This window comes from Canis lupus, chromosome 33 (assembly GCF_011100685.1).
Source record: "Canis lupus familiaris isolate Mischka breed German Shepherd chromosome 33, alternate assembly UU_Cfam_GSD_1.0, whole genome shotgun sequence".
In the NCBI taxonomy this organism is placed as follows: Eukaryota; Metazoa; Chordata; class Mammalia; order Carnivora; family Canidae; genus Canis; species Canis lupus.
In genome coordinates this window covers 11,455,365-11,708,546 of record NC_049254.1, presented here as the reverse complement: position 1 = coordinate 11,708,546, position 253,182 = coordinate 11,455,365, and the positions used below count along the sequence as shown (strand labels likewise).

General features: G+C 36.7%; 1 protein-coding gene, 1 long non-coding RNA gene and 1 pseudogene across 5 annotated transcripts; 1 reads left to right on the top strand and 2 right to left on the bottom strand.

Annotated features, from left to right (window-relative positions):
• Positions 1 to 10,566: 10,566 nt before the first annotated feature.
• ALCAM (activated leukocyte cell adhesion molecule) lies at positions 10,567 to 222,227 on the bottom strand. Its single transcript, NM_001313804.1, has 16 exons — positions 221,460 to 222,227; positions 68,708 to 68,808; positions 64,733 to 64,952; positions 58,396 to 58,460; positions 57,069 to 57,156; positions 56,426 to 56,608; positions 46,943 to 47,070; positions 45,036 to 45,168; positions 41,106 to 41,218; positions 38,891 to 39,026; positions 38,649 to 38,782; positions 35,755 to 35,887; positions 33,875 to 33,913; positions 33,464 to 33,581; positions 14,580 to 14,695; positions 10,567 to 13,078 (listed from the first exon to the last, which is right to left on the bottom strand). Exons 1-15 carry the CDS (start codon positions 221,530 to 221,532, stop codon positions 14,608 to 14,610), a joined length of 1,752 nt encoding a protein of 583 aa, NP_001300733.1. The 5' UTR covers positions 221,533 to 222,227; the 3' UTR covers positions 10,567 to 13,078; positions 14,580 to 14,607.
• LOC100682706 lies at positions 23,080 to 23,707 on the top strand (annotated as a pseudogene).
• A 1,583-nt stretch (positions 222,228 to 223,810) lies between the features above and the next one.
• Positions 223,811 to 234,616, bottom strand: LOC111093782. 4 transcript variants are annotated; one of them, XR_005383228.1, is made up of 6 exons: positions 234,505 to 234,609; positions 228,384 to 228,434; positions 227,796 to 227,907; positions 225,591 to 225,631; positions 224,843 to 224,922; positions 223,811 to 224,057 (listed from the first exon to the last, which is right to left on the bottom strand). It is a non-coding gene; the product is annotated as an uncharacterized LOC111093782 (long non-coding RNA). The 4 variants fall into 4 exon arrangements; XR_005383229.1 differs by having other exon boundaries at positions 228,384 to 228,484; positions 234,505 to 234,585; XR_005383230.1 differs by lacking the exon at positions 228,384 to 228,434 and having other exon boundaries at positions 234,505 to 234,616.
• Between the last annotated feature and the right edge of the window lie 18,566 nt (positions 234,617 to 253,182).

Genomic DNA, 253,182 nt, shown 5'->3' with positions numbered 1-253,182 from the left:
GGTGGTCATCGGAGGATGGATAGATAAATAAAATGTGGTATGTACATGTAGTGGAATATTACTGAGTCACAAAGAAGGAAGTTCTGACATATGCCACCATATGGATGAAACTTGAGGACTTTACGGAAAGTGAACTAAGCCCGTCGCAAAAAAAGACAAATAGTGTATTATTCTAGTACACATAGTATACGAAGCACTTAGTAGTCAAAATCATAAAGACAGAAAATGTAACAGTGGTTGGCAGAGGTTGGGGGTGGGGGGTAAGGGGAGATGTGGTTCAACAGGTATGAAGTTTCAGTTTTAGGAGATGGACAGAGCTGAGGGAACGGAACGGATAGCGATGACGACCGCATAATATTGACCACCACCGCCCTGTACACTTGAAAATGGGTAAGATGGTAAATTTTATGTTATGTATATTTACCACAAAGTGTTAAGAGGTGAGACTACCAGACATGTGCCTCGGTACAAAAGGAACTGCGTATCACAACCTATTAAGAGATATTTGCCTCAATGATTGCCCCTAAGTCTACTCAAGCATCCCAATTTAACTACCAATTTACAGGGAGTACAGGGCAACGAATGAGTTGAATTTGGAAGGATAAGCAGGATTTTATAGTTCGACAGGAGGTGGGAGGGATGGGAGGCACACAATAGATGCAGGTACTAAACTGCAGGAGTAAAGGAGGAGCCAGTGGTTCCCGTGGGAAATAATGAGGCCTGAGCCGTGTTCTGGAAGACCTTGAATGTCCGGCTGAGAGGTATACAGACGCGAGCAAATAAAAATAATGGCATTCGCTTGTGAATGCTTTCTAGGGACCAGGCACCGGGTTTCTTGTACTCATTTACTTCCCATAACAATCTTTTGTGGGAGGCATTATTTTTATTGTTTCACAGATGAAGAACCGGAGGCTTCAGAAAAAGGTTAAGTAACTTCCCCCAAGGACACCCAACATTACAAATGGGGAAGTTTCCAAAGGTTCAATGTCATTGCCGTGGAATAGCAAATTCATTGATGAGTATTGCTTATGCCGCCCCAGCTCATGCAAATCACCCTTTGCGATTTGTCCTTGGCTTCTACATGTATCATAAACTGTATTTCATTGATTCAAACGTCATCAGTTTTAAGACTTACGCTTCTTTTATGTACCAGGGAAGAACAACGCTGTCAATGCAACTGCAGCACAACGCTTTATCATTTAGAAGGTGTATTTGCTACCTTCCAAAGGAATTCCTAGCGTATTATTTGGGCGTTCATTTTGAATTATATCTCACTCTACATAAAATCAATAATATTAGCACACTGTGTTGGCTAAGAAGTCCTGAAATTTCTCACCAGAGTTAAGAAGTGATTGTCCACATTGCTCTTCAGTTCAGTCGTCGGGGTTTGTGCTTTTTTTCCACACACGTCTCCTTGTGCCATCAAGAACCAAAATATAATTAAAGTCCCCTGGTGCTGGACTTTTAAGTCAGTTTGGCAGTGATACAGAGGGAGCCAACCTTTGAGTTCCAGTTAGAACTTAGTCAACCCATTTGGTCCAGGACTTTCCTACCTCCTCCTGCAATTATTTATATCCTGCAGGTTAAAAGAATGTTTCTGATTTTCCTCCAATGTACTGAAATTCAATTCTGTAAAGTTGCGATGCTGAAGCCTTCCGCATTTTTGTACAAAATGACAACAGTGTCATGATTGCTGCCAGGCAAAGGAAGGCATCATTGGGCATAAGGTGTATCTTGATTACAGAGATGTTAAAATGTGAGAAAGCGAAATGCAGGCCTTGGGATTGTCAAATGTGGTTCTTAGGAAAAAAAAAAAAAAGATTCATTGAACATCATGAGCATGTGGAGCCGGAGTCTAATGAGACTAGTAGTTGATTGCCTGGGTTTCAATCCTCTCTTTAATTAAATACCTGTTGTGTGTCCAGCGGCCATCTGTTTCCCTCCATCCCCATCTCGATGCTCCCACCCTTACTCTGCATGTTTATGGGGTGTCGATCACAAGCTGGACACGAGTATGGGTGCTTGGAAGTCATTAGAAACTGGAAATAAGGATCACGACCTTATGTGGTTTGATCTTCTAAAGAAAAGGGAAGATATTTTAGATGAGTGGACTATCGCACATAAGCCAACCAGGTTGAAATAAATTTTTTTTTTCATCACTGCTAATGTAGGCTCTTTAAAAATGACTTTTCTGACCTTCAAATTCCTTATTACATAAATTGTGTGTGTGTGTGTGCATGTTTGTACGAGTGGATGACACTTTAAAATCACAATACAGACAGAGTCGTTCTCCAAGAATATCAGGTATTTTTCAAGGTGAAGACGAAAAACTTCTACCTAAAATGGTGAGCAGTGAAATGCAAAAAGGGCAACAGCATGGAAAATGAAACATAAATGACGTTTATAAAATGATCTTGGTTCTATTTCTCTAAGGTGTTGTTTGCAGCCCAGATGACCCTCTTATTTAGCACCTGAGTTCTTGGTTAACTAAGTTGCCTTTGGAGTTCCTTTGCTATCATTCATGTGTATTACAGATTTTATTTTTCCTCCCTTAAATCCATCAGAATATATACCATTCCCAGGTGCACAGACTCATTTTGAATTTGAAATATTTCCCTGGATTCTTCATATATGAACAAATCTATTATTTTGTACAGAGAATAGTTTTTTTTTTCCTTTGCTTGATATCACAGGCTAAAGAGCATACCGTTTTCAGCAATTTAAATTTAAATGAATCAATGTGCTCAATTTGATTTGCGTCTGCTCCTTCACAGCCACATAACAGTAGTTTGCATTAATCAAATTAATAGTAAAGGGGTTAAAATTGCTAGTTTCTAAGGGAGCGACATGTCAGTGGTATTGAATGGTGAATTTGGAATGCTCGTCCTTGCATGTTAATTATCAGCCGCCCGAGATGCAGAGGAAACTCAAGGAAATGACACTCTACCCATGTGTTATTTTAATTCTGGGAAAGATCCTTTAAAGGATGAATTACATTGCAGTGTGCTTTCTAATCAGACCATGCATTAATTTAGATCAATGACCCCAAATCCTTTAAATCTACCATCACTGGTGGTAATTGCAAGGATTCTATGAGGCTGTTTAAAAAGTTTCCTATCAGGACAAACAGAAGGTGGATTCGTTTACGAAATCGGATTTGTAATTGTGTCCAATAGAAAGCTCATCTCATTAGTTGTAATGGTGATCAGATAATTTGTGTCATCCTGTATTTGGTGGTGTGTGTCAGATTTGCAAAAGAGAAGAAGAGTGGAAGGAACAATAGGAAAGAGATTACCCCCGATATAGGTCTTGTCTACAAGCACCTGATTGCTTCCAGGGGCCTAAGTGATGCCAATTATGGACTCTGCAGGGCAAATGACCATTTTTCCTTGTTAGGCCGAGGTACACAAGAAATAAACGAGGCAAAATTAGCCATTGTCCTCATCACTGTGTTGTCCGCTCAATGACTTCCAGTCCAAAGAACCAGACACTCAAACAGAAAAGAGCCTTAGTTTTAGTTCCCTATTCCCAGATGGAAACTGGAGCAAGATTCACAAATGTTTGTTTCCCTGAGAGATGATTGTCCGATTTCTGTCACTTGAAATCGGAACACATGGTCTCAAATTAGTAAGAGTGTCCAGTTTAAGATATAAACCATTTAATCTCCAGTGAGATATAAAACTTTTCTTTTCTTCCATTTGGTTCTAACTAGGACTTGGGCACAGAATTGAGGTGTGCCTGCCCTTTCCTCTACCCCTACCAGGTCCTTGTTTTGTTTCTCAAGCTTCAGGGGCTTGGGACTTGGAGCACCGGGAAGGAGGAGGGAAAAGCCTAATGAGGTAGGAAGTTTCTTATCCACTGATGGCTTTAAGGTCTCCGGCCTTGGAGGATATTTAAAGCTGTTTATTTAAAAGATTTTATTATGATGATTTTTCTCCAGCATACCGTAGTGGGCCACAGAGTTGCAATAGACTAAGAAATTAAGGAAGCAAGTCACTAAGCTGATTGAATTGGAAAGGGGTGATGTGACCCCAACATCATCCCATGAGTCTTACCTGCCCTGGGCCGTGGATGTCCACAGAACTGCTAACTGCAGTAGAAATGGACACAATAAGATGAACGCCAGACGTGGAGTGGCCACTCTACAGCAGGTGCTGAGATCCTGTTGCCTTTGACACACCTTGACGTTGCCGCCTACTGAGCTGGGAGCAACACAGACCTGACTTCAACTAATAGGGACACTGTTTCCTGGATGTAGAGAAGGCCATTTCCAGGAATACCCATGAAAAGCTAGGCCTGTGGTGGCCCAAGGACTCATGTATCAGACAAGACACCAAAAGCAAGTGTGGTGCTGTGACCCCAGGGCAGCTCTCTGACCCCTTTGCTTTCCCAGCGTGAGAAAAGATACTGTTTTTAGTTTGCATATTTAAATGACACTTGTCCCTTGGCTTACTGCCGCCCTCTGTGTAACCCACACTCTCTTGAACTGGGGTTTCCTGCCCTGTGCTAATCTCTCAGCCGTACTCAATAGTGGGACAGTGTCATTGTCTCCTGAACATGTGCATCTTACTCTTTAAAGGACAACAAGCTCTGAAGTCCTTAGTGTTGCTGCCACTTTACAGATGAAGTAACTGGGCCTCAAGGGTTTTGGTGTCACGTTCAAGGCCTCATGGCTAATAAACTGCAGATCCCCGTTCATGTGGAAGTCCATTTCAAGTCTACTCATTTCTAAAGACTAATGTTTCCATTACACCAACAAGTACACCCGTCCCTCAAAAATGTCTGTGCCATTTGGAGACACACACAAAAAACCCAAAGTACTCATCTGCCTTCATGCCATTGCCCCATTACATGTCCTAGAATGCAGGGGAGATCCAGAATCTGCAGGGCTTGCAGGAAAAATTGGTGTGGGTGCGTGTATGGCTATGTGTAACAACTCCTTCCTGATTGTTTCTTAGTTAAATAGTCCTGTCCATATTTCCTCCTCCTTACACTGAGACTTCCTACTGAGCGATGTGCAGGTCTAAAGGATCTATGCCTAAAATGTGAAAGCATAAGAAAAAGGTTAATGAAAGCAGTGAGCAAACTTTTGATTTCTTTTAGGATGTTGCCCGTGATCTTTTAGACTCAACTTTCCGATTTAGTGCCTCAGCACCCGAGAGCCTGCTGATTTGTATGACTGTCCTAATGACCAATGACATGAATTACTGAAAACCTAATTAGGCCTTTTGAGCTGAAAATATTTTTTAAAGAGACTCTGACATTTGGTGAGGAATGTGGTGTCAGCAGAATATCTAGCCTGAGTATAATTCCTAATTTGGTGAAAGGTATTGGCATGTAATTATGTGGGCATACAGAAAGAGCAATTATAAGAACCTGTCTTGAATGCTGAACTTCCAGAACAATGAAAAAGGACAAATGCAGATCAGAGCCAGACTGAACACATAATGTGCCCTATCTGCCAAGAGACTGGTAAATGATTTATATAGTTAAGAAAGATCTCCAAATAGCTACCTGGCATTGCTACAAATAATTCTTATACGCTGATGCCGAAGTACATTTAATAGCACATGGAGGGTCTGGGGGCCCCGGGTAGTGAATGCTGCTCCCAGGAAGCTCAGGAGAGAGGGACACATTTCTAAAGCACAGAAGTCCAATCGTCATGGCTCTAATAAAATATTTCTGATTTCTTGTGGGAGGACTGTTCTTGATACTATCCTGACCTAGTCAACCAACCAGGAAACTCCGCTGTCCCCGAAGAGGTGCACCAGTTAGCTGTAGTTGGATAAAAATAGTATCAAAACTCAGTGGATAAAACGATCGTCATTTATTATTGTGGCCTTTGTACCTGCAGATCATCGGACTGACAGCTGACAGAGACTGGACTCGATTGATGCCCACCGTGGGCAGAAGGCTGTGGATTTGATCTTGTTTCGGTTTGCTGTTGTGGCCACCGGTTGGCTAGGAGCCCCGCTCTCGCCTGGGGTGGTCTGAAGCACCTTACTTGGTGCAGATCAGCTCTGTGCGTCCTCCCCCTCCTCCTGGCATTAACGGGTTTGTTTGCCTTAGCCTGTCCTTCTTACAACAATGACAGTAGAAGAGGCCAAGAAGAAACACGGTAGGCCCCTGGAGGCTTAGACTCCGAACTACAAAACTGTCACTTCCCCATGATTTAATTGGCTCCAGCAATCATGTGGCTGAACCTAATGTCAAGGGGAGGAAAAAATATGGTCTGACATTTTGTGGGGAAAACTGCAAAGACACATGCCAAGTGTAAGGAGACAGGTAAGGGTAGGGAGTTAGGACATCTGATGCAACACATAGACCACAAGAGATACAGGAACGGGCTGGTTTTTGCAAAACCATTTACCTTTAGGGAGCAGCTTCTGAAATATATGGAGTGAGATGGAGGGAAAGGGCCCAACTGTGGTATGGCTAGAGTAGCTTCTTCTAAGAAGAACATAGAAGCCAATGACCAAAGCAGACTGTAAGGACTGTTACCGACACGCTGCATCACACAAAGTCATCTTTTAGCAAAAGCTCAATTCACTGCAATGACAGATCCAGGGGCTTTGAATATGGAAACTTAAGCTCACTTGGGGAAGCAAATCATCAGTCAACAGCTCCCTGGGCTCATCCAACTTTCCAGCCTTCTGCTCCTCCATTCTGGTCTTTCATTTCTAAATTGGGATGTAACCTATTTTGGTGAAGCCCGTTGGACTTTGCTCCCAACCACTGGGATCAAATGCTTGGAAAAGTCATTCTGAAGGAGAAGCTGAGAAGCACCATCCCCCCACCTCAGCCTGTACCCACATACATACCCTTCTTCCAACAGTAAGAAGGGGGCATAACGGAGGTGAGTCAACGCAAACCGCCTCACTGCCAGTTTCTCTTCACCGCAATGCTGAGTCACCGGGCAAGGGTACTGAAGGGATTAATGTAAACTTCACTCCATCTATTTTGCAGAAATCCCACAAAAATAATAGCATTAATGCGGACAAATCTGCACAGCCCTCCAAATTGAACACTGATTCCATACGTTGCATGATCATCAGGACAACAAAAAAAGATCATGAATCCTGTGGTTATAACAGGGAAGGATGTATTTGATATTTGGGTGACTTTATTACATTCAAGAAAAATTAGGCACAAAGGAATCAGAGTGGGGCACCTGGGTGGTTCAGTCGGTTAAGCATCCTACTCTTAGCTGCGGCTCAGGTCATGATCCCAGGGTTATGAGATAGAGCAAACCCTGCGTCATGTCAGGCTCTGTGCTCAGTAGGGGGTCTGCTCGAGATTCTCTCTCTCTTTCCTTCTCCCTCTGCCCCTCCCCCACCCTAAAAAAATGGAAGAGTAACAATGACACTACAGGCAACTATTGAATTCTATTTCTCCGAAAACAGATTATTAGTTAGGAACATGGGGGAAGGTCTGTCTGTTGTTTTGCGGTGTTGCCAATGCGACCAAAACCCCATTATCTTTTAAACAGCTTATATACAGCTATTATATACGAAAAACAAAGCTCTCTAAGTTAAGAAGAGTCACAGAAGATTACCTCTGCAAATGAACCTGCAAATGTTTTTTAAAAATAATCTTCCCTCTTGGAATCTGATTCTACAATAGGTAACATCTAGTTGCCTCTCAATACGAAGGCTACTTAAAGCTTTTGGTGGACGATGCTAATCAATCTAAGAACACGGAGCCTCGTGTTACTGCCAACAACGTAGAAGCCCGAATTTTCCAGGTAGATTGAGTGGTTAGTGACAGTTCAGCATCCAAGGAATGACTCTTACGCTTAGACATAAACCTTTTCCTAACAGAAATATTCCATTTCCTTAATGAGCCATTCCAGGGAGAGTGCTGTGAATCAATTTCCAAGCAGTAACTACATCTTATTTTGCTAATAATGTGTTTTTCTTACTGATGAGAATTCAAAGAAATGTATAGGGCTACCCAAATTTTAACCTTTTTTTTTTTCCCCCTGTGGAAATGGACATCTCGGATGTATATGAATCAAGCCATCAATTTAACCTGCTAATTGAAGCTCAATTTATCCTGACTCACCTGGGAGAAAATGATCAGAGAAAATTTATAGGAAAAGTTGAGATTTCATTTTGATTATCTCACAAGTAGTCCAAATTGACTTGCTGCCAACTTCTAATGGCACATTTTATCAAATGCTCTGGAGAACACAGCCTCTGCTCTCTGATGATGCAAGTTTTCTCAAAGAATCTAATAATTTATCTTGAGCCTCTATGATGCTGAGACGCTCATTTATTTCTTTGTAGCATAGAGTTTATACAATAAGGTTCACTCACAAATTTCCTTGCACCCCAGAGTCCCATATGTGTTGTGGTACCTGTTTGTTACACTTATGAATCACCTGGTCATCAAATATCATGAATATTTTAACCACATAGTTGCTTCCTGTATAAAAAACGTTTTGTAGTCCTTCAAAAAATCCCTTTTCTGATAAGCAAATTCTATGTCCTCCTTTCCAGGAAAATAAGATAAAATAGCCCACAATGCACACACACCCACACCCACATACGTCTTTTATGTAACAAAGCATCTTTTCTCTCATTCAGTGGCTTGGCCCTCACAAGGTGAAACCCTTCCCAGAACTAGCTAATAAAAGGGGCAAGATAGATAACTTGAGAATGGAATCTGCTTTTGGAGCTGCATGCCTGTGTGTTCATTCTCCAATGACTATTTGTGTATTTTAGGAGCATTTATAAGGAAACAATGAGGGAAGACCAGATTTAGGGAGGAAACATAAATTGGATTATAAGGATGATGAACAGGTGAAGAGCCAGCATGCTGGGGGAAAAGAGCTTCTTTTCTGACTTTACATTTCCCACATACAGTGTGTTTTAGAAATCTTTTTTATGAGGGGCGGCCAGATGACTCAGTCAGTTAAGCATCTGCCTTTGGCTCAGGTCATGATCTCAGGGTCCTGGGATCCAGCCCTGGGTCAGCTTCCCTGCTCAGCCGGTTGGTTGCCTGCTTCTCCTTCTTTCTCCCTCTGTCCCTCTCCCCCACTGGTGCACACACACTCTCTCTCTCTCAAATAAAGAAATAAAATCTTAAAAACATAATTTTTATGAAGAAGCTAAGGGGAGAAATGTGCTTTCTATATTTGATTTAAGTACTTTTTATTGTTAAAGTACTATATTTATAAAGCCAAATCTAGAGCATTGATTGTTTTAATAGTAGAATTAGTTGCATTTGATTCCTTAGGCGTACAATTAAAAAGATTATGTAGCAATTTATCATTTTTAAAGCAGTTTCCACATATTTCTCATCCTATTACTTTAAATATGAATGACATTAGTTAATTAAGGGGATCAAGTAGGTTATTTATTATAAATTTATCTTTTTGGTAGCCTCGAGGACAGATAGATGTTCATTCTTCTAATAGAGATAATAAATAATATAGTGAATACAATTTGGACTTGAGCACAGAGGTCCTGGTTCAGGCACCTGCTGTGCCTGTGACTGTAAAGTTATGGACACTGTCTTCATCTGTATAATAGAAACAGTGCTTCCTGTGACAGGATGTTGAGGGGACTGAAGTGAAACCATGTAAAGAAGACATCAAAAGAGCACTGACTTAGGTATTTAGTGTATGACAAGAATATATGTGTGCTTCACACTGTAGTGGGACATGTATATATATCACATGGTCTATGTGCAGTTTATGTCATCACTTTTAAATACATATGCTTTAAACATATACGTGTCTAATAAAATTTCCAATCACCCAAATACAATTGAAAAATTCTATAATACTGGCCTGTTGCATGATTTGAATATCTCAGGATAATTCTTCAATGATGATATAACCCTTTCATGTGTCAACTAATATTTCCCGCTCTTACATATGATGCAAAGAAGGATTTATCACAGAAATTTGGAGACTACAGTAGACTAGGACAAGCATGGCCTTCAGAATCAGGTCAGGCCTAATAGCCAACTTATCTACTTGGAAGCTAACTGCATTTGGGACTTATGGATAGTTTTAGCAGATAGTCTTCAGCTATTAAATGGGGGGCATTTAATACTACTTACAACTATTACGGATTAAATAAGATCATGTATGGGTCCTAGCACATAGGATTGGCTCAATAAACAGCAATCTGTTTCTCTGATGTACGCATAGCTGGCTTTATCTTCTTTTGAAGAGGAAGCATTTCTATGAAAGTTCATGCTTACGTAATTCCAAATGGCAAGTTGGGTGGTGTGCTAATGGTAGAAGAGAAGAAGCAGGAGAGCGCCCTCTTAATTAAGTTTCTAGGACAGCCACAGGGGACACCCAAATAAGTACCATGTTATCACTGAAGACGGAGACACACGCATTAAGGAACCAATCACCGTCGAAGTCCAGGACTACATGTAGTGGCCTGGCCTGCCATCGTGGGAAGGCATAGACAATTTTATTTTGCCGCATTCACTGCTCAGGGCTACGGGGAATCACAGTCAGTTTTGTCCCCTCTCTAATAAAGACAGTGACTTTCTACACATGAACAGCCTACTTTAGACAAGAAGACAGCTGTGAGAGGCATGTGAAGACATATTTCATTTTTATTATCTTTTAGGCATAGACGGGTATGTTAATCCATTTCCACGTACAATTCTGGTAACACAGACAGGAAGTGAGACTTGAACTGGCAAGACCTGTCTCCTATTGCCAAAGCGTTACATTGGAGAGATGCAAGCTCCGAAGTTAAGGATGGTGCAGTATCTTCCTTCCCAGCCTCGCTGTGCATGTGGCTCCCGTTACACAAATAAACTCCGCTTTTTTTCTCCAGGCATTGATTCAATAGTAATAGTGCTGTCCCCTTTGTCCCCGGCAAACTTCCTGCTTTCCATCCAGAGCTCTGAGTTTCAAATGTTCTGCTCTTTAGGTTCTGACAGCTGTTTTTGGACTTAGTTAACTACAGCAAGTGGAAGCCAAGAAATAATTGTAGTATTACCCTCTCTATTGTGACAGCGCTTCTTTCTGTAAATATATCTTAGGAGTTAGACTTTGAATCTTTGATCTCCCACACCAAAAGAAAAAAAAGAAAAAAAAGATATTTATAGGGAAGTAATTTCATTTTAGTGTTCATGGTGTATTGTGGAAAGCAGATGTTTAAAAATTTTAGAATTTCTTTAACAAAATTCTAAAGAGAAAAGGAAAAAAAAAAAGAAATCACAGTATTTACAGAGATAACAGAATGGCTTAGCCATGCAAAACAAATAACTTTGGTTTTTTTCCCCTTTCACTTTGGTTTAAATATTGACCAAGATTCAATTTTTTTTTCCTGCCAAATAAAACTTCAATAAATCAAAGTTTAGAGGCAAAATAACATATTTTCTTTTTCCCCATAATATTTTATACAGCATTGAGTCTAGTAGGATATTTTATGTATTGAGTCCATACCAATGCACTACAGGAAGCTTTTATTAAACTGAGTCACTACTGCTCAGAACAATCAACAGTTTACTAAATGTACAATAACATGTGTTTCTAAATAATGCAGAAGTGGCGAAATATTATTCCCAATCTCCTTCTGACTTTATCTTCTATTTCGTTTTCATCGCCTTCAGAATTGTTTATCTCATCAGTCTAAAAAACAAACATCAGTTTTCCTTTTCCTCCCAAAGAATACAGTTCTTTACCTGGAAATCTGATGTTCATTTTTTTTTCTTTTAATTTTTTTCCTGTAAAGTTACGTAAATCCTGGGACAAAAAATGGCTGTGCAGGGTTCTCCCAGAAACCAGGCTTCTGCTTGAAAGAGCAAAGTTTAAAAGTCTAGTCACAAGTAGCTATGGGCCTTTATCCAGTCTACTTCAAAAAGTTTCCAATTTATACTACCACCCTAAAAAGTTCCTCAAGCATAAAACATGTTTATAAAGTTACAAATTTGAATGTAACTAAAGATACATAGACATTTTATTATTACACTTTCATGTACTGCTTGATAAATTATGTACCAGTTAAAAACACTAAATTATCTCAAGGTGCATTCAATATCTGTAGCGTAGTTAACAAAAACACACACGAAAAAAATATATATTCTATATTCTGTGGAAAATAACACAGCTTTGATAATGACCACTGTTAAAAATCTCCAATTCTGACTGATATCTATTTTTTTTTAAAGGAAATAGGTATAATTTTAAGGCAGTGGATAACCCAAAGGATTTAACACCAATTTTTAATTACAGTGATTTACATTGCGAGCTGTGAAAATGGGAATGTTATCCATGATTTTTCCAAACTGTCTCTCACACGTTGGGTTTTTTTTCTTTTGACAGAAAATAATTTATTAGCAGGTGTCTCTAGAGGTAAGTGCTACCCAAATTCTGTGTTACGTCTTGTTTAGAATAGGCAAAATTGTCAGTTTGGGAGTACCATTATCATGTATGTGTGTCCATGTGCATGTGTGACTTACTTCTGAGAGTCAGCTGGTCGTGCATGCACAGAATCAATTCGTCTGCTGCTTATCAATCTGACTCTCTGCTTCCCCTTCCCTTGTGATTAAAAAAAAGAAAAAAAAATCACAGTTTTTGAATAGAGCAATGTGTGCGTTCCCCAGGCTTCACAAGCTGCCACCTTTGGGATTTAGGTGCTTGTGAGAAAATTTGGGGGCATTACTGATAGCAATCAGAATCAGAAATGTACCTGTTCAGATTATCCATATAAACGATTGAAATAAAAACATTACATTATACATCAGATTAACAGCAACTCCCAGAACAAAGCTTACAGTGTATAAAAATAGCTACGTAAAAAATTTACATAAAAGGCAAACCAAAAAGAAATCCTCAGTGCAGACATTTACAGAAAAAAAAAAAAAAAAATCAAACCAAACACAATACATGACCTATTATCATGGCTGCCAAAACTTGTTTTTGTTTGTAATTTCATTTAATTGTTTTAACTTGAGATAATTCTCTAAAATCCTGTGACAGCTTGGTAGAATGAACTGCTTAATACTTGAACCATGAATTGCTGTCAATGTCTTTGTATATGTATTAAATACAATCCACGTTCATGCTTCAATTGGTCTATATAGTTTTTTTTTCTCTGAAATGATGAAAAAAAAACACAATTTAGTAGGTTACCATAGCAATCATTTTTCACCATCAACAGATGCCTTGTACTAAAAGTGATAGGAATTACTTTATAGGATCCTTTCATAAAACTCCATTGTCCCTGAGCCCATCTGTAATCCCAGGCATTGTTGCAGTCCTTCTACGGGTAATTTTTTGGAATTGTTGAGAGTCTTTATTTTTATGAAAATTGCTTAATTCATATGAAGATTAGAGGGCTTTTTGGGAAAATATTTCATTCTTTAAGTTTTGTCTTTAAGCTTACTTTTTCTTTGAGAATTCACTCTATCTAATTTTGAAGAAAACAGAAGGCAAAATCTGTTTATAAAGGACTGAGGAATGAGCCCTGCAGAGGAAGAATAAAAAAAAATCAGGTGGGGATGTTGCTTATTTGGTCTCCAAGGGACAGCGGGATGGGGGAAAGGAACTGAGTTTTTTACTTCTTTCACCCGATCCGTTTGAGATCCCGGTGTTCAGATTTTAAAAATGTTTTATTTCAATTATTCTACTTTTCTTTCCCGTGTGCATCCTTTCAGTTATAATTCTTTCCCATGCCTCCTGCCTTGGGTGACACACTCAGATTGTGACTTCTGCTTATACAAATAAACCAATAATGAACCAAAGTTTTACTGTGGTTGTTGGGGATTTTTACATCCGATGAGCAAGCTACAGCAACAGCTACTCTCAAGGACACACAAAATAAGTTGTCCAAATGGCTTCTCTTTTTGGCTGGCTCAGGAGAACATAAATCAACAAGAAAAGCTCAAATTCTAAGTGGCAATACCGTGAAAGACTTCTTTTTGGAGACTGTCTTTAAAAATCACACTCCTATAGCTATTATATAGAAATATATGCAATATATGTAACATTGGAATATACACGCATACGTATATGTGCACGTGTAGATACACATATATACACGCACACACATATATATCGTACACATGCTAACTGCAAAAGTGTTTGTGTGTCTACAAAATTTGTCGGGCTTTCCATGAAAATAGTTTGGGAGATGGCTGCATATATACATGGACTCTTGTAAGTATTAAATCCTTAGATCAAAATTTTTATATTTAAAAGTTATTCTCATAATTGCTTTTTAAAATAAATCTGAAGCATAGAACCAGCTCTCTTCCAACCATAATACCAATTTATAAAATTAAGCTTTGCACTCAGCAAAATTTTTGGCATTAGAATACAAAATGCTAATTGAACGTTAAAATCTCAAAATTGATTTTAATTATTCAGAGGATAGTGGCTATTTTTTAGAGGATGGGGAGACCACTGAGATTCCATTCTTCTGAGAACACCTTTCTGAGTTGCCAAAGTGTCCTCTGGAGGAACTCTCCTGTTTTGCAAGCTGCAATTCTGAAGCGTCTCAATGTCAACGCTTTCCCTCCCTCTCTGGAGGTGGGGGGTGGGGGGGTGTCACACTTGCTTGGGACTTATTTCTAGAAACCTCACACAGCCTACCCACCTGGACAACAATTAGAACAGTTTCTCTCTTAGGCTTCTGTTTTGTGATTGTTTTCTTCTAACTTTTTGTTTTCCTCCAGATTACCAAGGTCCTTGTTTACGTGTTTTGATGCAGTCCTGTAAGAAAATTAAATAAATACCATCACGTTTAACATGTGCGCATTTAACTCTTTTTTCTTTGTAATTTTATAAAGGGGTGACATTAATGTGTCTTGAAAAGCATATGTTTTACATCTAATCCAGGCACCAGACTGCAGCAAACCATTCTGCAGTGGTGAGCCTTGACTGGTAACAGAACACACTCGGGTGCAATTACCTTGGTAGTGGAGTTGCATTAAACACATGGTAGGAGAAAAAGCAAGAGAGAGAGTATTTTGAACACAGACTATGCACACTTAGTTGCATCATCGTTTTGGCTGGGATATTTTTCTCTTCACTTTATAGGAAGTAATTATCATTTAATAATAAAAACTTCCCTTTTGGGTAAATACTTGCTGCAAAATGTTTCCAAGGGAGTTTTATTAGGGCGTTTCCCTTTCAACATCCCCTATTATGCATCCAGATTGAGTTAATGGCCTGTATCTTTATCAACTGTTTAATCAAATAAATCAAAGCAAGATTCAACAGGGACCCAAGCTTATGACAGAACACTGACAGCAGAGGCTAAAGCAGCTCTGGTGGTGGTTCTCAAATTGTGGTCCTAGACCAACATCTCAGCAACCTCTGGGAACCTGATAGAAGTGCAAATTCTGAGGCCCCACAATGAACAATGGAAACAAAAGCTCTGGGGAGAGGGCCAGCAATCTCTGGTAAACAAGACCTCCTGGTGGCTCCTCCGCATGCGGAAGTTTGAGAACCAGCGCCCAAGTAGCTGCCATGGTTACACATGACTCTTCTATCTTTTAAGAGCTGAAATCAGGTTTTCTTAAGCACCAGCTAAATTCCTTGGTTTGGGGATGACTCAGGAGAAACCACAACTGTATTTTTTTTTTAAAATATTTTATTTATTCATTCATGAGAGACACACAGAGAGAGGCAGAGACACAGGCAGAGGGAGAAGCAGGCTCCATGCAGGGAGCCTGATGTGGGACTCGATCCTGGGTCTCCAGGATCATAGCCCAGATTGAAGGCGGTGCTAAACCCGCTGAGCCCCCCGGGATGCCCCACAACTGTATTTCAAAAAGTATTGGGCTGCTTGGGTTGCACACTTAGCTAAGGGTCTGCGTTTTGGTTTTGGCTCAGGTCAGGATCTCACAGGTCATGAAATCTGGCCCCAGTGTCGGGCTCCACGTTGCTGGCACAGTAGACTTCAGATTTTCTCCCCTTCTCTCTCTGCCCCTCCTGCTTATGCTCTCCCTCTGACTCTTAAATACATACATAAATCTAAACAAAACAAAACAAAAAAGTGTATATTTCCTTCCTTCTCTTTCCTGTATGTAAGGAAACTAGGGAGAAAGCTCTATTTTTCCCCTAAAAATAATTTCCCCCTAAATGTATTTCTATTATTGAAATAGAATTCCTGGGACACCTGGGTGGCTCAGTGGTTGAGCATCTGCTTTTGGCTTAGGGCATGATCCTGGGGTCCTGGGATTGAGGATCGAGCCCTGCATCAGGGCTCCCTGCAGGGAACCTGCTTCTCCCTCTGCTATGTCTCTGCCTCTCTCTCTCTGTGTCTCTAATAAGTAAATAAATAAAATCTTTAAAAAAAATAGAATTCCTTTGCTCATTTGCTAAGAATCACAACTTTACTAGAAAGAGATATGTAATGGTATACGATACATGTACAAGTGAGATAAAGACATATGGCTCATTTAAGCTGGGATACTCATTATATTTAGCACAAGTTTAATTTAATTTGTGATTTAAAAATTCTTAGTTTAGCTTAAACTACAGCCTTCTAAGTCCATTCATAAGGCAGGAGAGCAAGCTCATACTCTGCCAACATGACTAAGTGCTAAAATATGTAATTCAATTTTGCATCAGACATTTAAAAATGTAAATAAGACATGTTGTAAGTTTGAGTCTATGTCTTGACTTATATTATCACAAAAATATTTTCCATCTTCCAGTAAAATGGTACATAATAGTGAATGACAACTTTCTTATCTTATGTATTTTCCAGGCAAATGGAAGAATGATGTAGATGGATATCCTCATTCTCTCTCTCATATATTTTATGTAATAAAATATATATAAAATAATTTAATATATAAAGTATAAGATACATAAGCTGTCTATATATATCACATTATGTATATCACAGATAATTTGAGGTTTAATCTTTTTGGTTAACAAATTACTTAACAGATAACAAAGTTTTAGTAAACTCAACAGTAAAATAGAGGAATGGTGATTTTTTGATAGAACTTGAATTTTCTATGAATCTCTGAATCATTTTCTTTTTAAAATAAATCTATGAATTCTTTTAAAAATGGTTTCACTGGGGGGCTTGGGTGGCACAGTCTGTTAAGTGTCCCACTCTTAGTTTCAGCTCAGGTCATGATCTTGGGGTTGTGAGATCGAGCACTGCGTTGGGCTCTATGCTCAGCATGGAATCTGCTTAAGATTCTCTCTCTCCCCCTCCCCAACATGCTAGCAAGCATTCTCTCTCTCTCTTTCTCAAATAAATAAATCTTTAAACACAATAAAATAAAACGTTTCAGTTGAAGACTAATATCCATACAGGGTAATGTGTCTATCACTAGCATACAATTCAATGAATTTTCAAAAACTGGATGCTTGAATGTAACCAGCGCCGAGCTCAAGAAACAGAAGAACTGCAGACCCAGAAGTACCACCGTTATGCTCCCTTCCAGTCTCTACCACCTCTCCATCAGTTACTATAATCCTAAGTTCTCACAGAAAGCTCTACCTGTCCCTGTCATTTGTACATAAATGGAATCATACTACATGAATTCTTGTCGGCTTTTTACTTAAACTAATGTTTGTGACATTCATATATAATGTTGATTGTCATTATAGGTTGTTGATTCTCATTGCTACAGAGCCTGTCATTGGGGGAATACATCATGATTTATTTATTTATTTTATTGGTGATGGGCATTTTTGCTCTTTGTAGTATTTTACTTATATATAAGTTGGATCTTTTGTAGGTGCCCCACATTTTTCTTATGTTCTTATGTTCCTTATCTATTCTTTTCCATACTGCCCCTTCAATCTAGGTGTTTTCTATTGATCTGTATTCCGGTTTGCTTTTCATGTGCCCTGCTGTAAACAATCGGCTTTTATTTATTTATTTTTTTAATATTTGTTTGAGAGAGAGCATGTGCATCAGCAGCAGCGGAGGGGAACAGGGAGAGGGAGGAGTAGGCTCCCCACCTGAACATGGAACCTGAGGCATAAGCCTGAGATCTGACTTGAGCCAAAATCAAGAGTTGGCCACTTGACTGACTGAGCCACCCAGGCACCCCACCAATCCACTTTTAAATTCACCCATCAAAGGCTTATTTTCTAATACTATATTTTTCTGGTTTAAAATGTCGATTTGATTTTAAAATATTTAAGAACACATTTCAATTCATCTCCTTTGACCATCTTTTCTTCTATGTTCAACATATTATCTATAATCATTTTAATGTCTTTGTCTATTTATTAATTACAATGTCCAAATCATGCACATCTGTCTGCTTTTCTATTTTCTTGATAATTGATTGTATTTTCTTGACTTTTTACACAGCTAGTCCTTTTCATTTTCCATGACACCATGTGTATAGATGAACTGTAGCAACTCTATACAATGTTATTTTCCATTAGGTAAGGTTTCTCTTTTCCTTTGTTAAGGAGATAGGGTGAGGAGCTGATGATTCCAGTTCAGTCTAGACTTGAGCTAGGTTAAGGCTCAGTTGCAGTTTTACTAAAAGTCTACCTTTGGTTTATCCCTATTCCCATGGCAATGGCCTTCTTTAGCTTCTGATTAAGGTACTGGCATGTCTCCCTTTCTTCAGCCCTTAAAAACAGAAAGAACTACCTCTTTCCTTTGGAGAGTCTCCACCCAGATCTCTAGCCATCTGTCCCATGATACTTTAAGATGTAGCCAATCTTTTTAGTCTCCTTGATCACTAACTCCTTGAGAATAACTACTATGCTGTATTTCTATTTTAACCACAGCACTTAATATATTGACTGAATACAGTAGGCATCCAAAGGACATTTCTTTTACTGAATTGAATTAACTGACCTCATTACAGTTAATATGTATTTCCTTCCACTGTTCCTTATGATATTAGTGTTTACCAATATAAAGTCCATACAGTACCATGACAGTACCTGAGTGATTCCTTATTCCAGTCTTTTCAAATAAAACTGAACAAAATTATACATATAAACACATACCTTGATTATTCTAATAGCTTCTAATGATATAGTCTAATAAATACTAATAACCATAATTTCTATAAGTCAGTAAGCTATTGTAGTAATCATGGAAAGCCACGTGTGTCTCAAAGCCTCTTCTCTCCCTTCCTTTTATTCTCCTTGCCTTCTCTTGCTTCTCTGATTTTTCCTCCATTCCTTTTCTCTAGACTTCTCCTTTCACTATCTCTCTCTCGTTCTTTTTTTCTTTCAAACTCATTTCATTAACCACTATGCCTTGCCTTTAAAGTGAAAACTCCAACATGTTTGGAGCCACTAGAGAGAGTAACACTTAAAAGAGTCAATGTTCTATAGGCATCTTCTAAAAAAGAAAATTTTTTAAATTTAAAAATTTAGCAATGTAATAAATCAGTTTTGCAATTCTGATTTTTTCAACTTTCTTTGACCCATATTGGAAGAAAGAAGTTATGTTAAGGTTCATGACATAACGATTTCACAACATTGAAATAACATATGGACTATGAGAAACTCTGGTACCAATAATGATTTTTTAAAACTCCAAAACCCATGTGTTTTGTTAATCCTTACATTTATAACAATTATAAACTCTCAGAAAAATAAACTATTTGCCTGTACTAGAGGGGGACAAAAAGAAAGTAGAAACTGAAGAAAATTTGACCCTTATGCTGGGTGAGTTCTATTGTTATACAACTTTTCTTCTTAAGTCACTCTCCAGCTGGAGACACAAAGACTAACTAGAACACTGTAAATAAAAGGAAAAAAAAATCTCAGAAAGAAGAGAGCAATAGAGTGGAGAGAACCCCAAACATGTGTGTAAATCATAATAAACCCCTTGGATGATTCCTACACTGTGTGTGTGGAGACAGAAATTTCACTTAGCCAGACAGAAAGCAACAGGTGGAAAGTTTAAAAATGTGACAAAGATTTTAGCTACTGTCTACACAGGGAAATATAGTTTGGAGCTGAATCTCACCAAGCCAAAAGCCCTTGGCAAACATATCAATCTTTCCCAGAAGAGCCAAGTAAAGACTATGTGTTGAGTGTCAGTATTCAACTTAAGATAGATATGCCATATAAAATGTAAATGTAACCTTCACAAAATCAAGGAAATCAGCTAGAGTTTAATTGTCTGCTGGGGAAAACAATCCATATTTTTTAGAAGAATATAATGGAACATAGAATCTCTGTATCACCCCAAAAAGACTAATCTACAATTTTTAAAAAGTTACCATACATATGAAGAATAGAACAATTTAACACAAAGTCTAGAGAGTGTCCTTGGATGACACAGACTTTGGAGATAGCAGGGAAGAATTTAAAATCAGTTATTGCATTACATATTCTATGATATAAAGACAAACGTGGTGACAAGGAGAGGACAGAAATCTCAGTGCAAAAAAATGTAAACAAAAATAATTCTACCGTTTAAAACTACAATATTGCAAATGAACAATTCATGGAATTGTCTTATCATCAGACTGGAGGTACAGAAGAAAGCCTCAATGAACTTAAAGACAAAACAACATAAATTATACAGTTTGAAAAATAGAAAGATGATAGGGAAAAAAAGATCCTGAGTGACCTATGGGACAATACTGAACAGTCTCATGTATGTGCAACTAGAGTTCCAGTAGAAGAAGTAAAAGACAATGGGGCAGAAAATATATTTGAAGAAACAATGAAAAAATATTCCCAGATTTGTTGATGCCCATTAACTTGGAGATCCAAAGTGCTCAGCAATCCCCAAAGAGGAATGACGCAAAGGAAAACACACCTAAGTGCTTCATAATCAAACTAACAGAAAGCAAACATAAAGAAAAGGGCTTGAAATAGCCACAGAAAATTTGTGCAGGGGAACAATGACACAAATTACTGCTGAGTGTCTCATCAGGAAAAAAAAAATCTCATAACAGAGATAACCAAACATCTTTAAAATGCTGAAAACAAAATCTCAACCCAGAATTTTATATTCAATAAAAAGACTTTTGAATAAGGGCAATAAAGACATATTAAATTGGCTGAAAGAAAACAAGGAGAAATCCTCGCTAGCAGACCTGTGCTCAAAGACGTATTAAAGGAAGTTCTTTGGTTGAAGGGAAATGACACTACATGGAAACCCACATGTACAAGAATGAATGTAGATTATATATATATGGTAAAATATAAATACTATTTAAAACAATTTCTTATAAAGACAACCAATCATTTAATGCAATATATACAGCATTGTAAGAGACCCTTGAAACATTACAATCTCATTGAACCTCCTCCATCCATTTTCCTATTGCTGTCATATTCATTACAACTGCATATATTACAAACCTCACACTATAATTATGTGAAGGAGGTTAAATACATTTATAATGTTTCAAGGGTTTTACATTATTACATGAGTAGATTGTTGTAAATTAAGAGCTCTTATTGTAATCCCTACAGCAACTGCAATAAAAGAATACAAAGAGGTATAGTTAAAAGGCCATTAGAGAAATTAAAATATAATAGTAAAACTTATTTGAATAACTCAAAAGAAAGTAGGAAAAGAGGAAGAGAGAACAACTAGAAAACAAATAGTGAAATGGTGGTTTTATATGTAATTGTATCAATACTTAAGTTGAGCATAGCTTGGCTAAATCCTCCAACCAAAGGGAGATTGTCAGACTGTACTAAGCAAGCAGAACAACTAAATGCTACATTTCAAGGGTTAACATTTTTTCTAGAGGGTCCAGATAGCAACTATTTCAGGCTTGTAGGCCATATGGTTTGTGTTCCAACTCTTCAACACTGGTATCATAAAGCAACACAAATAGCATGTGAAGAAATGGGCATGGCTGTGCCACCATAAAACTTTATTTACAAAATCAGGCAACAGCCTGAGAATCATAGTTTGATCAAGCTTACTGCATATGAGATGTACTTTAAGTATACAGAGATAGAAAATTGAAAATAAAAGGATGGAAAAAGATATACATGTAAATAGTAAGCATATGAAAGTAATATAGCTATATTAATATCAGGCAATGTAAATTCAACATGAGGGATATTACAGCAATAACGAAAGACATTTCATAGTATAACAGATTCAATACATAAGGAAGTCCTAACATTTAAAGTGTATGTCATTAGAGAAAACATAAGGCAAAAACTGATAGAATTAAAGGGAGAAATAAACAGACAAATACAATCTTATTTAGAGAATGTAATACTCCTGTCCCAGAAGCTGATAGAATTAATGGACCAAAATCCCAAATTGACAATCATGATGAAATAACTAGTACTGAGCTAGCTCTAGTACTAGAAGTGTATGCTTATAGCCCTCTTACATGTGAAGTGACTTCATATATACTGAAAAAAGAAAAAAAAAACAAAAAACCTTGTAAGAATAAGAAGACGTAAACAAATTATTATCTACCTTAATCTGACATACAGCTATGGAATACTGTACCAATCAACTATAAAATATTTTTTTTCAAGTGCCCATATAGCATCCAGCAGGTAATATTGTATGACTGCATGATAGGCCAAAAGAACAGATCTCAGTGCATTTCAAAAGACTAAAAGCTTGCACAAGCTTAACAAAACAGAAGTCAAGGAGAAATGTTTGGAATTTAACAATGTTTGGAGTTACATGGCTCCAAAGAAACCACAAAGGAAATCCAAAAACATTTAAACTGAATGAATATGAAAATACAACATACTGAAATTTGTGGAATGCAACTAACATAATGCTGAGGATGAAATTCATAGTTTAAATGCTTGTGTTATGAAAGAAGAAAGGATAATATCAGTTATCTAATTTTTTTTAAAAGATTTTATTTATTTATTCATGAGAGGCACAGAGAGAGAGGCAGAGACACAGGCAGAGGGAGAAGCAGGCTCCATGCAAGGAGCCTGATGTGGGACTCGATCTCAGAACTCCAGGATCAAGCCCTGAGCTGAAGGCAGATGCTCAACCGCTTAGCTACCCAGGCGTCCCAAGCATAAGAATAAATTTTATAAGACATGTCATTGTCCACAATAAAAGTCATAAAATATTGCTAAGAAAAACTGGAGTGTAAATAAAGAGATATGTGCTGTTCATAAATTGGAAGGCTAAATAAGAAGTCAAATTTAAAATTCAAATCTTGGTGACTGAGTGGAGCCCAGTGACAGGATGGCTGGGCACAGATTGGTGTTGGTATTAGGAGATCTGCACATCCCATACCAGTGCAACAGTTTGCCAGCTAAATTAACAAAACTGCTGGTGCCAGGAAAGATTGAGCACATTCTCTGTACTGGAAACCTTTGCATGACTACCTCATGACTCTGGCTGGTGATGTTCATATTGTGAAAGGAGACTTCGATGAGAATCTGAATTATCCAGAACAGAAAGTTGTTAACTGTTGGGCAGTTCAAAATTGGTTTGATCCATGGGCATCAAGTTATTCCATGGGGAGACATGGCCAGCTTAGCCCTGTTGCAGAGGCAGTTCGATGTGGACATTCTTATCTCGGGACACACACACAAATTTGAAGCATTTGAGCATGAAAATAAATTCTACATTAACCCAAGTTCTGCCACTGGCGCATATATAATGCCTTGGAAGCAAACATTATTCCTTCATTTGTGCTGATGGACATCCAGGCTTCTACAGTTGTCACTTATGTGTATCAACTAATTGGAGATGATGTGAAAGTAGAACAATTGAATACAAAAAGTCTTAAAAGCCAGGCCTATCTTGCTGGTTTTTTTTTCATTCCCATGTTCGAATCAAGTAATTAAACATTTATGTACCACAAAAAAAAAAAAAAAAAAAAAAAAAAATTCAAATCTCAATTTTGTCTATAAATTCAAAGAAACCATAATCCCAAAAAGCTCTTAATTGTTTTGGTAAAAGACAAATTGCTAAAATTTATATGAAAATGTAAAGAAGTAAGATTTCTAACACAGCAGAACATCAAAGTTGAAGGACTTACATTATTATTGTTATTACTATTACTATTACCATTATTATTATTACCACCACCACCAGTACTACTATAAATGTTCCAAAGCCAAAAGAAAGTCTTTTTTAGCATACAGTGCTGGAATGAGTTGACAAATATATGTATAGCAAAAGCAAAAACCAACCATCCAAACAAACCACCTTTATCTTGATGTATCATATCCTTAAATGTATAAAGTTTCTAGAAAAAGACAGAAAAATATCTTCACCATTTAGTGATAAGCAAAGATTTTGAAAAGTGGGCACAGAAAGTACTAAACATAATAGGAAAAAGTTCCTAAATTGTTCTTCATTAAAATTAAAAACTTGTGCTCATTGAAAGACAGTGTTAAAAAAAAAAAGAAGCCAAGTTACAGACTAGGACAAAATAGTCACGATATCGCTATAACAAAGGATTTTTACACAGAATATGTAAATAATTCTTACAGATCATTCACAAACAGATACACACACAAAACACAAATACGAGTAAAATCATAAGTAAAAGACCTGAATAGTCACTGCATAAAAATAATGACCAATAAGTACATGGAGCTTAAAATCCTTAGGCCTCAGAGTAATACAAGTTAAAACCAAAATCAGGTATCATTTCACACCTCCTGGAATGGCTAGATTAAACAGAACTACAACACCAAATTTAGGCAAGGATATGCAAGAACTGAAACTCTCAAGCACGGCTGGTAGGAGTTGGGATTTGGACAACTACCTTAGAAGGCTATCTGGTGGTTTCTTATGAAAAATATCTACCCTATGACCTGCAATTCCATTTCTAGGTACTAACCCAAGAGAATGAAAACATATGCCCACAAAAATGCTTGTATAAGGATGTTTTTAGCCATATTACTCATAATAGCCCAAACTGGAAACTATCCAAACGTCCATGGACAGGAGAATGGATTAAAATAATGTGACATATTCTAACAGTGGAACATTACTCGGTAATTTCAAAAAATAAAATCATTAATACATGTTCCTCAGGAACATGATGTTAAATGAAAGAAGCGAGGCACAAAAGAGTACGTTCTGTATAATTCCATTTATATGAGGTTCAGGATTAGGCAAACGTTATCTCTGGTGTTAATAATCAGCACAGTGGTTGCCTAAGGGAATGTGGATGGTGGGGCTGAACAGAAAGAGAGTCCAAGGGAACATTCTGGGGTGATGGGATGTTCTATTTGATAACTGGAGTAATGATCACAAAGCTGTATTACATATATCAAAACAGATGTAATTGCACATGAATTGTAAGCATTCTTTACCTTAATATAAAACATTATACTGAGAAAAGCTAAAGCATAGATGACTTGCAGCAGGACAAAAGAACCAGGTAAAACGTGCTGGGAAAAACTGCATACCTTTTTCATTTCCCTTTCTATTTACTTTCGGGTGGATTTATTGTTTTAGGGACAGAGAGTAGCTTCTATGGTTTCATCAAGTCATATTAAATAGAAGGAGGTACCAAGGGGAAGGGAGTGACTAGAATTATCTCTGGGGAAGCTGTATTCAGGGTAAATCACAGAATCTTTCAACATATTTGTCCAGGTAAATCAGGCTAAAGATCACTGCTCACAGTTTGGAATTTAAAAAAAAAAGGGGGGGGGGCGTGTTTAGAGATAATATGACATATTTGTAGAACATGTTTGTAGAGTGAGAGTCTAGTAACTTCTAATGAATTGCTTTTCTTATTTTAAAGTTTATAAAAGAAAAAAACAGTAAGAAATGGTAAATGAAGAGCAATATCTCCCTTCTTTTCTTAATTTCACTCTCCAAAATAATAGCTGCTAGCAGTCTTATAATGCCTTAGTGTGCCAGGCAGTGTTCTAAGTGTGGCATAGATATTAAATTATTTCAGCCTTAGGATATCTCCATATTAGATTGAGACTAATAAAATTGCTTATGATCACACAGCTAGTAAGTAGCAAAGCCAGGATTCAAACTCCAGGAGTCTTGCTCTAGAATCCATGAACCACATTACAGGGTTACACAAATATGCTAAGGGTTAACCATTGTCAAATGTGCTAAGTAGAAATAAAAATTGTGTGGCTAGTGGGGGAGGGGGTATTCATTGACTATTCGTATATAAAATTTACATGCATTTTATTATTAATTTTCCCATTTTTATTACTGAGACTCCACTCTCCCTAGCAGGGAAAAGCCTTTAAAAATTATGCTGATTAGTTTGGCTTGGTTTTGAAATTGATATGGTAACAATAAACTTAAGTTTATGCATGTAGGGACGCCTGGGTGGCTCAGCAGTTTAGCGCCTGCCTTTGACCCAGGGCGTGATCCTGGAGACCCGGAATCGAATCCCTCTGCCTATGTCTCTGCCTCTTTCTCTCTCTCTCTCTGTGTCTCTCATAATGAATAAATAAAATCTTTAAAAAAAAACCCTAAAACTTTATGAATGTATCTTTTTTAACGTTGGAAAATTTCAGAGATTTGAAAGAATCACAGAGGTTAGAAATGCATGTATGCCTGGAAGGAGAGACAAATGTATTTAAGTCATTCTCTTCAGCCAAATATTTTTTGGTCAATTGATTGGAAGGACAAGTTTAAGAATTTATAAAGAATGAGTGCTTGGGTCAAAATTTTTATGGTTCTCCTAAACTTTCTTCATTGTTTGGCTTCGTAACTTTAAATATGAGAGGCAATTTAAATCATAGAATAGCAAAAATGTTGGAAGAAGCCCTAGAGGTGAATGACTCCTCTAATCTGTGAAGCATGAAGAAAAGTCTTGGCCTTAGGGGTCAGTGGGCCTGAATTCTCATCTTCATGTGTCAAGTCTGGGCTGCAAGTCCTTGGTTAAATACCTTCTCGGAAGCATGCTTGCTCACCTATAAATCCGGAGTAACAGGATCTGATAAGTAGGGCTGCTAAGAGGGCACATGTGATAGTGTGTAGGCAAGGAAAGCGCCCTGCAGGTAGCACAGGCTGACCAAACTGATGAGAGTCATGTAGCTAATGCTCACAATCATATAGCTGCTAAGTAGCAGAAGGGAGTTCAAACTTAGGTCTTAACTCTTCATACTACGTTATTTCCATAAGTGCAGTGCCTATTAAGGGTTCAAGTTGCTTTTAAATAACTTTGTAGAAGATTCTCCACCTCGTTTGTGGTATTTTGCTCAATATTATAGACTTGTTTCGAGATCTCCTTCAAAAGAAGTAGAGGACTAAAAATGGCGGTGCCAGCAAAGTTGCCTTGATTTAAATACCTCAAAGTTGCTAAGACACCAGATCTTAAATGTTCTCACCACAAAATGAGGTGGTAATTATGTGACATGATGAAGGCGGTAGCTAATGCTCTAACATATTGTATCACGATATATAAGTGTATCAGATCAACATGTTGTTCACCTTAACCAGTGTTGGGTGTCAACTACCTCCCAATTAAAAAATCATTTAGTAGGGGATGAAGGAGGTTAGCAAAGTGAAGGAGGGTGAAAGTGGCAGGCATAGCCAATACATCACAATCTTGGGAGGTGGGATCATTTGAAAAGACAGAATGCCATAATGGAATTGAACGGTTGAAAAACAAAAACAATACCCACTTAAAATAATTCCCACATGAAAGAGTTCATAAAATTTTAGGTGTTTCAAAAGCAGGTTTATGTAGAACAAATTTGAAAACTCTTCTAGAGGGAGCATGAGTAATCATGAACACTTCCTAGGTAGAGGAAGCCTGATGTAGCCACTTATTCAGACATTTGTTAAAACCATAATCTCCAGGTTGGTTTCATCTAAGAGACCCTTGACCACCATATTTCCTACCACTAAATTGGAAGTAAGCGCTAAACAGACATTTGTCATCTCAAAATACACATTGTGTGAATCTGCCTGGTAGACACTGCAGAAGGGCACCGAGGCTACCAGTATCTAAGACTGGGACCATTTGCTTCAACGTGGATGGAACTGGAGGGTATTATGCTGAGTGAAGTAAGTCAGTCGGAGAAGGACAAACATTATATGTTCTCATTCATTTGGGGAATATAAATAATAGTGAAAGGGAAAATAAGGGAAGGGAGAAGAAATGTGTGGGAAATATCAGAAAGGGAGACAGAACGTAAAGACTGCTAACTCTGGGAAACGAACTAGGGGTGGTAGAAGGGGAGGAGGGCGGGGGGTGGGAGTGAATGGGTGACGGGCACTGGGTATTATTCTGTATGTTAGTAAATTGAACACCAATAAAAAAAAAAAATTAAAAAAAAAAAAAAAAAAATAAGACTGGGACCCTGACAGTGTGGAATCATCACTTTTGGCAAACGGGCCATTGATACCTGTGCAGGTAATTAAGGTCATCTCCAAAAGAATAGTTATTTTTCTTTCTTCCCTGGTCACATAGCTCTCAGCAGAGTGAGTTTCCTCCTGAGCCAAGCTTACTAAAGAGTCAGAGGAGAGGAGGGCTCTAGTTCCTGCATCTCAGAAGAAAAGTTGTCAGCATTTTCTAGTTTTGAAGAAGGAAAAGAAGAAGAATAAAGAGTTTGTCTTGTTAATACTACTTTCAATTTTATATCCCTAGAATTTTAAGACTCTTCAAAGAAACTCTCCATTAAAATAGGGAATCCTTAAGTCCTCAGTAAAAATTTTAAAAATGGTCTCTCATTTAGGCCAATAGTGAATATGGGGACCATCCGTTACATAAACAATTGGGGGATTGAAATAAACATAAGAATTCTGAATATGCAGAACAGGATGCTGCCTGCATGCATTCAGCCTTCAGAGTTCAAAGTGCTTCCTTAACGTGGGTAATGCTGGTATAGCACATAGCCTGGCTCAGGGACCAGGGCTTCCCTACACCTTTGAAAAGAGAACACACTTGAAATTTAAGAAAAGCATGTATATAGACACCTAGAAAATATTTAAAAAATGGAAAACATTATCTTTTGAAGCAAGCCCTTTCCTCTGGAAACATTTCAGGGAATATCTAGAAGGAGAGGGGAGGGTTATGGATGGATGGTTCTGCCCTTTGAGTGGCCAGTGACCTTGTAGTTGATTGACTATATGGAGACTCTAGCATTTCTACATTATCTTATTTTCCTATAGTCCTCTCTGTTATTTATAGTTTGATAGGATAATGGGGCATTTTCTTCCCTTCATTCTGGCTGCCTGCTAGGCTATGGGTAGGGAAAGAGAAAGAAACCAAAATTTGGGTTTGCCAGATTTCTAATACAAGGGGAGAGGCCATGTCAGGCCTGTACTTTAGAGCACACCCTTCCATCCCTTGCACTATATTAAATGCCGGCAGGCACTCAAAGCCAGAGATGAAATTTTAATTCCAAAGAAGTCTTGAGGCAGCAAAATATATTTGAAATTATATGGGATATGGAATAATATACCACATGTATTATCTTGAGCAGGTTAATTTCACAGAGACTTGGACACTGTGAAATAGGGTTAATTGCATTTAACTCATTAAATTGTTGAGGATTTCAGTTAAAAAAAATAAAAAGAAGACTAGTAGGTGCTTATGTAGTGATGAAGAAAGTGATTAAAAATGTGCTATATTGGTCCTCAAGCACTATCTTCTCAAATTATTCAGTAGAGAGTCGATTTTCCCTTGGGGAAACATACATTTGATTTTAAAGTAAGTATTGATTGGAAATAGAATTCAGTTAAAATCAACTTTCTTGCGAGATCTTCTATATATGAAGAGATACTAATGAGAAAAATTTTAGAAAGGCTTAGTAGCATTGTTAAGAAACAAATAACAATGTTTCTTGAAATTTCAGGGTTTGGGGCAAGTCCTCATTAATCTTTTTGTCAGTTTAGGACCATCTCTGTTTTTTGTTTTTGTTTTTTTTTTTTCCTGAGACAGTAGTGGAATAATATAGCGTTCTACAAGGTAAAACTGACAAGGTGAGTTTTAGACTTCTAGTTTGTCCATATATTACATAAAAACTTTATGAAAATAGTCATGGATTCCACAGTTGCAAAAGATAAATCTCTTGGTAAGTGTCCAAGATTCACACAATGTGTATTTTGAGATGACAAATGTCTGGTTAGAGCTTACTTCCAGTTTAGTGGTAAGAAGTAGGGTGGTCAAGGGTCTCTTAGATGCAACCAACCTGGAAATTATGGTTTTAACAAATGTCTGAATAAGTTAGTGGCTACATCATGTTGCCTTTATATTTTTCCTTTATCTTTGGTTCTCTTAATTTTTCATTAGTTATTGCACTACAAGGTATATGAGAGGATTTGGAACTCAAATAGTAGCCGGTAACTTCCTGCATAGCTAAAAACAATGTTCAGGGGACAGGATAGAGAGAAATCGAGAACATAATAAAAAATAGTAATTGAATCAGTCCTCATTCTTTAATGTTCTCCTATCTATTTTTTTTTATTTTTTATTTTTTATTTTTATTTTTTTTTCTCCTATCTATTAAATAACTAGACATGAAGTAGGCTTAGTCAATTAATGCTTTTTGCCTAGAACTGTGAGTAAATACCCTACATACACAGGAAATGATCAGTCATTCATTTTCATTAACAAAAAACAGCCGATTTAGAGAAACAGCTTCCAGTGAGAATTTATATGATTCAAAGCAGCAGAGGAATCCTGAGTCCTAACTCTCCAATGAATATACCAGAACACAATGCCAAGTACAACTACTAAGCATTTCTTGCTGTAGCTCTCCACATTTGAAATAGATATAAAAATATGTAGCTCACACTAATGGAATGGGTTATGAATATTTGCTAAGTATCACTAGGACTGTTACAAATGTACTCTTTAAGTTCTCCTTGGGCATAAAAGATTATTTCTCTCCTCTCTCTCCACTGACTTTTTAAAATGCCAATGCAGAGAACTTCCCCTGAATGTTGTTTAAAACTCCCCTGCTCTGTGAGTTGTATCACTGAGGTTTTTAGATAAAATGTTTAGCTCATACCTTTTGTTCAAAGTGTTTGTCATAATGGTGACTCACGAGATCGTTAATGGTATTATTTTTCAAGATGGTAAACAAAGGGGTATATATCTAGGGAAAAGCTCTATATCTTTATTAAAAAATGTCTTCTACTCATGTAAAATGGTGATGAAAGAGCTAAAGATAGTAATGAAATCCTCGTATTGATTCATAAAGGTGAAGTTATTATGTAGAAAAGAAGAAAAAGAACATACTAGACCGCAAAATGGCCTTAGCAATTCTTAACTTGAAAGCTCTTACTACAAAAGTGCACTTACTCTGGACACAGGGATTAACAACAACTCATATTGCAAAAATGCTGGCTTATCTCAGAGGGCACTAGCAAGGAGTGACCTATCAGGAAGGCAGAAAACATGGCAAATCTTAAGAGTTTCACAAATTTTTCATAAAAGCACTTTGATGCTTAGGATGAGAATTCTAATTTATTACCTTGATATTATAAATAATATTAACTCTGGCAAAATTGATATGCTTTTCAATTAAATAACAATTATTTCGACAAATGGTCAAGGCAGATGGTAAAATCCGTGCTTAATTTAATGAGGTACTTTAATGGAAATCCATGAAGTCTTAACCCTTAACCTAAAGACACCATGAAGCCAAGTGTCCAGCATTTATTTATCCATGATTTTAATTTTGGGTCATCATGTGATAATAACCAATGAAGAAACAACAAAATCCCACACACATAATTTCCTTTTTTATACAGAGAAGGATAAATGGGGTCTAATGTGATCTTGGCCATTAGAATAGGATGATTAAGAATGTTGAGGATGTTCCAAAAATTTAATGCTTATTTGGCCATAATGTAGAGAACTGCTGTTTATTTTTCAGCTCAATTCCAGGATACAGAGAAATTTCATTTTTTTATTCTTTTAAGAAATAAAACTATATTGGAATGCATCAGAAATCCTAAGTAAATAAGATGGAAATACCCCAGAGCCCAAGATGTTAATTTGTGAGTACTGTAGAGCAGATTATAAGGAGAGAATAAGATTTTGACCAGCAAGAAACTTATACACATAGAAGGAGAATTTTAATAAGATACTGCCTCTGGGCAACTGTTTGCATTTCCTTTCATGCACATGGTACAGGCAATCTTCTAAAGTTTCCACAGGAACCATGGACACAAACCCACATGAAGTGTTGGTAGGTAAAAAGGTCACTGCAAAAAGGAACACATTTGTCACCAAGTGACGGTGGGGGCCGCTCAAGATTGAGTAGTGAGGTGTCAAGATCAGAAGTGACTGTGCCCCGATGTGAGAGTGGACAAATTCATCAACTACAACACATATTAGGAAGACGTTTCTGCCTTGCATGACCGAAAAACAGAGAAAAAGGAAGGCATGGTGAGAGAAAATAAGAACTAGTGATTAAGCACAAAGATGCTGAAACAGCACTGCCTGAAATCAAATACAACTTTGGCCCCTATGAACTGTGTAACCTCAAGCAAGTCATTTAACCATCCTCTGCCTTAATTCTTTCAAATGTAGAATATGAGTAATAACGGTATCTACTTCAGAGATGATGGCAGGATCAAAACAGAACTCAATGCAAGCTCATACTATGTGACCTTAAAAATTTCTGAGCTATTGCCTCCCTTTGATGGCAGCTCCTTTTGAATATTACTTTCTTCACTAAAACGGCTTTCTTTACAAGGTAGGATCATGGGTCTTATTCAGGCTGCTTTTCCTTTTGATTTTCTTTTAAGTTAACCTACCTGAGTTGCTGAAAGGGGGTGATACCGGACATCAAGAAAATATAAAATTAAGCCCAGAGTTGCCACTAGCTATATCCATCCCCTTGCAAAAATCAATTTCCTCATGTTTGAAACCAATGGTATACCACAGAATCACTAACAAAACTTTAAAAATGCAAATGCTAGGTGCCCACTCAAATCTGCAGTCAAGGCTGGGGTGATGAGGAATATTAAAAATGTGTGTATGTTAAGAATCTCCTTTGGTTAATTAGATTTTCATTATAAACCACTATTAGATATTATAAAGTTGGATCTATCTGTATTATTTATGACTAATAATTTTTAATCTAAACACCATCTAAATAATTTTTAAAGCAGTCTTCGTACTTTGTCTAATTATTTCCTTTTTGAATTGCAGAAAAAAGAACGAGGGTTATTTTCCCCTCTGAATAAAATCCTTTTATGGACTAAAGTGACTTAACGAGAACAGAGAAGTGACAAGATAATACCACCTCGCCAACTGTTTCACTGCTGGCCAGACCTGTTACTGCAGGCACCCGGCCACTCCCACAGGATTTACTAACCACTTTTAATTAATGTCCACCAACCTTAGTCACATGGCTTAGAATGGTTGACCTTTTGGAAGTATAAGCTTTTTAAAATGTCCCCCTAGGCACCGAAAAAAAAAAAAAAGAAATCAAATAATTGAATTTAGACTACTGACTGAGAAAAATAAGGGGACACATGTGAAATCACACCCCAAGGCAATTCTCCAATGCTGGCAAGGCAGTCACTGTGAGCTGCAAGCAGAACATGATGATCACCCTGATTTGAGGGCCACGCCTTTCCTCTTACAGAACAGTGACAAACTGTTTTAATAATTCTCCCAGGGGAAGTCAGTGAACAAATGAGGTCTTCTTTCCATAACTTACTTTGATTTCTTCATGTACAGCCAGTAGACAACACCAGCAACTAGGGCAGCCAGGAGGAGACCAACGACGATCCCCACGATCAGTTTTGCCTGGTCATTCACCTTTTCTCTGTTTTCATCTACAACAGAGAAGAGAAGTCCGGGCAATTACAGACACTGTCAAGGATTTCTGAAAAGAAAGTCAATCTGGTTATTTTTTCTTATTAAAAATAATTAAGGCTTACGACTACTATAAGTAACATGCAAACTTGTGCTTTGAAAAGATAAAATTTTTAGCATTTTTACTATCTTGTCTCATTTGCTCTTTTAATTCAAGTCAAAATTGTGACAGCTAAGACGTTACTTATACAATGACACTTCATAAATCTTGAGCTGATAGTCAAGGAAGAAGAGTCGGCAGCGTAGTACCTACCACTTATCTCGTCTGCCTCATCGTGCTCTGGAATACTTACTGAAATGAAAAATGTTAATATGAAATTAAAAACAAAATTTGTTGATATATGAAAGTCACCTTTACCATTATAGTATGATGTAATAAGACTCAAAGATGAAATATCTATTCTTTAGCTAAGGGTAGGAAAAAAATTTACATTTAATAGAGCGTGAGCTTCCCTACAAAGAAATTAATCTTGTTTTAAGGAGAGTCGTTAAAACTGCAAAGGTATTAATCTACCATAGAAAATTTCACAACTGACAAGCTTTAGTGTTAATCTGAAATCCATATTAATTTCTCCACTATTTACCACCTTTTAATAGGACTTTTTTTCCTTAAGAGAAGCAAGTTGCCATATATCAAACCTACAATGTAGCATTTCTCAATTTTTCCTACCTCGGTGGAGAATTCTTTTTTATCCTCTAGTATAAGGGCCTCGTCATTAGAGAAGTTCTCACAGTGGTGGGGGTGGAGATTAAAACTGGGGAGGTCCAGAGGCAAAGAGGCATCAGGTGTGATGTTTGCAGAGGCCCTACAATGACTCTGACAGCACCGTGCGCCAGGCCCATTTTAAGAATTGCCAATATCCTGGATTATCATCTGATATCAAATTACATAAATATTCTCCTATGGAGCTGCATCAGAACTTCCAGTGACGTTTGTTAAAATGCAGATTCCAAGACCTTTTCTTATACATACTATATTGGAGTTTCACGAGGTGCTCACTGAATTTGAACACAACTGTACTGAATGTTCAGCAAGCCTCAGCAAGGTCTAGAAACTACTGTTCAATGGGTTAGAATAAAAGAGAAACTTGTGTTCAGGAAGAAAGGGTAAGTTCTCTTTCTAGGTAGGACAAATCAATACTGGCTAAATTGAATTTTGAGAAGTCAATGCACCTATTTTAGAGTTAAATTTGGTTGGTTCTTTTTTCCTGTCAATCCATCAGGCTTTTATATTCCAGTCATATTCTGTTAAGGACCATTATCTTTACACAATTATTTTTTCCCAGCCCCAGCTAATTCCTGGCCAGTATATCTCTATCCAGCTATATACAGGAATCCAACTGACTGAAAAAAATAAAAGTTTGGAAGGTCAGCTAGTATCCTGTCCAGAACCAAGCCTCACTCCAGGGCCTGTCCTGATTTAAGGTTGACAAAGCAATAGGAACAATGATAGAATTGAAGATGATGGATAATTTCAAATTAAATGACAATTGTTTCAGAAATGGCTACTCGGCATGTCAGATTTTTTTTCACTTGTTCTAAGATAACTTCATTTATCTATTTTTTAGCTATGGCTCCAGTATGATATTCAAAAGCATCAACTTTTGAAATTAGACTTCATGAATTCTAACATCAGCTTTACTTCCAATTTGCTAAATGACTATGTATGTGGCATTCCTATTCAAAATAAAAGGAGGATAAATACCACAAAGAATCGGAATGCAAAAGAACAGAGTAAAGGGAATTAAAATTTTACCAAAATTAAAACTGTAGCAACAATGCTGCCATGTAATCTTTGAGTTATCTCTATTCTGAACACAATACATGGATTAAATAAAACCTCAGTTCTTATCCTCTGTTGCTCTTGTGAACTATTCCTGGACCAGATAAGGTCTCTGACCCATAAAATATGAAATGATTTAACTGTCAAGACAAGAATAGTACAAGAATGGACACCAAGACAAAAAAAAAAAAAAAAAAAAAAAAGAGCCTATGATGATGATACCAGATGTAAAATAAATACATAAAACTTACCATAATGCAGTACAGGAAGATGGAATTGAAGATTTTAAACTAATGAAGAATAACTTCAAATTTTCTTACTTTTTTTAATGCCAGAAATGAAATACTCACTAGCAGAGACATTCAAGGAGTTTACTGTTCTCTCCAGCTGGTTTTCTGCTGTGCAAGTTAATGTAACATTCTCTTCAGGGGAAATGATAATTTTACTATAATACCTGCCATTTATATAAGGAGATTCCTCTGTCTGGAAGAGAAGAGGGAAGATGGATTTAGAAATGGAAATGGATTAAAAACTCGGAAAAGAGTAGTACTGAGTGAAACAGGGGAGGTGCTTTGTAGTGCTTTCTGGTGTTCAAGGACATATGTAAGGTCATCGATAAGACCAATTCAGGCTTAGATCAACAGCAGAGAGGAAGAAGATTAGTGAATCCATAACTGAATTTCTGTTTATGCTTCTATTGTAAATTCTAATAATTTAATTAAACTCTTGATAGGTTCTCACATTAATCATTTGGCATGAGAATACTTGCCTTCAAATTATTAGTGATTAATCTCCAGTTTTCTCTTTATAAACTTCAGAATTTAATTCTTATTTGTAAATTATGTCATTGTCCTTCACTTCTGGGGTTAATTCCTTCATCTTACACCATTATATCTAAGTACTTATGTATGTATGATTTGTGCATTGGAAGAATTCCATTTTTTTTCTCTTTTTCTGAGCTAAATACAGAGAATGGGTTATTTTTCAGTGACTGGTAAGTTCATTTGGTTTTTGTGAGGTCTTAATGAGGATAATCACCTCATTTAACTTCTCCAAAAAAAGAGAGAGTCACTTTATTTTCTTTTTCCTTTTTTTTTTTTTTTTTAAATAATCTCTACATCCAACATAGGGCTTGCACATAGGAACCCTGAGATCAAGAGTCCCGTGCTCTACCGACTAAGCCAGTCAGGTGCCCTCAGACAATTCACTTCAATATCTTCCTCAGGACTTGACTGCTAAATCCAACTGGAATAATTGTCAACGAGTTGACAAATATACTGGAGCTCTTGTCTGAGTCGCATTATGCACACCATGTCCTACCTTGTTCTTTATTTGCTTTCTCCTCAACTATACGATAAGGGCCTTGAGGATTGAGGACAAGAGATAGTCCGCTGCTTAGGGATATTGTCTAGTCCCTGGGGCAAGAGTACTTAGAGGCATCAGTAGTTAGAAAACAACAGATTCACCATGTGATTGAGGAGGGAACAAATAAAAGATTATGGATGGATCAGCACAAACCTAGAACAAGAAAAATAACAGATCACCTCATGGGCCAAAATCAATCCTTCTCCTTGACAGTGAAGAATAGCATTGTTATTTTTATCCTTATAGTAAGTTCAGATGCTATTTTTCCACTTCCCACTAGTATTTTTCTCATGACTTTCTCACTAAGTCTCTGTTGTTTTATCTCTATAAAATATATTTGTTCATTTCAAGGGTAGCCTTTTAAGTCTTTGTATCTGTTCATTCATCAAATACTTATTGTGTGCCTATATTTCTAATTTCTATGCTTGTATTACCCCTACCTAAAGGTTCTTTTTTGCTATAATTATTATTTAATTAAACTAGAAAGCAAGAAGGCTAGAATAGAAACAACCATTTTTGAAGACTAATTTATTTCTTTCAGAGGGAGACAGGAAGAGAGAAAGCACTTGTGCTCAAGGGCAGGGGGAGGGGCAGTGGGAGAAAATCTCAAGTAGACTCCCTGCTGAGCGTAGAGGCTGATATCACAGATGGCTCAATCTCAAGACCCTGAGATCATGACCTGAGCTGAAACCAAGAGGCAGATGCTCCACCAACTGATGCTTTCATGTATGCTGCCCCTCTGTTCCCATCACACCTAATCAAATCAGGAGTCATTTGCTTCAAATGTGTCCACTCTTTTGGGGAGCTTCCATATTTGGAGTTATGCAAATATATATGCATCACCTACAGGTGAAAGAGCGAAAAATCCACCTTGGCCTATAAAACTAGATTGTATAAGCTGGACCAGCAGCCCAACTTCCCTGGCAGAGAAAGAAATTTTAAATTAAAACTGAATGCAACTCTGCTTTAAGGAATGCTTTCTTGGATTTCAAATGGGTCCAAAGCTGGGAAGAAGGCAGCACAGAAGATTCAGATAATCAAATGGCATCTCTGGGTGTTCCTGAAGAATCTTTAACTGGCTCCACTGAGAAGAGGGACATGAAGATTATTGTGGAGAAAATGGAATTAACAAATATGTCAGTAACCCAAACAGACCAGCTAATTTAATGGGATGACAGTTCTGAACCCCTTGTGATGGACCAGATTTTCTCTCTCTCTTTCCCTTCCCTTTTTTTTTTTTTTTTGGTCAAAGATAAAAGTATTGGTAGTGTCCATAAGTTCTTAATCCTTTACTATTACTAGAATGTCCTGACAATGGTACTAATATTAAAGTTTGGTTGATGTCTACTTTTGTTCAGAAGGAAACATCGTAAACACTATAGATTTAGCTAGCCTTATTCTGGCCCTAGCCCTGCCAGACACAAATCAGACCATATGTTCACAAACGGTGACGGTGTTCCTCACCACTCTCCAGGGTCCGGTTTTAAGAAGAAATATCCCTTAACGGGCATAAGTAAGCAGAGTAATACAGGCCACTTATACTCAGATGTGTAAGTTTATGATGCAGAAAAGTGTATACCTTAATGTTTTAATCACCCAAGTTTCAGAATTTAATGACCATAGAACAACACTCAATTTACATTGTTTTAAAAACATACTGACCAAACATAATGATTCTTCCATTCTCCATGGCCCTGGGATTTAAAATTTCTCTTTGAGCCATTTCTTTCCTTTGGAAAAATTAAGAAGTTAGCAAAAGCTCCCTTTGAGAATATACTGCAAATTTCCTGTTGCTAACAAGCTAGCCTACAGCTTAGGCACTTCAACAAAACCCCACATTGGACCAAGCGCAACATACAACAAGAGGACAAATACTTGCTTGGTTTATGACGCTTCCACTGCCGGTAATTGTCCACTGTATAGCCGGCTTCGGAAAACCTTCCACATGGCAGATTATTGTTTTAGACAGTCCACTGGGATCAGTTTTCTTTGTCATTTTGATTTGAGGTTTTCCTAAAATATCATTACAATTAAAATAAGTTGTTATGCTAAAATCAGAAAAGAAACCCAGATATCAAATTCTCAAAGAAAAGTTTGCATTGGTGCTCAAGTATTTATTACCTTCTACTATGAGTGTCAATGACTCTCTTTTCTTTAGGCCTTCGACCTCTTGCAGAGCAGTTTCACAGACATAGTTTCCAGCATCCTGATACTGGAGACTGGAAAATGATGGGCTAGATCGAAGCCTGATGTTGTCCTGATTAAACAAAAAGATAATTACTTCCTATGGCTTAAATACAACTCTCCGAGTATTTATTAGGTAATCACGGAGCCTAATATTATTTTTCTGGATCTAGGGAAAATGCAAGTTCCTTTTTTTTTTTAACTTCAGATGCTTTCAAAAATAGATTTCCCTCGTCCTTTTCCTTTCTTGTTTTACACATTCAGAGTTTTATTTCAGACTCCTTCATTTATGGAATTTTACAATCTGGAACACATTCATAAACTTCTGAGACTCAGTTTCCTTATTTTTGAAATGGAATAATAATTTAACCATATGGAATTGTTGGAAGACTTAATTATGTAAGTAATATAATGTGTTTACATTAAGGAAAGTTCTCAATTGGTAACAGCTACTCCTTGTAGTAAATGTAGATGAACTAGTATTGAAGGACACTGGGGACCTGTGTTATGTTATCAGTGACAGGCATAAATGCCAGAAAGTCATTTGATGAGATGCATTTATCAAGACAGGGGATCCATTACAGAGTCATGGCACTATGACCAAACGTTTTTAAGGAAATCATTACTAACAGCTTACTATCTTAATTTCTATAAACAAAAGAAATGCAGCATTTAATTTTTAAAAATCACTTGGTATACAGAAAATAGTACTATTTTACCAGTAATGGAAATTCTTCTCAGTAGACAACTAAACACAATCCTAACATCATGTAGTCTTTCCCCACTGTGAATTTTTCTACACTCCTCACCAACTAACTAACGGCCAGGCAATCTTGATCAGCACTACTGACATTAGGCATTTAATTAACAACAGTGACTGCAGTTGATGTAGAAACTGATTTAGCTAAGTAAACTTAGTTTTCCTAGTCCTGTAGTGAAACGAGTGCTCATATGTTTACTGAGTAGTCTAGTTGCCTAGAACTTGTCTAGCCCTTTGACCATTGCCTACTATAAATACATCATCTTAAATATACAGTCTACAGAGTGACATTTTTATTATGAGTGAACAAAAAGGATGATGGGGCTACACGTAAAAGAATAAAATAAGAAACTGAACTTTAAAAGAAAGCAAGTCACAGATGGTCTAGCGTTAAAAGGGTTCAAAAAGCAGTACAAAATAACGTATATTTTCAGCAAGAAAAAATCTAACAATACATTTCCCCACAATTTTTTAAAAAGATAATTCTTATCAACTTCTATGTGAAGTGGTTTGTATGTGTTTTGTCAACATGTGCACTGGATGTTTAGATATACTAACCAAGGACTTGAGTGGTGGGATGACAGTTACAATCTTTCTCTTTGGTGACAACCTTGCCTCAAATAACCAATTACCCATCTTACTATCTCACTCCAAATAGGTAACAATGATTGGGTTCCCAGTAATGGCTGACATTTCGGACAATTACAAGAATGTAGGTACTCACTCAGGAAATACTGACCAAGCTTCACTGTGTTCCAGGTTTTCTACTACGGCTCAGGGGTGAAAAGGGGTCTATACCTTCAAGGAGCCACTAATTCAATGAACTCACAATCAGACATTTAAGGTCAGTTTCAGCCGGGAGGCTGAAATCATGTGATCAGAGCACAGTGTTTATTAAAGCCGTAAGGTCTGAGTTTTAGTCTAACTCTGTCACTTACGAGCTTTCTGATTTCTCTCATCAACTTCTTTCCAAGTAACAGGGGGAAAAAATAAGTGTCCCAAATATTTCACAGGGTTCTTGTAAGTGTTCTGTGAGAATAATATGGGTTAAAACACATTGAAAACTGTTAAGCTCTCGAACATGTAACCATACACATGTGTGTGTCTGGGAGCATGTGTGTATGTGTAGAATTATTTAGTACATACACATAAATCAGTGCCCCGAAGTAAATCTCAGACAATCTATTATGGATGCCATACTGTTGTTGAGTACCTCTAATCATTTTATTGTGACATCATTTACATTAGTATGATAGGGAGAAAGAGAGCAGAGGTGTGGGTGTACAAACATATTACCCATGAGTATACGTATTTAGACGTCATATAAAATGCAAAAGAAGCCAAAAAGGAGTCAGTCCAAACCGTGTAGTATTACCAAGAAATATGACTTACTTTCATCCATACCACAGTTGCGTTCCTGCTAGCAGATATTGTGCATGACACAGGCAAGGCATCGCCAATCTGCTTGGTCACTTCTCCACTTGGGTTTAAGGACAAATCCAAATCTGTGAAGCAGAAAATCTGCTTGAAATGCAAACTCCAGGAAAGGAAGACAGTCAAAATATTTTGGAGGAGAAAAGATGAAAGAAAAAAAATCCTTCTAATTGTATTCAAAATTCAGAACTGATTTATCCAGAACTGATTTATGTGACCAACATAACTGAATTGTAGTGAAATCAGTCTAGCTTTTCAAGCCAGGTTTGAGACCAGTTTGGACAAGGAAATGGTCAATCTAACTGATTATGCATTTATTTGCAGTTAACATGACTGATGTTTGACTGCACAGAAGTATTCCCCTGGGGTCTATTACCTTAAGAAAAACAATTCTTAAATCACTTCTGGAAGAAAAGAAAGATGATGACTAGGTAAATATGATAAGAGTTGGTAAGGCGTGCCAGGAGAAAAATCAAGCATATTTAGACAGCAGGTGATAATCTGAGAAGGTAGTCTATCTATTTCTTCAGAGAGGATTGAGTATAGTAGTTAGATTTTTTTTTTTTTAATGCTATTCCATTTCTCATACAGTTGAAATTTTAAATAAGATCTATTGTTAGGTACACTGTCAGCAGGCATCATTTTTTAAAAACATAGGATAAACACATCTAAGGAGGTATAATCTTTCAGATGGAAAGTAATTTCTACAAAAATCTTACTATCACAGTATGATCGGTAAGAGGAAAATCTATTTCAATAGACCAAACATTTATTGTGCAGCTACTGAGTTTCAAGAACCGACGGAAGATACAGAGATGCACATAAGTTTATAGTTTACAATTTTTGAGGTAAAGGTAATATGCTCTCAGCTACGTGACTCATACAGAGCAGCATACAAAACACCTGGTGTCATACATGCTATAGATTAAAAGCTCAATGAATACTTGTTAAAAAAAAAAAAAAGAAAAAAAAAACTAAAGGAAGGGGCTATAAACAGAGGTACAAGTAAAGACATGGGAGTGTAGAGAACAGAGCCAAAAGGGGTTTCAAAGCAGTAATAAAGGCTGGGTATATGAGGCAGTATCTGCTCGTGGCCCCTGACAGTTGAGAAGGGTTTTGATAATAGAGATACAGGGAAAATTTCTGCCACATAAATAAAGGCAAATTGCTGACAGAGTGTGCCTGACTTCCTAGTACTGAGTAATCTGCTACGAATGGTCATAACACATGAATGATAAACCTATATAATTATTGGAGGCCAGACTTTGTAAAGGGCTCTGCTTGCCATGCTAAGAAGTGAGACTTTGTTCTACAGCAGTGGGGACTTCCTCTTGCACCCCACGCTCTTGCACGTGGTTGATAGTTTGCCACCATCTTTTTTTTTTTTTTTTTTTTTTTTTTTTGCTACCATCATTTTTAACACTCGTTTTTCCTGTTGGATTGTAAGAACCTTGAAGGTAGGACCTGGCCCTTGAGTTGTCACTGTTCACTCACAGTGTCTGCCACGTGGCAGGTTCTGGAAAACAATTATTGAAAGAAGGAAAGAGTTTCTCTTTTAGAGTTTCTCATTAATGCTAAAATATGCATTGTCCCAGAGAAAGAAAAATGGAGTTTCTTCAGAAAATGTGGATTCATTACATTTGGATGAAAATTCTACTTGGGGAGAGTTAGAAAGTTTTGCTAGTTGGACAGTGAAGTTGCCAGTGAGAAGATAAAAGAAGTGATTTTAAAGGCTGATGATGGACTTTGGAAGTTCTGATGAAGAATCTATCCGTGCATGAATCGCCAGAGGAGTAGCAGACGCTTCATCAGCAACTATGGATCGGTGGGCGGAGAGCCCTGATGAGGGGGTCTGTTCTGTAAACAGGAGCGAGTGTGGCTTGCTGCTTCTCTATCCCCACTCCCTTTAGTCATCTATGGAAAGGAGACAAATCTTGTTTTCAGACAACAAACAAGCAATCAAGGATAAATGGGCAAAAAATAGGATTTTTATGTTTCCATTTCATGTAATTCAGAGTAGAATCTTCATTTATTTGTAATCTTTATTTCAGCTTTTAAAGAGAAATATAGGCCTTAAAGCCCGATGTTATAGTCTACCTTTCAAAACCAGAAAGCATTTAAATCCAATTAAGTGCACTGAAATCCAATTAAATTGTTAACATACTTTTGTTTAATTTTGTTTCTCTTGATCACAGCTGATCATTGAGGGACAATGTGGCTGCACCCAAGTCTTTTGCCTTGTCACTCTGTCAACTCTCCCTCCCTGCTGAAACTGTAAGTGATACAAATAAGGGCCCTTTCCTTTAGGGTCCTAAGTAGTTGGCATCTCTCAAACACAGGCTTACTGTACCATCTTCAAACACTGGATTATTGGTTATTGGCCCACAAATCTCATGGACAATGATATCAGAGAGTTCCTTCCCAGGAAATTCTATCTGCTGGTTATATTCTCTCACATCCCTTTTTTCTTTTCTTTCTTTTCTTTCTTTTCTTTTCTTTTCTTTTCTTTTCTTTTCTTTTCTTTTCTTTTCTTTTCTTTTCTTTTCTTTTCTTTTCTTTTTTTTTTTAAGTCATAGAACAGGCTGGTTAAATGGTCCCAGGGCTGGCTGGTCCTCAGATAAAAAGCAGCATTGTTTTTATCCTGAGAGATCACTGTTTTCTCTCTAGCCAGCTCCTGATGGCAGACACATTCAGATCTATACAACATGAATATGGCGCAAAGAGAGAAATGGCCTGGCTGTGAACACTTCTTAACAGTCTGCTATTTTTACAAGGCTCCCCAGGGTGTGCTCCCAACATCAGACACTCAAAAGCAACCTTCTGATTACTCTATTCCCCAATGTATCTCCTTGTATCTCCCTCAAAGTTTTAACTCCTCTCCTATATGTTTTCCAAGCATTATAGGTCAGATGAGAGATTTAGAACCATTTCCTCAAAACAATTTCTAGTCTCTTTCAATTTTGAAACAAAGAAACCCTTCATACTCAATGGGATTAGAGCAGATCATGATCTAGAGAAACTTTATTGCAATGGAGCATGTCTAGAGGTACTACTGGGTACAAAGGAATTCCTAGGACATTTGGCCTATACCTGTAAGCAAGGCTGACATTTGCCTAAACACTCTGTAAATTCTAGTGTCACTGGGGAACAGTCCAAATTAGTTCCCCATTTCCATAATGCATCAGGTTCATCACGAACATAGATTGTCAGAAATTACAAAATAAAGGACTTAAACTATAAAAAAGATGTATCTCTCTTCCTATCACACTAGACTAAATATAACTTTTAGAGTATCTGGAGATCAAAAGCAGGTTAAAAGTTAATAAATAGGTATGGGTAGGGTGATTTTGAAGAGGTCTATTTCCAGAAATTTTCTATACTATTCTTCTATAAAGAGGCCAATAAATGGCTTTTATTGGTCTCTACCTCTGCTGCTTCCAAAAGTTGAGTCTACATAATTTTGTGTGCTAATGTTATTCTGTAATAATAATAACTTTTTTTAAAAAAGGTACTTAATCTATACTTCTTTCTGGGGCAAGTGCAAACCTTGTGAACTTCAAGATATCTAAATATTTCCTTAAAAAATAAAATGAGTAATTTCTTTAAGATCTATGTGAATATTTTGTTGATACCACAAATTGAAGACATTTAGAAAGAAGAAGGAAGTTTACCAACTGCCAAAAGTTGCACTTATTAGATCCACTCAAGATTTCAATGTTGCAGCGTAAATCTGAACCAAAGCTGAGTTTGCTCTGATGCACTTCAGTAAGTCTATTGAAACCACAGTATTTAAGAAAAATATAGTTGCAATTTATTTGAAAAGACAGCCAAGTTAGACTATTAGAGGCCTTTCAAGTGAAGTTGGTAATGCAGAATAAGGTGACTTACAGTGAACTGTGATAGCTGTTGAAGCAATCATGCTTTTTTTGTCTATCAGGGAGCACTTGTAGTCTCCTGTTGCATTTCGCCTCACATCTGTCAACGTGTAAGTATTTGAGCTTCTTATTCCTTCAGGCTGTCCCTTTTGATAGAGGTAAAATGTCAGATGATTACACTAGGTAGCTACAATGAGATGAGTTATATTTCTTGATGAAAATAGCATTTTCTTATGTCAGAAAAAAAGGAATCTGTTTCTATGGTTGGACAAATGAGAGTAGAGTTTGTGTTGTCTGATTTCTGGAAAAATAATTGCAATTTTGGTTCTAAGAAATTTGAGGAGCTAATAAACATGGTACTGATGGCATCTATTCTATTGACAGCATGGCTCAAACTTGAGAGTTAAAGCAGATTTAAAAAAAATTCTAATATCTCATTTTATATTCATGTCTTGCCTAATTCAACAAAAAGATCTGAGGCAGCATAAAACAAAACATGCCACAAATCCAAATAAAAAGGAGAGGGAAAAAAAGAAAGGAAGGGTGGGAGGAAGGGAGGGCGGGAGGGAGGGAAAAAGGGCCAGGGGAAGAAGGAAGAAAGAAATTGGGGGGAATTAAAAAAAAAAAAAAAGAATGAAGATAAAGAAAAACTAAGAAAGAATATAGATGAACTAGGAACATATAGTAACAACAACAAAAAAATAATCATCAGATATTGTTGTTAAAGCTAAGACACAAATTTGACTGTCATCCCTGATAGCCAAAGTAGAAACATAATTAGTTTCAGAAGTTCATTTGCATATGGAACAAAAACAGTATGTTTTTGAACGTACTGCTCAAAGAACATACTATTGGGGATCCCTGGGTGGCTCAGCAGTTTAGTGCCTGCCTTTGGCTCAGGGCGTGATCCTGGAGTTCTGGGATCGAGTCCCACATCAGGCTCCCTGCATGGAGCCTGTTTCTTCCTCTGCCTGTGTCTCTGCCTCTCTCTCATGAATAAATAAATAAAATCTTAAAAAAAAAAAAAAAGAACATACTATTATTTATTGGGAGGAACAACATTTCCTACCGACATTTAAGTCTAAAAGAATCAGCTATATTAGTCTTCTAAGTAAAGCAGTAGATGATATTCTTAAATGTTGCTGAGAAAGGTAGTGGGGCACATTTGTAAACATATCCCTTAGGTAAATGCAATATATAGTAGATGGTTTCTCTCAGTGGAAGGTTATGTCATACACAAACCTGGGAAGAGCTCTGGGAGAGTAAACAAGTGTCCTTAACAGCTCTCTCCTAGTCTGACTCCATTACTACCATGATATCTAGAACACATCCGAGAGGAATGTTCCAAATTATCTTCTCTATGTATCACTCCCTTCAGCTATCACACTGATAAAAGTTGAGGATCGGGCCCTTCAAGACCATATACCATAGCAAGATCTAGCCCCTAGCTTTATTCTATCAAGCTAAATGTAATGAGCAACAGAATGGTCCTACTTCGGAGGTTCAGAGATGTGTTCAGGAAGGCACTGTGGGTAGATTTGGAATCATCATTCTTCATTTTAGAGTTATCTGTTTTTGAAGGAACACATTCTTATAGCTTATCTGGATAATGAAAACTTGAGTTTTTGTAATTATGGTTTCCTAGGATCAGCTTTTTACTTCTTTTTTCCCTGAAATCTCTTGACACTGAGAAAAAAGGCAAGCTCACTGTTAGATGCAAAAACAAAACAAAACAAAACAAAACAAAATGAGAAAGCCCAACCTATCAAAAGACATTCTACAGGTATCCCTTGTCCCCAAGGATGACACCTTTCTCTCTTAAGCTTCCCAAGTACATACAATTCTTAATGGCAGCCAGCTGCTACACAATAGGACAAAATGATAGTAGTCTAGTTCAAGTAATAACCCTTAAGCACTTACTGGTAGGTAAAACAAAAATTCCTCAGGAGGAGGGTTACCATTTCCCAAGCACTTAAGAGTGATATTATCTCCTTCTTTGATGGCAGTTTTTGATGGCAGCACTTGTATTGTCACTTGCTCAGTAGGATCTGCAAGAGTCACAGACACAAGTTAACCATTTTCATCAAGTACAAATTACTCTGTACATACAATATAAATGACTAAATTATACACAATTTTCTCAAGAAGCTAGTAATGGTAATTACTTAAATGTATCCTTTTATAGAAGGATTGAAGTTAATAGCTACTTGCTATACCAAGTACTAATCTTGGTTAGAGAAAACTACAAAGAGACCCTGTTACATAAAAACCAATTTCTTCTTAGCAAAATGTCTTTAACTGAGGTAGGAATGACCATAATTATTTTATGTGTAAAAGACCAGTAGGAACAATCCCATTGCATGATTTCATTATAAGGACATTTAACTATATTACAAGAAGCTCACAGTTTGGAAAGCCTGGCTCAGCCAGCACAGTAGCTAAAACTATTAGGCACCCCTACACTCATCTTACATAATAATACCTTATATTAAATAAAAAGAGACATGAGCTAAGCAATGCCAGCCAGTTTTTTGGCATATAGGAGAATAGTTCAGTTTTCAAAAAGATGAACCCCATGACCTGAATGAGATCCTTATAAACAATCAACAGACTGTAAATGTATTGTAATTCTGTTCTATTCATTGGAGCCAAGCTACAACCTTCATTCCATTTTGGTCACTTTTCTGAAGAAAATAGAGCTAAAGGGTATTCTTTAGTAGAGGCTACTGCTAACGGTAGAACACTAAAGAAATTAAAGGCTGGATACAATATCTAGCAAACAGAAAATAAGAGGAGAGGGTATTGGCAACTCTAAATGACCCATTTTCTCATATATATACTTGTTATATAGCTGGATAATAAGAAAAAGAAAATAAGAATGAGAGTAGAATAATAATCTATGAAGATCTCCTTTTTAATTAGCTAATAAAAACAAATAAGTGGCAGATTCAGAGTTTTTTTCCTATCTCCTGCTATCATTTATTTATCTTTTTAGGATCAAAATGCAGAAAAAATTTGAGTGGTTGGTAAAGATTGGTGGTAAAGATTGCCTTTTCTTCATGCTTGGGCCTCTCTGACAATTTGCCCAGAATGTTCTGAAGCTAAACAGTGATTGGTTTAATATACTTTTTGTTAGTTTTTCTGAATTTCCCTGAGGTAGTTCCCTGACTACCAGCTCCCAGTAAAGCTGGAAGGTAAATAAAGTCTGGCTTTTATCCCCCACTGGCCTTCCAATTCTACGTCTTCTTCACTCTTTTATGTAGTCCTTCACTGACTGTTTTTGGCCTGTTGCATGTCACTGCAAGACTACTCAATCAAAGCTGACACCAGAACAGCTAGGATCACAATCTGTCTGACTTCCTGCTTTATTTCAAAACTTCCCTTCTCTGTGTCTCCTTTCAATAGGCTCTGCTCTGTATTAGAGAATTGAAGAACTACACTGAGATCAGAGAGATTTGAGTTTTAACAGTAACTTTCTAGCTGTCCAACTACCATGCCTCGAACAAAACTAACCATTTCTTGCTCTCCTGTTGCCCTGACTTTTTCGCAGAATTCTATTCTGTTCATTAGTAAATCATTCTTCCAGGTATTATTCTGGTTTTCTCTTACCCACTCTGTCACCATGTCTTAATGGTTAATGCTATGTTTTGTGTCTGATTCTCCCCTTTTATTCCCACTAAAACTTCCATAGTCCAGGCTACACCTGAAACATTGCCATCAAACTTAGTCTCTCATTCTACTCTTTCATATATATATATGAAATATATATATGAACATATATATGAACATACACACACACACACATATTTCCTCTAAATCAGTATTCTGAAGTAATGTTTTGAAGATTACAATGTGAAGATTGAAATAAAAATTTCTTAACCTGATATCCATGATTGCCTTGAACTCTTCAGGTGAGAATTATATCTCACTACTCCATTTATATCACTACATAATAACCAAGAGTCTACTCAAATTTTCTTTGTCCCATCTCCATTTATCCACTGTCCAATCATATATTCATTTGTTCAGTTTATCTACTGTCCAATCATATATTCATTTGTTTAGTTAATATATATTTTGTGCTGGCACTAAGTGCTGAAGTTACACAGTTGAAAACAGCATAGCTTTCAATATATTTATAATGACATCAAGCAATTAAGACTATAACAACATACAAATTGCATATGATGTGATCGCTGGTAGCTTATAGTTGCATGAGACTGCGAAGTGTCTGGTAGGAATTGATGCTACAGCTGGGTTTTAAAGAATAAGTAAATGTTTGCTAGAAAACAAACGTAAGGTAGTGATAGCAAATGGATAGGCATAAAAGTAGAATTCTACTGGAGGAATCTGGAAAACAGAACAGAACTGTAAAAGACAGAGTGAAATGATGAAGATTGAGACATAGTGCAGGACCATGGCTGCAAGGGATTTGAGGTGTATTGAAATTGGGAATGAAAAGACAAAAGAGGCAGCCCGGGTGGCTCAGCGGTTTAGCGCCGCCTTCAGCCCAGGGCGTGATCCTGGAGACCCGGGATCCAGTCCCACGTCAGGTTCCCTGCTTGGAGCCTGCTTCTCCCTCTGCCTGTGTCTCTGCCTCTCTCTCTCTCTCTCTCTCTCTCTCTCTCTCTCTGTCTCTCATGAATAAATAAATAAGATATACTTTTAAAAAAGACAAAAGAGGGAAAGAAAAAATCTTGGATCACGAAAGCAGACTTAGGGAATGCAGGGACTCTATCAAACATAACATTTGTATCATAGGAGTCCCAGCAGAATAAGAGAGAGAAAAGGGGGCAGAAGGTTTATTTGAGGAAATTACACTGAAAACTTCCCTAATCTGGGGAAGAAAAGATATCCAAGTCCAGGAAGCACAGAGAACTCTCATCAAAATCAACTTTGAGAGGGAAAGAAAGACCAAAAGTGACAAATACTAGGAAGAGATGGAGAAAATCTCCAGAAACAACAAAACAAGTAATAAAATGGCACTAAATTCATATCTGTCAATCATTAATCTGAATGTAAATAGACTAAATGCACCAATCAATAGACATAGGGTGTCAGATCAGATAAAAAAAAAACAAGATCCATCTATATGCTGCCTACAAGAGACTCATTTTAGACCTAAAGACACCTACAAATGAGAGTGAGGGTATAGAGAGATACCTACTATGCAAATGGGATGTTAAAAGAAAGCTGGAATAGCAATTCTTATATCAGACAAACTAGGTTTTAAACCAAGGTCTGTAACAAGGGATGAAGAAGGGTACTATATCATAATAAAGGGGTCTAACCAACAAGAAGATCTAATGATTGTGAGAACCACCAAATATAGTAAACAATAACAAGCATAAAGGAACTCATTGGTAATAGTACATTAATAGTAGAGGACTTTAAAAGTCCACTTCCACCAATGGACAGATCATCTAAGCAGATAATCAACAAGGAAACAATGACTGTGAATGACATACTGGACCAGACAAACTTAAAAGATACAGTCAGAACATTTCATACTAAAGCAGCAAAATATACATTCTTTTCAAGTACACATGGGACATTCTCTAGAATAGATCACGTACTAGATCACAAATCAGGACTCAACAGGTACAAAAAGACTGAGATCACACCATGCATATTTTCTGACCACAAGGCTATGAAGTTTGAAGCCAACCACAAGAAAAAAATTGGAAAGAACACAAATATATGGAGGTTAAAGGACACCCTACAAAAGAATGAATGGGCCAACCAGGACATTAAAGAAGAAATAAAGAAATATAAGGAAAAAAATGAAAATGAAAATATGATGGTCTGAAACCTCTGGGATGCAGCAAAAATAGTCATAAGGGGAAAGTCCATAGCAATACAGGCCTACCTCAAGAAGCAAGAAAAATCTCAAATAACCTTACACTTAAAGGAGCTAGAAAAAGAACAACAAATGAAACCTAAAGCCAGCAGAAGGGAAGTAGTAAAGATTAGAACAGAAATCATTGATACAGAAACAAAAAAAATTATAGTAGAACAGATCAATGAAACCAGGAGCTAGTTCTTTGAAAAAATTAATAAAACTGATAAACCACTAACCAGACTTATCAAAAAAAAAAAAAAGAAAGAAAAAGGACTCAAGTAAATAAAATTACAAATGAAAGAAGAGAGATCACAACAAACACCACAGAAATACAATTATAAAAGAATATTATGAAAAATTATATGCCACCAAACTGAGCAATCTGGAAGAAATGGATAAGTTCCAAGAAACATATAGCTACCAAAACTGAAACAGGAAGAAATAGAAAACTTGAACAGACCAATAACCAGCAAAAGAATTGAATCAGTAATCAAAAATTTTCTAACAGACAAAAATTTAGAGTCAGATGGTTTCCCAGGGGAATTCTACAAAACAGTTAAAGAAGAGTTAATACCTATTCTTCTCAAATTACTCCAAAAAATAGAAAAGGAAGGAAAACTTCCAAATTCATTCTATGAGACCGGCATTACCCCAGATCCAAAACCAAACAGAGATCACAAAAAAAGAGAACTGCAGGACAATATCTCTGATGAATATGGACATAAAAATTCTCAACAAAATACTAGAAATCAAATCCAACAGTACATTAAAAGAATAATTCACTGGGATCAAGTGGGGTTTATTCCTGGGTGGCCAGAGTTCAATATTTGCAAATCAATCAACATGATACACCACATTAATAAAAGAAAGGATAAGAACCATATGATCCTTTCAATAGATGCAGAAAAAGCATTTGACAAACTACAACATCCATTCTTCATAAAACCCCTCAACAAAGTGGGGATAGTAGGAACATATCTCATCATAATAAAAGACATATATGAAAAACTCACAGGTAATATCATCCTCAATGGGGAAAAACTGATACCTTTTCCTCTATGATCAGAAGCAAGAGAAACATCCACTCGCAAACATCACTGTTATTTTACATAATACTGGAAGTTCTAGCCTCAGCAATCAGACAACAAAAAGAAACAAAAGGCATCTTATTGGCAAGGAAGAAGTCGAATTTTCACTATTTGCAGATGACAAGGTAATCTATGTAGAAAACCTGAAAGACTTCACAAAAAATTGCTAGAACTGATACATGAATTCAGCACAGTTGCAAGATACAAAATCAATGTACAGAATTCAGTTGCATTTTGATACACTAATAATGAAGCAATAGAAAGAGAGATTTAAAAATCGATCCTATTTATAAACATACCCAAAACCATAAGATACCTAGGAATAAACCTAACCAAAGAGGTAAGAGATCTGTACCCTAAAAACTATATAACACTCATGAAAGAAATTAAAGATGACACAAGAAACAGAAAATATTCCATGCTCATGGAAGGAAAGAACAAATATTTGTTAAAAAGTCTATACTACCGAAAGCCATCTACACATTTAATGCAATCCCTGTTAAAATAACACCAGCATTTTTACAGCTAGAACAAACAATCCCAAAATTTGTATGGAACCACAAAAGACTTGAATAGCCAAAGCAATCTTAAAAAAGCAAAGCAAAGCTGGAGTCATCACCATTCTGGATTTCAAGCTGTATTAAAGCTGTAGTGATCAAAACAATATGGCCCTGGCACAGAAAAAGACACATAGATCAATGGGACAGAATAGAAAACTCAGAAATGGACCCACAACTATATGGTCAACTAATCTTCGACAAATTCTCTTCAAGAAATGGTGTTGGGAAAATGGGACAGCAACATGTAGAAGAATAAAACTGGACCACTTTCTTACACTGTACACAAAAACAAATTCAAAATGGATAAAAGACCTAAATGTGAAACAGGAAACCATCAAAATCCTAGAGAACACAGGCAGCAACCTCTTTGACATTGGCTATAACTGCTTCTTAATGGACATGTCTCTGGAGGAAAGGGAAACAAAAGCAAAAATGAACCATCGGGACTTCATCAAGATAAAAAGCTTCTGCACAGCACAAGAAACAATCAACAAAACTAAAAAGCAACCTACAGAATGGGAGAAGATATACAGAAATGACATATCTGATAAAGAGTTAGTATCTAAAATCTATACAGAACTTATAAAATTTAGTACCCCCCCAAACCCAAATAATCCAGTTTAAAAATGGGCAGAAGACATAAATAGACATTTTTCCAAAGAAGACATCCAGATGGCTAAGGCACATGGGAAGATATTCAACATCACTCATCATCAGGAAAATACAAATCAAATCTCCAATGAGATACCACCTTACATTTGTCAGAATGGCTAATTGTAACGACACAGGAAAGTAGAAATGTTGGCCAGGATGCAGAGAGGGGAACCCTCTTACCTGCTGGTGGGAATGCAAACTGGTACATCTACTTTGGAAAACAGTATGGAAGGTCTTCAAAAAATTAAAAATAGAATTATCTGATAACCCAGGAACTGCACTAGTAGGTATTTACCCAAAAGAGGCAAAAATACTGATTTGAAGGGATGCACCATAATGTTTCTAGCAGTACTATCAACAATAGCCAAATTATGGTAAGAGGCCAAATGTCCGCTAAGTGATGAATGGATAAAGTAGTTGTGGCATATATATATATGGTATATATATGCCATATATATATATATACATAGTATATATTCCATTATATATGGAATATATGGCTCAGTAGTATATATTCCTTTATATATAATTCCATTATATAATATATAATAGTGATAATATATAATGTTATTTATATATATATATAATGGAATATTACTATATGTGTGTGTGTATAATGGAATATTACTGAGCCATAAAAAAGAATGAAATTTTGCCACTTGCCATGACATGGACGGAGGTAGAGAGTAATAAGCTAAGTGAAACAAGTCAGTGAGAGAAAGACAAATACCATACAATTTTCCTCATATGTGGAATTTCTGAAATATGATAGATGAACATAGGGGGAAAGAAGAGATATAGGTAAACCATAGAACAGACATCTAACTATAGAGAACAAACTGAGGGTCGCTGGAGAGGAGGTGGGGAGGGGGATGGACTAAATGTGTGATGGGGATTAAGGAGGGCAGTTGTGATGAGCAAATGGTGTTGTGATGAATCACTAAATCCTACATCTGAAACTAATATTATACTGTATGTTAACCAACTGGAATTTAAATAAAAACTGGGAAGAGAAAAAAAACAACAGGGGGAGTGTGAAAATTAATCTGAGAGATCTGGGGAGTTATTAAAGAATTCTCATCATAGCACTAACCTAACGTGGTCACATTTGTTTTTAGAAAGATATTTCTGGCAGCAACTTGGAGGGCAGTTTGGAGTGAACAGAAAGGAATATTATTTTGGAAATCACGGAAATACTGGCAATGAAGAATGGTGGCATATTCTTAGGCAGTGTCAGAGGCAGAATCAGATAAGCATAAAAATTAAAGAGCCAGATTCTATACCGCTTCGTTACGGACTGGATAGGGTAAGGAAGGACTAGTGCATCTTCCGCAAGATGAATTGACCAAATGTCCTCCTTCTGAATGTACCCTCTGCCCTTTCTGTTTAGCTCCCTCCTTCTCCACCCTGGAGTCACCCAGAGCAGTGCTTCTCCAGGTGTGGTCCTCAGATGAGCAGCATTAGTATCACCAGGGAATTTGTTATAAATACCTCTTCCGCCAACTACTGGATGAGAAACTTAGAGCAGGGTCCAGCGATCTGTGTTCTAAGTCCTTCTGGCAATTCTGATGCACACAAAAGAGTTTGACAATCACTGCCCCCGGGCATCTGAGCTTTCAAGGCTGTTCACTGCGTTCTGAGTGTCACTTACCACCTGCAACCTTGCACTGACCACTTCCTCCTGGTGTAGGTATCTTATTTCTCTACTGGAGTACTAAACTCTGAATGTCAGAACTCTTGTCTTCAGCACTTTTTTATCTTTACCATGAAGCCCAGCACTGCATACATTGTGCCTTCTCAAAAGCTGTGCCAAACGCACTCCACAGCCAGCCAAAATAAAATCATTTCCTTCCTATTCATTCGAGGACTTTTCTGCTTACCCAACCCGTTGTGTCTGATAACATACATTCCTTCTTTTTCTTAAGCCAGTTTCCCAGTCCTCATTGTTCATCTTGATACTCTTTCCTATCTTTACTCTTGCACTTACACCAAGATAGTGTATTTCCAGTGGAACATTTCTGGACAGAATTGTGCCTTTACGTACAGAAATAATAATTTGATTTTTAGTAAGGTGTACGGAATGAAATACTTTAAATCCTCACTTTTAAGTCAGTATATAAGTTGGAACTTATATACAAAGTTGAAGGCACAACAATCCCTTATTGTTAGGGAAAGTGGAATTTCAGGTTGTTCTTATATAAGGTTCTGCACTATATGGAACCAAAATAGCTATGTAGAGGAGATAAAACCCTACAAAGGTTCAACTGGCATTTTTGTTCTTTCTCCAGAACACATGTAGAAGTACTCGCTTATTTTACTACGTAAGGCAGTATTGTAAGAAGTTTTGATTCATTTTTTTAAAATAAAGAAATTCTTTCTTGCATTTCTCCAAAAACAATATCTCTAGTTCTATGCTTATGTAATAATAATGATCATATAATAATAAATAATAAAAATAGTACCTAATAAAAAGAATTTAATGAACAATATAGGATGCTATTTTAGATTTGTGATTTCACTTAATCTCCATAACAACACTGAGCTATTTTTTCATTTCAAGATAAGAAAACTGAGAGTTAAAGTAGTTAACTACTCTTCTAGAAAGACACAGAAATTGATTGTGCTGTGCCTGGACTGTCAGCCTGTTTGCTCTGAATCTTGGCACCTGTCTTATAGGAAAGAGAATGGCATTGCAGAAAAGGATTCCAACTAATTTACGGCACGTCTCTGGTTCTCCCTTTACTGCTAAGTAAAATAATGGAGTTAGGTCAGATGATCAAGAAGGTTCCTTTTTAGTCTGATATTCTATGTTTCAAATCTATGAAATAAAGTCAACCAAAATGTCTCAGAATACAGCATCCTATTTAAACTTATGCAATTGATCTTATTATCAAAATAAATTTTTCCATTAAAATGGAAGTCCCCTATCTAGAAGACCAATCAGTCAGAAGCCTCGATTCATCTGTCCTTATTCAGAAAGTAATCAGATGGCATTTTGAACTCCTACAAAATTCATAGCTTATGTGCAGAAGAGATGTGCAGAAATGACAAAGTGGAAAGTAAAAGGTATCCTAAGATAGGGTAAGCATTTATTCTATAGGTCTTCCAAAGGAGAAACAGATTATTTGAGTAACTGCAGAAGAAAAAAGGGAGGTTGAAAGTAAAGCCCAAAGAGCATGTGGATTCGGACTTGAAAGGTTAAAGCATTCGAATACTCTTAAGACATTAAAATTGCATAATTACATATTGGGTTACTCACAGTAAATATCAAAGATTGCTTGTTCAGACTGAACTGTTTTCTGGCCAGATGGTCCATAATACGTCACAGAGCAGGTAAATGGCATTTGTATGTCAGCCTTGGTTGCCTTGTACTCCAGGGATGAAGTCATGGTATACAGCTGAGTTACCGGGTCCATTTGCTTTTTAAAAATTAAGACTACCACTGAAGAAAATAAGAATACTAATGATAGCATTTTTCATTGGAAAATCACAATCCTTAGTTAAATGTCACAACACCTTGAGAAGTGGTTTTGTCCTTCTTACTGTATTTAACAGGAGGGAAAATTGACATGTACCGAGGTAGAATGTCTTTTCTAAACCATGAAATCAGAGACATAGACAGAAATAGAATCCTGGAATCCTATCTCCCACTCACTTTAATTAACTTCTAGAATATGCCATATACAGAAATAATTTTTCTCTGCTCTTGATTCCTCTGCACAAGGACTAAAATGATGTTTTTAAAAAAATCACTTAATGACTTAATGGTTACTTAAAGGAACAAAGCATAGAGCCATAGATCAAAGAGGGCATCGCATTTAGATGCAGGACAGTCTAAGGAATGCCAGGACAAGAGAAAGTCAGAATAGGTCATCTGAATTTACTGCCCACTTCATACCCACCTCCTTCAAGGGGTTGCAGCACTTTTCCATTCCTGTACCATGTGATGTTGCCGTCTGGATAACTGTCTTTTGAAATGCAGTCTCCCAACTGCAAAATGAAGAGAAAATGTGGACACCTTGGTTCTGTCAGTGGTTGTCAATTTGAAAGATTTGGACTCCTCAGGGGGTGCAGTTGCTCCAAAGGTTTCCTGGCCCTTTCATTACCCAAGCATTGACTGTGGACTGAATACGTGGTCTCTTGCATTAAAAACAATGTCTTGTACTTAAAATTATGGTCTTGCTCACTTAAAAATATGCAAGAGATGCTGCCACTATTAATAAAATCACATTTGTTTAAAAGCATTACCAAATTCTTTTTGACATTATTCATTTTTAACATTAACTAAATAACATAACTACATTACGCTGGCGATTGCCATGGTTCACAGATCTCAGCATGCAAGAATCATAATGGTGGTAAGGCTGCCTCTCCGGTTTCATACCATACACATTTTAGATACATATACCTACCAAATCTACAATTTCCACCGCTTTTCTTCAAATGTGTTATAACTTCAATATTGGCATGTTCAAATAATATTACGCAGTAAAATTTAATCTGATTCAAAAAACTTTTAACTTGTTTGCATTCTTTTTTCTCCACAAAGGAAAATTAAGTTATTTTACTTGGTGAAAATAAGATTATTAGACAATTGATGTACCCAAATATAAACTCCAGCTTTGTTCCCTCTTGATGCAGCCTTTCTTCACACCTCTTAATGTGATTGTTCAAATTTGACCTTCTCACATCTTTATTTCAACTTTTCAATAGTTTAATCTGCCAAGAGGATAAAGTCGAAACTCCCTCCGTGACATAAGGCTTGTCATAATCCAGCTTCTCTATTTACTTCTCCAAATTTATCTTTTACTGCAGTCTCTTGCCTCCCGTCTTACCACACAAAGTTCCAGCAACGCAAATAATGTGATGTTTCTTAAAAATGCCATTCTCCTTCACATCATATTATTTCATGCTGTCGGAAAGTCTTTCTATCCTTGGTTCAGAGAAAACTTACTCATCTTTCATGACTCCATTTAACATTCAGTTCATTCAAACAGGGAAGACTTATGCTTTTCTCCTTCCTCTCCTCTCTTCTCCCTTCAGAAATGACTAAATCTTCCTCTGTGTTCCCACTCTAACTTGGGCAGACTTTCCTATTGGCATCTGCAACACTGTCAGCTCTACAAGAGCAAAGTCTATCTTATTTGTCCTGGCATCTGAGGCTAAGAGAAGACATTTAACATTAAGCCAAGTGAAGGTAAAAAAAAAAAAAAAAAAAAAAGTTCTCACCTTTTTTAGCTGCTCTGTTTCGAGAAAAGGTGCTTTGCTTACAATTTCAGGTTTGGATGGTTGCTCTAAAGTTAAGCAGAGAAAAGTTTTAAGTACACATGAAGGAACAAAAGGACATTTGTCATTTGGATTATAGAAAAATAATTCATTTATTCAAAGCAGTAAAATAAAGAACACATTCCCATATAATCTGTGATTAAGAAATCTGGTTAGCCCTCTCCCTCCAAATATTTGCTTTATTATATTAAATGCTATTTTAAATGCTTATTACTCCTTTGTAGAAAATATTGGTAATGTGTCCTGAAAGCTTTCTAAGCAGTGAATATGGATTTAATAGTGAAACAGAGGTTAATATGCTAAATATAAATATTATTTTCAATTGGTTATCATGTGTACTTTCTACCTACATACAACTTCAGCTACTTAAATGAAGAAATGAATCCACAAGGGGTACTTATTAAAAGCATAAATTTCTGAGCCTCCTCTGGCCAGAGGCAAAATCTCCAGGGTAAGTCCTATAAATCTACTTTTTAAAACAAATTCCCTACAAGATTTTCAGGCACACTGAAATGTAAGAATCACAGCTCTGAAATCGTGGTGACTAAAAGGAGTTAAGGGAAATAGAAGCTCAATTTTTCTGTGTATCACAAACCTTATTGTTTAAGGTGAAGTCATATTATGAAACTATAAATGTAGGGAAAACCTTCAAATTTGGGGCTGAGATAATGGGCAGAAGCATTTCAAATATAGGAAGTTCTGTAAGCATCCATTTTAAGAGAGTCTTCAGGGATAACTGGTTAAAAATCTCAGCAACAAGGTATTATTCAAACTTATTTTAAGTTATTTATTCTTCACTGTTAGTTATCTATCACTGACGGATTTTTTACTTTTTAATTAGTTCTAACAATTGGTCCCCAGAAAATGGATATTGCCTCTTGGTCATTGATTTTTGTGGATCTCATGGAGCAAAACTATTCTATTCTCATATAAACAAATAAAGACAATCAGTTATTCTTTCATTCATAGTCTCATTGTTTACGAGCTCCAATACCGTTAATTTTTATTACCAAACTAGACTAAATTGGCTTTTATATAATTATTACTCAATTTGGAATTCCATTATCAGATGCATTGCCTACCCAGACCATTATAGAAAATAAGGATGAAGACAGAAAGGTTTTGGAATAACGAAATGGCTATCACCAAGACTGTAAGCAAAAAATATGTAAACTTCTTCATGTTACTACTGAGAGTCAGTCTCCCTTTTGCAATTGTTTTATATGAGAAATTGGAACAATGAATAATAATAGTAAAGCCTCCTATGTGTTCAACATATACCCTTTAATCATAGGAGAGCCTACTTACTATTAATTCTAGAAACATAATTCTAATTCAATTTTCACAAGATGGATTATTAGAAAATAATTATATATATATATTTAGAAAAATATACAGATTGGAAACAAAACACAAGAAAGATAGAAAAATGAAATATAGAAGAATAGAAAAGTATAATAGAGACAATTACATTAACACAAACAAGAAGTGACACCTGATTGACTGTTAGATGTGACCAAAAAATTATTAAAAACTGACCCAAAAAATCAAAATAAACAGCAATTTCTGGGAAACATATGGTGGGGGACTAAAGCCTTCACGTATCAGTAAGCACTAGTGTTATCATAAATTTAATGTAATGCCATTAATGTTCACAATTACAACTCTGAATTATTGATGAAACATTAAATTCTGTTCTGAATTTATGTTTTAAGACCAATATCTAAAACATTTGAGAGATGTATCCAAAATATTTAAACAAAATGAAAATCCTTGGTGCTTAAGTAAGTGAGCCAAAGTTCTCTGGGAACTAAAATCAAGTATTTTGTGATACCTTTCTGAGAGCATCAGACAGGTAAGGTATTAAATTAATTTATGTGGTCAATCAAGAGTCAAAATTAACAAGAGAAAAAGAACAAATGGGTTTGTGTTTCCCCTTCAGTAGCATCTATGCCTAGAATATAAAAAGAGATTTAAAGAGTCATCTGAAAAAATTGAGGCTCTTTTTTTTTTTTTTAAATAATTGAAGCTTTTAATACAAAATGTAGGTGGGCAGTGTTGCTAAGTTGCATTAGTTTTTAGTTCACCATAACCATATACCAAAATAGTTGGGCACATACTTCCTCTTCTGTAGAATATATATATTCCTCTGCTTTGTAAACCTTATGATGTATCATCAGTGAATATAAGATCATAAATGCTCAGTGTGTAACAAATGTTGGTCCTTTACACATGGCTTTATATATGTTTCTTCCATAAATACTTTCCAAAATTTATACTTCTTTCAATAAAAATGAAACTGTGGAAAACCCAGAAACCTGCTGAAAGAATGCTTAAAGTTTAGGCCTCTTTACACTGTAACTCATCTTTTTATTAGAAGAGAATCACAGTGGGTATTGTGGAAGTAATGGTAATACCTATTGCAATTCTTTGAGTTCTTTTCCCCCAAACTTTTGTTTCAAATCCACAAGATATTTGTATGTAATTTTCTCTTATATTAGTTTGCAACAATCAATGGGTATTAGTTGGAGGACCATAAAAGAGGACACGTACTATTTTAGCAAAATTGCATATCGATTCTAAAGTGCTTAAAAAAAACTTTACATGAATTATGCCTTAATATAATTCAGGGATTCATAACCAAGCATAGAATTGAAAGGAAAAGTCATACCATTTATTTGCATTATGAAAATAATTTTGTCAAGCCAGCTGAGGATGAAGAGATGAGGGCAAAATTGCTCTTTATCACCCACAATGTACAGTGTATTACCAAAACCACGCACAGGATAGTTCAATTTGATATGAGAGGAAGGCAAGAAAAGGGACTGGTTACACTGATTCATGAATGCTCCTCCCAGTATTTTGTCAGTCATTACCTTGTATAAATTCTGATGTATTTTAAGCAAACAACGGTTGACATGGAATCATAGTTTATTTTCCTCATAAGAAAGGTATTTTTTTATATCAAAAGAATAAAAAGAAAATCTATTATGTAGGTCTCATTTGTTAAATAGGTCATTTTCTGCTTCCTTGATTAAAAAAAAAAAAAATCCTTCCAGGTTGATTAACTTTCATTGGGAAGGTGAGCGGAAGGATGCTCAGTTCTTACAAAACATTGAGAACAAATGGAAGCTCTAACATAAGGGTGTGAAGTCAACCAGCATTGCCCATCACTCAGGGAAGAACTGGTCCAAACGTACACTGACTCTGTGTCACAGGAACAGACTTCCTTTTAACGTCACAGACACTAGAACACAAGAGGATTTACAGATTAGCTCTAGACTGTGGTTTTCAAACGCTTTTTAAGAGCTGGGGCCGTTCTCCCCTTTTGTCTCCCCCTGAATGAATTATTGTGAAAAAACTTCAAAGTATATCAGGTGAGTGGAATGCTAGCTAACAGAAGCAGTGCCCCTCTTCAGTAGCTCCTCCAGAGGATCCTAGGAACATGGTAGGAAAACCACTCTCCAATTTGAAGCACTTATTTTACTGTTGAGAGAAGAAGCTCCAGACTAGTAAACTTCCCCAAGGTCAGAAATTAGCAGCAGGGATAACAGAGCCAGGTCTTCTGATGACCAGTGAGTGGTTTTTCTGTTACAGCACTGACAGCCAGCTGGCAATCTGGGAACCCATTTGAGCTCTGAAACCTTTGCACAATGACTGGAATAAATCTTAGGGAACTTTAAAGGCTTTACTGTTGCTTCTGAATATTTTTATTAACTTCCAATGTACACTAAATGCAAACACAGTTTAATTCTGATGTCATTCAATGACTTTTTTTTTTTTTAAGCTGTACTTGTGGCAATAAAGAATGTGACTTATTTGAATCTGGGTGGCTTTGTGGGCATGACTATCGTATCTGAGGTATAGTTTAAAGCTAAACAAACCTACACCAGAGGTAACAGAGTCATCAGTCATGGCCTCCAGTTTGAATAAAAACAGTATGAGTTTGCCCATGAGGATGGCACTCTGCAGCAAGCTGATCTGGGATTAGCTCACGTCAACCATACTCGATTCTGTAGTACACAGTGCGTGTTGCTAGGTGATTCGACAGAAGGAAACAGAGGACTGATTGATGAGCCTAGTAACTCTTAAGTGACTGCAATATACACATGCACAGAATAAAAGTCTCCCTGTCACAGCTGCTGTTTGCTTCACAAAATGTGGCCCAGAGTAAATTCATTATTATTTTTTTTTAAAGTAAAGCCCCTATATGCTCTTGCAAACACTTTCCTTATCATGAGCTGTGCTGTTCATTTAATTGGACTTGGAGGGTACCACGGTTTCTAGTATAAAATGCTTTTCGAGAGTGTGTAACTTGTCTATTTGAATTCTCCCTGGCCCGGAGCCTGGAATGCAAATTCTGTTTCTGAGAATCACTTTGTTTTCAACAATATTCAAAAGAGAAGGGGGTCGGGGGTGCTGCCAGTATGTGGGGTGTGAGTTTGTTTTCAAAATCATAGAAATCCCCTGTATTCCAAAATAGCTTACAAATTTTTATCAAAGTAGACCAACTGTATTTTTGGTTTTTTTTTTTTTTTTTTTTGCTTTTTTTCAGATTGCTGTATGGTGTTTTCTTGAAGTGTATCCTGAAAATTGTCACAAATGACTCTTCTGAAGGAAACAACCTGGATTTTCTAAACTTTATGGGAGACTAGCATGATATTTGATAATTTTAACACAGTGAAAAAGAAACCTGACAATGACAAATCAATACAACCTTTGGGGTGCTATGACTTAATCTCTACCTACTGTCTTACATTCTTGTTGCATACTTAAATTTATGACATCATGGCCTAATTTAAAAAATTGTTTTGGTTGTTCTCTTTACAAAAAGTGTCCCTAAGAGTGCACTATCCATCTTCCCAATAACATCAAAGCGAAATGAAAGAAAGAAAGAAAAAAAAATGGTGCATTGGTAAATAAAGGATACAGATTATTTGGAGTATTTAATGGAAGGCATGACTGGCAAACACTTGGAATTTGGTGTGATTCATAAAATGATTGAGAAGGGTGGATAGTTTCTGGAAAGTGCCTTCTAAGCTGAAAGGTAATCAGCTGAAACATGTAATATGCTTTTACAAGGTTCTTCTGGAGAACAAAGGTTTCCTTTGACAGCACAAGCATTCTTTGAATCCATGTCATGAGCCCATAGGAGCTTTGAAATCTATATAAATACTTAAGGGAAAGTTCCACTTAGTTGCATAGGCTATTACAAGAGAAATGGGGAAAATCCATGGTTGTTTGCTATAGTAGCCCTCTGGGCTTCTTTCTTCCCTATTTATTTTAATAATTTCTAGGTGCTACCAAGTTATCAGAAAGCAGAGGGAAAAAATTGAAAAGTGAGACCTTCTTCCCTAGTTAAAAAAGACTAGCATTCTGAAACTGTTGAGACCTATTTTTTTCTCCCTATAATTTCTAATATATTATGATGTAACATGAGGTGGGGATTTTTTTATTTGAATATTAAAAGATAAAATGTATTAATTAGAACTTCTCAAGTCATTCATTAGCATAGCTCTTTGCACAGTAACATTAACTATATGTTATCATTGGCAAAGTAACTTTGCCATAATGACTACAGTAATTACTCCTAGCTTCTGCTACTGACTTCTCTTCTTCTAACCCTACTCTACTTTTTCCCCTTGATGTATTTCACACACACATTCAGGGTATGGTGATTTTTTTTAATTGGGGGCAATTTCCTAAACCAACTGAACACTTTGAAGAAGGCCGGGATATAAATGTGTGTGCATGTGTGCACGTGTGTGTGTATATGTACACATGCACACACACACACATAAAAAGCTTAGATTTCTCTGTCATAAGATGGTTTGGATTTGCCTGTATTTTATTGTTGTTATACATCAAACTATTAATTTTATATGGTTCAGCCTAATACATCTGTATGCACGACATGCCTGACTACATGTATGTATCACCTAGCTATGTGTATATCACAGAATATTTATTTGCACATGCCAGTGAAAGTGAAAGAACACCTGCCAGGTTTCACTTAGACATACTTCTTATCACAGGACATTTTACCCAACAAAACAACAGAGAATATTCTTTTAGTTCCTTGCTGCAAAACTCCTATTTGAATTGCGGGGGTTTGTTTTCCTCACTGACAGCATGCATGAGCGGAGTGAAGATGGTTAGAAGTCCTCTTATAGGAACGCCTGCTGTGGAGACACTCCAGAGCGTTCACTCTTCTTTCTACAGAACATTTTCTAGTACCAGCCATCAATCCCACTTAGCAGTTAGACTGCAGACTACTTACTGAACACCTTGACTATTGTAGGTGCCTCAAACACGTTGTCCTCGGTTACTAGCATGCACACAAATCTCTTTTCATCACTGATCCTTGCATTACTGATAGACAAAGTGTAGTTTTCTGAGAGGCTCAATCTGTCTTTGTATTCTGGTACATCGTCGTACTGCACACTTTTCTTTGTAGAGGACCTGAAGGCAATAAATACTGGGGAGCCATCGGGCTTTTCCTAAAAATTAAAATAACAATACATTTTAAAAACAAGCATATTCAGATGTTTCAGGATCACATCCAGAATAAATAAATAAAATTTCTTGGCCATATTCTTCCACCAATATTTATAGTTCTGTCCAAAAAGAATTAATTTTGGATATGAGCCCCATATAAATCTTTGGTTACAGAAAATTACTCTTCATAAGAGGAGAGGCTGTAAGTTCTTTTACAGGTATCAGGTCAAATATGTGAAAATGGAAAGACAGTAGCTTTGGAATCTGAACTTTTCTTGCATCCCAAGGGAAGAATCAGTGACTGTTCTGAAACCAACAAGGGCTGGCATTGTAGCTAATTTAAAAGAAAAAAAAATAGATGAAAACGCACACCGAGATGCACAAAGTGATATTCAGCTAACCATCACAGCAAGCATATGCGTGGGCTGCAAATTCTCATTTGGAAATCCTGGGCAGTTATCTTTTGCATATTCATTACTTTAATTCACATACTTTAAATGTCCACACCTTTCAGTTTCAGCCAAAACTGACATAGCTGACCTTTACTCGTAACATAATTTAATGCGTCTTCGTGGAGGAACAGTATTTGCCCTTGTGAAACAATCATGTCCATTAAGCAACAGAATCAGATTAATCACTAAAATCCATAGTTTTGCTATCTGAGTCATAAAACATAGCTCAAAGAGCTTTCATATAAAAACTTATTATCAAAATAAAATATAATCTGGTATGAACAATTTTGCCAAGAGCCTGAGACATATAATTCATCTCTTCCTTTGCTCCCACAAAAATTCTCTTAGCTAATAAGCAATTTAATCTAAAATAAGAGCCAGTCCCTCTTCTACTTACCTCACAAGGCCTTTGAGAAAATAAAATATGATAAAACATTTTAAAATGTGTGGCAAGTTTCAAGGGGCCATGGGGAGTTATATTTCAAAAATTATTAAGGTTTATTACTGTTCATGTCACCACCAAATTCATATGTCAAAGCCCTAACCCTCAGTGTGGTGATATTTGGAGGCGGTGCCTCTGAGAGGTAATTAGGTTTAGATGAGGTACTGGGATGATGCCCTTATGATGGGTTTAGAACCTTTATAGGAAGAGGGAGAGAGGTCTCTCTTTCTCTCCATGAAAACACAGGTCATGTGAGCACATAGCAAAATGGCAGCTGTCTAAAAATCAGGAGAAGGATGCTCACAAAGAGCCAAACCTGTCACCACTTTGATCTTGGCCTTCCCAGCCTCCAGAACTCTTGAGAACTGAAGAGATGTTTTTGGAGCCTCCTAGTCTATGGTATTTTGTCATAGAACCACAAGTCAAGACGATTACTGAGCTAATTTTAGGGTCCAAAAGTTTTAGTTGGTTGAGTATCTGAATACATCAATAGGATTCTTCTTAATTTTCTAAATTTTTTCACAGGTTTACAATGCAAATCCTTGCTCTCAATCATCCTTTCACTGTGAGAAGTATGTTAAATGAGTCCCTTAGATTTCTGTTTTCAGACCCTTAAACAATAAATAACAGTTATTAAATTTTGAGCACGTAACCATATGCCAGGTACTTTCGTTGGGTTTTCCTTATAGTAACTGATTTAACACTCCTAATGAGCCCCTAAGTTAGAGTTGTAATATGAGATCCTTTTACATATCAGGCTGTAGGGACAGAATTGATTAAATAAATTGTCCAAGGTCCAGCTAGTGTATCTTGGCAGGGCAAATGTTGAAGCTCTGCAGTCTGGCTCCATTATGGCTTCACTCTACCACTCTTGGTAGCTGTTAGTTGCCCCATCCTTGCTCTGTATTTACCCCCTTTCAATCTTTCCAAACTTACCATTTGCCTTTCAGCTTTCATTAAACTCGAGCTTCTATACTATGTCTGCAAATTGACATAGAGCACATGGTACTTCAAATGTATCTCATCAGTTTATCGCTGAAGCTTTTTGCTTAATTAAGAATTTGAAAATTGCCGTTATTGTTTCCACTACTACCGTATCAATTCAGTTTAGGTGAAAATTATTCCCTGGATTATCATCAGGAATGTCTATGATCACAAGGTTTTCACCATCTGTGTTCCATTCATTTTGGCAGTAAGTTCGACTCAACAGGTGAAGCAGGTGGTGGTCTCACTTGGAGTTTTAGGGGTGTGATTAGCTTTTGTCCTCAGAGCCTTAACTTCCACTTTTATAGTAAATCAGAAATAGTTCAAAATTCCCAAAGTGCACTAGATATCAGGAGGAGAGTGCAGGCGACTGCTGCACCACCTCACCTGCTTCCTCTATCTACCTTCACATGACCTTCGCACAAGCAGGAGTATTTAGGGCCCCAGAGCTGTAACAAGGGCCATGTGCTAAGCACTAGGTCAATATTCCGCTATCAACTACTTCATGTAACCCTCACAATACTGAGGGAAGATTCTTTTTATCACTTCCTTTTATAGATGAGAAAATGGAGATTCCTTCACTTGTCCAGCATCCCATAGCAAGTATAGAGTAGAACATGTTGATCTGACTTAAAAACCCATATTTTGTTTTTTGGTGGTTTTTTTCTTTTTCCCATTTCATTTTATCTATTTATTTTTTTTTATTGAAGTTCGATTTGCCAACATATAGTGTAACACCCAGTGCTCATTCCATCAATATTTTGAAGGATTGCATTCTACGCTCTCCTCAGATGAAACCTTACACACATTTCCTGAAGTGTGTTTTCCATTTTGTCCTTGCAGATATTTGAGAGAAAAAGTTGGGTGATTAAAAAAAAAAAAACAAAACTATGAAATGAATCAAGCATAGAGAATTCACAATACATCTTAGTGTACGAAAGGCTCTGAGAAGTGCTGTGCTAATGAAAGTTTTCAAAAAGTATCTATCAGATTTTTTTTTCCTATTCAAAACCCTTTTTTTTTAAATTTTCCTTTTCAAAGACCTTTTAATAATTTCAAGGAACTTGGGAAAAACTGCCATTGGATTCAAGGAAGCCTATGTCTACTTTAAGCTTGCAAACTCCCATGAGTCTCATGCAATTGAGCATTGGGAAACCATGCCACACAGACAACTTTTGTTAGTTTCTGTAATTAAATTGAAACATTTTCTTGGTCAATGTTACCTATCCAACCCATATCCATCTACCTGGGTATCTACCCTCCATTTCCAGACCCATCTGTGTCTCAATACCTGAGAAAGTATGATTTGCTCTCTGCAAGAAATGAGTAAAATGAAGAATGTTAAATGTAAAAAGGATCTGAGACATCAATACAGTTCTAAGACAACACTAGAAACAAGCTTCTAATGCTAAAGACAAATTACCAATGAATATCTATCTGGGGGTGTATTTTGCCTCTGAAACAGCCACACCAAACAGAACATGAGTATGTGGAGAAAGGCTGCCATTGTCCACTCAGCTCTGTTCTACACACCCCTGATTTTTCTCTGGAACTTTGCCTTTTCCTCTGCCTCTAACATTGAAGGTTAAATCTTTCAGAATAATGTGATCTAAGAATTACATGTTTATTGGCTTTATTTTAAAAGAGTACTTCGCATATAAGACTTAGGAATTACTCTTTTGAGATATTCAACACATAATTCTACCTTCCTACATGTGTACCCATAGTTGAATATTGGCATTATGTTGATTTGAAATTTACATTTACTCACAGAAGAAATATTATCTAAAAATTTTTAAATAAATAAATAAATAAATAAATAAATAAATAAATAAATAAACTACAGGTAATCAGCCAAGTCAAAGTAGGTCACACTTACATATTTCCATTTGCCGAACATGAGATTCTGAGGTACATCGAGTCGGCAAGGCATGATAATGGTATCTCCATACGCTGAGTTTACAGTATACCATCCAAGGCCTTTAGGGAAAAAACAGAGAGAGAGAGAGAGAGAGAGAGAGAGAGAGAGAGAGAGAGAGAGATGTTAAGTGTTTTCTTAAAATAACTAAGCAAATAACTTCAGTTCAGGATGTGTGCCTTTTGTTTTTTAATTTTATTTATTTATTAATGAGAGACACACAGAGAAGGAGGCAGAGACACAGGGACAGGGAGAAGCAGGTTCCATGCAGGGAGCCCGATGTGGGACTTGAACCTGGGACCCAGGGATCATGCTCTGAGCCGAACGCAGACGCCCAACCACTGAGCCACCCAGGCGCCTCAGGATGTGTGCCTTAATGAATATTATCTATTATAATTTCATTTTAAATGGCTACAAAAAGTATGAACCTAGAACATGTTTCCTATTTAAATATCAACAACTCTTCTTTAGCTACCAAGCCTTTGAATGCCACACACTTCAAATTTATAGACCCTCAGGTTTACCAGGGAAGAGACAAGTGTGTGTTGCAAAGGAATAGAGTGGAATCTGAAAGTGTATTTTCTTCCTAACCACATATGACATAGAAAAAAATATATACTACATGTCATAGACATATGGGACCACACGAAGATTAACATACTTAAGTTTCTCAAAACTAGCTTTAAATATATGTGTTTTTCATTCTGGAAAAATGTTTTAAAACTACTAAAAAATAAGCTAATACACATAAGACCACAACTAAATTTTAATTATAAGTAGGAACATGGCTTATTTTATAGTAGCAATGCTTAATATATTAGTGTTCATTTTAATTAGGCATAAAACATTAACAAGATGGGAATCTGTAGTATACATATGCAACATACTAATAAAATCTGAATATATTGATGACATTTAAAAAATTCAGGTGTTTAATCTGACAATAGTACTTAGGAAACGTCTCAGATATTTTAGGATATGTCATAATTGGGTACAGAATATGATCATGCCGCTAATTGTATTTGAAACTGTAGAGGGGGAAACAAGATATTTTGTCCAGCAGGTGGTGCTGAAGTGCAAAGCTAAGGCCATTTACACATAAATACCATTTTATGACTTTCTGAGGAAACAAGACAGTGGACACCAGCTTTCACTGTTATAGACCCTCAGGTTTACCAGGGAAGAGACAAGTGTGTGTTGCAAAGGAATAGAGTGGAATCTGAAAGTGTATTTTCTTCCTAACCACATATGACATAGAAAAAAATATATACTACATGTCATAGACATATGGGACCACACGAAGATTAACATACTTAAGTTTCTCAAAACTAGCTTTAAATATATGTGTTTATATCAATCACAATGCGGAGGAAAACTTGATACAGGGATAAAAATCATTAACCTTGGTAAAGGACAAAAAGGTAATAAAATTCCTATTTTAAAATTCTGTCAACTGAGGAAGGTCCTTCCCTTTAAAAGCAATTTTTGCCCCAGTGAACGAAATCATTACAAGAAACACAACCTTCATGTAAATATGCCACAAAACAACTAATTTCCAGCACTTTTTAACATAGTTAAAATAAGAAATGCAAAGTATAAGTCATGATAATGTGATTTTCACTTGCTATTGGAGACAAGTGGTTTACCAAAACTGTTTATTGTATGTTCATTGTTATAATAAAAAATTACCTCCATAATTTTTAAAATGTTTAGTGTTTCCATTAACTGTAACTTTAATTCCTTTTAACTTCAAACCATTGCAGGGGAAAAGAGTGTAAATGAAGGCACGGACTCCTTAGCCTTGTTAAAATACAAACTGTGACAGCTTAGATATGTGGTTGCAGATATGCAAATTAATGATAATTAAGAAATCACATTGTTTCTCAACACAGTATTTGTTCTTTTCACAATACTTTGTATCCTAAATGTGGAACTTTTATTGTGTACTTTAAGCTCTGTTCATGCACTATACCCATGCAGGTATGCCAAACCAAGAAAACAATTTTCTGATTTAATGTTTTGTTTTTTCACCAGTATGTAACAAGTCACTTGAATATGTAATGCCTCTAAGATGATATGGGTCTATACTTGAATTATGGCAGGACATGCCCCTCTAATTACCTGCTGTCACTTGCAAAAGCACACCTTCTCTAGACAATCGGCGGTGCTCCCATGGTTGGTCAGGGAGTGAAAACAGTTTACAGACCTTAGGTACCAAGGAGGGGAAGCCCTTGCCAGATGTAGAGGGAAAACAAGAAAATTCTTTTTGCAAAAAATGTAATTATTTGCTATTTCTTACAGGCCATTTTTCTTTTCTCTTCCCTATAGAACTTTAATGTGCTATATAGATACCAAATTTTGTAATAGATTTTAAAGCTACAGGAATTTCAAATACATCATATGCTATTAGCATAATGGAAGTGCAACTACAAGAGGGAAGGGACCATATATTATCTTTGTATTCCCAGGGGCAATGTCTGGCATCAAACAGGAATCGTATTGGATTTCTCACTTGAATGTTCTGAAGTCCTTTCCATTTTGGTTATTAAATTAACATCTTTGAAAAATCAGAGAGGAGTTGGTAACATCGGGAAACTTTGGGAATTCTTATTCCTACCACATACTCTAATAAGGCGGTCCTACATTGTCTTTGATATGCAGAGAACGTGGACTTGTGCTGGCAGGGCAGTTGTTTTTGAAGAGAAACACAAAACAAACATTTTTATAAGAGTTCATGGATGAAACTACAGATGAGAATATTCCTTTATTATTAATTTCAGGCGAATTAAGGATTATTTTTGCTCGGTGGTTTGCAAATGATAATGTGAAATGCCTTTTTTCCTTACTATGATGACTACAAAGCAAAGGGTTGTTTTGAAAAGTATTTGAGAATTCGTGAGGTAGGTCTTTTAATGACAGCTTGATATCCCAAATTAGCCAGGACAGGACTCTTTAGAGCATAAGAAACCTAAGGGAAATAAGACACGTGACAAGCATGAAGGTAGTAGGTAAAAGGCCACCAATTATGGACAGAAGCTCTGTTAGGACACAAGATGATTCTCAGTTGGATTGCATTAGGGGCACAGCTATGATGATTTTAGAAATAATTTTCAAGTTTGCTCTAGTCATCAACTTTCTCCTTCTCTAAGAGTACACCAACTCCCAGGTTCATCTGATAGAAAGACTAAAGGCTTGAATCCGTGGGAGAGGTAATATACCTAACCCTGAAGAGATAAAGTGGCTACAAAAACCACTGTGATTTGGTGATGAATTAGCATCCCGATTTCTACAAATGTCTCAGTCTTTGAGATGAAGTGCCAATGAGTCCCAAAGTACCTGTCAACACAAATGGTTCTGTTTATACTTTCCATAGAAGCAAAAGATTCTATCTTTGATTTGCCAAGTCTGAATTGAATTTAGCTCCCTAAAAAATTCCCCTGCCATTTTCTCTCTGCAATATTAGTTGGTTACATTATTCATGGTTTTGTAGCCCAGAGATTATTGGACACTATTGCAAATATAGAACGCCGATGATGTCCTTCCTCAAAGAAGCAGCTAAATATAAAATATAGAAGGAATGAGTGTGTGCAAAAGGGTGTGCATTCCTGTGTGTTAGGTGTTATAGCCATGTGTATGTATATATCATAAGATACTTTGGACTGGGCTATAAACCTTCTGTATTATTATGTTCTATAAATGTAAGGTATTATCATGAATTTTTAATATTAGTGTTGATATCAAAATGTCCTGACACAAAATAAAATGCAAAAACATGTTACACTTGAGAAGCAGTGTATAATTAAGAATTTTTTAAATGAAGAGTTATTAACTAAAGATAAAGAACAGTAGAACTAAAAAGGTTGCACAGGAGAATTCAATAAAAAACACAATGGGGAAAGCATAGCATAAGAAAAATTTCTTAGCTCGACAATTCTGACATATAGAATCTCAGACAAGTGATCATAAATACAATATAGTTATGGTTATGCATTTTGTACAGCAAATAATGTAAGGAGGCCCTGAAATAGACTCTAGTATAATTTCGAAATTAGGTGAACATAGTTTATTTCTAACTGAACTAATAAAAATGTAATAATTGTGCCCATATTAGTGAGATAAACTTTTTCCATACAAACTAATCCTTAAAGACTATCAAAGTTCAGAGTAATGGTTCTCTCTTCATCGCTGATATATAGACATCTGAGTGGAGGCATCTTAAAATTCAGAACCTGCCACTATGTTTCATGCAGAGCAGTAAGTAATATAGAAAATAGGGTGAGAATTAAAGAGACTATTTTTACATGCTGTATTTTAGCGTGGTTAATTATTTTTTATTGCACTGATACTTCAATAGCATCATCACCCTTAAAAGCATTGTTTTGAGCTCTGTAGCTCTGTTAGGTGCCATAGAAGGGTTATTCACAATCACAACAGCCACAGAACTTATGAAATAAGAACTAAATTACAGTTCTACAGAAATTCTAGAGAAATTTATTTGTGCAGATGAAACGTTGGGGAGGAAGCAAGTAGAAATGAGAAAGCTAACCATAGAAATTACTTTCATGCTTATTTGACTAATTTTGACAGTAACCATGCTGGTGTCCCTACATGCTCTATTAATGAATTAAGATATATACAACTCTAATTAAGCACATAAATATTTTGTAATATCAGTTCATAGCAGTGTTTCTCAACCTCATCACTATTGACATTTTGGCTGAATAAATCTTTATCGTGGGGGGCTGTCCTGTGCGTTGTAAGATGTTTAACAGCATCCTCACCTCTGCCCACTGGTTTTTCTATCTACTAGCACTCTCCACCCCGGTTATGGCAATAAGAAATCTCTAAACAGGACAAATGTTCCCTGGAAGGGAAAATTGCCTACCGAACTCCCATCTAGTTGAAAACCACTAGTTTAGATCTTCAACTATTGGTTCTTTGTTCAATAAAACTGGTTAGCTTTAAAGAGATCATTGTTGTAAAGTAGAATCTTAGTATAGGAGCAAATACTCAGTATGAGTAGAGGGATGGAGGCAGAAGTAGCACATAATAGCACTTAGCTAGTATCCACTTTGTTTTCCTCACAGAAACATCTTATATGACATTAAACTTCGATAGGGAGATTGATTCTTGACCCTGGGGATTTAAGATCCAATCTCTTCACAGAGGTTACAAAAAATATATTCTGTGTTAGCAAATCTTTTGTGTGTGTGTGTGTGTTAGCAAATCTACTTCATGTACCATCAAGCACAAATCATACATACTGTAAATGTTATCTAAGCTATACATAGCATGTGTATTTTATTTAATTCGATAAAATATCTATTGATAGAGGGTGAAATACTTTTATTTTATTTTTAAAATAATATTTTATGATATATTTTAAAATATAATATTTTATAAATAGTTTATTTATTCACAGAGAGAGAATGAGTGAGGGGAAAGGGCAGAAGGAGATTGGAGAATCAGACTCCCCACTGAGCAGGGAGCCAGACGTGGGGCTCGATCCCAGGACCCCAGAATCATGACCTGAGCCAAAGGCAGATGCTTAACAGCCTGAGCCACCAGGTACCCCTTACATAACTTTAAAGTATCTTTCAAACCTATGATTTTATGACTCAATGAGGCAAATTTACTTCGTAATTCCTCCTATTTTTTTATTGGATTAAATAAGATTTTAAGATTTTTTTTCCCAAGTCATGTGATACATAACAAGTAAGAAGTGAGAGAGAAGGAGGTTGAGAGAGAGAGAGAGAGATACAGGGCTTCTAATTCCCATGTAATTTAGACTGGATAGGAGACAGGGGAAGACATCTGATGGAATGTGTTATTTTGAGAACTAGAGAAAAGGGTTTTCCTACTCTCTTTTTCAATTTCCCTTCATCAAATGGATATTTGGGGAGCAAGCTGAGTTTCTGCTGCTGAATCTGCAATAAGATGTTCACTCAAAATCTGCTTTCTGCATGGTCTTTCACCAGTGGACATGCTATAATGTAGGTCTATGTAATATCTACAAATAAGAAAAAAAGTGATTTTTTCTCTTTCTTCTAGGATTTCCTACAATTCTTTTTTTTTCTTTAAGATTTTATTTATTTATTCATGAGAGACACAGAGAGAGATGCAGAGAGATAAGTAGGCTTCATGCAGGAAGCCCAATGTGGGACTCGATCCTGGGACTGCAGGATCACTGCCTGGGCCTAAGGCAGAGCTTAACTGCTGGGCCACCTAGGTGTCCTGGATTTCCTACAATTCTATACATGGATTATAGTGTATCTTTTAGATAAATGGTTAGGTCACTGTGGAATAACATTTAGAAGGGAGGGGCACCCGGGTGGCTCAATTGGTTCAGCATCTGCCTTCGACTCAGGTCATGATCTCAGGGTCCTGGGATCAAGCCCCGCATCAGGCTCTTTGTTCAGCAGGGAGTCCGCATCTCTCTCTCCCTCTGTGTTCTCTCTCTCCCAAATAAGTAAATAAAATCTTAAAAAAAAAAATTCAGAGGGAAAGGGCAATCTTACTAAATTATAAAATACTGCTGGTACCCAGGAATATATTTTAACATATGTGATCTTTACTTCCAAGTTTGGTATATTATAATGCTTGAAGTATTTATCTTTTTAGTAAACTATGGGTCCATATAACAATCTATGTTATATCATAGAAGATCTACAAAAACAGTAATTTAAAAAATATATTATCAGTACTTGCATTATTGTACTGAAAACTATCTTTTCAATTTACCACTGCCTATAGTTCATCATACTAGAAACATGGAATGATCATGAGGCTGGATAAGTCACAGTCCTTCCCAATTAGCTTAGACTTTGCCCCATCTCTGCTTCATTTGTATCACTGTTCCATGGGCCTTGGTTGAATCCATACATATCCTTCAAAGTCTATCTCAAAGATCATCTATGTATACATGTGAGCAATGCATTGAAAGTATTTATTGAACACCTACTGGAGGCAAAGTGTTAGATGTTCTTTGTGGGGGGAAAATATGTGTGTGTGTATATATATATATATAATGCCATGGTCTATTTCTTCAGGCACTGCCATAACTAAGTGTTGTGGGAATGCAGAGAAAGGAATCCCTACAACAAACTCAAGGATATCGATAAAGGCTTCTCGTAGGTAATTTCATTTGATCTGAACACTGAATAAGGGTCTCTATGAATAGGAAGATAAGAACTACTTCACCAGCATGTCATACCCAGGGACCACTGCAGAGGCATTGAGTGGCACTTGGTTTTCTCTCATATAGCAAACTTCCTTTTTCATTACAGTAATTTCTACATAGTAGATCTTTGATCTTCATAAGGAACATGCCCTGACTGGCAGTTTTCTCAAATTCATAAATGCACATAAAATTTCCCTAATAGAATGTAAGAAACTGTTAGATCTCTCTACTTTCTCTTTACTTTCATCACCACCAGCAGCATATGGATTCCTTTTAGGGCTACTTTTAAATTATAAGCAAAAAGTTCATTTAAAAATTATTTAAAAGCAATAGAATTGATTTAAGTTGTGAACCTTTATTTTTGTTTGCTGAGAGATAACCCCATGAATTTTAAATCAGCAAATGTAAAGATTCTACTGTGCTTGTTAGAATTTAACTTGGGCTCCACAAACAAACTTTAGGGCATGTATGACAACTCTAAAGTTACTTTAAAACCCCCCACACAGGGGTATATTAAAACATTTGTTTTTACAGAAAGAGAATTTAAAGCTTTCATCAGATGGTCAAAAGTAACCTTAAATAAAAAATAAAATATTTAAGGTTCTTTCTTAAAAAAATTGCTAAAGATTTGATTTATTCATGAGAGACACAGAGAGAGAGGCACAGACATAGGCAGAGGCAGAAGCAGGCTCCCTGTGAGGAGCCACCCAGGTGCCTGGTTCATTCTAAATTGTCTAGAACTTGTAGAAGCACAATTTGATGGTATCTGTCAAATTAAAAATGCTAAAATCCTTTGATCCAGTAATTCTACTACTGGGAACCTATTCTACAGAAGTTTATGTACAAATGCACGATTGTATACAAATACAATACAGCATTATTTTGAAATATTAAAAGAACTGGAGGGACTTAAATGTTCATTAATACAGGTACAATAAAGTGTATATCCACACACTGCTCTACTTAACCCATTGAAAAGAAATGAGGTCTAGATACACTATTTTTCTGTCTATATATTTCAGTATTTATAATGTGTATCATTCATTCATTCACTATTGAGTACCTTCTCTGTGCCAAGTACTGTTCTAGGATGGGTGACCAGTAATGAGCAAAAACAGAACAAAATAAAAAAAACTGTTCTCATAGTTTAAGTTCTAAACATATACATATTTATGTATGCATTTAAAGCTTAATTTCTTTTTGAAAAAAAAAAAAAAAGGAAATTACCAGTTTAATTCCTGCACTATGCTGGAACCTATTTGAAGGAAAAGCCTACATTTTTCTCATTTTGATATCTGTTGCAACATCATGAAGGCTCTAGGAGTTCAGTAATCATGGGTAAAATAAAGCTCCATTGCACTACATCGAAAGGAACTCGGTAAGGTCATACTCTTAGAGCCCATATTCTTTTCTCTGCATTTAACATTCCAGAAAACCATATACTATCCTTTGAAATCCCACTGAGGTGGGGATGAGTGCTACTATAGTGTTTTGAAATTGGTATCTTAAAATTGCCCTCCTTCAAAAAAAAAACTGCTATTTTTACTTTAAAAACTTTTTAATGGGGACACTTGGGTGACTCAGCTGGTTAAGCATCTGCCTCTGGCTTAGGTCATAATCCTGGGGTCCTGGGATTGAGCACCCTCCAAGCCCCAATATCAGGCAGGGAATCTGCTTCTCCTTTTCCCTGTTTCTGCCGCTTATGCTCTCTCTCTTGCTCACTCTACTCTCTCTCTCTCTCTCAAATAAATAAAAATAACAACTTTTTAATGAAATATAACATACATGCAAACTAGTGTACAGATCTAGATTGACATTTGAAATGTCACTAAAATCTCCAGGATTTGGGGTTTCTTTGGCAACTTTTCTCATGTCCTTTCTCTGAGGTTAAGACTGGGATTTCCACACATCTGTCCCACAGAGGACTCTCTTGTTTTACCAAGTCATCATTCTCCAGTGATGAGTTTTTGATGAGCCTATGGGGTCTATGCCAAAATGCCAAAACACTAGTCCCTTCATGGGGACAAATGAAATAAAAACATTTAAGAAAACTTCATGCTCTGTATGTGTGGGAGGGGGAGTGGGGGCAGAGAGATGACATGGAACCTGAAATTTTTACTTTTATATATGAAAAGAACAATATCCTATATTTTATTTTAAAATAGACATTCATAGTGATAGACTAAAGAGGAGAATGTTTAAACATATTTTTATAATATATAACTTGCTCAATGTAAAAATTAAAAACATTTGTGTAATGAATAATTTGTTAGTTGAAGTTCATGAAGTTGACTCTTCTTTAGTCTCATATTTCTAAACACCTAGGACTTGAGGCTGTGTCTTTAAGATGCTTATGTAAAGAGAGTCCTCCACTCATGTAATTAGTCAATACAATGAAAAAAATTGGTAACGTATTATTTTCCTCCTGCTCCCCTCTCTCAGTTCAATTTCCCCTTTTACCTGCATTGTCTGTGTCCAGATTCTGAGGACTTCATTTGGGAACTAGCTTAACTAAAGAGGCAGATGGAAGAAATCAATATCTGAACACTCCTCCAGGTTAAAATAATGCAAAAGAGAGACGAGTATATTTATGCTCCATTGCTCTGAACATTTCCTCAGCATGAAAGTCCAGGTTTAACTAATTCAGACTATCAGTTCTATTTGCATGGTGAAAAGTTACATTTTTCTGTGCATTTTGTCTTATAAGTTGTATTGAAATTGTGAATACAATTCCATTATTTTAACAAGAACAATAACTGTACTGTATTCATGAAAACACTATCTGTAGAAAAACACTATCAACAGGAAAACAGGCACGACGTTTCACAAAAGACCTTAATTGCATCATCTGAAGTAATGGAAACTTTTGGAATTGAGACTAGAGTCTGTCTTCAGAGAGGGTTCAGAATTATTGTGACATAATAAATTTGTCTTCTGCAAGTAATTTAATGCCATGACAACAAAAAGACCTCTTGATTTGAGAAAATCAAAGCTGTCCTTGATAACACTTCCAAACCCCCAAACAAATTCCTAATAGCTTTAATATTCTTCAAATGCCTTAGGAAAAATATATCAGAAAGACTTTTCGTCAGTAAGATCATCATTGTTTTCACAGAGAGCTTCTGTTAATAACAGCTGTGCTAATTATATTTCGCTAGCATTTCAATTAATATTCAATGGTGTTGGAGAATTTCATTTTATAATCGAGGTAGTGAATTAACCAGGGGTAGCAAATAAATTATGAAGGCTACTGAATGAGCACAGTAGTTGACTTTTGCTTCTTGATTGGTTGAGTGATCTTGTCCAGTATGCTTGCTACTGGTGTATTCTATATCAAGTGTCCAATTTGGTACCAAAAAATGTTTACATAGGTTGAAATAGGTTTTTGCTCTTTTCCTCACACGAATTCCAATTAGCATTGCCTAGGTCTCCTGAGGAAATAGATTTGTACAATCAAACGTGTCAAGTAATAAGGTTAAAAAGCTATTTAACAGGTTTTCCCACAGATTCGGTGCAGATTGCTGGCTGATTTCTGAGGTTTAAATTTGTGTGAATTTCATGCTTTTAATTGATGTCTTCCCAGAGGGGCTGTAATATAAGGTAAGGTCATAGGAAATAAATGATGGCTTTCTATGGCATGTTTCCCTTTCTTTAAGAATTAAACTCAGATTACTGTAAGATCTCGTCTTCTAGTTTTGAGGAGGAAGGAGAAATAGAGACTTTTGTCCAAGGCAATTTTTTAAGAGATTAAAGCCATAAGAAAGATAAAATTGTAAAATTAAACAAATAGTTGTGCACGCTTAGAAAAACAACATAATATGTTATGTGAAATGGAAATCATCTCCAGCTTTGATAGATCTTGTGTCACTTCAAGGACCAAGTAAGCATGCAAAACAATACCCATTATGGCTTGCCCACGGTGGGAGCTCAACGGAATAACTCAGGAATGCATAAACTTAGAGAGACAATGCTGTCTTCTATTAATATTAACAATAACTTTTCATATATTCCATTTTCCCTGACAGTCATTATTCTTAATTGATGAGTGGGAGGAAAAGTGGGAAAGAGAACAAGATAATTTAGGAAGGCAATGAGTAGAGATGAAAAATATAGGAAGCTGTATTGAAAGGTAGTTTTATCATTTCTAAGGGTGTCAGGTGGAGGAATGCTTTAAATATCTTGTAAAATCTGGACCTGAAGTTGCCTCCAGCTTTGAAACTTTCCCTTACCCCCAAAGATTTGAACTCACTGAATGCTTCGCCTTAGAGTACCAGAGGCCAGTTGTGACTTAAAAATAAGCCATACTTATGCTGTAATTTAGGAAATGGTTAAATGACCCCAGGAGAATTTCTGGAAGACTAACTATCATGGACAAGGCAATCCCCCCAAAACAAAACAAAACCTAGATCATGAAAAGTTCTTACAGCAGAAAAATGGCTCTTCTATAGACTGAGACAGTGCCTGCCTGCATTGTTGGTTTTCCACGGTTGTTAAAGTTTGCATCATATCTCACCTACTTCTGTTTCACAGCTTCACATTCTTTTTTTTATTTTTTATTTTTAAAGATTATTTATTTATTCATGAGACAGAGAGAGAAAGAGAGAGGCAGAGACACGGGCAGAGGGAGAAGCAGGATCCATATAAGGATCCTGATGTGGGACTCGATCCCGGGACTCCAGAATCACGCCCTGAGCCAAAGGCAGATGCTCAACCACTAACCCACTCAGGCATCCCACTTCACATTCTTAGTTAATCATCAACTGAGTAAGTGCTTCTCTTTATCATTCAAGGGAAAACTGAACAGTGATGGACACGAAAACATACCTCGCAGACCCTCCAGCCACAGTAAATGTAAATTACCAAGAACCCCAGCTGCTGGGCTCTAAGATCCATCAGGTTGTGGTGAGGCCCTACTTTCTCTGTGCTGCTGCCAGCTCAAGATTGGCCAGAGTAGGGCTACGAAGGCAGATAAGGTTCTTGGAGACAAGGGACTCCTCTGAGGACTGACTATGGCTCAAGGAATCCATTTCCCTGGAAGCCTAGGTGGCTCAGCGGTTAAGCATCTGCCTTCGGCCTGGGGTGTGATCCTGGAGTTCCAGGATTGAGTCCCACATCGGGCTCCATAGGGCCTGCTTCTCCCTCTGCCTGTGTCTCTGCCTCTCTCTCTCTCTCTCTCTCTCTCTGTGTGTCTCTCATGAATTAAAAAAAAAAAAAAAAAGGAATCCATTTCCCTGATGAAACTTCCTTAGACTATACAACAGTGTTTAATGTGTCCACCCAATCTTCTTTCTCTCGTTCCCCTGGAGACAGATTCACATTGCACTCTGATGACTGTGCCCGACCACCAGCCCCTTCTTCATTTTTTTCTCACCTAGGTGTTTCCCCTAGTACATTCCTTACAAATACAGCCCATTTTTACATCTGCTTCTCAAAGGATCCTGGGTAACACATGGGAGAAATTAGCCAGAACACAACTATATTGACCCTCTAACATTAGTAGACTGTTGGATTCAAGAAAATTGGGATTTCAGAGGGATCCCTGGGTGGCTCAGCAGTTTAGCGCCTGCCTTCAGCCCAGGGCATGGTCCTGGAGTTCCAAGATCGAGTCCTGCGTGGGGTTCCCTGCATGGAGCCTGCTTCTCCCTCTGCCTGTGTCTCTGTCTCTCTCTTTCTGTGTGTCTCTCATGAATGAATGAATGAATGAATGAATGAATAAAATCTTTAAAAAAAAGAAAATTGGGATTTCAGTACAGATGCAGTGAATAAAAAAGTATACTTGATTTAGTAGGCAGTTAGCTAAATTAAAAATAAAGATTCTTTAGAGCAATAATAGAAATAATGGACATTTTAATTTTTTAAAAAAAATCTACTAATTTATTTTAAAGGGGGAGAGAGAGAGAGAGAGAGAGAGCGAACTCATACTAGTGGGGAGAGGGGCAAAAGGAGATAAACAGCAGATTCCTGCTGAACAGGGAGCCCAGCCACAGAGCTCAATCCCATGACCCATGAGATCATGACCGGAGCTGAAACCAAGAATCAGATGCTTAACTGACTGAGCCACTCAGGTGCCCCAATAATGGACATTTTAACAGGGCTTTGTAGTTTGCAATCTTCTTTTATACATGTTGTGCATTTTGCATTGGCGTCTCACAAAAGTTCTGTATGATAAGCAAATAAGCCTCTATTGTGAACAAATATTATGATGCCTCATTTTGCTGATAAGATATTGTTCACCCTGCAAAGCCAAGACACTAACTGTACATGACCAAGCCAGTATGTAGTGGAGCTGGAGTTCAAATTAATTCTCAACTCATGTTCAGTTCTCATCACCATAGATACGCAGAAAATGATTACATGTTTTTATTTCATTTTATACTGTGGCCAATTTGGGAATATTATTTGAAAAGTATTAAGATGTTTACCATATTTAGACTTAAAATATTTAAAAAATCTATAGATTGGAGGGACCAGAAAGAAAACAAATGAATATATTTGATCATCTCTCTCTCAACGTGATGTTGCGTAGCAGTTGACCATTTATTGCCAGGAATAAACTGAATCCTATTCATGATAGCTCACCCAATTCTCAAAATAACATAGAAAACGGCAAATAACTGAAGTAGACATCTTCCAGCTAAGGAACCAGAAGTATGATAAGGTTCTTTAATGTAGACGGGGCACTCAGTCGACAGGCACAATAGCACTTTATTTACGTACCTGGCACAGTAGAAATAATAGACCACCACGAAACATTTATTGGATGGACAAAATGAAAAGTTTGGGGTTCATATCAAGTCTTTCCAACTTAAGTCTCTTCGATAAGAGACTTTTCAGAATTACAACTTTAAGGTGAGTTGAAAACTTAAATTCACACACACAAAAAAACTGCACATAAATGTTTACAGCAGCTTTGTGCATACTTACTCAATTTTGGAAATAACCAAGAATGACCTTTTGTAGGTGAGTGGATAAATCAACTATGGTGACAGCCATACAAAATGGACTATTATTCAGCAATGAAAGAAGAAATGAAGAAATGAATTATCAAGCCATGAGAACACATGAAAAAATCTTAAATTCATACAGCTAAGTGAAAGAAGCCAAACTGAGAAGGCTACCTGCTGCACGATTCCAACTATATGACATGATAGAAAAGACAAAACTGTGAAGATAATAAAAAGATCAGTAGTTGCCAGGGGTTTGAAGGGAGGAAGGGAGGGAGAGGCAGGTGGAGTACAGATGGAGCACAATTTCCTAGGCAGTAAAATTATTCTGATAATGTGAATGCAAGCTATTACACATTTGTCAAAACCCATAAAATATACAGGAAAAAAAAAGGGAATCCTAATGTGAATTATACTGTAGTTAATAATTACAATGCATCAGTATTGACTCATCAATTGTAACAATGTACCACACTAATGCAAGATGTTAATAAGGGGAAACTGAGGGCTGTAAAGTGTTGAAGGAGTAGGTGAGAACTTGACTTTCCTATAAACCTAAAACAGAGAAAATGTACTCTATTAAAAAATTTGATGCACATAGTTTCTTCAGCCTATGGAATGCATTCTATATTTAGGCAATCTTACCTAACTTCCCTTGCTTATGGTAGAAGGAAGGAAAAAAAAAATCAAGGGCAAAGCTTTGCAGCCACCAGCAAAGGTGATCTCAGTCTAGGCAGCTGAATTCCCAGGCAGATATCAGCAGGTGCCGACAACACCAAGACCTCTGCTGAACAGAGTGTCCTGGTTGGCCGTGCTGCAGCCCAGCAATTGTTGTTTTATGATTATGTTTCCCACACATTCCCAATCCCACTGAGGTGCTAATACATTCAGTTCCTCTTTCCATTTAAAAGAGACAATGTCTTTGATCATTTGTTCATGGTTACTGCTCAGGGAGATAATGACACTCAAAATTCCCCTAAACTGAATATTTTATTATCTCTTTGGCTCTGCTATTTTCAACAGCTTTGAAAGACCATAATGTCATTAAGGTTAAAAAAGGTTCATTATTTCTATACATTAAAAGATTGCCGGGTTACAAAAATGAGCTGTAAGAGTCTTAGCAAGGCTTTAAATTGTGTCTTTTGTTTATGAATCTCATTTGAGGTTTTTTTTTAAGATATTATTTATTTATTCATGAGAGACACAAAGAGAGAGGCAGACACATAGGCAGAGGGAGAAGCAGACTGCCTGCAGAGAGCCTGTTGCAGGACTTGATCCCAGGACCCTGGAATCACGCCCTGAGCCAAAGGCAGACGCTGAACCACTGAGCCACCCAGATGCCCCATGAATTTCACTTGAGTTCTATAACTGAAAGAACTCCTAAAGCTTTCCCTTTCATAAATAATTAATTAGAAAACAAACAAAGCAAATAAAAAAGACTGAGATGTTTAGGCTGTGTCATTGTTTGAAAATCCAATGGGGGATCCCTGGGTGGCACAGCGGTTCGGCGCCTGCCTTTGGCCTAGGGCATGATCCTGGAGACCCAGGATCGATTCCCACGTCGGGCTCCTGGTGCATGGAGCCTGCTTCTCTCTCTGCCTGTGTCTCTGCCTCTCTTTCTCTCTCTGTGACTATCATAAATAAATAAAAATTTAAAAATATATATTTAAAAAAAAAAAAGAAAATCCAATGGTAATTTTTAAGTTAGTTCCCCCTGAAGAACCCTATAAGAATATGCTCTAAGTGCGTGTTCTTTAGCCACAATTCTGTCTCTCTGTGTATATAGAACAGATGATAAAGAACATCTCTGGTATCAACTTCAAAATTTTTCCTTTTTATCATTTCTGAATTGTCAGCAGCCTCAATATACAAATACAATCAATGGTACATGTTCAATCAGCAAGTGTGTATTAAATACTTTCTAGGTAGAATCAGTATGGCTTTACAGTTTGTTATTCAGAAGTCCACTGATTCTGGGGAGCCTGCATGTGCAGTCGGTTAAGCATCCGACTTGATTTCAGCTCAGGTCATGATCTTAGGGTCTGAAGATCAAGCCCCACGTCAGGCTCCACAATGAACATGGAGTCTGCTTAAGATTCTCTCTTCCCCTCTCTTTGCCCCTAACTCTGTGCATGCACACTCTCCCTCTAAAATAAATAAATAAATTCTTTTTTTTTTAAACCCACTGATTCTTCTAATGCAAAAAACCAAAAGCTATTCTACAAAGAAAATTTCCAATACAACATCTTACCCAACAGTCACCCAAGGCAAACACATACGGTTCATGAAAATAACTGATAAACATGTATCAGAAAGTGATCATTATGGAAGTGTGCTATTCATTTTAAAGCTTCTGTAACTATAAGACAATTTATGATGACATATATGGGAAAGCCAGTGCAATCTATTGACAATGGAAAACTTCTATGCCTGAAGAACAGACTATAGTAAATATGGGCTAAACATTTATTCAACACTGTTGATATAAATGAGAAACTATAAGAAAGTATATGCTAAATATTAAAAGCCATAGGGTACACCTCATTAATATCAGACAAGTATTTAACTATTGACCTTTGTAAAACATTCCTGAATTTTTTCTTTAATTGTTCCTTACATAATTCCTTAGTTATTTCTATAAGCTTTTGAAAATAAAATTTTTCTTAATTCAAAAGATTCCATTTCATATTAATTCAAATACATTGGACATAAAACTATTGATTAACTATAATATGTCAAATATTATATTCCTACTATGCATACAAACATAAATAAGTTATCTATTCCAAAAAGATTAAAATCTAGAAGAGGCATATGAAATGAAACAAGTTGCACAACACAGCACTCATGGCATGGTCCCTAGACTCAAGATGCATGGGTATTATTCAAACCATATTACTAGGAAGGTAGGTGACTTCCAGAGTTACTTAACCTATACATGCTCACGTTTCCCAACTATAAGATGGAAGGCAATAATAGTATCAAACTCGTACAGTTAATGTGAATATTAAATAAATCAATAATATGTAACTGCTTAAAATAGTGTTTTTTCATAAAGTAAGTGCTCAATATATATTAGCTATTATGAAAAGATGCTCAACATCATTACTCATTAGGGAAATACAAATCAAAACCTTGAGATATCACCTCACACTTGTTAGGAAGACTATTACTAAAAAAGTCCAATATAAGGGTTGGTGAGGATGTGAAGAAAATGAAATCCTCATACACTGTTGGTGGGAATGTAAATTGGTACAGCCATCATGGAAAACAATATGTGTGTATATACTTAAAAAAATATATATATATACACACACACGATAAAATGTGATTGAGCCTTTAAAAGGAAGGAAATCCTGCCATTTGTGACAACATGGATGCATCTAAACATTATGCTAAGTGAAATAAGACAGCACAGATCACATGATGTCATTTAGATTTGGAATCTAAAAGAAAAAAACAAACACAAAAAAAGTGGAACTTACAGAAACAGAATAGAATGGAGTTTCCTAGAGCTTGGGCTGGGGGTGTGGAGATATATTGGTCAAAGGGTATGAACTTCCAGTTATAAAATGAGTAACTTTTGGAAACTTAATGTATACTATGGTAACTATAATTAATACATATATGTTGCATACTTGAAATTTGCCAAGGGGCCAAGAGAATAGATCTCAAGTTTCTCATGCTACACACACACACACACACACACAAAGAGTAACTATGTGAGGTGATGGATGTTAATTAGCTTGAATGTAATGTCATGTGTATGTGTGTATATATATAATCACAATGTATATACAGATATCAAAACATCACATTGTGCATCTTATATGTATACAATTTTTATTGTCAATCATACCCCAATAAAACTTAAAAAATGATAGCTATTATATTTCTTTGGCTTTTATTTGGTGGAATAAAATACATTGTGCATTAAATGTAGAAGCTGAGGAGAGACAGCTGAATGGACTGGAGAAAGCTTTCCCAGAAGGGACATTCATATTGCTCTTTGCAGAGAAGGATTTCTTCAGGTGAAACAGCAAATGAAGGCTTCATACTCGTCTTGGCCAGTGTGGCTGAGGTTTAGGACACATGAGAGACAGTAAAGGAAATCCAGCTGGGAAGGGAGCTGTGCAGATAAGAACTTTAAAAGTCCTTAAATAGTAGCTTAAAGACTTTGGACTGTATCCTGTAAGGAATACAGAGGCAATAAATGGGTTTTGGTTGTTGCTTTCATTTAAAGATGGCAGTGAAGTGGTCAGATCTTTGCTGTTGGAAAGTTTTAGCAGTGGTGTGGAGGATAACCAGCCAGCAAAGGGACGAGAGAAAGAGAACCCTTTTAGAAAGTTTAAATGTTTAGGTTTTATATATGAAGAAGCAGCACCGCGAAGAGGAGACATTTCCAAAGTGGAAACAACATGGGCTTCAGTTAGTTTGCTGCACTGTGCAACTACAAAGTTCACATTTCCCAACATAGCTAAGAACAGCTGGCTAATACTTGGTCTCTGCAGAAGCACATCACACAGTATGTGTGAAAGCACCCGCTCACCAGGCAGATAGGAAAGCTGCCTTTTTGTGTTAGTTCTTTGGAAAACCTTGAGACCAAATTAGAACAGTCCAAAGCAAATATTAGCTGGTGGCATGAGGTGCCTGGATTTCTAAACACAAATTATTAATGTAACATGCATTTGGGGTTTAACACAGCAAGCCCTTCTCAGTAAACCCTACAGAACTACAGAAAGAGAAAAGCCAAAAGCTAGAACTTAAATTCAAGAAATACTGCTGTTTGGGGACGCCTGGGTGGCTCATTGGCTGAGCATCTGCCTTCAGCTCAGGGTGTGATCCTGGAATCCTGGGATCAAGTCCCACATCAGGCTCCCTGCGAGAAGCCTGCTTCTCCCTCTGCCTGTGTCTCAGTCTCTGTCTCTGTGTCTCTTGTGAATAAGTAATATCTAAAACAAACAAACAAACAAAAACCATTGTTTTTAACTTTTTTAGGCTTTGCTACCGATTTGAAAGAAAGCACAAGATGAAATGTAAAAGAAAAATACCTACAATATTGTGCTTTTCAGGAAACGCTAATTTTTTGAAGAGCAGTTTGTGAATTTATTAGGGACTCCAGATGTGTTTCCAAAACTCTGATATAAAGTGTAAATAAAGCTGCAGTGCTATTATTGTTTAAACACTCCAATTCAAGTGAGGTGTGACCAAAGATGGTTGCCAAGGACTTTTGCCATTACCTTTGGTTACTGGTGAATGTCTTTGACTTGATGCACAATGCCTCTCCTCTACAGGGCGAGAGTGGAATATATTACTTATATGCCTTACCAACATCTCTTTCGAAAGATGCTAGTAGCCAGAGGTCAGCAGCTTCTGGCATAATGGACTTACCCTGCAGTACAAAGGGTAATTGAGCAATCTGTGTTCTGGTCTGCCTAGAAGTCAATCCATCCCACTAACCCGCATCTTCCCAGCTTATGGCCTTTCTCCTATTCACCATTCTATTGCTTTTGTGTGTTCTCCTTACATGCCCCAACCAGAAACCGATTTTCAAAATTATAGCTTCAAGCCTCCAGAATCATGGACTGTCATGTCCACCAAGCTCTTAACTCTTAAAATGTCTGCCACTGATATTATGTAACAGATAATAAGATATCTTTATTAAAATCTCAGTATCAAATATCAGTTTCATGACTCCTAGTTAAAAGAATATTGGAGTTCTTTTTTCATCTTTAAATCATTGTGACCTTGCTTTCCTGGGCCTTAGTTAATTCATGTATAATATGATAGAGAACAAGGCTTAAATATTCTAAGATTCACATTTCTAAATATGAGAAAAACATATAGTAAAATTTCAGTACTATAGATTTGAAGCCATAGTACTTTTTTTTTTTTCCTTTTTTTTTAAAGCAGGTTTCATGTCCAGCATGGAGGAGCCCCAACGTGGGGCTGAAACTCATGACACAGAGATTGGAATCTGAGCGGAAATCAAGAGTCACTTAACCGACTGAGCCACCCAGGGACCCTGAAGCCATATTACTTTTGAGTCTGGACTGGTAAAAGCTTAAAAAGTATATCAGATTTTTAATTTTCATTTTATAGCTTAAATTGCTGTTGGAGTTTCCAATGAATATTTAGTAACATGACAATGAGCAAACTTTGGTTTTGGTTTCTATCTCTGTATCCACTGGTAAGTATTTTTAGCTGGAACTCAAGTTTGCTTTCCATTGGTTAATCACTATCATTTAAGAATTATTAAAAATTTTTATTTCATTGCTTCAGTGTGTAATATGTTTTGAATATTAGCATATACCATGCTTTATCATACTATCATATGAGCTCCAATAATACTATCATAATGAGCTCATGAGTTTAAAAACATGTCACAGACAATTCTGAGCCAAGCATAGAATCATTCTGTTTCAATATGGAACAAAATGAATTATTATTGCTTTATCTTAATTACTTCCATTATGGTTAATAAAAAATTAAGTACATTTAAAAATTAGAGTAATATTCCATGTATTCAAGATTATTTAGATGTAGTTTTCTAAGTAATTGAAAAGAATGGTACCCCTTCTGCACCATATAGATTTTTAATTCTTTTAGATGGAAAACATCTGTACCGCATCGCCTAGTCTCCTGACTTCAAATCAAATTATAATATAAGTAACATTTATTCAGTGCTTTAAACATGTGTTTTCCAAGTTCGTCATATCTCAAACCAAATATTATTCAGAATATAAATGAACTTCTCTGTGATAACTCAGTTATTCTTATAAGCTTATTCTATGCTGTAACTGAGGGAGGATTTTGGGAACTACCGAGTGACTAGACCGATTTGCCAGTGTACTAAAGGGCCCCGCCCCAACAGGATTTTGCAATTGCTGTGTTTTGTTTGAAATGATTGATCTTCTCTCTTAGAGTTCCTGTCAGCTGTCACTCTTGTTATTGGGAACAGCTCACACGTGCAGGGGACTTCAGAGCCTGCAAAGCATTTTCACAGACGTTGTTCCATTTTGTGCCTGCCTTATAGTCCTTTTCCAATTTGCCACTAAAGTGCCAGGCCTTTGAAAACAAGATGATCAAACTTAAAAAAAAAAAAAGATTCTATTTAAAGAGTAAACAGTCTTGGAATGAGGACTCCAAGGAGTTTCCTTAAGAAGAAGGTTTAGTTCATGGACATCAGCATTTATTTGGGCTGCTCAGAACCTCTGTTTCCCACGGGTTCTTGACTGGGCTCTGAAAGGTTGATGCTGATAGATAAGAAGACTCTGGCTCAATGAAATATGCCTGTTATTATGCTTTTATAAGAAAATGTCTAGTGATTTAGAGACTTTGTACATTAGAATGCAAAATAACCCTTTAAAAAAAATAACCTTAAAGATTATTCACTGCAGGTAACTTGTGATACAACCAAAGGGGCTAAGGACTGGATAATTTTTAGTGTTAATGGCAGAACTGAGTTAAGGAAACAATTCTTCTGATTCTAAATCCAATATTCTCTTTATTAACACCACACCATGCATTTGCTCTATATCACCTTGGTATTTTTAAGATACTGAGTTTAAAAAAAAAAAGATACTAAGTTTTTTGAAATTGGGCACAAATAATATGATGAAGATAATATATTTTCAAATGTGTGTACTGTGACATGACATAAAGAAGTATGAAATAGAATGATTGCTTTTCCCACTATTAAACTGTAAATACTGTATCAGTATTTTCCCCATAGTTTCTAAAGTTGGAGAAGAAACATTTTAAGAGACATTGATTTTTTTTTTAATTTATTTATTCATGATAGTCACACGGAGAGAGAGAGAGAGGCAGAGACACAGGCAGAGGGAGAAGCAGGCTCCAAGCACCGGGAGCCCGATGTGGGATTCGATCCCGAGTCTCCAGGATCACGCCCTGGGCCAAAGGCAGTTGCCAAAACGCTGCGCCACCCAGGGATCCCGAGACATTGATTTTTTTAAATGTCATCTAGACCACCCAACCATACACTAAACGTGTATCTTGCAAATAAAGAATCCTAAAATAGAAAGAAAAGAAAAAAGAAAGGAGGGAGGGAAGGAGGAAGTAAGCAAAAGGAAAGGAGGAAGGAAGAAAGGAAGAAAGGAAGGAGGAAGGAGGGAAAACTAGAAGAAAAGTTAGTTGTTCTTTGCAATATTAGTATTAAGGAAACATGGCAACTTTTTGTATAGCTTTCTCCCATCTAATATAAACTGTAATTAGTTTATGGTTCAGTCAACATAGACATTTCAATTCTAGCTTTCCAGCAGCAGGGCAAGGGTAAATTGGTCACTTCTATTCTAAGTGATGGTGTGAGTCAAAAACTTATTACTATTTCCCCTAAATACTTCACTGTCAACCAACCAACACAATTAAAATAAAATATTTTGGTGTCCAAGAGAATGAATGCTTCGACTTGTTATTCTTCATAGGGGTTGAGAATAGGAAAAAAATAGTTGCCTATTACAGTCTTTAGTTCATTCTCTTGTTTGTCAAAGGATCACACTGGAATACAAAGAAAATAGAGCAATGACTTAGAGATTAAAATAATCCATTTGAATAATATTATGAAATAATAGTTGTCTATTTCACTTTAGAAAACCTAATTTAGCTCTTTATTACCTAACCACTTTGCAACATGTTTATACGTGACAACAACAAAAAAGTAAAGTATACCTTTCCTTTGGTTTGGAGAAATTGACTCAAATATTTGCAGATTTATTCTCATGACATATATTCATGATGGTTCACATATCTAGCCTGAGAAGTAGAATTCTGGAGAACAGTTTCTACTGTCAATTAATCTGAAAACTGTGCTGGTAAATTGCGTGTAACATCTAAGAAATAAATTGAGAGATTTTAAATGGTACGAGTCCTAAATAAAACCTGTAATGAGGACCCTGAGTAGTCTAGGAGTGAAGCCAATCAACAACACACAATGGATTCTGAAAACAGAGCAATTGTTAGGTAAAGTAATTGGAAATGAGAAGACAGGAGATATTATATTAATTTAAAGACCAGTATTCATTAGTACAGTAGCTCCAAAAGTCCATTTTAAAAAGCAATTATCCCCGGGGAATTGCTAGAGTTAAGTGAGGCTGGAGTGGTGAAGAATGTAGAAGAGAGGAGTAGCCATATTTGAACTTGTCGTTCTCTAGAAATCACATCAGGTTTCTGCCAGGGGATCACAGGGCAGTGTGTTTGGTTCTGCTTGCCATCCCTGCTAATGTTTACCCTACTTAATCAACTGCATTTACACTGATAGGTCAATTACATCAACCAACCACCTCTCCGCCCCCAGAAGATTTCAATCAATGAACAGAAATTAATTGGCATATAGAAGGATAGAAATAAACAAATTTATAGAACACATTTTAAAGGCAAAAAGCATTTTTTTCAGCAAGATGGGATTAAAAGACTTTTCTATGCATGATTGGAAATCAAAGTTATGTTAAAGTTATGTGAGATTTTTGGCTGGGAATTTAGAAAGAATTAATAAAACATGCCTTCTCACTGGGCTAATTTACTGAACCGACAATATTATAGTATGAAGAAAAATCTGCATCATTTCTACATTCTTTCTTATCTAAAATTTAACATCCTAGTCTGATCTTTTGTCTAACTGGTAATTCACTTATCAATCTTTAGTCTCCTCTTACCTAATGTCATTTACTCTTAGAGGGTATGAAGAATATGCACATTTTAAATAGTTTTCTAACTCTTCGACATCGAAGATATGGAATCTCCATTCTACATGGCTTTGAAAATCCTACTTTGCTTGGATTTATGCAGTGATTTCAACACTTCAATTCAGCTGGTACATTTTAGCTACTCTTAGGAACTCAGAAGTAATTTTGTGACATTATACTATCATAATTTATTGTCATTCATTTGCCTAAAGAAAGGGGAAATACGTTGTGCCTTCTTGTTACCGAACAAACACATCATCTTGAATATACAACCATACAATTCAAACCCTGAAAGATGTTAATATTTATATAATATATTGGAGAAACTGTTTCATTCTATTTTAGAGCAGTTTGTGATGGAACTAAATCTATGGGAAAAATTCTAAGAGCACTGTATCGCATCCCATATGGTATTCTTGTTTTCAAGAATGATACAACAGGGAAGGATTTAGCAAGGGGTCATTTTACTGGTTAAATTAATGTTTCTATGTGAACTTTGGAGCTTTTGTTTTGTTATTAGATCATTCTGTGCCTCTGGGGGTCTTACAGTTAGGAGATTTGAAGATTCCTTCAAAACCAATTGCCGCCAGGTTCAGGCACAAAAGTCCTAGAATCTTTACTGATAGAACAAAACTAATATCATACGGATCCAATGACAGCAAGACAAATAAACATATATTATACTAGTGAACAGAGAGATAATTAGAACACACACTCACACACCACACCCAAACATACTCACACAAAACAGGTTGATAAACATAGCATGCCGGAAACAAGTTTATTCAAACTTAAGACAAATCGGATCGTGCTTCTGCTTCTTTTAGTATTCAGAACCTAAGTCCTGAGTTCCTTAGCACAGTATTCACACATTTAATTTTTACAAAACTTCTCAGTTAATGTTGATGTTGTACATTTTAGTTTGTCTCACCAGAAAGTAGTGAATAGTGAGGCAAAATATAATAGAGTAGCGGGGAAACCCAGAGGTTTGGTACACAAATGTTCGAGTTTGAACTCTAGCACCATGACTTCCTAGCTGTATGATCTTATATATACTTTTTAACCTCTAGGACTCTCCACTATCTGTAAAATGCAAATAATTGTACCTTTCAACATGAAGCAAATAATGAATGTTGGACATCGAACACTCTGGCACATGGTAGGTATTCACGAAGGTTCAATCATCCCTTTCAAATGGTAAGAACCAAGAAAATTCTGTTTGGCAACATACGAGGTCAATGATCATATCTTCTAAACAAAAAATTGGGACATGGTCTTATCAAGTATGTATGCATTTATGGTGACAGCAGAACAGAATTTTTGAAACTGGAAATGTCACTAAAACTTTGATGGGTGTTTATCATGCTGTGAGAAATGTAGACATCAGGAGATCATCTGAGCACATTTATTTTTAAAGAAATTTTATCTAACAAAGTTCGGTGTCTTCACTTAAAAGGTATGGGAGGGGATAGCTAAAGCACAAGGCATATCTAGACAGTAATTTTCTCTAAAAAATGAAACCTGCATTATACTCTTCATGTTAATGTAAACTGTAGTGGTGATCAATTCTGACATATCCAGATTCAACTGTAAGGACAGAGAGCTTAAATAAAGTTACTTATTATCTAGAATGGCTGGAGAATGCTTTTCCTCCTTCTCTACCTCCTTTTCTCTTTAGTGTCTAGAGAGAAATTATTTTTTTTAAAGATTTTATTTATTTATTCATGAGAGACAAAGAGAGAGGCAGAGACACAGGCAGAGGGAGAAACAGGCTCCATGCAGGGAGCCCGATGCGGGACTCGATCCCAGGACTCTGGGATCACAACCTGAGCCAAAGGCAGATGCTCAACCACTGAGCCACCCAGTTACCCCAAGAGAAATCATTTCTTATCTTGAATATATACTGTGACCTTTTAAAAGTCCCCTTTTCCTAATGAGAATGATTCATTGTTGTTTAAAGAAAATAAAAAGAAAAACACCCTCATGGTTCTCTGGGTAGATGGAAAGTACACTTTATTTGAATTCTTTCCCTTAGCAGATACTATAAAACTTTCTTTTTATCCTTGATTCAATTCAAAAATTGGGTAGAGACCTTTTCCTTTCAAGACTAGAAATAGTTAGAAAGCCATCACAGAGTAAAAGAGGGGATGGAAAAAACTTATTCAGGGCATTCATGTTTGAGGGCTAATCTTTACCACATTTCTTCACTGCTCTTTCTGGTCTCTTCCTTATACTTTTGGCATAAGCACACACACACACACACACACACACACAGAGCCACACACAGATTTTTGTTAATTGGAAACTAGAATATCTAACCTCACTGAGTAGGGTAAGAAGTACTCTCTTGGAAAGGACCCCTTCTATTAATAATAAATTCCTTCACAACTTGACTTAAAGACAGCCTTATCTATCTCAGTCACTGCTCTGTTAATGTGGTTAAAAATCAAAGACCCTATAGCGAATGCTGAACGAGAGCGGGGGTGCAGAGTGATGTCGGTGGTAACTAGTATACCATATCTAACAAAACTGAAGACAATGGAAGATATAAAATATATATTTCTTCTGTAGTGACTCAAGAGAACAGAAAGCTTTTTTAAAAGCCCGTTTGGGTAATAATGTTTAAAGTATTCACTTCCTCTCCTTTCCCTTTATCCTTATCGATCTTTCTCCTTTTTTTTTTTTTTTTTTTTTGTACATACAAAATAAGAAGCAAAACTCCTTGTAAATTCTTGGAACAAAAATAACTTTTTAAAAAATTTTTATTGTTTTGAAAACTATTAATCCATTTCAGTGGCATTAAGGCAAAATAGAAAACACAGTAATATAAAATATTGTTTTGTAATGAAAATATACCAGCAGTGTCGTACTTCTATATAAATTAAAATCATTGAAAATGAAATCATTCACTTGATTTGCAAAATTTAAATATATTTCTCAATGTGACAAGTATTATTCAATGTTGAGAAATTGCAATGCATTGTTGGACTTTGTTGTTATGCTATGCAATGCTTTCATATGTAGAAGAAAATATATCTTATTTATTTTTTCATAGCTCCCTTAAGTTTTTCTAATTAAAAAAAAAGACTGGGTATCTTCAAAATCCTCATATTTCAAAAAGGAGTTAGAAGAAAGCTATCAGCATTTCTGCAAAAATTTTAAGCTGATAACAAAGGGAGGTATTTAGGTTTTAAGAACAACCAGTTGTCTGAGGCTAAGAACAAGGGAGAGAGAGAGAGAGAGCAGAAACAGTTTAGTTTTCCTTTGTAACAAATTTGTAGGCATTGTTTGACTTAAAACATGTTCTGTAATTCTGTGATTTTCAATGCCTTTAACTTTTCCTGTACCTTTAGGTAGAACCACCAACCCCATTCTCAGTTAATCATTTATTTGCAGCCAAAGGGAGTCATGGCACTTTGATCTTGTTTGCTAATGTTAGACTTAAACTGGTTCTGCATGCTTGCTGTGTAAAATGTATTCCACTCTGCTTGCATACTTTGAGTACAAGCTTAGGTTATTCACACAAAAATAAACTCTTTTTCATGTTGTGTGTTTTGCTTTTTGGTTTTATTTTTTTTTTAAGTTTGGTGTCTTCAATAAAAGAAAAATAAAAGAAGATAAAAACAGAGAGGGAGACAAACCATAAGAGACTCTTAACTACAGGAAATGAACTGAGAGTTCCTGGAGGGGAGGTTGGTGGGGGGATGGAGTCACTAGGTGGTGGGCATTAAGGAGGGCATGGGATGTAATGAGCACTGGGTGCTATATGCAACTGATAAATCTCTAAATTCTACCCCTGAAACTAATAACACACTGTATGCTAACTATATTGAGTTTAAATTAAAAATTTAAAAAAAAAAAAGTTTGGGGTTTTCACTCTTTTATTGTCTTAGTTTGAGTCTGTCTTTTTTTTTTTTTTTTTTTTTTTGAATCAGGGCTCTTTCTCCCACAGATTCATCTTCTGTCTATACCCACCTTCAAGGTTTTTTTTTCTTCCTTTACAGAACAAAACAAGTTTCACCATGTTCATTATCCTGCTCTCCACACCAAATGTCTTTTTTGACTGTAGATCATTTCTGGACTATGTTAACCAGACACTGGGTTACCGCCAGCCCCTAAGTGGCTTCAAGAGCTTGAAGCTTCAAAGAAACCAAAGGACTAACTTACTTTCTGGTTGTTTGAGTTTTTTGACAATGGAATGTACTGTCAGGTGCAGTGGTAAAGAGATCCCATCTTGAGCTCATCACCTTAGGTACCATCTAAGGAAGAAGTGGTGTTATTTTGATGAAGAGGATGTAGAGGATGTAAAATGTTCAAGGCTCTCAGGCAAAAAACAAAACAAACAAAACAAAACAAAACCTCTCCTAACCTGAATAAGTAAAGAGAGGAAGGAAAGAGTTTGAAAGAAGGAGAAAAGGTTTAAAGCACAAAAAAGAAGAGAAGCATCTGGGAATAGCAATAAGAAAAAGAGAAGATAAATATATAGGGGGAATCATAAGCATAAAAAGAAAGCATTGTGGTTGGCAAACTGGCATTAAACATACCTTTTTAAAGAGGGATCAAATATTTTTCTCTTCTTCTTAAGTAAATGAGTTATTTAGGGAAGAAAGGAGGGAAGAAAGGAGAAAAGAGGAGAGGAGAGGAAAGGAAAAAAGAAGGAAGGAAGGAAGGAAGGAAGGAAGGAAGGAAGGAAGGAAGGAAGGAAGGAAGGAAGGAAGGAAGGAAATTTCATCATCAAACAAAAGATCCTTTGCTACATTCTAGAATATATCAGATTAGTGATGTCATGCTTTATTCTTCTCATAAAATACTAGTAAATCATTCTGATTACAAGAAAAATAAAGTTGATGACTTTAGAAAGAGACATAAAACTAATTTTACATAAAGTATGCAATAATCTTTTTCTAAAAAAACCTCAAATCCTCACAGAGATACCTTCACTGGCCCTTCTTTCCAGCATGCAATTCGTTAAAAAAGAAGAAGAAGAAGAAGAAGAAGAAGAAGAAGAAGAAGAAGAAGAAGAAGAAGAAGAAGAAGAAGAAGAAAAGAAAAGAAAGGAAAAAAAGAAAAAGAAAATGGTTTCATTCCACAGTAAGGGAAATGAACAGGAAACTCTTAAATGATTTTGATACATAGGAGGATTTAAAACACATCATCTTTAGTAAGACAAAATAGTCCTGGGATCAAATGTTGGCTTTATCATTTACAAGCTGTGAGCTTGAGAAATTACTCACACACCCTAAACCTCAATTTCCTCATGTGTAAACTGGGGATAATAATGGTCTTATTTCCTAGGGTCGTTGTGAGGCCAGAATGGGTTCATTTAAATTACCATAGAGGAGAGCCTGATACAGGAGGATTTTTATTGTTGCTGTAACAGATTACCACACAGTGGCTCCAAAATAAGAATTTATTATCTCACAGTTCCTGGAGGTAAAAAGTCTGACATGGGTCTGGTTGGGCTGAAATCAAAGGTCTCATCAGGGTTATGTTCCTTTCTGAAGGCTCTGTGGGAGAAACCATTTCCTTGTTTCCACTGCCTTCTAGAAGCTGTGAAGCACATTCCTCATCTTGTGCATCTCCATTTTCAAAGCCAATAATACTATACCTTTTCCTTATGGCAGCACAGAAGCTTTTCTGCTTTTATTTAGGGGCTCACAAAATTAGGTTGGACTCACCTAGAAATCTAGGATAATCTCTCCATCTGCATGATCATATCTTTATTCACATCCCCAAAGTCCCTTTTGACATGTAAAGCAACATACTCTTGGATTCTGGTTCTGGGGAGTAGAATGTTGATTTTTTTTTTTTTTAAGATTTCATTTATTTATTTGAGAGGGAGAGAGATAGAGAGTTTGAGTGGAGAGAGAGATAAAGGCAGAGGGAAAAGTAGACACAGCTGAGCAAGGAGCCCAATGAGAGCCTTGATCCTAGAACCCCAGGACTGTGACATGAGCTGAAGGCAGACACTTAGCTGACTGAGCCACCTGGGTGCCCTGAATGTTGACATCTTTGAGTGGGGTCAGTATTCTGCTTATCCGAGCCTGGCACCACAGAATAATGCTCCATAAATGTTATTAATTTCTTATTACTATCATTATTATTACTATTTTGTTGACATTAGTGTGGTCCTACACTTAATAGATTCTTACAACGTTGGTATTATTTCATGACCCTGACCTCCAGTACATATCCACACTGCTCATTTGTCAGATGAGGAATCAGAGAATAAGAGATGGGAAATGACTGATTTGCACAAGGCCATCCCAGCCAGTTGACGTTAATTTTCTACAATTTATAGTTCCTCACCACAGTGCTTCCTCCATATTACAGTGCTGAGAACAGTAATCTGAAGCGTACACCTAATATTTACAGTTAATTTGAAATTTATGTTGTATAGAACCTCAAAAATTTTAAACTAATTAGTTAATTTGCAAAACCAAGAACACCACAAAAATAAAACAATGATTCTGTTTTATTTAGAAATGTTCTTAAAATGTATCAAGGAGAATACTTATAATTGCTAAGCTTCGGGCAGCCCTGGGGGCTCAGCGGTTTAGCGCCGTCTTGAGCCCAGGGCCTGATCCTGGAGACCCGGGATCGAGTCCCATGTCAGGCTCCCTGAATAGAGCTGCTTCTCCCTCTGCCTGTGTCTCTGTCTCTGTCTCTCTCTCTCATGAATAAATAAATAAAATCTTTAAAAAAAATTGCTAAGCTTCACTGAAGTCAAGTTAGAATTCAAATTTGCAAAAAGGGAGTTTTTACAGTACAATTACTATATCTCTATGCTTCAATTTTTCCTTGCTTTTTTTTTTCATTTTTCTTTCCTTTCCTTTTTTTGTTCCCCTAGTTCCGAATATATTGTTCAGCAGGAAAATCTAACACCTTACGAAGAAAACAATCTATTTCACTTCTAATTTATGATAGCATTGTATCACTAACTTATTATTTAATTTTTCTTCTAAGAGTTTCCATGTTGATTCAAATAGGCTACCTACCAAAATTGTTTGAAATATTCTGGGTTACAGTTTGAAAATATTTATACATATACTCTGTACATATACACTGTACATATACTCTGCTAAAGGGAAACAAACAGAGACTAATGACACTTTACAAATCAAACGTAAATTCACAGTTCTATTTTGGTTATAAAAATACTTTCTGGGATCCCTGGGTGGCTCAGCAGTTTAGCCCCTGCCTTCGGCCCAGGGCGGGATCCTGGAGTCCCCGGATCGAGTCCCGCATGGGGCTTCCTGCATGGAGCCTGCTTTTCCCTCTGCCTGTGTCTTTGCCCCCCCCCCGCCCCATGTCTCTCATGAATAAATAAAATCTTAAAAAAAAAAAAAACTTTCTATAGACAAATCTAGGCAAAAAACACGTTTCTGTTATTTAACACAACAAATCAAAGTATGATAAGGTATTTGGGGGTTATTATCTCATCCCTCCAACAACTTTATGTACATCACTTTTTAGTTTTTCCTCCCAGGCAAACTTTTTCAAATGTTATACATCTGATGCGTAGCTGTATAAACTTACTTGAATAATGAGAAACATCGATAGAAAAGGTCTACCAAAATAATCATTTGCGATCATGACTCCTTTTTGTAAATTCTGTATTTTTTTTTTCTTTAGGATGCCATGGGAAGAGGTTACTTCATCAATAGATTGAATAGTATTATCTGACCAAAAGCCTATTCAGCAATAATTTTAACTATTTAAAATATGCACAGGTGATGGAATTTCTGGTTTACATGAGATTGATAAATGGCAAGGTAGATTTCCCATAATATCTCAGCTATGTTCAGTATATCTTCTCAGTATAAGGCATTGTTATATCCCTTAATAGACTAGTGTCCTGAGTGTAAATACAAGCATACATGATGCTTGAAAGTGTGTATTATTCGGATACAAACTGGCTTTTCCTTGGAGATTTATTCTCTATTGATTTGTATTCAAATTACAGATTAATATTAGGTAGAAACTGCAGATATTGGAAATTCACTTTTCATTTATGGGAGCCCATGCAGGGTCAAAGATAATAGTATTCAAAAAAGTGCCAAGAACATCCAAGATTTATTGAGTTCAACTCAGTAAATGATGAAAAAGGAAGCAGTCCAATAGAAGTATATTTTTAATTTAATTGCACATGGAGAGAACATTTAGAAACCAAATCCTAAATCCCAATCTATACACTTTCTTCTCAACCATTCCTCTCAACCACTGCCCCCCACCCCCACCATACATAGAGTTACATCTCAAATAACAGAAAATACACAGGAAATAAAGATCCACAGGATACAAGTGTACTTAAGAAAGAACAGTACCTTTACTCCCGTTTTCAAAAGTACTATAGGCTAAGAGGATTTGGTATCACAAAGTAAACCTGAACAGGTATCTTTATTTCCCGGATTTCTTTTGTTAAGTGTTAAAATAATTTTATCCAAATTGGTCACCTGGCATCACTCTTCTAGCTCTAAGGCATCAACTGAATGTTTGTGAAAGGCTAGGGACAGAAGAAGCTCAAACATTTGGTATTTAAGAAATGTGAGATAATAAAAACTTGACTCCAATGTCTAAATAAGGAAGACACTTGTGACCTAGAAAGTCTCAGTAAAGAAAACTTTTGAGAGGAGAGGCCACTTGCAGCCTGAGATATATTTTTGAGCCTCACTTCTCCGAATTCCTTCGTTACTTGACTAGGGAAACAAAACATCTTAAAATGTACATTGTAATCAGATCTGAGTGGTCGAAAATGATAGCAGCAGCACTAATTCTACTTCTAAAGTGCTATTGGCGCAACGACTGGAATGTGAAAAATAACACAGGTGAAAATCATTTGGTGGTGACCCAGCTGAGTGAGTTCAAGTGATGTATGGGAAAAAATACCCAGACAAAATTTTTTTTTACAGTAATAAGTCTTTATACTATGCCAACACAGTCTTCAGAGAATGTAGTTTATATTCAGTCCAATAAAATGGATTGAATTATGCCTGAAGGCAGCATATAAATGTATATATTTACACTGACACTTGTTTTATTTATTTTTCCCTGGGGAATGAAATGTTCTGGATGAGAAAATTTTCAAGTTAACTAAAATATAGCCATTTAATTATAAAGTGATATTAACAAAGCAGGCTTTGACATTTTGGGTGGCAATTTTTCCAAAATGCTTTGAACACTCCACTGATTTATCCATCCAACTTGGTAATATGTTGCACATAATCCATCCTATTTTTGATGATATGAGGGTCATAACTATCGTCCTTTATTTAAGAGAATAAATCCCTGGGTGATACTATGTTGTTTGAATGTGCAGGACCACCCACTAAGTGCCTTCTAGATTGCTGTGTTTTTGTAAATTCTGATTCTTTAATCTCCTTCATCACCGTCAACCATCATTTCTTTAGCATGTCTGGTTTAATGATTACCCTTAATGCCCTTGCCATATCTAAACTGTCTTCCACTAAAATGAACTAAATCCTAAGAGAGAATCAGACAACTGAGATGTAAGATCCATCAGTTTTAATTTTTCACATAAAAACCTAAATCAGTAGACTCTTGATTTTTTTTTCATTCTCGAAGTCCTGGCAGCACTTTCTCCTCTTTGCTTAAGGGATAAATACAGAGCTAGTCCTGATGAGTATCACTGTAAAAACCTGGCTTAGTAAATATGGTACACATGGATTTACTTTTTTTTTACCTTAAACCATCAGAATATAATATGTACTTGGATATGAAAAAAAAAGGTACTTATTGACATTACACGGGAGCTGGTTAAAAATAAAAAGTTCAATACCACCCTCATCCCCAAGACCTACTGAATCAAAATTTTGACAATATCTCCATTTTATCTTTCTGCGACATTAAGTTCTTCTAAGATGTATTTATTCGAAAGAGAGAGAGATAGCACAGAGGAGGGAGAGATGGAAAGAAAGAGAGAGAGTCTTAAATGGACTCTGCACTGAGCATGGAGCCTGATGTAGGGCTCAATCCTGTGACCCTGAGATCACAACCTGAGCTGAAATCCAGAATAAGACACTTAACCAACTGCACCACTCAGGTGCCCATATGCACATTAAGTTGGAGAAGCACCAATTTAAAACATAATACTCTCCAATCAAAGGCTCTCCAATGATGACTTTCATTATTGAGAAGTCAGGATTTTTGTTCTTGAATCTAAATTTTTCCCCTTAATACTGCTCAGTTTACCTTCATGGAATATCCTCATTACAGGACATACTTTTAGCAAAAACGTTATCTTTGTGAAAAAAATCTCTGAGATAAAATAAATTCGTTGTGGATAAATAGATAATAAATAGATTCAACTCCATTTAGAACCATGAATCATGGCTTTTTTAAACCCTTAGGGAATGCTATAAATCATCCAGTTCAACCTGCTTCCCTCCTTTTGCAGAAGAGAAAACTGCAGCCCACAGAGGTGAGGTGATTTGGTTTACCACAATAATCAAGCATTAAAATGATTTATTCTCTCTTAATCACATATCCAGGTTCAGTGATGGTACCTCAGTTCTTTTTTTCTTTTTCTTTTCTGCTTTATTTTTTGTTGAAATGCATACAGTCAGGCTCAGTCTAGGAACTCTTCTTAAACCAGCAACTTAATCTTTCCCTATTCTATTACTAGCTCTCCTGAGCTGCTCTTGCTCTCTACTCTGTACATCTTTAGTCTCCCCTCTGGGGTTAGCATAAAACCCTCAGCTCCACCTCCTTCTCTGAACCCATGCTTAAATCTTAAGAATAGGGCAGCCCAGATGCCTCAGCGGTTTAGCACTGTCTTCAGCCCAGGGCGTGATCCTGGAGACCTGGGATCGAGTCCCACGTCGGGCTCCCTGCATGGAGCCTGCTTCTCCCTCTGCCTGTGTCTCTGCCTCTCTCCCTCTGTGTCTCTCATGAATAAACAAAATCTTAAAAAAACAAAACAAAACAAAAAAAAAACTTAAGACTAAGCATTAATGTCAGTACTTATGGCAAAGGCAAGATCATGTAAGGGATCATGCTTTCTAGTAAAAGAAACAAAAAATTAAGAGTTCTTCTGCTTCCAGGGTCCCTTTCTTGGGACCTGCTACAGCTCTTAAGATTATTTGTCCTCTTTGCATGGTTTTTCTCTTACTCGCTCCATGTTGCTAATAGGGGAACATATTCATTTCCTTCTCACAAGCCTACGACATAAACCAGGAAAAGGGGAACAGGAATTGACCCCACAAATTAGATTTTAGTCTGGGCCTTATGTTAGATGTACACTCCATTAGGCGGAAGTCCAGCTCAGCTAGCCAAGAGCTGAGATTGCATAGGGATTTAGTTTAAACCCTAATTAGTAATAAAGAGTATTAATTTACCTGGATCCTCCCTCGGGCATACCTCTCTATGAGCAACTGGGAGATGAATATAACTGGAAAAGTAAATTGGGAGGTGGCCCTCTTTCAATGGGCCCTCACAATTTTGTATGGTTCAATTTTTTTTTTCAGTAGTTATTCCATGTCCAAAATGTATGACTCTTGAATCTTAGCTGGTTTCCCTAAATGAAAGCTTTCCTTTTTTATTCGCTTTATAGATACAACTCTTACATAACTAGGCAAAAATCTTCTTCCTCACTAGCAACCTATTTTGAATCTTAGCCTAGCATAGCAACTAAATAAATAAATATGTCTTATACACTGCTCAGAGAGATAGCACAAAAATAATTCACTGGTAAAAATAACCTAATTTTTAATACAAGTGTTTATTTTCAAAATATAATCCATCCATTTTAAAGTTAGACCTTATGCTAACCAATTTGAAAATTAATGTTGAAAGATAAATGGAAGTTATTACCTGAAGGAAGTTTTCCATCTGTATTTTTAGGAATACCTTTGGCTTGGTTAATTGTCAGAAGCTGATCTTCTTAGATGCCCCATAACTAGTGAATTAATTTAACTATATATGCACCCTGCCCTGTGGTAAAGTATATAGTAAACAACCAGTGCAATTATAACAGAGGCATGTTTGTTAAGATGCATAAAATGAGAATCCAAAATGATGTAGAATGCATTCTCCTCTTATTAAAAACAAATGCTAATTCTCCCTAAAATGGACTTTGTCATACTATTTGCTCTCTCTACTCCTCTCCTGTTTAAAGAATTACTGAGTTATAGCTAAGTATAATATAAAGACACAATTGAAGTTTGTTGAATGCCCACTTGGAAGGTAGAAAACATATCAAGGTTTAAAAGCTGGCATAATAGTTTTACTTAGAGAAAAGCAACTCATGTGAAAATTCAGTATGTGCCACAACATCTCAAATAGCTGAGTATAGTAAGCGACTATGCATGAAACATTTTTTAAAAATCAAGCTGAGCTTTAGAAGTATCTATCACAATATTAAGATCTTCATTCTATAAACTGGACTGGTGTCTCTCCCAGTAGGACTATCACTATAATGACACTGCCCCGCAGGATGCTGTCTTATGAAGCATAGGAGGATCAGTGGTTTCATCTGAAAACATTAAATTTAGAAAAGTTCAAAGTTGCTACAAATAGATTAACTCTTAGTGTTTTAGTTAAAAGCTACTGAAATAACTGGTTAATCGAAAAAGTTTTATAAGCAATAACTTTCTAATAAGAAATCTGATCTTGTTACTTTGGCAGCTGCCATCAAGAGAAGTTAGTCCTTGCTTCACTCAGGTTTTAAGAAATAGTCTTTCTGGTAAATTGATGGAATTTGAGCTAATCTGTATAGCAGAGTCAAAGCTTAAATCCACATGCCATTATTTTGATTCATATAAATTTGTGCTTTTCTTAAAATGCCTATACAAGCTGTCAATTAACATTTATCGTTAGTCAATGATAAATACTAAGTTCAAAAATATGAAATAGCCTTTTTTGAGGTAAGAAAAAATAAGCATATATTGGTAATTTCATAATTTTTAACCTAAAACCAAGATTAGTAGATATATCATTTTGTAAGCATCATGATTATGCTTACAAACCAGATAGTTGGTTTGTAACTACTAGGGCTCCTTTCAGGACTGTAATCACAAGATTTCCTTCAAACTTATATCAATAGAATCCTCAAGGCAAAACATAGGACATTTTTTGACCAGGAGCAGTCTGTGTATGAGCATTGATGCCAGCAATTTGGACACACCATCTATATAGGTTTCTTTTTATGCCACATTAAAGACGCAAGATTGAATTTTGCCAGAATGTCTACTTTTATTTTTATCTCTATATGTAAACAAAGTTTATTTTCATAACTCAAGATTCAACTGTGGTAAACTGAATAATGAATAAGAAGTTACATTTTAATTTTTGAGCAAATATTTATGGAACACTCAGTAATACTGAGTATGTTTTCAAGATTTCTACCATTTTCCAAAGAACTCCTGCCTGGTTTTAATTTTGCTTATGGTTCCAGTGAAAAGTATTTGCTTTCCTAAGGTATAAGCATATACTGGTTCACTAGCCTCCCATTTGTTTCTCTGGCTGAACAAAGCTTTCATTTTTTGTGGCACATATCTATGACAGCTGTTTATTCCACATGTTTCCATTGAAAGCATATTAACCTGAGCACCTGGGGATAATCATCATCATATATAAAATGCCTTTTGATGTTAATGATTCATCTTCCTTCCTCTCCCTTGATTGACTTGACCTTTATATTACTATGTACCAAACTCTGTGGGTCGTCATGGTCCTGATAATACAAAGTCATCCACATTGACTTTGGTTAAGAAAGCTTGAGTTTGGGTTGATAGTTCTCAGTTAACTGTAAACTTCAATAAATAGACCTTTAAAAAATTTCCCATGAAGGTATATATTAATATTAACTAGTAATAATAATGTGATTCAATGGTCTATGTTCATCTGGAATCATTCATATTCAATACTTTTTCCCTTTGGTTAGGGGTGTGTCAATTACATAAGATGCATTTTGGGAAAACATCACCAAAACTCTAATTATAGATATTCTTGATTTGGTTTCTCAATTGCCTTATAGTGAAAATAATTCATCCAGTAGAACAAAAAAAAAAAAAAAAAAGGGCAATAGTTGCTCTGTAACTTTCCTATTTGTATGACTTCAAGATTTTCTTACACAGTTCATTTTTCTGATATATAATATGAAGTTGACATATGATGGCTGTATTTGTCTCCTTTTATTCCCTCAGAAATTGCTTTCAACTAAGAATGTTTTGCCGCTTATTTCCAATGCTGTAGGTACAATATTAGAGCTGAGAGAGAGCTTTCACATCATTTTATTGAATTTCTAAATTTTTCAAACAAAAAAAGATAAAAAGACATTAAGACTTCTTTAAGAACACGCGGCTTGTTAAAAAGGTACTTGTAACTTAATTGGGTTTTGTAAAACCACAGACATGCTAAGCTCTGGCATCCAGTATATACACCAAACTATAACTCTAATAAAAATTGCTCATTATTGTACTGTGTAGTTCATTTCACCCCTTTCACCACAATGTAACCTGTGGTCACATGGATTCTATCATATACATTTCTCGTTTGACCTCCATGGTATCTTGCTTTCCTGCTACCCTCTACCCCTCTCTAAGTGATTCTTCTTTATCCTTCTCTGCTTGGCTGTCTAGGTTATATGAACTGCATCCAGTTGTGGGGATCTCTCCATCTGTATATCAGACCCTGACCATATTCCTAGGATCCAGACCTATCTTTGCAAATGCTCACAAGTCCTCTTTACCTGAACGTTTCACAGACACCTTAAATTTAATATGGCCCATCAGGAACTAATGGTTTTCTTCTTTTCCTTACTCTATGATCCATAGGCTTCTTCTCTTTTATTTTTTTACTTGATTACTAATTCAACAATCTATATAGGCAATCAAATTGAGCACTTGGGTGTCACTCTAGATTTCTCTACCACCCTGAGTTCTCCATGTCTAATCACTCACAAAGACACCCTAACATCTTACATGGATAATATCTGCCACCTGTCCCCTCCTCACCTTCCCTATCCTATCATGGCTTATTGTAATGCCTAACACATAGTAAGTGCTCTATAAATATTTAATGATGAATGGATAGAACAAGAATGAACACATGAATGATTAGTAAAACATAGCTGCTACCCTCATTTAGCTCATTGTCTAGAAAATAGAGACAAAGGGATACTTATATGACACATGTTATGTTCCAGGAAATGCTATAAATAAGAGGAACTTTACCAAAGCTGGGCTCAAGAAAGTCTATCTACAGTTGAATACCTAGGTAATGAATAAATTTACTTATTCATCTACATTCTACTTAGTTTTCTGTTCATTTCTTTAGATTGAGTGGCAGGAGAAAACTGGATGATGACAAGGGAAATTCTGTGATTTCCACATAGACCAATTTAGTTTTTCTACTCCCCAGGTAGCCATGACTGCTTAGATGATCTTGAGTACAATTTTTCCTAAAGGACCTCAGATCTCTGTTTTACAAATTAATGACTCACAAAGAAAGACTTGGCTCCAAATTTTAGTCACAAATCATGAAACATGAGGCTTCAATCGAATAACAGATTACATTGTTCTATAAGCTTTTATATGAATTCAAATGAATCCTATCTTTTAATATAAAGTATAGGCTGCACAAACATACTGATAGCTATACTAGGATCATATTCAGTCTCAGCCTCTTGGTGAACTATGCTCCAGTTCTGGGCTAGTCTGAGCTATATCGTGACACTAACAAAATGAACACGGTTTTCCAGTGGTCTTTCTAGATTTATTTGTTCTGATATGCACAAAGTACGGACTGATAAGAATAGTAATGATAATAACAATAATAATTCAACTTTAATGCATTCTCTGTAAAATAAATTCCCCTTGAGAATTTAGAAACTTTCTTTATGATATAAACTAATATTAGTAAAAATGATCAAATTTCAGGCAGTATTTCTTGGCTTTTGTTTAAAATTTGTTTTCTATCAAATTTCCTTTTCACGGTTAATTAGTCTACGGTTTTAAAACCTATCAAATAATAACTCTGTATATTCTTTAATTACTAGATATGATTCAGTAAATAGTGAGGAAGCCAATAGATTTAATTCTCATTTTGAAGTTAAACATGCAATCTGTCTTGAATGAATTGATCAAATAACACCTTTATGAATTACAAAAACTAAGAAATACCTAAACACTAGATAGGGAAAACATAGTTTTGTTTTATTTTTTTTCTCCATCAAGGAAAACTTTCATCCCTAAATTTGTGCCACTCTATGTCTTAATTCACTTTATGAAATACATGGGGAAATTCAATAAACAAAAAGTCTCTTCTATTGGTCCCCTCTGGTAAAAGCATCATTTAAAGTCTGTATTTAGTCCAGATCATTTATAGAAATACCTTTCTGAAAAAAAGAAAAACCTACTAATTCAGAATTACACACCACTTTTATCATTATCTCACATATTTTTAAGATCTCTTAATGCCTAACATTACACTTTTCATTGGTGACCTATAACTTTGCTATGAATGCTCTGTCCTTCAGAAAGGAAAGGAAAGCCATCACTTCTACAAGTGAAAAATAATCTTCCAGTTTTTTTCCAGTATGGGTAATTGGACATCTTTAAGCTTGCAAAAGCGAAGTCTGCCCTGGTTCCCCTTATAATCAGTGAGTAATGCTGAAAAGGTGATTATGGGCTATAGTTATGGGCTCAGTTTTTGGTCTGGGGAAACAGAATATTTTTATATGTCTTATATAACTGCCAAGTCTAATGGCATTTGCTTTATTAGCCCAATTAAGCAACCTAAACTCACCAATTTTCTCTTCACTTTCTGGCTTAAAAATACATTCTATGTTCCACTATCATGGCTGCTGATGGTTCTTACTGTTGTAAACAGTGATAGAAAAAAAAATTCAAAACTTTTTATGTCCCAAGGTTGTGCTATTCTCAGCCTCTCTGGGGGTCAACAAATAGGGCAATGAGAGGAGTTATGCACTGTCACAGCCTGAACAAAATCTCATCAATCAGACAACAGGATTTTACTCTCTGGTGCCTTCCTCCACCAGAGTGGAAACAAAGGAAAGAATCCCCCAAAAAGCAATTCTGTTGAATTACTGTGTAAGACCAGGGAACAAATGACAGCACTTGTATCTCTAGTAAGCATTTTCCAACATAAATAAATAGTTTCGGGAAATACATTTTATGTGAAATTTTATTTTATAAACACAAGAGATTCAAAGTAACAGCACACAAAAGTTTAAAAAGCTAAAGTCAAGTTTTATTCTATATATGGAGAAGAGAAAAGTCCTCACCCTGACCAGATCTTTTTTTGCTTCATGTTAGCCTAGTATGCTGCTTCAACAATCCCAGATGACTGCCATGTTGAAGTCACGCTTTGGAGGGATTTGGATCTGAGCTCTGTGATTTTCTGTTAAGTCAATGGCTCAGAATTCTGCTCCCTTCTCAAACCACTTCTTAGGAAGTATTTCAAAGATTCACAGTACACACACACACACACACACACACACACATTCCCTCTCTCTTATCTCTCTCTCCAGCAACAAGAACTTTAAAAAATACTAACTAGACCAGAAATTTGAGGTCAATGAATGAATAAACATTCAAAATATTGTTACTTCTACTGTTTTTTCTTCTAGATGTCTTTGTTTGTTAACAGATTACGGCAAAATGCATACATTCATATTGTTAGGATGAGTGGTTAGGGATATCAAGATACAATGAGTAAAAGCTGACCTTCTATTTCAGGTTGTGCCTGGTATGGAGTAGGAATAGACTAGCCACAGTTTAGTAGAATATTCATACTCTACAATCTGGTTCAAAGCTTTGCAGATATAGACCTTCAATGCGATTGGATTTTAGAGAATCAATACACATCATCTAATTCCATAAGAAATGGCTACTTAATCCAAATATAAAGAGATAGATCGGGGATCCCTGGGTGGCTCAGCGGTTCGGCGCCTGCCTTTGGCCCAGGACGCGATCCTGGAGTCCTGGATGGAGTCCCGCGTCAGGCTCCCAGCATGGAGCCTGCTTCTCCTTCTGCCTGTGTCTCTGTCTCTCTCTCTCTCTCTATGTCTATCATGAATAAATAAAAAAATAAAATAAAAAAAATAAAAAATAAAGAGATAGGTCATTTCAAAATAGGTAAATGGAAAAAATACTCACATGTTAATAGTAAACATAAAAAACTATACAATGGCTATTTTAATATCAGATAAAATAAATCCAAACACATACTAGACATAAAGGAAGTATTTCATAATGATAAAAGAATTAATGAGGCATAGCAAACCTAAATGCATAAGCTCCTTAAAAACAGATTTTAGAAGTACATGGAGCAAAAATTGATATAATTAAAGGGCACAATAAGGAATTCTATAATCATAGTTGAAGATTTTTAATATCCTGTCAGCAAATGATGGAATAACTACATACACAGACAAAGTAAAAATGTAGATAATCTAAACAATATTATCAACTACCTTGATCTAATTGATATTTATATAATACTACACCTAGCAAACGCAAGATGTACAATCTTCAAGTACACATATTACTAACACTAAGATAGATATATGTTGTACCATAAAATAAATCTCAAATGTAAAAGTATTAAAATAATAAAACTTGTTCTCTGACCACTATGGAATAAAATTAGAATCAATAAACAATAAAATATGTAGAAAAAAATATATGTTGCTTAAAGCACTAAGCTTTAGTTATCTATGAGATGGATTTATGAAGAAAGTAACCTTTCCAAACAATACACATGACATATTACTCTGGTGTACTCAAGTACTCATAGAACTTAAGGCTGAAAAGAGGTCAGATGTAAACAAAGGGCTGGGGTCTCCCAAGTATCTTTAGGATATTGGGATATGTGGGGTAAATGAACTAGTTAGGAAATTTTCTTTCAAAATTTGTGTTTTTGTTTTAAGACCTTAAAAGAAAGGGATATAAATTTAAAAAAAAAAATGGTGAAATGGGTTACCTATTTTTCACTATACTTTCAAAAAGACTAATTTTGCAAAATTTATTAGTCTTTAGTATTGAGTATTTTTCATTGATTGTACCTATTTGTAAATCTATTTGTTGACATCCAGTCCATCTTAAAAAGAAACCTCTGTTGGGCAGCCTGGGTGGGTCAGCAGTTTAGCACTGCCTTCAGCCCAGGGCGTGATCCTGGAGACCCAGGATCAAGTCCCACATTGGGCTCCCTGCATGGAGCCTGCTTCTCCCTCTGCCTGTTTCTCTCTCTCTCTCTCTCTCTCTCTAAAAAAAAAAAAAAAAAAAAATAATAATAATCTTAAAAAGAAACCTCTGTTAAATATATAGAATATGTTGTACAATAAAAGGAAGTTTTTATAAATTATTAATTCCACAATTTAAAATTAGTAACTGAACAATTTGCAACCTGATCAACAAAAAAAGTTTTAATTCAAGTCTTTAAGTGTGAATAACCGAAAGCTTAAAAAAAATGTGATATTTAAAGTTCTAAACATTTATTTTTATTAGTCATATAATCAAATGTTATATTTGTTTTGTTTAAATTTTTGAAACATTTATCTTTATAGTATCTAAACAGGGAAGCATAATTTCATTTATTGGGTATTTATTAATTTGATGGTTATTTTTAAAATAACCTCTATATACATGAGGCATTATGTCATGAGTTAGGGATATAATCATACTCCCTACACTAGTAAAGTTTATATTCTTTTTTTTTTAAGATTTTATTTATTTATTCATAGAGACACAGAGAGAGAGGCGGAGACACAGGCAGAGGGAGAAGCAGGCTCCATGCAGGAAGCCCGACGTGGGACTTGATCCCGGGTCTCCAGGATCAGGCCTTGGGCTGAAGGCAGCGCTAAACCGCTGACCCACCCAGGCTGCCCTAAAGTTTATATTCTAGTGGAGAAGTAAGACAGTAAATACAAATAGAAAAATAGCTAACTATTTAATCACAACAGTGCTATGAACGTATAGTAAATGGTGATATCAAGACATGTAATAGATATACTCCAGTGACAGAAAATGGAACTGAACTTTGAAGAATGAATAAAAATTAATTATCAATGGAGGGAGTCTTGATTAGAGAAAAGAATACATAAGGCTGTGAATCAGAAAGGGAGAAATGCGTTTGAAAGATCCAAGAAAAAGCCTGTCAGTGGAGCACAAGAGAAAAGGAAGATAGCCCGCAAGTACCACAGGCAAGGTTAGCTGAGCCCGGTAGACCAAATAAGGCCCCCCTCCCCCCAGCCCAGGTAGAATGGATAGCCTTGAGGATTTAAAATGAAAGGAATAGTAGATATTCTGGATTTGGAGAATGAAAGAGGACAGAATAAAGAACAGCTCCCAGCTTTCTAGCTTAAGCAACTAAATGTATGGTGATGCCACTTGCTAAGGAAAAAATAAAAAAGCTAGAAATTTGTGGAAGAATTTATGGAGTACATACTGAGACAAAGTGAATTTTAGTGGGGCGCTATGAGACATTCAGAGAAAGATTTTTAGGTATACAGCTCAATACAGAAGTGGACGCCAGAGAAATGCTTTGGTTGAGAGGTATAAATTTGAGGATGATTAGCACACAGATGACAATGGGGTCATGGCTGCAAATGAGGAAATGAGAGAAACAAAAAGAACTGGTACATAAATATACCACATGAGGCTCAAGGAACTCCAGCATTTGAAGGTTAGATGAGAGTGAACCAGCAAAGGAAATCCAGGTGTATGTAGGAAAGGAGCGAGTGTTGCACCCTGTGATGGAGGGCAAGAAAACAGCATTTGGAGCAAGGAATTGTCAATAGTTTGTAATGCACCAGGGAAGCCATGCAAAATGAAAACTCCAAAGGCCCATTGCATTGGGAATATAGGACTCCGTTGATCTCAGGAGAAATTTCTTTGTTGTTGTTGTGGTTGGGGTGCGGGTGCTAAAGGACAGCTGAAGTTTGAAGAAAAACTAGACCCTAAAGAGAAAGGCATGATTAGGAAATGAAGAAATGGAAACTGATTATAGATAACTATTTTCAAGATGTTTGGCAATAAAAAAAGAGGAGAAAGGAAGTGGCAGGTAAGAGAATGGAGGAGGGCAGAGTTATGAAAATATGTTTTCTAAGATGGAGAATTCTGAGCAAGTGATGATGGCAAAGATGCAGTTCAAGGGAAGACAATATAGACACCAAAGAATCTAAAGTTTCTGAGAAATTGGGAGAAGCTACAACATATAAAGGTAATTAACCTCTATCTGTAATTAAAGTTTTTAAAGTTAGTCTAATAATCAGAGACAACATTTCAGAAAAGCTTTCTCTTAGACTTACTCAAATAATCTGAAATTTTGCTGAGCATGAAATTTATAAAGTACTTATATTTGATGCTGAAAAACTTTACTACCAAATCGTGTACGTGTAGTTAAGTCTCCTGTATTTAAAACTTATGCCCCAGTTAATGGAAAGTTATAGATATGTTTTATCTACTCAGATAAAAAATGGCCATTTTAAAGGGAAATGCTAACTTAACCAGCAAATTAGTTTCAAGCAAATACACAACTGAAAGAGATGAACAGAACACATACTGCAATTTAGTGTCTTATTTCTGTAGATTTACCTGAGTGATTTCTCTGAGAGCAACCAGAGTGTTTTTTTTTTAATTCATTTTAAATTTTGATGGCATACAAGCTAACCTCACATGAAAGATATTATATAGGGTTATCTGTGCCATTTTAAAATGTATTCATTGAGGAAACTATAAATCTTAAAACTTCTGCATTAACAGACTTTGCTTGGTGATTTAAATTCAAAATCCAGGCTTCAAAATATACCCTCTTTGCCTACTGACAATGTAATCAAACACTCTCAAGGGCAAAGTAGGTTAGAAAATGCCTTGCAGGGTTTTTAGCCACAGAAGGGAGCTAGGTAAGTGACTCTAGCTATAACCACAAGAACATGGCACAACTATTCTAGCTGTATGATTAGATGACTCCACCAGCCACAGTTCCTCAGAATAGTTGCTAGATAATCAGACATTATTGGCTCTAATTGAGCTGCTATGGGGATGATCTTCATTCAACTGGACTGGTCGGAACCTGTAAAGCATTTTATATGTGACACAAATAGAAATAAGTGGGTAGCCAAAGGAGTCTTAAAAACAATAATTCTTATAAATACCTTATAATAATAAGTGAAATATTATAATTTAGAATTATAGCTTGTCTACTGTCAATTATCTCAATGTTCTTCATTATCAAGGTAGCAGAGAGATTATCACTACTCCCAAATATGAAAAGAGAAAATGACCTTTATTTTTTTAAAAGATTTATTTATTTATTTTAGAGAGAAAGAGACCATGAGCAGGGGAGGGACAGAGAGATAGGGAGACAAACAGACTCCCTGCTGAGCAGGGAGCCAAGACTCAGGGCTAGATCCCAGTATCCCGAGATCATGACCTGAGCTGAAACCAAAAGTCAGACACTTAACCTACTGAGCCACTCAGGTGCCCCAAAATGAATTTTAAATATAAAATGGTAATAAAACTTTTCTTATTTAAAAAAAAAAAAGGAAAATGAGAAGTCATAAATCTGAATGTTTTCATTTGTCATTGAAAGCAGAGCTACTTAGCCAATGAGACCAATTATGAATGAAGTTACTTACATATGGTTACTGTAGATCTCTTAGGTATTAACCTCATGTTCTGGGGAAATTTTAATAGACTGACCACTCTCTCAGAACAAGAGAAAATACATTTTCATAAAATTTTCCATATAATACCTCAATCTAGGCTAAGGCAGCACGGAACAAACTGGAGCACATACATAAACATATGAAGCTGTATCATGAACCTCGCAGAGAGGAGTTGACATGCAGAGTACATACTAACAATTCAGTGTCTAATTACATCTTTAATTCAAGATTATGAGAGGGCAAGTAACAGAATAGCATCAAAATTCTTGTAACAAAGTCTATATAATGTATTTGATGTTGTTGGGAAAACAGCATATGTTCAGGGTAATTGCTAAAACCTCAAAGGATGCCTTCCAAATTACTGAGAGTGAAACCAAATGCTACAAAACCTAACCATTACCTATGGTACCGACAGAACCACAGGTACATATCCACAGTGATGGAGTTGGTAATTAAGTAGTCAATGACACTTAAAACCATGGCTTCAACCTTGAGTGCCACCTTTTAAATAATTGGGGATGACAGACATTTGAAGACAGCCGCCTTAAATTTTAAAGAAACTGTCTTGTTCCCATTATCATCAGCAGCCCACACAGGCTAGTGGCTTAAATGACCTAAATACCATTCCAAGACTTCAGTAGGAGAGGATGGTGTAGGAGTTGAAATGTGCCATGGAAGTCTGTGGATGGGAGTCTTATATACACATTTTTTGGTCCTAATTTGCTTCATAAGAAAATGTAAGCATATGAGAAAAGGACATATTAGGTCTATATTATAGGATTCCTATAATCCTGAACAGTGGTGAATGTTCTTCTGAGATTGGTGGTCATGCACTCTATATGATACTGATCATAACAGTTGTATAATTTTTCTCCAGCTATGCTCAGCTTGTATGTAAGATCAGAGTAGGTCGATAGTTGAATTTATAGAAATTGGAGGTGTGCTAGGTAAGAAAAATGAAAGATAAAAGAGACAAGTAAGTTATAGTTTCTAAGGATCTAATTACAATTAAAGACCATGGGATCTAGGCTGGGAAAGGAGGGATCAGAACAAGATAGGAGAAGGCTAATAGATCTTGAAAATATTGTATTGTTATGTCAAGACTTTTTTGGGTAAGGTAGAGAAATTCAGTTAGAAGGATATGTCACTGTGGTTTGAAAATGGGATTTCTGAACCCAAGACTTTGAATATGCAGCAATTGATAATGACACAGTACAAGGGTCTACCTCATGTACAGGGATCAAAGTCAATTAGTAGAGATACAAGGATAAACCAAATCTGCTACTTGCCCAACTCAATTTTACATTCTTTGTTTAGTCTACATGAAACTCAGTTTCAGACATATATAAATGTATATTGTTACATATACAATATAACAGTGAGTTGCTCATTTTAAAAATGTAGATGAATATTAATGTTTCAATTTCCAGAAAACCCAGTTTTAAGTATAAAAGTGCCAAGATTGGGGCACCTGGGTGGCTCAGTCAGTTAAGCATCAGACTCTATTTCAGCTCAGGTCATGATCTCAGTTTGCTTGTCCCTCTTCCTCCTCCCATCTGTGCCCTCAATGTCATAAATAAATAAATAAATAAATAAATAAATAAATAAATAAATAAATAGAAATTTTTTTGGAACGAAATGCCAAAATAAAATTTTACAAAATGTGAGGATGTATCACTTTTCTCCCTTGCTTAAAGAAGAAAATAGATAAGCAATCTATCACTCTAATGGTATTTTTGTAGTGTTTTCTGACATTCCTAAGTATTCATCAAAACTATTAAAACAAAACTTCATTATGGATGTTTTCATAACAAACTGAAAATAACCTTTCATACACAGACCGTAGGCCCAAGAATTTTAGAGAATACTAAGCAGGATAAATGCCAAAATTCGAAAGCCTGGTATATTCAAACTTCAGAAAATCAATTTTTAAAAAATCTTGAAAGAAGCCAGAGGGAAAAACACATTACCCATATAGCAGAAGAGATAAGATATTTGGCTTCAAAGAAGTCTTATTACTATTTTCATTATTATTATTGAAATATGGTATTTTTAATTTCAGCTGACCAATTCCAGTGCCAATTTTGTAAGCTGCTTTACCATAACAGCCTTTTCCCCAGAAGCTAACTAGTCTAACATTACATAGCATTCATGTAGAAGTTCTCTACACCACAAAATTTGTCTTGCTGAAGTTGTCTCCTTTTATTTATACCCATTTTCCATTTGCTGACCTTTTTATAGGCTAATAATCAGGCTTTTTACAACCAAGATGTTCTTAGAAAAATGACATTTTCCTTTCCCATAAATTTCTTTTCATATGATTTTTTTCTTTTCTAAAGAGTTTGGCCAGATGAAATTTAAACAACGGCTTCCAAAAGAGAATCATTTAATTGTTGAACAATAAAGAATCTTATTCCCCATTCTATCAAATTTGATCTGTTCTATGCTAACAAACTCATCCAAGCAATATTGAAATTAAACAAAGATAAACCAGTATATTGACTCAAATATATAAAAATAAATGGCTTTCTTATTTTCCTTCTTCTCCTTTCCCCAGTCGCATTCTTTTGAGAGAACAGTAAATTGGCATCAAAGTAAATATAATGAATACTAGTGAAGGGAAATGGTGGAGTAGAAGGATCCTGAGCTCATCTAGTTCCATGGACATACCATGTATGGCAATTAACTCTGAAAACAACCTAAAGACTTGCAAAACATATAACATATCTGCCATAGCTCGTTGTAGAGAGAAGGTCACATCAAAAAGGGTGGGAGGAATGGAGACACACTCAGGTACCACACTCCCAGGGCAACTAACCACAAATGGGAGACATCACAAGCACAGGCGAGTGAGGGTATTAGACCATTTACCAGCACACCCAGCCCTGGGACCCAGAGTGAGGAGATGGTCCCTTAACATCTGGCTTTGAAAACCTGGGGGTGGAGGTGAAGGCCTAAACTCCAGGGGCTTAAAAATGAGTGGGGCTTAACACCAGGAACTTTAAAAACCAGTAGGAATTAACTCCAGGAGAACTGGAGGGCAATAGGAACTGAGTCCAGACCCTGGAAGAACCAATACGTCAAATAACTCAGCTCAAGACATAGCACAAAAGCAGCAGTCTGAAAAGTCTGAAGGAAATTTATTGACTAATTTTAGGATGTGTGCCAGAGAGGCAAAAGTCTGAAGAAGCTTTCTAAGGGAGCAAAGGAGTTGTTAGGCACCATTTTTTCTTGTCCTCACCTAGCCTAGATAGCCTGACACAGTGGGGGCCAGTGCTGACACTCTCCATCTACCTTCCTAGTATCCAGTGCCCTGCCTCAGCATTCCAAAAGCAGGTCCCACCCCATCACACCCAAAGGCAGCTCTGGCTGAAACTGAAGCCCCTGGAAAGTGACTCCTGTCCATTGGACTGGGAAGCTAACCTTACACACCAGTGTATCCACAGCTCCCACAGCTGAGCCTTTCAGCTGCACAAGGAGCAAACCCTGCCCGTCAGTACTCTACAGCTGTCCCAACAGCTAAGTGCAGAGACAGGTTAAGTGCTAGGCCTGCTCACCAGTAAGACTGTGTCCATTACAGCCTACTCTCTGTCGGCCATGCAGGGAATGAGACCTGTACACCAGTGAGCCACAGCAGGCAAAGCAGGTCTTTGCAGTCAGATGAGAGGAGGTCCGGCCCTGCCCATCAGAGTACCCATGGCAATCATGGTTCAGCCACAATAGGAGGGTGCACAGAGTCCACAAGGGGACACTCTTGGAGCACCTTGTTCTGGTGACCAAGGGGAATTACTCTATAGGGGGATCATAGGACTCCTCTACACAAGACTACTATTTTTAAGACCAAGAGATATAGCTGACATACCTAATACATAGAAATAAACAGAGAGTTACACAAAATGAGGAGATAGGGGTCTATGTTCTAAATTAAAGAACAAGGCAAAAACCACAGAAAAAGAGCTAAATGAAACAGAGGTAAGCAATATGCCAGATAAAGAGTTTGAAATAATAGTCATAAAGATTCTCACAGAACTTGAGAGAAGAGTGGATGAACATAGAACCTCAACAAAGAGATACAGAATAGAAAAAAGAACCAGGCAGAGCTGAAGAATACAATAACTGAAATGAAAAAGATACTAGAGGGGGGCAGCCTGGGTGGCTCAGCGGTTTAGCACCGCCTTTGGCACAGGGAGTGATCCTGAAGACCTGGGATCGAGTCCCACATCGGGCTCCCTGTGTGGGGCCTGCTTCTCCCTCTGCTGGTGTCTCTGCCTCCGTCTCTCTCTGTATCTCTCATGAGTAAATAAATAAAATCTTAAAAAAAAAAAAAGAAAGAAAAAGATACTAGAGGGAATCAATAGCAGATTAGAGAGTGCAGAAAAATGAATTGGTGCTCTGGAAGACAGGGTAATGGAAAGAAACCAAGGTGCTGAGGGACATCCACATTATCAGCATCAAGCATAATAACATTCATATTATAAGGGTCCCAGAAGTTGAAGAGAGAGACAAGTGGGCAGAAAACCTATTTGAAAACATAATAGCTGAAAACTTCTCTAATCTGAGGGAGAAGTAAACATGCCTATTCAGGAATCAAAGAGAACCTCAAACAACATGAATACAAGGAGGTCCACACCAAGACACATAATAACTAAAATGGCAAAGACTAAAGATAAAAAGAGAATCTTAAAAAAAAAAAGATTTATTTATTCATGAGAGACATATACACAGAGAGAGAGAGAGAGAGAGGCAGAGACACAGGCGGAGGGAGAAGCAGGCTCCATGCAGGGAGCCTGATGTGAGACTCGATCCCAGGACTCCAGGACCTCGCCCGGGGCCGAAGGCAGGCGCTAAACCGCTGAGCCACCCAGGCATCCCTGATAAAGAGAGAATCTTAAAAGCAGCAGTAGAGAAACAAATTGTTACATGCAACAGAAATACCATAAGACCATCAGTTTATTTTTTCAGCAGAAATTTTGCAAGGACTGAAGATAGTGGTAAAGAGCTGAGAAGAAAAAGACCTACAACCAAGAACATTTTATCTGGTGTGGCTACCATTCAGAATTGAAGCAGAGATGAAGAACTTCCCAAACAAACAAAAGTTAAAGGAGTTCATTACCACTAAACCCTCCTTGCAAGAAATGTGAATGAGACTTCTTTAAGTGGAAAGAAAAGGCAACAGCTAGAAGTAAGAAAATCATGAAGGGAAAACATTTCATTGGTAAAAGCAAACACACAGTAAAGGCAGTAGATTAATCAATTATAAGGCCAGTTAAAAAGGTTTAATAGGAAAATCAATTATACCAAAAATATTTGTTAAGGGCTATTCAAATTTAAAATATAACATCATTTACATAAAACATGGAGTACATAAAAATTTAGTGCTTTTATAATCTGTTAAAGCTTAAATTACCCTCACCTTACTACAGACTGCCATGTACAGTTGTATAAGATCCCCATGGTAACTACAAACCAAAAACCTATTAATAGAAACACAAGAATGAAGAGAAAGGCATCCAAGCATAACACTAAAGAAAGCCATTAAACCACAACAGAAGAGAGGAAGAAAAGAAGAAAGGGGCAGAGAAAAACTACAAAAACAAGCAGAAAACAACTAACAAAGTAGCAAGAAGTACATACCTATCAATACTTTAAATGTAAATGGACTAAATGCTCCAATCAAAAGACACTGAGTGACTAAGTGGATAAAAGGCAAGGTCTATCTGTAATAGTTCCTACAGGATCCTCACTACAGACCTAAAGACACATAGACTAAACGTGAATGGGTAGAAATAAATACTCACGCAAATAGAAGTGAAAAAAAAAAAAAAAAACAAGGGTAGCATTACTTACATTACACAAAATAGACTTTAAAACAAGGACTATAACAAGAGATAAAAAAAGGTCATTACATAAAATAGTCAATAGAACAAGAGGATATAGCATTTGTAAATATTTAGCACCTAAACAGGAGTACCTAACTGTATAAAACAAAGATTAACAGATATGAAGAGAGAAATTAACAGTAATACAATAATAGTAGGAGACCTTAACACCTCACTTACATAAATAGATAGATCATTGAGACAGAAGATCTATAAGGAAACAGTGGCTTTGAATAACACTTTGATTGATGGACTTCATGGATATATACAGAACATTCTACCCCAAAACAAGAGAATACACACTTTTCAAGTGCACATGGAACATTCTCCAGGATGGATCACATGTTAGACCACAAAACAAATCTCAATAAATTTAAGAAGCATGTTTTCTGACTACAACAGAATGAAACTAGAAATCAATTACAAGAAATAAACTGGATGAAACAGAAACACAAGGAGGTTAAATAACATGTTAGTAAACAACCAATGGATTAACAAAGAACACAAAGACAAAAATCACGAAATACCTGGAGACAAGTTAAAATGAAAATACCATAGTCTAAAATATTTGGGATATAGTAAAAGCAGTTCTAGGGGGAAAAGTTTATAGTGATAACAGACCTATCTCAAGAACCAAGAATAATCCATAATAAACAGTCTACCCTTACACCTAAAGGAGAAAGAAAAAGAAGAACAAGACTCAAAGTTAATAGAAGGAAAGAAATAATGAAAATCAGAGCAGAAATAAATGACATAGAGATGAAAAAATAGAAAAGATCACTGAAACTAAGAGCTGGTTCTTCGAAAAGATAAACAAAATTGATGAACCTTCAGCTCAACTAATCAAGGAAAAAATGACTGAGGACTGAAATAAGTAAAACCAAAAATGAAAGAAAAGTTACAACTGACACCACAGAAATATGAAGGATTTTATAAAAGATTGTTATAAAAAACTATATGCCCATAAACTAGACAATCTTCCAGGACTGAATCAGGAAGAAATAGGAAAATTGGAACACATCAATCACTAGTAAAATAAATAAATAATAATAATAATAATACTAATAATCAAATCAGTACTCAAAAACCTCTCAACAAAGAAAAGTCCAGGACCAGGTGGCTCCAGAGGGATATTCTACTCCCTCTATTTAAAATATGTAAAGATGGGGATCCCTGGGTGGCGCAGCGGTTTAGCGCCTGCCTTTGGCCCAGGGCGCGATCCTGGAGACCCGGTATCAAATCCCACGTCAGGCTCCCGGTGCATGGAGCCTGCTTCTCCCTCTGCCTGTGTCTCTGCCTCTCTCTCTCTCTCTCTGTGTGTGTGACTATCGTAGATTAAAAAAAAAAAAAAATTAAGAAAAATAAATAAAAAAAATAAAAAAGAATATGTAAAGAATTTATTTTTAAAATATTTAAAGAGTTTATATCTGTCATTCTCAAAATACTCCATATTCAAACTATAAAAAAATAGGAAGGAAAGCTTTCAAACACATTCTATGAGGCCAGCATTACCTTAATGGCAAAACCAGACAAAGACACCGGAAAAAAAAAAAAAAAAAGAAAAAGAAAAAGAAAAAGAAAAAGAAAATTATAGTCCAATATCTCTGTTAAATACATATGCAAAACTCCTCAACAAAATATTAGCAAACTACATACAAAAACACATTAAAAAGACCATTCACCACTATTTAGTGGGGTTTATTCCAAGGTTACAGGGATGGTTCAATATTCGCAAATCAATTAACATCATATACCACATAAACAAAACAAAAGATATAAGTCATGCAATCATCTCAACAGATGTAGGAAAGGCATTTGACAAAATTCAACATCCATTCATTATAAAAACCCTATACACTATAAACAGCATACTGACAGTTGTGCTGTCATCTGGGCTTCGTTGTTCCATTTCCAGAGCACAGGCAAAGTAGATTTAGCGTAATTCTTAAAGGCCCTGGGATTTCCAGAATGGGCATTGGCTTCAATTTCAAGGGAGTCTCTACAAGAGAATTAGTTGTCCTTGGAAGCTTTGAAGCCAGGCACTGACTTCTCACTAGCTATGGAAGTCCTAGATGACATCTTCTTCCATTAGAAGGCCATTTTGTTCTACATTAAAAATCTATTGTTTGGGCACCTGAGTGGCTCAGTGGTTAAGCATCTGCCGTTAGCTCAGATCGTGATCCTGGAGACCCAGGATCAAGTCCCACAACGAGCTTCCTGCATGGAGCCTGCTTCTAACCTCTGCCTATTGTCTCTGCCTCTCTCTCTCTGTGTCTCTCATGAATAAATAAATAAAATCTTAAAGAAAAAAGAAAAGAAAATCTATTGTTTATTGTAGTTGCCTGCCTTCATTAATGACTGTAACTAGATCTTCTGGATAACCTGCTGCAGCTTCTAAATCAGCACTTGCTGCTTTACGTTGCACTTTTATATTATAAAGTCACCTTCTTCCCTTAAACTTCATGAACCAACCTCTGCTAGCTTCCAATTTTTCTGCTGTAGCTTCTTCACCTCTCTCAGCCTTCCTACAATTGAAGAAAGTTAGGGCCTTGTTCTAGATTAGGCTTTGGCTCAGGAGAATGTTGTACTTGGTTTGATCTTCTCTCCAGACCACTTAAACTTTCTCCGTATCGGCAATAAGGCTGTTTTGCTTTCTTATCATTCACATGCTCACTGGAGTAGCCACTTTTCGTTTCCATCAATAACTTTTCCTTTGCTTTCACAATTTTGCTGTTTGGAGCAAGAGGCCTAGCTTTTGGCCTTTCTCTCAGCTTTCACCTTCTTCCCTAAGCTGAATCATTTTTAGCTTTTGACTTAAAATAAGAGATGGGCAACTCTTCCTTCCCACTTGCACAATTAAAGATCAATACAGGGTTATGAACTGATCTAATTTTTATATTGTGTCTCAGGAAATAAATAAGAAGCCTGAGAGGAGAGATGGTGGACCAGCCAGTTAGTGGAACAATCAGAATACACACAATAGTTATTGATTTCGTTTGCCATCTTATATGGGCATGGTTCATGGTGACCCAAAACAATTAGAACAGTATCCTCAAAGATCATGGCTCACCATAATGAAAAAGTTTGAAAAACTGAGAAAATTATCAAAATGTGACACAAACATCCAAAGTGAGCAAGGCTACTGGAAAAATGGTGATGATAAATTTGCTAGAGGTACGGTCGCCACAAACCTTCAATTTGTTTTTAAAAAAAAAGGAGTATCTACGAAGAACAATAAAACAAGACATGACTGTACATTCACCATTTATGGCATGGAATAACCTGGAATAAGGGCTCTTTTGAGTTATAAATTAATTAAGATTTTTCATACTGGTGAAAATATAAAGAACCGGTAGGATGAGAATGGTTACATACCTTCTTAATCTGAAGTGGACAGAAGGTGGAATGCTTATTCAAAGGTAAAGACAGGAAAGCTACATAGTAATCTAGTTTTTCATAGAATGATTTTCAATTTACCTATTTATTAAATGATATTATTAACCTAGTATGTACAAAGCACTATTGAACTTTGGTATCTGGTTTCCGCTTTCCAAGACTTTAGAGAGCAATTAAAAAATGCATCACTTTCAATTTAGATAAAAATTACAAGCATAAATTAAACTTCATTTTTTTGAGTACTTACCAATTGTGCACCATATTCAAATACTATATGCACAGCATAACACAAAAACACACATGCACACACATATATCACATTATTAATAGTGTTCATCAGAACAATAATGATTCCTGTACTATAGATATGAAAACTAAAGCTCAGTGAGGTTCAATAAGCCAGGGAGTTTTTAAGTTTATGTTCCAATAGGAGATGGAAAACATACTGTCAGCTGAAACAGTAAGAAAATAATTTCTGGGCAGCCTGGGTGGCTCAGCGGTTTAGCGCCACCTTCAGCCCAGGGCCTGATCCTGGAGACCGGGGATGGAGTCCCAGGTCAGGCTCCCTGCATGGAGCCTGCTTCTCCCTCTGCCTGTGTCTCTGCCTCTCTTTCTGTATCTCTCATGAATAAATAAAATCTTAAAAAAAAGAAAGAAAGAAAATAATTTCTTCAGGATTAGAATTGGGTCCTAAAAGGCTGCTAAACTAGGAGAATAGGAAATAAATTTGAAAAATACTACAAGGTGGCATTCTAGAAGATGTAGTATCAGTTTAAAACCTGGAGTTCTAATTCTAGAATTCCAAACAGACCAACTCTCCTGCATGTAAAAATTATAATTGACAAACTGTGAAATGAAATACATATGTATGTGTATATATGTATATGTGTATATATGTACATATATATTATATGTATATATAGTGCACATACCATATTTGTTCATGTGGCCTTAAGGCCAAGGGGCCTGTAGAAACAGGAAACTTGCCTGAATCCACCTCGTGCCATTCTCTAGTTCTTAGTTCAAATGCCAACTCCTTTCTACTTTCTGCTTACTTTTAGTCTCAGACTCTCCATTGCCTTCAAATTATAAATAACAGTAAGAACCAGTTTCTTCTGGCTTACTGAATTGAGTCTGGGGATACAACAGCATCCGGGAACTGAGAAGTAAAGTCTTGGTAAAGAAGAGCTGGAGGAAGGAGGGAGACAAATACTGTATATAACCTCTATATCCAGCAGAAACCTGACCTATACACATAAGCTTTGGAGACTAAAAAAAAGCCCAAGTAAGGCTAAAACATCTGAACAGAAACTTTAGTGACTGCCCACAGCAACGGATATAAAGTTTGGAATTAACTGCCTCATAAAACAAGCAAACAAACAAATCATTCTTCGGGAGAATATAACAGGACACAGAGTCTCTACAATGTAATAGTCACATATCCAGTATACAATTCAGAATTACCACATATATAAAGAAACAGGATAATGTGATTCACATGAAATGAAAAGACAATCAAAAGAAACTGGCCCTTGTGAGACTCAGACTCTACAATTAGCAGGCAAGGATTTTATTTATTTATTTTTTTTTTCAGGCAAGGATTTTAAAGTGGTTATTGTAACGATGCTCAAGACATAAACACCCTAAAAATCAATAAACAAATAGGAAAGGATACCAAGAAATAAGAAAGAACCAAATAAAATTCTGGTATTGAAAAATATAATAACTAAGAATCTGGAGTGAACATATAGCATTTGCTTAGATAAAAATCATTGTTTCCAGACATACCAGATTCACATTTTAAGTACAAACACACTACAAAACTGAACTAAGTATTATTTTCATGTGCTCTTGGTCATTGTTTATGGTCTTGTACAGAACTGTTAGTGAGGAATTATTTTTCAGAAAGGGATAGCGATGCCAAAGTAAATTATATCCGTAATCTTTCACATGTACTACGCATCATAAGTATGGAACCACAGCCTTCTCTCAATGGGCATGCCTATTTGTGGGTTGATTTTCCTGCAATGCCGACAGGATGTGAAAATCACTCAGTTTCTATTCCTTTATGAAAAATTAATATGAAGGAATGGATGCTGGTCAAATTTATAGATATACTCTAACCATTAAAAAGAGTTCACTATATGATATTCCCTGAGAAGGGTATGGAGTAGTCAGAGCTATGCTATTAGATCTCATAGCATTACTATCCAACCAACCGCAGTTGAGCAACCAAACCTCTTACTAATTCGTCTTTACTAACTGACAATTAAAGCTGTTTTATTACACGTTTTATAGGTATCTGATCCTGTAGCAATGGCAGAAAAGAAGGGTAGTAAAGTGAGAACTTTGGTAAAACATGTCTCATTTCTTGGCTAAACTTCAGGTACATGTTCAGTCAGAATTAGACACTCTCCCTCTCCTAAACCTCAAGTTGTTATCCTCCTACACCAGGTACATTGCTCAATGATGAAATTAGCATATTTTATTGTAATTGTCATTTTATCGCCTACATCCCACACCATACTCAAACTTCTTGGGAGTGGGTACAAATTACTACTACTTTTCCATGGGGCAATAGGCAAAAATTCTCAAAACGATTCTTACTTCCAGACCTCAACAAAGCTGAAAGGGAAAGTGAGAGATGAAAAATGAGGAAAGAAGTTTTACAAGATGTTTGAGGCCATGGTAAACACAAGTAAGATTTTAAAAGCCACAGCGTTGTTTTGAAAAATGAGATTGCTCATTTGGATTTTTCATAAACAAAATTGTTACTGGGTACTGCAGGCACCAAATAAGGTTTCTCATTTTCAGAATGAGGGTTTGAAAATCACCTGAAATTGAAGTTAATAAGAACCAATATAAATTTGTAGAAACCACGCCTTACTCAATCCTGACAAATTTAAGGTATCTTTAAAACCTCACTGAATACCCTAAAATATTTTCTTAATCAAAAATGTGTCACAAAATATTAGGAGCCCAATTAGCTAAGAATGTCATCTTCTAGAAAAGATTATAATGAGAAGTATGCATTAATAAGGAATATTGAAAAAGGAGAACCGTATAGTAAAAGTTTTCCATGTGTGTTTCTCACAATCTGCACAGATGAGGCCCCCCCAGCTTTTTTTTAAGGATTTATTTATTTATTTTAGAAAACAGAAAGCACAGAAACAAGCGTGGGAGGAGAAGGGTAGAGGGATTGCCAAGCAGACTCCCCACTAAGCATGGAGCCTGACATGGGGCTCGATCTCATCACTCTGAGATCATGACCTGAGATGAAACCCAGAGTCAGACGCTTAACCAACTGAGCCACCCAGGTACTCCACACAGATAAGGCTTTTTAAGATTAATGTCTAACATTAGTTATCTATCTACAATATTCCTAGATTGAAGAAGATCAATTCATTAAGCTACCTTTTGTGTAATTCTATGTTCATAACATAATTACTCAATTTGTAGACTGGCTTTCTGAAGGAATCTACCCACAAGTGCAAACTTTTACTAGATAAACATTTCTGTTCTCAACAGCAGTGAAGAAAAAAACAATATATATATATTTACTTGGCATGTGATATATTCCAGGGAGGTTCCTATGCACTTTTCATATATAGCCTATGTAATTCTCAGAAGAGGCCTAAATAAGTATCATATTCATTTTACAAATAGAAAAATTAAATTCAAAGGAATTAAATTATATCTCCAAAGTTACACAGATGTTAAACGGTGAGGTTGAAAATTAAACCTCATTTGATGTGAATCCAAAAGTCCATGCTCTTTCTACTTCACTGCAAATTGATAAAATGCCATTTTGCTCTATAAATCAGTTTCTGATGAGCTTGCTTAGTGTAAATCACTTCTGCAGAACCTACTCTACTAATTCACCCTCTGTGGGACTGATAAAAATCAAAAGCCTCGCTCATTCATGCTGTTGATTCTAGACCTTGGATCTACTGCTGGAAAAATCCAACAACCAGGCTTCTAGCATCTAAGGCTAGAAGTCAAATATCTGCTTGCTCACTTGACCTAGATCTAGACAGAATCAATTCAGGTTATTTGTCACTAATTAATATGTGCTGAAACAATGTTCTAAACATTCAGGGTTTATAACCTTTTCATTCTGCATGTCCCAGGGATAGCAGAGTACAATCACCTCTTGATTAAGCTGGATGGACAAGTTAACCTTTGAGCTGCATCCTGGCACATGAAAAAGAATGGTTTTGATAACTAATGGAGCTGGGAAGAGACAGAATTTTTTTAATAAAAAAAGAACAAATGGATATAAGAAAGGCACTTAAATGCTTCTTAAGCAAGGAACAGAATATTTAGAACATATCCAATCTTAATAAATGAGTAACCATTAAATAAAAATGTGAAGATGGCACAATCTTAAAGAATGCCTTTGCCTGATCTCTGGCCCCTGATTCATGAAATGGCTGTGATTTGCACTTAAGAGCCATAGTCACCCTGGCCTTTTCATCCCCGCTTTTTGGAGAATATTCAAGATGACCAGAAAGGCACTTTTTAGAGGTTGAAAGCCCTGAAAATTAGGGAAATCTGGGTCTACAAGGGCAGAAGCTCTCCTAACATGAAGAGTTAAGAAAGGATAATCATAAAGCAGGGATATAAGGCAGCTATTATCACATTGTTTGACTTAGAAATTAAGGACCAAAAAATAAATGGTGGAAGAAAATTTTTTAAATTAGATATTGGGGACAGTGCATAAAGACTGCTTTCAATAAAACATGAATGCGAAATTAATGGCTATGGAATAGATAGCAATTTAGAAGTTGGCATCACTTTGTCAGTGAAACCATTGTAGGGCTGGGTTTTGAAGGACAAGTGCCTTCTTCCTATATTCTTCCTGGTGTTTGAAGTCAGAATCTATTTACCTCTTTGGTAGTAAACAGTGGTCTAGATCTCTAATCAGGTTAATCTGGAATTCAGATATTTTTTTATGAAGGATTGAAAACTACCAAATCTTCATATTTTTTGGAAGGATTTCATTAACAAATGCATTTTTATGCTTCTCTACAACAACAGTGGGACTAGAAACCAAAATAAAAAGTTTCCTAAACATACTGGAGGATTATTAACCATAATGTGTTCAAATAAACACGTTGTCTCTTTTAAGCTAGAATAAGAAATTCGGTGTTGACTGTATATAGCTACTCTCAGACATTATGCTAAAAGTGGTCATAAGTTCCAAACCACAAATAACCAGTGGATGTAAATATCTTACTCATAGTAACTACAATTCTCTTGATCCTTACCAATTCTTGATAGATAAATACATAGATATATAGTCACACACACACACACAAACACACTATGCTCTAATTATCATTACATTTTTTATTATCTGTTGAACCTGTCTTGCCCATAACCAATCCTGGCTAAATCATGTCTTCCAATTCCCTGGAGCCTTCTCCTTAGCAGCTAGGAATTTACTGGAAAACGTAATGAAACAGTGTTGACTGGCACCATTATTAGTTTAGGTTTACATATTTTCTTGCTATCCCAAGCTCAGGAAAGATATGTTTTTATTCTTTAAAAATCACATTTTATGCCCTCTCTCTAGAATCTTCCAGCTCTTTCTCTACATAGGTTCTTTCCTTTGAGCCCATGAACATTATAAACAAGTCTCCTCTATCTTGACAAAACTTTTCTTGCTTCTTCTAATGACTGTTAATATTTTTTTCTCGGTTATTTCATCATTAAAATTTCTAAGTATATACCATATTATTTTATATATAAGAAACTCAAGAATAGACAAAACTAATCTGTGATGGTAGAAACTATAATGCTGTCCCTAGGCAGGGGGGAGGAGAGATTGACTGGAAAGGGACATCAGGGAATTGGCTCGGGTGATGGAGATGTTCTATATATTGATTAGGTTGTTGGTTGCACTGCTGAATGCCTCATCAAAATGCATCAAACTGTATAATTAAGATCCAAATGCAAATTATATCTAAAAAAATAATTCAGAAAGTGTAGCATGTATTTTCTGATATTTCCTCCCCCAAATTATTTTCTTATACTTTCTTATTAACTATTTCCACCATAATATTATTTCGTAGGTACTTTTCCAAAGATAGCCAGAGTTCTTATATTAAAACCCTATTAGTTAGCAAATGTAGTCACCTCTTCTGGGAAGGATTATTCCTAGGTCTGACCTTTTTTTCTTGTGATGATAAAATACAGTTTCCTATAAAGTAGATCAATGTACTCTATTAATCCAAAGGCATCAAAAGCAATAAAATTTATTATTTGTCCTAGAGTTCCTACAGTTAGGAAAATATAAAGAAAAGCTAAGCCCCTGACTCAAAGACAGTTGTAATCTTTGTGGATTGAGATTTGCCTACCGTGGGTAACCAAAAGTCCCCTATACATATTGGCTAAACAGAAAATGCTTCCCTACTAAAATGCTCACTATTTTTTTTTTCACTAACTAAAAGACCTATACACAGAAATTTCATGTTTGGGAACCAGGACTATGCACAATATGAACAACTACTGAATTACTAAATGTTTCCAATCACTGCATCATTACATTGAATTTCATAGAGTCAAATATTCCTCTAAGTAGAAGCTTACAGTGAAAATTTTGGTTCAAAAGATTTGAATTTGCTGAAACTTTGTAATATTATACTTAGGCAAGAAAAACATGTATTTAATTGTTTTAGACTTGATTGTTTCTATTTCATGCATCTCCTTGCACTGATTATGAACATTAACAGATTGACTCTTGAGAGCAATAGATATTCTTCTATAGGCACTAAATATGACAAAACAAACTGCACATTTTGTTAGCTTATTTTAATCTTGCTTGCAGTGAAAAAAACTATCTGTGCATATAAAAACCTTCCTCAGGAAGGATGCCAATTTTATAAATTGCCAATCATCCAGATAAAGTAATTTACGGTCCCTGGGAAATTGCTCTTCCTTCTATTGACTAGGTGACTTCAGGGAAAATACTTCAGTAACAAACAAAATCCCCCAAATTTCTAATAACTTTTTACATCTCTGAATCCATGGCCTTAATATTCCACAGTTACATGTTATAGTACATTCACCATAAAACATATAATAGATCTGTGTTATCTTTAAAAGTCAACAAAGGATTTTTTTTTTTTAAGAGTAATTGCAAATTTTAAACTTTTGAGAATTAGGCTAGGCTTGGGATGCAGGTGGTATCCACTGAATAATCCTGTTTTTCTCAAAACCCTCCAAACCCTCAATTCTTGTAAATTACAAATCAAAAACCTTAACAAGGAAGTTTCATGTTTTATCTAAATGCTTCAAGAAAGTGGATGGAGTTGTTCACTGTTGGAAAATTCTGTTTTTAAAGTTAAATAACTTAAAGGTTTCTGCACCTTTATCTTCTTAGCATATAGACTTACTGGACACAGAAATAGACAAACAAGGAAATATTTTGTGAAGATAAAAATTCCACCAGAGCAAGCAGTAAAATGTACATAAGAGAGCTAACATTAGAGAAACAACCACTCTAATGGCTGCTGCCCGAGATAATGTTGTGCTGACACAGCAGAAATCAGACGGAAGGAGGTGAAATATTACTGAAATTCAAATACCGGGATGTTCCTTTTGGGTATATAGTTTTTAATCAAAATTATTAAGTGATATTGATTTGTATCCCTTTTCATGATTGAAATATAGTTTTGCAAAAGATATGCAACAAATTAAGGTTCAATTGCATTATATTTGTTGTGTAGTATATCAGCTATGAAGGAGTAGCTTTTAAAAACAATATCCAAGACACAGATTTAAGATGGTCATGCTGACACTTTATTTTTCTTGTACATGTGGATCTGATCTCTCTCAATTCTCAAGTTAAATTTAGAGAGTGCACAGCTAATATTCTGTGTGTCTTGGAAAAGTGCCTGGATAAGAAGACTATGAAAAACAGATAGAAAGGTTAGGCCAGCAGTATAACATTTTTGAACTAAATGTCACTATGTAATACAAGCTTTGTAAGTACATATCTTATATTAAACTACCTAGACTTTAACTAATGTTTTTAGAATGGTTTGCAACTGTTGGATCAGGTTCTAAGAGTGATACTGAGTTTGAAATATCAACATAGCCTTTTGTTAGCTTTATGTTCTACAATTTACTTTGATATGGACAATGAACACAAAATTTTCCCCCAGTACTTTACTCATATTCATTGATTAACAATGTAATTATTTTTAAAATATATTTTATGCTGTTAAATATGGGACCTTTGATATGTAATATACTTCAGTGAAAATATAGATTATCATATTTTGTCTCCATATTTTTAATTAAATTCTAGTTAGTTTACATACAGTATAATATTAGTTTCAGGTATACAATTTAGTGATTCATCACTTACATATTTTAGAGAGTATAAAGGCATTTGCTGAAGCTAGAATGTTAAGTAACTTTTATACTTATACATGCATAGTATTTTTTCATAAAACGAAATGTTATATATAATGAAAGCTCTTTGAGGGACATACCAGTATTACCCTATCCAAAACAGTTGTTCTTTCTCTCTCTTTTTTATTCTCTCTACCTATCTCTCTGAAAATCTATGTATCATTTTCTTAAAGGGCATGATTGGCAAGAAAGCAAAATATAAAAATATTTTATACTGATTTTAATATTTGTCCTAACGGTAAGAATCCATGTGATGGCTGTTGAATGGGGATGTATTCATTAACCAGCCAAACTGTTATTTTGGTTTGGATATTCACTACTAATTTCTTATAAACTGTTGATGAATATGAAATTATTTTATACTCATTTGTATCTAGAAATATTTACACGACTATTTGACAACATAGAATCGCATGTTCAAAATATTATTTTTTGGTTATACATTCCTAGGATTATGAAAATTCTCAAGTAATTCCACTTCCTTCTAGAATAATTAAAATGTACCTAATATGACTCTTCATGTAATCAATTTGTAATTAAGCTAGATTTGATCTGTGTCCATTTGCATGGGAGAGCATGTATGTAGCAATGCGGTCCAGATACTGGAGTAGTGTTTGGCATATAATTGATATTCAGTAAACATTTACCTAATTTATAAAATCTATTTTTTATCGTAGGTCAGGATAAGAGGTGGTAAAGTGTTGTAGAGAAAACAACAGACTAGGAGTTAGAAAAATAGTTCTAGTCCTTTCTTTGTTCCCACTTAGTTTAAGCTAGTCACTGTTCCCAAATTATCATCTTAGGCTCCATATTACCCTCCTTACTTCAAATGCTCTCTCCCCGCCCCCCCTTTTTTAAAGATTTTATTTATTTATTCATGAGAGACACAGAGAGAGGCAGAGACACAGGCGGAGGGAGAACCAAGATCTCTGCGGGGAGCCCAATGCGGGACTCGATCCCAGAACCCCGGGATCACACCCTGAACCAAAGGCAGACACTCAACCGCTCAACCACTGAGTGCCCCGCTTTCTCTCTCTTTTAATGCCTATCAGTGGCAATAAAAGAGGGAGATTGCCACTGATAGTCATTGACTCTTCAAGGTTCAGATGACATCCCACAACTACTCATGATTCGGTTTTAACTTCAGCCAACACCGACCTCTCCCCTTCTACACTTACAAGTTTGTTAACTGACACCTCATTCTATTTAACATCTAATTATGTAATGGCTTAGACCACTCTTGAATTGCTTAACCTGTTATAAGTCTTGATTCCCCCAATAAAAGTGCAATCCACAGGTCTCAAATTTGTAGCTGAATTTGTCTCTGTGTTTTATTTGACCATCACAAAATGTCAATGTTTGACTAATTACAGATATTTATGTGAGACTGTATGACCAAAACAAAGTAGTTTTCTAACTTCTCTTCAGAAAAAATAAGAGCTGGTCACACCAGGCCCATATTCTCTTTTGGCAGTCATCAACCAGAGCTGAATGCCTACTGCTCCTTTAGTCCAGGCACACATTTTTGTCAATCCCCATCTCGCTTGCTTTACTTATGTTCTCTGTTTGGAATCTGTGAGATATGTGAGATTTTAACCCCTGCATGATAGTCCATGCTAATATACCCAACCCAACACACACACACACACACACACACACACACACACTCCAAACTTACTTGAAGTCCTGAAAAGACCTGAGGTCTCCTTCTATATATCTCTCTTAGGCATTTCATATTCAAGAGGTTTAAATTTTTAAAAATTATCTAAATTGTCAAATTGTCTTGTTTTTTTTCTGTATCTATTAAAGTGAGATTCAATGAAAAGTGATGTTAACCTACTCCTTCTTTAATTATATCTTCACTACTAATGGCAAGTTGGCCAATTAGAAACTGGAAAGCCTTTTTCACTTCTCCTCCATCTCTGTATGCATTAGTTCCCCAAGTTCCGTGAAATTTACTGACAGAACAGTTAGGATGGTGGAGCGGAATTAATTTCCTTCTTGCTATTTTTATTACATCTGCCCTCGGAGTCTGCATTTGGCGAGATTGTGCCCCTCTCTGTGTGAGGGTGCCTGTCCTTAAAATTAACAGAGCCCCACTAGAAGACTCCATTTAGCTTTGACTTAAGGTTCTAGAAACCAGAGTCAATTTATAGTCAACAGTAAACGAGTTGTTTTAGGGCCCAAATTCACTTTCATGGAGCTTGCAAAATGGTACTTGGAAACATTTACAATGATCTAAGAGACGATTGGTGAAATGTTTTGGCACCAGCAAGTCTGGCGTGTAGCCCTCAAGACAAGCAGCATTTCAACTTATATCCTACTTGACTTTCTCTATTAGAAGCACTGTATGTGAGAGAAACAGGAAATTTGCACAGCACTTTTAAAGCAATGTGGTGAATTATAAATTAATGAGGCTTCGGTATGGGAAGGGAGTAACATCTGCAGAAGAGCGGATTTCATAAAGACAAAAGGGAAAAAGGTTTCCCTTAATAAAACATAACCTTTCTGCATGCACAATCAATTCTCAATTAGTCATACCAGAGAGAGTATCCACCACAGACTGTCAAAACTGCCTCACTTTGAGTCCTTCCTTCCCCACCCCGACACTCTGTTTCTGTCTCCTCTCACCCTAGATGCTCCTTGAATTAATATTTCCAACAATTTTCTGCCATCAAAAAATCCAATTGACTTTTTATTTCTGTGGAGCCTCTATTGCATGGTATAGCTTTTCCTCCCTCAGTTTTGTGCTCCTTCTCTGCTCAAGCCTAATGCTTGGTCAATCAGAATGGGTGAGAAACCAGAGGAGAACAGGAAGTAATAGGAGAAATGATTCCCCTAGGATGTCTGTAATCCCTTCTTTGTTCCTCTTTAATGAGCATACAGCAATGAAGTCATCATTTTGGAAGTTCAAACAGACTGCAGAGAAATTTACTGGAGTGATTTTAAAATTCACTTCAATAGTTATGGACTGTGTTTACACTTAGTGTGCAAAGTCTCTTACTAGGTACCATAGAGAAGAGAACTCCGGGCCTTAGAGGGGCTTATGGTCTAACTGGAAGAGAAAGAAGACAATTTTATAAGTAACAGTGACATACAATAGGGCTTGGATCATGGGAGTACCATCAATTTATTGCCCATCTAAAGCAGGCAGGTGGTCATTCTGCAGTTTATTCAGAAGACGTTAACTGAACATTCACTATTTGTCAGATGCTGTGTAAACCTCAGGATACCAAGATGAAAAGATAATACTCCTGATCTTCCCAACCTAGTAGGAAAGTAATGCAAGGAAATAGTTACGATTATGATTAAAATATGAGCATTTAAGTAGAAAGCATGGCTAATTGGGCACCAAAGAGAAAGTTTCTATCTTGCCCAGATATGGCAGCAGTGTGAGAAAGTCCTGACAGAGTAGGAGATATATCTTGAAGGGCAAGGAAAGAAGGCCATTTTACACCAAAGTACCAGGACACGCAGAGGCTTGGAAATATGAAAGAACATTCTGCATTTAAGAAGAATTTGTAGTTCTGAATGATGAGTGTACTCTCAGGATCAGACTAGGGAGATGCTAGAAGATGATTCAGGAAAGAAATATGATCCTAGAAAGCTTTTGTATGTGTTTAAGTACCCACAACAGTGCCTGGTACATAACAGGTGTTAAATTTTTCTGCAAACCAATAAGTAAATAAGGAATTTGACTTTTATCCTAAAGGTGTTAGATATTTATAGAAGGATGTGCACTTGGGAAAGGTCTCCAAGAGGTGAATGTGATGGTTGGATTTGAGGCATTGAAATTAATGGTAGAAAGACCAGACAGGAAATTAAGACATGAACCTCAAATAAAGGACATTTGAAAAACTGGAGCAGAGTTATTTCAGAAATGAAATGGCACTGCTTGTTGAATCACTGGATATGAAGAAGAGAAAGCTGAAAGATAAATATTTCAGTTTTGTAATTTGGATAATGGAGTAGCTGGTGGTGTGCTTCATCTAGATAGGAAATCCAGGAGGAAAATCAGGTTTAATATCCACCTTAGCTAACACATGCTTAGTACAAAACGTTCTCAGGTATCTGTCTGAGGTAACTTATTTTCATTTAGATAATTTAAAAATCAGCTTAAATATCTAGTTTACCAATCCAACTTAAACTAGAAACTGAAATGTTTTGGTGGGTAGGTGTTCACAGAACAGTAAAAAGTGATAGCCAATAGCTTAATCAAAGATAGAGACAATTAAAAATTTAAAAAACGACTAGGACACTATTTCTAGCATGCTTAAGGACATTTAACATTTCTCCACATGCTGGAGTAGAATCCTGGGTTGGCCCACATATGTGTGACTTTCTTACAAAAGTCAGTGGAGCACTCAGTTTCACAAATGGGTAAAGCATATGGCTCCTCACTTAAAGGAACAGCAAAACGCTACTGCACTCAAGGACATTTCCAGAGAAAAAAACCCTGAACTTGTTACTGCTTAAGATATATCAAACATTTGGTGGAAATAACTTCAGATTATATGACTTACAATCAAACCATTCCTCCACAACTTATCTCTGAGTTAAGTGAGTCCCCCTAATTGCAGACGTTGGGCTGCAATGTGCTGATTCGACTATAAAGTTATGTTGTTGTTTTTAGTTTTTTTTTCTGAACAGCATGTAGAGTCAGAAAGGCCATAAGAAATAGCTCTCAGAAACTAGTATTTTATCTTTATAACTAGTATGTCTTTTAGAAGGGTTTTTTTTTTTCAAGCACAATATCTTCAACATTTATTGATTTATAATTTTCCAGACACTGCTAGGTTTTGGTAGGTTAAAAGATGCATAATACATAGACATTGCCATTAAGGAGCTTTTAAAACCATGGTGGAGAAAGATGATTAAACAAATAATTATACATGTTGTAAGCGCAATGATAGCAATATGTCTCAAATGATAGTATTACAGAGGAGAGGCACCTAACGATGCCATTCCAGGAATGGATAAGGAATTTGTGAAGTATTTCAAGTTAGCCAAGTAAAGAGTGGCAGGACATTCCAAGCAGAAAGAGAGAACATATAGGAAGACATGGAAACTTTAAAGGTTTATCTTAATACCTCATTCTGATTCTTCAATACATGTAAACCAGGACTTTTGGAGCACGTGTGACATCTCCCTGTTTTTGTGGGCTGCTAGTCACTGGTGCCTTCCTCTAGCAAATGGATAGCACCTCATAGCACACATTTAGTACTAATATCATCCTCAGCTTCATCATTTTAGTTAACTCATCTGTGTTCTGATTTGCCCACTTTCTTAATATTATTTTTAAAGTCTTTTAAAATACATAAAGAGCAGTAAGTCCTTCCCTTGCATAGGCAGGAAACAGATTATATCTCTGTATCTATCTATCTATCTATCTATCTATCTATCTATCTATCTATCTATCGAGAAAGGAAAGGGGGGGCATCACAGTAGTAGTGACATTTAGAACAAAGCCAAATAATCTCAAATCGAACCCTACTGTATTCACAGTAAGAAGAAACACATCACTTTTCTGTACTTGAATGAGTTTGGGTTGACTATATATCTACATATAAAATACAAATGGGAGTCCAGGGAAACCCCACATAGTTGCTGAACAAGTCTTATACAAGCTTGAATAAACAATTACTACAAAACCTGAATATGCTTTTGCTGAAAATACACAGAAAAATAGCAGGAAGGGGTTCTTTATTCCCAATAATACACTGAAATTGTTTAAAGGGTATAAATTAGTGAATAACTGACCAGTACCTATTTGTATTTTTGTCATTGGCAATTTGTAACTTTTTAAATCATTTTATTTATACTTGAATGTTTGCTATTCATATGTGCCATTTCTACATTGCCTCTTCTATATTTTGAACTTAACATCTCTAACGATTTTTTTTAATAAATATCAGACTTCAGGTAAAATACCACTGTCCATATAACGAAGCTTATGAATAGCATTTTAATTTCATTATCTTAAAACATACAGGTTTGCCCTAATCTCTTTTAGTAACTGAACAACCATTTGTTATTAGGTGATATCACTCATTCCACAAATTTTAAAAAGCATCTACTATATGCCAACATCATTTTTGGTGCAATGTGGCAGTAAATAATGAGGAAGAGCTTATTCAGACTTTCTCTCGCTAATGGCTTACCACTGGGAGTAATCAATTGAGAAATGAAGGAGCCAGGACTAGAATGCTGACTGACTTGGAGTCCACTTTCTAAACTTTGATATATTTAGATACTCATGTTGAAAATGAAGTTATTATTATAAAGAAGAGCATGTTGAGGGATAGGGAGAAATGATACCCTGATGGCATATTTCAGGACCTAGATCCAGGCATGCCTAGGACTTGTACTTCTTAATACTCCAAACCATTAATTCTCTCTGTCTCGCTCTCTCTCTCTCTTTTTTTTTTTTTTTTTTTGCTAAAAATAATTTGTTTACTGTTAGTTTCCACTGAATTAGACCTATATAATAGGTAATATTTTGGAAATTCTTTGCAATTAGTCTCAATGGGTATGAATAAATTAAGAAGAGTATTATTTGTTAATAGTATTAGATGATGACAAAAGCAAAGCACTTCTCATAAACCTGCTAGAATTTTCAGAATTACATTTTTTAAATTATAAATTTAATGTTATCTCCCTTTTAATATGGTGGGTACGTGCTCTTGAGCAAGTTATTTAATCTACCAGTGCCTCAGTTTTATCATGTGTATAATGAGTAAAATAATAGCACATTGGGATGATTTAAGATTAAACAAAATAATACATATTTTATATAAAAATTAAAATGTACCTAACAAATTAAAAGAACTCAAGTATAATACAAATATTATTATCACAGTTCTCTGAAAAGGGCTAATGGCACCCATATAATTAAAGATACATTACCTAATGCTTTCACGAGTATTTTATTTTAGAAGTTATAGGAGATAACAAATGATTGACTCAAAGTATTTCTTTTTAGATTTTATTTATTTATTTGAGAGAAAGAGTATGAGCACAAGTGGGGAAGGGAGGTGTGGTGGAGGGACAGAGAGAGAAGCAGACTTCCTGAGGATTGGGGAGCCTGGCCCAGGGCTCAATTCCAGGATCCTGAGATCATAACCTGAGCCATAGGCAGACATTTAACCGACTGAGCCACCCATGCAACCAGATTCAAAATATTTTAAATCCTTTTCGGAAAGCTAAATGGGTCTACATGAGGTGGTGTTGGGAGATGAAAGTGAGCCTAGGACAATGAGAAGACAAAGAAGATGGTATAAGATCTGCTAACCAATTTTGTTTTTTGTGTGTGTGTTTTGTTTTGTTTTGCTTTTATTTATTTATTCATGAGAGACACACACACACACAGAGAGGCAGGCTCCGTGCACGGAGCCGGACGCAGGACTCGATCCCGAATCCTGGGATCACTCCCTGAGCCAAAGGCAGGCGCCCAACCGCTGAGCCACCCAGGCGTCCTGGTAACCAATTTTGGTCCAACTTCAACCAAAATGCTTCTGCAGAACAAAAGGGAGTGACAGTGAAGATTAATATGGAGCCTCAGTCAGTAACAGGAGAAAAGAAAGGAAAGAGAAGGAGATTCCAAGAGTGGGGTGCAGATAAGAAAAAAAAACCTGTGAAACTGATTTAATTGGTGGGTTATCTCAACAATTACTTGGGAAAGGCTACTCTATGTTGTGAACAGAGTACCTTCAAACTGATTATTATCTGATAAATATTCATAGAACTATTATTGGGATGATTATTGATAGCATTTGGGAAACAATGAATGGTGCCTAGGAGGCAGTAAACATGTAAACACTAATTTGGGTTCAATTAACACTATTTTTTAAATTTAACATTAGGAAAAGACAAGAAAATTCATTTGATGAAAGGAAAATACTAACCCTCGAGACATACAAACAATGCCACCATTCTCTTGGTGATTTTCTTCCTCTATTTCTCATTAGTTTCAATGTATTAAGAATTTTTGACAAATGTAAATCCTATAAGGCTGATTGGTTTGACTAACCTAATAAAGAAAAAAAAGTCAGCCACTTATCAACCTTTACCTGACGTTGGCATAAATTCTTTACGTGGCACAGTTCCTGGGTTTCGTCGTTTGAAATGGGGCAAGGAATTGCTAGTAGAATGAATAGGGTTGTGCAACAGATTAATTAAGCAGCTCTCAGGAATGATATTGAAAGGTAACTGATTAATTGAACATTGAAGCTATCTAATCAAATAGAAGACACAATAAATATGTTTCTTCCGAGATAAATTATGCCGATTAGCATATTCATTTGTACAGTTGAATTAACTCTTTATGCGCTTGTTAAGCTTTGCATAGCTAGAAATAGCCACCTGCTACAGATTCTCCTTAGTGTCATTCTAAAAATGCCTGCTAAACATGCTTGCATTTCTTCAAGATTTGAGCAGCTTATTCATTAAATATGTAAATTTCTGTTTGCAAAAAAGGTAAAAAATCCACTGAATATTATTCCACACAACCTGCAGCCTGGCAAACCATGCAAGAGTACTGAAGATGAATCAACAAGAATTAATTTCATTCTGAACCCAGGGGTTAACAGGAAAGAGAGAATACACAGTCGTGAAAATATCAATGCCAAAGATTCACCAACACATTCATATATGAAAATATGTCTTTTTCGGTGTGAAAACATGATGGTGGTGTTTTGTTTTGTTTTGTATTTTGTATGAGTTTATAGAAAAGATGGTCAACTCTGACATTTCAGTAAAATAAAGGATGGATCTTAAATCAGGGCAACTGGAGACAATAAATTCAGAGAGCCTAAAGTAGTTCATTTGTACTTAAACGGTCTTCTCTTTTGCTTAAACTGAAGCCCTGCCCCCAATTTTTGACACTCGGGCAGGATCCAGTTGCCACAGCTGTGCAGCTCAATGAATAGCAAGAGTCTACTCCCTGTGCCTGTGGATGCTCATCATCAAAGGGAGTCTGTCACCCTCTAGTCCACAGGCAAGCTCTCTGCCAGCCTAGAGGAACAGCTTCATGGGGGAAGGGCAGGAAATCTCAGAGATAAGAAACATGGCCTTGTCAGCATCTGAACCTAGGAAGCTTCTAGTCCTTAATGCAGAGTCCTAACTGATTCCCCTGTCAATGACTTTCTTACAGAAATTCAAACTCCACCTAAGGGAGAGCTCTCCAGGAGAGAGGTCCTGTGAATGCCTCTGCTGCCACAGATGTCATGTGGAAAATTGGATGGAGCCATGGTTACTCATCTCTCTAAGTTGGAATTAGCTAAAAAGGCAGTATCACGTGTCAAGGCAAGATGTTACAGAGCTGTTGGCTGAAAAGGGATTCAGAAGATTACTGAACTTGTTTCTTTAACAGAGACTAAAAAACTGCAAGTGACATTTTTCTTTTAGCTTAAAGGAATTTAATCAGGTCAGCTATTTACCAATAATCTTATACTATATAAGATTTTACATATTATTTATTTCTGCTTGTAAAACTTTAACTTCGGAATTTAATAAATGGTAGATATGTAAGTATATATAACATATACATTTCTATATATTTATAAATTTATCAAAAAATAATAATAATAATAAATTTATCACCATATATGTTAAGGAAATATATATGTATATGTGTGTGTGTGCGCATGTGTGTATGTGTTTGTGTATGGATGAATGGAAAATACTTTAAATTGATCACAAGAGGCAGATCTCTGAATTAGAAGCAAAATGTTTCAGGACTCACTAAAACACTAACAGTTCAGCTTTAGATGATCTTTTTAAAATAATTTTATTTAGATTCAATTAATTATCATATACTATATTATTGGTTTCAGAGGTAGAGGTTAGTGATTCATCAGTCTTATATAATTCCCAGTGCTCATCACATCACATGCCTTCCTGAATATTCATCACCCAGTTACCTGGACCCCCCACCTCCCTCTCCTCCAGAGGCCCTCAGTTTGTTTCCCATAACTCCCCTTCCGATAGGAGTCTCTTACCGTTTGTCACCTCCCTCTGATTTCCATCTTTAGTAGCTAACTTCTCCCCTCCCCCTGCCCCCCAAAAAAGAGCACCTCTTGCACTATTAGAACTTCGCAATGCCAACTGCTTTTTGTGGGTGGTGGTGATGGCTATGTATCAGGGGGTTGATGTTAAACACCTCCAATTGCAGAAATCTAGATCTCTATCTGAAAAAAATATAATCAGAATTATCAAACAACTTCTTGCTCATATTTTTGTCTACTCCTAGAACATTAATTAAATATATCCTTTCATTATACTCATGTGCTTATTGGTAACAATGTTATAAAGAAAAATGAATTCCATTCTACTGCCAAATACCAGGATTACTTGATAACAAAAGCAAAACACTTATGAAAAACATGCTAGAGTTTTCAGAATTATATTTTTTAAATTATAAATTTGTCTCCCATTTAATGGACAGGTGGCAATTTGCCTTTGGCAATATACCCAATCTCTTTAAAATTCTGAAATCTACTCCTTCACTGATATTAAAACCCTTCACATTCTTCCCTCTTGACTAATCCTTCCAAATTTTAAAGATAAAAATTACCTGTTCATGTATTACCTAACCAGTATTTACTGTATTTGAATATATAGAAATTGCGTGGTAGACTGCCTTTAATATTTTATAACTTCAATGTTAATTTCTCCCCTTTTTAATGTTCTTTGAGCTCATTATAAATACTATTATTGCCTTTTAGGCTAAGATAAATGACAGTCATTTAAATAATTTGTTTAATATACTGTATGTCAAACAGTTGGTTGTCTCCTGGATATAAGCCATTTAAAAATATATATTTGTATATGTATATATTATTTATTTATTTACTTAGCCACGTGTGTGTGTGTGTGTGTGTGTGTATAACATTTCTTTCCAGGAATGCTTTAAATTCTCAAAGAAAAGGTCATTGTTCATATTTACTAAGAAAAAACAGTAAAATAGACTGGTGTCATAATTTATTATAATATAAAACTACAACAGTGATTGCTTACCTAACTGCTTATCTTTTTTTTTTTTCAAAAAAAAGAACAGTAAGATAAAAGATAAAAGATAAAAAGATAAAAGAAGATAAAAGAACAGTAAGATAAAGAGCATAAATACATTCTAAAGGTATATATAAAGTAAACTAATATTATTAAGCCTATTAAGTCTAATCATGAAGATAAACATGTTCTACAAAGGGAGGGTCCTGATTTAGATAGTACAGCATTTTTAGTTTGTTTGTTTTTTTTTTCCATCTTCAGAACAGGTTTTGAAAAGTATTTTGGGGCTTTTTTGAACTGATTTTACATTGTGTGTGGTCAATATTTTTGTTTATTTATAAAAAATCACAAACCATCTTAAAAATAAACATGACCACCTCTATTCTGAATGTACTATGAAAAATGGCCTATCTTGCTCTTTGATGAGTAAATCATGCTGTTCTTACACTCAGTTTTTTTCAAGACCCTTTAAGAAACTAGTGTTAGTTTAGTTTTATTTGGAAGGTATAAAAGGGGTTTAGCAGTTAGACTATGGTTTACAATTACCCCAGATGCTCTTTATCATATCAGGAATGTTATTAAACATCCAGCACATGTTTTTGGCATTGTTGACAGCAGTCCCTCAAAATTCGGTATGGACTGAATGAAAGCAGGCATTAGAGAAACATTTTATTTTTCTCTAGAATATTGTGAAAGGTAATAGAATTTTGAATTTAGCTCCAAGAATGAAAGCTGTAACTGGCCTGATTTGAAATTATGCATATCAGCAAGTTTATATGCAGAACCATTTGAAACTTGTCTATACCTATTTTAAATAGCAAAGACATTTTATTTTACTTTTGTCCAGTGTTTAAGATCCAAGCATACATATAGATGTTTTATTATAATCTCAAGAGAAGTTGTTTTAAAATAGATCTTTTACATATATTTCCTAGTTTTAATTGTTTATTATTTCAGGAGGGAAAACCCAGCTATAGTTTTAATTAATGAATATTACAGCCTATTGTATACCTCTTAGTATTATTCAATGCATTTTAGATAGGCATGGTTTAATTCATTGGTTCTCAGTATTTTTTCAGCTTTCAGAAAGCTCATTTGTAGAATATACTCCACTCAGAAACACTGCATGTGCACAGTATGATTTTCAATACAGAAGTGAAGGGAAAAAGCATATGAGATCTGGAGAAAGCTAGGGAGGTAAGAAAGCATTTTGGAAAAAAATATCTCTAAGGATCAGGATTTAACCCCTACCAGGGAGTTGTTTTCATGGTATGCTTGTCTTCATGTGAAAATCAGTGATTAAATGGATAATATTTCAATTTTGTTTTCCAAATAATACATATAACATTTTAATAGTATACTTTATAGCTTAGAGTATATTGAATACAGGAATGAAAAAAACTTGAAAGAATTGTTTTTATTAGTGTAATTTCTACCTCTTTTAATAAGTTTTCATATATTAAATGCCTCTTCCAACTTGAGTAATTGGAGTTTACTTATTTCAAAATGAGTTCTCTTTAAAAAAAAAAAAAAATCTTTGTGATGACTGGATGGCTTGGTCAGTTAAGCATCTACTTTCAGCTCCGGTCATGATCCCAGGGTCCTGGGATTGAACCCTTCTCAGTGGGGAGTATACTTCTTCCTCTCACTCTCCCGTCCTCACTGCTTATGCTCAATCTCTATCTCTCTCTCTAATAAATAAATAAATAAACAAAATCTTCTTAAAAAGTCAAAAATTTTAAAAATCTTTTCTCCCTCAAATATTAGATATTTTTCTCCCTTATTCTAAGGAACAAAGTAAAAAGGTATTTTCATTACTCCCTTAGGGTGAAAGAAGCTTTACAAGTTACTTAGCCAAAATTCCTGCAATGTTTTAACATACTTCTGAAAATTAATAAAGTTCATTCTACTTAAGCCCATCGTGTCTCTAATAGTTAGGATGACCCTAAGTGTGCCCTGATACATCACACCCAAGAGACAAAAAAGGAGTATAAAGACCCAAGATAGATTAGTTCTAGTCGTATTCTAATCTCACTTAATAATATAATAATCTTATCCTATCTCAAATCCTACATCAACCCATCTTTACTCATTTACTCTTTCCAATACATTCACAAATACATACAGGGAGAAAGAAATATGCTGGTGTGTGTTCAATACTCTTGATTATTTTTTAAAAGCTGATAAAGATCAAGATACAAAGTTTTTGCACAGCAAAGGAAACAGTCAACAAAACTAAAAGGCAACCTATAGAATGAGAGAAGATATTTGCAATGACATATCAGATAAAGGGTTAGTATCCAAGATCTACGAAGAACTTATCAAACTCAACACCCAAAAAACAAACAATCCAGTCAAGAAATGGGTGGAAGACATGAACAGACAATTCTCCAAAGAAGACCTACACATGGCCAATAGGCAAAAAAGCTCCACATCACTTGCCATCAGGGAAACACAAATCAAAACCACAATGAGATATCATTTTACATCAGTGAAAATGGCTAAAATTAACAGGACCAGAAACAACAAATGTTGGCAAGGATGTGGATAAAGGGGAAGCTTCTTGCACTGTTGATGGGAATGTAAGCTGGTGCAGCCACTCTGGAAAACAGTGTGGCTTAAGAAGTTAAAAATAGAACTACCCTATGATGCAGCAATTGCACTACTGGGGATTTACTCCAAAGATACAGATGTAGAGAAGCAACAGGACACCTGCACTCCAATGTTCACAGGAGCTATGTCCACAATAGCCAAACTGTGGAAGGAGCCACGATGTCCTTCGATAAATGAATGGATAAAGCAGATGTGGTATATATATACAATGGAGTATTACTCAGCCATTAGACAAGATGAATATCTACCGTTTACATTGAGATGGATGGAACTGGAGGGTATTACACTGAGTGAAATAAATCAATCAGAGAAAGACAATTATCATATGGTTTCATTCATATGTGGAATATAAGAAATAATGAAAGGGACCATAAGGGAAAGGAGGGAAACTGAGCGGGGAAAAATTAGAGAGGAAGACAAACCATGAGAGACTCTTAACTCTGAGAAATGAACAAAGGGCTGTGGAAGGGGGGCGGGGTAGGAGGATGGGGTGACTGGGTGATGGGCATTAAGGAGGGCACATGATGAGATAAGCACTGGGTGTTATACTATATGTTGGCAAATTGAATTTAAATTAAAAAAATATTTTTAAAGCTGGTGAAGAGAAATCTTCACTTGAGTAAATAATGAAAATTAGGGCTTAAGTATAAATTACTGAAACTTGAAAATAGCTTCTAAATGCCATTCTAAAGGAACATCAATAACCTACATGCAATGGCAACATCTTTAGAAAATGCCACTCAGAATGACTACTTAAAAGGATGCAGCATTTACTTAGATATTTAAGTAGAATTGGATTCCTTAAAATACCAATCTTGTTACCTTATTATTTTAGTCATAACTTAATATTGAGGAGAAGTGCTAAATTCTTCTTTTATTAAACTTGTAAAGAGATTTGGTGCCTGTTACGGGGGGGAAAAAGATTTATAGAAACTTAGATGATGTGGGAAAAACAGACATTTGAAGGTGAGTTGTGAAGGCACTGAAATACTATTTCATTTATTGATCACAGGATTTATAAGAGGCAACTTGGGAAGGATGCATGGTCAAGGTCAGCTGCACCTTTAAATGTAAGTTCACACATTACTGATGAGCTACAGCTCCATATGTTCCCTACTGAAAATCTGTGAAGCCTTTTTCCTTCAATTGATTAAAAGCAAAGAAAAGTTGACAAGGAAACTAATGAGCTATACATAATGAAAAAGGTGACAATGTTCTCTTCTAGTCTATCTTCCTTTCTATAAAAAATGGGAGCAGAAATCTTATTCAATGCATTGTCACAGATGCTGCCCCATGAACTATGGCCATTGTAGTGCAGGGGCCAAGGGTAGGCCCCTACAATATGGGCCACCCCAATATGGGCCGCTTAGGCATGTAGATTATGCCAAGCTGAAAACAATCAAGGCTTAAAAGACTGAAGAAAAAACTCTGACCTCTCCCTCCCAAATCCTCATGATTGCTTAAAAGAATTTAGATAAAGGAGCTACTCTAGGAAGAGAACTATCACTGTAGGTAACTACGGTATGGCATAGTTGTGGTAGACAGGAAGGAACCTAGCAAAGCCTCCTTGTTCAAAGTCCTCACTATGTTCCATTGTTTCTAAGAGGCCCACAAACATTTACGAAACATTTACTTATTTTTATCTTCCTGTGAATTCATTCCTTCCATTTAAAGTCCCAGACATTTACCCCCTTCTCTTTAGTCCAGGATGACATAGATACTTCATTTTGCCAGTCTTTGGAAACTCAAAACTATGTGAGTTCCCTGTATGTATGAAATTAAACTTGATTTTCTTCCGTTAATCTATTTCATGTCAATTTAATTATTGGTCCAACTAGAAGAACCTTGAAGAGAAGATAATGTTTTTTTTTCCCTCTGCAACAGTAGCAGCTACATCACTGAGACTAATAAAGAATAGTTGGAAGAAAGACAGGCAGAGACAAGAGGCATCTCTGCCCTAAGAGGAAACCATCCTTAAAAGGATTTTACATCACCGTGGAAGGAGCCCTCCATCCTTTCCCACATGATAGGTAGATGTCAAAAATCTGATTGGGTGACAGGCACGTGGAAGGTTAATTAGATTAAAAGAGCCTCCCAACAAGCCCATAAAAACCCCTAGACTTAGAAACGCTGGTGGCAACCCTCTCAGGTCCCCTTTCTCTTCAGTAGCCTTGTACTGTCGTCACTCAATAAAATTTGCTATCACAATAAGCTTTGCTCTGATGCCTACCACTCTTTGGTCTACCTCTTCATTCTTCAAAGCTGTGTGACCAAGAACTGTGGGCACTAAAGGAAATCTTGCAACAAGACCATTTGGTTACCATAATTAAATAATATGTGCAAACATGAAACCATGTTTGAACCAATGCCAGTTCTTGACTGAAAAAAGCTCGCTCACAAAAAAAAGTCAAATATTTAAAACTTATATATCTCCTTTTATTCTTATTTGGTCACAAAGCGCCATGGGCCTTTGACAAATGTTCAAATGTTATTTGGAATTCTGTTTTATCATCCAGTGATTATGGTTGCTATATACAGAACCAAGTCACAAATCGAGATCTTATAATTTTACATTAGCTCTGGCATCAGGATCTTACAACAAATGTTCTTCAAAGAATTTTCTAATTTACACATCAATGCTCAATGAAAATAAAATAGGGAAAGTTTCTTCTCAGTGCTTTTTCTGTTTTACCATCACCTTTCTCTGTGTTTCAATGCCCTTATTCTGTTCCCCACACCAATACACTAAGACCCAAATGGCCAGGATTCCCAAAGAAATTCACACTTCTCCTCTACTGCTTGAAAAAAAATATCCTGGGGCAGAAGATAGGAGACAGCATAAAAAGAAAAGCAATTTGTTTGGTTATCTGATGGAGGTAATTTATGTAGAAGTGTGAATCAACTTAAATTTCCTGTCTGACTTGCTTTTTTAAAAAAAGGGATTATTAACATAAATGGATCTTTATTAGTGACAGGAGGTGGTAGGTCTAGTGCTCTTTGCTAACTTCTTCCCCAGGGCATGTTGGAGATAAGAGGTCAGTAACTTGGCAACTCTTCAAAGACTGTGCCAACTTTTTTTTTTTTTTTCTTTTTAATTCAAAGTTGCTTATTTGCTGGCCGGAGTTTAGTATTGAAAGCAGGGACATAAAGGAGACACTCTCCACCCTCTGACCTTGAGAAGTTATAACATGAAGATATGTTCTCCCAACCCATACCCCTCTATCGATGAGAACCATAAAAAGTTAAGTAAAATAAAAAAAAAAAGTAGATCTGAAAATGCTCTGTGCTACTCTAGAATGTACAGTAGATAATCAACTATTTTCCTTTTTAGTTTCAGAATTGTTCCATAAATAGTTTATTTATTTTTCCTATCACAAGTGCTACCTTCAAGATAGAGCTTTCCTTTCCTGTTTTCCGTTCTCTTGATTTTCCTGCCCTGAGGCTGACTTAGGAGTTGACTTAGGTGCTATTCCTTATAAATCCACAGCTAAACAACTCTTACGTGTATTCTCTCCTTATCTGCTCAAGGGTTTTACCCTGATCACTTTAACCTTCATTGATTAGAGCTACCTGCAAATACTAAGTGGCCTTTACATACTTTGTCAATGAATGATGTATAACTGATATTTTCCCTATAAGAATAAAATACTGTATATCTAAATAATCTTTACAAAGAAAAAGTTTACCCAATGTGTGACAATAACATATGCTTTTTTGGTAAGATTTATTTACTTATTTTAGAGAGAGGGAACACGAGTGAAAAGGACAGAGGGAGAGGGAGAGAGATCCTCAAGCAGACTCTGCACTGAACATGGAACCCCATGTGGAGCAGAGCTTGATCTCACAACCCTGAGATCAGGACCTGAGCCAAAACCAAGAGTTGGACACTTAACCAACTACACCACCAGGTGCCCCAATAACATATTCTTTTGAATGAAAGGTAAGTCAAAGACTGCAATCTACAACAACAACAAAATATATGTCCTAATTTGTATTAAAATGGAAATGAGGCAAAAAAGACAATCATTAGTGAAAGAAAATTGTTCAAGTTTTACTAAAATTGCAACTCAAGTTGATGAAGGTTGGTTCTAAGGCATTGTTTATCTTTACAAAGGCACCAATGGAAAAGTACATCTTCTAAATGTTGTCATGTTTATGTTTTTTATTTAAAAAAAAAAAGATTTACAGTGCACATGAGTGTCTTGGTTAAACATCTGCCTTCCATTCAGGTCATGATACCAGGGTCCTGAGATGGAGCCCCAGGTGGCATCAGGCTCCTTGCTTAGTAGGGAGTGTGCTTCTCCCTCTCCCTCTGCCACTCTCCCAGCTAGTGCTCTCTCTCTCTCTCTCAAATAAATAAATAAAATCTTTTAAAAAATAAAAATACAAAAATAAAAAGATTTACAAATGAGACTAAAGACTAAAGGATAGCACTTCAATCAACCACAACAGGGCTTTCTGACAAAATTCATTTAAAAAATTTTTCCTATTAAAACATTGCAATAATAGTTTCTTAAATTACTTACAGGCCTAATGATCAATTATTAAGAAATTATTTCTAAATATTTTATTTTATAATCATAAATCAAGGAGAAAGACCATGGTAGTTTATTTCACTTGGTATTTTGAACTTCTAAAGCTAAATAGGAAGTAACTACTATCTTTATGATGATCCATGCTAGAGGCTGAGGGTTTTTAATTCAACATATTGATTTATGCCTTGAACTAAATAAGTAATGAAGGGAGAGAACAGAAATAGCCTGCAAACTCTGAAATTACTGGATATAATGTAAGGAATTGAAAACAAAACTGCAAAGATGCTGAAATAAAATAATTTTCTTTTTAAGAATAAATAGTGTGACATAAAAACTCATTCTTAGAAATTTTCAAAAGATACTTGAATATTACATTTTTATAGTAAAAAGTAAAGTGTACTTTATTTTTATTCATTTCTTTTGATCTTTGTTTTAAAAAAAATTAAGAGGTGATGCTATCAATGTAACTTAATCTAGTTTTTTCCTTTTATTTACATTACTTTCATTAGCATATAAACATGGAAACCTTCACTTACATTTCCTGCTTTACTTTTTATACAGTAATACATTTTCTTCTTATGAGGATGTAGTAGAGTAAAGAAGAAAACTAACAAAAAGAGAGTGGTTAATGTTCTACAAATTCTGCTAGGAACTTTTACATAACTAACTTATATAAAAACAAACTCAAAAACAAGAAGGAGAATTACTGTTATACATAAAGATAGTACATATGATTTCAGACAAAATTACTAAGTTGTAATATTAGAATAATAATATAGTAATAATAACTTTTTAATGATATTTACAGACTAGAACTATAAAAACATTTCTATAACCACACTTTTCCATGTTATAGCCAAATATTAGCAATAAGAGCAACAATAAGCAATAAGAACAACAACAAAAAGAGAAAGTTCCAGGGCCACAGGGCTCTGCTCTCTATGAGGCAACTGTACTTTTTGCCCTGACCTTCATCCTGGAAGACTCCTTCAGGAAATACAAAATAAATCACAGAAGTTACTCACTCTGCCTTGGGATTGGATTCACTCTGTGCTCTGAATACTTGTTTCCAGATTGTAGTGCACCTGGCCTTTGAGATTCTAGATCAACACTTGCTCCAACTTTCCACTTTAGAATACAAGAAGCTCAAAATTCTTCAGAGCCTCAATTCATCACAACCTCAATTCCCATTCATTTGTATTACTTGTATTATGGCTTCTCAACAGAATCATAAATTCATTTTAGAAAGAGACCATTTCTTTATCCAAATCATAATAAATATAATGTACTATGTGCTTACTATGTAGGTGAATTCCATATGATTTTTTAATATGTTCCCAAAAAACAAGCAAATAAAGTGTTTTTGTTTTGCTTTTCCATTTTTTACCGATAATGAAACTGAGGCATATATCAACTGCACAAGCCTCTTGAATGATCTATGTGATCCAGGGTTACACACGTTTATAATAATTAATAAATAATTAAATAAAACCTCTGATATCTATGCACACTGAGTTAAGGATTCTAAAATTCTTTTGTTTCTGACTACTGAGAAGCACAAATATGTCATTCATCCTAATTTCTTTATTCATTATCCTAGGTACTGGAAAGCACGGAGCCAAAGTCTCTGCTTTCAACATCTGGCTGCTCACCATCCATATCTCACACTGCATGAAGGGCAAACACTTTTCACCTGTTTTGCAACTGCCATATAACATCCCGATTCCATATGCTTCAGTTGGTAATACAACATTATTTGTACATGTTTTAACATAGTATCTTTAGTATGTGAACTGTTCATCATAGGGACAGGAGTTTGATATTTCTCTCATTAATCTACACTTGCCAGATAATTAAGGACTGATGTAATATCCAAGTACTGAGAATCTCGAGAAAATAATAAAGCCTATTATATTTAATAAAATGTATGACATAGTGTAGGATTAAAAATTCCATTAAGTTATCAGAGTTTTGTAACTATTATAGATAACAATCAATTGTTAGGAAAATAAAATAGATTCCTTAGCATTTGTTCTCAAAATTGTACTGGATAAAGGTGAGAAAGGAATTAAGTAGGCAAATCCAGTCTTGAATCAAACCTGAATCCAAATAGTTCCCATATCATGAAATACATTACACTAATTATTATAGACTGAATGTTTGTGTCTCCCCCAAAATTCATATGTTCAAATTCTAACCCCCAATATGATGGTATTAGGAAGTGGTGCCTTTAGGAGGTGATTAGGTCATGAGGGCAGAGTTCTCATGAATGAAATTAGTGTCCTTATAGACTGACTATAGAACTAAAAAGATCACAGAGCACTCCTGTATCCATTCTGCCCTGTGAGAACACAGAAAGTAGATCCTCACCAGACACCAAATCCACTGAAGTCTTGATCTTGGATTTCCAGAACTATGAGTAATAAATTTCTGTTGTTTATAAGCCACTTTGTCTATAGCATTGTTATCGCAGCCTGAACAGACCAAGACACCAATATTTCACCTGAAATCAACATACAACACTGCATCTCCTACCAGAATAAGCAACACAAGACAAAGATTTTTGTTTTTTTCACTTCTGCGTCCTCAGTGTATAGGACACATAGTAAACACCCAAAATATAGCTTTTGAAAAATGATTCTTTTCTAACTTCTTTTCATACTCTATGAACCCTTACTGAAATGGGTCTCTATTTCTTGAACCAGGCCAGCAGTCCTTCACTCTTCTGGGAACAGTATCTTCATTGTCACTATATCATCACTCCTTCCCAGTCCCCAAGCCTATGTAATTCGAGCAGATTAACATTGTTTCCACTCTCAACCTCAACAGACCTCAGAGATAGGCACATATATAATTTGGCCAATAGTTAAGAATCTTCCAGTTAAGCCATATGAATAGTGATCAGACAAGGAAACTCAGTTGAAGAAATCTTTTTGAAACTATTAAGAAAGAGCTTTTTACACTAAAGTTGCTGAGTGGATAGACTTTCATTCTGGCCATCCTAACATACCATGGCAAGAAATTGTCCAAATGAAGTCAAAATAAAAGATCAAGCCAAGGGATGACTAGACGTATATTTTAGCATCATTTAAGCTCTGGATTCCCTGAAGCCAATTCTAATTCATTATTTTAAACTTCTGTGATTTAATAAATTTCATTTTTATAAATCTCATTTGAGATTTCTTTGAAAGAATTACAACAAATGACAACTGAAAGAATTGAGATGTTTTCTGAAAAATCATAACAAAAGATAACTGAAAGAATCATAAAAATATATCCTCCAATACCATTGCATTGATTACTTGTTTACTTATTCTCCCTATATACAGAAGAAATGAATAGTACGATACTATGGTAAGTCATATAATAACCATGGGAGCAAAATAGTAATAGTCATAGTGTACTCTTAGAAATTTCCAGCAGTACAAAAATCTACAGAACTCTGTTGCATTTCTATACAACAATAATGAAGCAGCAGAAAGAGAAATCAAGGAATCAATCCCATTTACAACTGCACCCAAAACCATAAGTACCTAGGAATAAACCTAACCAAAGAAGTAAAAGATCTGTATTCTGAAAACTATAGAACACTTATGAAAGAAATTGAAGACGACACAAGAAATGAAAAAACAGTCTATGCTCATGGACTGAAAGAAAAAACAGTGTTAAAATATCTACACTACCCAAAGCAATCTACACATTTAATGCAATCCCCATCAAAATATCACTGGCATTTTTCACAGAGTTAGAAAAAAACATCCTAAAATTTGTAGGAATCCACAAAAGACCTCAAATATCCAAAGCAATCTTGAAAAGGAAAAGCAAAGCTGGAGGCGTCACAATTCCAGACTTCAAGTTATATTACAAACCTGTAGTCGTCAAGACAGTATGGTACTGGCACAAAAACTGACACATAGATCAACAGAACAGAATAGAAAACTCAGAAATGGACCCACAACTATATGATCAACTGATTTTTGACAAAGTAGGAAAGAATATCCAATGGAAAAAAAGCCTCTTCAGCAAATGATGTTGGGAAAATGGGACAGTAACACGCAGAAGAATGAAACTGGACCACTTTTTTACACCATACACAAAAACAAATTCAAAATGATAATAGACCTAAATGTGACACAGGAAACCATTAAATCGTAGAAAACACAGATAGCAACCTCTTTGAAACTGGTCATAGTAACTTCTTACTAGACACATCTCTGGAGGCAAGGGAAAAACAAAAATGAACTATTGGATTAGTCCCAAAATGGGTTAGTTCCAAATGTGTTAGTTCCATAAATGGATAGTTCCAAATGTATAAAGAATTTATAAAACTCAACACCCTCAAAAAACAAGTAAGTTAAGAAATGGCCATAAGACATAAACAGACATTTTTCCAAAGAAGACAACCAAATGGCTAACAGACACATAAAAAGACGTTCAACATCACTCATCATCAAGGAACAAATCAAAAAAACTACAATGAGAGATTTCTTCACACCTGCCAGAATGGCTAAATGTAACTATACAGTTAACAGATGTTGGCAAGGATGCAGAGAGCGGGAAATCCTTTTAAACTGTTGGTAGAATGCAAACTGATGCAGCCACTCTGGAAAACAGTATGGAGGTTCCTCAAAAAGTTAAAAATAGAACTACTCTATGACCCAGCAATTACACTACTAGGTATTTACCCAAAAGATACAAAAATGTTGATTCAAAGGGGCACAGGCACTCCAATATTTATAGAAGCATTATCAACAATAGCCAAATTATGAAAAGAGGCCAAATGTCCACGAACTGATGATGAATGGACAAAGTAGTTGTGGTATATGTATATAATAGAATACTATCAGCCATAAAAAAGAATGAAATTTTGCCATTTGCAATGACGTGAATGGAGCTAGAGTGTACTATCTATCCTAAGCATAATAAGTCAGTGAGAGAAAGACAAATACCATACAATTTCACTCATATGTGGAATTTAAGAAACCAAATAGATGAACAGAAGTAAAAAAGAGAGAGGCATACCACAAAATAAACTTTTAACTATAGAGAACAAACTGAGGGTTGCTGGGGGGGAGGTGGGCTAAATGGGTGATGGGTATTAAGGAGGGCAATTGTGATGAGCACTGGGTGTTACATGTTAAGTGATGAACCACTAAATATTAACTAATTCAAATTTAAATTTTAAAAATGTCCATCCTTTTAATTTACTCAGATAAAATTTCAGAAGGAAAAAGAATAGCATTTATTTTTGTACCAACAGCTCTAGATGGTGTATTTTTCCTTGTGTGACCTTCTATTGGTTTCAGCATTGCTGACTATAAAACTGAAGTTAAAAAAAATTTTTTTAAGATTTTATGTATTTGACACATAGAGCATAAGCAGGGGGAGCAGCAGAGGGAGAGGAAGAAGAGATTCCCTACTGAGCAGGGAGTTCCATGCGAGGCTGGATCCCAGGACCCTAGAATCATGACCTGAGCTGAAAACAGATGCTTAACCCACTGAAGTAAGTTATAATTAAATCATTCATTTAATTAATTTATTTGTTTGTTTGTTTATTTATTTATTGGGTCAATAGCAGATACTATATCCATAGTTTAAAAACAGAGAAATAATACTCCATATTTTAGGAAGAGTTACAATTTATCATATAGAAGCCTAAAATGGCTTCAGAAATCAACATATATGCTTTCATTTTACAGTTGAAGTTAAGGGACTTGCCTAAAATCGTATCACTGACTAGCAGTAGGGGCAAGAACTATAATATAGCAAACGATACTATGATTTTACTTATTCGTATACTGTAATTTATTTCCAGAAACTTGCTTTTAAATCACATACAGAAGAATTTAAAGTATTTATTTAAGCTTAGAATTCCATCCACATGCAGAAAACCGGTTCACAATTTCTGCATACATGTGTTATCACTTGGATGAATGACAAGGATTTTCATACTGTGCTCTATGAACTGAGAGCTCTTAAACAATGATTTCATTAGCACCCTCAAAATTCCAACATAAACTTACACAAGAGTTAGGAAATAAACTGCTTCATTTCTAGAGGATTAGCTATCTTTTAGGTCAATTTAATTTATCTAATACTACTTAAGTGTCCTAACGAATTTAATCTATCCCTACTTACCAGGAAGAACAGGTCTATGAATTACTTTAGTAATTGCCCAAGAGGATAAAAAGACTGATGTAGAATACATTTACATATATTAAGATATGAAATTTTTAGTGAGGGAATCTCAAAATCTGAGACAAAATATTCTCTGTATTATATTTTTTGAAATAAAGACAAACCATTTTATATTAAAATCTAATTTTAAAGAAATGGGTCTTAGCAAAGCTAACTTTTAAATGGAAGAATATTTCAGTCTACCATGCACTATAAAAAATAATATAATTAAGATGAGATCTGATATATATGAAAGTTTTCTCAAAATTACACTTTGTGTTTCTTAATATTCTCTCACTTCAATATCAATCATAAAAAAGTATTTATAGTCGTATGAAATATCCATAGTATGTGACAAATAAAAGGTGCTTTGAAGTTTCTGGATGAAAGGCTTTGTGTTAATGCAACACAGTATTAATTCCATAAATACCAAAGAATTTAGAAAGGAAAAGTCATTTCATGGGGAGAATAGATTTTAAAGTTGATATGAATCATAAGGAATTCTTAATACCAAGAGCACCTCAGTCATATTTTAGGACCACTCCATCTGATAATCGAGACCCTTCCATAAATCCCCACTGGCAGGACAATGAAATTAATGATGTTGAGGGACAGAAATGAGAGCATGAAGAAACATCTCCATTGTCCTCAATTAATCACTCAGTCTTCTTCCTGGGGAGAGACTCAGAGCACTTTTTCACTGTGAGATTATTAAAACTAACTGGTAGATGTGCAGATCATATGCCCATCGCAAAATTTAAATACACTGTCTATAGTCCAGTTTGTAGTGTGTCCACTTGTCTGGAGTGTGTGTATATTTCTTACCATGATGGAGATAATGCCAAGCTCTGTTGGAGACCTAAGGCTTCTCAGCACTATCTCAACAGGTAACAGAGGAATGTGGTGGCTTAGATAGAACTCTTGTTCACACATTCTATGCGATATGATATTCAGGCTCTTGTAGTGAAAAACCCTGGCTGGGATACAAAAATGTTTCATTGAACCAAGGGGAAACTCTGATTTGAAAACTACACATCGAACACGTATTCTATCAACTGAGCCTTTTTGTCCGTTACTGACTTTGCTGCTGAAGACCTGGCATCATCTAGGACACCCTGTGACAAGCACAGGGCCATAGTAAAAAAATTAAACTAGAATCGTTCTTAGAAATGTATTTCACAGGATTGCCTGATGATTATAGCCATCAGTGAGAGTTTTCATTGCCTCTGGAAAGAGGAAAAAGTGATATTTCAGCTGAAGTTGAATATTTGCAATCCTGTTTTCTTTCCTATGTATAGATTTCTCAAAGCTCAAAGTGTTCTGAACAAAGTTCTCCATCTTCATTTGTGTGTGTTTACACACATGTATATGAAAATCTTTCTCATGCTGATACTAGTGGGGTAGCTTGATTATTAAACCATTGTTACTGTAAGCTCCTACTAAGTTTCAGAGAATGAGATGAGAACAAAACACATATAAATCCTTGCAATAACATAACTTGTTTGTACTAGTCATTGGTTTTGCTCAGACTCAAAGAATAATTTTCTTTCTAGGGTACATTTTCCCATGCCTACATTTGCCTACAAAGTGCTGGTATATAGTAGGTAACCTAAAAGTGAAGATAGCATCCCAGCAAATAACAAAGAACTTTTTTAAAGGTGTGTTGGGATGTTAGGTAATAAGCAAATATAAAAGTGCATTATCTTGGAAGCCAGCGATATCAGAATATTAGAAAGGGCCTTGTTATTTGTGAAGCACTGTGCTAAGTTTGAAATTTTATATACCAACAAATTCTCATTAAAAATCATGAGATAGACACTATACTTCCTTTTTACAAATAAGGAAACTGAGGCTCACAGATGTTAAAAACCCTGCTAAACTAAAAGAGAGAATCAGGATTTCAACCCAGATATCCCTGGATCTGAAGCTCTTTTATCTTCTTTCTTTTCTACAAAGTGCTGCCTCAAATATAAGCAGCTTTCTAAGGGAAGTGTAATAGAAACTGCTTCTTTCAGGACTGTATTTAGCATATATATAAACAGAGAAGTTTGTTTAATTACAGCTCATACATTATTTTCAAATGTTTTGAGAAAAAAGAGATTTATTTCATTTGTTTTACTTCAATTTTTCTACAGAAAAAAATAGGATTTGATATGCATGAATTCTTAAAGGCTTATTTTATTTTAAACAAACACTAAAACAACAAATTTCAAGTTGTGTATTCTGTGATTGTCAATAACTATTTGAAAGAGTATTTCCATGGAGACCTCTTTTTAAGTAAGAGTTTATCTTTTCCTAAATATTCCCTAAGAATAGACTATTCATATGTCTAATTCTGGCATAAATATATATGAAAGAGATTTATCGGCTTAGCCAATTCTTTCATTTTATAGACTTGTTCACTATTCTACTTCAAGTTTTGCTGCATGAAGTTCTCATTCATATTGGAAATAGACCCCATTAAAAAGCATTTGTTCAATAAGATTTCATTATAATCTGAGATGTGTTCAGAATTGAAAAGTAAATTACCATCTTATACTTTTAAATGATTTGGTCGTCAGTATGGAAAGAACAGCTCTTGAAATATGACAGTTAATGATAATGCTGCACTTCTACTTACTGTCATAATTCATAACAAAAACAGGGTGGAACCTTATTTCAAAAACAATAAACACACACCCAAGAGAGCTTAGACATTTTCCTTTGCATTGTTATGCATGGTAGATCGATTGTTTTAATGGCCCTATTCGTTATCCTTTCCTTTATACACATATACTATGTGACTTTGTAGTTCTTTTTACTAAGGAGGCACAATCTCTTTCCTCGCTTCTTAAATTTGGGCACACCTGGTGCCTTGCATTGGCCACTGGAATGACAGTAAACAAGATGCAAACAAGCTTGAGAAAAATATATATTTCTGCTCACTCCTATCCTTATTTGTCACCTTAAGAACACACCCAGGCTACTTCCTTCATGATGAGAGGCAAAAGGACCACATGAGGCATCACTATGGCCAGCTGATCCCCCCAGCCACTCTCCCATCTCTCCCACACCGGCCACATAAACATAGTGAACCAGGCAAAATCAGCCAAACTCATCCCAGATCAGCTGAATCTCACAGATTCATGAACTAAATAAATGTTTATCGTTGTTTGTTGCTAAGTTTTGGTGGTTATTTATAACGTGCCATTACACGGTATTATCCAAGTTATATGCTATGTCTCCTTTCATTTTCTTTTTCTTTCCAGGGGCATAAGTAGAGATCTGTAATTAAGGATTAAGTTCATCTCAATAAAATACATTTCTATTTCTTAATTAGGAAATAGCCCTTGAGCATATTTCTACATTTAGTTCACATTAAATTACCATTTACTGAGCAGTTACTACATTTCTGGCACTGAGCTAGAAACTTTCAAATATAAATAAATACTTCAAAAGATACTGTCTGAAACTGTTTGAGCAACTAAATAAAATAGTAATGCACAATAATCCAAAGCATAAAATAAATATCCATGAGTCCATAATTAAACAAACAAAAAAAGAACAGATAAATTTCCCATGCAGAATAATTCCAAATGATTTAAATAGATATTCTTCCCTCAAGGAAGTGGAGCATAAATACCCACTTCTAAGTGTGGTCTGCACATCGTGCCTTCCTTCCAAAAACTACACTATAGAAAGAGGAGAAAAAGGGTAACTATAGTGGAGATATCTGACAAATGCCTAATTCAACCAGCTGATCAAGGTTAACATCAGCAGTAATCAATCATGTTGATAATATTTACCTTTGATATAATAAGAATTGCATTTTGCCTGTATAATTTTTCTCCTCAAAACCTTAAACTCCAATCCCAATATTTCTTAAGAAAAATATCAGACCAATCTCAATAAAGGAATATTCTGTTAAATATTGACCAGTACTCCTCAAAACTGCCAACATCATTAAAAAAAGAGGGGGGAGGGAGCCTGGACAACTGTCACAGCCAAGAAGAGCTTGAAGAGACATGATGACTGAATGTAATATGGTATCCTGATGTTCCAGAAAATGGGTAAAAATTAAGACAGTTGGAATAAAGTATGAACTTCAATTAATAATTATATCACTATTATCAGCTCATTAATTCTGGCACATATGTCATACTAACATAAGATGTTAATAATAGAGGAAACTGAGAATGAAGTATATAGGAACTCTGTTTTCACAATTTTTCTACAAACCCAAAAATATTCTAAAATTAAGCTTTCATTTAAAAATATAGTGCTCATTAAAATATATATCAATAAAGTATGTATTTTTTTGTAAATTATCATTCACTACTGTATTGCACAAAGCAAAGGTTTTGGTTGGTCTTACACAACATTTTTGTTTATATATTGATTTGCTTATTTGATCTTTCATTGTCTAGTTAGGTTCTATCAGACTTTCAGACATGGTTTTCTACAAAATCTGAAAATTTGTAGTTTCACAAACAGCATTATAGAGAAATTTTAACAGGTTGCTAATTTAATTTGGATCATTAATAAATATATAGTATCTCATTCTGAAAAATAAAATAAATTTTGTAGGTTAGAATAATATTAATTCTAAAATGAACTTAAATGAGTAGATTGCATACTATTTTAATGTAATTCTGAAAATAAAATGCAAATTGCATCATCAATTGATTTTTCACTGTCTTTTCTAAAACTATGGTCAATTATCACTTCTTGTCACATTGTTTCTGGAAAAGATTAATGGTAGGATCACAGAGATACCAGCTGTTTAAATACTCTTTTCATTTACAATGCGAGCTTAATAAGTAACCAGTCTGCCTAGCAACTATAACCTTTTTCAGCTAAAAAGCTTTCAGAGTTCACCTACATATAGAACATTATTATATTTTTAATACTAGGCCATTATCCTTAATAATTTAATATTATAAGACAAGTGTTCAGTGCAGTGACAAAAATAACCACTAGCTCATATGCCTGTTGCTTTAAAAAAATTAAGGATATCCAATGGGCTTTGGTAAACAGGTCTAAAAGATGAAGGAAGCAGGTGTAGAAGACATCTAATAAAACATGCCTCTCATTTTTATCCCTTTTCTGTTTGGTTTCTTGGGAATCTCTGTTTGGTGTGAGCTGTAGTGTATTTGCTTCAGGCAGATGCTTTTATTCTCATCTGCTGATGTGGCAACCAAATGAAGGGTGGTAGAAAGTATGCTTAAAACCTAATATTAAGTTTTAAAAAGCAAATTAGACTTTTTGCAGGTAGAGTTATAGTGCTGAACTATTTAAAATGTTGGTTCAATGTTTATTGTCTGACATTGGGCATGATATAGAAGTAAAGATTACAGATTCCAATGGGAGGTTAATGTGGAATCATATCACATTTGATTTTTTTTTCTGTAAATAAGAATATCAACATAAATTCATTGAGAGCTTTTGTGTCCAGTGTGAAGGTTATACTGAAGATAGAGAAATATAAGTTACTAAGTCATGAAGATTAAAGAAAGATCCCTTCCTTCCTTTCTTCGGGGGATCATGCCAGTTCCAATCTGTAGACCAACTTCAGTGCACTGCAGCGCTACTTTGTTTTCTTGCATGCCTTTATGCCCACATTTTCCAATTTTAATAGAACTTCTTGGTTAACTATTTCAGCTACTAGTCATATTACTTAACCTTTCCTTTGTGCAATGGTCTAGAGACCAACCAGCAGCGTTTCATTAATTAACTTTCAAAATACTTATTTAAAATACTTATTAGAAATTAGGACTATAATGTCTAGTCCTCACACTTTGCCTAATGTCAAATTCTCTCATTAACAAGATTAGCAGAAAATTAAATAATGATGTCTCTATTTACATTCCTAGCATTATTCATCTATAACATATACATTATATGCAGTACTTTAAAAATATGTTTATAGTACTCACTCCTCCAGTGTCAGAAAACATGAAAATCACAATATTTTGGAAATAAGAACTTTTGGAAAACTGGTTTCTTTTTGGATAAAAAAAAAAAGAGTGATTAATGGATATAAAGGTGAGAATTTAAGTTAAGAAATAGAAAACTCTTGGTGTGCATGGTTTTCTTTTTAGAGTTTATTGTTTCCAGTTTCATTAAATGCTAAGAGGAACATTCTGTCAAAAGGACCTTTTAACCCTGGAAAATCTCTTGGTCAAAAACCTAAGCTTCTAATTCGAGGTTTGTCTGATAATATTTATTCAGTCATGAGGCGTTTACAGAGGATATGACTAGTGTGATCCCAAAAGCACATAGCAACTCCAGGTCTTTCTAGGCATTCAAATATTTAGTTCAGATGCTTCAAGATTACAAATATCTTTCTTTTTTAAAATTCTTGTGTCAGGGGCAGTGGGGAGGGAGGATGAAAAACATTATTTCAACCCAGCATTTGGTTTCCCTACTATTTTTTTAAATGAATATTATAGGTCATCTCTAATCTTAAAATGCATTGTCTGGAAATTTCTTTTGTCTATTGTTTGCAGGCATTTTCCAATGGAAACAACTTAGTGCACATGTGGGTTAGGTTTTAAGAAGAGCCCACAGAAGCAAGGTAAGGGCTGCTGAAGAGTTGGTAAAGAGAAGTCAAAGAAGAATTAACAGTCACTGGTGGTTTGGGTCATACTGAGCCAAAAAAAAGTTCAAAGCGCATCTAAGAATCTGGTAAACTCTAGAGATGCCCACCCCTCCAAACTCTCAGACACTCCAAACTTTGCCTACATTTCTGTGGAGTAAAAAACACTGTGAAGCACAATTAAGGATGAGGAATCTGAGAGAATCACTGGTTCTAGGTAAGGCATCGGACAAGGCAGGGGAAACAGATATGGAATGGTGGATCCTGAAGGCAACTAGAGTTTTTGGGTCTCCAGGTTCCCCTTTCTTTCCTTCACCACTTAAAGGTATCCTCAGCCTAAGATGTTAAAGCCGCCGAGACAAAGGGCAAGAAAGTGGCAGCAATGGAAGTTTTAAGGTGATCTAAATTCGTGTGCCTTTCTCTGCTCACCTTGTTTTTTTTTTTCTCTCTGCCCTCCCACCCCCACCCCAGCTCTTCCTCCTTCCTTCTCCTCTACCTTTTTACTACAAATGAAATTAAGTTACAAAAGGGCAGCTGCAGTTTGTCAGCAAAAGGAGAGCAGCCAATTGGGAGTCCTCTGGAAAAAGAGAGAGATTACCTTGCCACCTCTCTATCTCCACTTATTCTATCCCTCTTGTGTTCTCTTTCCCTCCATTTCCCCAGTGTGCAAGGAATTACTAAGAACTAGAGAAGGTCCTTTGGAAAGTATGGATAATGGTGACAAAACGATTTGCTTCCACACACACACCTTTCTTCTGTACTCCTTAAGGATCCCTTGACAAGACAATCCCACCTGGCATGGAGGAGGTAACCGAACCTCTGTATCTCTCCAGAAGACATGATTGGTCAAATGTTAGAGGAATATCTCAATTGTTGTATATAAAGTGCAAAATGACCTATATCCTGTTATATTGTACTTTTATTTAATAAATAATAAAAACATTAAAAATAAGTTTTAAAAAGTCTAATGATTCTTTTTTTTTGTTGCTAATCCTGGCTATATTTATAATGTCGGGGTGGGGGGAGACATTCATATGCTAATTTACATTTCGTATTGGAAGTAAGTAATAAGTTTATATTGGCCAGACCTCCTTTACCATATCCAAAGTGAATTATGACCCTAAGGAAAGTCCTTTTCAAAAACAAGAAAATGACATACACTCTTGAATCTTGTTTGCCAGCTGTTATAGTCTTTCCTCCATTTCCTGTTAATCCTAAAAGTAACCAAAAAGACATAAATGACCATTATTGTCCCAGTACATGTCCAGGGATTGGATCTAACTCTTGGGCAGGCTAATGAAATTTATGGTATTCCGCCCAATGAGATCCAAAGTGAAATTCAAAAGAATCTTAGCTGCTTAAGCAGGTAACAATCCAATCTGCATAGCTGGAAAGCAATTGAATGTTTTTCTTTGTGTCAAAATATTGAGGGGTTTCTTTTTTAAAAACATGTCTAAATATTTTTATTTCAAAGATAATATTGAAAAGAACTTAGGTGCCAAGAACCTTCAAAAGTAGAATAGGGATACAAATATGATTTCTTTGATTTAACTCTAACTATAAAGATCATTGAATTTAATCTTCTAATTTTGCCAATTAGAAAACTAAAGCACAGAGAGCTTAAATGCCTTGCACAAGGTCGCTCAGCAAGTTAAAAGTCACTAAATATAGATTAAAAAAATACCCCGACTTTCATTCAAATTAAGTTTCCAGTTTCTAACCCTAAGATGAGGAACATAGAACAGCTCCCAGAAAATAGCAAAATAGAGCTTAGTTTTGCTATGATCCTAAGGCTAGTGTTCCCTTCAACTGGAGGAACAGATCTCCTATAAAAAGAATGAAGTCTTCCAAGGATCTTACTTTTGAAAGAGAGACTCCTCATTTTCTGAGAGGAACAAATCACCAACTGTACAGAAACTAGGTAAGACTATTGCCCATGTTCTGAAAGAATGTTTTGCCACTCCAATTATCATGTGTTGGAAACTCCAACTCTACAGAATCTATCCTCATTTACAGCAAAAGTATCAAAATTATGCTAGCAAAAAGGCCTAGTAGCTGTAGTATTAATCTTTTTATCATGTACATATTAGTGGCTATTTAATTTATGCATACTTATTATAAGGTACTGCATGGTACATTTAAAACATAAGCTTACAGCTAATCAGAAGCTAATTAAAAACTTTACACTATAATTTTCTGTGCTTGCTTTCATCTGTAGTTTTACAGGAGTAATTATATGATTTTTACAGTGTAATCTATTTAATTTTTATGATAAATTATTCTTGAAATCATTGCTAGAGAACAAAAATCAGTTCTCCTGAATCAAAAGTATTTAGCAGAAGCACTAAAAGTGCAAGATTCCTCGAATGGGTGCTCCTCCTCTGACAGGCGGAAGGGGCCCACTCTGGAAGAGGAGGGTACACTGGCTTCCTCCCCATCCTGCTCAAACCCAGCTAGATGCTACACACACACACACACACACGATCAATGTGTCACCAATATGTCACCAAACATAAGCATAAGACAGACTGAACTCGAGTAAGAACTTAATTTTTTCAGACATGATCACTTATGCTAGAAGAATTACAGATTTTAACAATCATGAAGAGAAGATGATGCAGATTCTGAATTTTAGCACTGATCCTTTTATTTTATTTTATTTTTTAAATATTTTTTATTTATTTATTCATACAGACAGAGAGAGAGAGACAGAGAGAGAGGCAGAGACACAGGCAGAGGGAGAAGCAGGCGCCATGCAGAGAGCCTGAGGTGGACTTGATCCAGGGTCTCCAGGATCACGCCCTGGGCTGCAGGCGGCGCTAAACCCCTGCGCCACCAGGGCTGCCCTGATCCTTTCATTTTTATTTTATTATTAAGATAACTTGAGTCATCTTTGAGCCTCATTCTTCCTACCTCCAGCATGAGACTCAAAATAACTGAACATGCTGCCACCCATAGGTTGGAGGCAGTACAGTGAAATTGAGAGTAGAGACCATGTAAAACACCCCCAGGGTGCAAGTTCCAGTTCTACCACTTATTTCACTATAATGAACACAATGGTAGATGCCTAGCAGGTGGTCAGTTTTGATTTGTTCGTTCTAAGGGAATGAAGCCAGTCTTCCAGGTTAGAAAGTAAATTACGCTTTCTTCTTCAACAATCACAGCCAGTCCACCAACAAAGCATCTGTGTCTTTGAAATGTCTGTGGTATTCTGAACATGGTTTCATTGTCTGATGCCATTTTAGTCTGGCTGTCATTTCACATCAAAATTACTGTAAAGTCATCCTCACTTCTTTGCTACCTGGTCTTTTTCAAAATAAAATTGCCTTTTTCTGTCACCTTTAGACATACCCATGTTATAAATACCTGCAAATACCTTCCTTAACAAATCCAAAATTATAATGCCTGTTTTTTAAGATATTTTCTAGCCTGGCCTTACAACTATTCAATATTCTTTATCCACAACTCTAAAATGAGGCAGCTAATTCTTCAGTATAGTACTGAAGAAATAGAGTAAAAGTTTTTATTCCTGTATCAGAATGCTTTCGCTCTGAAATGCCTTCTCATGTTCAGTATAATATAAAGAATATGATTTTGGATTTAAGAGATTCTCAATGTTAATCTGAATTTAACAGTTAACTAGATGTATAAGTTAGGATAGCTTGGCTCCTTGTAAAATGAGAATAACTACCAACAGGCATTTTGTGAGGATTAAATGACATAATAATAGCTAAAAATATATACATGTAATTTAGTGAGAGCATACTGTGGCTCAAGCCCCATTTTATACATTGATACGAAAACCATATGATGAAAAGCCCACAGCAAATATCATTCTCAATGGGGAAATACTGAGAGCCTTTCGCCTAAGATCAGGAACATGACAGGGATGTCCACTCTCACCACTGCTATTCAACATAGTACTGGAAGTCCTAGCCTCAGCAATCAGGCAACAAAAAAGAAAAGTCATTCAAATTGGCAAAGAAGTCAAACTCTCCCTCTTTGCAGATGACATGATACTATACATAGAAAACCCAAGACTCCACCCCAAGATTGCTAGAACTCATACAGCAATTCAGCAGTGTGGCAGGTTCAAAAATCAATGCCCAGAAATCAGTGGCATTTCTATACACTAACAATGAGACTGAAGAAAGATAAATTAAGGAGTCAATCCCATTTATAATTGCACCCAAAAGCATAAGATAACTAGGAATAAACCTAACCAAAGAGGTAAAGAATCTATACCCTAAAAACTACAGAACTTCTGAAATAAATTGAGGAAGACACAAAGATATGGAAAAATATTCCATGCTCATGGATTGGAAGAATTAATATTGTGAAAATGTCTATGCTACTCAGGGCAACTTACACATTTAATGCAATCCCTATCAAACCATGTAATTTCTTCAGAGATGGAACAAATAATCTTAAGATTTGTGTGGAATCAGAAAAGACCCGGAATAGCCAGGGGAATATTGAAAAAGAAAACCAGAGCGGGGGACATCACAATGCCAGATTTCAAGCTGTACTACAAAGCTGTGATCATCGGGCAGCCCCAGTGGCGCAGTGGTTTGGCGCCGCCTGCAGCCTGGGGCATGATCCTGGAGACCCTGGATCGAGTCCCACGTCGGGCTCCCTGCATGGAGCCTGCTTCTCCCTCTGCCTGTGTCTCTGCCTCTCATTCTCTCTCTGTGTCTCTATAAATAAATAAACAAAATCTTTAGAAAAAAAAAAAAGCTGTGATCATCATGACAGTGTGGTACTGGCACACAAAAAAACACATAGATCAATGGAACAGAACAGAGAATCCAGAAATGGGCCCTCAACTCTATGGTCAACTAATATTCGACAAAGCAGGAAAGACTATCCACTGGAAAAAAGACAGTCTCTTCAATAAATGGTGCTGGGAAAATTGGACATCCACATGCAGAAGAATGAAACTAGACCACTCTCTTACACCATACACAAAGATAAACTCAAAATGGATGAAAGATCTAAATGTGAGACAAGATTCCATCAAAATCCTAGAGGAGAACACAGGCAACATCCTTTTTGAACTTGGCCACAGCAACTTCTTTCAAGATACAGCTATGAAGGCAAGGGAGACAAAAGCAAAAATGAACTATTAGGACTTCATCAAGATAAAAAGCTAATGCACAGCAAAAGAAACAGTCAACAAAACTCAAAGACAACCTACAGAATGGGAGAAGATATTTGCAAATGACCTATCAGATAAAGGGCTAGTATCCAAGATCTATAAAGAACTTATTAAACTCAACAGCAAAAAAACAAACAATCCAATCATGAAGTGGGCAAAAGACATGAACAGAAATTTCACCAAAGAAGACAAAGACATGGCCAACACGCACATGAGAAAATGCTCCGCATCACTTGCCATCAGGGAAATACAAATCAAAACCACAATGAGATACCACCTCACACCGGTGAGAATGGGGAAAATTAACAAGGCAGGAAACCACAAATGTTGGAGAGGATGCGGAGAAAGGGGAACCCTCCTGCACTGTTGGTGGGAATGTGAACTGGTGCAGCCACTCTGGAAAACTGTGTGGAGGTTCCTCAAAGAGTTAAAAATAGAGCTGCCCTATGACCCAGCAATTGCACTGCTGGGGATTGACCCCAAAGATACAGATGCAGTGAAACGCTGGGACACCTGAACCCCGATGTTTATAGCAGCAATGGCCACAATAGCCAAACTGTGGAAGGAGCCTCAGTGTCCATTGAACGTGAATGGATAAAGAAGCTGTGGTCTATGTATACAATGGAATATTCCTCACCCATTAGAAAGGACGAATACCCACCATTTGCTTCAACGTGGATGGAACTGGAGGGTATTATGCTGAGTGAAGTAAGTCAATCGGAGAAGGACAAATATTATATGGTTTCATTCATTCGAGGAATATAAAAAATAGTGAAAGGGAATAAAGGTGAAAGGAGAGAATATGAGTGGGAAATATCAGTGAGGGTGACAGACCACAAGAGACACCTAACTCTCGGAAACAAACAAGGGGTAGTGGAAGGGGAGGTGGGCGGGGGGATGGGGGACTGAGTGACGGGGACTAAGGAGGGCACTTGATGGGATGAGATTAGATGTTATACTAACTATATGGGGAAAATTAACTCCAATTTAAAAATATACAAAAAAAGAACCGCATAAAGTATGTAAGATACTATTTCTCATGCATGGGGGAACTGTGGCATGGAAAGCTAGAGCAGTTTCCTAGTAAATAGTATGTGGCTTCTGAGCAGACAGTCTTAACTACTAAAAAAAATATGTATATAGAATAGTGTACCTGGTAACCAAAAATGTCAGTGACTGAATAATCTGAAATTTTAATAAAAATGCATTTCTTAAAAAAAAAAAGAAGTTATATTTTCCCCATACTAGATAAATAAGGGTAGCTTATTTGAGTCAATTTAAAATAGTCACCATGAATCAGTTACTGAGTATATAATTAGGCCATTACAGGCTCTACATTCCCTCTGTGAAAAGTGCATGAACTCTTCACTACAGGCTCAAGGTTTGCTAAAGTGGTGATTGCTTTGGACTTCAAAGAGTAAAGATTTTTTTTTCCCCTTTATGTCACAGAATTAGAGCAGCATCAATTTATAGAATCAAATGGCATGTTCATATACAATTTTCTACTTAAATGTGTGACAATACTGTGTTACCAAGTAAAGTAATTTGATTAATGCTGAACTAATACAAATCTTAGTAATTAGAGAAATAAACATAGTACTGGTAGAGAATTAGATAGAAGCACAATGTACAGAATATAAAAATACCTGATTATATGTTATTGGGTTTTTTTTAAGGACAGATTTTTTTTTAAAAAATGCCCAGCAAGATGTGATTAAATACTTCCTGCAATTAAAAAAAAAATTATTCAGTACTGAAATCCTAGGATACCTGATTAAGCCTAATGTCTCTATCAAATCTTTGTCCCTGTTTGTACTGCACTGAAGGAATCTACACAAATAAGGCTCCACAGACAATGCCAACATCACTTGTCACAATATTTATTTTTCCTATAGGCCGTGAAAAAAGTGCATCACATATTTTTATTCAATATTGGGCATCTGTATAATATATCCAAGTCCAGAACTAAAGATACTATAATATAATGTTTGTCATAAATTATTATGATAGTTATTCAAAAGACTTCCTTGATTCACCATCTATAAAATAGAAATAAAGATCTTGTACAGCATTTGTTTCATCCACCATTTTCAAAAATGCACTAGTTGCCAGTTGTTGCTTTCTGTTACTAACAGTAGAGACTTACTTTGGAAGATTATAATAAAACTATACGACCTACCTATATATTGTATTGCAAAGTGGGATGGCTACTGTATTTCCAAATAGAACTAGTACAATTGTCAGTTATGAGTCTAATAATTCCTGGAAAGTATGTTCAATTGTTGAACTATGCATTCCCTAGAGTAATGACTACACTTGCTCTTTCTGGCCATTAGGGCTTTCCCCAACTCAAGCACTCTGTATCCTACTGACTCTTTAGGAAGTGACTAGAGAAAACACAAGATTGTTTGGCATAATTTCATAATTCTCAGTGACTAGAACACCAGTTGTTTGAAAAGCTGTTCTACCTTATTATTGTTCAATATTCTTCTCCATAATATAGCAAAAAAATCCAATACTTTACCATAATGATAACATCCAGCATTTTGCACACATTAAGTGATTGCTACAGCCTCGGTAAAGAGAAAAAAGGCACTACTTTTTCCATTTATCATTTGTGGTTTCAAAGAGTGCATATTTTGCCCAAGGCTATAAAATACCTCAAAGGAAAAGCAAAAATTGAGAAGCATTAATTCATTAATCAGCCTCCATAAAGTACATTGATTCAAGTAAAAAGAGGAAAGTCAACACATTCTGTCTCAACTGGAACACCAGTACCACTAAAACTGATGTTGAAATTACTAGTTGTTTTAAAGTATTGACCCTCTGGAGAAGCCAAAATTACCTCCAACTAAGGTTCTCCAAGGGGAATAAAATATTTTAACCTCATCAAGTTTTTGATTTAAAAATGAAGAAAAATTTCCTGAGAATTTTTTCAACTACAGCATTGGGTAAGGTCGTGAAACCCAGGATTTCTTTTTTTTCTTTTAAAGATGTTATTATTTATTAGAGAGAGAGAGAGCACAAGTGAGGTGAGAGGCAGAGGGAGAAGCAGACTCCCCGCTGAGGAGGGAGTCTGACATGAGGCTCAATCCCAGGACTCTGGGATCTTGATCTGAGCTGAAGGCAGTCACTACACCAACTGAGCCACCCAGGAGCCCCCAAAACAAGGATTTCTATGGGTGACAAGTCTTAATCCAGTTTTCAGAGTGGTACTTTTCTATCAGACACCATTTCCTTTTTGATCCTTCATTAGGCTAGAGGAGGCTGAGAAAAAGAATAGACACTATTAAAAGTGATCTGTTTGTTTTCTATTTCAAAAATAGTGAGAAAAAATAATTCTTCAAGTTAGCAATTGTACTGGCATTTCATGATAAAAATTTATGATAAATAGATTATGTGGTCATTAATATCTGGTACTTTCAATGTTGTGCTCAACACAAAGACTAAATTTATTTTTAAGGACCTCAAAAGAAACAGCAAAGATAACTATTTTTTTCTATCAATTCTATAATTTGTCTCCTCATTTTTATAGGTTTCTCTCTTACATTTAATTCAATCAGCTAGAATGTTGGTGGTGATTATTAACTGCATGACCAGAACCATTTTGCTTATTCTCTCCAAAGCTATTTCTCTCTCTAAAGTAAAACTAACAACTATTGCCTCAGAGGGCTATTGCTATTATTAAGGGAGATAACATAAGTAAAACACCTAACATCAAAAAATATGTGTTCAGCAGAGTCTGAGGAATATAAACAAATGTTACTATATCATTTGCTCACAGGTTGCCAATCCTGAAAAAAAATAAATACTCCAGATTAAAAAGTTACTACTAATCCATCACTGATTTCCTTGCCTAAAATACAGCCACATTGTGTCTAAAACCCCTGAATCTCTTACTTCACACTCCCACAAGGATGATAAATCTCCCCCCCTTTTACCTTCCTCTCTCCAGCACAGACACCTTCCACACCTCCACCAAAATATATTGTTCCCTCATCTATGTTCCCATAGCAATATCTCCATTATAACCCTCATTCCCAATGCATTATAGTTAGCTGTGAATATGTGTCATTTCAGCTGCACTGTGAGTGCATCCACGGAAAAAACCTGGTACCTGCTGGAACATGCCAGGCTCTCTCTAAATGACTGCCAAACTCAATGCCCCTGGAGTGGCATTAAGGAATAGGTTCTCTGTGTACTAAGGGAGATGGGAGATTGTTACAACAAAAATTATTATTTAATGAGACACATAATTTCCAAACTTCAAGCATATAATTCCAAATATTCTCATTGAGCAAATCAAATCATTCAGCTCCCTGGAGTTCAGTTTGTAGCTAATTCATTTTGACCGATGTTTAGACACAATATTTCTTTAAGGCAAACATTCTTAGAGCCAAATTTGGGTACTTTCATAAGGGGATATCAGCATGTAGAATTTGTCCTTGAATTTCTCTATGTTAAAATGGTCTTCTCAATAATTTGCAATTAGAACTCTGAGAATATAATAAATGACATTACAGATCTAGGGACTGTAGACACTTTTGGAGCACCTTTTTTTTTTTTTTTTTTTTTTTTTTTTTTTTTTTTTAAAGAGCAGCATCAGTGTTGCCTCTGATGCTGCAAGTGTTCTACATACTACAAGTTGAAAAAGAAAAATCTGCCCCTACTGGAGCAAAAGAGAAAGCCACCTTCTTATTTTCCACATTTGGGTCCTGAAGTATCTGCATTCCTGGTGACTATTTCCTAGGTTGGGAGCTCTTTGTGGAACGAAGGGACCTCAGGGATCTCAGTGAGCACAGCCCTAATTCAGCTCTTAGCGAGTTCTTGTTCTCTCAAAGTACAATGTCTGGTGTTTGAGAGAAGAAGCCACAGAGATGTGTGAGCTGTCCCCTCCTCTAAGTGCTTTAAGGTCTGTCTCTCTATTATATTGGCTTTCCTCCTTTCACAGATAAAAGCCTTTTTGAGAAACTCAGAAAAGCAATAAAAAGTCTCCTCACAAAAATGTGAGTGATATCACAAATTTTTCAAAGAATTAACAGACACAGAAGCCCATGTATGGAATCAATACCAAGAACCCCTGTACATACACTATACTGGATTATCAGAAACACGTATGCATCATGCTTGTGTAGGTGTCCATAAGCACCTCAAACTCAAACTTAAACTTAACTTAAATTGAGTTACATATAGATGAATTGTCCTAAACTTTTATTGAGAACCAATATAAAACAATGTTCACTTGAAAACAAAAATGTTCACTTGAAAAACATATGTAGGGATGCCTGGGTGGCTCAGCGGTTGAGCATCTGCCTTCGGCCCCGGGCATGATCCTAGAGTCCCGGGATCAAGTCCTGCATCGGGCTCCCTGCCTGTGTCTCTTCCTCTCTCTCCATGTCTCTCATGAATAAATAAAATCTTTAAAATAAAACAAAAGAAAAAGAAAAACGTATTTATTACACACATGTATATAAATGTGTGCATATATATGTGTGTGTGTGTAGATACACACACACACACACACACACTGAACGCTTAACTGTGGCTAAAATCATGCGTTCATTATGTTCCTCAAAGTCTTCTAAATAAAAGAGGAACTAGTTTTTGCTTTTTCCTTAAAATTGGAACTAAATATGCTCTTTACATGGATCTTTCTTTTCCGTTTATTTTAAAAAATGGAATCTACATAATCATTTTCTTTCTTTCAACTAGATTCAAAAAATTAGAAGAGAAAGTAGCATGAAGTTCACAGGTGTCTTCTACATGTTGGGCACTGCGTGAAGTACAACACATATCTAATTTTATTTGATTACTACAATAACACACAAAAAAGTAGATTTCTGTCAACCCTGCTTTTGCAATGAGAAAACTGAGATTCAGAGAGGTTAAGCAGTTTCCCCCAAGTTACTTAATTGGCATATGGCAGAGCATTTCAATGTCCTCCATGATGCTAAATGAAGGCTTTTTCAAGTACAACATGTTTCCTAATGACACACTTGGTGAACCAAGACAATTACTACCTCCTGTGTGACCCTGACACTATGGACTGAATTCTGTTCCCCCAAATCCATATGTCGATGCCCTAACTCCTAGTGTCACCACATTTGGAGATAGGACTGATTATGCAGTAATTACTTAACTAGTTAAATAATTAAGTTAGGTTAATTCATAAAATTGAGGCCCTGATCCCACAGGATTAGTGTCCTTATAGGAAAGGATATCATAGCCATAGCTATCTCTCCCTCCCTCTCTCTCTCTCTCTTTCTGTCCCTGAATTAGAGGACACAGCAAGAAAGCAACCCTCTGCAAGCCAGGAAGAGATCTCTCGCTATGAATCAAACCAGCTGTCACCTCGATCATGAACTTCCTAGCTTCTAAAGCTGTGAGAAAATAAATTTCTGTTGCTTATGCCACCAGTCTATGGGATTTTATTATGGCAGACCAAATAGACATATTTGGTATCATAATAATATCTACTGGTATAATAATATCTACTTTCCTTTCAAATCATTTCTGATCTTTTACCTTATAGTTAAAATGTAAGTTACCTTCTAGTTAAAATGTTTGTGTATGCAAACGACTTAAAGTCATCCTTACAAGAGTTGAAAAAAATGATAAGAAGAAAGAAATGAAGGGAAGAAAGAAGAGAAAAAGGGAAGACAAGAAAAGGAAGAGAATCCAACAGTGGCTCTTTCCAAGATGCTAGATAAATCAACTGTCTATGATAAAATTGGAGCACTTACTTTTTAGAGAATTATAAAAGGTATTTATTTAATATTTGCTAATCTTTCTGACTTTAAAATATGAAGTGATATTTGTGATTTTTAAAAAAATTCCCAAAAAACACTTTTGTATTATGCATATACATATGAAATGGCTGGTTCTCTTTCTCTGCCCTTCCCATTTCCCACATACATATCCAGATGGTTAGAACAGTGCCAAGAGCCATTGCAGGCACACAGTAGGCACACAACAAGCTTTCATCTGGGGGGGGGGGGATGAAATTAAATTTATCTTCACTATGTGACCTTCTTCACAATGTGAATATGTGGTACTAAACTTATTTGCATGTCATTATTATTTACTCATTTCTCTAGGGAAATTTAATTTTTCAGAACCACCTGTTTATTTTGACTACAACATACTGTTAAGTCTCAGATTGGTAGCAACTACTTCAACTGGAAAAATAAGACTCTTTTGGGACCACTTGTAATTTCTAGTATGCTTCATTAAAAAAATCATTATAGGAAATTTTATTATCATCAACTTTAAGGCCTAACAAAATTTAGCACTTTATATTCATTTTCCTTCTTACCTCTGGACTCTCCCTATCAAAATGACCCTTGAAACATCACAGAGTTATTGGGTTCCTTGTAATGTGATTTGGTGCATCACTTTCACCAATTCTCAAGGCAAATGTAATGCAGCTCTCTTTTGACTTATTACCTCATTTTCCCATTAGTGCTCTAGAAACCTTAGTGTTTCCCTGACCTCTGTTTTTTGTTTTGTTTTGTTTTCATTTTTATTAGTTATGCCTTATATAGTCCAAATTTAACTACTTGTCACAATTTTCTGAAATAAGGATTAAAAAGAAGTGGCGCCAATCTGAATTTAACTCAGATATCAAATTCCCTGTTGAATTTAAACACTTAGCAAAATTATTGCCTAAATTCAGTTTCTTTGGCCTCACTGTAACCTTTAAGGAAGTAAGTAATAATTCAAGTGTTAACACCATGTTTTATTTTACATTTTTGAGAGACATGATGGGAAGTTTACTATTTTGTATATATAGGTATTATATGGTAATTTTTCATCTTATAGCACTCTCTTTTAGGGGATTCTAAAATTCTGAGGTCCTGTAGATGTGCTGGAATTTGGGGGAAAAGAGAAATGATCTCAAAAGAAAGAATGTCAACTGTTCAAAGAAACACAGAAGTAGAAATTGATAACAAAAGTTTATTTGTAAGAAAGCAAGAAAATGGTTGAAATCAAAGAGTAGGTGGATGGCAGCACATAAGAAATGTAAGGAAATGTTCTAGGGTTTGATATAAAAAAATATAGAACGTGGGAAAAACTCCATTTCTGACAAGTAGCATATTTTTGGTAGAATGAATACTTGGGAAACTCAAGAAACTATAGATACAATTGAATACATAAAATATCCATCACTAGCTTTTGTCCTAAATATGTTTTTTGTAACACTGCACCCCTCATTTGTATTTTGGTCATAGCTTTCTAGTGCTAAAACTCTCCAAATTCTGAGGTAGATGAGCCTTAACACATCAAATTAACTTAGTAGAAAAACCAAGCCAAACTAACCAAATGAAGGAAAAAAGAAAAAAAAAACACCCACATCAGAAGGAAAAAAATCCAATTCCTCAACCATTACAACCCATGCTTTTAGAAAAGTTTGCTTTATGAAGTGAACTTGAACTGTCATTATTTTTTTTTAATATCATGGTAGTGCAGACTGATTGAAAGAAGCACATCTGCTTGACTGCAGATTGAAGAAATGGTATCATACTCAACCTCTCAGCTGTTTCTTAATGGAGAATTAACTTCAAAGCTTTTTGAACATTTAATTCTCACCCTAAAGCTAGTCAATGTACACAGTACCCCAATGTGAGAAACAAAACTTTATTTTAAAATGGACAGCTGATAAAGATTGTATTTTAATATTCTTAAAATCAAGAGTTACCTCTTCAACCCCTTTATTCTGTTTAACCTTTAAAAAATCAAGTAAGAGATATTCTCAGAACACACCTTTGATTTGCATTAAAGCTCATACTCAATGAATGTAAAGATTTCTGTGAGAAAGAATGATCATAGCCATACATCAACAAAGGAAATGAGAATGAAACATATCTCTTCACTCAGGATGAGTCAGCACCAAAGCAGAATATAATCAGGCCTCTCAAATTAATCAGGAAAATAACATTTTTTCCTGGTATTTTTAACCACTAGAGCACCCCTTCTCCTGAAGTTATAGCAAAAAAAATAATACTCATTCCCACAAAATAAAAGGTGGAATAATAATTCCTTCATTCCCAGAGACACTAAAATGGCTCATCATCAAACATTCAAAGAATATTGACAAAAAGAGGGAGCAAACTGTGTTCTTTATATCCTAAGAGAATATACAATAGCAGGGCCTGAATGCTTCACACTTCAAAATCAACTGCCACTGTTTCAGAAGAACAACTCTAAATAGAAATGAGAAAAAGAAGAAGTAGCATTTATAGAAAATACACTATGTTAAATGCTTTACATATGTTACCTTATTTAACTTTCATAACCATCATGAGGAGAGTATAATTATCTCACAACTTCCTGATTTAAAAACAAAACAAAACAAAAAAACCCTGAGGCTAAACAACTCATTCGAGATATCAGTCACCAAGTCATCAAGTGGGATTTGAGCTCAGGTCTGTATGGTTAAATCTATTATCTTCTCACTATACTTCATTAATTTCATCCTTTTTTTAAAAAACTAAATATCTATTACTCATCTATGCTTTGTATTTGGGCAAAGTGGTGAAAAATATCGAACTGTCACTGTCCTCAAGGAACTTCAGAATCAATTGGAGAAAGCTAGACCTGCAGTATGTAAATATGACACAGTGAAGGTAGTGTAAAAATGCTAGAGTTAATAATAGGTTGATGGGGGTAGAGTGGAGAAGGAAGAAGATATCAGAACTTCTGGGTAAAGTCTCAAGACCTGAAGAGTAAAACTTAGCCAGGTGAAACAGGAGCTTGAGAAGCAGAGGAACTAGTGTGTGTCAAGGTCTTGGATGGGAGAGGGATAGGCAGACTTGGGGAAATAAAGCGAGTTCAGTAAAGCTGAAGCTTGGGTACAGAGGAGACAAATGACACTAGGGAATCAGGGAAAGAACACATGGTGCTGGGATTTTCTTATCACTCATACCAAGGATGTGTGATATTCTTTAAGAGGTTCTGAGATGTGATTGAAATGTTTTAGGCAAAGTTAATATGATTAGATTTGAATTTTCTAAAGATCTATCCAACTATAATATAATAAATTGTAGGTCTACAAGAAAAATGTAGGCAATGAGTTAGGAATCTATTTGCAGTAGCTGAAGGAAGAAATAATAGTGGCTTAAATTAAAGAGTATGGATACGTATACAAATGGAGAAAATACGTTGAGATGCAACAGATATCTAGGAAGTAGAATCACAGAATTTGTTGTTTGATTGTAGGATATGGCATATAGAGATGTGTCAAGGATAATTCCAGATACTGGTTTAAAAATTGGTTGGAGGGGATCCCTGGGGTGGCTCAGTGGTTTCGCGCCTGCCTTTGGCCCAGGGCGCGATACTGGAGTCCCGGGGTCGAGTCCCGCGTCGGGCTCCCGGCATGGAGCCTGCTTCTCCCTCTGCCTGTGTCTCTGCCTCTCTCTCTCTCTCTCTATGTCTATCATAAATAAATAAAAATAAATCTTTAAAAAAAATTGGTTGGATATGGTGCCACTTATCAAGATTGGGAACACAGGAGGAGGAGCAATATGGGGCAATTTCAGAATAATAACATTGTTACTGTTATTAATAATGATGATGATAACAAATTGTTGAATCCTTTGTGGCAGAAACTGGGCTAAGTGCTTTATATGTATCATTTAATTTTCTTACAACCCCGCTTTCTGAAGTACAACCCCCCTTTCTGAAGTAGTTATTCTTAGTACCTCAATTTTTTAAGTGGAAAAATTAAGCACTGAAAAGTTTAGTAACTTACACAGCTGGTATATTCCAATGCCAACTGGATAGGATGTAAGAGAGGTATCAAAGAAAGATTAAATGCTGTATTTGGAAAAAAGTCAGTTCAAGGTATTGTCGACGTCTCCCCTTAATGGTCTAAGGTCCTACAGGGACATCCTAATGAATGTATTCTCCAATGGAAATCACGAGTAAGGAGAGTCCACATTACATCTTGAAAAAGAGAGAGCAAGGTCAAGTTGAAGATGACAGATGAAGCAGAGAATCAGGAGCCAGGTAGAAGCTAATGGAAATGGGCCAAATTTGGAAACAAGCAGGAGAATTGGAAGACTACCCCAAAGAGCATTACCTAGTACATCTGCCTCATCTGTTGGCAGGTAGAGAGTGCATGAGAGTGGGTGGTTGTCTTATAGAGATGCATTTAAGAATATCAATAGAAAAATAGTAAGATAAAATAAAGCAAAACAAAACATAAGCTGACTTTAGGTCCAAAAATATCTTAGTTATTGACTATATTTTAACTATACAACCTATAGAATGACAGTAAAACCTACAGGATGAATGTTCTCTGTAAAGTCTGCTGGTGTTGTATCAAAGAAAAGCCACTGATAAAAATATAACGAAGACATATCTTTGGACATGTATTTGTACAGATGATTTATAAAGAAAGAGCAGGGTGATGCCTGGGTGGCTCAGCGGTTGAGCATCTGCCTTTGGCTCATGGAGTGATCCTGGGATTCTGGGATTGAATCCCACATCGGGCTCCCTGCATGGAGCCTGCTTCTCCTTCTGTCTGTCTCTGTCTTTCTCATGAATAAATATATAAAATCCTAGAAAGAGAAAGAAAGAAAAAAGAAAGAGAAAGAAAGAAAGAAAGAAAGAAAGAAAGAAAGAAGAAAGAAAGAAAGAAAAAAGAAAAATAAAGAAGAAAGAAGGAAATACATAAAGAAGAAGACAGAACAGAAAACATCAAAGAAAAGAAAGAAGAAAAAGCGAAAGGAAAGAAGAATAAAATCCCGAAAGGAACCGAAAAGTGCAAGAAAAGGAAATGACGACGTATGGTGAAGGGAGTGCAGGGTCTAAGACAAATACGGTAGGAAAAACACAACACATAATTCTATCAATAATAACTAAAAGAATATACATTCAAATAAAACTAATTTATAGAGGGTCACTTTGATTCAATATACTCATTCACATGGCTTCCCTAAGAGAACCAATAAATGTTTCCATGGCTGGCATTAATGTGACTCTGAGGCTAATCATCAGGTTGTTTTCTTAGGGGTATATCTGCAAACTGTTGTCAGTGGACATAAATTTTCATTTCCTATGCAAAGCTGGTCCTGGGGGGCTTATTATTTAGTGATCTCTGCTTATCTTACACTTGACACAATCTCTGCCTTTTCAAAATTTAATTCCAAAGCACAGACCTAGAGACATCTATAAGATTTATTTGTTTCAGGACAACCATATGTTCTGTAGTTCTTCTTTCCAAAGAACTTTATCTCAACTAATTAATCCTTAAAATCTCTCGGAGACCAAGTGATGAAGGCAAGTAATTCATGTTTACTGAGAAAGAGCAAATTTAGGCACCTTGCCCAGAGACTCTCAGTAAATAAGTATGGAAAAATGGACATCCATCAACTATTCCAACATGTTTTTTAAAAAGAATATTGCAACATTTTCAACTAGCCTGACAGTTGATGCAAAATAGAACTTTACAGAGAAGCCAAAACTATCAGAGCTGACATGGATCTTGTTGGTGCTCTACTCATACTGCTCAAGATCAGATCAAGTTTGCCTCTTGCTCTTACCTTTACCATAGCTTCCTGAATGTTCTCCCTCCTTTCACTCTCTCTTCTCTGAAAATATATCATAAATACAGGCATCGGACTCGCCTTTCTCAAACACAAGTTGGCTTTTTCATTTCCCCAGTCAAAAAAGCCTTTGATGTGTTCACAAAATATGCTCCACAATACTCAGCCTAGAATTCAAATCCTTGTTCAATGTAATTACAACTTAAGTTTTGAACTTTGTCTCCTATTACACTCTGACTTAGTCCATTCCTTACAAATAAACACAAATACACACAGGCACACACACACACTCACACACACAGCCTTGATTCCAGTTCCATTAATATACTCTGAGTTTTCTCAAATTTGAGTTTTTGTTCAAGTTGTTTTCTAGAGTGCCCTCAAACTGTACAACAGCCTTCCCGTCCTTCACAGGTCAGCTATATAAGAAGGCTACCCAATTCATTCCAGTTAGAACAAGTCTTTATTTCTCCAAGCTCATAGCTCTTGGAATCTGCATCTCCTCAAACACTTTAACTGCTTATATTACTTTGCTTTTTGTCCATCAATGGATTTTGAGTCACTAAATAGCAGAACTATATCCAATTTACATTTATCCTCCTCATCAACATTGGACATGATGTTTTGCATACAGTAGGGATTACATTTGCTAAATTGCACTGAAAAAATGTTTGATAAATAACATCACAACACATGTCCACTTTAGGCCTAAGGAAATTTAATTACTATATAGCATTTTCCTCCACTTAATGAGTATAAAATTTCACCCAAATACATTATACATTCTATTTTCTAATTATATTTCTTTTGTGTTTCTTCAATAAAAGAGATTGTAATTAAAAGGAAGCCTGCAACGATCAAACACATGTTGCAGTAAGGAGGAGCTACGGACACATACTATTCAGTATTAAGCTCTATGTTAACATTGGAGATGCTTGACATTGTCATATCTATAATTTCAAACAATATATCAGTCAAATGTCAATTCTCTCATTTTACAAATGACAATTGAAGGTCAGCGATGGGATAGGAAACTTCTCCTGTGCCCAGATATTAAGTGTCAGAGCAGCAACTAAAAGTCAGGTATGTTTGACTATGGAGTCTAGACATGTTTTAAGTTACAACACAAATCCCCAGTTCTGCAAGATTGTAATGATGTGAAAATGTATACAAAGGAGATGAAGAAACTATTTTGTATCCTGATTTATACAGCAAATTTATACATAAATTAACACTAGAATTACTATACAAATAGGCCATTTCTATAACTGTTTAACCTATAATACTTAATCTAAAATATATAGTGTTATTATCAGATATATTTTAAATTATATAATTATAAAGTATAATCTTCACTGACATATTAGACATTAGTCACTGTGCCAAGCATTTCATTCACTAATTAATTTAAGTCTCATAAAAATACTGAGGTAAATGCTATCATTATGTACATTTTACAGATGAAATAATGGAAACTCAAAGTTGTTATTAAACTATCCCAGGTTGTATTGCTAGCTAGTAGCAGAACACTGATTTAGGACTCGACTTACTGGAATGGCAAGATATATTTCCTAACTATATGCACATATTCATACAATCCAGGCAAATCTTAAGCATCTGAAAATGTTAAATTTAGATAAACCTTTTATTATTGCTTTTCATATAATGAGTATATATGCATGAGATTTATGATTATTTATTTTAAAATGTTTCTTAGGAGGAATTCTAATTAATACACTCATTAACACACCCATCAGCTCTTAGTGAGTATCCAATAAAAAATATTAAACATACTGGATAAACATTATTAAGTATTTCATATTCCTATCCACATTTATCTCCTAGCATTTTCCACGATTAGAGGGCTAGGGAAAATTTTTCTTAATCTAAACAAAATCATCATTTGTTTTCTGCTCATGTTGACTTCTGGTAACTATATCTAAGTCATTTTTCTTTGGAAGAACATAGCACTTAAGGTTGTAAATCATCTCATGTGTAAAGGAAACAATATGGCACTTTAAAAAAATACAATTTTGAATTAAAGTTCAGTATTTCCCAAACATAAAACTGTAAGATTAATAGCTTGCATGAAAACAGGTACTTATGCATCACTAATTTTACTGGTTTTAAGTACAAAATCACTCTACTTTGTTTTACCTCTAATAGTGTTACAGAGAAAAAGATATATTTGTTTAAACTTTGAGGACATTTCATATTAATTACAATGATACAATTCAACATTATCTCCCATGAGTTCACAATGTGAGTAAAGCACAATTGCCTCTAACGCATCAGGACCTTCATATTATTTTCTTTTGCCAGTCTTCAAGGTCTTTAAGGTAGAATGCTGAAGGTAACTGATGTTCTAATTATTTGGACACGTGGTTCTCTTTCTTCCATTATGAGTACTATTCTGAGAGATTAAAAATTTACGAATCACTTTATAAAATCATAGGTCTGAAAGGACTCTAGAGGTTCATCCCTTCTTTCTCCAGGTTTTACTCATATCATCCTATACTGATGCCATTAGTCCTGATATTAAATGTCTCCAGGGGAAAAGATTCCATTTCTTCTTCCAGCAACGTTTCAGTTTATGAAACGCCCTTACCACTATGAAAATTTTCCCTTTGTTCTTGTTTACAATATAAATTCTCATGTGTGATTAAGTCATTTCTTATACTTTTGATCTTCAGGGTAAATATGTTTTACTCCTACATTTTAGGTTATATTTCTCTCCTAGGTGATAAGAACCCAAACACAGAGGACTAAGAGCTTTCTACAATGTTCTGCTCCTCAGCATCAGTTGCTGTCTATGCCACGTACTCCAAGAGCCATTTGAGGACTTTTACTGCCTGCAAGGCAACATCGCTAAGAAGTCCTTGTTCAGGTCTCTTCAGATGACCATCCGAGCATCTCTAAACTTTGAACGTTGCATACCAATTTCCCCTTTAGCCCTTTGCTGTGTTTGATGAATAATATTCTCATGCATAATATCCCATAAAATGGGAACAGCCCATGTTATAAGGACTATCGTGAGAATTAAATTCGTTAGAACATGTACAGAGCTTAGAACTGTGCCTGGCACATGATAGTCAATAAATGTTAGCTATTCCTCCTGGTGCCACTGATATCAGTCTTACTACTCCTACTACTGTTGCTGCTGCACGACTACTACTTCTATTGTTACGATTAGTACTACTGCTCTTCTACTACTACTATTACTTCTTTGATTCCTCTCCTGCTGACACCCTGATAGATGAGCTTTATTCTACCAAGTGGAGCATCCAGAGTGAACTGGAATGCCTTGGAGGGTTGGGGATCACCTCTTCCCAATTCCCAGCTCCTCTCAACTGCACAGTTGAACTGTGTTCTCCTGGATCCCATGACCTCTAACACAATTATCATCCACCAATTGACAAAGACAGTGCAACAAATTTATACAAATGAGGGTCTCCAGGTTTTCTGGCCCTTCATCCTTCCTGGGATCTTTGTGACAATCTGTCATTTTGTAAAAGCTGCATTAACGTCCTTCCATTAACATGAATAATTGAAAGTTTGCCTAATAGAAATATCCTTCAATATTATATGATGTTTACCAACTCCATTAATGGTTTAGGAGAAGTATTGCACGCAAGTATGAAGAAAATTATAAAGAGAAACCAAATATTAAATTTCTCTAAAAGGCTTATAATGGGAAATATTACACTTTTTCTCTGTTAAGTTGATGTCAAAGAAAATTTTCAAAATACTTTTTCATGACAATTCGTATTTTCAAAGTGCCCCACAATCACTTTAATATTTATTCCTCAAACAAACTCCATGGGGAATATGGCATCATCAAATATTGCTTCACAGATGAAAAGTCTAAAGTGTGGATATGAAGCAATTTAAGGATGGGTCAAAATGTGATTAGATTTCACAGTCTCTGAGTCACTAGCATGCTGTTAAGTGAATTGAAGCCTGCCTACCTCAGGAAGGTAAACAGAATAAATGAGTTAGCATTCAAATTTACAAATAAGCCAAGAGTGGACCATAAACCAAATTAGTAAGGCCTATTTCCATGGAAGCAAAAACAATATTGGGGTACACATGCACATAAACACCATACAAACACACACACATACATACACAAAGAAGTGAACGCTAACTCTTCTGCCATGATTGGCTTTGAAGTGAGTCTCTCTGATGGATTTTATGGTGTTCATCACAGCAGACACTACCTCCTTTCCTCCAGCTTAAGACAACTTGCCTTTGTAATTTCTAACGCGGCCTGTTCAGCCTGCTGTTCCCATTGTGCTAATTCTGGGTGACCCAGATTGGCGACCTTGGAGACTGAAATTGCAAATGGTACTGCTGTTTAGAAGGCCCTGTTACAACATCAAAGGCGACTGTCAGGATCAAATAAAGCCAGTAGTTTAAAGTCACAGGTGCTAAATTCAAATTCATGTAGGTATCATTGTCTTAAGTATAGAGATCATTCTGGCCTAATTCATTGTAATCATATAACTTCTGTTGGCTGGGTATGGCATGGTCATCCATTTATTGTACAGGGAGGTAATACCTAACAATATGACAAAGCATCTAAAACTGACATATTTCTTGACAGAAATTCCTACTGAGTATAAATGAAATCACTAGATTACCTAAGAATAAGTTATTTTACTTGCTTTCTGTATAAGCCATCTACTTGCAACACATGAGAGGGATGTTTGGCAAAGTATTATTTTTATCACCTTAGTGTTTGTCATTATCCCATTATCCCAGAATTATATAGTTGTTGTTCCTCTTTTCTGTTTTTCCCTTAAAAAGTGGTTCTCATTCATGGCTACACATTAGAATCAACTTCAAACTTTAAAAAAAACAAAAAAAAAAACAAAAAAACCTGATACCTTGGCCCCTGGCTTCTTATTTAATTGCCTATGTTGAAACTCAGATATCAGTATTTTTTAAAACTTTCAAAGTGCAGAGTTGAAAACCACTGCTCTAGGGGCCTCTACTTTGCTTCAGAGCATCTAAGTCATCTGGTCATATCTAAAAATGAGAAAGGCAGTGGTCATTAAAAGGAGGGCCATAGGAAGAAAGTGGTAACTTTACATAATTTCCTCTACCTAGTGTGAATAATACTCTCTCAAAGAGTTGGAATAATTTAAGTTTTTTAGACACACTATAAGTTTATTGAAAGCAGGGCCTACAGCTGTCTTGGTTATTACTGTATTTCCAGGTATAGCTCCTTATTAATAACATAATAAACCCTTGATAAAAATGAATGAACAAACAACATGGATAACCACCATGATTGTATTGGGAAGCAAAACATATTTCTTCTGACAAAAGTATTTGAATATTATCTTCTCCTGAAAATTCTGTCCCACTCCTCTGCTCTGCTGCTCCTCAGTCAACTCTGAAGGAGCTTCCCAGGTACTTGTATGCATAAATCAGCAAGTCATAAGTCTCAGTGGTGCTTCATCAAATATAAGATATAAATTCCAGAAAGATAACTCATATCTCAATTTATCATTTAATGTCCAGCTCCAGTTATCTCTCTTCAACACAAAAGGGAACCACCACTGACCAGGATGTGGATCTTCCTTGAGAAGTCAGTTGTCAATTTCTAAGAAAACATCAATGCTTGCAGCAATTCTTCATCATAGTCTGATTAAGGTTCCACTCCTATGGGAAACATCTCACACGTGCTATATAATTCTGAGCTGAACAAACTGTTCAGAGATTGTTCCTTTTTCCTTCATGGTAGTTTGCTCTCTTTTCTTTAATAATAAGAGTCTTTAATAACAGCTCTCATTAATGAGTGCCTAATGCATGTATAAAATGCTTTAACACACATTTAAAAAATTTAATGATCCAAATAACATCATAAAAAGGTATTACCTTCCTCATTTTAAAGATGGGAATAAAAAGATCAAAAGGTTGAAGTACTTTCTCAAAAGCACATGGCTAGCTGATGACTAGGCAGGGATTTAATCCTTGATCTGAGTCCAGTCTCTGAGCAAGCTTCTGTTCTCTTCTTGCTCACCCAACAAATCCCACCATCACCTCCACTACCTACCACCCTCCTGTCTTCAGAATATCTTCCATTTGAATATTTCCTTAATTCTGTCTGAGAAGAGTTCTTCCTCTGTATCAAACTACTGAGGGCCTTTTACTATTTACTCATCTCTGAAGCTGTGACTGAAAAATGTTAAATATTCTTATTATCATTGTATTACTTTTCTGAATCTATCAAATTACAGAAGAGCAGTAACAAAAAAAATATATATATATGCAAGGGATACCCTATGCTGGGTATAGCTACTATGAAAAATAGTACAGAGATTCCTCAAAAAATTAAAAATAGAACTACCATATGATCCAGCAATCTCACTTCTGAGTATATATCCAAGAAAATGAAAAAAAAATATTGGCACTCATCTCTTTATTGTAGCACTATTCACAAAATAGCCAAGATATGGAAAGTAGGCAAAACAACTTACTGTTAGATTAATCTAGTGACTTCATTTATACTCATTGGAAATTTCTGTAAAAAAATATGCCAATTCAAAAAAAAAATGCCAATTCAAATAGACATTTTGTCATATAAGTGTCTGTCAATAGATGAGTAGATAAGGAATATATGGTATATATAATATAGAGATAGTGCATATATATGTATATACATGTACAGTGCATTGCGTGCGTGTGTGTGTGTATATATATATATATATATATATATATATATATATATATATATAATGGAATATTACCTGATCATGAGAAAGAAGGAAATCCTGCCACGTGTGAAAAATGAATGGGCTGGAGGGTGTTATGTACTCAAATAAGTTAGATTGAGAAAGACAAATACTGAATATCACTTTTATGTAGAATCTAAAAAAGACAAACTCAGAGAGATAAGGAGTAGAGTGGTGGTTGCCAAAAGTTGGGGGTGAAAGAAAAGGGGAATAAATAATAGTGAAAGGGAATATAAGGGAAGGGAGAAGAAATGTGTGGGAAATATCAGAAAGGGAGACAGAACGTAAAGACTGCTAACTCTGGGAAACGAACTAGGGGTGGTAGAAGGGGAGGAGGGCGGGGGGTGGGTGTGAATGGGTGACGGGCACTGGGGGTTATTCTGTATGTTAGTAAATTGAACACCAATAAAAAATAAATTAAATAAATAAATAAATAAATAATAAATAAATAAATAAAAAGAAAAGGGGAGATGTTGTTCAAAGGGTATAAACTTCTAGTTTTAAAATGTACAAGTTCAGGGATCTAATGTACAGCATGGTGATTATGGTGAATAATACTGTATTATATATATATTGCCAAGAGTAGATTTCAAATATTCTCATAATAAAAAAGAAATGGTAACTATGTGACAGAGTAGAGAGGGTAGCTAATGCTACGGTGGTAATCATCTTGCAATTTATGAGGTTACATGTCAATTATATCTAAATCCAGCTTAGGGAAAAAAATGATACACTGTGCTTGATCAGTCAATTACCAAAATGTTCTCCTTCAACACTATTTAATGAACAACACTAAAAATTTTTATTTTAAATTTTAAAAACTGTAGTGCACATAGATGCGTTGTTTCTGTACGTTATTTACAAATTAAATGACATTTAGAGCAGATGTCAAAAAATAATTTTCCAAAACCTAATAATAAACTTCCATTTACCAGTGGCAAATCAGAAGTTTTCTGGTATCTGTAGATATTCTGGAAAATACTTCACCTTCTCATTGATGGTCCAAAAGAGAATTTACTTTTTTCATTCTTCCTTTATACTGTTAAACGCACTTACGTTAACTTTATCAGCCTTCACAAAAAATGCAGTTATCTTTTTAACTATTACGCTTTTAACTTCAATTATTTGAAAACGGGAGTAATGGCAACATAACAAATTTGATATAAGAATAAAGATATTGACAAGTCAGTAAGAGAAAGTAGGTGAAGGTAGTAGGAGATAGGCTAGGGGGATTTAGGACAATGTTTGCTACTTTTAAAAATCAGTGTTTATATAAAGGGATACAGCCTGTCTGCTAAACAAGTTAATTTTAACCAGTGAGTAAGAATACTCTGTATTCTTAGGCCAATGGCGACTCTGCTGAAAGAAAGCCAAAGTTTTCCAAACAGAGTGACCCTTGTTGTCTTTGTGTGAACTGACCGGCTCTTTCAGATTTTCCAAGGAAGGCAAATTTTCATGGTTTGGGTGGTCTAAAAGTCTAACCTGCGAGACTGGACCAGAAGCACAAAACTATCATAATATAGAGATAGTTATAAGATAGAGAAATTTATATTAATGACAATAACCAAGTATAGTCTTTTGCTTATTTCATTCATTTTCTTTATGCTGAAATCTAATAAGGACAAAAGATTTTCAGACGGTAAATATACTTAGGTCTAATATGTGTATATACACACAATAATATATACTTACTGTAACTAAATATTTCTTGTTAGCTACTCTAAATTGTTTTAACCAGTTATTTGGCATATAGATAATAACTAAATTAATATTCAGGCATAGTGTTATACTTTTATTTATCTTTTCAGATTTATAGTTTAAAAGGGAAGATAAGTATTGTAAATATAGCAACAATGACTATACTAAGCCTCAAAATGATAACAGACATGCAATCTCCTCTGAAGCTAAAATGTTTAGAACAAAAATAGTAAGGTCAGCAGATACATACTGAAATGTATTAGGTACCATGACAGACACAAAAATAAGGTGACCATTGTCCAAACATTATCTGAATAATTTCTGTTGAATCTAAGATGCATTTATTTTTGCAATGGAAAAGACCATCAAACTCAAGTAGCATTTATTAAATGTTAAAGTCTATTGCTATCTGTGTTTAAGGGAATTTCAATATGCCTTGTAAGAAATTCACATTGGAAGCTGTGTTTCTATGTACTTTGGGTGAACTGCCCAAAGTCACTTAAAATTCACAAGGGAAAGGATTGAGAAGCAGGACAAAATAAAGGGAGTGTAAAGGTAGTAAAAAAAAAAAAAGGGGGGGGGGTGTTTATGAAGGCTAGAAGGCCTTTCTGCTGCTCTTGGCAGAAGAAACAAAGTGAAAGGCAATCTCCAATACTAAGAAAAATGTACACATGAATTAATGGTGATTAAAAATTGGTAAATATTACCAGCTTCTTTATAAATATCTTTCCTAAACATGCTATGTTTAATGGTTTAGGGTACAAAAGATATGACCAAATAAAGAACCATGAAAGAGGCTTTCATACTAGGAAAATAATTTATACAACAAACACAAGTGTAGTCATTCCAGCTGGCATGCTGCTATCCATCTTAATTATTGCAATAAATGAACCGCTGGCCATCACTTTTAAAAGACTATGGAAAACTGGAGGTTTACCAAAAGATCAAAAAGAAAAGCTTTATGTTGAAATAAAGTGATGATTAAGTTAGAAATCAGGCCATAATGCTGATTATACATTTTTATACATTGGGATAAACAAGGTAGCTTTATCTTTGAAAATTACATCTATGTGACTTTATAAATCTCTTGCTCATTTGATAAGCAACCACGTAATTTGTGCATTATACACACATCAAATAGCATTTACAGAAAACATTTTTACTACTGGAAATAAGTATTAAAAGGGTCCTGCAGTGGACATGGGTGGGCAGAGAGTAGGCTGGTAGACAGACAGCATTGCCTTCCTCTAGCACAGCTGTTCACAAGGTGGGGTCCCAGGAGCAGCAGCATCAGAAACATATGGAAACTTGCTAGACATGCAAATTCTGGAGCCCACATCAAAAGTATTGAATTAAAAACTCTCAGGGTTGAGCCCAACAATCTATGGTTTAGCAAGCTCTCTAGGTGATTCTAATGTGTGTCAAGTTTGAGAATCACTGCTCCACTGAAATAAGTTTCTTAGGACCATATCGTGTTCCCCGCTGTATACCCAGCATCCAGCCTAGCACAACAGCTAAGTCAAAATAATAGATATTTGTTTAATGAATTAATTAAAAAGAAAAACTTTTCCTAAAAAAATTTAGGTATTTTTAGTGTTGGCAAATAATTTTATTCATAGAACAGAAGTTAAACTTTAAAAAAAAAAAAAAAAAAAGAACAGAAGTTAAACTTTTTTAAAGCCTTCATTAAAATGGGTGAATTCTTAACTTAAATTTAGAGTCAGCTGGATTTGAAAAAACCAAAATGTTCTTTTAAAAGGTATAGTGAAATCATTATGTAGTTTTAAATTTGTGTATGGGTAAATTCATATATATATGTGCACAACCTGCAAAATATATGCTTTTTTTTTCAAAATCATTGTTTATAGAAAATGAAAATAAAACTTGAAAAAATAATAGTATTTGCATCTGTAAACTATACACTTACATTGCCAGTTAAATAGGGGAACAAATGCCAAGAAGAAAATTTATGAACCTCAAGGAGAGAGTAATGGCCATCATCATTCCTCAAAGTACAATTTTCAGAGACATGCTTTTATTGTACATTTTGTTTGAATTATAAACGTTAGTAGAAAAATGAGAAATTGGGAAAGTAATACATTTAAACTCTAACATACCATTTGATATAGCTTCACCAGAAAATGTTACTTTAAAAAATTAATTCATTTGCAATAGGAAACCTGTCACCATGAGTTGAAAATTGTCTGAAACCCAAACAAACACTTTAATCCCACCCAATGATATGCATAATCTTTTTATAAATATTATTTCACATGCTAACATGTAACAAAAGAATTGTTAAGAAATTAATCCAGAAGGCATGATCTTTGGAAAGAGATGGCAGCCCATAGGGAGACAATCTATTTTCCTGGATGCCTTCTCTAGGGCTAACAAGGCCAACAATTGCCAACACCATGAGCATCAGGGATAGGGGGAAAGAATCAAAGAAACAGAGGACCAGGCAGTGGAGAAGATACGGTTCCATGATATTTTAACTCCTAAACAGTAGATATTGCTGAAGAATGCTCAAAATTTAAGTCCACTGCAACTCCACTTAATGACTCAACTGTTACTGATGCCTTTCTCCATCGCTTGGTTTCATTTTTAAAGAAGCCCAACAAATCCCTAAGCACTCTTTCTCCATTTCTTGGCTCCTCCCCTTCCTCCAATTTTAACACTTTGCTCAATCAATCCCCATTTGCTTCCTAGTTTAGTTCTGCCCCTTTGGCTTGCTCCTTTTTTTTTTTCTGTTCGGCTGCATACATATGTAGATCTCTTCTATTCTAAAAATACTCAAGAGGATCAAACCTCTTATCTTCTTAACCTCCTATTTCTCTCCCTATGATCATCACTAAACTTCATTCTCTGTCTGCATTGTATGTCAATGACTGTGCAGCGGCTGTGTCTTCTTACACTTTCTGAATACAGATAAGATACCTTACTCATCTTTATTCAGCATAATAGTTACAGGCAATGACTTGCTTAGAGTGGATGTCCAATAAATACAAGTTAATTAAGTTAAATGAAAAAGTGCTATAGTAAGTATTACCTTGCCTGCCTAGTCCTTTCTGTTACCACATCCTCAGTTTTCCTGAAAGTGCAGAAAAATCTGCCAACTTCCCCTTCTACAATTATAGTTGATTGGTCCCACGTCCAATCAACTGACCCAAATGGAACCAATCAGATTTTTTTTCTGTGCAAATTTGGAATCAAACTAGGCAAACCATGACAGTTACTCTGTTAGTGGAAGAAAACTAAATCCAGGAGCTATAGACATTATAATAAAAATCTGGTAGTCTACACAGAGAGTGAAGAAGGCATATAAAAAGAAAGAACTGAGAAACAGAGACAGAACTGGCAGCGTTCACGCCTTTGATTCTAATTAGCTCCCAAGTCCAAAGTTCTAGCTATATTATCTTGCAAAGTTAGAGAGAGATTACATAATTGTTATATAAGATATATTACTATATAAAATATATTAGTAAATAAAATACATTATAAAAAACATATTATTATTATTATATAGTCTTCATTTTTCTAAGGCTAGATCCTGTAGACTAGATCCTATAGGTCACTGCAGTAAAATATCCTAAATAATACAGGTACCAGAATCATGGGTGTATCTAGTTATTTGCTTGTAACTTAATAAAATAAAAGCATATATCCATAGAAAATAATCTAAATAGAAAGCTAATGTGGGAAAGTCACTTGAAATCATATAGAAAAAAATGTATCACATCAGTATACAGAGAACAATTTAGTAAGAAGGCATGTGTACATGTGAGAAATGGAAGCCTAACTGTTGCTTTGGATTTCTACATTTCTGTATATTCTCCAAGGACAGAAGTTTCTAAATATTTATTATATTATACAGGATTAGGATAATGTATAGAACATCATCCTAAAAAAGTTCCTTTGAATACTGTTCAACCTTAAATGTAAAATCATACTTCCTTGTGATCACTAACCTTATTTTTTAAAGCAAAGATATAAAGAGGCCAAACCAACCATTAAAAAATTTTAATAGCACAAGTCCTTTGTCAATAAGTTGGCAGGAAGGTCATTGGATAAAGATACAAGCTTTGGGTTTAGTATTTGTGGCATGTGATACATACTGTATTTACTCTGCTTCCAATTATAATATTATGAAAAACTCTACACAAACCATGGTCATTATTACCTACCCTGCATTTGTTTCACCAATTATAAAATGTATTTTCCACGTTAACGGAAAGGATAACTACATAGAGCAAAACCTTACCAGTCTACTACGAAGAATTCAGAAAAAGCAAAGGCAATCTCTGTAAGCTACTGAATTATTATATTATTTTCCAAAATGTAGTCATTGGCTTGCCACACTTTCTGTAAGGCTGCAGTTAATCTTAAAATGAAAAAAAAAAAATCACTTCCCAGACTAAATAAATGCATGAGTTCTGGGAGGCCATAGAGTTGCCTAGTTTTAAGTATACTTAATGTAACTCTGAAATAAGAAAAATAATCTTCAGGAACTCCTGGGTGGCTCAGGAGTTGAGCATCTGCCTTTGGCCCAGGGCGTGATCCTGGAGACCCAGGATGGAGTCCCACATGGGGATCCCTGCATGGAGCCTGCTTCTCCCTCCGCCTGTATCTCTGCCTGCCTCTCACTGTGTCTCTCATGAATAAATAAATAAAACCTTTAAAAAAAGGAAAAAAGAAAAAGAATTTTCAGGAGTACTTTGTGGACTATGTTTTATATCTTGCATTTTCTTATAAATAGTGATAAATTTCTTTTTAAAAAGTTTTTATTTAAATTCCAGTTACACAGTGTAATATTAGTGTCAGGTGTACAATACAGTGATTCAACACTTTCATACATCACTTGGTACTCCTCAGCATAAGTGCCCTCCTTAATCCCCATCACTTACTTAACTCATACCCCCAACCACCTCCCTTCTGGTAACCATCAGTTTGTTCTCTATAGTTAAGAAGAAAGGGGGAAAAAGTGATAATTTTCTTTAAAAAAAAAATCCTCTGGGACAAAGATCAGTTTTCCAAAGTTTGCCTAAGTTGAAGGAGTCAAAGAAAATCTCTGAGGCTTTAGTCAATGTAAATGGCAGCAAAGCAGCAGAAAATGTTCTATGGGCTTCTTGAAGATGGAATCAAGGATTCAGAAAAGCCTAGGCATCTGTGAGAACAGTGGCTTCCTGACCATGACTGTGTATGTCTGCAACATAAAACTAGAAATGTCTCAAGATGTCTGTGCTTCCCCTTCCTTGCAGACCCAGTTAGGTACTGACATCTCAGACACAGACAAGCATAGGTGGTGAGTCTAGGGTGATGGGCACACAGGGAGCAAAGGAAAACTATACACAACCTATTGTCCCAAACTATTCTCTACTTTCTTAGTGGGTTCAATTATCTAAGGATTACCTTTAATTCTTTTCAGTTTAACTGTTTTACATGCTGTTACCACACTTGCACACTTGGTCAAAGTGTCATGGTGCCCTGGCTACTGATAGGGCATTCATGAGGAAATGGATTAGAACTATACTGTGAAAACACACACCTTTTTGTTTGCTCCTATAGCTTCTGGATTACTATTGCAGTTTGAGGGGATTCATAGTGCCCTTCATTAACTATTCAACCCAGTTCATAAATTTAAACCACTTCTACTTAAATAGGTCTGGCTTCCATGCTTGACAGTAAGGTCAGTTTAAATATTCTGGAATATACACGTTTAATGCAATCCCTATCAAAATACCATGGACTTTCTTCAGAGAGTTAGAACAAATTATTTTAAGATTTGTGTGGAATCAGAAAAGACCCCGAATAGCCAGGGGAATTTTAAAAAAGAAAACCATAGCTGGGGGCATCACAATGCCAGATTTCAGGTTGTACTACAAAGCTGTGGTCATCAAGACAGTGTGGTACTGAGACAAAAACAGACACATAGATCAATGGAACAGAATAGAGAACCCAGAAGTGGACCCTGAACTTTATGGTCAACTAATATTCGATAAAGGAGGAAAGACTATCCATTGGAAGAAAGACAGTCTCTTCAATAAATGGTGCTGGGAAAATTGGACATCCACATGCAGAAGAATGAAACTAGACCACTCTCTTTCACCAGACACAAAGATAAACTCAAAATGGATGAAAGATCTAAATGTGAGACAAGAGTCCATCAAAATCCTAGAGAAGAACACAGGCAACACCCTTTTTGAACTCGGCCATAGTAACTTCTTGCAAGATACATCCACGAAGGCAAAAGAAACAAAAGCAAAAATGAACTATTGGGACTTCATCAAGATAAGAAGCTTTTGCACAGCAAAGGATACAGTCAACAAAACTAAAAGACAACCTACAGAATGGGAGAAGATATTTGCAAATGACATATCAGATAAAGGGCTAGTTTCCAAGATCTATAAAGAACTTCTTAAACTCAACACCAAAGAAACAAACAATCCAATCATGAAATGGGCAAAAGACATGAACAGAAATCTCACAGAGGAAGACATAGTGATGGCCAACATGCATATGAGAAAATGCTCCGCATCACTTGCCATCAGGGAAATACAAATCAAAACCACAATGAGATCCCACCTCACACCAGCGAGAATGGGGCAAATTAACAAGGCAGGAAACCACAAATGTTGGAGAGGATGCGGAGAAAAGGGAACCCTCTTACACTGTTGGTGGGAATGTGAACTGGTACAGCCACTCTGGAAAACTGTGTGGAGGTTCCTCAAACAGTTAAAAATAGACCTGCCCTACGACTCAGCAATTGCACTGCTGGGGATTTACCCCAAAGATACAAATGCAATGAAACGCCGGGACACCTGCACCCTGATGTTTATAGCAGCAATGGCCACGATAGCCAAACTGTGGAAAGAGCCTCGGTGTCCAACGAAAGATGAATGGATAAAGAAGATGTGGTTTATGTATACAATGGAATATTACTCAGCTATTAGAAATGACAAATACCCACCATTTGCTTCAACGTGGATGGGACTGGAGGGTATTATGCTGAGTGAAGTAAGTCAGTCGGAGAAGGACAAACATTATATGTTCTCATTCATTTGGGGAATATAAATAATAGTGAAAGGGAATATAAGGGAAGGGAGAAGAAATGTGTGGGAAATATCAGAAAAGGAGACAGAACATAAAGACTGCTAACTCTGGGAAACGAACTAGGGGTGGTAGAAGGGGAGAAGGGCGGGGGGTGGGAGTGAATGGGTGACGGGCTGGGGGGTTATTCTGTATGTTAGTAAATTGAACACCAATAAAAAATAAATTAAAAAAATTAAAAAAAAAATAAATATTCTGGAATTGTTGATTATTTACAGGCAGGTGTTCATTATATTTCTAAATTTAAAACAAACAGCAAAAAAACATTCACTCCCTGTCTTTAGTATCTTTCTTTCGTTTTTATTTTTTTTTAGTATCTTTATTTTAAAACATGTTTACATATGTTTCAAAGTCTAATCTCTTATAAATTAGCTCTTAACTAGCTGTAAATTAAATCTCAGATATAAAGGAGGACCTAGAAATCAGAACAATTTGGATTTCTAATGCCAAAATACAATCTAAAAGTAAGATACCATCACTTGGATGGCCAGAATCTAAAAGAATCATTTTATGAGTGACCAGAAAAATGCCAGAGGCAAGAGCTACAGGGAGATTGTGGCCAAGTAGAGTCTTCTTAAATCAAAGGAGCTATAAACATGTTTTTTATGAATCTATACTCAAAAGAATCAACCCTGATGTTGCAACGATTTCTAGGGTTAAGTCTGTCTCACAGAATTTAGCCCAGCTAACTTCCTCCACTGAACCTCTAACAAAAAGATCTAATATTCTTCTACTTCTCTAAGCAATCCTTAAATTAGAATCACAAAAATGTTTTACTTATAGATATCTATGTTTTAGGATTGAGAAAAATAATTTACCAACCTAATTTTTCTATATTCTGTGTAGTAACACTATATCCTTGAAATTATGAGGTGCGAAGTATTCAATACACCAGGCAAAAAATAATAATGCAATTATTATTTTTTAATAATACAATTATTGTTGGCTACTTCCTCAAACTTAAAATTACCTATATCTAGGTTAAGCTTAAAATTAAAATTTGGATGAATAAATTCCAAATCATGCAGAAATCTTAGGTGCACTTTCATAGAAATGAACAGGAGGTTTCTTTTTTATCCTGTTCTTCTATACTGTATTTTTATTTAAAACGCAGAAATATAGTTCTAGAAGATACCAGAAATTAAATAATCCTAAATCCTGATAATATGTTTATTTATGTAATACATTTATATAATGTATTTTATTTGTAGACATGACTGCAGTAAAGTTTCCTACACACTGGTTCCCCAAGTGTCTCCAATTAGACATCAGATTAAACAATGCTAAACAAATTTCTCTTCGTCAGGAATTAGCAAAGCCTACTTGTACTGTGAATTCCAAAAGTAAGTAAAAGTATACACCATTTCACAAATGAATTTGATCATGGCCTTATTATTGGGATCACAAGAATTTGGGAAACATTTCTCTGGGACTACTATGCCACCAGCTGCTAAAATAATCCATTCCAAAACATGATTCAAAAACCTTTGGTGTTAAAATATCATTACTGATACAAAATTTAAATTCCTTTCATTGTGTGTTTTCTTCTCATACTCATTTGTTTGTCATCACAGGTGTAAATCTGTTAACTACATGTTTGAGCAATCTTTCACAAGTCATCAAATAGGCTCACAATTTTACATTTGTAAATCATTTCAAAACACCAATCAGCTAGCAAACTCTGCAATCTCATCTTAAATGAGATTTAAATTTAAATGTGGACTGATATTTCATTAAATGCTAATAAACATGAAGGATCATTTTAATTCCAATATGTTTGTAGGTTTACTATAATAAATCAGAAAACTTTTATGTGCCAAAGGAAGGGAAACAGAAGGAAGGAACATATAAAAATGAGTATAATCGGCATTCAAAAATTTCATAATCATGGACAGGACGATATATAATTAAATGTCCCAATTTTTTTAAAAACATTTATTTTTTTTTTATTCATGAGAGACACAGAGAAAGAGAGAGAGAGAAGCTGAGACACAGGCAGAGGGAGAAGCAGGCTCCTCACAGGGAGCCCAATGTGGGACTCGATCCTGGATCCCAGGATCATGACCTTTATTTAGCGGGAATGGAAACAGGCATTCAGATCCAGGAAATAGAGAGATCCCCCCCTAAAAACCAGGATCACGACCTGAGCCAAAGGCAGGTGCCCAACCGCTGACCCACCCAGGCATCCCTAAATGTCCCAATTTCTTAATTCAAAATAAGTAAATTACTACTTGGGAAGTGTATCTCTTCTACAGTTTTGGTAATAGCATCATTGTTACAATTATCTTCCCACTAGTAGTTTATTTAAAAATAATCTGCACGCTATAAATAGTCACATCACAGGATGAATGATACAGTCAAAAGAGTATGTGGTTTTTTATAATGGCTTCCCAGCTATGTCCTATCCCTGTTTCCTCCTTTCACAGCCATATTACAGGTTCTTGTATATTTTTCAGAAGAAACTATCAACTTATATAAAAACATATTAAATGACAATATCTGTTTAAATATATTTTCATGCAAATGAGCACACAATACAACAGACTGAGCCACCCAGGCACTCCATCACCTTATATTTTTAATAAATAATAGAGAAAATTGTAGTGGGATAATTTTCTACTTTACATGGTATTTGTTTTCCTCTTTTCTATTACATTTGAATATGTGTCATATTAGAAATTTTCTTTGGGAAGGTACAGTTTATTAAAATATTCAGTTTAGGGGCCCCTGGGGGGCTCAGTCAGTTAAGCATCTGCCTTCTGCTCAGGTCATGATTCCATGACGCTGGGATCGAGCCCCATGTTGGACTCCCTGATGGAGAGGGGGGTCTACTTCTCCCTCTGCCTCTGCATCTCCCCTCTATTTGTGTTCTTTCCTTCTAATAAATAAATAAATAAATAAATAAATAAATAAAACCTTTAAAAATATATTTAGTTTAAGATGTTGACAGTAATGGCAATATTAATAACATTTCCAAGGCCTATACTACTTCCATTTATTTTGCTAATCACTTTACCAAGATTATCTCATTTAGTTCTTTCAACAAATCTCCGATGTAATTACTATTATTCCTTTACTATTATTTACAGATAAGGAAATTGACAAAGAGGTATCACATAACTTGCACATTTAAGTAATTTATTTGTTATTCATTCTTCCTCTTTCCTTTCACAAAATCCTTAATATAACCATTTAGTTTATACTATCTAAATCTTACCTGTAAAATCTCAGGGCTTTGAGCCCTCAAGAACAAAAGACCCAAGAGGGTGTGGTTAGAACCATTTTGGAATCCAATTACTAAGTTCGAAATATACCCATTTTATATTTTAAAAGAAAAAGAAAGAAAAGCTCAATTTCATAAACTAAAATAGGTTTTCCCAGAAGAATATTTCTTCCATCCAATATTAAACTAAGGTTTAGATTCAACATCCCAACACTCAAAGATCATAGACCATTTGAACCAAATAAGTTAGTTTCTTCCTATCACTTTACAGATAAGAAAAAGCATTTATCAATATTTATTATCCTTTCATACTCAACTCTAAGTTGAAAGAGACATCAGAAAATCTCTGACTAGAATATGGAATACATATAAAATACACCAGACTGATGAGTGGCTATAACATCTTGTAACTCTATCAGAGAGAGCAGTTTCTGACTCTTGTCCAAAGGGAGCATATTCAAAGTCAAGAAACCAGCTTTTTCCTTCAGCAGTTGAATCCTGTTTTGTTATTATTGTGGAACAGCTGTCTATGGAGACAGGAACTCAAAGATCAGTATCCTCATCACAACTATTAATTTCTCTCTCCCCTTCTTCACAGCACCTGTATTCTATAAGGTTTAATCAATTTTATTGTTTTTCTCCTGAACCGAATTCAACTTCTCGGTATCTTTATTTAAAATAGGGAAACTGAAATGAAATATAATACTGTGCTCTTAGAAAGTTTGTTCAGTGTTGAGTAAAGTACAAGTTGTATCCCTCTTTGTCTATCATAATTTCACACTCTGTTAACACTTGCCTATGTTGTTATTTTTTATTTCTATGGCTCAATTATTTTATTTATGGTCCACTGTGACTGGGAATCTCAATCTGGAAAATATTACATGGCTAGCTCTTAATTGAGCATACTAAAAAGAATAAAAGAAGTATAAATCACACAAAAAGAGACAATGCAATGATCACTTTTATTTGGCAGTAGAATAAAATCACACAATACTCATAATCACATGGAGGGACGCCCACTCAGTTCTAGCCTAATATCGTCATTGAATAAGCAAAGAAACAGAAATAGAAAGTGACTAACCACCAAAGTCTTAGGGCTGCTGACAAAGGCAGAATTGAAACCTGAGGCTATTCCCTCTCTGATCATGTGCCTCATTTGCCAATGCTCACTGGAAGTCACACCTCACTGAGAAGGAAAGTTCCTGATCCTGGTTATTGCTATTGATTCAACAATGATAAACCAAGACTTTCTACTAAATGTTTTCCTAGTTTAATCACAAAATAATAAGTTAGTAGAGTGTATGGAGTGTTTGAATGAGGCCTGTTTTCCTTAACTTTTTTTTTTTTCATTTTATTTATGGAAGAACTATATTGAACAATGCCATTAGGTGGTTACAAAGTCCTCGCTGGATGGGTGCCTAGGTGGTTCAGTCAGTGTCTGTCTTGGGTTCAGGTCATGAATCTGGGGCCCTGGGATGGAGCCCCACATTGGGCTCCCTGCTCAGTGGGGAACCTGCTTCTCCTCTGCCTCTACCTCCTACCCCTTACCCTCTATCTCCTACTCGCTCTCTCTCTCTCTCTCTCCAATAAATAAATAAAACCTTCAAAAAAAATCCTCATTGGTTCTGTGAGAATCGATGTTTATTCTTTAAAAGTTGGTAGTACATTTTGTATCCTGCAACATCCAAAGAAAAAAAGCTAAGAGATTGTGCAATATTTCCAGAAGGCAAAGTAAATAACCAACAAAAAAGTAAAGTAAAAGATGATCTTATGCTTGAAGTGTTTCTGGGTTTTGTTTGATGGTTTCTTGTTTTTTTTTTTTTTTTTCTTTCTTTCTGTGGGTGGAGAAGCCTATTTTATTTTTATTTCCGCCTGCCGTTCCTATAGCAAACTCATTTGGAAGCTCAGCCTGTTTGACTACTAAATACTGCTGTGGAAAATGTAATTACTCCTCTGGTATTCTTTTTCTCATATGGAGAAATCTATAAATTTCTATTTTAAAAATGAAAAGAGTCAAAACTCAAAATTAGTCAGTTTGAAATATCATTAACACTTAATATGATCTTAACCAAAGTGAGACTGAAACTATTGGGAAAATCCATGTTTATTGGGTGACTTGCTCACGGTACCTTTGATGTTTGTTTTCACATTAAAGGATTAAGTTCAGAAGGACAGCATTCTAAACATTGGAGACTGTACTTGAAGAAGGAATAAAATGATACTAATCATTTAGTAGTTCCTGAATTAGAGCTTTGTGGGAAGCAATTATGCTTCTCATAAATGTGCCTAACTCGACAGGAAAAAATACAACATACCTTTCCACCTGAATTTAATTTTTTAAAGAAGAAAACCCACAACTCACTGAGGAAACAAGTAAATATAAATATATTTAATTTAATGTGATGACAGGTGAAGTCTAGGTTTGTCAGGACACAGATTCAATATCTAGGGGTAGAGAGTATGGGAAAGGGGTAGGAAGGTAGGCTGTGAGGGAAATTCTTACAAAATCTAAGCATGGGGAGTAATGTCCCTAGCTAATGAAAATGGATTTCATTGAGCTTTGTTTGTGAATAAACCTAGAAAAAGACCCTGTAACTAGGACCAAATCTCTAGTTTATGCTGGCCTTGAATATTTCTATTCAGTTGGCCCATGCATGAACCATTGTGCAGTTGATTCCAAACAGATGTACAGGCACCTGTTCTAACCAGACATTTCACTGGTTCATTTTTGTCTTCCTAACTACGCTTTCCAATATCCATTTCTTGTTCCTTCAAATTTGTTCAGTCATCAGACTTCCCTTCCTAGAATTTGAGTAATCACCCACTTATCTCTTTCTTGCACTCATTTCTCTAATTTTAACTTCCTCTATAAACTTGGGAAGTAAATTTATTCTGGCTCTAGCCCATTCTTTGGGTAAAGGAAAGGAGAAACTCAATGCTCAAGTTCACCTCAGGCACACTGATCCCTGGGTTTAGAGCAGATCATTCAAGAGTATATTAATTATACTCTATCCATCTGTGGGGGGCGATTTCAAAAACACTGTCTTACTACATTCTCATCGGCTCAGGCATGAACCCATGAAGACACGCCTTCTGCACTTCCCACAGATCTGAGTGTACACACATATACTCAGTTGGAAACTGCTACATGGTATATTAACTTAATTTTATCATTAAATGATATTCCCTACCATTACTTAATTCAAATTCAGTTTATCTCTAGAATTTAGCAAACTAATGCCATTCAGATTCCTAAACGATGATAAAGAACCATGAATTCACATTGTAGACTTTGACAAGCACTGCTAAATTTGGTCAATAACTCTCAGGATTTCAAGAGAGCTTTGCATCAAAATTTGTCCACAAGAAGTTTCTAGACAGTCATTGCTCTTCCCCCTTCAAGATAAGAAATTCAGCGACTATTTCTAGCAGGAGAGATCCAAATTTGGAATTACTAGATTGTATTATCAACTAGGGGTCTTGGCAACGCAGAAAAAGAAAAAATGTTTTATAGTACAATGCTACTGGTCCACATAAATAATCTGTGACAGTTTATCTTTTTATTTTTTAATAGCAATTTCCCTTTCATGCTACTTTCCAGGTCTTGTCTTTCTCTTCTTTCTGTAGAGAAGTCCACTCATTTCCTCCTACACCTCCCTCAGCAGAACAATCTATCCTCTTATTTTTTTTTCTAAAGATTTTATTTATTTATTCATGATAGTCACAGAGAGAGAGAGAGAGAGAGAGAGAGAGAGAGGCAGAGACACAGGCAGAGGGAGAAGCAGACTCCATGCAGGGAGCCCGACGTGGGATTCGATCCCGGGTCTCCAGGATCGCGCCCTGGGCCAAAGGCAGGTGCCAAACCGCTGTGCCACCCAGGGATCCCCAATCTATCCTCTTAAACATCACTTGTCCTCTCCAGTTACAGAATATTCATTTTTCCTGTAATCACATCCTTTATCATAAAACCTAACTTTTTAATCCTATAAACACAGAATAAAATAAGACTTGTTGATGATGAAAATTATTTCACCACATTTCACCGTGGACTCTGTTTCCATAGAAAATCGACAGCTCAATTATTTATATATTGTCTTACATGTTTGTGGGACGATTATTTTGTAGGGTCACAACACTGTTAATGTGAAACCTGTATTAGGTGCTAAGAATCCCAGAATCCAGGCAATATTTGTCATATGAATGGACAACACTTTTTCTAGTGGTAAAAGAAGTCTAAAAAAATTGTCATGTAGCCTATTTGATTAAGCCAGACTCTTGACAGGTTGTTGGTATGGCCCAACCAGTTTTACATATTTGAAGAAAGCGAAAGTCCCATCTACTTGGCTTTTATTTGATAATATCTTTACTCTCCCTATTTTTTATGCATATGCCATACTGCATTCAAAGTCCTCTAATGAAAAGGCTAAAAGTGAAATTTGATTTTGTAACTCAATAAATTAAAAAAATGTACAGCTGTTAAATTTAAAATTGGCTATACAAATATGTTGGCAATTTTTTTGTGAAGTACTATTATACATGTAGTACAGGTTTTCAATAAATGGGATCTACCAGTGACAACGTGCTGGATTTATATGGGTTTATCTGGATAAATACCCTTATATTAGAAAAATATTTATATTTCTGGGTGGGAATTCAGGAGACTACTTGACGATAGGACTTAAGTAAAAAATTCCTAAAAGGTTTTTTTTTTTTTTTTACAGTGAACAAGAGAATAAAAAAAACAGAATACAGATGTTAAAATTCAGAGTAACTGAGGATACAAAGTAAAGTAAAGAAATAAATCAAGACCTTTGAAAAAACACTTTATATAAAAAGATTATGGAAATTAAGGTTATTTTGCCCAGGGAAGAGGCATCAGACTTAAAAATAATATGTTTTCAACTATCAAATACCATCAAAAATGAGATACAGTGATGACTCCAATTCTGAACTTTTTTTTTAAAATTAGTAATGGCCTATTTCCTAAAATTATGTTAGTTGCAAGCACATGAGTTTTGTTTTGCAGTAAAATATATGTGCATATTTCCATCTTTTCATTAATTTTTCTTAGGTTTGTGTCTGAATTTAAACTTCATTAGAAAATGATTTTGCAAAATACCAGACTTTCTCCAAATAATCTCTAATATTTTACTGTTATCAGCATTCAGAGATGACTCACAATACACGTGTATTTTCTGTAGTACAGATATATTAAATATTGCCTGCATGACTGATTAACTTTCTCATGAAATCTTTTCTATACTCTTTTTGCCATATTCTGGAAAATGTCCTGATCCACAGGTTTAATCTAAGAATTAAAAATAAGAAAAATATACCTCTTACATACTGCCTACTGAGAAGGTATCCCTACAGTCATCCTAGAAAAACCTAGTTTTAAAGATAAATCAGTTTAAATTAATTTATATATTTCTCTAGATGATCTTTAGTGTTCAATGTTTATGAAAGCTCTAGAACAATACAGTTATCAAATTTTTATTTTATGTTAACCTGGATTGGCACCTGAAAGAAAAACTAGGCTAACTCAATTCCATTTTTCCATTTCTCTCTTTCTTTCCTTTCCTTCTTCCCACCCTCTCTTCTTCCCTCCCTCCCTCTTCTCCTCCTCCTTTTATTTTATACATTACTCAGCGCTCATCGCTGTCAGTGTTTTTTTTTTTTTTTTTTTTTTTTGAGAAAGAGAAAGAGAGCACAAGTGGGGGTGCGGGGAAGGACATAGTGAGAGGAAGAGAGAGAATCTTAAACAGGCTCCACACCCAGCACAGAGCCCATCAGGAGGCTCAATCTCAAAACCCTGAGATCATGATCTGAGTTGAAATCAAGAGTTGGGCACTTAACTAAGCCACCCGGGCCTCCCCTTTAAGTGTATTCTTAAACCCCTTTATCTATTTTACCCATCTCTTCCCCCTACATCCCCTCTGGCAACCACCAGTTTGTTCTCTGTATTTTAAGAGTCTGATTTTTGTTTTCTTTTTTCCTTTGTTCATGTATTACTTAAATTCCACATATGACTTGAAATCACATGCTGTTGTCTTCTTCTAACTTATTTTACCTAGCATTATACCCTCTAGATTCATGTTGCTGCAAATAGCAAGATCTCATTCTTTATACATCTGAGTAATATTTATATTTTATCCATTTATCTGTGGATGGACATTTTGGTTGCCTCCATATTTTCACTGTCATAAATAATGCTGCAATAGACATAAGGGTGCATATATCTTTTTCAGTTAGTGTTTTTGCTTTCTCTGGGTAAATATCCAGTAGTGGAATTACTGAATCATATGGTAATACTATTTTTAATTTTTTGAGGAACCTCCACACTATTTTCCACAGTGGCTGCACCAATTTACATTCCTACCAACAGTGGGTGGTTTCCTTTTCTCCACATCTTTGCCAACACTTACTTCTTGTCTTTTTTATTCTAGCCATCTGACTAGTGTGAGATGATATCTCATTGTGGTTTTTAATTTGCGTCTCCCTGAATAGTGATGTTGAAGGTCTTTACATGTGTCTGTTAGCCATTTGTATGTCTTGGGAAAATGTCTATTCAGGTCTCCTGCCTAATTTTTTAATTGGATTATTTGTTTTGGATTTTTTTGTTTTTGTTTTTGTTTGGTGTTCAGTTTATAAGTTCTTTATATGTTTTGGATATTAACTCTTTATGAGATATATCATTTGCAAATATCTTCTCTCATTTAGTAGACTGCCTTGTCATTTTGTTAATGATTTCCATTGCGGTGCTTTTTATAATAAAAAGCCTTTTATTTTCTTTACATAGATTAACTTTGTTTTTGTTTTCCTTGCCTGAGGTGACATTATCTAGAAAAATGTTCTATGGCTGATATCAAAGAAATCCTGTTTTCTTCTAGAAAGCCTATGTTTTCTTCTAGAAATTTTATGTTTTATGTTTATGTCTATGTCTCATTTAGGTCTAACCAATTTTGAGTTTATTTTGGGGCATAGTGTAGGAAAATGGTCCAGTTCCATTCTTTTGCATACACCTGCTCAGGTTCCCAGCACCATTTGTGGTGAGAATATATTTTAACCACTGTATATTCTTACCCCCTTTGTTGTAGATTAATTGACTAAATACACATGGGTTTATTTCTGGGCTCTGTACTCTGTTGCATTGATCTGTACATCTACTTTTGGTGTCAATATCATAATGCTTTGATTATTAGAGCTCTGTAGTGATCTTGAAATCTGGGATTATGATACCTCAAGGTTTGCTCTTCTTTTTCAAGACTGTTTGGCTATTCAGGATCTTTTTTGGTTACACATAAACTTTAATGTTATTCGTACTAGTTCTGTGAAAAATATTGTTGGTATTTTGATAGAAATTGCATTGCATCTATAGATTGCTTTGGGTGGTATGCAGATTTTAACAATATTGGTTCTTCCAATCCAAGCGCATGGAACATCTTTGGGTAGATACTAACTCAGTTCTGTTTCTTTTTATACTTTGTTTAGCTTGTGTAGAATATGGCAAATATTGTTTTTGTGGGTTTTGTTAAAAGCCATAATTCAGGAGACTTATCATTCTCTAAGTTTCTAAAGGCAATTGAAAATTTATCTCAATATAAATATTTCTTATTCAAATGTATTTTGCAATTTTAAGTAAATTTCATTAATCATCAAGATTTCTAATTTTTATTAATCCATTTATTCAATCACTATATCTGTGCTGCTGGAGATATGTTATATATCAGTAGACACAGAGTTGAAAAAAGATTAAAAAGACAGAGCCTTTGCCTGCAGGAACTCAAAATCCTCTAAGGGAAGAATGGCAAGAATAACAAGGCAATAAGTGAAGTGAGCTCTGAAATTACAGACAATGGACACTTTACGGAGATCAGGGGAGAAATTTTGGAGGAAATGGAATCTATACTCTGTTCCAAAGGATGGGGATACTAGTTACCCAGGCAAAAAAAGCTATTGGTGAGGGCATGACAGTGTGTTCTAGAATAAAAAAGTGACAGGGAACAAGAAGGCTATGGTACATCTAGAAGTATGGCTGGGACATGGAATTCCAAGAAAGATTGTGGTGAAAATGTTAAGTCGAACCTTTAATGCTATACTAAGAAGTTTGTATTTGATCCCCATTCTAATGGGGAACCACAGATTTATCTTAAGCAGAGCAGGAATCTATTCATCTTGTGCCATTTTGGAGACAGAGGGGAGAAGAGACTGGAAAAGGGCTAGACTGAAGTTTGAGAAAACCATTAGACCATACTACAGGTATTTCACTTCCTTAAAATATTACATCACCATGCTCTATTTCACTCTGAATCCACAGTCTACATATACAGTCTTTTCAACACACATTCTTTCATTCTTCTAAGTTACTTCTCACCTACTTATACTAATGAGCTAAAACAATATGTTATCAGACGCTGTGAACAACAGCCTGAAGGGTGTCTCGTTTTCACCTTTAAATTGGCCTTTAAGTTTCAACCATGGAAGTGCAATGCAATGATGTTTCATTATCAGATGAGAATTATGTCATAATGAATATACTTCTAATTAGTAGACAAAGTTTGGGAGTTTGTGGATGACTTATTTGTTTTATAAAATGAGTAGATTCAAGGTTATACCTAATAAATAATATGATGTCAGTGTCATTCGATACACCATTTCTTCAATGGGGAAAAAAAAGCTGTAGTGAAGAGGAGCTATAGCTGGCAATTTTACAGTTTTGAACAACCTGAAGCCTCTCTTTTTTATGTACTCATAGGAGAGTAAATTGGGTTTATAATCATATTTTGGGGAAGGTGGAAAGATCAACTGAGATTAAATAGTTGAATAATACTAACAATTTATAGAGAGCTCGTTATTTGACAATCACACTGTTGAATGAGTTTATCCCTACTGCACAGGTTGGGATAGGAGAAGGGTTATGCCATTTGCCCAGTGTCACCTGATTCTTTGGTAGAAAATAGAGACATAGGTTTCATAACCACACAATTTGGCTCCATAGCCACAGTCTCAAACTCTAATCTATAATGGAGAGTAAACACAATAAAACAATTACTTACTTTAAAGAATGCTTAAAACTGTAATGAGTAAGCTGCAGGCCTCAATCCCCAGGCTGTTCTCTTAACAGCACATTTTATTTTAATATGAAATGTTTAAAAGCTGTCTCTGTGTTGGTGATTCTTAAATATGCCAGGGAACTGGGCCATTTCTTTAACTGAGAGCATTTTAGTAATAGATTAGGAGGTCTAATGTGTGGGATTATACACTTTTCTTCAAGATTCAACAAAATAATTTCCATTTTGAGTAAAAAATAAATGAGGATCATATTTAAAATGTTTTTTTTTCTTAATTGGATGTCCAATAACTTATAGCTTACCATCAATTCAAACCTATGTAAATTTCTCTAAATCAATGTATAATTTTGAACGTTAGAATTTTTAAGCTGCAAAGATTTTAGACATTACATTATACAACACTTCCATGGCAAAAATGGATCTCATAAAAGGTAAGTGAATTATCAGGGTCATACACAGGTGACAACTTAGATGACTGCAACTATATTTTCAATCTAAGTCAAGGGGATATTTGGGTAAATAAAAAAGAAAGAGATGGGAGTGTAGACTGGTTCCATGTAGAAATCTATAATCATTTGGTTAAAAATGTAGGTAGAGTTATTGAGAAAAATACCAGCTATTTCTTCTCCTCTATACAAATGTATAGCTGTTTCCATTTAATAGAAACCACAAACGTAGTATTCAAAAATTCAACATTTTATCATTGGACATACACTTTGTTCTCCTTTGATGCCTTGCTATATTAGAGTGAAGTATGCTTTACAGGAGTATAACTACTGTTATACTTCTAGCGATTTGTTATCCAAAGGATGCAGAGAACCAGAAACTAGGATTTTAAAGCATATATTATTTGTAGAAGCATTTCTGAATCCCATTAATAAGAGGATACTACTCAATTTCTAAAATATCATTAACATTCAAATTATAGATTCTTAGTAATTTCACTATTAAATTAGTAACCACCAGAAAATTATGATAAATAGAAGCACCCTATCGTGTTCATAAAAGGAAAGTAGTGGAGCTCCCTCTATTGAATTATAGTTGAGAAAATATGCCTTGTATTTAAAAATCATAATTTTAAGATCAAAATTATAATAGTAAAATTTTTCTCTTTCTAAAGTCTAATATATTTCAAATTATAGAAACACACATACCTATCAATTTCTAAGGATAATTTTGTAAATTACAGATGTCCTTATAATTCTAGAGCATGTGTTTCTTCTTAATAGTTTTGGCTTGTAGGAAATCACATTTAAGACTGTAATTTTCAGTTTGTGTTTTTCTTTTGTTTTCTTTGAATCAATAAAACTGAAATTGCCTGACAGATACTGAGACTATAAAATATTCTAATAAGAATATGAAGTCCAACTTTTTTATGGAAATCCCCCAAAATGTACTTAGATGGAACTGAAATATATCTTCAAACCAGTAAGATGAGGCTATTTTCACATATTTGTCTGATATGAATAAACTGACATTATTATATGATTACTAAAAAATGTGATTCATAACAATTATTATTGAGAGTCCACTATGTATCAGGTACTGAGAAATGCTGTACACTCATTACCTTATTGGAACATCCATATCAAATGAACTTGGTAATATTAAGTTATCCTCATATTACAAATCAGAAAACAGAGAGCTAGAAAATCAATCTAATGTTCAGATCCAACACCCAAGCCCTTGGACTCTGGTGCAATAGGACCTAGGCTATGTATTGATAGTTTGTTTAATCTGTGAGCACTAACATTCCCTAAGTAGATAGGCAGAGAATTATTTTTTTAAATATCATGGAGGTATAACCATATTATCTACAATAAAATCACTATTCAGGCAGTTCCTTTCTAACCAAACATTTTGGATCAATTCTAAAAAATGATAACCTTGGGACGCCTGGGTAGCTCAGTGGTTGGGCACCTGCCTTCAGCCCAGGGCGTGACCTTGGAGTCTCAGGATCAAGTCCCACATCGGGCTCCCTACATGGAGCCTGCTTCTCCCTCTGCCTTTGTCTCTGTCTTCTCTCTGTGTCTCTCATGAATAAATAAAGAAAATCTCTAAAATAAATAAATAAATAAATAAAAAATTAAAAAACGATAACCTCTAAACCATACCCTGAAATTTTTTTTTTTTTTTACTGTTTTGTCATTTATTTAGAAAGGAAACGTGTTTCTTATCAGCAAAGAGAAAAACAGCTGAGCAGATACAGGTATTGTTTTAATAAACAGATACTTATTTGTCATTCTATTATGATAAGAAAAGCCATTTTATCTCATACTAAACAGTCATTTCCAAAAGAAAATTTCTATTTGAGAACTATATTACCATCCATTGGGGTTGGGTTGAGTCAAGGATTAATCTAACAGGGTAAATTTAAATATGTATCACATTCTACTCTTAGATCTCATAGCAAAATCATTATTCATATTTAGAGCCATGCCCATCTCTGCAAAGATGTAAAACCCATGTCTTATAACCAGCATAAACTTTTTTCTTGGAAAGTGTCATACCCATCAGCAAGTAGTGAAAATGTCTGCAAAATAAAGTATAAATGCCACAAGTTGAAATATTAAAAACTAAATGCTAATAAATAAATAAATACTAAATGCTATACAGAAACTGCTTCATTTATGAAATTATAGTTTGTGCTCACTAATATTAATTCCATTATGAATATTTGTTGCCTTCTTTAAAAAATATATTCTCAGCACATGCTTGTTGAAAACTCTTCATAGACATATTGTTATGTTTTTCTATAAAGAAATTGCAATAAAAATATGTTTTACTCCTTTCTGTAATAGATCTAAAAATTACAGGGTAAAACATACTTAATGTCACTAAATATACAGAAGATGATACTTTTTATCCACTAGTAAGCAATTTTGATGAGCCTGTTTAAACAAATTTGTTGGAAGAATTGTTCAGAATATGACTTACTTAAAAATAACTGAAATCTGTTTAGTAAGACCTATTATACAGGGTTGACAAAATGGCATTAGTTAATCCACCTACACAATGTATATTATACCTACAATAACTAACACAAATATTTGGAAACCATTTATGTAACATAAAACAGTATCAACTATTTCTTAAGGCTCACATGTTGTTGTCTCTTAATCCACTGCTTTAGTCAATCTGCTCCCATAGAGTATGAATCTTCCAAAATAAAAGGAAATATGACTTACATTTACATAGTTTATGTTCTGAAAGTTAGCCATCTTATGGGGAAAGAGCTATGATAATAATTCATAATAAATGAACTTCTTTCACCCATTTTCAATCCCTACACATGTCATAAAAGTTAAGAACCAATCTATCAATAGCTTTTGCCTTACATGTGAGTGTACTCCTATAATTCCATTTTCTCCTATAAATCCAAAATAAGTCCTATAATTCTCATTTTTCCCATAGTTTTAAATAAATAAGAATCAACCTATTATCCTGGTTTTTTTAAAGGAAGTTATATTTTCTCCATAACTCTGTACTATTAATATGAGGAAGGGGCATCCCCATATGCTGTTTTTGGGATTTTAAAGATATGCACTCTTTTTTAATTGAGATATAATTGACATAAAGCATTGCATTAGTTTTAGGTGTAGAACAGAGTGATATATGTACATATCACAAGTTTAGTCAACACCTCATCACCACACATAGTTACAATTTTTTTTCTTGTGACGAGAACTTCCTAAATGAAAAATGCACATACTCTTTTGACTCATCAATTTCACATTCAGGACATTTTCTATTAACATAATGGCACATATGAACAAGAACATGTATCAGAATTTCCACTACAATCATGTTTGTAACAAAAAAGACTGGAAACAGTCTACATTTCCAAGAACTGGGGAAATGGTTAAATTAATTATGGTGTGTACGATAAAAACCAATACACCTTCAAAAATGAGGTAGAGCCATATGTCCTGATATGGCATAATCTCTTATTTTCCAAAATGTGCTGTAGAGTTAAAAAGGAAAGGCACAAAATGGTATGTATAGTATGTTCCCACCTGGTTTTTTAAAGGGGGAAGTATATATGCAAATATTTACTTGTATATGAGTACCTGAATAAGATCAAACAGATAGATCCTCTCTGAACCCCTTAACTGCTGAGTAAATTAGGGAAATTACAGGAAAGTATTTGAAGGACTTCAAAGAATTCCTGGTGACCTCCAGAAGCTAGAAGTCATGTTCCTTCCCCTGTTAGCATCTTAACTCATGCCATTCTCTCAGCCTGTATCTTTTGCTTGATTATTCCTGAGCACCCACCTCAGATATCACTGAAAGAAACTTTCTGATTTTTTCCTAAAGTCCAAACCAAATCTGCCACTCTGATGTAAAATGCTCTTTATTTGCCCTTGTAGTACCTAGCAAAACTTCTACAAACTATGTAATTAGTTGATTGATTCGATTTCCCAGAGAGAACAGAACTCCTTGGCCTGACAAGACCTTGACTGTCTAGTAACTAGTTTATTGCAGTATACTCAGCACCAAGCACAATGCTTTGCACATACTGAGAACGCAATAAACATTTATTGAATGCTGTTACATATGCTGAATGGTTAATTTCCATTGGGTTTTTTTTTTAAGTTTTTATTTTAATTCCATTTAGCTAAAATACAGTGATATATTAGTTTCAGGTTAATTTACATGAGGTTTAATCTTGGACTGGCCAACAATGTAATACTTAGGCAAGTACCTAAGTAATTTCAAGGTCCTTTATAGCTCTAAACCTTGACTGTATGAGTTTAGGCATAAATGAAACCAAGAACATTATTTTCTGAAAAAACTGGCTAATTATTAGCTATCGAATTTTAGGTACTCTTTTAACCTTTAGCTTCATCTATCTCAGCTATCAAATAAGAGAACTGAACCAGATGAATGTCTAAGGCAATTTCTCATTTTTTCCAACAATCCCTCTTCTATCACATTTTAGTTCTGACCATGATTTGCATGCCTTTAACTCTTCAAATTGTGTGTGCTCTCTCACTATCGCTCCCTTCTTCTCTTTCTCCTCTTTCTCTTCTCTCTCACACACATACTTAGCTTTCCATAATTCTAATCCAGGAGAAGATAAGGGATCAGCCATAGGATAGTGGCTTTATTAACACTGCTTGAGCCTCTCTATAATCTCTCACATTTCTTGCCAAAGGACCTAGAAGAGGAAGGTGTAAACTATGAATATGGGGCTAAGTAAGGATATTTGCTGCTATCACATTCCCCACTGGTTGACTAATTGCAAAAATGATACTAATTCTCTCTCCTGGTCTTTATCCACACTATTTGTCAAGTGTTTTTTGTTTTTTTTTGTTTGTTTGTTTGTTTTGTTTTTTGTTTGTTTTTAAGCTCTTTCTATTTGATAGGAGATGACTTCTCCACCCTTGAATTTGGGCTTGGGGCTTGTCTTCATCAACTGACTGTGGCAGAAGTGATGGGTTGGCAGAAGAAGTCTTCCACACGTTTGCTTTCTCTTAAAACCCTGCTTCCACCAAGAGAACAAGCCTAGGGAAGTCTATTAGAGAATGAAAGACCATGGAGAAGAATCAATTTTCCCTGAACAACCATCAGCCAACACCCAGAAGCAAAGCTGCCTAGCTTGACACACAATAAAATATAGTAAAATGAAGATATCTAACTAAAATCAGAAAAACACCCAACTATCCAGACTAAATTGCCAGAATGCAAAATAATGAACTGCATAAAATGGCTGCTGTTTAAACCACTATGTTCTGGAGTGCTCTTTGCTCACATTGCAAAGTTAATTGATATACTTAATTGATAAGCTATGGTTCAAAAATTCAATTAGAGTAGCTACACGTGTTTTTATGTTTTCTTCTTTACTTGGAACTCCCAACCATTAGGGAAGGTGCTGACAAGAGTTTTAGCCACAGTGACCAATGCCCTCTCCCTTCATTCTGCCTTATTAATGGGGACAAAACTATGGCATCCATTACTTTGTGTGCTTAGATAATATTTTCTCAACCTTTCCTACCTCCTTGCCCTTCTGGGGCACCTGAGGCACTAATATAGATGAACCAAATAACACATATGTGCCTAACTAGGAATAATCAGTCTTGGCACCAATTGCTCTAGCCATATTGTTGGCCGCCCAAGTCAGGTCACCAGTTGTAACTGATACAACTGTGATTTATATGTACAAAAAGACTTAAGAGCTTCCTTCAATTGTATAGACATCCCTGATTAATATTTTTAAATCCAAATTAATAGTGGAGCTACTGAGAAACCTCATAGAAGAACAGCATGGGAATTGTGCAAATGGCTGAGAAAGGATTTCAGGATCAGACTGAAATCAGCCTTCCCTGGATAAGTATAACTCCCAGGTGAATTTCAAACACCATTATTTTCTTGGTATCTTAGGTCAATTTGGTTTCCATTCCAAACCATAGAATCCATAATGTTTTACACCCACTACAATATTCTGAGGTTTCAGGCTATAACCTCACATCTTTCCTACACTTGACATTAAAGGGCATGTGGCCTTATTGATATTCCACTGTAGCTTATAAATAAAAAAAGATTAGAAATATGTACTTTGTCAGGAGAGTACTTATAGTTAAGTAATCAAGACAGACATATCAATAGACAAGTCATTAATAATCAGGGTAGCTATATAATTTGTCATCCAAACTGCACTTTTGAGGGTGAAATAAGGTACCATTAATGATTGAATCAGGACATCAGGATAAACCAAGAGTATTATGGATATACTGGGATGTATGGCTCGTGGAGTAACAGAGGAGGCAGTTTTAGGGAAAAAAGGGCGGGGCGGCGGGGGAAGGTAGTTGGCTAGCAAGCCAGAGAAGCTGGACAGGGCTCTAATTTCTGATTAATCTATTCTCCCACAGTTTAGTTTTATTATGTTGCAATACTAAGAATTCTTAGATGATCAGACATAGGCATGTTCACTGAAATACTTCAACTCAAAGTCGAATTAAGTAATCAATCCTTTGATTAAAACTGTTTTGGGTTGGACTGATTTCCCTGTGAATGGAATGGATAATTGAGAACTGACTGGATAAATAAAAGAGTAAGCACTGAAGCTAATTTCATTCTTGGAACATACACTACAATAATGGACTATGATAATAGGTTACCATAAAACAATTACTGAATACCACAGCACATTTGGAAGTAGTCCTAGCTGAAATATATATGATACTACATCTAGTAATAAGGTAGGGAGGGAACCATATGAAATCCATTATTCAAACAGAGAAATCAACTGGATGAGAATATCAGTAATCAAATATATAATAATACTCCGTATACTATAAGGATAGTTGTAATAACTATAGGATTTAGTCTTATCAAATATGGTCTATAATATCCTCTTCTTAAATATAAAAGATATATTTTAGTCTTGACTTTGTTCTCTATAAGGAAGATTCTGCCCCGATTAAAAAAGAAATGAGAAATATAAATGAACATTTTTCCAGTCCTTTACCACTTCTTATTGAAAATAAAAAGTAGCGAATATCCAAGAGTAAGCAAATAAATAAACATTAAGTCATCACCCACCACTCTTAAGGAAACTTTAATATTCCAATGAGTTAGCTCATTTCTTAACATGCCACATACATTCATGTATAAGAAATGAAATGGGCCTTTGTGAACCATAACAAATGAAGAATAAAACTGACTGAGAAAAGTTAAATTCAAGTTTGTAGGTATACATGCTATTTTATTAAAGCTGCACCTGTGTTGCTTTCCTCCATATTTGGGATATATGTGCATGTGTCTGCTTGAGTTTACAGCTTCAGAGAGCTAGAACTCTTTGGTGATGTTTTATGCTAAATAAATGGCCAGCACAGAAAGAAATGTGTTTAAGACTATAAGACAAGGTGATTGTGAAGTACTTAAGATATTATATGACAAAATACTGCCATCTAACACCAAGTAATGCTGACAACTTAGTGCTCAATTTTATAAAGGCCTCTGTTTAATGACATAAAAACTTGAGTGAGAAAAAAAGGAAAAAGAAAAAAAGAAAAGACATTTTTGCCTGATTTTTTAAAAAAATGGTCAAAGTGATGAATGTAATAGTGTTTTTCTATTAATAATATAATAAAAGTCTTAATATAGCATGTTATAGTTGAAAAATTCAAAGTGCTGAGCAAGGGAATATTAATTTCACCAAAACCAGAACTATGCATTACAAAGGGAGAAAATTTTGCAAATGTGAAATAAGATGGAGCAGAAAAACAGCTTTCCCAAAGTCAGAACATTCTTATGGCATAACTAAAAACTGAACACACAAATACTAACTCTTGTAAAAAAAAAAAAAAAAAAAAATTCTGGTAACACTTAGGACTAGTAGGTTTTTATTGATTTTCCTCTTTTTAATAAGTTACCAGCAAACAAGCATTCTCTTCCGAAATTCTATTTAAAAAGATGTTAGATTGAATTTCCTAAAAAGTCAAAAAAGGTTTGGAATTGTGTTATGAAAATATTTTGGATTTGTATAGATTTTTAAAGCACAGGAAAGCATTCCTATTTTCTACTTCCTTCTATATTGGACTTAAAAACCACCTCGCAAGTCAACTATTTTGTTGAGGGGTATCCTTAGGCTTTGCCTTGTGAACATATCAGCATCAACCATCACTTATATTTCATGCTAGGAACCACATATGCAGTTTAAATAGAGGCAGTCTTCCAGGATGGGTTACACTAATTGGGTTTTTTGAGACCTAAAAACCTTTCCCACTGTTGGGGTCTCTTTTCCCAAGACAATGAGAGACTAATTCCTCTCTGTCACACACTCTTTTTTTTTTTTTTTTTTTTAATAGCCTTGTTCAAGCCTGAAGGATTAAGCAGTAGGTATTATAATGGATTTGTACAGGTAGGAAAAAAGATGGAAAATTCACAATTGGATTCCACTGACATTTTCTCGCAACACAATTTATATGAACTGTATCCATTCAGTCTGTCTGACAGCATTAGAGAAATACAATTGGATAATGACTCTCTGCCTTGCCCAAATCAGCTTTTAGGACCTGAGGTCATTAGAAACAGTTTTGAGCTAAAGAGATCTCAGAGAGTAGATCCTTAGCCCACAGTTCTACCTACACATGAGAGAGCCAAAGCCGGAATATATGAAATAACTTGCTCAAGTGCCCAAAGGTGAATGATGCTGAGCCAAGCCTAGAAAAGCAGTTTACTGAAAATAGTACCCCATTAAATTGTAAATTGCTATTGGATTAAATAAATCATCAAGGAGAAAAGCAATATTTACTGGCTACTAAGCAGTGTGTAGTTTTTAAATTAAAAAATGTTAGTAGTCAGTCCCACATCAGACTGTCTGCAAGGACATCATTTGAGTTGATGCTTTCCCCAAGGCCTATTGAGATAAAACTGAATGTGTTGAGAACACGCTATCCTTCCGGGGGAGGGGGGGGGGGCACTTTAAGTGTACTTATGTCTTGGAACTAACCTTATGTCAGAAATTAAGAAAAATTCCTGAGGGGGTGCACACAAATGACCCACGAGAAGAAACAGTTAACCACAAGGGTCCCACCTCCTTCTCATAAATAATCAAGGGAAGCATTTTTTTTAAAGCAATACAGAATGTCACCACAGGCTGACGCTCTTTCTACAAGGATAATGAGATTCTTGCTTCCTGGGATGCTGAGCATTTCCTTCATGGCCTTAATCTCTGAATTCAGTTTCTGTGGTCTAATTCATATCCCCCCCCCCAAAAAAAAAACAGGTAACACATCATGCCTGAAACATACCAAGGACTATGCAGCGACTACAAACCAAAAGATCTGCAGGGGCAGTTTCACAAACTGCAATTCCTGTTCCCCGGGTCTCGACAGCCTACAAGAGCTCGGGAAACCAAGGACTGCAGGCGGGTACGTCGGTCGGTCGGTCTGCGGGACGAGGCCAGCCGTCGGCACCGCAGCCCCCGGCTCAGCTGCGCAGCGGGCTCCCAAGGAGGCGCACTTGCCTTGCAGGACTCGCGTCCTGGGTCTGGACAAGGCGCCGTGGGTGCCAACAAACCTTGCTTTCAAAACACAGTGGCACGGCCCCGAGACTTCTGCACATATGCCAGCCGGGTAAATTCAAGGAAACCACTCATCGGAGGCTCTGGGGTTTCCGACCCTCAGGTCGGCCGAGGTCGAGGACAGCCCCAGCTCCCCCCAGAGGCGCGCAGCTGGGCACTGGCTTGGGGACCCGAGCTTGCGGCTCCAAAAAGAATCACCCAGAAGGAAGTCTGAAAGCGGAACCTTTCCCCGTTTGGCAGTTAAATGAATGTGAGGAAAAACCTGCCCCCCACCCCCACCCCACCCCGAGGTGGCTCAACGGAAAATAAATCCCAGAGCGACCGCCCGCAAGAGGGAAGTGGGGTGCGCTTCGAGGACACTGCACTCCGGGCGGCGACAGGGTCGAACTGAAAACCCGAGGGCGGAGGGGGTGCGTGGGGGGGGGGGGGGGCTTGCATTTCACCGACCACCTCACCCCGTCCAGCTTCCCCTCCGCGCGGCCCCAGACTGGGTTCCCGTCCCTCCCGCCGCGGACCAGGGGCTTCTTGCAAAGGGAGCTGGCCGATGTGCCGAAGTCGAGGGGGGTCCCCCCTTCCCCCCGCGCGGGGCCCCGTACCCCCACCCCACCTGCTGCGAATCCGGTTCGACTCGCGTTTCCCGGGCCCCGCCCCAGGGCCAGACCTGTGTCACAGATGCCTCCTTCTCCAGCCTCAGAACTGCAGGTGAGCTCATCAGCTCACCCAGAAAGGTAACTTTATCATAAAGGGATGGGGCGAGGGCACCCCCAGCATCCCCCCCCGCCCCGGCCCACGCGGGGGCTGCAGTTCGCAGCCACCTGCCGACCTCATCTCCCCCTCTAGCCCCCAGCCGCCCTTGCCCTCTCCTCCTGGGGGACGCCCTGAGCCCCTCAAACCTCTGTTCGGCCTCAGTGTGCCAACCACCGAAGGGATGTGCCGAAATCAAAGACGCGAAAGGGAAGGGAGTCTTTCTTTAATAAAAACTACAGAAAAGGGCACGAGAACCAACAGAAGCCGGGGGGTGGGGGTGGGGGGGTAGGGAGAAAAAAGAAAAACCCAAACAAACCAGGAAGTACGAGTTTGACTTGCAAATGCTTATCTATGTAGGGCTAGAGATAAAACTTCAAAGGGAGAAAAAAAAAAAAATTCCAAAAAATCCTCAAGTCCAGCGATGAAAGGAGCCTGATGGTCTCAGCAACTGACGGCGAGCCGACCGGATGCCCCGTTAGGAGCCGCTCGCGTCAGCCGACCCGTGGGTCCCAGGATGACAGCCCCAGGGGCCGTCCCCGGGGTCGGAAAGGGATTCCCGGCTACAGATTTTAATTCTTGGGGATTTTGCCCTTTTTATTTTTTTGAGGTTCAGTACATAACTGAAAACTGAAGACTGAATCCCAGGTCCTAAAAAATGCACAAACGGCTCACTAAGGTCTCACAACCCCGGCTGCTGCTGATCGCACCCACCACCCCGACCCCCACCCACCACCCACCCAGACAGTGGGGGAGGGGGCGTCCAAGCCAAGAGTGCAGCCGCAGGGGCTTTTTAAGGGAGCGATCAAAGTCCTCCCTTTCTCCTCTACCCCTCCCTCCTTCACCTCCCTCCGGGGCGGGGGAGGGGGTGACCCGGGGGCTTGGTACCAAAAAGTGCAGGCGGCTATCCTCGGAGCTAAGCGAAAGGGAAACTGCCCCGAGCGCAGTGACGTGTACTTGGAAATCGGGAGCCTGGAGGAATGGTCAGAGGGCAGGGGCTGGCCGCCGGGGCGGGAGCCGGGGGCGGGGGGGGGACCCGCCGGGGCCCGCCCGAGGCCCCCCGGGACCGCAGCCCCCGCAGCGCCCGAAGTTCCCGGAGACGTCGGCACGGCCCCCAGTCCCCGCCCAAACTCGAGCCGACCCGCCGGGCCCCGGTGAGCGGCGCAGGTGACGGGACCGGCGCGGGGGGCCAGCCCTGCGCGCGCCCCGCCGTCCCCCCTCCCCGGCCGCGCCGCCCCGGACGAGCGGGAGCCCGGCAGGGACCCCCGGCCCACGTCCGCTGGGGCTGCTCGGAGGCCGCTGCTCACCTGGCCGGAGGACGGCGGCGGAGATCAAGAGGCAGAAGACTAGACGGCAGGAGGGGCCCGCCTGCGAGGCCATATTCCCGCGCCTCCCCGGGGGCCACCGACGGAGTCCGCGCCGCAGGAGGGGGCGTCGTCCCCGGCCCCTGGCTGCCCGCGGGCTCGCAGGTCCGGACGCAGGGGCAGCGGCTCCTCCCAGGCACGCCGCCCCCGGGCTGGGGCCGCAGGACCTCGGGGCTCCGCCGCAGGCAACTTCGCACCACGCAGCGCCCCAACTCTTGCTCCCTCCCCTGCGGCACCTGCCCGGGGCCCCGGGCTGCTCCTGCCGGCGCCGAGCGCCCGCTCTTCCCCGGAGACACCGGAGTATTTTCGGAAAGGTGGACGTGGCTCTTTTAGGCTGGTCGGTTATTCTCCTTCTCTTGGAATAATACTAGTAGCAACAGTGCTGGTCGCGGCGGCGTGTCCAGGCAGCCCGGCGCCGGGCGCAGTGGCCGGGGTGGCAGCCGCGCGGCGGGTCCAGGCGGTCTCCTCAGGTGGCAGAGCCGTGGCGGCGGCGGCGGCGGCGGCGGCGGCGGTCCTCGGGCTGCTCTGAGTGGAGGACTGGAAGGCGTGTGTAAGCCGCCTTTCTCCTCCCCCGGCCCCCTCCCTCCTCGCTCCTCTCTCCTCCCCGCTTCCCAGGACGCAGCGCCGAGCAGGTGGTTGGAGCGCCGACCCGCAGCCTAGAGGCGCTGCAGGACCGAGTCGCACACGGAGTCCCGCGCTGCAAGTCCGCGGGGGAGGCGCCCGCCGGCTCCCGGGTCCCGAAGTAGGAGGGGCTCCCCGCAGGCCCCGCCCCCGGGACCGCGCTGGCCAATAGGGGGCGGAGGCCGGAGCCGCGCGCGCCGGGGGGGCGGGGAGGGCCGCGGGGACCGCCTGCCCCCGGGACGGCGCTGGCCAATAGGGAGCGGAGGTTGGAGCCGCGCGCGCCGGGGGGGCGGGGAGGTCCCTCCGTAGGCGGGGCTTTCCGCCGGCCCCGCCCCCGGGACCGCGCTGGCCAATAGGGAGCAGAGGCCGGAGCCGCGGGGACCGCCCCTTTCCAGCGGCTTTACCTAGGTCCTCCCGAGCGGACCCGCATTCCTTGGAGCGCGCCCAGCCTCGCCCGGCCACCAAACACGCCTGCCCCAGACGCCTATTCCGGTGGCTCGCTCCGCGGGGGATTTTTCGGCGGTGATGTTGCAGACTCGACCTTCAATGAAGAGTAGTGGGGCAGAGACGGTGGGGGGCGCGGGTGGGGGGGCGCGCCTTGGAGCGGAGGGGGGAGGCGGAGGAGGCGGAGGAGGCGGCGAGGGGGAGGCGAGGGGTGGCCACTGGCCTCCTGCGAGGTCTCTGGAACCGGGCAGTCCAGATGCCGAGCTGATCCCCCCGCCCCTCCAACACCCCTTCTCTTGGAGGCAGGTGCCCTGAGTCGACTGCCCAGTACCAAACAGAAAATACGTACTCTTTCCCAGGGGAAATTACATGAGGAATCTCTAGACCGTACTTCGTCACCCGGATTTTCCCAGCGTCTACTTGCCAGAGCGTGTGTCTTGTATTTTGAATCAAGCGGCGATTTTAAGTTGCAAACAGAAAACCCTCTCAAGTTACTCTAAGGTTAAAAGCCAAGCTCCTCCTGGCTCGGTCCAGAAAGCCAGGCATCCCAGCAGGTGGACGGGCTTGTCTGGCAATTTCTAAAGATTGGACCATCTCCCGGGGCGGGGGGTGTGGGGTGGGGGGGAGCATCGGGAGGCTGGGTCTTCTCCAGAGCGGAGCCCACGGAGGAGTGCTGTCCTCCAGCACCCCAGGGCCGAGCTGTCGGAGCCCTTACGTGGCTCCCAACCAGGGATGCGGGATCACGGCTCTCATCCCCGAAGCAGAACAAAATCGTGGCCCCTGAACCACTTCGCCAGGGCAGTAAACAGCCCTCCGAGCGTCACGGGCTCAGCTCCGTGTGAGGCTAGTCTGCAGCCGAGAGTGTCAGCTAGTAATCGTCACACACCGCGCTTTCATCAGAAGGCTTCGGGTCACCAGCTAGAGGGGGGCGAGGGGGGCTGCAGGCAGGGGAAGCTCATTAAAACAAGCATACACGTGCACGCGCGCGCGCACACTCAGTGCTCTCTGGATTCTTTTATCTTTTTATGCTGGGAACTACTAAGCTCCATCTTCAGTTGTGATTTTTGTCAAAAGCTTGCCTGTCTTGTCTCCCCCCCCCCATCTCTCCCCCACCCCCCGCCGGTTCTCTTTATGGTAACTGGTTCTAGAGGAGAGCTCTTACAGATCTTTCCTTTCCAAATAAGTAGTTTTCCCTGCTTGGATTTAACATTAACATTTTATTTGCATCTTGTGAACCAACAGGAAGGCTAATGCTAGGAGACAGATGCCTTTTAATTCAGTGTTTCATAAGCTGGGTTTGAATTGCTAACATTCCGAAGGGATCTCCTAGAATTCCTTTGGGAAATTGTTCTTCTTTTAACAGCAACTTTAAGTAGCTTCTACTACAACAAATCATCCTGACTGTGGATTCAACCTGGATCCCCTCCTGTGTCTATCTGGCCCCTTTTGTTTTGAGATGGGAGTTGAAAAGTAAATCTGCAAAAGACAGAGGGACTTAGGCTCTGACATTTACTAGCTACGTGGTCTTGGTCAACTCACTTAACCTCTTAAAGCCTTAGTGTCTTTACTTATAAAAAGTGGTAACAGTAGTGCCACCCTCTTGAGACTGGTGAGGATTAAGTGAGATCACACAAATAACCGGTAGGTATAATAGAAAGAGGTCTGGCTTTGGAGAGTAGTCAGAGTCTAGTTAAAAATCTCCTGCTCTGCCCTTACTCAGCGACTGACCTTGAGCAAAAGTCAGTCTCATAATTAAAGTTTGATGACATAGTAAAGTACCACCTTCAAAGGTTACGGCTAGATTGGATCAAAATATATTCTATAAATTAAGGATATTTTGCACACATACACATGTGTGGAATTCTGAAACCAATGTATATATACACACACGTGTGTATGTATAATACATATTTGTAGAGTCTCATAGAAGAATATGTCATAGTTTAGGAAAATGCCTTGATAAGCCACTTGCAACAGTAACTCCAAAGGCTATTAGCTATATTTAGCTAAGGCCAAGAAAGTGATGGTCATACTACTCTATATTAAACAACATAATAAAAATTAAGGTAGGAATTATAAAATAATAAAAAATAAACATAGGAGTTTAACAGGGGAGTGACGGGAAGATGCTGAGAGAGAGGAAGGGACAAGGACCAAGTCATTTGGGTTTGGAAATGGTTGAAAGCCTTTAAATATACTTTAATTAAATAGTAACTGCTACTGACCACTTACTGTATGTGAGGTTATTCTAAGCAACTTACACAAACTAATGAAATAATTCTCCCCTCAAAAAAATCCAATGAGGTAGGTGCCGTCAGCGTCTTCATCTTATTCATGAAGCCTGAAGCCCAGAAATAAGAAGGTCACGTAATGATTCAGAATAATGATAAAGCCTCTTTTCTACCCCAGGTACTTTGATTCTAGATGATTCCAATGGTATTTACCAGCCAGTTTAGTCATGCATCAGAGCATCATAATGGCTACTTCTTACTACAAGAGGTCAGATGAATAATGTTCAGCCAGAGAAAACATATTTGATTTTAGAGCTTCATCCCTATCCAGTTTGCTCATCATTATCCACTTTGCTTATCAGAGATGTCTAACAATAAATTTATGACTTTTTGTTTGGAAGGCTTGAATTAGATATAAATTTGTTCATCATCTGAAAACTTTAATAAAGTCTCCTACCCTCAAACACATTTTCCTTGGGGAAATTAACTAATCAAGCAGTGCATCCTATCTGTATGAGCCAGCACAGTGCATATGAGATGTCAAGGCCATTTTTAGACTGACGTAATTTACTGTAAGCAAAAACTCAGAGTTAAGAAATTTGAGAATATAAGCCCCACAAAATAATGTAGTGAAGAGAATGTTTGTCCTTTGAAATCTAGGGAATAGGGGATTTTATCTACCTTATCTTGTTCTTTAGAGGAAGAACTTTTCCAGCTGCATCTGGATCACAACTGCTTTTGTTAAACTAAGAATACATAGTATTCCAATAATATTTACCAGTTATCCATGCATCAGAGCATCATACTGGGTACTTCTTACTGGAAGAGATAAAATGAACAATGTTCAGCCAGAGAAAATATATTTCATGCTACCAAGAACATGAAAAGAGTTTTGCATTTTCAATAAAAAAGAAATCATCTATCAGGACAGTATGTTCAAAGCACAGTAGGCTAATTTCCTACTTAGAATCTATTAAGATGAGAACTGAAGACCTCTAAAGCTCAGACTAGGACCTTTTGCCCTGTTTTAAAACATTAAACAACAGAATGTGACAACATAGTCAGGTCAGGCGGGTGAACATTTGAAAAGTTGAGATGATTTGTGTTGTTGTTCTAATGTAAACAATTTCCCACTGGAAATGAAATATCACCAAGATGGCTTTGGAGACTGATGACATTTTTCCCTACCACCTTATATCACAGTGCTCCCTGTGCCATCCTAGTTTTTGAACAAAATTTGTATGCAGTTCAAGGGCATGCAATAAATCTAATTCACTTTCTTCCCCCTACCTCCCCAGTGGGATTTACACATTTCTAGCTAATACTTTGCAAATACATTGAGCACTCTAAAAATATTTGTTTGAATGGTAAGTGATGATAAAGAGTTGTTTTTTCTATAGAACATAAACCTTGAAACAAATTTATAAAAGATAATGATATAAGGAGATGAAAGGGGTTTCAAGACTAGTATGATTCTGGTATCAATTCCAATGTGTTGTCTTTTCCCCACACCACCAATCAATTCTCAGACACTAGCTGATTGTCCTACAATTCAGCTCAATTCTGACATTATCTACCTGGAGATAGCATCAGACAGATGGGAGAGATTGATGAGGCTAGGTGTGTGAGGAGAGCAGAGCTTTCATGCTCTCTGAGCACACAACTCTCCCCACATCTCCACATATTCAACGACCTGGAAGCTCTCTGAACCTGGTTCTTCCGGATTTTGTAAAGGCTTCTCTACATAGGCACGACTGATTAAATCATTGGCCGCTGGTGATTTAACTCAGTCTCTGCACCCTTACCCCTCCCAGGAGGGATGGGACTGAAAGTTCCAACCCTCTAATCACACAGTTGATTCTCCTAGCAACCAACCCCTATCTTTAGATTGCCCCAGGGCTTTCCCAAAGTAACTCATTAACATAACAAAAGACACCTTGCTCTTATCACTTAAAAAATTCCAAGAGTTTTATGAGCTTTGTACCTGGAATGGGTCCAAGACCAAATACATATTTCTTATTATAAATCATAATATCACAACTAGGCAGACTAAAGTTTAGGAAAGGCAAGGGGAAATGAGTCAAGTCTTAGTCACCATAGTGAAAACTTTGAAATATAAAGTGAAGAAACTTAATCTACCGGAGGAAGAGAGTGATAAAAACTATTTGACATTAATGAGAATAAAACAAGAAGGGCCATGCCTTTTTGTTTAAAAAGAAGGCTGAAATGGGGAGGAGGGAAGGCATGCTGAGAATAGAAGCCTGACTAGTAAAATTTCTAAGTGACCAGGCAGGAGATGGGCAAGGATCTGGGTTAATGCACTGATGTCAAAGATTGAAACAGAGGGCTAAATTGGATTTATATTAAGTCTAGGAAGATACGAATATTTTAAAGAGTCATAGAGATTATGTAGATATAAGATAAAACTCTGGAAAAAAAAAAGATAAAACTCTGATATATTTCTGGACCCTAAGATTTTTTAACGTCAGTAATTCCTAGAATCACTCTAGATATGGATTGGAGGGCAGATGGGTATCTGTCCTACTAAGAAGTGTTCTCTTGAATTGTATTGTTTAATTTCAATTGTTAAACAGTATTATCAGTCATCGTGTTAATAAAATTTTGCAACTCGTGTCCTCAATAACATTAGCTAATAAAGATTTATCCCTGGAGCTCAGGAAGGCAAAAACTTCCAAAGCCTATGCTAAACACTATGTTCTTACTTCAAACTGTAGATTGCTTAGTGTGTGGGTACAAAAAGAAATGCACAGCTATTTCAACATAGAAATCCACTTAGTCATTTTCCTTCCTGTCTTAGGCATGAGGAATGGGCAAAAGAGTCTAGCTAAACTATTTAGCCATGGAACTTAACAATAACTAAAATGAATGTCAAAAACTCTGAGTGTATCAAACTCTCATAATTCATTAGTGATTTCAGTAGGTGCAAACAGTTTACTCAAAAAGTGTACTGGTTTATTTTCACCTTCTCTTCAGAGTTCTCTGCATATTGTCAACTTTCAACTGACATAAACCGCTCTTTAAGTTTTCAGTAAGTAAAATGAGTCTCAGAGTGTGGTTATTCAGATACTTGATACCTTAAAGGAAAAAAAATTAACTTGATTAATTCTCATGAAGTTATCTAGTTATCTCTACTTGCTTTGCCATATACCTACTAGCCATTGCAATCTATGAAAAGCTCATTCAGGAATTTGAGGTGGAAATATAATGACTATAGAAATAAGAAAACAATGAACATTTGATTTTTTAAAGCAAACAAATCACCATGGATTTAATGGGCTTTCAGAAAGCCAAATTAATTAAATACAACTTTCAGTTTATCCATACCATTTCCCCTTAAAATAAGTAAGACGGTTGACTTTACAGGAAAGTATGAAGAAGAAATGCTTAGATAAACATATAATCCCGAAGGAGTGATAATAATTAGGGGGGAAAGGCTTAATAACACTGAATAAAGGCTCATTGATTATGCAATATAAGAAAGAGCCTTAAAATTTTAATGCTTTTCAGAGCCTCACAGGTAATTTAGATGAATCTTTATTTAAATACAAACCTTTTTCTTCTAATGTAGGCTTATTCTGAAGTCCAAATTCCTACTTCTCCCCTGTTGAATCATTCAAACCATGGTGGTCTCCTCACAACTCCTAAATATACCTACAATATTCCCACGTCGGAGACTTTGCATTTGCTATTTCTAATCCTTGGAACTTTTTTTCCACAGTTATTAGTGGGGCTTACTCCATCACCTCTTTCAGGGTATATCCTCAAATGTTACCTTCTATTGACCCTTTTAATGATTAACTATTTAAAATTTCAACTCCCAGGGAAACCTAAGTGGCTCAGTCAGTTAAGCGTCTGACTCTTAATTTGGGCTCAGGTCATGATCTCAAGGTTGTGATATCAAGTCCCACGTGGGGCTCCATGCCCAGCATGGAGATTCTTAAGATTCTCCCTCTCTCCTTCTATCCTCCTCCACTCCCTCTCTTAAGAAAAATAAAGAAGTAAAAATAAATAAATAAATAAAATAAAATTTCAACCCCTAGCCTCAATACTTTATCTCCCTTTCTGCTTCATTTTTTCTGCATAGACTCTATCACCATACAACATAATATATATTTAACTTATATATCTTAAACACTGAATATTGAATATCTGCCTCTCTTTGCTTGACTGAAAGCTCAACAAGAATAGAAATTATGTCTTTTATTTTCTGTTATATGCGTAGAATAGACAGACGCATAGTAGGCCCGCAATACTATTTGATTAATGACTTAATGAATTCCTGAATACATGGATGAACAATAAATGATTGTGCAAGGTAGTAACAATCAAAGTAACAGTAAACTGATACAGGTGGGGCTTCTTTAGCTAAAGTTTGATAAGCAGCCTGATGTTTTACTGCCTCCTTAAATTTTATGGCTTTTCACAAGTTAGAAAACCCAAACAAAAAAAGCACCCAGTTGAAAGGGAGAAGATAAGGGGTTAATATACAAAACATATAAAGAACTTATGCAACTCAACACCAAAAAGCTGATTAAAAAAATAGGCAGAAGATCCAAATAGACATTTTTTCAAATGTTTATTCAGATGACCAACATGCACAGGAAAAAAAAAATGTTCAACATCACTAAAATGCAAATTAAAATAACAATGAGATATCACCTCACAGCTATCAGAATGGCTAGAATCAAAAACACAAGAGGGGTGCCTGGGTGGTTCATTTGATTGGGCATCTGACTCTTGGTTTCAGGTCAGATCATGATCTCAGGGTCATGAGATCGAGGACTGTGTCAGTCTCCACATTCAGTGTGAAGTCTGCTTGAGAGCCTTTCTCTCTTCTTCTGCCCCTCCCCCCACTCACGCTCTCTTTCTCTCTCTCTAAAATAAAAATAAGTAAATGAAATCTTTTTAAAATAAGACAAGAAATAATAAGTGTTGGCAAGGGTGTGGAGAAAAAGGAACACTTGCTCACTGTTGGTGGAAAGATAAATTGGTAATTGGTGCGGTCACTATGGAAAATGGTATGGAGGTTTCTCATAAAATTAAAAATAGAAATACCATATGATCCAGTAATTTCACTTCTAGATATTTACCCAAAGAAAACAAAAACCTTAATTTGAAAAGATATATGTACCCTTATGTTTATTGCAGCATTATTTATAATAGTTAAGATATGGAAGCAATCCAATGTTCATCCATAGATGAATGGAGAAGAAGATGGGGTATATACACAATGGGATATTAGTCATAGAAAGAAATGAAATCTTTCAATTTGTGACAATGAAGATGGATTTTTTTTTCTTTTTTGATATTTTGTTTATTTATTCATGAGAGACACAGAGAGGGAGAGAGGCAGAGACACAGGCAGAGGGAGAAGAAGGCCCCATGCAGGGAGCCCGACGCAGGACTCAATCCCAGGTCTCCAGGATCACACCCTGGGCCAAAGGTGGCACTAAACCACTGAGCCACCTGGGCTACCCAATGAAGATGGATCTTCAGGATATTAGGCTTAGTGAAATAAGACAGAGAAAGACAAATACTGTATGATCTCATTTATATATGGAATTAAAAAAATGAACAAACAAGCAAATAGAAATAGGCTTATATATACAAAGAATAAACTAGTGGTTGCCAGAGGGGCAGGGAATGGGAGGATGGACAAAATAGGTAAAGAGGATTAAGGAGTACAAACTTCCTGTTAAAAAATAAGTAAGTCATGGAGATTAAAAGTACAACATAGGTATATAGTCAATAATATTGTAACTACATTATATGATGACAGGTGGTGACTATACTGGTGGTGAGCATCGAGTAATACATGGCATTGTCAAATCACCAACTTGTTTACCTAAAACTAATATAACATTGTATGTTAACTATATTCCAATAATAAATATATTTTAGAAAGAAAAATTTTTTTTAAAAAAACCACTGAGCCAATCCAACTACATCATCTGACAGACAAGGTAACACAGTCCCAGAAGTCACAAGACTTCACGAAAATTAACACAGCTTTGGCTACCACTTTTGCTCAAATGCAAATAGACCACTTTCAGTTACAGTAAATATACAAGACACCCTATAACTTTTAAGTCAAATTCTCAGGGTAATAGAAAAATTTGGATGCATATCAGATAACATTAATCAATTTCTAATATAGTGCATTTACCCAAACTCTTTTCAGAACAAACATTCTGAATAATGTTCTGTATAACATTTCACTAAGGCATGATTAGGGATGCAGTACCAATATTGAAAAGTCTACAGAGGCGGTTCAGTGTTCAAGATTTTAAGCCTCAATGTTCTTTATACTTTGTTCTTTACAGGGTGGATTTGGCAAAATTATAATATAAAGCAATGTATTCCACAAACACAGATGATTCATAACCTATGAGGTTAGCAGTGCTATAGGACAAATATTTAATTTAGTGTCTAGCATTTTAACTTTGCATGGAGGTGTTTAATATGTTTACTTTTCTTTGTAAGGGCAAGAAATTCACTTAATAATTGTACCTCAAGGTGAAATCCCTGTGAGAAAATGCAATGCATATTGTAAAAGCTATATAAGACAACGCATGAAAAGATTTGTAACATGTACATGCTTTCATTGAAATTACCGGTATCTGTGATGTATTCTAACTGGTAAATTAAATAATTTTAGGCTATTGCTTCCAGTTTTGTAATTCTGTTAAAACTGGTTAATTGATACATCTCTTAAGGAAAGTGATTTGCCTTTTTATAGAGAATGACATCCAGGTTATAGAGTGAAGTATTTTGTCCAGAGGTGGTTAACATATCAAGTTATAAGAAAATTCCCAAAGAATATAACTCTCAATTATTTTTCCTAGACTCAAGGACATTTCAAAAGATGGCAAGGTCCAGAGTTATTCCTTAGATTTTTTTCGGGGCTTAGACAAATTTTGACTTCAGGACTCAATAGGCACTACATTCAACCTTTAAAGGCAAAACCCCGTCAACGGGGACTTGAGAAGCTTAAGTAGATGGGGTCTTGCACCACTGGGCCTGAGACCCTTAGTTACTCAGGTCTTTTCCCCAGGCCAGCAACTGAATCATCTTCTATTCCCACTTTGTCCCTCCTACAGTCTTCAACTTCTGGGATCTTCTCAGAAAAACTAAGAAAAATTCCAGATGACTCTATCTTGAGGTGATTCTTCACCATCTGCTTAAATATCTGCCATGAAAGTTAAAAGAAAAGACTTGATGCCGAGTTGTTCTTCCAGTTCTAAAACGATCAGCAGCATCTCTCTCTCCTCTTTTCCATCCCAACTTAATACCTTGTCTTTTGCCTGTTCTGTGGAGGCTCAGCATCTTGAGGCAGATAATAAAGCCATGATAATTTATGAATAAAGAAATGACTGTATTGTGGTCTATATGCCAATAAAAGAAAGAGATGCCCAAAGAGAGATGAGTCACAGATGAGAGAAACCAAATAAAATAAATTAACATATCTTAGAATACAGGCCAAAAAAGAAATTTAGCTCTTGATATTTCCCATCCTCGCTCCTCTGCCTCCAAATTTTTTTTTTTTTTTTTTGTTAAGGAGACATTATTTTCATAATCTCAGTCAGCCAGCAAGAGTTGTGTCATAATGTTAGGGAATTCTTTTTACTAAGGTTTTTGTAATAGGTTAGTTTCAACTAAAAGTGACAAAAACTTTAGTTCAAGGAGTTTAACAAGAAAGAAAGAAAGAAAGAAGAAAGAAAGAAAGAAAGAGGAAAGAAAAGAAAGAAGAAAGAAAAGAAAGAAAGAAAGAAAGAAAGAAGAAAGAAAGAAAGAAAGAAAAAGAAAAGCAACCAGAAGGTATTCGTATGGTTGTTTTAATGACTGGGAATTCCAAATGTAGATGTTTAGGCATAGCAGGATCAAGGCCTTGAACAAGATTGTCAAGGCTCTTTGTCCTTTTTCCATACCTTAGCTTCACATGCCTTGCTTGTCTTTGACTATTTTCTCAATTTCCTCTTTTGCAGTCTACATACTAAGAAGATGATTATTTTCAGGCCTTAGGCCTATATGCACAGAGACTGAATCCTAAAGGGAGAGGTATCTGCCCACTTATGAAAAAAAGTTTGATTGGCTTTACTAATCTCTTGAGTAATTTACTGTGAATTAAAAGATCCAGGACCATGACTGCTCAGACCTGAGGCAAATGTCCACGCCTGCAGCCAGGGCAGGTGGGTATCATGAGTGACAGTACTCAGAATCACAGGAGTGGGGGGCCATTCTCCAAACAGCAAACAAAACAGTAGACCTCCATTTCATTTCCTTTATATTCTTTTTTTTTTTTTAGACTTTATTTATTTATTCACGAGAGGCACAGAGAAAGAGACAGAGAGACAGAGACATAGGCAGAGGGAGAAGCAGGCTCCCTGTGGGGAGCCTCATGTGGGTATCGATTCCAGGACCTCCGGGATCATGACTTGAGCCAAAGGCAGACGCTCAACCACTGAGCCACCCAGGTGCCCTCTTTATATTCTTTTTTATCGGTTCTTAGGATGACTATGTTTTCTGCTGAGATTATGTATAACAAGGGTTTTTGGTCATTGGGGGATGGGGAGGGGATAGAAATATCATCATCATCAGGAAACTAATTTTGTTTTCATCCTTTCTCCTTGTAAAGGGCTAGCTTGTTGCCACGGAAGGAAAACAGGTGTCATTTGCAGATACTTGTTAATGTTTTTTCTCCTTACTATCCTGTGCACTGATTATGTGGGAATAAGAGAAGCATTGATATTGCTTTATGCTCAGAGTGACAAGACAAATATTCTGAAGTACTTGTAAATATATTGATTTCTCCTGGATACAGGGTTATTAAAAGGTACATTCAGACTGTCTCACAGAACAAATGGGTATTTCTTCAGGACCTCTTTTGTCTTCTTTCTCTCTTTTCTTCCTTTTTTTCAATTTTTTTTTTAAGATTTTATTTATTTATTCATGAGAGACAGAGAGAGAAAGAGGCAGAGACACAGACAGAGGGAGAAACAGGCTCCATGCAGGAAGCCTGACATGGGACTCAAACCCGGACCCCGGGATCACTCCCTGAGCCAAAGGCAGAGGAGGCTCAACCACTGAGCCACGCAGGCATCCCTCAAGATTTTTTTTTTTTTTTTTAATTTTTAAGTAATCTCTACACCCAGTATGGGTCTGGAACTTACAACCTCAAGATCAAGAGTCACGAAATCCACTGACTGAGCCCGTCAGGAGCCCCTCAGGACCTCTTTTGAAAGTGAGCACTTAGTAAGTTTATTCACCTTTATAGTGTGTATATTCACTAAAGCTCATTTTCCATCAATTTATCTTGCCATAAAGAAAGAGAAATAGAGATAACTAGCCAAAAATCCACATTGGCCAATCTTTTTGATTCATGTAACCCTGATTTCCAGTCTTTTGAATCTGTTTTTGGTTTGTATCAGCCTTTTAGACAAATGTCTTCTGAAAATTTAAGAAAAGTCCAGGGAGCTTGGATCTCTCTTTACTAGCAAATTTCCACCCCTCAGGGATAGTAAACTTTAAGCCAGAGCTGCCCCCAGCCAATTCTAAATCACACTTTCAAGTTGATCTAACTACAAATGAGCTCAGTCTGTCTACTTTCTTTGAATATAACTAACCTAATCCTCATCCCAGCCTTCACTACCCCTTCTTTCTCCAAGGATTACCCCAGATCTCTTCTACTTCTTTCTCACACACAGCCCACGTCTGCTGCACTCCAAGGTGCAGTTGTATGCTGGAGGCTCTCCAGAGCCATTGTGTGCATGACTGACTTCCCAATGATGACTTCAGTGATGTCACAATGGCAGCTTGAAATCTACTATTGTAGAGGACTTGTACCCCCTGGAAACTGGAATTGGCCACACTACGAATCAGAGCTGTTTTTTTGTTTTTGTTTTTTTTTGAGCTGTTTGGTTTTTGTGTTTGAGAGCTGGCTGTTAAATCATTGCCCTTGATGTACCATTCAAAACGTTGATCAGGAATGATTCTGGTTGCATGTTGACATCACTCGGATTTGCCCTTTCTTTCACTGTAATAGCCACAATGTTAAAAAAAGGATCATCGTAGTATCTTGCTTAGTGTATGTGATAGGGAATCCCCAGTAAATGCTACTTTAGAGCATATTGACAGCATCGGCATTTGGATATGCGGAATGTGTGCCCGGGTATTTCTTTGCACATTGCAGCAGAGAAAGGCAGGAACACCTAGCGAAGAGAGCACTAGTTTAGGAGTAAGGATGTCTCCATTTCAATCTTAGTACACAACATATAAAAACTGTGGGAACTCTGGGATCAGATGACGCTAGTTTTGAATCCCCCTTGTCTCTAATTATCTGTGCAGCCTTTACCAGGTTACTGACCTCAGCTTCCTCATCTGTTAAATGGACTTAGGAGTTGCTTTGTACTTATTTTCAAAAATTAGGAGGGTCAAATGTTTTAAGAGATGCTAAGTATGTGGACCATAGTCTCTAAATAAAAGGCAGCTATGATCATTCTTCCACTAGTCGATTGTGTGGTTTAATCTTCCTAAGTTTCACAGACTTTAACTATGCCTGTAAAAGCAAAAGGACTGGTTTGGGGCTCTTTTAAGAGGTCTTTTTATTTTGAACAAAATTATTTGTGCCTGAAGTCCCTTGTTCTAAGAAAACAGGTAGCACACTAACGCCAATCTTCTTCGGTGAACAAAATCCCTCCTTTCCAGTCTCACAGCTCCTAGCTCAGGCCCCCATCATCTGTACAGCAAGTTCCCAACCGGTATCCCTGGCATCTGGCTCTACTTTCCTCTTCCCAGACTTCCCCTGGCCATCCTAAGACAAAACAGTCCAATAGAAAGACAAATTTGATTATGTCACTCCCTTTCTTTAAAATCTCCGCTGGAGTCATTTTACCTACAAGATGAAAGCCAAACTTCCCAGCAAAATCTCTAGTCCTTGACATTCTTGCCCCTAGTTTCCTATTGGACGATCTTAGTTTCATATCACAACACTATCTCAGGAACCCTTCATGTAATCAGATTGAACTGTTTCCTAAACATAACCGTGGCAGCCTTTCTCAACTTGAGACATTGCTGGTATAGTTTCTTCAGCCCAAAGTGCACCAACCATCCCGTCCCTTGTTTTCCTGGGATACTCCTACTCCTGTTTCAAGACCCACCTCACAAGTCAAGTTGGCTTTTAAGCCTTCCCGGAGCCACCTGGGCGGTGTTAGTCATGCTGCTTCTGTATTCCTACAATGCTAGCACTCACCTCTTTGAATTATATTTATCTGTTTGTAAGTCTGGCTCCTCCACTGAAACAGTGACTCCTTAGAAGTGGATTGTACCACAAGTCTGGAGTCAGACTGTCTGGTTTACAAAACCCCTGCACCAGCACACACTATATATATGAGCTTGAGGAAGCCACTCAGCTTCTTTTAATCTCAAGTTTTCTCACCTATTAAAATGAAATGCTCCATCATAAAAGTCCTCATAATAATTAAAAGAGGAAAATGCATGTAAGGGCTCCTACCCGTGTATCTGCCATACCATTAAGGGCTGATGAATATTATACAAGATTCATGTTTTTGATGTGTTAAGATAGGGAGGTAGGAGAGCTAGGAGCGTGGCAGGAGGAGAGAGAGTGATGAAGAAAAAAAAGAAAGAAGCAGCACACTTAACTTGCAGTCCTTGGACCACTTCCCAGTGTCTGGCACCTAGGAAGTGTTCAACGCATGTTTCTTGGTTGAATGTTGTGCTACTTTACAGCCACAGGCTGAAGCGTGATCGTTACCAGCTCTTTTCTCATATGTGAGTCCCTGGATTTTGAATGAACTTGTCCGGATGCCAGCAGCTGCGGTTGCTGATGGAGAGGGGGAGAGTAAGTAGAGGAGGACAAGGAGGGAGGAGAGAGAAAAGGATCGTATTGGGAGTGCAAGGACAAGGCAAATTACCCTACTTTCCAGTTTTGTCTAAGTATTTCTACTGTTTGTGTTATTAGGAACTAAAAACAGCCTTCAGGAAAAAAAAAAAAAAAAAGTGAAGAGGGTGGTGCTGGATTCCCAGACTGCCGAGCAGCCCCACCGCTAGGCACCACCTGGGTCTAAGGACAGTCAAAGCAAACTTCTTTGATGTGCTTGGAGAGCCCGAGGGCAAAACAGCAAGCAACCCAGCAAGGGGTTGGAATGCAAGGGGCCTGGAATGAAAATGTGTGTTCCTGCGGGGGACCCAGGGGGTGGAGGGAGGGACACAGCTCACTTAATAATGAAACCCTTGGACTAGAAAGGACTGGAACATGGGGAGTGCAAGGCATGAATGGAATAGCTTCCTCTGAAGGCCTTTATGCAGATAAAAACCTGATGCCCAGGACTTAGAAACTGATAGACAGTCGTTCAATTAATCCAAAGACCAGGGAATTATGCTAGGGGTGCAGTGAGGGTGGCAAATGAGAGAATAAATTGGGGCAGAAGAACGAGAAGGTAGAGAGAGAAAGCAGTGCTACTGCATTGATTACAAAGAATAAGAAGGGGTAAAAAAAAAAAAAACTGCTCTCTTGTTTTCATTAAATAACGGATGTTCCCCGAACCAGCAGTGGTGGATGATTTGCTTTTGCACTTGGTAGTAAAAAAACAAAACAAACAAAACAAAACAAAACAAATATAAAATATAAAATATAAATAAAATAAATAAAATATAAATGAAATGAAATAATAAACTAAATAACATGAAATAATAAATAAGTAAAGTAAAAAATAAATAAATAAAATGAACTAATAAACATAAATAAAATAAAGTAAAATAAAAAATAAAATAAATAAAAATAAAATGAAATAAAAATATAAATAACAATGAAATAATAAAATAAATAAATAAAGTAAAATAGGGATCCCTGGGTGGCGCAGCGGTTTATGGCGGCCTGCCTTTGGCCCAGGGCGCGATCCTGGAGACCGGGATCGAGTCCCACGTCGGGCTCCCGGTGCATGGGAGCCTGCTTCTCCCTCTGCCTGTTGTCTCTGCCTCTCTCTCTCTCTATGTGACTATCATCAATAAATAAAAATTAAAAAAAAAAAAAGAGAATAAATAAAGTAATAATAAAAATCAAATAAAATAAAAATAAAATGAAATAAATAAAATATAAAATAAAATGAAATAATAAAATAAATAAAATAAAGTAAAATAAAAATAAAATAAATAAAATGAAATAATAAAATAAATAAAATAAAGTAAAATAAAAAATAAAATAAATGAAATAAAATAAAATAAATGAAAAAAAATAAATAAAAAATAAAAAATAAATTAATAATAAAAAAAAAAAAATAAAATGAAATATAAAATATAATAAAATAAGTAAAATAAAAAAAAAAAAATAAAAAATAAAAGTAAAATAAAATAAAGAAAAAAAAAAAAAAATGAAAAAAAAATAATAAAATAATAAAAAAAAAAATAAAATAAAATAAAATAATAAAGAAATGAAATAGGGGATCCCGGGTTGTCAGCGGTTAGCGCCGCCTTCAGACCAGGGCGTGACCCTGGAGACCGGGGATCGAGTCCCGCGTGGGGCCCCGGTGGAGCCTGCTCCTCCTCTGCCTGTGTCTCCGCCTCTCCTCTCTATCTCTGTGTCTATCATGAATAAATAAATAAATCTTAAAAAGCAAAAAAAGAAATGAAATACAATAAAGGTAGGGAGGAAAAAAAAAGAAGGAAAGAACAAGGAAAAGAGCGATGCTTTCGTCGGGCTCCCCCTGCGCCTCCGGCCTCGCCGCCCCCCCGCCCTTCCTGCAGAGCCGAGCTGGTGTGGAGCGCAGCCCGCGAGGCGGGAAGCTGACCTGCTCCCCCCCCCCCAACCCGCTGCCATCCGCTCGTGGACCCTCCCTCGCGCCCGCGGGTCCCCAGCGCCCCAGGGTCCCCCCCCCCCCCTGCGCCGCCTCGCACACCCGCTGCGGCCCGAGGGCGCGTCGCTGCAGCTGGGGCCTGGCCAGGCGCTGCGATCCTGGGCCTGAAGCCGCGGAGGGAGTCCTGTCCGCGCCACGGCGGGGGGCGCCCGGGGTCCTACCCCGCGGGAAGGGCCACCGCGCCTGCTGTCGGTTGACGGTGACGAGCAGTCCTGACTCCTGTCCCGACAGTGGGGGGACTGGCCTCCACGGAGGAATGCCCCACCCCCCCGCGGGCGTTGAACAGAATACGCAAGTACCCTGTGGTTTCTTTTATTATTATTATTTTTTTAGATTTTATTTATTTATCCATGAGAATGAATGAATGAATGACATGAATGAATGAATGAATGAATGATAAATAAATATTTATTCATGAGAATAAATAAGTAAAGAGAGCAGGCAGAGACACAGGCAGAGGGAGAAGCAGGCTCCCTGCAGGGAGCCCAGATGCAGGACTCATCCCTCGACCCTGGGGTCATGACCTGAACCGAACACCGGCAGGTGCTCCACCGCTGAGCCCCCCAGGCGTCCCTACTGTGTGGTTCCTTGTCATTATCATGGACAGGTTTTTCCCAAAGAAGTCCGAGGTTTTCCCAAAATTTGCCTGGCAATGCTCCCGGTAGCCCCACTTAACCTTATAACCCCCCATTACAGATGGATTTATTTTCCCAGATAATACTGTCTACCCATGATGATCCCACTTAAAGGTGATACCTGAAACCTCCCAAGGATAATGCAACTACCGTTACCCAAAGGGAATTCTCCGGAACCAGGAATAGGTGACTCTTGGAAGGTTGCAGCTTGAATGGCTCCTCTCACAACTGGAGAACAGCCTTGTGAAATACCTGACAAAACGGGCCCGAGTTGGTTGCACAAAGTGAGAGGCCTGCTCATCTCTGAGTGGTTCCGGGAGATTGATTGTGTTATGTGTGGGTTGAGACTACTGATCAAGGCATAACTGATACATAGAAAGTTACAGAACTGATGGGGGAAACGACATCATAAGAAATCCTTGGACAATATCTGAAAGGGAGCATTAATTCTCTGCCACTTCAAGCAAAAGGAACGGTTTGAGCTTTCACAATGCCTGTACATTACCCAGTCAGCCAATAAATATAATCCCCACTCAGGCAATTAGAGGAGATCGCAGGGTTGCAGTTGCAGTTGGGATTTTAGCTTGGTTAAAGCAAATAAAATACTGTAGAAGAAATGAAATCAAACTTGTTGAAACTTGGATTTGCAGAAATATAAGGTAGCTTGGAGAAGATGAATTCAGGTGGAAAATGACCTTTTTATTATGTTCAGGAAGGCATTAGAATGTCAGGAGAAATGCTGGGAAGGAGATTATTACTATAAGCACAGTTGACAAGTTCCATTTTGTTGAGTATCTTGGATGGAGGAAGGAAACCCGCATTTCAGGAGGCGATTAAAAAAAGCTCTGCAAAGTGCTCAGTAATCCAAGAAGACTGGAGTGGGGAAGGGACGTGTTGCTCTTGGTCTCTGAGAGGCTCCAGGAAGCCTCAAAGGACCCCTCTAGTTCACCACACATTTGCCTGTTCCTTGTCAGACTATTTGTACCAGGGGATTCTGTGAGCTCTGAGATGGGAGGGATACAATGTGTGCATGTACTTGTGTGCATGAGTGTGTGTATATATACTTATATTCAGAGATTCAAAGTAAATATATGGACATATATAGTCAAATATCTATATGTGTGTCTATATTCAGAGATTTAGAGGGCATTGTCAAAAATATAAATTATTTTTTGTACTAAAGTAAAGTAATAGGTAGCTATTGTTTTATATTTTGAAGGCCATGTCCATTTGAGATATATACACACCTATGTTGCCTTGAGGGCTAGCATCCCCATTTTAAGATGAGGAATGTGGATAAAATAAGGGAAATGAGGGATGCCTGGGTGGTTGAGTTGGTTAAGCATCTGCCTTCAGCTCAGGTCATGATCTCAGCGCCCTAGGATGGAGCCCCATGTTGAGTTGGGCTCTGAACTCAGTGGGCGTGAAGGGAGTATGTTCCTCCCCTCCTCTCTCTGCCCCTCTCCCTTTACCCTACTCGTACACACTCTTTTTCTCAAATAAATGAAATGTTTTAAAAAAATAAGGGAAGTGATTTTCCCATTGTCCTTTTCACTTTGTCACAAAATCATTCACAGTATTTGTGATTCATAAGCATGAGCTTTAAAACCACATGGACTTCAACACAATCTCCCCCCACACCCCTGCTTTTTTTTGAGTAGGTCCATTATGGATTCCAATGTGGGGCTTGAACTCATGACCCTGAGATCAAGACTGAGCTGAGATCAAGAGTCACCTCACCAACTTAGCCACCCAGGGGTAACACAGCCCTTTATTTTATTTTTATTTAATCATGAGAAACACACACAGAGAGAGAGGCAGAGACACAGGCAGAGGCAGAAGCAGGCTCCCTGCCAGGAACCCGATGTGGGACTCAAACCCCAGGACTCCAGGATCACGCCCTGGGCTGAAGGCAGGGGCCGCTGAGCCATCCAGGCGCCCCAACACATCCATTTTCTAAACCATCTCCCTCTTTCCTTTTTAGTTTGAATATTTAATTGAAATTCTGTTAAAATTTTCAACAATTCTCCATACATGCTCACTTCCTGTTCTTTTTCTTTGTTTTGTTTTTCTCCTTAGCACTTTTATTTAATGCACTTTGCATTTTACATGTGCAGCTTGGTTTTTTGCACATGCTTTTCTGCTCCAGGGAATACATTCAGTGAAGGGAAGGAATTATTTTCAGTGTGGAGGGGGGGGAGGGAATGCAAGTGGGGACTACTTTTTATTCTGTTGTATTCCCAGTGCCAAAAAAAGTACTTAGCAAATAGTAGGCACTCAGTAAATATTTGTTAAATGAATACACATATGCGTGAATGAACGAGTGCTTGAAAATGGTCCATTTGTCCATTTGATTCTGAGTAGCATCTTTCTGCTACTGCTTTTTGTAATCAATGGGCTCTAATAATTACTTATAAGAAAAATAATAAAAATAAGCTCATTGAAGATCCCTGGACACTTGATAGGGAGATGATATTCCTGCCTTGTTTCCCTTAGTTCTGAGAATCAACAAAAGGCAGTGTTTGGATTCTGACTCCAGATCTCCAAACGATGTCTCTGCTCTGGGCAGGGAGTATTTTTGTATGTCTAGTGTCTTTGCTGCTTCCTACTCTCCCTTCATTTTGCTCTCAAATGTTCACAACCCTCAGGAAACACCCCCTGCCTACACTCAGCCAGGAATGTATTTTTCCTGGACCAGTGCCTTTTACTTTGGATCTTTCCAGACTTTTTCCTCCCTCATTAAATTTTACCTGTCCTTTTTTTCCACTCTCTCTGATGTCTGCTTTCTGTACAGTTTTATGCTTCCTAGGTAATATATTTTTATTTTGTTAGAATCAAGTAGTCTCAGAATGGGAAGGCCACGTATTATGGCTTCTCTCCTAGTGAAGCCAATCTTTCTAGAACATTGGCCAGTGAAAAGCTCTGTGTGGAAGATTTCAGTCTCTGGACATAAGACAGATGTGCTTTCTGCCTTTTACAAATTATGTGACTTTGGGCAACTTAACATCTGTAAGCTCCAGGCCCTTCATTCAAGAATGGCGTCAAAATAGATCTTTTCTCCTAGGGCCACTGTGAATATTAAATAGGAAATTCGGAGGAGGGGAAGATGGCGGGAGAGGAGGGTCCCCAAGTCACCCCTCCCCACCAAATTACCTAGAAAACCTTCAAATTATCCTGAAAATCTACGAATTCGGCCTGAGATTTAAAGAGAGACCAGCTGGAACGCTACGGGGAGAAGAGGTCGCGCTTCTATCAGGTAGGAGGACGGGGACAAAGAAATAAAGACACAAAAGGCCTCCGAGGGGGAGGGGCCGCGAGGAGCCGGGCTGAGGCCGGGGCGAGGGTCCCCAGGACAGGAGAGCCCCGTCCCGGAGACGCAGGAGCTGCACCGACCTTCCCGGGCGGAAAGGGGCTCAGGGAGGTGGAGCAGGACCCGGAGGGCGGGGAGGCCCGCGGGCTCCCGGGGACACTAACAGGCACCTGCGCCCGGGGGGAGTGCGCCGAGCTCCCTAAGGGCTGCAGCGCGCACGGGGGACCCGGAGCAGCTCGGGGGGCTCGGGGGGGCTCCGCGGAGGGGGCTTCGGGGGGGAGCAGCTGGGGGGGCTCGGGGGCGGCTCCGCGGAGGGGGCTGCGGGGGGAGCAGCTCGGGGGGGCTCGGGGGCGGCTCCGCGGAGGGGGCTGCGGGGGGGGAGCAGCTCGGGGGGCTCGGGGGCGGCTCCGCGGAGGGGGCTGCGGGGCGGGAGCAGCTCGGGGGGCTCGGGGGCGGCTCCGCGGAGGGGGCTGCGGGGCGGGAGCACCTGGGGGGGGGGCTCGGGGGCGGCTCCGCGGAGGGGGCTGCGGGGGGGAGCAGCTCGGGGGGGCTCGGGGGCGGCTCCGCGGAGGGGGCTGCGGGGCGGGAACAATTAAAAGACCTTGAAGATAGATTAAGGGAAATAAACGACGGCCTGAGGAAGAAAAACCTACGTTTAATTGGGGTTCCCGAGGGCGCCGACAGGGACAGAGGGCCAGAATATGTATTTGAACAAATCCTAGCTGAAAACTTTCCTAATCTGGGAAGGGAAACAGGCATTCAGATCCAGGAAATAGAGAGATCCCCCCCTAAAATCAATAAAAACCGTTCAACACCTCGACATCTAATAGTGAAGCTTGCAAATTCCAAAAATAAAGAGAAGATCCTTAAAGCAGCAAGAGACCAGAAATCCCTGACTTTTATGGGGAGGAGTATTAGGGTAACAGCAGACGTCTCCACAGAGACCCGGCAGGCCAGAAAGGGCTGGCAGGATATACTCAGGGTCCTAAATGAGAAGAACATGCAACCAAGAATACTTTATCCAGCAAGGCTCTCATTCAAAATGGAAGGAGAGATAAAGACCTTCCAAGACAGGCAGCAACTGAAAGAATATGTGACCTCCAAACCAGCTCTGCAAGAAATTTTAAGGGGGACTCTTAAAATTCCCCTTTAAGAAGAAGTTCAGTGGAACAATCCACAAAAACAAGGACTGAATAGATATCATGATGACCCTAAACTCATATCTCTCAATAGTAACTCTGAACGTGAACGGGCTTAATGACCCCATCAAAAGGCGCAGGGTTTCAGACTGGATAAAAAAGCAGGACCCATCTATTTGCTGTCTACAAGAGACTCATTTTAGACAGAAGGACACCTACAGCCTGAAAATAAAGGTTGGAGAACCATTTACCATTCGAATGGTCCTCAAAAGAAAGCAGGGGTAGCCATCCTTATATCAGATAAACTAAAATTTACCCCGAAGACTGTAGTGAGAGATGAAGAGGGACACTATCTCATACTTAAAGGATCTATTCAACAAGAGGACTTAACAATCCTCAATATATATGCCCCGAATGTGGGAGCTGTCAAATATTTAAATCAATTAATAACCAAAGTGAAGAAATACTTAGATAATAATACACTTATACTTGGTGACTTCAATCTAGCTCTTTCTATTCTAGATAGGTCTTCTAAGCACAACATCTCCAAAGAAACGAGAGCTTTAAATGATACACTGGACCAGATGGATTTCACAGATATCTACAGAACTTTACATCCAAACTCAACTGAATATACATTCTTCTCAAGTGCACATGGAACGTTCTCCAGAATAGACCACATACTGGATCACAAATCGGGTCTGAACCGATACCAAAAGATTGGGATCGTCCCCTGCATATTCTCAGACCAAAATGCCTTGAAATTAGAACTAAATCACAACAAGAAGTTTGGAAGGACCTCAAACACGTGGAGGTTAAGGACCATCCTGCTAAAAGATGAAAGGGTCAACCAGGAAATTAAGGGAGAATTAAAAAGATTCATGGAAACTAATGAGCATGAAGATACGACCGTTCAAAATCTTTGGGATGCAGCAAAAGCAGTCCTGAGGGGGAAATACATCGCAACACAAGCATCCATTCAAAAACTGGAAAGAACTCAAATACAAAAGCTAACCTTACACATAAAGGAGCTAGAGAAAAAACAGTAAATAGATCCTACACCCAGGAGAAGAAGAGAGTTAATAAAGATTCGAGCAGAACTCAACGGAATCGAGACCAGAAGAACTGTGGAACAGATCAACAGAACCAGGAGTTGGTTCTTTGAAAGAATTAATAAGATAGATAAACCATTAGCCAGCCTTATTAAAAGAAGAGAGAGAAGACTCAAATTAATAAAATCATGAATGAGAAAGGAGAGATCACTACCAACACCAAGGAAATACAAACGATTTTAAAAATATATTATGAACAGCTATATGCCAATAAATTAGGCAATCTAGAAGAAATGGACGTATTCCTGGAAAGCCACAAACTACCAAAACTGGAACAGGAAGAAATAGAAAACCTGAACAGGCCAATAACCAGGGAGGAAATTGAAGCAGTCATCAAAAACCTCCCAAGACACAAGAGTCCAGGGCCAGATGGCTTCCCTGGGGAATTCTATCAAACGTTTAAAGAAGAAACCATACCTATTCTACTAAAGCTGTTTGGAAAGATAGAAAGAGATGGAGTACTTCCAAATTCGTTCTATGAGGCCAGCATCACCTTAATTCCAAAACCAGACAAAGACCCCACCAAAAAGGAGAATTACAGACCAATATCCCTGATGAACATGGATGCAAAAATTCTCAACAAGATACTGGCCAATAGGATCCAACAATATATTAAGAAAATTATTCACCATGACCAAGTAGGATTTATCCCCAGGACACAAGGCTGGTTCAACACCCGTAAAACAATCAATGTGATTCATCATATCAGCAAGAGAAAAACCAAGAACCATATGATCCTCTCATTAGATGCAGAGAAAGCATTTGACAAAATACAGCATCCATTCCTGATCAAAACTCTTCAGAGTGTAGGGATAGAGGGAACATTCCTCGACATCTTAAAAGCCATCTACGAAAAGCCCACAGCAAATATCATTCTCAATGGGGAAGCACTGGGAGCCTTTCCCCTAAGATCAGGAACAAGACAGGGATGTCCACTCTCACCACTGCTGTTCAACATAGTACTGGAAGTCCTAGCCTCAGCAATCAGACAACAAAAAGACATTAAAGGCATTCAAATTGGCAAAGAAGAAGTCAAACTCTCCCTCTTCACCAATGACATGATACTCTACATAGAAAACCCAAACGTCTTCACCCTGATTGCTAGAACTCATACAGCAATTTGGTAGCATGGCAGGATACAAAATCAATGCCCAGAAACCAGTGGCATTTCTATACACTAACAATGAGACTGAAGAAAGAGAAATTAAGGAGTCAATCCCATTTACAATTGCACCCAAAAGCATAAGATACCTAGGAATAAACCTAACCAAAGAGGTAAAGGATCTATACCCTAAAAACTATAGAACACTTCTGAAAGAAATTGAAGAAGACACAAAGAGATGGAAAAATATTCCATGCTCATGGATTGGCAGAATTAATATTGTGAAAATGTCAATGTTACCCAGGGCAATGTACACGTTTAATGCAATCCCTATCAAAATACCATGGACTTTCTTCAGAGAGCTAGAACAAATTATTTTAAGATTTGTGTGGAATCAGAAAAGACCCCGAATAGCCAGGGGAATTTTAAAAAAGAAAACCAGAGCCGGGGGCATCACAATGCCAGATTTCAGGTTGTACTACAAAGCTTGTGGTCATCAAGACAGTGTGGTACTGGCACAAAAACAGACACACAGATCAATGGAACAGAATAGGGAACCCAGAAGTGGACCCTGAACTTTATGGTCAACTAATATTCGATAAAGGAGGAAAGACTATCCATTGGAAGAAAGACAGTCTCTTCAACAAATGGTGCTGGGAAAATTGGACATCCACATGCAGAAGAATGAAACTAGACCACTCTCTTTCACCATACACAAAGATAAACTCAAAATGGATGAAAGATCTAAATGTGAGACAAGATTCCATCAAAATCCTAGAGGAGAACACAGGCAACACCCTTTTTGAACTCGGCCATAGTAACTTCTTGCAAGATACATCCACGAAGGCAAAAGAAACAAAAGCAAAAATGAACTATTGGGACTTCATCAAGATAAGAAGCTTTTGCACAGCAAAGGATACAGTCAACAAAACTCAAAGACAACCTACAGAATGGGAGAAGATATTTGCAAATGACCTATCAGATAAAGGGCTAGTTTCCAAGATCTATAAAGAACTTCTTAAACTCAACAGCAAAGAAACAAACAATCCAATCATGAAATGGGCAAAAGACATGAAGAGAAATCTCACAGAGGAAGACATAGACATGGCCAACACGCACATGAGAAAATGCTCTGCATCACTTGCCATCAGGGAAATACAAATCAAAACCACAATGACATACCACCTCACACCAGGGAGAATGGGGAAAATTAACAAGGCAGGAAACCACAAATGTTGGAGGGGATGCGGAGAAAAGGGAACCCTCTTACACTGTTGGTGGGAATGTGAACTGGTGCAGCCACTCTGGAAAACTGTGTGGAGGTTCCTCAAACAGTTAAAAATAGACCTGCCTTATGACCCAGCAATTGCACTGCTGGGGATTTACCCCAAAGATGCAGATGCAATGAAACGCCGGGACACCTGCACCCCGATGTTTCTAGCAGCAATGGGCACAATAGCCAAACTGTGGAAGGAGCCTCGGTGTCCATCGAAAGATGAGTGGATAAAGAAGATGTGGTCTATGTATACAATGGAATATTCCTCAGCCATTAGAAATGACAAATACCCACCATTTGCTTCAACGTGGATAGAACTGGAGGGTATTATGCTGAGTGAAGTAAGTCAATCGGAGAAGGACAAACATTATATGTTCTCATTCATTTGGGGAATATAAATAATAGTGAAAGGGAATAGAAGGGAAGGGAGAAGAAATGTGTGGGAAATATCAGAAAAGGAGACAGAACATAAGGACTCCTAACTCTGGGAAACGAACTAGGGGTGGTGGAAGGGGAGGAAGGTGGGGGGTGGGGGTGAATGGGTGCTGGGCACTGCCGGGGGGGGCACTTGACAGGATGAGCACTGGGTGTTATTCTGTATGTTGGTAAATTGAACACCAATAAAAATAAATTTATTTAAAAAAAATAGGAAAATTCAGGGAGAGTGCATGGAATCATTGCTTACCAGTAGCTACCACTAATAAATATTATCTATGACTAATAATATCTTTGACAAATGGTCTTTCAGACTCCATTTCAATGCCATCAGTGTTGGAGAAGGAGATCACCACTTTCTTGAGTCACTCAGAATTCTATTTGAAGATGCATTGTCCACCTGCTATAAAGACCTTTATAACTAGCCTAACCTGCTCCCTTATAACTTCTATCCATTGGCCCCCAGTGTTTACTTGGAGAAACATAGTATACATATGTGTTGTTATGGACTGAACTTTGTGTCCTCTTAAATTCATATATTGAAGCCCTAACCCTCAATGTGATCTTATTTAGAGATGAGGTTTGGGCAAGTCATTAAATTTGGATAATGTCATGAGAATGGTGCTCTCATGATGGGATTAGTGACCTAAAGAAAATGGAAGAGACAAGAGAGCGCTCTCTGCATAAATACGCAGTGAGGAAAGGACAGGTGAATACACAGCAAAATGGGGGCCATTGCAAACCAGGAAGAGAGCTCTTACAAAGAACCAAATCTACTGGCACTTTGGCTTAGACTGCCCAGACTCTAAAATTGTGAGACATAAAATCTGGTTTTTAAGCCACCCAATCTATGGTATTTTGTTATAGCAGCCTGAGTTGACTAAGACATGTGTCCTCTCTTTCACAAGGAAATCTTTGAAATTTCTTTTTTTTTTTTTTTAAGATTTTATTTATTTGTTCATGAGAGACACACACACACAGAGAGACAGACATAGGCAGAAGGAGAAGCAGGCTCCTCACAGGGAGCTCGATGTGGAACTCAATCTCGGATCCCAGGATCATGCCCTGAGCTGAATGCAGATGCTCAACCCTTGAGCCACCCAGGCATCCCAATCTTTGAAATTTCTAAATACAATACCCCATCTCTATCTTCTCCATTTCAAGCTAAGATTTTCCAATTCCTTCCACTAACATTTACCTGTAGTGATTTCTCACCCCATCACCACTGACTGCTCTCCTCATGATAACATATAGTTTACCTCCGTGCCTCTTTATGAGCTAAATGAGAAAAAGATTCAATAGTCTAAGTGTTGTTTTAACCAGTACAGATTACAGGGAAGATATTATCTTCCATGATCTGAGCTTTCTATTCTTAGTAGAGGCTGAGATCTTATTAAATTTCTTGACAATCATGTCACACAGTTGGAGGTATGTCTAGCTTGTCAACAAGTTAGAAGTGGAGTAAGAACCCCATATCTTTTTCACATGAGACACTGATGAGCCAGGTTCAGCTTGTTCTGTACATGAGTAACCCAGCAGCAGTGTTTAATATTTATTTCTCTTCATTCACATTTAAGAAAACTCTGGAGACAATGCCTCTTCAACCTGTTGTTCCCAATCTTTTTTCTTTTTTCCTTTCAATACACATTAATGAATGTTCACATGAAATACAGATGCCCATGGGCACACCAATGATTATTTGAAATTTCTATCTGCCATTTTTAACTCCACTCTTTACTATTATGTGCAAAAAAGCACATCAGAATTTGAGTACCAAAGAACTAAATGTGAAAAGCAATAGCCTAAAGCTTTTAGAAGACTGCATTGATTAATATCTCCATGATGTTAAGGAAGAAAAGAATTCTTTCCACAGTGTCATAAAAGGAAGAAAGAAAGCACAGATAATGAAGGAAGAAGCGGAGACATGTGGTTTCATTAAAACAAAGACATCACGAATCCACATAAACAGAATGACAGATATTTACAATATATATTTGACAAAAGACTAATGTGTTCCTCCAAATTATGAAGAATTTTTACAAGTTATCAAGAGAAAGGTGATCAATAGAAAAATGGGCAAAAAGACTTGAACATGTACGTCACAGGAGAAAAAACGTGTTTGGACAAAAATCATTTGAAAACATTTAGGTATAGTAATCAAGGAAATGTAACTTAAAACTCAATGAGATAGCTAGCATTTGATATCCACTAGAGCTGTAAGTTTAAATGCATAATAATATCAAATACAAGGGAACAGTTACAGTAATGAGAGTTCTCATACTCTAGTGATGAGATTGTCAACTGATAACAACCAGTCTGGAAAACATTTGGGCATGCAATAGTCAAAATAAAAGTAAGCATATGCTATATATTACATAGTAGAGAGACCAAGATGCTATAAAATAAAATCCCAGTGATGTTCGCCTTTCATATAATAATTCCTGACCTGAGACTAATTTTGAGGATGGCCTCTTCCACAGTCATTTGAGAACTCATCTATCGCATTAGCTGACTCTTTCTTAGGCCATTGTCTATATTGATTGGTATGGTCTATATCCTGAATTGCAGGCATATCAACGTCCCAGAGTGTGGAAAGGTGAATGACAGCATAAGGAAGTGCACATCAATTTGTTAAGGTCGAGACTAGAAAGTCTTACTTCCATTTCACTTAGACTACATTGATAAGAACTTAGTCACATGACTAAAAAATGGCTGTAAGAAGGCTAGGAAATGTCTTCTCTAGTGTTCTGTTTTTATAGAATAGGAAGAAAGTAGATAGGAATGAGCAATCTCTACCATACCCTATGACACAGCAATTTTATTTGTAGTTACGTACCCTAAAGACTTATTTCTTTTCTTTTTTTTTTAAATTTTTAAATTTATTTATGACAGTCACAGAGAGAGAGAGAGAGAGAGGCAGAGACACAGGCAGAGGGAGAAGCAGGCTCCATGCACCTGGAGCCCGACGTGGGATTCGATCCCGGGTCTCCAGGATTGCGCCCTGGGCCAAAGGCAGGAGTCAAACCGCTGTGCCACCCAGGGATCCCTAAAGACTTATTTCTAATGTGCACCTGAAGACATTGTACAGGGCAGCCCGGGTGGCTCAGCAGTTAGCGCTGCCTTCAGCCCAGGACGTGATCCTGGAGACCGAGGATCAAGTCCCATGTCAGGTCTCCTGCATGGAGCCTGCTTCTCCCTCTGCCTGTGTCTCTGGCTCTCTCTGTCTCTCTGTGTCTCTCATGAATACATAAATAAAATCTTAAAAAAAAAGAAGACATTGTGTAAAAATATTCATAGTAGCATTGTTGTAGTAACAAAAAAATCTGAAATTAATTAAATTATCCATCAAAAATGGACAGAATAGGGATCCCTGGGTGGCGCAGCGGTTTAGCGCCGGCCTTTGGCCCAGGGCGCGATCCTGGAGACCTGGGATCGAATCCCGCGTCCGGCTCCCGGTGCATGGAGCCTGCTTCTCCCTCTGCCTATGTCTCTGCCTCTCTCTCTCTCTCTCTGTGACTATCATAAATAAATTAAAAAAAAAATAAAAAAAATGGACAGAATAAGTGAAAGGAGATGTACAACAAACTACTATATAGGCACAAAAATAAACAAAGCTACCCATCAACATAGATGAATGTCACAGAAATGTTAAAAAGTAAGAAAGTCATAGAAGATACACTGGATGATTCTTTTTGCATAAAGTTTTTAAAAGGGGCAAAAATTTTAAAATGTAACGTTTAGGGATAACTACATGAGTGGTAAATGGAAGAAAAATAAGAGATAAAGTCTCAAAAGTCAGGATTATGAGTAGCTGTCTTTGTGCAGAAGGAAGTAGAAAAAATTCGGAAAAACCACTCATGCTACTAGCATTGATGTACTTATTTACTGGATGGTGACTACATAAGTTTCTTCTTTTCTGTATGTATATATTGAATAACCTTTTTCTGAAAAAAGCAAATTTAAAAAGTAAGCAATTTTTAAAACTCCGTATTTGAAGTACATGTTAACTAATTATTTGTGACATGTAGTTTGCAATACGTGTGTCAAAACAGCATAATCATTGTTTTACCCAGAAGATGAATTCATGGGGAAAATTTCAGCCATTCAGGGACCAGATGTCAGGAAAGACATTTTGGAGATGTTGGGGAATTCTCTTTCTTTCTTTCTTTCTTTCTTTCTTTCTTTCTTTCTTTCTTTCTTTCTTTCTTTCTTTCTTTCTTCTTTCTTTCTTTCTTTCTTTCTTTCTTTCTTTCGTCTTTTTCTTTCTTTCCTTAGATTTATTTATTTTATTATTTTTATTTATTTATTTTTAAATATTTTATTTATTTATTCATGAGAGACAGAGAGAGTGAGAAGCAGAGACACAAGCAGAGGGAGAAGCAGGCTCCATTCAGGGAGTCCGTTGCGGGACTGAATTCTGGGACTCCAGGATCATGACCTGAGCCAAAGGCAGACGCTCAACCCCTGAGCCACCCAGGCATCCCTATTTATTTATTTTAGAGAGAGAGAGAAAGAGAGAGAGAGCATGAACATGAGTATGAACAGGGGGAGGAGAAGAGGAAGAGGGAGAGAGATAATCCCAGAGTCCCCGCTGAGTGTGGAGCCTGACATGGGCTCAATCCCAGGACCCTAAGATCATGACCTGAGCAGAAATCAAGAGTTGGACACTAAACTGACCAAGCAATCCCAGAACCTTAGTACTCTTTCTATCACATAACGCAAGCTCCATTTTTCTCTCTTCTGTCCTCCAGGTAGGTCAACTCATCTGTGCCCATCTGTGCACAAGTCATACAAGAAAGCATAAACTCTGTACTAAGTATATAACCAATAATTGTGATTTTAACAAGTAGCAAGCCTATGTTAATGTCCTCTTTGATGCTTTGATGCAGCATAGTGATGGGAACATGGCTCTTGAATCAGAGTATTTGGGTTAATATCCTGGTTCCGCCCTGTAACCACAGACAATCTTCTCAACATCACTACCTCTCCTCTCCTTTTCTTCATCTGTAAAATGGGGATAGTTTAATACATACTTTATAGAGGTTATTGGAGAGGTTAAATAATATAAAGTATAATAATTTCATACATGCCTATTACATAGTAGGTACTTAAAAATGTTAAGTTAAAAAACACAATAATAGAAACCTTTTTTTCAGTTAGCAATTGGTTAATACTAAGAGATGTAGAAATGTAACACAGTGCCAGGCCAAATATAGAGTTTTTAAAAATTTGTTACATATGTGCAATAACTAGTTCTAACATGTGATAGTCCTGGCATGTAATGGGCACTCAATAAATCTTAGCTTCCTTTTATTTTAAGATATTTGGAAGCTTTGTCCTGTTTCTTTCAATATGTTATTATCCATGAATCTACTAATTAGAGTCACAAGTTATAATTAGGAGGTAGACTATCCTACAAGAGCAAGTCAGTCTCTCTAGAGAGTTGTAAATTTTTATTCTGAAATTTTTGTT

Bases quoted from the DNA above. Each gene is read 5' to 3' on its own strand.
- ALCAM (NM_001313804.1), bottom strand. From the start codon at position 221,532: ATGGCCTCGCAGGCGGGCCCCTCCTGCCGTCTAGTCTTCTGCCTCTTG. The intron at 57,157-58,395 runs GTGAGAACTTTT...TTCATTTTGCAG, and splicing joins AAACAGAGCAGCTAAAAAAG to TTGGGAGACTGCATTTCAAA. The intron at 41,219-45,035 runs GTAAGTCACCTT...TCTGCTTCACAG, and splicing joins AACAGCTATCACAGTTCACT to ATTTGGATTTGTCCTTAAAC.